Source organism: Seriola dumerili, unplaced genomic scaffold, assembly GCF_002260705.1.
Source record: "Seriola dumerili isolate Sdu_G_001 unplaced genomic scaffold, Sdu_1.0 BDQW01000068.1, whole genome shotgun sequence".
NCBI lineage: Eukaryota > Metazoa > Chordata > Actinopteri > Carangiformes > Carangidae > Seriola > Seriola dumerili.
In genome coordinates this window covers 10,307,285-10,595,642 of record NW_019174323.1, presented here as the reverse complement: position 1 = coordinate 10,595,642, position 288,358 = coordinate 10,307,285, and the positions used below count along the sequence as shown (strand labels likewise).

Sequence of the window (288,358 nt, the reverse complement as noted above, 5' to 3'; positions counted from 1 at the left end):
TTGTTTAGGTTGTTTTCCAATTTCACTGATCGTTTCATTTTGTGCAGATTACCCCACAATTTATAAAATGTCCTTTAAAGTCATATTAATGACTTTGTGCTCTATTTTAATTATTTATATTTACATGAAAGGAATCATTCCATTTCCCTGAATTCATCGTCTTTCATTTTATGCTTTTTTGTATAGCACTTTAAGTGTTTTGATACAAGTGGCATAAGCTACTGTACGTGAGTGATTATGACAATTCTGAAAGGTCATGGTGATTATTGAGAAAGACGTCTGATAAATTAATAACATGGTCGTGACAAGTAGTTACATCTGTGCGTAATAGTTGCACATAATGGCGGTTGCTCTGGCATTGTTGAAGAACCTCACCATCCTCTTTTCTGTTTGCATGTCATTGACAAATGAAGTAGGCTACTGATATTTAATACATGATTTAGCATGTGTTTTACATCCTTTTATTTGGAACTCTGGGCGTGGACTTCAGGTTTGTGGATATGCAGCCAGTTTGATAATGATTAAGATCTAAAAAGGAGTCCTGCATATGCATGGATTCATGCAACTGGTAAAAACAATACATATACATAGTTCTATTTTTGTGTGTACACAGTTTTAGTCATGATTGTACACACACTGTTTTATAGATCTAACAACTACTGCTGCATGTGATCAGGTCAGGTGATCAGCAGCAGTCTCTTGTAAGCATTAATATATGGAAGAAAAATACTCTGAAAAATACTATCATCTTATTAAACAAATGAACAAATGATTCCATAAACCCAGAACAAATGAGGTTTTGTTTTCTTCCTGTCAAGCACCCAAGAAGACCATTAATCACATCGTCCTTATCTGACACTAAAGATTTATCTTGTGGAGAGGAAATATCTTTTTTTTTTTTTTTTTTTTTTTTGAGGGGGGATGAAAGGAAGTGATAAAAAAAGGGCTTTGATTGTATGAAGGCTTCTTGGAAGCATCTGTCCAAGTACTTATGGTCTGAAGAAGCATCTTTGAAGAAGAGTGTTACACATTTTCTTGGTAATTATAAGTGGACGTTTGTGAATGGTTTGCAGCTTCGCTTTAGGCAACATTTCACCATATCAGAGATGTGTGTGTTTGTGTGTGTGTACATGATCAATATGTATGTATCCAATCCAATGTGTGCATGTGCTCCCAGGCCACCGCTTTCATTAGAAAGGCTTTCAGCTGCCTTTGATAAGGGTTAAAGATTACGTAACATGCTAAACATTGCAGAGGAGAAACACAAGCTGTCTCCAACAGAGAAAGCTATGTAGTTCCTCTGATCATGGATAATTTAATGAATTTCTCTGAGTGTGTACTCCTCAGTCAAACAGTCTCTCGACATGGAAACCAGCTCTATCATTCAGCGTCAAATCTTAGGTTTTTTGCTTCAAGCATTAAGAAGAGATCTTTTCTTGTCACAAATCAAAGCTATGCTGCCCAAGATTACAGGAGCAGCATTTTTCTTTGAAGTGCGTCACATATGCAAGCATTCTCCCTTACTCACCATATGCTCTAAACACCAGGTCTTAGAGAACAAAATCCCTCAAATAGAATCAAGTATTTTGTAAGTGAATATTACATTTTTATAGACAAATTAAACAGCTGTCCAACTTTCTCAATTCATGTTAAATATCACATTGGATGGGGGATATAAATATGTGCAGTATAACTGATGTGTGATATTTGTGGAACATGTATTTGATTTGTATTGATACGACTCTGCAAGCATGTGTGTAGATGTGAATTTGTTTGTTTGCAAAGCACTTTTAACTGTTTGTCAAATTCTGTGTGTGTGTGTGTGTGTGTGTGTGTGTGTGCTGCCCTTCTGAGTCGATGATTGCGGCCCTATCTTGGCTTAACCTCTAACTTGCACCAGTCAATATTACAACAATTACCACTAAAGCATAAAATGTCAATATGTGACATTTTCAGAGGTCAAACTAGAATATTGTTGCGAGGGGAACCTATGCTGCTATGAGCCAGCTGACGAGGTTCGATCTTGAGTAAACTGTTAAGTCAGACATTAATAGTCATTGATTGATTTTTGGTAATAATTTTGAAGGAGCTGAAGGCCTTGAAAACTTATTTTCTCTATCAGCTTCTTACCATGAACCACAGTTTCCTGCCAATGTTGGAACTCTTTTACATGACTGATTTTCTATATTTCTGTTTTTTTCCTATGTTCTTCTCACTAGCTTTAAATGGGTGGGGCTCAGTAAGGAAAATGTGAAGTCACTTATTTCCAATAAGCATCTGGCAACACTCAGTCAACCCACCCACTGATAGTGGGTGGGTTGACTGGTCACTGTCAATCAAATCTGATCAAACCACAACCATACAGTCATGATGATTTTTGACTTACATTGTTACATTTGTCTGAATATTTAATTAGTATGAATATTTAATATTACTTGAAGCCCCTGACATGTTGTAAATCTTAAATATTTCACATGAAATATGCATTACTAAATAAGCAAATAAATCAATCAAAGTTACAGTTCTTGATAAAAAGAAGCAAACATTTGTTTTTATTTTATTGAAAGTTTAGCGATCCAAATCTCTTGTGTGAATCAACCAAACTGGCAGATGGTAGTGTGTCCATGCCAAATAATAAGGTTTTCATGGCCTTTAAACTCAAACTCATTTAAACTCAAATACTTTATTTGAAGCAATGTGCCATCATGGTTCACTTATTACACTTGAAGTATACTAAAAGTTTAAATGTTGAAATGAGTTTGATCCTTTTGAAGTTGTATGTTTGTGTTCGAATTCAACCGCAAAATCGAACCCAAAGTGCTTAATACTGAATACTGAATACTGTGAAACAACTCCACAAACATATATTCATCACTCTGTTTTTCACTTTTCTACGAAGGACAGCTTTGTAGTCTCTCTGTGGTTGAAAATTGTCTTTGTCCTTGTCTGTTTCTCTCAATAAGACCAGATCAAATGCAGCACATCAGGCGGTCCACCATCATTTTGGTCGTCCACAGAGAGGGGGAGAGTGAAAGACGGTTTATATCTCAGTGTGCTGGCATTATCTGTTTATACAGAGCGACATAAACATACAAGTATCCTGACTTACCAACACAGTGGGAAAGAAGATGATGGTTATCACAAACCGGGCTCTTTGTGTTAGTGTGTCTGTGAGGCAGACAAACAGAGACCTGCGTAAATGATGTGAAATTACTGCTGTGGAATGAAGGTCACCATTTTAGCATATCTTATTGTGCTCTTTGAAACAGCCAAGGAATACAGATGCATGAATAATGCATTCACAGATAAAGTCACCATGTTTGATGCTGTTGAGCCAAAGTGCAACTTATTATTTCAGGAGGTGATTGACAGATGATAATGACACGTTGTATCATGAATTGGCTGTTTGATGTCACGCACTCCTTTGAAGTTCGGCTAAAAAAAGACAGATCAAACATAAACAAACATAGATGTGCCAAAACCTAACAGGAAAGTGAAAGTTTGTATTTAGTAGTGAACTTCATCAACTTTGCTCAGAGGAACAATTTTCCCTCACTGATGCTATATTTATATTTTACAGTGAAATATGACCTCCAATATGAGTTCCAACTTGTTTCAACAGTTTTTGTTGCAAACTCTCTTTCTCACACAAACACACACACTATGACATCCTGAGTTAAATGCTCCCAGCCAAGCAAGCTAAAGTAGTGTGTGTTTCCCTTGTCAACAAGAAAACAGAGCACAGCACCTGTAGCACCTTTTTAAGAGCACTAACATTCCTGTCAGAGCCGCCTGCACAAGTGTTTCTGCTTGCCTGACGAAATGTGCAAACACAATAATGAATGTACCACTACAATACACAACAAGAAATCACACAATGTTTTCATTTTATTTTAATTGTCCTGCATACAATTAAAATCCCTGTATTACCTCTGCTAATTAACTATTTGCATCAACTTTCCTAATCATGTTTAGCAGTCATACAGCTATCAGTTTCTGGCATTATGAAAACATTGTTTTAGGTTATAGAGAAGCCATTTTGTCGATCGCAATTATGTGAATTAAGGTAGACAAAATATTAGGAACACCTCTCACTATTCCCCAGGACAATTCAGCAGCTCCACAGATTACAGCCTCCAAAATGACCTTGAAAATAAATCAACACCTCTCTCAAACAGATTCAATAAAAACTCCACATTACAATCCACATGAAGGGAAGGTTTATTGCAGGCCTGTTGTATTAAAATGCATTACTTTTATAGGTGTACCTAATAATAAATTGGAAAGTGAGGGTAGATTCATTTGTTCACTGTGTCATAGCAACCCTTTCCGTAAACTGGAGAATCAGTATACAAAAGTACAACAAAGTAAACAAAATTTTATGAGAATATTTAAAATGTATGAAGTCATCATAAATATATAACATATACTATGTTGCCGTAAATGTGCATTAAATGCATATTTTTGAGCTTGAGTATGTCATGGTGATTTTTCTGTCTTTGTTCTTTTTGTTACTCTTTATCTCCCAGTGACTCTCTCTCAACTCCTCCAAATGCTGCTTAACCCCCCACAGTTGCCTTCTTCCTTGTTTTTCTTTCTTTCCCACCATCTAAAAGGAGAGATGTATTGTGGGGTTGTGTCAACATGACTTCTTATTATGGGGCTAAGTAAGTGTAAAATTGACTTTCGGCCAGAATGTAACAACTCACTGAAACCAATTGTGGTGTGAGTCTGCAGGGTTGCGTCTCATTGTGTGCTTGTGTGTGTGTGTGTGTGTGTGTGTGTGTGTGTGTGTGTGTGTGTGTGTGTGTGTGTGTGTGTGTGTGAGAGAGCATGTGCTTGCATATTTTTTTTGTTTCTCAGCATGTCTGCCATTGTGCATGCCGAAAAGAGCGAGTTTTAAAATCAGTGATATATTTGTCTTTGATGATCTTGTCAGAGATGTAAAGGGTAGAGGAGAATATACGCTGATGAGCCAAAACATTATGACTACCACTGCCTAATATTCTGTTGGTCCCTTGTGTGGCACCTAGGGCTGTGCCAAACGATTATTCTTTAAACGATCAATCTAGCGATTATTTTTTCGATTATTCGACTAATCTAACGATTATTTTTTTTATTAACCTAACAGTAATTTTATTGCAATTATTTTCCAGTTAGTCATTTAATATAACAATTTGCCCCGTCCAACACACACAAATGAAGATGCACTTTGCAGAGTCTGCAGACTACCGCACTGTTGGTGTCAAGATTAAAGTATTCCCAAACTTTGGAGGACCGTGTGCGAGCCTTTTTTGCCGCGTGTTGCTCCACACGCTCCGTCGTACTGCTGGTAGATGCCGCCATGTTGTTCAAATAGATTACACAGACGCAAATCATTCATGTAGTCAATGACTTCAATTACGTCACTGCGTTGTCCCAGCCCTTGCGCTGCGCTTGTATCCGTGTAAACCAAAGACGTTGAATATAAACGGTCCCATTAGAAAGTTCCGGTTTTGTTCTATGAACATTTACCCTGTGTGGTTTTACACGACTCGTCGACACTAAAATTCCACGTCGAATAATTTTTATAATTGACAACGTCGATTACGTCGGATAATCGTCCCAGCCCTAGTGGCACCACAACAGGCAGGTTGGAGCTATAAGACTCCTGAAAGTGCTTTAAAATCCTGTAATTCTCCCACATCAAACACAGAGACTATGATCGTCTAATATATCACAATGTTTTGGTTCCTTGGTGTTATTTTACCCTTTGGGGTTTCTTATGTACTGTGCCTTTATATTACTTAAACAAAGTGGTTTTGCACAGAGACAATGTATATACATGACGTTTCAACTCAATTTAACATGCTCCACTAGTCAACATACTCATTTTCAGACCTATATAGCAGTTCCCTCTTTTCTGGTCCTGTTTGTTCCTGACTCTGCCTCGCTGGAGTGACTTCAAGCAGTGCCACCCACACACCAAGCAGTGAAATCTCTCTGCATTAGTTGAGGCCTTGTCTTCTTGTAAGGAGAGTGCTATGTGAGCTCTCAGTAGCGTGCGCCACACAGGTGTGTAGCTGAAGTTGAGTCAATTTGAACTTTGACCCGTTTGCTGTTAGCCTTTCAAAGTTCAGCTTATGATCTTACATGAGTTGACACAAGAGGGAAGTGGAGGTAGAGGAGAAATATAATACCTCCGTAGGAAAACCAATTTTCTGTGCATGTAAGTTCCCTTGTAAGTTGATAAACAAAAAATGGGAGACATGCTGCTGTGTCATTATTGAAAAGTATATATATTTTGTTTGCTATCAAAGAAAACATGTTGTATTAGGTGCTTTTGATTTAGAACCATGCACCCAGTTTAGCAAACATTTGCAGTTTATCGGTGTATACACATGTTTTATTATTCTGAGCACATGGTTTAGCAATCTGTGCACAAGAATTTCCGCACCAAAATTACATTTACCATATCACCACCAGGGATCTCCAGAGTATTGAATTCCGTCTATGTATTAATGTTTTGTTCTGATATAAAATATTACATAGTTTAACTTTAAAGTTTGCTCAGATTAAGTTTTTTTTTAATATTCATGTATTTCAGTTGAACCTTGAACATTGACCATCTTCTTCCAATTGTACTTTAGTTGGCTAAGTAATAAGCATTTGTAGCAAACTGTGTTACATAACACTACTTATTTTCAGGAGGGCAATAACGTGAATCTGCTGCATGTGTCATTAGCTCCTCCTAATGTTTCAACAGGTACTTGTACTTGAAAGTCACTCTCTATCTCTATTGTTATAATAGGAAACTGTCATCTGCCATCCTAAATTTTCTTGTCATGATTGGCCAGCTGATAAAAACAACAATTGATGTCATGTGTGCTTTTCTGAAAAAGGTCAGCTGTTTTTAACTTTTGAAAGTGCTCTGCTCAGCCAAAAAAAAAGCAGCTTGGTACACAGCTTTTTAAAGGGCAGCCATATTCTGAGCATCTCATTGTTTTCTCTGTAAAGACACACACACACACACACACACACACACACACACACACACAGCAAAGGAAAAAAAAAAGATGCACTGCATCTGCTCTGTTGTGGGACACATGAGCGAGATGGATGTCTGTATTAAACCAGCAAGAATGGAAAGACGATAACAAAGAGGAAATGTGATGGAGATAAGAAGGGAGATAGAGAATCGAAAGATACAGAGTGGTAGATAGAGAGCCAGAAGAAAAGTGTGTGAGAGAACTAATGTAAGAGAAGTAAGAGACGCAGAAATAGGTTTTGAGCCCGGAGTAGTGTAACCAAGTGAATGAGAGTGATGCAGATAGGAACGGACAGAGAGGAGGAGAGATTGCAGATGTCAAGTTGACGGATGGGCTGACATTTCTCTTGCCCTCGCTAATGCTGTCTCACTGCTGACACTGCTACTGTACATACACACACACACACACACACACACACACACACACACACACACACACACACACACACACACACAAACACACACACACAAGCTCTTTAAATTTTTATCTTTATTGAATCTTTCTCGCATTTACTTTGACATAAATTTTCATCCAGACTCGCCCATGTGCTTACGCATAGTTTTCTTTCCTTATTGTCATTGTTTCTTTTCTTTACACTCAACATATACACACAGACACACACATGCACACACACACAAACACATTTAACAACTAAGAATCTGTCTGCTATATATGGATTACTCGTTTACTGGACCTACAGTAAATGAGTAATCCATTGTAATTGATCGTGAATGCAAAAGTAACTGCAAACCAGTTTTGGGACAAAATTCATAAAACCAGTGAAGGCCATTTGTTTTCGACTGGCATAGGTGGAATTATGGGTCATAGTTTGCAGTCAAATCCTTCTTTGTCTGTCTTTTCCTGGGGAACAATTTGTAACTCGTTTTTCATTGCAGGTAATATCCAGAGTAATCCACATTGGAGTTTAGTATGTCATGAGAAAGTCTCCCTTTTCTCCCACTCCAGAGAACTGAATGCAGAACTACAATTCTGTTATAATGCAAATAAAAAGGCAAGGTTATTTGTACTGTACTTTTTCAAACACCAAGACAATTTAAAGTATTAAAGCATTTGTTAAGAATACTATAAAAAGAAAGGTGAAATAAATTAATAGAATGAAGTGTAAGAAAATACGGTAGATATAGAATAGAATAACAGACAAAGAAAATCTTGTGGAAGTCAAAAAGCCCAAAACTTTTTTACAGGTTTTTAATTTTCACGTACAAGTGGCTCGATTTGCACTTTAGACGTCTTTTGGAAGTTCTGTTTGCAGTAGTAGTGAACTGGATATGTGGAATTCTCGCTGACTTTAGGCAGTAATTTGTTATTGCTACAATTTATATTCTTCAAAAAAAAAATTATTTTGCCTTTCACACACAAAATTTGTCAGGCCAAAGTAAACATTTAAAAATAGGAGAAATGTGCTCCGTTGTTCCTGTTCTTACTTGCGCACTAGCTTCAGCACTTTGAACATGCTGTAGTTATCCAATGATCAGTCCACTCTGTTGGAGATGATGACATGGACAAGACAAAAATCTTCAACAAATCTTGTGTGAACATGAAACCTATAATTATGTTTGTGGTGATAAAAGGTAGATATAGTTTTTGCGTCAGTGGGGCTGCAGAAACTATTATCTGAGTCCATTAGTTTTGTATTATTGGAATCAATGTGAGCAATAAGTCTTTCATCTTGTTGCCAAATGGAATTATATAGCTTGTTGTCATTCATCTATCGAGTTTACTTATATCCAGTTACTTAATGGCTTTGAGCACTGACATAGTAAATCTATAGCACCATGGTTATTTTTGTCTTGAAAGATTTGTACTAAATGGAGCGTAAAGCTTAAATAATAGAGTCCCTAGAACTGAACCCTGGAGGATTCCACATGTAATGGTGATTCATGTTTCCCTGCCATCTTCTTAGCACATCTTATACAGGGTTTAGTAATTGATGGCTTTATTATACAAAACATAAGCGATACTCAAAGTTTTTCTAACCTCTTTCTACATCAGTCATATAAAAAAAGCAGTGTATCAGCAACTGCGGCAGGTTAACACTGGAAACGTTGAGCAACAGTACTGCCTTCTGCCATGAACAGTGTCCAATACAAAAATAGTAAGTCAGACAAAAGTATACTTCAGGTTGCAGTTACTCATGGAAGAAGTGCAAGTGATCTGTTCAGTCACACACATTTTAAATGGGTAACTAGAATGGGTAAATGAAAAGGGTTTCTAGGAGCCATCTAATCCTTAACTGGAGTGAGAGTTGTGTTTGTATTTTCGTATTCGATTTTCATGGACAGGATCTCAAGGTGCAGTCAGGTGAGGGGATGTGTCTGGAGTTTTAAGTATCACGCGGTCTTGAGTGTAGATAAAATGGAGTGTGAGATTGATTGGCAGATTGGTGTGGTGTCAACTGTAATGCGGGCACTGTACAAGACCGTTGTGGTCAAGAGGGAGTAGAGCCTGAAGGCAAGGCTTTCGATTTACCAGTTGATCTACGTTCAAATCCTCACCTATTATCATGGGCTTTGGTTAGTGAGAATGAGATTGCGAATACAGAATGAGTTTCCTCCATAAGGTTGCTGGACTCACCCTTTTAGATAAGAGTAAGGAGGGGGACATCTGGAAGGAGCTCAGCAAAGAGCCACTGCTTTATCGTATCAAAAGGAGCCCATTGAGGTAGTTTGGGCATCTGATCAGTTTGCCTCCTAGGCACCTTCCTTTGGAGTTTGAGCATGTCCAAACAGTAGTCAACACACTGTAATATGGAGAGATTATTACTATCTCATCTGGGAATGCCTCGGGATCCACCAAGAGAATCTGGAAAGTGCTTCTGAGGAGGGGAATGTTTAGAATACCCTGCTTAACTTGCTGCCTCTGTGACCCGACCCCGGATAAGTGGCAGTAAATGGATGGATGGATGTTTTTCTGTCTTGGTTTTCAGAGAAAGGTTATGCGAGGTGAATCCAGGTAGGACTTGTATACTCTTCCTCAAAATGTTCCATTAAATGTTAAATTAAATTTCTTTTTTTGTGGCTTTGAAGTTGTGTAGGCTATGATCAAAGGCAGGGCTGTGAGCCGTATTCCTGCCATTATGAGGTATCCTCTTGACTCCAAATATTTATGTGCATGTGTTCCACTTGAAGAAAAAGTTTATGGTCTTCTGTATTTAAGTTTCATGACCCAAGGGCCTACAAAATGTATGAGCTGAGCTTTTATCCAATGTAGAAAAATGCACAGCTGTCAGTCTGGAAATGTTATGTTTACTTCCTGAGGAGAGTTTCTTGAGTTACGTTTTCACCTGGTTATACAGCTGTATTGTACTGCGTCCCATTAAATACAACACAATTTGCCATGTGGTATTTAATGTCCCAGTCTGCTGAAAATATAATCAATAGGATATGCCCAATTTATTTTAATCCCAAAACCGAACAGTATTGGACCATTTTATTTTGTTTGAGAGTTACGGGAGCAAATGAGGAAGAATTAGTCCCCAGGGTGATGTCATTGGAGAGCGCTAAATCCTTGTTGTCTTAATTAAAGCTCAGTGAAAAGACGAAAATTAGCATGGCCCAAAGCCTCTATGCACAGCACCATCGGGAAAATAAAGTTTTCAAGCTAATAATTATGTTGATTGTGCTTGGTCTGAACAAGGCTTTCTGAGAATACAAAGCAAAACAAACCATTACAACCATCATCAAGGGAAAAGGCAAACTCTTTATGGAGCCATCAGTCATGCATAAGTTAGATACAAATCACATCTTGGATATATTGTATGTTAAAAGAATCATAAATTAAGGTAACTGGCTCCTGGCAGGTACTTTGCACTTATCCATGTACAATGTATAGACTACAACTGCCAACCCTTTGCCTCCTTATGGCCCTGAAATGAATACACAATTCATTTATAATGAGGGGTTATGTAAACAGCGAGTCACTGCTTTATTTGTATCTATTTACATCATCTGCACAATTATTATATTATATAATTATTTTATTGATGATCCCAATGGTAGATTTAAGTGCTTATGTTTGTAAGTGCAAATATTGACATCTTTTTGGGTTTTTACAAGACATTACCATCACAGCATCACAGTACTATTGTCTTGTGCTAACAGTGACTAATTCCTATCTACTGTACTTGTTATGCAGAGCAAAACACATTGAGTCCAAAACACTGCAGTCAGACAGAGCATATTACACCCATTTTTGTTCAACTTCAGTGGTTCCCACTTGCATTTTGGGATTGATTTAAAATGTTATTGATCACATCTAAGGAACACTTTGGACTAGTGCCCTGCCAAAGATCCCCAGGCAAAACTCTTTCGGTCATTTCACATTTGAGGCTGAAGAGTAATGCTAACCTTACAGTGGATGGCAATTGAGGCAATTTCGGAGTCTGGCACTATTTAGAAAAGTCAGGGCAGATATTTTTGGATTCTTGTCATGAAAGCTGGGAAGTGTGAGTCCTTCTTCTAAATCAATCTCAGTATATTTTGGCCTTCATCTGTATGTCTCTTTCGTGAAGGAAAATTATTCATCAGGTGAAACCAGCAGGGGATCCTGGCTGTCCATGGGGTTCCCCCAATTAGTATGTTTCTTGGAAATGAAAACAAATGGTCCTGGTAATGTGACTACTATTAAACTAATTCTTGAAGCCAATTCACACAGAACATGAGTTTGCAGTTGCTGAATATGCAACAGTATATATATACTGGTACAACAGATATCATAAACTGACCAGGCTAGGATTCAGTGTGCTAATTTGGTTCAATGATACCGTTGATCATATTGATAACCTCTTCAGCCATTATGCATCCCTACCAGCTCTTGGCGACTCCAGTGGAGTTGATAAATGTAGCACTTCATTCATTTAAAAAAAAAAAAAGAATCCAGCCAGTGATTGCATTGGTCACCAGAATGTAAAAACTATTTAGTAATGCTGTAGAGCCAATGGTAGAACGGCTAAAAAAAAAAAAAAAAAAAAAAAAAAAATTCATAGATAAAATAGAAGTAATACATATAATGGAACAGGGTCCAGGTGGTCAAATAAATCAAATAACGTTAAAGTGTCTCTGAAAAAGTGAGAGATATTTACAAAAATCTGAGAAGCGCTCTTTGGCTTTGAAAATGCACTTTGGAATTGGTCCCTAACTTTAGCTCATGATTTAACCATCTACTGTATATAATAATTCGCTTGTTTATTCAGTGCTCTCTAAAAGGGTTAATTGGTAAATGCTCTCTTTTCTGACTTCACTTATCCTCTAAGATGTTCACCATATACCAGCACACATCTAATGTCACTCATTCATACACATGCACACAAACACACACAAGCAGTGGTGGCATATGCATGAGGAAAGAAACACACATAAAATGCTGTGGTGTATTTTCATCATGTTAAACACATGCATGTACACACGTAGTATATACACACAGTGAGTATTGTGATTCCCTCTATTGGTGGTTGTGTGACAGCTAATTAAACCCTTCACTTAACATCCTCTTCTGTGGCTGACGGACATTATTCACTCTAATATCAACACATTAGACACACACTAATCACACACCGAACCAGATGCACACATGAGCACTGCTTTTCTGTGGTGTGAAACGACCACTGTCTCTTCTCGGAATACGTGTAACCTCATTTTTGCTGGAACACACACACACCACATCACACACACACACACACACACACACACACACACACACACACACACACACACACACACACACACACACACTCACTCACTCATTCATCACTTCTTTCACCACACATGTACACACACACGCACACACACACACACACACACACACACACACACACACACACACTATTCTCTAAGGCTAACAGGTCACTGTCTGTGTGTGGAAGATAATAATGAATTATGGTTTTTCTGTACACACACACTAATACAGTCTAAGGGGTTAAAGCACATATTTAAATGACTTTGTCCACGATTGTCTGTGTGTGTGTGTGTGTGTGTCTGTGTGTGTGTGTGTGTGTAACATGCTGATGTCAAGTGTTCATTTGACAGGGCATAAAGATGAATATCATCCCACTACCGTCTTAATCACATGACCTTTACAAAGTCAATCAAAATGGATTTATATACTCTGTACGCTTTTAGATGGTGATAATGCCACAAGATGGGAGGATGTTTAAAGATTGAATATGTATTTCAGATCTTTACTGTGTAAATTCCATTGCTTAATTATAGCTTATACATCAACAGTGGAGTTATTCCATTTTAACTCGATTGGCGTCTTTTGAACTCAGCCTAAATCAGAATCTTCTGTAGGAGCTTGAAATTGGTTCATGCATTTTAAAATGTTAAAATATGATGTTTATATGTGAATACCACACAAGCCATTGAATATTTAAGATAATGATGCTGAAAGAGGGTGAAGCTTAAGAGAATGGTCTGTCCACTTCTTAATAGACTTTATGATTTGAGTCATTACACAGACTTAGATTAACACGTAGTTATCTGCACACTTATTCCCTTTTTTTCTTTGTGTCCCTTTTGTGAACTGTGACCCGAGCTTTGAAAATGAGTCATATTTGATAAAATTCTTTGGATTCTATCCTTATTTCCCATTATGAAATTTCAATTTTATGTTTGGTGTGATGACACACTCACTTTCATGTGTTCTTTTGTTTGAATTTTTTGTCCTAGATGTTTGAACCTCCCAGTCAGGTTTTGTGTTTTTACTCTAGGGATAGTACAACTTCTATTATATTGTTTTTTCTTCTTTTTTTTTTTTTTTTTTTTTTACCTCTTTTTTTCCAGATGTTCTTCCCTTAATGAAGATATATTTAGGAAGGTAGTTAAACAGAGCTTCAGTTCTGTCACTTGACACACGCTTACTGTATATCCTAATTTGTACGCTGCCATAAAGAGTTTCACTTTTACTCCTGGGAATTAAGATTTCTTCCCTTGTTAGGCTGTATTTTTGTAATTAACATTTCATTTTTTAAATGTCAGGTCTCTCTCTTTTGCTTTACTACTATACTTTACAGCCACAAAAACATTTCTTTACTCTTGGGGGTGCACTTTTTTAAAGTTCTTGATCAACTTTTTTTCCTAATTTATTCCATCTATTTCAGTTATAGAAGTCAGTCTTTATGTTCTTGTGATTTGCCATGAGCCCTCTCCACATTAATGATCCTAAATGTCAGCACATTTACCTGCATTTTTTGTTTATATCTTAGAAAAATACCTAAGTTAAAGCTCTTAAAGCCTCAAGTTTTATTGGATTCCTAGGAGTGCAGCCATCTGGTAATGACTTAGGTGTATTCAGGGGAACCTCACACATGAGGCGATTGATTTTTGCTTCTCGTATCACTTATAGGTATGATGGAATGTGAGACATTCCAATTTCAAGTGGAGACTCCAGTGAGTGAATATTTGACCATACTTGCCCTCACTACTCTGTCACAAAAAATTCTCTAGTAAAACCAAATCTCAGCTTATATATAGCTTATATATATTAATTTAGAGCTGACTCTATTGAATATGGTAGAAACTGTTTTGCACACAGAAGGGACTGAAACACAGGGCTGAGACAGAGTGAGGCTCAATAAGGATTTAGGTTTATTGGATTGGAATTTGCTGGTCAGGAGTGGGAAAGGGAGGAGAGAGAGTTGCTGATGTGAGTGTGGAAGGAAGGGAGAAGCGTGGCAGATAGTGACTGACTTGACAGCTGGCAAACAGGCGAGGGGGCAGGTTGGAGAACAGGCAAAGAGAGGAACAGGCTAGAAATTTGCAATGCACTGGGAGAAACAAATTACTAGAAGCAACAAGAGTCGGATCTTACAAAGTAGATATAATAGATGGGCAAAACGCAAGGAAATCCTGTAAAACAACTGGGTGTAGAACCACAGCTGTAACAGAAACACATTGACACTGCAAAAATTCTTTGTGCTAAATGCTGGATGTGAATATCAAAAATCAACCTTAAGGTAGTACAGTAAAAGGTAGGGGATTGCCAAAGCTATTAGGGTTCATCATTTGGGGACCATGAATATGCCCAATTATGAGCCACATTACTGATTAGATGTTGAGAAAACTTTGAACTGATTGTTTCAGTAGAAGGAAAATCAGGCTTACATACACTGTATAAAAAGACACATAACCTTTTTTTCACACTGTCTGACATTAAATCAGACTAAACTTTTCCTGTTTTAGGTCAGTTAGGATTACCAAAATTATTTATATTTGCTAAATGCCAGAATAATGAGATCATTTTTTAGACAATTTTTTATTACTTTCTTCAAAGTCAGAAGTTTACATACATTTCATTAGTATTTGGTAGCATTGCCTTTAAACTGTATGACTTGGGTCAAACGTTTTGGGTATCCTACCACAAGCTTCTCACAATAGTTTGCTGGAATTTTGGCCCATTCCTCCTGACAGAAGTGGTGTAACTGAGTCAGGTTTGTAGGCCACCTTGCTTGCACACGCCTTTTCCGCTCTTCCCACAAATTTTCTATTGGATTGAGATAAGGGCTTTGTGATGGCCACTCCAAAACATTGACTTTGTTGTCCTTAAGCCACTTTGTAACTAATTTGGCGGTAATGCTTAGGGTCATTGTCCATTTGGAAGACCCATTTGCACCCAAGCTTTAACTTCCTGGCTGATGTCTTGAGATATTGCTTCAATATTTCTAAATAATGTTCTTTCCTCAATATGCCATCTATTTTGTGAAGTGCACCAGTCCCTCCTGCAGCAAAACACCCCCACAACATGATGCTGCCACCCCCGTACTTCACAGTTGGGATGGTGTTCTCACGTTTGCAAGTTTCCGCCTTTTTCCTCCAAATGTAACGATGGTCATTATGGCCAAACAGTTCAATTTTAGTTTGATCAGACCACAGGACATGTCTCCAAAAATTAAGGTCTTTGTCCCTGTGTGCATTTGCAAACTGTAATCTGGCTTTTTTACGTTGCTTTTGGAGTAATGGCTTCTTCCTCGCTGAGTGGCCTTTCAGCCCATGTCGGTACAGGACTCGTTTCACTGTGGATAATGACACCCTCTTACCAGCTTCAGCCAGCATCTTCACAAGGTCTTTTGCTTTTGTTCTGGGGTTTATACTCACATTTCGCACCAAAGCACGTTCACCTCTGGGACACAGAACCCGTCTCCTTCCTGAGCGATATGATTGCTGGACATTCCCATGGTGTTTAAACTTGCATATAATTGTTTGAACAGATGAACCTGGCACCTTCAGGCATCTGGAAATTGTACCCAAGGATGAACCAGACTTGTGGAAGTCCACAATTCTCTTACTGATATCTTGGCTGATTTCTTTTGATTTTCCCATGATGTCACACAAGGAAGCAGTGTGTTTCAGGTGTGCCTTAAAATACATCCACAGGTGTGCCTGTAATTAACTCAGATGTTGTCAGTTAACCTATCAGAAGCTTCCAAAACCATGACATCATCATCTGGGCTTTCCCAAATTGTTTAAAGGCATAGTAATCTTAGTGTATATAAACTTCTGACTTTGAAGAAAGTAATAAAAATTGTTTAAAAAATTCTCTCATTATTCTGGCATTTAGCAAATATAAATAATTTTGGTAATCCTAACTGTGTCCTAACAGTGTATGTAAACTTCTGGTTTCAACTGTATCCTCTGGGAATCATCACAGACTCATCCAATTGATCCTAATCTCAGCAGTCCTTCAGAAGTTTTTACTTTCTGGTGAAAGTTTAGTTTTTCTTGCTCACTGTTGTTACCTGGACATTCTAACTTTGAACCTAAGTATTAGTTTTAGCAATGTATGTTTTTATTCTGGCCAGTGTCACCCAGTTGAGGATCCACAATATAATTTAACTCTCCTTAATCATTTCTTTATGTATACTTCCAATAGCATATATTACAGTACTGATTGTATTTTTTTAAAGAATAAGGGGACTTTTATTCAGAGTGAGATGAGTTAAGATGAGTTGAGACAGACAGGCAGAGTGATAGATACGTTGTCACAAGGAAGCCTATTTTATACATTATAAATCTGGAGTGTTTGTTATTGTTTAAATCTAAGCCCAGTAGTAAAAGGTGTAAACTTTGACCCAAGCTGGTGTTCAGTTAAATACAAAGTTATAGAATTTTTTTTCTGCATTTCTACGCAAGCATCTTGACAATCTTGAAAATACTTGATATGATGATTGATATGTAAATAAAAAGGAAAACTATCTGTTTTAATGATTTTGTCAAACATCTCACTAGTTTATTAATAATGAATGCAAATATATTTTTAAAAAAAAAACACTTTCAGGTGAGGCTTGGTGCCCAGTGTTGGCTGCTCAGCACAATTTACAAAGCATTTATAAAGCAGAAAACACATAGGAAATAACTATAATGTCCCTTATATTTGACACTGCATTTTGGTTCCTCTCATATCCATGAAAAAAAAGGAAGATTCCTGAAATAATTCTTTTAGTATTCAAGTAAAAAGTAATGTTGTTGCTGCCTTGAGGAAGATGAACAGCTTGGCTAATTATCTGGTTCTTGGGGATTCATGTACAAATTAAAAAGGACATTTCATTTCAAATATAGCACTCTCTGATCTCGCTTGGCAACATTTGAATTTATTAACTTTACAGATTTATCAACCAAAGTTACTTAAAATATCAAAAGAGGCACCAAACAGGAGCCGTGTAATGTGACTTCTTTTCCCGCACACCTACACCAGCATTTTGTAGGTATATATTTTAATCATAAAATGAGTTTTGAAACAAATCTGTGAAATTTCTTTTGGCTCTAAAAGATTTGATGTTCTAATTGTGAAGATGTCGGTTTGTGACTGTAATGGCCCTCCCCAAGTCTGAGCCAGAGGAAGTGAGTAACACACTCCCTCCTCTCCAGCAAACCTCTCTGGTGGTGCCCTTGACAAAAGCACTTAACCCCACCTGCTCCAGCTGAGCTACACTGTAGCTGTATTGAGCAACTCCCTGGAGTCACTTTGTGTAATTGAATAAGGGTGAAAATGGGTGGTATTGGAAAAAGGAATGTTCCCAGTGGTATTTGGCTAAATAAAGGTTTGAAAAGAAGACTGAATGATGAGACTATACTTTGTTATAACAATTTTAGCCGCTTTTCTGGTTTGTATTTTTATAGATGCTCTCTTTTTAGTAAATGAATGATTTTCAACAAGAATTTGCAGCCTACTTCGTGGTGCTCTTCTCAATTTCTCGACACAGTAATGTAAACCTAATATCTGTATCTGTTTACTTCACTAAAATATGTGTATATGTATCTGTATTCTTATTCATATCAGGAAAAATAATTATTACTTAACTTCCTGTTGCCATTTATACTCCTTGTATTGGGCTTATTTTTGCACTGGTGATTGTACTGAGATGAGGCCCTGATGTTTGAAGTAGGTCTGATATGTTAGTTAGTTTATTGTGTTAGCATGCTAACAAGTGCTAATTACCGCTAAACACAAAGGCTGAAGCTGATGGTACTGTCATTAGTTTTTCAGGTATTTGGTCATCAACCAAAGTAATCAACACATTGATATTTTGACAGAGGATCACCACATTAATGACAATTTCATTGTCTGGAAACCATAAAATTATGTACATAGATTTGTGCCAGTCCATTCAGTGGGTGCTGAGAGATTTCAGAGGATAAGTGTTTTGCTGATGGCACTAGATGATAAATCAGGGGGATCACGATCACCACAATCACAAGGCTGCATCCTCTGGGGACCATGAATGTCTGAACAAAATTTCAAATGACATTTCAATGGACATTGCCAACCGCAAACCCATGTATCTGGCATGGCTTAAAGGCAGAAAATGGACCATAATAGCTCACTGAGCCATGTTGTTTTTTTATTTTTATTTTTATTTTTTTATGGAACTTGTGCATGAAATGAGAGATGGTCCAGAGGAATAAAAAGCTGGTTGAAAGTATCTATGAAAAACAACGAGAAAGCCGTTGACAAAAAACTGACAGGCTCTCTCTCCCATTTTGCATCTACTTTTGAGACGGTCCCTAACGTTATTGAGTTATTCTCACATTTACTGTCAACCACAAAAAAGGAAACTCAGCTGTTCATATCTGAATAATGTACTGTATTTGTATTCATTTATATTCCTTTTCAACACGTTATACAGTAATTTAGATGTTTAACATTTTTTCACATTACATTAAATTGACTTTTTTTTTACCTTTCAAATGCACTTCTAGTTAAATAAACACAATATTACCAAAACCCCAGTTAGAATGCTCTATAAAACATAATGAGACGGTAGTAAAGATGACATTTCCTGTCATGTATGCTTTTCTCTCCAACCCTGTGCACCTGAGTGAGTAACTAATTAGTAGTATCTTTGTATAGCATCAGCTGTCTAACTGCCTCACTAATGGACTGAAACAGTGCCTTACCCACACTGCCCGTCATGCTGACTGACATGACCGATACTTTGTCTGACTGGCTGAATGACCATCTGACAGAGCAGCTAACTGACTGACTGACTAAACAACCGAGGATCTGAGGGAGTGACTGTGGCTGTGGGGGCAGCTGATCGACTGTCAGTAGACTCTAAATACAAGGTAAGCAGCCATGCGTGTCCATGCCATGAGCAGGCTGAGTGACCAGCGGGCTAATAGCATGACCTCCTGCGTAATACTATAAGGAGAGGAGGTGGGGTGACAGAATGAGAGATGGTGACAGGCAGAGGTTGAGGATGTGCATGGCGAGCACAAGAAATATAGACAGAAATCGTGAAAAACTGTGGCAAGAAAATAGCCTGAAATTTTTATTTTCTTCTTCTTCTCCCTTTTTTTTTTTTTTTTTTTTAAAGTGCTGTCATGGCCTGTCGTCACTGGAGGCATTCAGGTAGAAGACCTGACAGACAGGGCCACACACCTATATTAGAGGACAAAGAGGAGAGATTGGTGAGAAGGAGAGAGAGGAGGTAAAATGGTGAAGGTTGGTACTTCTCAACACTGAAGAGAGTGTGAGGGAAGAGAAAGAGTCAAGATAAGGGAGAAGACTTAGAGATGTGGTAGAGAATTTTTACGAGTTCATGTAGGTGTAATAGCAAAAGAAGACCGCCTCCATGTCCCTTTGGGCTACAAAAATATGAATTGTGGCTGTGGTCTCGTTTTGGTATGTTTATGACTGCAATTGTGTGTCGACATCTTTGTACTTTGACAGTAAGTGTTCATGCCAAATCATTTTTGTGATTGTACTTCATTTGTGTGTGTGTGTGTGTCTGTTTCTGTGCCCCCCAGGGCAACACTGAGTTTCCTAGAGGGCGGAAGCAATGATGACAACTATTTAATTCTCTTGTGGTGTTACAGTAAGAATGATAACACTAACATGGCACTTTTGCTAAAGAAATTGCCTGTAACGACAAATTCAGATAGAGGAAGCACTATTGAGGGTTTTTGCACTGAGCCATCATTGCTGTATTGTAGCTGTGGGAATGCATTTTCTGTTACATTTGGAAAAAGACACAAATGAATGTATGCTATGGCCAGGTATGTTTGCTCTTGTTTAGTAGCTCCCCTTATTTAGCTGAGCTGACAGCTTAATGCAGCCACACCAGGATACTAAGCTTGAATGGAATATGCGTATTCATCCGTCACATTCCACATTGAATTGTGTTCATATTTGAACCACAACAGAATGATGTATCCACAAGCAGTTACACATACACATGTACACTTTTTTTTACTATTGTACATTTTTTATAATGGTAACATGTTACCTCCTGCACTTCCCACACTGTCAGTCCCATTTGTTGCACAGTAAAACCAACCCTGTTGCCAGAATAGAACACTGACATTGTGCAATTCTGCAAAACCCGGAATTAAGTTGAACGTCCAGTGCCAGTGTTGATGAAACTTCTTCCTACTGTACAGGATGTGTGCATGACGACTCAGGCATGGCTAATGTTCTGGCTTCAGTTTAATAACATTCGCTACAGGTCTGACAGGACTCAAACGTCAAGTTGGACATGCTACACACACCTGTACTTCCTGCTTTGCTGCATAAAGGGCACACTGCTTTTTGCACTGACACTAGGAAAATGGAACTAGATATAAATCATGTGCTGCACATTAATCTTGTATGAATGTAATTCCTCACAATCCTGGGCTGGTAAAACAGCACTCAGATGTGTTATTGGGGCGAAATCTTAGCCTTTCAGTGCAGCGGTTGGTAATACTCGTATATCCTTGAACCTTTGACAGTTGGTACAAAGACAGGGATATAATGAGTGGGACCTCTCTGTGAGACTAGAGGAATCCACTATAAAACAGCTATTATGGTGTTTTTGTGCCAATTTCATTCACATCAAAATATCAGTGCCACAGTCACAATAAAGTTCGAGAATAAAACATGTTTCATTTATCTAAAATTTCATCAGTAAATGGCACATTTCAGTGTCAGATCACCTGAATGAAAAAGATAGTTCTTACTTTTACCAACTTACCCATTCAGCAAACAAACAAGGAGAAAAAACAAGTGGAAGACGAAGAAGTGTTAAAACAGCTCCACTTCACCATATGACATGAATCAATGTTTCCGTGGTGAACTTGATACGACCAAAAATCTCAGGGTTACGCGGTGTGTTTATGCTGAGGGCAGCAGCTCCTTTGAGTTACTGCTGGTTACAGCTCCGCTTTTACTGTGCTGGCTCTATGAGCTGTAGATTTTTTGTGTCAAATGTGTAGACCAAAAAAACTGCAGGAAAGTTTTGGTTGGTCTTAAATGTGTCAGTATTTTTGTGCTCATATGGACTTACACACTGCCACTATGCCACTTTGCTGCTTGCTAGTCCATTTTCTCTGCTTCTGCCTGTTTTTGTAACTTTGTGGCTGCAAATAAATGCACTTGCACCCAGCTGTGGTTGTGTTTATGCAGATCACATGCCGCAGTGCAGCCTGAAATTATGCCTGTCTTATGCCTTTTTGCTTGCTCAAACCAGACATTTTTGCACATGCAGCTGCAAACACACCTGCAAATACAACTTTTCTGAGTTGTCACATTGCTTTGACCTTTTAGCCTTTGACACGATGGTGCCTAAACTTAAACTATATTTCTCATTATACCGTGTTTTTATTATGTGACTTACTCTTGAGCATATCAGAGAAAATGTCTCACAGAAAACTGAACATTAGAATTTGACTTTACAACTTCATGCTCCAAAGACTCTTTATATATATATATATATATATATATATATATATATTTTTTTTTATTCATATGTTGATATATATGATATGAAACACTATGCGATGCCTTCAAAGTAAGAGTTGCTTTACCCCTGTGTTGCAGTTTAAAAAACAACTGTACAAAGTTGCACCTACGCGCTGTCCAGTCATTTCATACAGTTTGCTGCTGAACAGAGTCTCTGTAGTAAATGGGGGTTAAGTACATCACTCAAGGGCAAGTAGATGGCAGTTGCAGAAGGAGCAAGGAGTGCTGCCCATTCAGTGAAGTCCAGATCTTCCCATCTGGTCTGGATATAAGCCTGCATTTTGAAGGATACTGGGACTCCTTTTGGTATTTTATTCAACTAAAATGACCCTGTTTTCTGATCTATGCCGTTAAGAGATTCAGCAAAGAGGGAGACACACACTGATGACAACACTCCAACTTGCTGTCCTGAGTTACCCTATGCCAGTATGCAGTTTCTAGTTTTAGTTTTTATGAACAGTGGGCCTTTTAAGTTGAAAATCCGCTCTAAGGAATTCTAAGCAAGTAGCTGAAAAACACACTCTATAAAACCTTCTCACACTCATACTTCACACAGTCTGACACCCTAAATATTTGGTCACAAACAGAGTGATTTCAGCCAGTGTCTGTCTGTGTCCTTGACTGTGCTTCATTGTGCATATACATGCATCTGTCTGTCTTTTCTTCATCTCATTGAAGGACTGCCCTTATTCCTCCAGTGACTGCTGTTGTGCTATTAGTAAGGCTACACAAACACACATGCTCACACACATACACACACGCACAGACATCTTGATTGTGTGACAAGGTGAGGAAAAACTCAGGCTGATGGATGCAATTTTCCATCATCACCTCTTCCCCCTTTCAGCTCTTCTTTTTTAACTCGTCCTCTATTTACCCTCTCTAACTCATTCTGTTGCATTTTTGGCACTCTTTTATTTATTTTCAATCTGCTTGTCCAACTCAGGGGTGCTGGCAGAGTTTTCCATAAGCGCCGGCTGTCGGCGGGATGGCCGGACATTAAAACATTTCCAGCCAACTACTTTCTTACTGTTTCAAGTCACGTCGCCGTCACTTTTTATGACCTTATAACCTTATAACATTGGGGGATTTTAGTCATCGGACGTCTGGATCTTAAGTTATCAGAGAAACAAGCTGAGCACACATCCCCTCCTGCAGCCCCCCCTCATGTCCTGTGTCCACCCAATGAGTGAGTGTTTTTACCAGTTCTAATTACCTGGTCTGTTTGTTTTGGTAGGGAGGAGACCTCTGCAGATAATTCAGCTCCCAGTGAAGACCTCCTCAATGACTGAAACTGAAGGAATCCTAAAAACAAGCTGAACACAGAGAAATAAGGTGAGCTAATGTTCGCGGCAGCTCAGTTAACAGCCTGCAGCCCCTCATGATGTCCTGTGTCCACTAAAGAGCGTAAGGTAGACACTGATTTTTTACATAAAAAGGCTTTATTTAGTGTTTTTACTGGTTTTAATGGTGGAGGTGGAGATAATTCAGCTACCACTAAAAACCTCCTAAACAATGTACAATGAAGGATTCCTAACCTGGAAATAAAACAGCAATGAGTTGTTTAACAATGAACACATATCCCATAATCCCACACTAATTCAAGACAACTTCAAACTCCATCTTGTGATATTGTGATTGAGAGACCCCTAGCTGCAGAGAGTGTCGAATTTTTGTTTACTTTGTAAAAGGAACGAGGAATTTGTTACCATCTTTACTTTAAATTAAAAAAAAAAATAGAGAGCAGCCTCAAACGTGTGTCATGATGGACAACTTAAGCTCACGTTGCTGAACAGCAGCAGAGGCACAGACTTACAGAATTTAAAGCAACAATTTGACAGTCAGTTTAGGAAGTAGGGAAGTGTTAGATGAGAAGACTGATACCACTTCCATCAGAGCGAGAGAGAGAGAAGTACATAGTATTTACTTACCTGTTACTTTATATTCATTTGAATTTTAAACATGAATAAAAAATTCTGTTGCTAAGTGACACTTTGCATCCAAAATTTCAAAAGTTTTTTTCTTTGGACCTTTATGTTTGTGGAAGTGACAGTTTTTGTAGTTTTCTGTTTAACATTGTGCTGTTACTAGAGATGTAAGAAGACATGGACATGTATGGTCCTCCGGTGGATCTATCTTTTAGATCTCTGGCCCAAATTTCAGGTAAGATCACTGTCTGAGCTTCTTAAATTGACAGTAGTTGCTTTGTTTTTATATTTTCTTCCGGTGTGCATAATAGTTCCACTGTTCTCTATGGGAGTTAGTTTTGCTGTAATAACAGTTAAGTATGCTAACATTTATCATAGTATTACAGTGCAGTGGAAGGGTGTTATTTTTAGTCCAACTGCATTTCCTGTTCAAACCCTGAGCTGTGTGTTCCTCTTTGACGCATTGGTCAGTTGCAAGATTTCACATGTCAAGTGCTGTGATTAAAGTATTGACACATACTGTATTTTCCACATGTTGTCACAAACTAGATAGTGTTGTAGTTACTGAATAGGACACCTGAAAAGAGACTACACTGTTAAAGATTTTGGTAGTAAATATACCGAAGACTCCTCATTTCTTTGCTGAAGTCTCCAGTGCTCCAGTCTTACACCTAAAATGAAATAAAAATAAATCTGCACCTAAATAAACTGACAGATGTCTTTTAGCTCCAGAAATATGAATGTGAATATTCAAGAAAAGCTTGCCAGTACTTCATATCACAGTAATGACTTTATTTGTGGTTCAGATGCATTGGCAGCGAAACCTCAAAATCGCCACCGGTCTGCAAAAACAAACTCGGAAGGGAAGTATGTGTGTTGCTCTATGATTCTCAATAACAACAAGCTCCCAAACCTTGTTGGCTTCCTTGACGTTCTCAATCATTTTGTGGATCAACCATTGAAACTCATGTGGCTGGACATGTCCTTCAACAAGCTCAAAAACATAGACCCGGTGAGATTTCTCCCTTCCTCCTTTTCATAGCTTATTTATATTTGCATGTTTGCCTCTTTAAGTTTTTCTTTCTTTCTTTCTTGGATCACACAAATACCACTCATGTCATTTGAATACAATTGTATTTGCTTTTATCCAAAGCCCAAGAAGAACAAAGCCAATTACATTGATAAAGAGAAATGTTTGACTAATTAAACTCTAATTAAAGATCCACATTTAAGAACCAGCTGAAACAAAAATCAGTACACCCTTCTTTAGAAAGATTGTTTTATTTTTTTTTATCTTGTATGTCTGCCTTTATTTTGGAAGACAGATTTGATCCTTCTGGGCCTGGATGATACCAGTCTTGATTTTGTTGTTTTACCTTCCACTTTAAAATACTCCAAAAGTGTTCTACTGAAACAAGTCCATAATTGTCCTGGTCATAGTTTTCCAGTTTTTGAGGATAGCCACTGCACCCTCTGTTATTGGCAGTGTGGCTCTTCCTACTTCACTGTCTTATCTGGGCACTTCACACCTACTAATATTATTCATGCATGTACATGTTATTTGATTTCAATTTACAATTAAGCTGATTATGAGAGAGTGTGTTTGCATTCCAGGTTTTGTGCAAGCTGCGTGAGCTGCGTGTGCTGTACTTGCACGGCAACAGAATCACGAAGATTGCAGAGGTAGACAAGCTGAGAGAGCTGCAGCATCTACGCACCATCACGCTACATGGGAATGAAATCGAAAACCAAAAAGGCTACAGGTGGAGACTGTTTTGATTTTATTTCAGTTTACACAGCTCATTTACAAACACATTCTGCTTGGGTGATAGATGTTTGGCTGTAAGATGCAGCCGATTCTTGCCGGTTAATAACGAGCTAAATGTGATGGAGCAGAACAAATCTGAAACAAAGCCTTGTACACAAAGTTGGTGTTTCACACTGCAGTTATATACTTGATGATTCTTGAAGGTTACAGCTAGAGGATACAACTGCTAGAAGTCTGCAGTTACATTGTGTGTGCATCTGAAGTTTATGAAAGCAAGTTGGCTGATAACATTTTAATAGGTGCTTAAATTGAGATCAGTATTACTCATATTACAATGCATATCCAGTTCCCAACTGCATATCAACACACACACACACACACACACACACACACACACACACACACACACACACACACACACACACACACACACACACAGAAAGAAGGTCGCCCTTAATTCGGTAGATTTCTCATGCATTCAGCCTCTTGATTTAATTTTCATCTCATTTCATACTATCATTTATGTGAAATAGCAGGAAAGTACAGACAAGGTCTACTTTGCATAGAATTAAAGATATCTTCCTTATTCCACATTCAACGCACATTCATTGTATTGAGGTGCTCAAAATGTCCATGTAGAAGCTAATTTATTGTGTACATGTTGTTTTGGTTTTTTTTTTGTAGGAGATATGTGATTTCCAACTTGACTCAGTTGAAGATGATGGACTTTAGTGCTGTAACACGTGACGAACGAGTGATGGCGGGTATTTGGCGTCACAGCAAGATCCAAAGCAAAGGCACCAAGGAGAGTTCCCAGTGACTAATTCAAATACATAAAATTTTTCATTTGAATTAACAATCCTTAGTTGACTGTAAAAATCTGTTATTAATTGTTTTCTTTCCCTAAAATATAATTCTGGCTCTAATACTAACGATGCCACTAATGCTCACTGAAAGGAAATTACTGGATATATGTTGTGATGTTCTTGGAGTCTGGAGGCTCCCTGAAGTGCCAGCTACCAGCGAAATCTACTCTCACCTCTGGCTGCCTGGCTCTTTCAAAAGAAAGAGCCATTAACTGAACAACATAATGATATTACAACTATGATGCTCAGTTAGTAATATTTGACCATAGAAAGTATTTTGTTGAACTGGTGATAAAATATGAGAATATTTGCCTGTTTACAGGTATTACTGATATGAACAAGTCTATAACAGCATCATAGACTGCCATTCATTTAAACCAACCATTCTGCTCTTTTGATTGAATTCAATTTACTTTTACCCCAACTCCCTTTTCACAGTACACAACCTCAATTTTTGCTCAAGTGTGTGAACTTTAGTCCTAATTATGTGTGAATGAGAGTACAATTATTGATCACCTGAACTGACTGAAATATCTGTGTGTATGTGTGTGTGATACCTTGTGTATATGTAATGTAAGGATGGATTCTACCTTGGATTTGGCATCAGTGTAAGGCAATCAGAATCCAATTTACAGACATACACATGCATGTGGGGTCATGCGCATGCACACACACACACACACTCACACACACACACACACTAGCAATATGAATGTAATACGTTCAGTTTACTTTGTAAAGAGCTTTGGGTCTCTGCTATTGCTGTTTGGTCTTGTTAGTGAAGAAATGTGGACCATAAATCAGCCCTGAGGCTGATTTAACTGGCTGTCCTCCAGGCTCTATTTGGTGCAGAATCGTGTATCAGTGTTTTCCCCCGCAAAATCTTTAATTGGTGGGATGGAAATCCTCCTGAATCAGCATTTAGGCCACGTGACACAAAAGCTGTGCACTGAAACCAATACTAATGAAATTGTTTGAAACTGAATGTAGACCCTGTGGGACTAAACAATGAAATTGATACTTGTGTAAAGTACATCTGCACAACAGTGTTTAGACTTCAGTTTCCTTTGAAATTTGTACTAACATGGTTCCTTTGAAACAGCATTTAGACTGTGTGTTTCAATCTGTGCAGTGAAGCCAATATCAATGAATTTATTTCAGTCAGGTTGGCAGCTGCTCTCAGCAGGATGGCCCGCTTTGAGTGTATGGTGGATGAGGAAACAGTTAGATGCACTTTACAGATTTTGACTTATGATTGGTCTGTAGTGAATTACAGTAGGTAGTATACTGTAATTTAGCAACCATGTGAACTGATGTTCTAGTTCTTAATGAGACATAGTAAAACTAAGATAATATTTTCTAAATTTTCCATGTGTATTTCTTTTTATTTCACACTATATACAGTATTTACAGTTTGAGTGCTTTATGAATTTTTTTTTTTTCTTTTACATGAATTTAACTGACATACAGTAGATTCATACTGTAATGGACAACCTGCTTACAGTGACTAGTTCAAATAAATAAAATTTTAATTTGAATTAACAATCCTTAGTTGACTGTAAAAATACACTCATTATACCGAGATTCCACAATTTTTCAGGAACAGCTTCTTTACAAAACAGCAATTCAGTTTTTTATTTGGCACAGAAGGACCATCACTTTGCAGCCAATGGGTAAATGAAAGAAATATGCCAATTTTCAACTATTCATAAGGAGAAATGGTAAAACAGCCTGAGATACCTGAAGCTTAAAATTTTTAAATCATGGATCATATTTTTATAGATTTGATCATCATTTATATCAGATGTGATGTGTAGTAATTAATCATTAGTTTATTAATCACATTCCCCATCCATAACTTTTAATAAACAGCTTTTCAGAGTCATGCATGAGGAAAATCACTCTCCAAGACCAGCTTATAAAATAATATTGCTATCCTGAAGGTACAGAGTGGCAGGTACAAAATATACTGCACCACAAAGATGCAGCCAAAGGCAGATAATGTGCTTTTATTTTATTGTGAGCAGTTAAGTTGTGATGTTGTGCCTGATTAATAATCCCTTTTTTAAAATAAAAATTGAATGGTAAAATTGTAAATTAAAATGTAACAGTAAAAATGATTTATAACCAGCCAGTTGAATGCACTAAAAAGGACTGAATGCTTTCAGGTGACTGTGTGCATTACATTAATTGAGGAACAAGGCTTTTATTTAATCTATGAGCAGCACAGACAGAGGTTAGAATCTGCCATTATTCTTTATAATGCTGCCAGGGAAAATATCTGTTTCTTATTGGCTGGCAGGTGTCATAAAACTGCATTAAGACACCAGAGAGTCAACAGTTTACTCAGTGTCACATGATGCAATACACGTTCAAGGGATGAATTGTGTGTAGTGCACAGGTTTTGGTGACTGATTGCCAGATCTCACGGTGTAACTGCACTGCTGGGGTTAGAAACACTCTATCAGTAGGTGTGTGGCAGCTGGCATAAACCACAGATAATCAAATTACCTGCTTCCCTTTCCTTTCAAAACAGCAGTGTGTGCCACGGCTATATGTCAATTTTATGGTAAAAATAAGAGCCCAGAACTGATGCCCTTGTGCTGGAGCTGCAAACAAATTCACGGCATCTTCAATTAAATTTAACACGTCGTCTTCCTGTCCAAGAGGAAACCAGTGTGTGAAACAATTCACCCTCCTGCATTATTGTCCTAGCTAAGTGGTCATTCACTGTGGTCACTCACCACAGCTACATATACATATTGTTACAGAAAAATATGCCTTCTTTACTCCCATGTGAGGGAAATATCAAAGTCAAAGCTGTCATCCACAAAAGGACAGAGCAGAACTGCACCTAGCTCCATGTGGCTTTGATGTGGTCTGAGCAGGCAGGCGACATGCACAAATCCCAGTAATCCTCAACTCTAAAACTGTACTGCTGCACTGCTTGATCGTCACTGACACACACCCCCTACTGTTCCTCTCCTCCCACTAGGTGCAGTTGTTCTCTGCTCCCTTCGGGAGATATGACATCACTACAGGACGCAGACGGTGTTTATTCTGCTCTGGATTCTGCTTGTCAAGACTCATTCTAAACCAGGCAGTTGCTGCATGTTTGCAGGTTTGGGAGAGAATCCAGCTTGGGTGTCATAAAGGACAGAGTCCAGAGTGCATTATTTTATGGGCCCAGATGTGTTGAATAAATCATTTTCCCCAGACCTAATTAAACACTTACTGCCTAGCCCTGTTAAGCTATTAACATCTGCTCTACCAAATGAACTAGGAAGGGCTCCAGCACTAGATGGATTTAACAATGGCAGGCAGAATAAATATAGCGCTCTGTTTCATGTTGTTCTTTCCTTTTTCCATTTTCTCTGCTCGCCTCTCCTTTTCTCTGTTTATCTCTCGTTTTCTGTCTTTGTAATTGTCTTAGTGTCTGCTGCTCTCGCTCTTAACATTTTTTTGTTTGACTTAGTTGAATAACTGCGTCCTCCGCTGCTTCTGTTATCAAACAGGATATAAATTATAGAAGCCATGGTGGATTTCATTCCATCAGTATTTCTTACAGATCTTTTTTTTTAAAAAGGAAATGGCTGATATTCAGTCATTGACATAAAGACCATGCGCGCTGTCATAAGATGTTTCTTCAAAGGCTTTTGGGATGTAATTACAATAGAAACTTTTAAAGGAAAATAGCTGCAAGCGGCAATTTGTGGGTTCTAACCTTTTTGCACTCAACAGAAGCAAGGAGTGGGTTTCAGGCTTAAAAAAGCTCAGCAAAGTTACTGAAGCTAGTTTTACTCTGTTCAAAGGACTGAGACCAGTCTCTCACTTGTTTCATCATCGCAAATGTATGCAGGAAAAAAATTCAATTCAATAGTGTTCATGTAGTAAATATCATCATATCTTGTCTACCATGTATAATAAATGAGTGTGTGCGCGCGCATGTGTGTCGGTGTTGCAAGTGTCAGTTATACGTTGGGGATGCTGACGTGACACCATGTGGGGCAAATTCAATTAAATATTAATTTACCACTACTAATACTACTACTAGTAATAATGATGATAAGAAGATACATTAATGTGAAAATGAGCCAAATATCATGTTGACACTGAGATCTCTGTCAAATTTCAGTTGTTTGGTGTATTCAGGCTTCCTCAGTCTTTAATTGTAGTCAGTCTATTTAGCGCTGGGTCCAGTTCAGTTAGTTTTGAATCCATTTTCAGTCCAGTGAAATGTTTATACAAGTTAAAAGTTTTCTTTTAAATATTATATTCTTTCGCACTACATGCACTGTTTTTCCTCATCTGTTTTTTTGTACAGTTGTCTTCTCATTTGCTGTTCTTATTGTATTGTATAGTTATCGTATTGTATATTCATCTGTACTACTTTGACTGTCTTTCTGCTGCTGTTAACCAAATTTATTGTCATCTTATCTTATCTTATCTTATCTTATCTTAGACTTCTGCGTGCACCCGATAATTGTGGTTCTTGGCTTGTAACACAGCGCTACCACACTGGTATGACCTGATAAGGGGATGAAGGGAAGGCGTCTTCTTCTCCGGGTGGATGAAGTGCTAATGGTGGCTTGCCCTCTCCTTTGGCAAGGACAGAATCCAGAATCCAAGATCCAAGGTATCCTCAATACCTGGGCTCTATAAACAACAGACCTCTTTTTTGAGGTTAAGTCTGCATCATCTATGGCCATAGTAAATCAACAAATCATTATCTCTCAACATGCCACTATAATATACTAGCAATGAAGTTGGTTAACTTGTTTTAACTGTACAGTATCTTCTTTTATTAGTTGTGTTTTTTCTTTTTATTGTCAGTAATGAATTATGATTGCAAACGTAAAAATTGCCAAAATTGCATTTCTAGGTCTCAATTACAGCACAACTATCTCGCCAATTGGGCCCATGTTTCTTGGGAAGCATTTTCACATCATTTCTAGTTATTGGGCCAAGTTTCGTGTTACTAGCTCCAGCTCATGGCAATTTGAGCCCTTGCATAAGACAACAAATAATAATAAACTGGCACAAACGCAGAGGGGTTCTACCCCTCCAGGGTTGGAACCCTAAATATTCCTGTATTTTTCATCTTGGGTCATGCTAATTTTGTTTTCTGTAGATTTGAGAAAGAAACTGTTACATAAATCATTTCAAACATTGAGTTCTACCAAAAGTAAACAGAAATTATTAGGCTGGATTATCTAGGTTTTGTAAGTACTTAGAGGGCAACCAGCCAGGATTTGAAATGATTTATGTAAAGTTGAAGTTTATTTGGACAGCCTTGTGAGGCTCCTGCTGCTGACCCCGATATACATTATACATAGTCATACTTCCTGAATCTAAGTCAGACTGGACACAACTATGAGAATATGAGCAAAGTCGAAAAATAGCAAAGTGTCCTTTTAAGAGCATGACTCTACTCCCAAAAACTTAAAGGTGTCCTGTGGAGTTTTACTGAAAACAAAGGTTATTTATTGTATACAGTATATTCAGTGTCTCTCCAAAACATGTTTTATATTATAGGTGTTGAGTTTCTTTTCTCAGTAAACATTTGCCAATTTTCTTCTTATTTTTAGTTCACGCATTGTTTACATCATTGTCTGCAAGCTTTTCAGTCTTCTTTTTCACTACCTTTGTTGGCATATTACTACATTTCTTTGCAAGTTACCACCAATAATTGCTGATCAGCAAAATAGCTTGAAATTGGCAACAGGATTTTGTATTTTGTCACCCACATGATTGCACGTGCGTCCTCCAATACATGCACGACTCTAGCAGAACAGGGACAGCACTACTTGTGGTGAAAAACTGCGTAGATTACCTTTTAAATTGCAGAATTGCATTAATGTTGACTGAAACTGACTCAGACTGAAGATCATTCCGTGTTTACAGTTTTTCTTTAACTTTGTCTTGCACTGGTGTTATTGCAGAGGGAAGCCCAGCCACAGATTAAGTTACTGTCATGTCACATTTATTTGAAGTAAAAGAATATAAATAAGTAAAACAAAGACCCAAAAACACAGCAAAATGTAGGCTCCTATTAAAAGAGAAAAAAACTTTATATAAATTGAAACATTAAAACTTGCTTTCTGCCTCTGTCACAGAGTTCTGCACTGCAGTGTATTGTCCTCTTGTAGAGTCAAGCAAGTGGGAAGAGAATTTCACCTTTATGGATCAATAACATAAAATCAGCTGTAGCTGTGTTCCCTCAGTTATGTGATGGTATCTTTAGCTACCAGACTCTCTGGCTTTGTGCCTCATGCTGCTGCGCCATTTTTTAAATTTCCACAATAGCATGACCAGATATTCAGTATGCCATCTACTAATTGTACCGACTTTGATAAGCATTGATAACCAGTGAATGATAATTCCTTTTTATCCATCTTGTGATTTGCTGGAAAAGACAAACCTCTCTTGTACTGGTGGTTTGTCATGATTAGTTCAGGCCTACTGATCTTGGCTGCCATTCCCTGAGCTCAATAGGATTTGGTGTAATCCCACAGAGCAGAGCAGAGCAGATGGACACACAGGTAAGATCACAGTGGTCTAGGGGCTATAATTGGCCTGGCCCACTGCCTGCAAACCCCTTTTACTGGTAGTCATTTCAATCCTTTGATTACGTAATCAGATTCCAAATTAGTGTAACTCTGTAACTGTTCTGCTTACTGAGATCGGTTTACATCCAACGGGGGCACTTCATTTAAAACTCCTTTTGCTCAATGTACAGTAGACGTAGCTGTTAAGGTTATTGTTGGATTGTGGGTCAGACACAGTGAGTGAAGATACATTAGCTCTGTACTGTAATCCCACTGAGCAGGTGGGCAGACAGGTAGGTCCACAGTCACACAGCAGCGTGAACCAGACTAGGTCTCTGCCCTCCTCCATTATCTCCAAACTTTGTCATCAAATTAAAAAATTGAGAAAGTCATTACCGCATGTACTGTAACATCATAGAGCAGATGGCTATCTTACAGCTATTACTCTTACATCACATTTTATTAGCAAAAGCTAAAGCCCTGAGTGAGGACAACTGTGGTGAACTGCATTGTTATTGCTACAGTAGCCAGCTCCATGACTGCTGCAAAGCACTTTGGGACTGTGCATCATTCTGAACTAAATGGTAGGAATTTCTCACGGTAATAATGAGGGCATTTTTTTTTTTTTCCCAATTTGCAGATAACACATCTTAGTTAAAGAAGGAAAGATGGAATGGCAGCAAATGGCACCACTTACGACCACTTACTGCCAATTTAAAATAACTCCTAGGATCCGAAAATGTAACCTCCTTTCACCAAAATAACAAACTGGTGCCAAGCCTGTTGATGACTGCTAATAAACTACTCAGAGAGCAGTTATTTATATTTTTTGCTATGATAACAAAATTTAACTTTTATAGCTAGCAGGGGACACAACATAAAACTTAGCCTGCTTGCCCAGATTGCTGAGTGAATTAGGAATTAAGATCTGAGGGGGCTGCATTAAAGCTGTTTGTTTACAGGATTAACCTGGTTTAATTGATTTAAGTTCCTTTTTGTGGTCATAAATTTAGCTGCTGGAAATGTAGGCAACCAAATTTGTCGTAAACAATGTCTGATACCTGTCAATTTTGTAGTTTAGTGAACTACTCTATATTCCAACAAAGAAACCAGAACCACTGCTTTCTAAATACTTTGACTTTTTGATTGTATTACCCATGCAGCCAAATAGATGTGGACATAAAGCTGGACGACTCAACTCAAAGCAAATTGGGCAAAGGATTACTCAATTATAGATCCTCTTTCCTCAGAGTGGCCCCTTTAGGTGCCAGTATGTAGTCTGGGGAAGTACAACGGCTCACAAAAAAAATAACCCTTTGCAACTGCCTAGAAAATAATCTCTTTTCAAAACAAACAGTGAACAGAACAGCAGGCTAAGAAAAACCTTTATAACATAAAGATTGTAAAAGCTGCAGAGAGGGATTACACAAAAGTTTTCCATAGAGACTTTAGAGATTCATTAACCCACTCTGAAGATGTATGATCAAGTTTTTACAGAGCCTTTGCTGGAGTTCAGTTTTCCTCCTCAACTGAACATATTCAGAATAATCATTTTAAAATGTGCTGGCTGTGACGCTTCTTTAGCCAGCGTGTATTCTGCATCCCTGCGACAAAAGACTGATTACACACTTAGAATTATTTTACAACAATATATTTTATGTATTGGCCACCGTTAAGAAAGTGGTGAGAGACTTTTACCCAGAATGATGCATCAAGAAGTTTAGATGTAGGTGGTGTGTGGTACAGTTGTAATGTCTCTTCCCATAAAGAAAGCCCTGGGTTTTTGTGTCGACTTTTTGTCCCATGTGCAGAGACATGCTGGTTTGGTGAACTCTGGGGTTTTAAACTGCGAATAACTTTATATCCATGTATCATGAACAGTGGTGGAAGGCACGTAAGTTAAACTTGAGCAATGTACTTAAAGGGGAACTCCACAGATTTCACACCTCACAGTGTGTTTGCAGGTCTTGGCGAGAACTACTCCAAATGTAAAAACAGATGAGCAAAGCCTTTTGATGCCGATTGGGGCTGAAAAGACTACGGGTTTTAAAATGAAAAACCTATGTACTTACTTTTTCTGCTACTTTATACATCAACTTCACTACATTTCAGAGAGAAATATTAAAGCTGCACTCCACTACATTTACTTTACAGTTGCTGGTTATTTCAGGGATTAATATTGCACATAAAAACATATCATCTTGTGTAATGTGATCCACTACTATATGCATCTACCCAGCAGTACACAAAATAATTAAATTTAGCTCCACCTCAACAAAATCTAAAATTCTGCTTCCATAGTTGAGCATCAGTCCCACAGAAGGACTAAAGATTCATTCTTCATAATTTGTATTTTTACTTTTGATAGTTGAAATACATTAAGATGGTAATACATATGTACTTTTACTTAAGTAATATAAAGTAAATTTTACAGAACTACAACTTTACATAAGTAGAGGATAAGAAGACTTCTTCCTTGTAGTGAGCCATGAGTACTCTAGGTTCGTTGTTTACTTGTTCATGTAAGGTTTGGACAGTGACCTAAAACTCCTTATAAGATCACTGTTGCTATGTGTTGTTATTAAGACACCTGGAGTGCTACAGTTGCATTTTCACGTTTGGCAGTGGGAATGTAAAGTCAGCAGGACTAGCACTGAAGAAAGTGACCAAGACATGTCTTGTGTTGCTGGAAAAGAGGCTGATAAGTGCTCCTGTCGGAAATATACCTTGCAAGAACTTGAACTGCGGAATAGGCATGCTGGAACAGTTAATCCCCAATAAATAGAGCTGCTTTACAGGCCCAAAGAAGCATGAAATCCAAGTGTTAATTGCAATGTGTATACTTTTTTTTTTCTACAATGTCCCCTGGGGATCACTACACTGTCAGGTGCTACCGTGCTTCACCATGCACCTGTAACAAGGTCTCAGCAACAATGCAAAGGAAAATATACTGTAAGACATTCAGGTCCATTTTCGTTGTCACTGCTGTTTATTGTGCATTCCAAATTTTCTTGCAAAGAAAAGAAAATATGTTTAATTTTCGGGAAGATCCATGTCTTTGATGGTGCTAACTTCAGTCGGCTGTTTTTTAAAATTATATATATATATACTTCCTTCAGTGTGAGTGGATACTGACGAGTTCAAATAATAGCAGTGCTCCTATGCTTCCCTCTCCGCCATGGGGCGCAAAGACCAGGGCAGAGCAACCAGCCGCTAATCCGTGCGCCTTTTGCCGTGGACATAATTAGATTACCGTGGTGCACCGATCACCGTCTCTGCTGCTGCTGTCGCCGCCGCCGCTGCTGCTCCTGCGGTAAATGCTCGGCTACCTTAAGACAAAACCTCCCTTTCTGACTCCGCATCGTCTCTCTCTCTCTCTCTCTCTCTCTCTCCCTCTCTCTCCCTCTCTCTCCCTCTCCCTCTCTCTCGCTCTCGCCCCTGCTCATGTCTCTCTGTCTCCCCCGCCCTCTCTGTCTTCTCTCGGTTGAGAAAGCAAAGGGGCAACACTGGAGGAGACACACTGTTACTCTGTCTCTCTCCTACACAGCTCGCACTTACCCTCTAAGTCCCACACTGGAGACTTAAACTCAAAGAAGACTAGAGGAGAGGAAGACTATTTTTCACTGAATGAAGGCCATAATAGTCTCATCCCTTTTTGTGACTTGAAGATAAAGTACTCATTTTTAATATATATATATATATATATAATATATATATATATTGTCTTGAAGGCGCGGACAGCGGGATTCTCTCCCCTCCTCCCTAAAAAAAAAAAAAAAGTGTGGTCGGTGTATATCCAGGCGGGTGGATGAGTTGTGTGGATGTTATTTCCTGGATTTTCTCTTCGGGCTGTGTCTTACCGCGGCCCAGAGACGGCAACAGTGTGTGGAAAAGTAGATTTGAATGTTAAACATATGGCTTCAACGAGGATAACGCGGTAAGTCGTACATTAAAATCTCCTTTGAGCCTGTTCCCCTTAACAAAACATCTATATTCTGACTTATAGTGTGCCCGTGTTACTCGGTGGTGAGTTTAGTGACCTAAAGGCAACCTATTTTATTGCGTTTCTTTTATCTTCTTCCGGCCGCTTGCACTATTTCTACAATATTATAAGCTCCACACTTCATCTTCCTCTGCGGGGTTTATTTTCTTTTGGGTAGAAATGAAGCAGCTTGCTTGTGTGTGGAAAGAAAAAAAAACCGCTGCTCCTGTGAATAAAATTGGAGGAAAAAAAAAGAGACCGAGAGATGATAGACTATAGCTGCTGACAGATGCTTTGAAAAACTCTTCTGCATTACAGTATCGACCACAGTGAGTTTGAATAGTTGGAGTTTTTTCTGTGTGTGTTTTGGGATACATGTGAGAATTCGCTGTCCGTGGTGCTGAAACAGGCTGAGGAGATTATTGTTGCTGGTTTAGTAAATTGGCGTCGACTTGAATTAATTCAAGACAACTCAGCACATTTACATGCAACACGCAGCTTTCATTTATTTCACAGCTTCTCCAGCTTATTGGCTATCACTGATGCACTGTGATCGTAATGACACAGGTCGATCAAACGTGAACTTCACATCTTTTTATGTAACCTGCACCACCCTGGCTCTATTACAGTGCATCCCCTACAGTTAATATTGGATTTTTAATGTGATTTTGAGTTAAGTTGCATTGCTGGTGGCGTTATTATAATGGGATTGCAAATCCATTACAGTATATAAATGTGACATAAGTCATTTCTGTAATTGAGCAGCAATTTACCACCACCCTCCCCTTGTCATGGATCACCTACCTCATCTGAAAGAACCAGTGGGGGTAGTTTATTTTCAACAAGTAGACCGCTGCTACACTACAGTATATGCGCTGTCTCAGAGTCATGCAGTGGTCCCGTCAAAAGCAGGTTACCTCACAAGCAGCCTGTGTGTCTCGGATTATAAAGGCAGAGGGGGAGAGAGAGAGAGAGTCATCCGATTACCTTAAATTACCGCAAGCTGTTGCCTACTCAATACAGAGCAGATATTGAGGGGAGAAAGTCAAAGGTGACTGGAGGTAGAAGTGGGGGGTGGGGTAAAGTAGGCTAACATTTTTCATTGTGATGCTCTTTCAATACCCTACCTTTATTATGAGCTTCATCATTCTCTGGGTGTCAACATACAAAACCCTTACATAATGTCAAGCTTGGCTCGGTCATGTGTGAATGTGGCTTGTACACATAGGTAGAGCTAAACAACCAGTAATGACAAACTCATGAGTGGATATTGCTGCTGTGTCTGTGTGTTATGGTGAAGTAGAGTGTTTTGGATCTGAGTGTCCAAGTGACTGTGCCCATTGGATTATGTGCCACTGCTTTCTACCTGTGTGGGCGGGTGGGATTGTGTGTGGGCTTGTGTGCATATGTAGCCTATGTGCACGCCTGTGTGTGTGTGTGTGTTTATGTGTGAGTGTGTGTGTGTGGAGAGAGAGTGGGGTCAGACAGACAGAATGTGTTTTGTGAACCTGGGACCCGTCCACTCGTCACCATGTCAAATCCTGTTAGTCATGCTGGATGACAAAAGCACCAGGACTTCGATTAAAATAACTGCTGCTAAGTCTTTGCCTTTTGAATGGGAGACTGTTTGTGAACTGATGTTACTGTGGTAGAGCATTCATTTATGCAGTTATTTGGTTAATTAGTTGGTTATTAGTTCAGAGGAAATGTGCATTTACCTTCCTTCCAATTAAAAAAATCTACTTACTTTGCCTGATCTTGGCTCTAATGCTTGAACTCCTAAATATTAGTTTACTGTGACCATATTTGACCCTTGCATTGATTATACAGTGCAAATACCTTGATAAAATCACCTATACAGCACAAGTAAATTGAGCAAAACATATCATTTTAATTACATTTTTGGCTTACAGTAAGTTTTGCATTGGCTGTGCAGATATTTTCACGACTTTAAAAAAATTAAATGGTAGTTATCTAACAGCACATACTTCATTTCTAATCTACTTCTGTACAAACAGCTCTGTGGAGTTTTGTCTGTAGTTTTGAAGTAATCTGGAGTAGAAATTATTTTGTGATTTAACTAAGAACAAAGCACTGAGTTGTGAGTTGTGTTTCCAATAATAGTGAGGCATTATCATCGTCATTTTATCAGGAATTATTTGATACTTTTTGATTTCTTTCCAGTGGTTCTCAGTCCTAGAGGCTCAGAGCCCTGTTGGTCTTCAATTTAGTTAACAGCTCATTGACTGATATACACATGGGATGCTAAAATAACAACATGGAAGGATAAACCCTTCTAATCTGGGTCCCAAGGTTCACAATTAGGATCCCCTGCTTTAATCAGTATAATACATGTGTATAGAAAATGACTATGAGAGCAACCCAAATATTTCCCAAGATGTATTTCACAGATGATGCAGTGGAAAATGTTTTGAAAACAAATGGATCTGGAGAATAAGAAGGTATAAGGTTTCACATTTTAAGCAAAGTATGTTTGTTAGCGCCATTCAGCCTGAGTAGACAGCTACAAGCCAACAGGAATGTTGCCAGCTATAATCATTGCTAAATTCAGATGCCATCATTGTATTTTTAAGATCATGCGGTCATGCTTGAGTCTTCGGTGTTGAAGTAATGCGACACCATGTGTGGCCATTTTTGTGGCCATTCAGTGGACTCTGATCGTCACATTATCACGAGTTAGCAATAGACTGAAACAGCCCATACAAAAAAAATGTATTAGTTTACAAATGTTGTCCTGAATTTTCTTATTACAACATTTGTGAGGCTGGAGTGGTGTTGTTTTCTCACTGGGACCAAACAGAGCCATAGGCAGGGTTTACTGATTAGCCTGGTTTCCAGAGCTTGGCACGGCTGGTAGAGCCTCTCTCAGATTTCATTACAATCACCTGGAGCTGCCCCAATGACAGTAGTGGAATATCTGTAACAATGACCACATACACATTCACAAATTATATGTCCCCCTGGCAGCTGTTTGAAATTCACAACTCAACCATAGCTGTGGAAAAAATCTTCTCAAAGTGGCTTCAGTATAGAGACATTTTGACCCTGCATGATGTATGCACACTTCAGTGGCCTGGAGTTTGACTGTTTGAACTGTCAAATCCAGCTGGGAAAGGAGTTCATCTGGCCTATACTGGGAGAAAACTTTTCTGTGAATCCAAAGCATGTTTTTGTCTTTGAAATATAGTCAATTTCAGGTTTCAAATTTTTTTTTTTAAGACGGAAGGGTTTGGCTGCATTGCCTCTGAATTATATTTATCTCTTCCCAGTAACACAACAGCTAGAATTTTGTATATGCCAACAATTTAAGCCTCACCAAACTGAGTTAATGACAAATGAAATGGCATGAAACGATGTCATTGATTCAATTTTTTTTTATCTGATTCACGGCTCCCTGCAACCTAGATGGTAATTAATACATGAATGCGTTTTCAATTCCCCTCTCAAAATCAATCAAATAGGACTGTTGTGTAAGACAATCGCTGTCACTGCATCACTGCATCAATTTGGTGTTGCTGTAATAGTCTATTTCCAAACAGATTGTTTCGGGGTGGTGGTGTTTTAACCTAATAAGCGATGTTAGTGAATTGCTGAAGGTCAAGTCCAGAGGGCCTCCTCTTTTACTCCCTCTTTTAATTTTACCAACACATCCCCCTACACTTGCTAAAAAATTCACAGCCCTCTTTACAGCTTTATTTACATATACAGTCCCTACCTGTGATATCTGTACTTTCTGTATTTGGTCCCATCCTCCCAGTAGCCAGACTACCTATTAGAAAGATGTCATATTGAATTAGCCACACTCATGTGAGCAAGGCTAACTATTCTTATTCCTGACAGAAAGCAGCCTATGGCTGAGTTCTTCAATTTCTGTCTAAGGGTAGCAGTGGACAGTGTAATCCTCCAGGTATTGGTGAATTCTCTGTGTATATCAAAAGCATATGTTCCCCACCTGGTTTTATTCTTCCTGTTAGGTTTTTTTTGTCAAATGTTCTGCCCAACTCCTGCACATTTACAATAAGGTGGAATTAATTTCTTCATGTGTATACACTACTGGGTGCATTTCTGAATACATCCCCTACCTGATTACATAGCCTTGTAATTTTCTTCCTTTTGTTCAGCAAAACCCATAATTTTGAATAGTTCTTTCACACTTTTCCAGACAGTGTTGTTGTACCAATGCTGGGAGGTATATATTTGGCTTAATGCTCACAACAAGCTGTCATAGACATGTCTTGTTGAATTAGTCAGGCCTCTGTGAACAACACTAGCTGCTTTGTAACTAAATACATATACTGTGGGTTTATGGACTTAGATTAAATGTTCCCTGTCAGATGAGGGAACATTTATGGTTCCCAGAGGATGAATCCCACTGACCTTGGTGATACCCTGACATTCCCTTCTCCCTTACTATTTGTGGTTTTGAGTGAAATGCTTCAAAAGTTTTGTGGATTGCCAAATTCCTACTTGGTTCAGACTCTCCTGTTCAAGTTCATGTTCCCCTCAGGATGAATTGTAATAGTTTTGGTGACCCCATAACTTTTTATCTAGTGGCAACATCAGTGCAAATTATTTGTTGAGAACTTTGGTTTATTGTCTTACGGGCCGTTTATACATACGGACTGGAGGGCTGGGACAGCAATAGGCTGCTGTTTATTGGAGAATTTATTCAACTTTATGCAAATATACTCTGGAGCAATGTGAGTAACAACAAGACGAGAGCCAGCTGCACTTGTTTTAATGCCTGCAGAAATGGAGGCACAGACTTGTTTCCTACTCGGCTCCACTTGTGGAGAGGGGATTGCTTCCAGCACAGATACTGGACTGCAGTACCCATGAGCCTTGTCAGTTTGGGCATCACTGTCATAAACTTCATTAAAAAAAAAAGGATGCAAACAAAGCTATTCCGTACTCAGGGAAACCAATTGTGAAACCCAAAATGAACAGCTTCATCCTGTGTAGTACCGCAGCCATGTCAGAAAACAACTGTCCAATCGGAGTAGAGTATGTAAATGACATGCTTAACACAACACATCCACAGAGTTATAGATTCATGAGAGGCCCGAGACTGTATCCATATCCATGTATGCACGCTGTGTAAATAACTTTGAAAACTAATGATGTTCCCATCTGCCTCAAATACCCACAATTGACAAAACTCTACAATTTCTCTGAAAGAATATACTGAAAACATGAGCTGCCTGTATTGATCATAGCTACAGTCCTGGGCATTAGAAACGTTTGTGCTGGAGGAACAACCTTCCTGTTTGATGCTGTGAAGCATGAAATGTGTATTGGAAGCCAGTGATTGTTTTATTTCATCATTGCAATAACGACACAGTAGAAACACCTTACATGATCTTTGATGCTGAAGAGGAAGGGTTCACTTTAGTTTATTTTCTTTGTTCAAGTTTGCACTGGGTGAAGTTTTGAATGACTTTGACTTTGACAGGAGTGTTGATCCTCATTGACATTTTGTTGAAATTTGTTGGTTGTGGTGCCAGGTGCTGTTTTGAATGCTTCTGTGTGAGGGATTGGGTTTACATTCAACAATACAACCAAGTTAATTGTTCCTAACAAGATTATCTGCCTGCTGGCCAAAACACTGCCTGAAATCTGCATATCTGGCAACCCAGGCAGGAGAAACAAAGAGGCAAATCAGCAAGAGCTGCCTAACTTATTTCCTTTGTGACCAAATTTTTATTCCCATTATTACTTATGGAGAGCAGTACACTTTATTGTGCACTTTATGTAAGAGGCAAAGTTAGAACAAATGATGAAGAAAGTAAATGGCTGGGAAAAAAAGTAAACAAAGTAATTTAACTTCTCTTGTTATTACGCTTACAAATTGAAGTCAACGCTCAACATGAACTCAGCAACATGCTAACTTTCCAATTCGTATCACCCCACCCTTGATTTCCTTTCCCCTAGACCTGCAATTTCTAAAACTGGGTCGAAAATTAGTTTTTGGTTGTTTGTTATGGGTCCCTGTAGGAGAAGTTTAGTAGTGTGCCTGAGTCCCAGGGTGAGATTAAATGAACTCAATTTTAATCCTGTGTGGTAAAAGTTCTGAAAACCCCCCTTTGCCCCATTTTAATACCCTAAGTAGCTTTCTATCTGATCAGGGGCTCCTAAACCTCTTCAGTCCTGGACCCAGAAAAGAAAGAATTAGTCAGTGAACCTTCGACATATTGTAACATGATGCAATATTTGATTCACCATCTCTGCTGTGGATGCCGACTTATAATTTGACATATTGACATAATGACACATGGTCAGCAACAGTTGATGCAATGGCAGTCTCTTCAGTGTGACTGGGAATGTAAAGTGGGACATTAGCAATGGGTAATGAAGTAGCCAGTTTTCACCCATGTTGCAGCCATTCAAGGCAGCCTCCTTTTTTTTTTTTTACCATTCAACACAGCCGCAAAGGTTATAGGGTCAGAAAAGTGTTGTTGTTTCACTATAGACCACGTATTAATGGTGTGTTACAGGGTGCATAAATAATAGCTCTTGATAGCCCCTTTTGTCAGGAACAGAAGGCAATTTTATTGCAACTGGTGGTGTTGTGTTGACATAAATGTATGTTAGATTAACAGCGCTGTGGGGTAAAGGAATTTAACAATTCCTTTATTGATTTGTTCCAGTAAAAAGTAACACAAAACAAATGTTCCACACACATATAGTCCACATACAGTACGAGAACAAACATGACAGAGGAAATAAGTTAATTAAACATACACAAAGTGTGACGGGGAAGAGTCAAGGCCAATAGCATCCAGTGAACCTGTAGTGGGGTATGCAGCCCCCCCTCCCCAAATCTCTGGTTTGTCAAGGACCAGACATTATACCTGGTTATTTTAAATCGTGAGCTCACCTTAACTACAAAATAATATATTTACTCTCATACTTTTTGTGGTATTTAACTTGTTGCTTTGGTAACAAGTTCATACATCATCAACTTTGAAGTTGAAGTTGTCAGTTTCTTATTCTCACACATCCAGCAGTTAACAGATTAACTTTATGGTTGATTTGGAGTCATGTTTCTGTCATATGATGAATGTAAGACCAATATGCACTTTCTTTTAGCTCTGTTTTTGGCCTCCACCAACTTCTGAGGGTCATATCAGGCTCTTTAGCTGCTAAATGCTCCATTATGTTGATCATCTAGACACTAACTGTCTGTCTGCTGTGTGATGCTGGGCAGATTGTTTACAGTGAGTTCTTACAGCTTTTTTTTTTTTTTTTTTTTTTTCTTTTCCTAAAGCAGCTGTCTTTTGCGGCCAGAAACATCGCTGTGGGAGTAAAGCTCTGTGAAGCCGAGGGCAGCTGCAGTTCATCACTATGAGCGAGCGCTTTCACATTGTCACATTGTCATTTTAGCTTTGTTATTAAAAATAAAAATTATAGATGCTTAGAAGAATTCAACATCATCTCTTTTCAGATTGGAAGAACAATTTGACATTCCCTCTAGATAATTTACTGAACATGCAAATTTTATAGGAACTTTATTTTTCTGAACCATTTTGGTGAACCAACCTTTTAAAACTTGTCTGTAGGCATAAGCAGTACTTCCCTATACCTTATAGGCACAAGGTAAATACAATTCCTGTAACTTGTCAAGTGTGTTACACTTCTTGATAAGATACAGTGTGTCTTATTCTTGAGGCTATATTATGCTATTTGTCTTAGAGTGGTCTGGCTATCGCGGACAAGTTGGTGCATTTGGAGAGTTGCAGATGATTGTGCCAGGAAGTCAGCGTGTTGATTTAACACCTGAAAATGCTCTGAGGCTGTAGTGTGATAGACTCTAGAGTGGTGGACACTTTTAGTAAAACACACAGTCACATGTAAATGTCAGCAGGAATTTCCATTATAGCATAAATGGCATAAATAAAAACAAAATATAAAGAGTCATGTGAGAGTCTGTATTTTTCTGCATTTGTGTGTGAGAGAGTTTATTGTTTTATCTCTTTGTGTGGGAGCCAGGATGCAACTGTCTGTGACAGTGGAAGAGTTTTTGTGTGTGTGTGATGTGGGTGGTGTTGTGTGTGTCTGTGTGTGTCTGTGTGTGTCTGTGTGTGTGTGTGTCTGTGTGTGTCTGTGTGTGTGTCTGTCTGTGTGTGTGTGTGTGTCTGTGTGTGTCTGTGTCTGTGTCTGTGTGTGTGTGTGTGTGTCTGTGTCTGTGTGCGCAAGAGTGGCCACATGCTAAGCCACAGAAGGTTGCCAGTGTTAAGTCTCACCTCTGGCTGTGTGTGTGTGTGTGTGTGTGTGTGTGTGAGAGAGAGAGAGAGAGACAGAGGGAGAGAGGGAGGGCGATTACAGTGGCTATTGCCAACTTCAAAGTGTCTACTGGTGTTGTGCCAGGTCAGCATGTTTACACAGGAGAATTGGTGTTGGGACACACACACATACACACTCATAGTCACACGCATTGCACATGCACATGTATAGACACACCTTATCTCCTGTTCTGGTTCTTGAATATACACGCACATCACACGCACACGCTGCCCAGAGTGCATTGGTCTTATCAGTGGTCCCAGTGAGTTAGGGGAGGCATTTAATCAGGGTCAGCACACAGCTCTTGGCATCAAACTGATTCCACCATCTCCTTCTCTCTCTCTCTCTCCCTCTCTCTCTCTCTCTCTCTCTCACACCCCATGTCTTTCTTTCACTCACTCTCCCCTCACACTGAGCTGTCCAGTCGGCTAAATATTACTCAGCAACAAAAATTTGTTCCTGAAAACTTAAAAACTAGATCACTGGAGGCTTTAAATAGTTTCACACTCATATATTTACTAACTTTCCCAGGTACTTTTGGGAAAGATTGTACAGTCCAGCCAGCTCTGCTGAAACATGCTGGAGTCAATATTATTTCTCACTGTCTAGCGGTTTTTAAACTCGCTGCTTTTCCTCTTGGTGGTAAACCAAGTAGTTGTACTTTTCTGTAACAATTAAACCAATAGTTCGCCATTTTGGGAAATTGCACTTTAGATGAGAAGATCCAGCGTATTTCCCAAATATGTCAAACTATTCCTTTAACAATTGGCTCAAGGAGTAATACCCCAAAGTTATTGATTTAGCACAAACATTACAAAACATGGTTTAATGGTTATAACCAGTTGAAAATCCATACAGAAAATACACACATGGCAACACTCACAGCAACACAAACCACAGAGCTGTTGATGCTAAAAAAGTATTTGTCTTGCTTGAGTTTCCAATCATAAAACTTTCATATAAATCTAGAGCCTGAAGTATTTAATTTTGAAATGGTAGCTGTGCAAAATTAAAATGTAGACATACCTTTGCCCAATAAAGTGGAGTTACATAAACTCAGCAGCTTTTTTTTTTCTAAAATAAAATTAGCCTAACTCATTTATTATTAATAGCTCAGAGGTACAAGTTTTAAATATATAATGTGAGGTAACACATGGGGATGGAAGTTGATAGTAGAGGCTATTTTTGAAAACGGTGCTACTTCTCCATAATAACAATGACTCATCAGGAATGACCTCATTGTGGTTACGATCGCATGTGTCACAACAAGAAACTGTTAACAATTGTGTGGAGAAAAAAATGTAGCCTAAATTGTAATGAGGACATGGTCTTGGCCCAGTAAGTTATCGTCTATTATTTATAGCCTTTATTATTATATATATATATATATATAGTAATTCTACCTTGTTGTTTTCATTTTAGGTCTAGACTTGGTACTGTTTGATATGAAAGCACAGAACTACTGTATTATAAATGTATCGTAATAATATAGGGCAAGCATACTAGCACTATAACTGGCATAAAAAAACCACAAGTATTAAAACAGTACCCGATATGGAGCCAAAACTAGAAAACAGTCCTAAGCATCAGTTATGCATGAAACAGACGCTATACTGAAAAACTGAAATGTGACAGCATTTAGAGGCGCTCAGGAGGATTTCATGCTCGTATATCTTGCGAGCCTGTTAGCCTGCTGACGTTAGCATGTAGCTCACTTCACCATTGTGCCGAAGTACAGCCTCAGGGAGCTGCTAGCATAGCTGTAGAATTTTAGTCTTGTTATTTAGTCACAAAGCAGGTGTTTACATCCTAGAAATTTAGGATTTTAATTAGCTTTACATATGTAATGAGTTAGTGGGGTTCATTCATATGTTTATTTGCAAGAAAATATAGCAAAACCTAACATCAAGCTAAATCCTCTCTTTAGAGGGATCAGTATACTGTTATTTGAACTGTTTTGTCAGCTGTGTTATATTGAAGTCTGGCAACAGTGGCAATTATTATATATTTAATAGTTGTTTGTAATGTTAGGACATTGTAGCCTACATTTTTTTTCTTTTTAGGGCACTTAGAGCTTAATTTTGATGAATTTTAACACAAAATTTTTAGCTGCTGTATGTTGGTTAAAACGTGTGGACTCTGTTGTTATGTCACATGGGTTCCTCCTTTCCATTTTTTCTTGCTCTTACTCCTCCTGTGTTTCCTGCTCTCTGCTTTCTGTCCTCAATTTTCTCTCACTCCTTTCCCACAATGTAAATCCATTACTACTCAAAGAAAAACAACTTTGGACCAGTTATTTCCACTCCACCTCATTTATTCTTCCACTATGTACTCTCTCTCTTTCCATTCTTCATTCTCCCACCTGTCATTAATGTTTAACAAAGCGGTCAGTTTTGACGTGTTTTGAAGAGGGCACATGTTTTTCTGTTGCTATTTCTTAGAAGGCCCATGAACCTGATGAGGCAGATCTAAATCAGAAAGGAGCTAAATCAGGCTGTCTCTAAATATGTTTTTAGTCGAATGAGAGTCATTCCAGAAAGGATGTCGATACTCTGGGAGACAGCAGCTACTTTGCCTTATTGTTTCTGACTTGTTTGTCAAGAAAAGAAATGTATCTAATAATAAAAACCTTGTGGGTATTCTCTTAATTTTTCTTTAATATCTTGATTTTTAGAAAAAAAAACTACTTCTGGATCTTCTCAGACACATTATAATACGTGTTGTGATTCAACAAAACACTACAGGAGCTTCTGTCTCTGGCTGGTTTAAGTTGTGTTCAGCAAATCATTAATTCATGCATTTGCTAATTTATTTATTCATTCCCTTATTGGTTTATCAATTGATAAAATGAAGTCTTTAAAAGAGGAGCTTTGTGCACCCAGCACTGTGTGTGCTGATCAGCTCCCTGCAGATCATTGGATCAGCAGCTTTGCAGCCAAACTCAGGTAACATCATTTAAGTGGTGTTGGCAGCCGTGAGTTGCGCGCAAGCCCTGACGCCTGTTCCAGGGCAGTAAGTCAGGCCTGGGAGAGTCAGGCTAAGAATTAGTTCACTGGGCTGACAGAGGCGGATTTTATGAGTCTGACATTTTACAGTGAGAATTTCAAACATCATCAAGAGTGCTGGTAATAGTGGTAGTGTTGGACTCTTGTTCAGGAATTAGTTATAAATTTGTCCATTACTTAAATGCCTGCCCTTACCAAATTGGCCAAAAGGGACCTTGTTGTCATTGTATTGTATTTGCAGGAAAAATACTGTTAAAAGGTTTTCCACATGACAAAGTCAACTAAATAGTTACAGAGATTTATACACAGTAGAGCTGAACAATATACAAAAAAAAAGCAGATATTGCCATATGAGTTCCGATTTCAGTTGGAATAGTGATTTTTGTATTTTATTTTCAGAGAAGAAAATTGAAGAATAATGATGATGTGATTTTTGTTGCAGCTTGAACCAAACAAGCATGTTTCCTCACGTCTGGAGATTATGATTTGTGGGCATGGGCATGTCCGTAGCACCATAATGCTTCATTTATGGTCTGTTGTGACACATTTAACCTTTAACAACAAAGTTGGAGCTCATGTGATTTGGATATTGCACTTGACCAAACTGTGATTTCGAATTGTTCAGCCCTACTACACAGCCTGCGTAAACACCTGTATAGCGTATTTTGTGGCTCTATGGAAGTTTTGTTGAGTCTGAGCATGGCTGTAGGGATGGTCAGTCAGTCATTTAGCTGGTAGGTCCTGGTCTGTCCTGCCTGAAATATTTCACCAACATTGAATTGGATTGCCTTGTTCTTTTGTGCAGACATCCATGCTCCTCACACAAGTATGCTGTTTGATTTGGTTTATGCTACTGTTGCTCTGTGTTTAGTGCTGATAAGCAAATGTTAGCATGCTAACACACTAAACTAAGATGCACTTTACCTGTTAAACATGTTATCTTCGTCATTGTGAGTATGTTAGCATGTTCACATTACTGTAGCCTACTGGTGTTGGAAAAAGGTGTTTAAAAGGCAGAGGAAATTCTGTGTTACAGAGTTGCTTTATGGGAATTGTAGGATTCAATGTTCTTGGAACTAAACTTATGCGAGGAAGATTAAGAATATCTTGGCCTCTGCTGCTTCAATTTTTTACCATTCTTTTAAAAATCTGTCTCCAATGGTTGTAACCCTAATCCAACTTTGTTGAAGTTCAATTTGAACTTGCGGAACTGTTCCATTAAATTAATGCATGAAACTTGGTATGTCAAAAACACCTACACCCCAATGAAATTAGCCACTTCAGTAATGAAATTTAACTGCAGTGTAACAGTGAGAATTTTCCTTTGCCTTAAAACTCCAGCCCACGTATTTTTCCATCACTGTGGCCTGTCATGGCTCTCTAGACGTTTGCTTGGGACAGATGTCATTCCCAGTGGGCCTGACAATAAATGACTGACAGTAGTTTTCTTTTCCTTAGACATCAATATGAATACTTATTAAACCTGATTGAACAAACACACATTGCTGGATGCTTCCTGCCAATTTCCAGGCTGAAAAAATATGGTAGCTATTTGTGTCAATTTCCAGCAGAACCCTTAACCAAAATCAACTTCAGAATAGATTTCAGGCAATGTATATGGCCCACTGATGCGGAATCATACTTTATATAAAGGCTTGCTTTTAATTAATAGTTCACACACTTTGGCAGTTTCGAGATTCCAAGCAAACTCCACAGTTCACTGAATGGATCAACACTTATCAGTTTGGTTCAGTTAGTTTTCAAGAGATGTTTTTTAGACTTGTATCTCTTGTTGTAGCCTGGTCTTGCAAGCCCAGAAGAAAAGTCCCTCTTCTAATAATTGACTTCAAGTCAAATCGATCGATAACATGTCCTAAATGCCCAAACAAAATTATACACACAGTTCATAGCCACTGGTCTACTAATATTTAATCCAAAAATTACTTGACTCATTAGAAATAAACTCAATCAAACCATCAAAAAAAGCACAATTTATTCATTTTGGAAAGCAAAAACATCTGCAATGCATTTCCCCTGCCACAGATACCATAGATACATACTTTGCTTAAGATTTGGATTCAAACATTGTAATAGCTTGTTATATTTTCACTTCTTATGGAAACAGGGGTGGTGCTGAATATCTCATTTTTAGGCCGAGTTAACGCTCAATACAACAGCTAGTGCGCGTCCATGTGTGTGTTCTGTTCTTTGGGTGAAACAGTGACAGCTGACAGCTACAATCTCACTCATTGTTAGCTGGAGTTTTTCCAGGGAAAAAAAAAAAAAGGATCAGACAAATTGAAATTGGAACTGCCACGACATTAGAGGTGAAATCAAGTGCACAAAATGAGATGTGAGATTTATCGCCATCCATACAATTACGTGACTGTGGAATAATTGAGGAGCAGGGAGGTGAAGGCTATCAGACTGATCAACCATGGTCACCAATGGCAGCACAATCTGTCATAGTTAACACCTACTTACACCATGTTAACCGCGGGGCATGCCTCATTATTCACCCCCTCACATATGAATTTTAACATGTGAATATACCACCATAGATGTGGGCGAGCACACGTTCACCCACCAGCTCATAAATATATATATATATATATATATATAAAATTCACACACACAGACACTCATGCATACCAACGCTCCATTGTGTCGTGTATGGAATACCTTCCTAATGTTGTGTCACCTGGCAGCAGAGATCTGCTCAGGAGGAGAACAGGAAATGAGTCATCAGGGTTTAATGAGGGACAGGAAATAGATCGCCAAAGCCTAAGTGTACTACCGTGCTCCATTAATAGCAGAGTGAGTGAAATGGAATATGCTTTCATATGTGTGTTGGTTTGTAAATTGACCAGAAATTTGGTGTATTGTGGAAAATTTATGCCCAGACTTTTGTTGGTTGTTTGTAAATCTGGTTGATTCGTGTTCGTGTGCTAAATCCCAAGATTTAATTTTATTTATTTATTTTTTACAACACACAGCTGGTGACATTTGCTTTCAATCAAGTATTGGTTTCCCTCTTGTCTCACACAAACCCATGACTCCTGCTAATACCCATCATGCAGCACGCTCGTGAAAACCACACATTACATTAAATATCAATGTTTTTCTGTTGAGTAATCCTGTAATACCAGTGCATGGCATCTACAGTATAGTGAAGGTCTGGTTAACATTTCGAAAAGACACAGAAAAAGGCAAAATGTGCCAAAAATATCAATCTATTGATTTTTGATTCTGATTGTGAGGCTTCCCCTTTCTTTCTTTGATACTCTGCTTGTGAGGTGTGTGTTTTTCTCCAGATTTTTGGGTCACTTATGCGAAGCTGAAAAAAAAAAGAATAAGCTGTGAAGAAAACACCAACACATGATTGTCCTTTAATTTGATATGCCAAACTTGTTAGCAAACAGTTACTTGTTTACTCATCCAGCAGATACAGAACAAGGTCAGCATGTGTATGGAATTGTTTGTGATGAAAGTCCAATATTCGCTCTCCCTCCAGCTCTGGCCTGCTTTCCAGGCGGAATATTCCTCACTCTGTTCACCGGCTAGTCGCTTTTGCCTGTTCACCCGTTATTTGGTGCTGGTGCAGATATTGTACAGTAGATTGTACAGGAGTTTTTTTCTTCGAGGCAGCTGCCTTCTGCATGTGGGAGAGAGGTTGATGAGAGCGGAGAAAAATTAAGCAAAATAATGAAAACAAAACAATGAGCTGATACACTAAAATGCTGCATAGAGCTTAAGGGAACCACAGTCTGTGTGGTAATTCTGTGTGGTCTTGTCACTATGAAAAACATTTTGGATATAAAAACATTGATTATAACAGCTTAAAAATTTTATTTTCTTGACTGTAAAACTGCATTTTGATCATGCTGCCACAACATTCTGTCTCAAGAAACATAAAATACAATGGCCCACTATGCAAGACAGTAAGCCATCACAATGGCTTGCGCTGCCTGCATTTATTATATGAAATATATTAAATGCATTATATATCATATTGCTGAAGACAGTCATCATCCTCACCACCCTCAGTTCCCACCACCATAGGTACATAAAGATAGGTAAAGTATTTCTTGAGAGAGAACCAATAGATACAGTACCTTGACCTTATTTTACATTTAATGTCCTTTCCATAAAATTTTAATTTGGAGACCAAGGACACCTTGAATAGAGATGTACTGTAAGTTTTCACAGAGCTACCAGCCAGTCGAGCAGGACGGGAGCTGTTTTCCTTACATCATATTTCCAACAGTAACAAAATTGAGCTGAAAGGGATCCATGTGATTAAAAGGCCTTAAATGAGGCTAGACCTTCCAGGATTTGACAAAGCGTGCTCCGTGGACAAGACGCCAATTCTTCCAAGTGGAACGAATACATTGGAAACGCTGCTAAATTGTCCTCAACTGACCCAACTTCTCTCTCCCCTCCCTCCCTTTTTGTGTGTCTCTGTTAATTTAAATCTCTCATGTTTTCTCACTCTTTGCTTTGAATTTAAATTATTTACTTGCATGACTGTTAAACAGAGCAGTATTGTTATGGCAGTTTTGAAAAATGTGCGAGTAAAACAAAAAGTTATATATTTATACCTCAATGCTTTTTAGTGCTTTATTGCATTATCACTTAGAATAGTGGATATGTAATGCGCTGTGATATTTATGTTCTCTCTCTCGCTCTCCTTTACCATAATTCTCTTTCTCTGTGTGTCTGTTCTCCAGCCATTCTTCATTTTATATGTTCCCAATTTTATTTTGTCGTTCGTCTGCTTTTCTTTCTCCAGTTTGCTTTGATTCCTCGTTCTCTTTTCATTTTCCTCTTCATCTCGTTGCCATCCCTGCCTCCCTTCTTGCTCTATGGTTTTGGCAATTTGGTCTGTATTAACAAAATTCGCCCTACATTGCTCATATCCTTCTTTGTGCTTCTGCTGTGGCAAAACTGATCGATACATCTATTTTCGCAGCCAAATTTTGGATTGTTGTACTTTCCTTAAACTCAGCAATAACAGAGTGATCACTTTTAGAAAAGGAAAAGACTTTGAGGCTGATGCGAACAAATCCCACAAATTGCTTCATTTATCCGGTAGCACTTGAGGTAACATAACTGCAACAAGTGTCAGTTTTGTTGACATGGACGTGTAGCAGTGTAATGTTTCCACTCAGCGTTCTAGTTTTATTGCGGCATTCAAGTGCTGCTGAAAAATATTCAAATTACAACTTGAATGCAAATCGATGACCTTGCGATGTAGTATGAGAAAAAAAAAAAAAGAAACCTGGGAACTTAATGATGTAGATATTGTAATTGGAAAAGTGATATATATTTTTTAAACAATATTTAAACAATGTTAGCATGTTCCCTCTCTTACTTTTTCTTCTGCTTTTCTAGTTTGAGTAACTGATGGTGGTCCTCACATGCAAACCAGCCTACTATTGGCTCGATGCAACGACGGCCAGGCGGGTCATTCGGGTGCACATTTTCATTTTCCATTCTTGCCATTAGGATCTTAGTGGGGGCATTTTAGGGCAGCATGGTCAGCCTGTCAATCTGTAAATCTTGGTGCACAATATACACAATTTGGAATTCATTACAAATTATGTCAACATAGGCTCTTTATCTGGCTGTAGGATCAGGGGTTCATGTTACAGGTTGCGGAGTGAGAGGTGGATATCAGGTCAGTTGTTGCGGCCTGGGTTGGCGTTACTGCTCTGTTACTCCTTTACAATCTGTTCTCTTTATTTGGCTGAAAATTTGACTCCAGATCCTGCTTTGCTATGTCTCGCTCTTTGTCACTGAAGCATTTGCAGTCTTATAAAAATCCAGAACTTGAGCATTAAGACCTGAGGCTTTAAAAGAATCTTTTATAATTTATGCTCACTTCCAATCTCTCACTTACTGTCTCTCTCTCTCTTTCTCTCTCTCTCTCTCTCTCTCTCTCTCTCTCTCTGTGTTTTTCTTCTGTTTGGTGCTTGTGTGCAATCAGGGAAATTGTGGTGTTTTGGATGCCGTTGTTTAACACTCACAGGTGCTGACTGTCTCTGGGACACTCAGTGAGATTGGCAGAACAAGACAAGCAAAGTGCCCCACCATTAGCTTATTGGACAGCCCGGTCAACACAACGGTGTGTGTGCGTGTGTGTGCGTGTGTGTGTGTGTGTGTGTGTGTGTGTGTGTGTTTTTTCTCTCTGATACTGCCAAGTGGGGTAGATTTAGGTTTAGATTTAGGTAGCATGTTGCAAACCTGGTTTAATGGCTCTTCATATAGAAAGTTTATCTAATTCCAAATGCAGGTGTGCAGTGGTATGTGTATTTGCAAACATTGTTGGTTCCTGCATGCATCATCTACTTCATTTTGACAGTGTTATGCAAGCTGTTTATCACATTAAGGCACACAAAACTGATTTAAAATGTTTAACTTGACACTCTTGTCTGCACCCGGTGGCTCATCCTGTGTTTCGAAGCCTTCTCATCTTCTATTTACGCAAAAATGAAAAAAAAAAAAAAAAAGTGAGTGTACGGGAACTGGGAGACAATGGAATGAAGTTTTGTCTTTCGGTTCATGCTGTACACCAGCGTGGCTCCATTACACACCGTCCTGTAACCCGAGAGTCGCAGTTCACATGTTCCGTGTCCTGGCAAAACACCCTCGAGCAATGACAATGAACCTCTCATAGCAAGTCACTCTGCATAAGGCTGCCATTCATCTGAAAAAGGAAAAAAAGAAATTCCTAGTCTTGTTTTGGCAGCAGAGGAGCTGTGAAAGACGCCGTCCTACAAAGCAGACAGACACTGACAAACAGGCAGACTGACTGACAGAAAAAGAAATAGACAAACGTCGCCCGTGACAGTACAAGGGAAATATTCTTATTTGCTGTCTTTTTAAGCACACATGCGTACGCAGTCTGTTACGAGTTACAGTAACAAGGTCTCATCAGTCACCTGCAATGACAGGAGGCTGATCACAAACACCAAGGAAGTGAACAACTTAAAACAGCATGTCAACATCTCTCAGTCTCACTTATTGTTTTGGGTTAAGTCTCTATTTTGTTGTTAAGCTGCTTCATTTCACTATTTTTAACACACATACACAGACACATATTCTCTGTCAATATCTCCCTAGTCTTAAGGTCAAAAGTTCTTCTCTTTCTAAAGTTTCTTTTTTAATTTGTTTCTGATGCCCCCCCCCCCCCTTCTTTTCAACCTTTCTCTCCCTCTTGCAGATTGCCATTGTTTCTCCTATCCTCATTTCCATTGTATCCTATCCTAGCTATGGCCTTCTTCTTTCCTCCTGTGATCATTAAACATCAATTAGAGGTTGATGATATTCAATGAAACCAGTGGCTTTCAAAGCACAGGTCACAATCTTTTCTTTCTTTGTCTGTCTATCTGTCTGGAACAAAGTCTCCATCTTTGGTTTCTCCTCCTCTTCTCTAACGTAGTCTCCTTTTCTTACTATTTTTTTTACCTTCTCTTGTACTCTCCCTCCCTTCCTCTGTTTCCACTGCATCTCCACATTTCTATTATTCTCTCCTCCTCATTTCCTTTGTGAGATCCTCCCTCTCTCTTTCTGTCGGGTGCATCTCCCCTCCTCTCTGGAGGAATAAAACTTTTTGAAGTTCTACCAGAGGAGAAGCGTCTTCAGCCCTAATACACTTCATCCTGGTTACTGACGCTTACAGCATGTCCTACTATTGTCTGCCACAGCGCTCTGTTAACTTTACCAGAGAATTAAACATAAGGCAGCAACTCTGTCCAACACACACACAGACTCACGCTTGTTGTGGTTCGGACTGAGACCAGTTAACAATCAGGTATTGATAAAGAACCATCTTTATTAATATACTATTTTTAAAGCTGTATATTCCGTAGCTGATTTATCTTTTGCTTATGCGGAATCTATTAAACTGTTTGATTTTCATTATGCTTTTGATAACCAATGATATGGTGACTAGTTATCTGGTGACTAGTAGGTATTTAGGCTCTAATAATGTTTGTTTTGAGCTGTAATGGCTTAATTCAGTGAAACTGTCTGTTACAGTTTAATCTTTTATTGCATCAACTTGCACATCCCTGGCAGCCGCTGCTAAGGGACCACAGATAAAAATGAGTTTTTAGGTATATGGTGCAATGGCACATTTCCTGTTAAATAAACAATACATTTTAACATTTAAAACATTTTTAACATTTATTTATAGCACAAGTTAAGCATGTTTTAATGCAAGTATAGTGTTTTCTATAGTGGACTGCAGCACTAGCACTTACAATTGTGGCTTAGCTCAGCAAAAATCTCACAATGTTGGTACAGTATGCAATCATGATGCAAAAATACTTACGTCTGTCTGACAGGCACACACAATGACACAAAACATGAGTGTTTTTAGTCCTCAGAAGTTTCAGTGTCTCAGGATTAGCTAATTCTAGCTGCTTCAAACATCTTGTTGCCAGCAGCTGCATAGATTCCACTGCTTAGTGTGAAATGTTTGCATCGCCATGAAACACATTTTATACGTATGCTTTTTTTAAAATCTGTTGCCCAGTGACACATGTCAAAGCATGTGTAGTGCTTAGAGTATGTATGGTGGACTGCTAGCGCTAGCACTAGCACTTACAAGCTTGGCTAAGCCTTTTAAAATGTTAAAATAAGTTTATGGTGAAATGCAATTATGATACAAAAATACTTTCAATAACTGCATCTAATATGACAGTCATGGAGGATGATACCAAAATTGAGTTTTTAATGTCCTGAAAAGTCTTGGTACCACATATTCTGCTAGCAGGTCCAACAAAAACAAATGTCCTCATGGTTAGCAGCTGATTCCACTGGGTGTGAAACTCCTCTGCCATTAAAACAGAGATTTCACTCTTTCATTTGCTGTACTTCTGGCCTGTGTAGTGTTTACAAAATGGTTAACTGTATCACTAGCAACAAAATAAGAGAAGATATGCCTCAAATCCATAATTAGCCAAAATGACAAGGTCGGTAAAGCGCCACAAACTAGTGTTATATTGACAAATTATTTTGCACAAACACTTAAATGAATTTTTAACACTTTAATGAACAGTTCTAATGTTGAAGTTTCAATGCCCCCGAATTAACTAACACTAGTAACAACTCATGTAAGAGAAAATGTTGCTCATTGTTGCTCGTAGCTGTACAGGCACTGCCAATAAACACACATTTACATCCCTCAAAGTAGAAGTCTGAATATACGCAATATAATGAATAATAATCAACATTATCAGGACATTACCTTATAGTACAGCCCTGTTTTCCACCCCTCAATTTTTCTCAAGCTTCATCATTTTAACTTGTCTTCTTCTCTTTATCTTGATCTTCTCCTCTGTCATTGGTGCAGAATTAATAAGGGAAATCAGTTATCTGGGGTCCAATTGCCTATATGCAGCTCATGACAATATAATGGAAAGAGCAGCAGCAAAGTCCAGCCCGTGCAATATAAATTTACTGAGGCAAGCTTTCCATCAGGGAGCCTCTTCATAGATCCTCTCATGTTTGCATTCATATTGGTTTTAGAGTCCAGACTGAGTCACCAGGTCTACTGTGAAAGGAATTTAAGTTCTTTATTAGTGTATCTTTTGGCCAGACCTAGCCATTGTTTAGCTAGGCTATGCTATGGGGGGATAAATGCCTCTTTGTTTACCCATTCACAATGAGCCTTTCCTGTAAGTTGGAAATAACGGGAGCTGTAGTAGTCTAACACAAATAGAACAAAAGCATGTGTATATTTTTGTATAAAAGTGAAATAAGAACATTTTGATTTCTCATATGTTGTCAATTGTAAGCAGGACTGCACAAGCTTTTCTCCTATTTATCACTGTTAAAAATCAATTTAGCTTTGTGTAGCCTTGTGAGAATAGGCAGCTGAGCTCCTGTGAGAGTATATTGCATCAAACAAGTCCATTTGTAGTCATTGTTTTGTTGGGTCAAGTCTCGAGAGTGTTTCACAGTGTGGGTCACTAGGCATCAATGGAAGGTGTAGCTAGGCGATGTCTGTGCAGCAATTAAAAACATTTCACGTAGTGTGCACACCATACTTAACAGATGGTTAGGCTGTAACCCTGTAGTAGAATTCCTGCAGTGCTAAACAAGGTTTTATTTTGGAGTTTTAAAATGGCGTTAGTTGAAAAAAATGATAATACCAAAAGTCATCCATCATTTTATAGTTTCATAATGAATTCAACTGTGTTTTTGTGCTTCTTTTGTAATTCTAAATATGTTGACAAGCCAGCAGAAATGCTCATGATGCAAGCTCACCCTCATGTGATTAGTGTCTGGCTAATATTGCAACATGACCATCAGGGACAACCAGAGATTGGGGACCTTATTAAAAAACTTGTAGAATTATTTAATGATCAACAGGGCCAGCATGACATTGGGATTCATTTGGGACTCAGAGTCGCTTTGAATTCATAAATATCTAGTATCCCTGGCGGTTCTTAAAAATCCACAGATGGAGTGGCTGTGGCTCAGGAGGTACAGCGGGTCGTCGATCCCCGGCTCCTCCAGTCTGCATGTGGAAGTGTCCTTGGGCAAGATACTGAACCCCCAAATTGACCCCAATATATCATCAGTGTGTGACTGTGTGTGTGATAGGACACTGCTGAATGCATAGAAAAAGCAGTATGAATGTGTATGTGAATGTGGCTTGTAGTGTAAAGCGCTTTGAGTGGGTTGAGAAGACTAGAAAAGCACTATATAAGTACAGTCCATTTACCATTTAGAAGCGGGGAAAAAAACCCACCATCTGCTCCTCCATGGTGTCAGAGGTGTTATCAGTTTCCTCTGCAGGCTTTCCCTGACACCGTGTTACATCTTGATCACAGTCCACCACACCTGCAAGCCATTATGGATAGATTGAAGCACCCAAGTTTAATATGGTAAACTCAATTAAGAGCGGTTAAGAGCAGCACGGTGGCATCGTGAGTGTAAAGTGTGTCCTTCAAATGAAGCTGCTCCTGGTTCAAGCCGCCGTGACTGCTGGATTTCACCTCTGGGGTTTGGTAGAATATCACAATTACCTTTTTGCCGCCAGCCGACTCTATCTCCATTCAGAGGGTAGGGCAATAGTAATCTGACTCTGTCACAGTAATCTCCGCCGTGGGAACTTCATAAATCAGTTCTAATTAAACAGGCGGCAGATTTTGCATGACGGGAAGCAGTTAATGTTGTTCTGCTGAGTTTAGTCTCAGTTAAAGGTCCTACTCAGGATAATCTCTTTCTGTAGAATAGTGTTACCATACCATGCCAAAGTGTTACCATAGAAATGAGCTAATGGACACTTGAACAACACAATGCTAAAGATGTTAAGGTGTTTGTATACCATGGTGCTATATCTTGACTAATGAAGATAAATTAAATCTTACTATGATTGAAATCAGACTTCCTATGGGTTATTTTGAACAGGCTGTGATTCAAATTTGAATACAGAATAACATATTCCAGTTTGTATAAGGGCACTGGTATGCTTGTAACACTATTGGTCTTCAACTTCACACAGAAGTTAACAAAAGTAACGTTCTCATTGCCTGTTGACAAATGAGGATTTTGCCATCTATAACAGCAACTGTTGCCTGCAGATTTTTATCAGTTCTTGCCGATATGCAACCACTAAAATTACATCAGTTGACTGAGAATTTTGTCTCAAGTTAATCGCGTTGATTAGATTGAGAATTCTGTAAAATGGTTTAAAAATGCACAGTAGCTAAATACATCATGTCATGCTAAAATCTTGAGGCTAAAGTTACATGTTGGAAGCAAAAGGATAGCAACCTCGCCAGTTGATGATCCATCTAGAAGACATGGAAATAAAGGACTTTTTCATTTATAGTTTAGCTATAGTACAGTATTATAAATGAAACCCTAATTAATATTATTTGTTCTAACATAACGTTAGATGGTTTTAATGCTAATTATTGAGTTAAACCAGCAAAGCAGTGGTTAAATTTATGCTCTATTGTTCATGTTTTCAAACCGTATGCCTTCACTTTTAAAAGAGAAAGGATTTGAGAAAAATCTGAGATGCCAAATGTAGCACTATCTAACCAAAGTTTGGCTGGAGTTACGAGAGTGTAAACTTCCCCAAACCAAAGAAAGACAAGGATAGAGCCACTATTTTTAGTTTAAACTTGTGTCGCATGGGGTGGATGTTCTATTCCTGAACAGGTATTTTTCTCATGTAACTTGTAAACCCTTAAAATAATGTAGTTAAGTAATGAAATCTCCCTCGCCTTTGGAAATGAAACTAGTTTACTACTACAGGTAATAATCTAGTTAGCATGCTAACGTTTGCCGTTTAATTTTGAGCAGGGAGACAATTTAACTCCTTACTTCTACTTTTGTTCTTGTGTTGTTTTTCTCCAAGAGTTTGGAGGGTGGTTTGAAATTTTACACACTATCCTCCAAGCTTTTGAGGTACCAAGTATTTCTCTTATTAGTTAGAGAAGATAAGTTACGGTTGCCAAACTATGAGTGGGCAATTGCTGTGAAGGAGCAGGGTTCGAATGAAGAGTCCATTGCTTGCAATAATAATACTTGATTAATATGTCATTCTAATTTTCTTAAGTATACACATTGGACAATTTATGCTCTCCAACTTCGAGCTGTGGAGCCATGTAAATAATGGCTTTCACACCTGTGTGGAACAGAATGTATGTGATGCAGAGGGAAAAAAAACAAAACAACCATCCTCAGTTTACCACAAAGCAATCAAAAAGCAATTTATAGATACCTTCACATGCAGACTCAGACAATAAACAAGTGTTGCTTTGCCTGAGACCTTTGAAGAAACCTTTTATTTTCCCTTCAGCTGTACATTTTCTCCCTGTAAAACGTAATTGATTTTAATCGAAGCAGCTCACATACACACATACCAGCTTAATGCATTTCTCTCTCCATATATCATCTTTCAAAATTTCAAATTTTGCTATGGCAAATGTTCCGCTGCGAGATCTGAGATGTTGTTTGGCACCGCTGGCATTTTACATTGCACAAAATATTTCCTTCTCTATCATCATCCACAGGTTTCTATAGTTCCCATTGTGGTGGCAATCCCTGTGAAACAATCATTTACTTTGATGCATGGGCACACAGATTGATCAAAGATTGCGGATTGCGACGTAGCAGCCGCGAAGCGCAACCACAAATGAATATTAAATGCCATCTGAGCATTAGATTGCGAGGGCATCTCACCTTAGGGATGTAATGGAGTGCACTGTCAATGTGGAAAGCATATTTTCATTCAAAGCTTACTCCTGTAGGAATGGGGTGGAAACAGAGTGCATACAGTTCAGCTTCATCAAACTCCATATGACTGTGGCTGTTTCTGTCAGTGGCAGATGTGCTTTCACATCGCTGTTCACTGAATGCCAGAGCCACAAGTAAAGTCAAAGTACAGTAACTGAAAATTACTGTACTTTGATTTTTTTTTTTTTTTTTGGCAGTTGTGTACACGGCCCACTGAGGCCACCAGATGTTTCTGTGCTGCTGCTTTCAATGTTGCACACTGCGCAGCTAAGAATCAGCTGAGTGATTGTGACTGACCTGTGTTTTTGTGTTCCTATCTCCTCCCTTCTCTATGCAGCTGGATGCTTGGTGAAGCATGGTGGTGAAGATGGTTCGAACACACTTAATGGGGCCACCGTCATGGAGCCGGGTTAAATGGCCAAGTATAATGGGAGCAGGAGTCCTTTATCTGCTGCTGCTATCAACCTGTCTCGGCCAAGACACAGAAGGTAAAGGCAGTCTCTCTTTATGTCCCCTCCTTCTTCTTCTTCTTCTGGTCCATTTTTTTTTTCAATCATTTTTATTGTCTTTGTGTTTCTCTTCGGCTTCATCTCTCTTTGTCTCTGTCTTACAATTTAGGGATGAGTCAAGTCTGCTCAGCAGGGATGTAATACACATTACTTTTTTTGACTTGAGGCTTGTCATAGGTAGTAAGCACATCTCAGTCAGCTGCAGTGTCATAGGATTTTCATGATTCATTATTGGTCTTCTTTGATGTGTGATACTACACACTACACAGTTTGTGTGTAGTTGGGAACTCTGTTGTTTCTTCAGTTTTAGCTTTTATTAAACCTTCTACTTGGTCTTTTCCTGTTCTTTTCCATTCAACATTAATTTTTATCAACCGCTTTACCATTACTACTTTATGCTTGAGTCACACTTTGTTAATAATTGATTCTAATTAATTTTACAACTTGCATGGAGTGTGCTGTGTAAATATGAAATAATAATGTAATAGGCCTTATTGTTCCTGGTAACAAGTACAGTGGGGTCTAAAAGTCTCAGACCTCTTTTGGGAAAGTGGTCTCTGAGTTTTGTGGAGCCTGTAGGTCATTGCAAGTTGCTAATGCAGGATGCATAGTGTCAGTGGAGTATCTTTTATTTTCAGCCACATTAGCGCCATGTTTCTAGGAACCATGGCACTAATGTGGCTGAACATCAGTGCATTGGTCCACCACTTGGCCCAAACTAAAGTGTTGGATGATTTACGGTGCAATTTGGTACAGAAATTAATTGTTACACTGTTCTGGCAAACCAGGTGGATACCAACTTGAACATGTGCCATTACAGTCTAACTGCAACCCATTAAAGAATAATTGCTTTTTTTAGGGGGTTATTTCGTGAGATATACGTATGCATTTATTAAGTCCCAAATTCCTACATTGTGTTTACAGGCAAATTTAAAGTGTTTCACATTTAAAAACTCTTATATTAAGTTTTCTATTTAAATAAAATTATAATATTGAAATACAGAATATTATTGATCAAGTTTTGTCATCTGTGCTGTAAACCTGATTGTTTTTCTTCTCTCACTTAACAATGTAAGAAGAATCTACAGCTAATTTGACGATGGTAATAGTTAACAGGGGGAAAAAAAATATAGCAGGAATATTATAATGTAAAAGAAAAAAAGCATTCCAGGTTTGAACTCTGAGCAAACTGAAGCAAGGTGAGACAGAAATGAAGTCATCACTGACGGGAGCGCTCAGCAAAATACTCTCTTGACTTTCTGCTCGATTTGTCAGAATATTAATATTCCATTTAACTCTTAGTCCTTGAGATTTATCTGGTTGGCATTTAGCTGACGGGGGCTGCAGCCAAAGGTGAATGTGTGTGAGTGTGTGCGCTTCTGTGCAGAGGTAGAAGAGGAGCATGTGCAAGCATCGAGCATGTGAGATTTGGGAAATTCATTGTCGGTGAAGGTATGCAATTCTAGACATCCCTTCAATTCAGATCTCCCTGGACCCATCTGTCTCTGCTCATCACACCTGTTCACTTGCATTCGATTACACCTGTAAAGCTGTCTTTCCTAAACTGTTGGCAGGGTCTCATAAAACAGGATTGCAGGCGTTATTCTGGTGGATCTGCACATAACAAGAATAGTATGTTTTAATGAGCCCGGGTTTCCGGTTGACAGACAATATTTTGCTCGATTTGGGTCCCCTCATGACAAGAGTGCTAGTGTGTTTTTAATGAGCTCGAGTCCCAGGATGAGCGGTTGATTTTAGCAGTCTGGACCTCCGCCTGACAGGAGCACTCGTATGTTTTAATTAGCCAGGGTCCCAAGGTAAGAAACTATATTTACTCACTTTTGGTTTCCCAAGTGACAAGAGTTCCAGTGTATTTTTAATGAGCCTCAAACAGTGTGTCAAATCAGGCTTTTGGCTGAAAGTTTAACAGGTCCAAACCCTTGCGCTCCCATTTGTTTTCTTCCCTGGAAACTTATCAAAACTTCCAAGACAATTGATTAAGATCATAATGTTTTAGTGCTCATTACTGAAATCATCATGCAAAAGTCGTTTACTCTCACTATTGTCATTGAATTCAAACTCAAAATTACCGATCGCTACAAGCACTGAGAGCGGACAGAAATGCAAACCCTCTGGTCTGGTGAACTCCTGCACTTGACTAGACTCTGATTATGAATTCATTTGAAGTCTGTGGTGTGTAGGCAGAGCTTCAGTGGTTGTTTTAATTGAATGTGACATATCTGAGAACGTCAAGTCACAACAGAAAGCATGAAAACAGTTATACTTGAGTTGTTATATTGAGTGTGATGTGTGTCTGTCTCTGTTTGTGATGCTCTTTTATGATGTCTAAATACTTGTGAGTGTCTTTCTTTGCACCTATGCTATTGTCTGAGTCCTTGCCTGACAATGGAACTGTGTGGTAGTTTGTGTGTGCCAACACTATTTCAACTGGATATTACCTTCTCTATTTTTTTTTTGCTAAGTCGCTCCTCTCAACATGTCTTTCTCAGGACAGCCAGCTCTCTGCAAGATGCACCAGAAAAAGAGTAAATGTCAGTCCATAGTGTGACTGTGGCCCTTTCCCAAACCAATTCTGAGGTGTCACTCTGAATGAAGTCACGCTCACAGCTCTGTAGAGCACTCTGCATCAAGAGGTAGAGTAACTTTACAGTGAGCAGAAAACATTCACTGATAGACGGCGGGCTCCCTCAGCTCTTGATGTAGCTTACTGGATATTGTCTATTGTTAAAACCATGGCTGAATGCAGTGGTGAAAAAGTTTTTTTTTTTTTTTTTTTTTTTAATGACATAGCGTGTCAGAATTTAAATCTATATTTGCTTGCTATATTTGATTATCCAGCACTCACACCTCTGGTTAAATCAGTACTTGTTATGAGTGTTGAGTGTGTCCACCTCCATGAGAGTGGGAAACCTGAGGTGGATAGCACACAGGTACTGGGCCCATATTGGCACTGAGCCTATGCTGCTTGCATTGATTGTCCATCAATAGCACTAGACCAAGTGATATTTCCATCCAAAAACTCCAGCCTGAATGGCTCCAGACCTCTGAATCACTGCCAACATCTCTTTTTTCTGCAATTCAGATGGTGAAAAACAAAAACTCAAGAGAGCTCCAATTATAATTTTATATACCACTTGCTAATATTCAAATGTACTTTGAAGAGATTTCACGGTTTTGGCGTTGGTATCAGCGGTTGTTCCAACTTCCGCAAGTTCTGCCCCCTATATTAAAACATAACATGTGAAATCTAATGCAGTTCCACACATGATGCAGTTAATAATGCCTTTGTGAGATGTGTAATTTTCAACACTGATTCCATTCTTGTATTCGAGTCTGTTAAATTGTGCAGCTGTTCATGATATTGTGTCCATCCCTGGAAGGACAGTGCTAATGTCAGTTGTGCCAGTGTAGTGGGCTTGGCCTGCAGATTTTTTGTATTTTGTGTGTGTGGTGTGTGTGTGTGTGTGTGTGTGTGTGTGTGTGTGTGTGTGTGTGTGTGTGTGTGTGTGTCAGTTAGCGTGTGCGAGGATGTCAGTGTGTGTCGACATGTGGATGTGGCTGGACTTGGAGTTTTCAAGGTGATTTTAATATTTATTACTTCTTTGTTTTCAGATGTTGCTTCTGAAGTTCATGTCTGTCTCGTCTAGCCTCACTTCAGCATTACTTTCCTTTGTTTCTCTCTCTTTGTCCCCCTCACTACCTCTTTTTTTTCAACCTACCATTTCTTCTCATCAGCTATCATCATCTCCCTCTTATACCCCCCCATCAGTGAAACAGACTGGTATTTCTCTAGATTGGTATTTCTCCACCTCTCTCTTTGTGTCTTGAACTTTACTCCTCTCATATTTATTGCTATTTTTTCTCCGTGATGCTGCTGCTACCTCTGTTGCTCTCTCAACAGCTCTCTTTTTTTCCCCCAACAACTCTGTATGTTCCTTTCAAGAGACCGCATTTGACATTTATTGTGTTGATTCAATTAACATTACCTGAGACTCTGTCCTTGACACTCACACACGCATATAGTACACACAGTAACGTAATGTATCACTGGTTTGACTTTATTCAGGAAAACCTTCTGTAATTGAAGAGTGCACTGATCACGTGCATACTCAGACTGAATAAGAGTAGGTCAGAGTTGAGATTAGAAGAGTAGCAAGAAGTGTAACAACATTGACAACAGAGTAGAAGGACTGAGAGGTGAGAGAACATTTCAAATGGAGCAGCTACACATTTTGGGAGATATGCATATATACTGTCTTTTTGAGGGTGAGGTGAGAAGATCAACATTAATCTTATTTAAGCATGTGTTTATCCTAGCTTAGCATTAAGACTTGAGTCAGGTGGAAAGTGGAGAAATATGTCTAACAAAAGCTTTGAAACTGCCATATTTATAGATATAGATATTGGTTTGGGTCTCAATTCAGGCTGCATAAATCTGGCAACAAGACATGGCTCCACATAACACCCACTTAAAACCACAAATAGTCATTTTTATTATTCTTTTTATGGATGGATTAAACAAATGTTTCAAGTTGCTAAGGTAGCCTAAATATATTCTGACACTAGCTCTGTACTTGAAGGCATTTCTCTCTCCTCACAAAATATTTGCAAAGCTAATTTTAATGATATTTAGGAACCTTCATTGTTTCTATCTAAGCCTTCCTTGCCTTCTTTATTGTGATGGAGTTTACATTTCGTTAGCCTCTGTATGCCTCAGTGAAGGAGAATATGTGGGTTTAGTTACAAGAGTGATTTCAATCAAATCCTTCAGATGCGATTTGAACCGCTCCAAAGTGGGTGCGGCTTAGCAAATACAGCACAATATGAAGCTGTAGAGAGATAGCGAGATGTAGACAACTGTTCAGCTTCATCCTCAACTCCATCCAGCATTGTCAGATCAGGAGAAGGAGGATAAGGGTATATTAGACCTCAATTACATTCTTTGGATGTATAAAGATTTTTGGCAACTGAAATCCAAACACACACCTCCTACTATGATATTGTTCTGCTAGCTGCCCACTAGCTAACGATCAAGTGTGGTTTTATATGATGGACATTGCAGACTTGTGACCCCAAATCACTTTTGATTGGATACATATTTGAGGGATTTTGTTGTCAAAAATGATTTTTTGACACATATTTAGCATGAAACAAGAGATAAATGGGAAACTAACACAGAGCCACAGGTTTAGAGCATGACAAATATAATTTTCCATTTCACTGTGTCTTTAAAACATTGCTCTGTAATGCTACTAGCCGTCAGAAACGCCACAGGGGCACAACATCAACATCGATCTTGTCATCGCTTTCGCAGAAACAAAACATACGTATTACCTAAAATGTCCATCTGTTCCTTTAAATCTTTATTTAACTGGTGCATTTTTACAGTCCAGACTACACCTACAGACAACAATGTGCTACAGATGCTGGTCACCTTAAGAACATGTGGGGTTACTCCAGGTGTGTTTATGTATTTCCACCGTGTGTCCTCAGAACAACTACGGCCTGATTACCACCACTACTGCTGTCAGCCGTGTTCAGCCCCACACTGGCTGGGAACAGACCTGACATACTGAGACAGAGACAGAGGGAGAGAGAGAGGGAGAGAGTCAGGATAATGGATAAGCCAGCGCAGTGACAAAGTGGTGATTCCTACAGCACTGAGGCAGGTGTGTGTATGTGTGTCTTTGTGTGTGTGTGTGTGTGTGTGTGTGTGTGTGTGTGTGTGTGTGTGTGTGTGTGTGTGTGTGTGCGCGCGCGTGCGCGCGCGTGTGTGTGTGTGTGTGTGTGTGTGTGTGTGTGTGTGTGTGTGTGTGTGTGTGTGTGTGTGTGTGTGCGTGCGTGCGCGTGCGTGCGCGTGTGTGTGTATACGGTTTTTCTGTGTGCAAGCAGGTCGACAATCCGTTTTCTCCAGAGATACATCAATCTAACACAAGGTCACACTGTCTCTCTTCTACAATCCTCTCTTTTTACTCCTCTCCTCTCCTCTCCTCTTTCAATCTGTCCTCCTCTACCAACCCTCCATCCCTTTTTTCCTCACTGTTCCCCTCAAATCGTCTCCTCTCTCCTCTCCAGGTTTGTCCCCACCCTTTTGAGGGGTGGGGGGAGGGTGGATAGATGAATGGGTGATGGATGAATGGCTGGATGGTTGGGTAGAGGAGAGAAGACGGAGAGGAATCGGACCCCAGGGAGAGGTGTAGATTGGTGTACCTGCTGATGGAAGCTTAAAAAGGACATGACACGAGAACTTTTAGAGGAAAAAAAAACACTCTCTATCGTGTGTGTCTGCTCCTGTATTTCCGCCTTTTACTACCACTTCTATCGGTTCCCTCTTGTTTGAAAGACTGTGTTGTATATTTTTAGAAGTCCAGCCTGTCAGCTCTAGCCAGACAATTATGTGGCAGAACCTTCTGGTATGTGGCCTGAAATGTTTTAAATGTTGACAGACGCCAAGGTTACAACGAATGAAAGAAATTACTGGTGTAGCTTTTTGTTGTAACATTTTAATTTACACAGTTTTAATAATGTGCTTTTAATAAGTAACTTATCTCAAAACGACTCTTTGCATATTAATTAAGTTATATCAGAAAGCCCAATATGTAATTAACTTACAAACCCTGCGGAACACTGTTAATGGCTACACGCCCACACATGCTGTGGGAATGCGACACTCATACAAACACTTATACACAATATTAGGTCACTATGATTCCAATAATTAATCCTCATTAATTTAATTGTTTGCTTGTGAAAGAGACAAACACGTTCTATGCAGATTTAGCAGCGTTCTTTAAAGGGTAACCCAAAAGGTGATTTTTATTTTCTTTATTTCTTTATTTTTTTTAGGAATGACATCTTAAGATATCCCACTCAATGCAACTGCATATTTGCAACTGCTTTCATGTTATGTTATCCATTTCACTTCAATGTGGCTCACAAGAGTAAACACTTTTATCATAAATATATTAATGTTTCCTTTTTTTTTTACCGGTGCCAGATCCAGATTCTTTGGCTATCAATCAAGCAGTGGAAACTCCTTCCTTTTAAGAGAGAAGTCTTTTCAGAAATCTGGTCAACGCAGACGTCTCTTGAAAGAACATCCGTTTGCCTTTATTGCTACAGCATGTTCAAATATTACTCCAGCATATTTTGGAGTTCACCACCATTTGGTTTTCCCATTCACAATCTCCACTCCAGGCAAGGTAGCCAAGCGAGTATTTAACAGATGGTAACAAGCAGAACTCAGTCAAGTACAACTTCAAACCAAATGAGCACAAATTTTTCACAATATGGCATGGTAGAAAAAATTGATTAAAAAGATTCAGAGACTATTTTGAACTCATATTAGAAGGAAAATGCTTTGCCTGAAATCAGACAGTGAGCAGTCACTGTACGACACTAGCTACAGACATTATGTCTAATTGGTTTTTCCTACTAATTTGACACAGGATTTTAACATTGTTGTGGGATATTGTGTCAATACATATTCAATGTCAGGATACAGATAACCATTACTGTTCTAATATAAAATTAATTAGTTAATGAGTGAGGATTTTCTTACCCTTGTTTCAACGGTCTCTGCTCAGCTAAACTAACTGGTTTCTAGCTGTAGCTTCATATTTATCATACAAACATAAATAGTATCACTCTTCTCTTCTAACTCTCAGCAAGACAGCGAATAAGCGCAGCTCCCAAAATGACAAACAATTGCTTTAAGGATGTTTATTTTACTTGAACACATTTACAAAATTCAACCCATCCCACTCTGTATTGGATTAAAAAAAACAAACAAGAAAACATGATTATCTCCAGAGGACCACATGCTGCTTTTTTCTGTCCTGTGATATTGGGCTCACAGTGCATCAGTCACAGGCCCAATCTCAAACATCATCAGATGAAATGAGTCAATTATTTCGGTGGAGGCTGGCCAGTGCCATGGCTCAGATGGATCAGGGATGCCTGTGATATTCTCCACTGTCATTTGGGAAGAAAACCATCCTCAGCGGGCCAATACTTCATGCTAGTCCATGTCATCTGTTACTGACACTCACACACTAATTTCTTATTGGATTATATGCACTGCAGCTACAATTAGTATTCACATTTTATTTCCGAGCATGTCCTTCTGGTCCACCTCGACTTTGTTCCATTGCTATGCCACACATATGTTAGATACATATACATGTTTTCTTCAGAATTACTTTCGAATGTATGGTATGCATTGATATGTTTTTTTAATCCATACAAACACTGAAGTGTGACGACAACAATTTGTGATTTTAAAGAGGCTCAAAGAATGTTGAACTTCTCCTTTAATACTGTGACAATAACACAACATTACACGCTGATATTAATTCCTTTGTTGTTGGCAGTGTGACAGCTTCTCTTGGTGGAATGACTCAGTCTACATAAGCAATGAATCCTGGCTCGGTACACTCACACACACACACACACACACACACACACACACACACACACACACACACACACACACACACACACACAAACACACGATCAGCGTTGTCCAGGTGCCCTCATTGAGTCACAGTCTGAGCATGTATATTTTATGGTAACTCTAGCATGTGTGAGTGCAGACAGGCACATGGGCTCCAAATGTGTAAACTGTGTAAAGCAGTCTGAATGTATGCATGGAGTTGTGTTCTGTAGAAGCAGCTCCCTAATCAGTGTGTGTGTGTGTCTCATGGAGACAGTTGCTAAGCTGTGTGTCTGTGTGTACTGAACAACAATAGTTGTTTTCAAGAAGCTCAAGCTCTGTTTGGACTCTCGGGTGATTGCTGTGGTCTTCAGGCTGCAGTCACAGTCACTTATCTCTGTCTCTCTCCTTCCTCCTCGGTCGACTTTGTTTTCAAAGGGGAGGTTTTGTTTTTTTTTCTACCACCCTTGGCAACCTGTACCTGCTTATTGTGCCTGCCAAATTTAGATGGAAAGAATTTGAATAGTAAATAAAGAGGATATTGATTGCTACACAGCAGGTTTAAATAAAGAGGCATTGGATGGATAATAAATCTGAAACAGGCCGAGCTTTTCTCATTGACTACCTGTGATATTGTCTAAACAGAGAGGTCTATTTCAAAGTTCTAAGTTCTTCTTTTTTTGTCTTTGGTCCACACCTTGAGTGCTTCACCCTTGCTCCCTTCACACAGGTCTCTATGGAGCTTTTCATCAGCTTGACAGAAACCTGGCATTAGATGGATTTATTCACTTGCCCATGCACAAAGCCATTCCAGTGATTATTTTTTGCAGAAACTTTGAAAGAGGAGAGCACAAGTGCACGCTTATCAGACAAGAAGTGAGTGCTTGCAGGAGGACAAGTACATATCAACAAGAGAAGAAATACACGGGTAAACTTTTGAGGGTGAGCATGAGTAGACACTTAAGGGGGATGAGTACCTGCAAACAAGAGAACACTAACACTTTTATTGGATATCTCATACAAACAAGTGTACTCTTGTGAGGAAATATACCTGTGACCTGTTTGAGAGAGGACCAGAGGATTTGCATTTCAATGCAATTCACATTTCATCCTGAGTTTCTGTCCTCGGTGGGGTTCTCTGCAGAGAAGCATTGTGTGGTTTAATATAGCACCTGCTAACCACGTGTGGCATCTTGATTGATTTCATCTCTTTGGTTAAACTTTTGTGCAATTATTTGGACACATTTGTTTTAATCAAGATTATACTTGAAGGAAGTGATTTTACACAAATTTACTGCAGATGCAAAGAGATTGGACTTTGAATTAACATTACCTGTTTTCAGCTTTAGCTGATTTCATTTCCAGATCGCATCGTGCTCATCCGTCGCTTTGCATTACAACCCAGGCTGTTTACTGTTTCATCCCATTTAATTTTTATTATTTGAGGGAGAAAGCATACTGACAGGTGGAGAGAGGGAGGCAGATGAAAAGAGACAGAGGAGGGAAGAAACCAAGGGAAGAGAGAGAGGGAGAGACAAGAGATGCCCCATAGAGAACAAATGGCTGGTTAGTAATAGATGAGGGGCATCAGCTTACACTGAAGGATAAAAAGGCAGTCAAGCAGGGGATACACATCTGTCATCTGCCGTTCACACACACTCACACACATGCAAGTACACACACACAGGCCAGCTGGTAGAGTGTGATGTAACTAGTGACTATTGTTCCATGGCTCATGCATCTTTCTGGATTGCTAACCTGAGATGCACCCTTAGAAATGCGCCCTTAGAAAAGCTTCAAAAGGGTAAAGAGGTACGCTTTAAGTTCCCTCACTATATTTTTCACATTCCACCTGCTCCACATGAACAGTTAGTGTGCTGTTCCTGCCCGGCATTATAACTGGACAGGACCAACTGTCTTTTCAGGGAAGCGCTGTGCAGATACTACAGAACGGAGAGCTGAAGTGACACTTTACATGATGCATTTATATCTCGTTACTCCTTTCAAAAGGCTGTGCTCCGAACAGGATAGCGCCATAGGCTGTGAACACAGCTGCTGCTCTGTCTGGCTGTGGTGGTTGAACTACATAGCTAAGTTAAGCAGCTCTCCTAATTATCTATCTAGCTGCAATGATACAGACCTGATCCAGCCATCAATGAGGCCCCACCTGATCATTGTATTGGGTCTTTGTTACATATTACAGCACTGACTGTAAGGCAATAGTTTGGTAAATATTCTGCTTTGTATTCTTTCTGAAAGTCAGATGAGCAGATCAACACTCATGACTGTGCATTAAGCGTGGAGCTTAGTTTAGCATAAAGACTAGAATCCACCATCTACACTAGCCAGCATTTTTTCATCTAAACCAACAACATGTGGGATGCAGAAAACAAGCCTTACTCTTTAGGGTCAAAGTCTTGTTCTGTGTACATCCAGCTGTCTGCACCAACCTCCTCACTTTTACTTTGGTGGAGCATAGTAATGATTGTCACATTTCCTGGATTGAAAGAAAAAAAAAAAAAAAAAAAAAAAAACGGAGGTGGAGGTAATCCAGTGTTTGGTCTGAGTGGTCAGTTTTAAATCAGCATGCCTGTGAGCTAAGAAAACATTGTCTGCCTTTGCAACGTAACAAATTGGAAAACCAATCATTTTCAGCACAAAGATAAGCTAATTCGGAGCCGTAGAACAGTTTAATCTATATTTGGGAACATTCAATACCGTCTCCCCTCGCAAGAAACAAGAAACAATGAATCCTGAGATAATCTATAATGTCACACAGTTGTAAAGCTTAATCATGGAGGCGAAGAGAGAGAGAGAGAGAGAGAGAGAGAGAGAGATGGTGTGATCATTGTTCCATGAAGTCTATTTTCTAGGTGAGCAGATATCCGTCTTTCAGCCTTCCCGTGGGATTCTTCCCAACTATCCTCGAGAGCCGAACAATAATGTTGCCCTGTCTGGTGAATGTGGGTGTTCTTGTATTTCCTGTATCCTGGCAAGGACACCGGGATAAAGGGAGAATCCTCCCCCTGAATGGGACCATTTTAAGCCTCCAGCTCAGGTTAAGAATTATTTCTCCACATAGTAAATACAGTAAGTGTAGGTGGTGGCTTTGAATGCAGGTGGAGAAGCTTATAGAGATAAACACATCAGCATTTGTGTACTGTACATGCAAACACACATCCGCATTTATTAATCGCTTGTACACACTCTTCTATGTCTACTTCCATGTTTTTCTGCTTACTGCATTTCATGTTTGACCCCCCCCCTTTTTTTTCTCTGAAGGTTAATTCTTATTCTTATTCTTCTTTTTCCTCCTTCCTTGGTTGCTACGTCCTTCCTTCCTCTCCTCTTCTCCTCCCTCCTGATGGGATGTGGCTGTTTCTTTTGGCAGATTGGCAATATGAGGGTAAGAACTATCTCCTTTCTCTTCCTCTGTTAACAGTGTGTTCAGTCACTTTGCTAGTTTATTAACCCCTGCTAACCCTGCCGAGATGGTTGTAGGAGGTTACGCCCGTCATTATCGGTGAAAACATAGATCTACCAAGCTTTTATTCTTCACTACATATGTGTCATCCTCACAGCATTTTATTTTTACTTTTTCAAAAAATCACATATTGTTGTTTTTCTTTTTGTCTCTGTCTTGAAAAAGAGTCTCTGTCCAGTCCATCATCATTTTCTTTTGTCTGGATTTATTTTGTGTCCCCTCATTTTTTTTATTCCTTCCTTTAACCCCTTACGCCTCACTCCTTTTCTCCACTCCTCCCCTATTTTCACCTTCACTCTTTTCAGTTCTTTGTTGTTGCCTCTCTTAACCATTCTCCATCTCTGATACACATACACACAGGTGTATCTATATATGTGTATATATATATATACACATGCTATAAACACACACACACATATATATATATATATATATATATATATGTGTGTGTGTGTGTGTGTATAGCATGTATAGTGCTGTGCAAAGTTCAATTCCATTTCAAAAGTTAAACTTACAGAGTGATTGCAGCAGCCACTTATCTTTAAAGGGGAAAAAAGCCATTTAAAAACATTTCCTTTGAAATACTTACATTACTGAAGTGAAATCATCCATACGCTTCACAATGACATTTTACATTTCAAGCTTTTATAAAATGGATATAAAGAAGCAAATCCTCAGACTGTATCAATGCTAACTATTTTACTTTTTCACTCTCCCAGAATGTAAACTGTCTCGGTCAGGTCCTCCTGCTACCATCGTTGCCATAGACGAAGAGAGCCCCAACGGTAAAGTGTTCATTTCTTTTACTTCTTCATTCTTTACTTCATTCTGAGTTGGTTTAAAGATTTCTGTCACCTCAGACAAGACAAAGGAACACTTTGTTGGAATTGAAATTTTTAAGATAATCATCACCTTTTTTATGATACGTTAAACAAACATTGCTAGATGATCTTGACCTTTTCAGCAGCTGCTGATTGGCATGGCAGGTACCTTACACTCATTCATATTCATTAGGTCTGTGCGAGCGGAGTCTGATCCCTGTTGCAGAGGATAAGACATCAGGTCATTCAATTTCAGCTACATCACTGTGTATTAACGTAAACAACAGAAAGATAGGAGTTTCTCTGCGTCTCTCTCTATGGGTGCATGCTTGTGTTACATAATGTTGCCATTCATAAAACTGCTTGCTTAAAGGAATAGTATGACATTTTGGGAAATGCTTATTTGCTCTGTTGCTGTGAGCTGTAGTGGAAAATCTATACCATTCTTTGTGTAAATGTGAAGCTACAGATAGCAGTCGGTTAGCTTAGCTTAGCATAAAGTCTGGAAAAACATGAGGGAAACCGCTAGCCTCACTCTGTCCAAAGACAACGAGAGCCACCCTAAAGCTCACTAATTAATGTGCTGTATTTCGTTTGTTTAATCCGTACCTGGAGTCTCTACTGGTTGCCTGACAGGAAGTCACTACCTACAACCAAAAAGTGGTCCCACACACTATATCCTGTTGATCCAAAAATCACACTTCAGTTTTTGTACAGATTGAATAAATGAGAAGTTTTGTCTTTGAGATTAACTGTTTTCCCTTTGTTTTATTTTTTTTCAAAGCAAACCTAAGTCCAAGTTATGTTTTTTCATTTGTTTTTTTCAATTTATAAATGGTTATTTTGGTTTCCTAGACCTTGATGTTGGCAAGCAGTTGTTTTGCAAAGAAATATTTGACAGTATCGGGGTATTGGATGCTGGACATTTGTTGGACCTAATTTGAATATTTGAGATACATAACTATTTTCTCTTCTCTTCTCTTCTCAACCACCTGACAAAACAAAAATAAGGCTGCCAGAGTTTTCGGACACCTTTTATCTAAACACCAAAGGAAATATCCTCCGTGTGTTTTGTAAGCTCCCACTGTATAAGCTAATTATCGGCTTCTGGTTTTGATGGCTGTGCCATTTAGACTGTTTGGAGGAATATAACCAGGCACACAATCCCAGAGTCTGTTCAGAGCTGTTTAAATGGAGGCTTGTGTGTGTGCGTATGAACAGATTGTTTTGACAAGTCCAGAGGAGATATCACATTTTAATAGATGAGTTTAATCCTTACTTTAATCACAAGTAAATGGAGTTGTATATTGGCCTGGAGGGAGGCCACCAAATCTGATGGGGGAAGGTGAAATGTACACAGACAAGTTGGTCTGCATGGTTAAATCACACTCTTATCCTCAGCCCATAGACTACTGTACAGAAACAGTGACCTATCATAAAGTTTGCCATGTCTTTTCAGCAAGGTTTTAAATAGTGAGACCTGATCAGAGTAATCCTAACGGACATAAAAAGAGATTAGCATAGCAACACCAGACAGAGAGGAGAGCAGTGTCTTCCATCTACCCTGCTGGCATGTCTGTATGTGTTATTGATGGCTTCATCATTATGCAGCTATCCATCCTCTAATTCCTCCTGTTCTCCATTTTTACTGTGTTCTTCTGTTCCCTTGGTATACATATCAGTCTTGTACTAGTAATTACATGTAAGACTTTGTTTTGCATTTCCCCCTTGCCACCCATGTTGGCCGTCCATGACAATAAACTACAAGATTTATTTGTTATTTACAATATGTATGATGTTAATTGCTCAAGGAAACCTCAGAGGTAATTATTTACTTTCTTCCTCCAGAGAATGTTCTTTTTTTAATATTTCAGTGTGTTTGTTTGAATTAAATCACTTAGGCTACATGAATGCAACATGCATTTTATTATATGTAGTATTCTCTCTCTTACTCTGCAGCAGGTTAAAACCTTTTTAACTCATCACATGTTCTATTTGATTTATATTCTAGTATATTTGAAGAGAATAGTGAGTGTCAAAAGAAAAGATTGAATTGTTTCATCTATATTTTTATTAGTCTTTTTTTTCTCTAAGAACATGTAGAGGAGAGTGCAGTGTTTTTTCAGCCCCGAGTAGAGTCTGCAGGTCATACTCTCAGTCTGCAGGTAATGTACAACCTCTGCATAACAGAGGGTTGAGCAATAGCCTGTATGTAGCCTGAGAGGCGAAACCCAGGGCGATATAAAGTCAGTAAATAACTGCTGCGGTTAAGCTTATTCCTGCGAGGCACACACAGTATAAGGCATCCCAGATAAGCATATCAACACCCTTATCACCCCCTCTTTTGGCTCATCTGGATTACAACAGATGGACATATTGTTCAGAGAGATTTAAGTGGATTATCCAGATGAAGCTGTACAGGTGAGGAGAGAAAAAAATGTCCCACCCCCCAGTGGAAATTACACCCTAGCATTGAAACATTGTTGTTCAGCTGCAAAATAGTTAGGTTTGTTTCAATTCAAGATATCACACTGGAAGTTTGTGTTCATAAAGAAATATATTTGGTTGTGAAATTGTATTATCTGTTAAATAGACTCTAGAAAGAGAGGCCTGTTATAGTGAAAGCTAGGGCAGCGACAATGTGCGCGCGTGTTGCCATATGTGTGCATACACATGCGTGCGTTTATTTCTCCGTCTTATTGTGTCTAACAACAATGCATGTGTGCCTCATGCTTCGCCTGATTGTGTGTTGATGTGTTTGGGCCTGTTCGAGCACTAATCCTTCTAACAGGGTTGTCGAAGAATAATTTAGTATTGGAATGGTTTGTATGCGTAATGCCATGTATTGCTCTGTGGCTGTGAAATAGTGTTACAGATTTAATAGAAAATCTAGCTGTAGGGGTGGTGTTAGCAAAAGAGAGAGAGAGACTTGAGGAATGAAAGGGGGGGGGGCAACATACAAGTGAGCGATTTTTTTCTAGCCCAGGGAAATGTCATAAAAGAAGATAATATTAAAATTAGGAGTGTGATTTTAATAATATCTAGTAAAAGGGTGATTAGAATGAGTGGATATGTGTGGGAATGGGAGAGTGGGACACACAGACAGGCACACACATACAGCACACGCACAGAACGACACACACATTTAGCAAAGAGCCATCAGTATCTCCAGTTCAGCAGGGGTCTTCACAAACATAACATAATATAATATAATGTGCACAATAACATTTCCCTGATGCGTTACATGTATCATTTAGCAGACAATGTCCACACTAGTGACCCAGTAGATGTGTCGCCAGCAAGGCACTACTGCTTGTTCTGTGCACATAAAAACATTTACTTAATTTCTCTCCCACTCGATAAAACGGAAAGACTACATTTACAATGCTAGTGTGTGTGTTGTAAGAAGATTGTTGCAACTAGGATGTGTTGTCAATAGCAAGAGCTAAGACAGAATAAGCCATTTATTTAGTTTTTTGTCCTTCAATTGCCGACTTTCCTTCCTTTCAACCCTCTGGAGGTACCGGTGACAAGAAATGCCTGTGAGCTCTTCCAAGTGAGTTGAGATTGGTGACACAGGTGTCACAGAAAGTAAATGCAGCATGACAGAAGGGTGGTATCCAAACACAGTGATATAGCTGTAAATTAAACATAGGTAAAAGAGTATAAAACCTTCAATTACAGAGGAATCCGGGTCAAAAGTGCGAGTAACTAAGCTGCCATTACTCATTTTTAAACCTGTTCAATCCAGCTGCAATATGTGAAAAGACACGGAATACAACCAGGAGATCCTGTAGAACCTGTTACATGTTGAAAATAGAGCCATTAAAAAGGCCATTGAAAAAATGGTTCATCTCTAAAACACTTCAATGGAATTTAAACAGAATGCTTGGCGTCCTTTTACCTGCATATCACCAAAACTGTTCTGTGTTCTGTTATCAGCTGCTTCAGCAATAAACTTTACCAGGAAAAAAAAAAAGAATCCACAAGCCTTTGCTCCATGAAATTAACTTTAATTCGTCTCCATTACATCCTCACAATTGCATCCTGAGCAGAATGCCGACAATGGGCCGACTCAGGACCGCTAAAGACCGGTGTCTGCTTGCAGGGTGCAGCTGATTTTTCCCGAGCTGAGCTGTAATTGCTAAGATTATACTTTTTACAATTTCATGGTTTCAGATTTTTATTAAACTGTGTATTTAATCTTACAATGCATGAAATTAATGCAGTGAAATTTTGTTGATTTATAATCAGAAGCTAGCAAGTGATGCTGGCTGCGGGTTGTACTTTCCACCCAGATTGCGGAGGTTGAGAAAAATTGCTTATTTCTGTTATGTTTTTTTTTTTTTTTTTTTTCCAAAGCAAGTGTCATAACCAATTTCAAACTAGTGTTTTGAGACGGATTAACTTCCACATTAGGATACCTTAATTTGTCGGAGGGAGAAAACTGCCAACCGTGGTTAACCCAAACATCTTTACCCTCAATGTCAGTGTAAATGTGTTCGGTTCCACTCAGTTATGGCGGCGTTGCTTAGGTCCACAACACTCACACCAGCAAGCAAATTTATCAGAAGAGAAAACAAACACCAATATAAACATAAATGAGTAAAAACAACTTTGGTTTGGTTTTTCTATGTTTAACATATTCTAGATAACATTCATTTGTTTAAAATCGTCCCTTCAGACTGTATACTCTGTCGTTGAATTATCTCAGGATAAACAGTTTACATTCACTCCTTCTGTTCTCCCATCTATCTACGGTTGTTCGCCCTGAATCCCTTTTTCCTTCCCTCGCCAAGAGCTGAAGTAGCAGGCAGATATAATGATTACTTTTCAGTCCATAGCTCGTACCTGACTGACACCCAAACGGTGTCTCCACATTCAGTTAAGCTAATGTCCTGTAAAAATTCTATTAATGCGCCGCCACAATGCTCATATTCTCTCTATTCTCTCCTAATATCCCCTTTATTCTTTATTTCTATCACCCTTTCATTCAGCCCGCTCTTTCTCGCCTCACTTTCCTCTGCTATTTTTCTCATTCTTCTCACTGTCTAATTGCTCGTTTTGCCTCTTTTTCCTCTGACAATCTTGATGTTGCTGCAACCACACTCATGGCTTCATGCAGGTTCTGCCTGTACGCTTTAACACATGGGTCAATTTAATCAGGTGCTGCCGAGTGCGGTATTCAGTCACACATCCTATAAAGTGAGGTCACTGTGAAAAGAGCCCATTTATATTAGACCTTCTATGGAATTAAATTAGATACAGATCAGTTACACAAGGTGTAGGCACTTTCTCTCTCCTTCTTCTTTACCTGCACTTTGTTTTTTTACTCATTTTGCAAGACAGCAGCAGAAAAACCCAAGGAGAGATAGCAAGGAATGAATTTCCCCTAATGAATTCCATTTTCTATCCCATTTTTCATATAAAGAAACCAATTTCATTAAATTTCCCCGTTTATTTAACATCAGCGAATCACAGCGAGGCATTTGACACGGTTTCCATGGTAGCACAGAAGGCCATGACCCAATTTTATGTCTGGCAGATCAGATATGAGATAGTTCAGAGTGTGTGTGTCTGTGCGTGTGTGTGTTTATATTGTTGAATGTGTGCAGATGTAGGGAAAATATGATTTTCAAGCAAACACACACACACACACACACACACACACACACACACACACACACACACACACACACACACACACGTATGTACACATGCCCACACACAAGCAAGCAAACACAATCCAGCCTGCTGCCTCACTTTTCTGTTTCTCCAAATCTCTGCCTTTATCTCTCATTTCTAACTTTTCTCATCCTGACTATTCTCTCTCTCTCTCTCTCTCTCTCTCTCTCTCTCTCTCTCTCTCTCTCTCTCTCTCTCTCTCTCTCTCTCTCTCTCTCTCTCTCTCTCTCTCTCTCTCTCTCTCTCTCTCTCTCTCTCTCTCTCTCTCTCTCTCTCTCTCTCTCTCTCTCTATCTATCTCACTCCCTCACTCCCTCACTAGTTTGTGGGTTCATTGGTGATAGTGACACAGAACAAGCTTTTGGCTCTTTCTCCACTTACATTCTAATGTTTTACACAAATTAACACACACGTGCACACAGAAAACTATATCATAGGCTGAAAACCTGCAATGCTTACTAATATGCTGAAGGACGGTTTTGTGCTGTCTCCCTCTCACACACACACGCACATACAATAGTTTTTTTTATTTTTTTATTAATAATTCAGTGTGCAGGACCCAGTAATGGGTCTCTTATGATTTGGAGCTGCACAGAGTCAAGCGGTTAAACTTTTTGTTTCTCTAGTGTTTTTTTCCCCTACCTCACCTGTTATAATCGTTTCCAGTAAACTTAAAAAAATGACAGGTAAAAGCTGCGCATTTCATACATTAGTTTATGAAAGCGATTATACATATGAGTGAATGTGTGAATTTTAGTAGATAAAAAGACTTAAAACCAACACCAAAGTGCCACTTGACATCTGTAAAATAGATTCAATCACAGCTTTGGCTTTAGTGTAATGTTTTAATATTGAGATACAAATGCAAATGGTTGAAAACTTTTGCCACGTTTTGCAGCAGTTCGCGGTTTTCAATGACACTGTCAATAAAGCCAATGAAGTCAAGCAATAAAGTCAGGAAGTATCTTTGAAACTCAGATGTTTATCTGATTCTCCGGCTGCTTTTTCTTTCTTCTTTTGAAACTTCTTTGACCCCCTCGTCCTTCTCCAATACAACTCCTCCTGGCTTTGTATTGATCGAGAGATATGTATCGCTTGAAAATATACAGCTGACAGTTTCCATTCAAATTATGTCTCGTCTCCCTGTTTGTATTTCCGTCTCTCTCTCTCTCTCTCTTTCTCTGTCTTTCAATATTCCCCTCGTTCCCTCGCTTCACTGGCCACAGTTGACTGTGTTAAATGACTCAGGTTTTCTTCCATCTGTACCGTCTGTCTTATTAAAATGTTTACTTTTATTTATTCTGAAGGTTTTTTTTTTTTTGTGAAAATCATGCAGATGAAAATGTCATTTCTTGGCAGACCAGCTCTCTCTCTCTCTCTCTCTTTCTCTGAAATGTTGATTTTATTTTGTATTTCATTTATTGTATTCCAGTTATTGCATCCCATGTATTGATATAGAGAAGGCAAACAGATTAGCCTCCATATCTGGTCTAGCTTACTTGATTTAATTTTACTGAAATCCACATGCTTTTTACTCTCTCTCTTTTACTGTTTGTGTTGCTTTTCCATCTAATTGCCCTTGACCTCAGCTACAACCTACACATAATTTTGAGGTATATACTTATACTCCTGAACTTGAAGAGGAGCAGAGAGTTCTCTTTGGACTCTGTTTTCTTTTCTTTTACTAATAAAGTTCAATCTCGGACCAAACCATTTATCTCTCTATTGAATCATCATCTCTGTTTCATCTCTGGAACTCTGGGCTTTGTGTCTTTCTATCTAACTGTTAGGTTAATGCAGTTACTTTTACTTTGTTCCCAGGAACGTTATTGGTGGAGAACATGCAGATAAATGGCGTGGCAGAGGGTCCGGATCGTACCATCTCTCTTTCTCTAAGGGATAACCACGACTACTGGGTGATTCTTGACTCCTCCAAACAAGCCCTTTACCTCAACAGCACCGGACGGGTTCTGGATAGAGATGTGAGGCAACAGAACTATTTTATTTTAGTCTCGCCTTAGCTCATACTGTACTCATTCTTTGTTCTGTCAGTTTTACTCATTAATACTATTTTGTTCTGCTTGGTTTAGCTCCTTAGTCTGAGATAGAGATAGAAAGTGAAATCCTAATGAATCTGGTGTCCCTAATCACACAGGCACAGGTCCCGCTGCCGATTCTAAAACTATGACCACATGTAACGTCATGCTGTTTCAACAGATGAATACAATACTTCTTTATTTCTTTGGTTCTTGTTTATCTTTTTTTCACTTGACTACAGATGATAAATATGGTGGAAGCAAATTTCCATTTTTTCACTTTTTCCAGCATTTGCTGTTGTGAGAATCTGAATCAGCCTCCTGCTGTTTTGCTCTGTAAAGTAATCCAGCAGATGTTTTTCAATTTCTCATTTGGCACAAAAAGTATAATACAAGAAGCTGGCAGTCGTCTGCGTGTTAGTTTCATTTATTTTCTTTTACTTTCTAGTAAATTATTTATTAACCTGTATGACTACTGTACCTTTAAAATTCTAATAATCTCTACCTGTCTCTCTGCTTCTCTCTGTCCCAGCCCCCCTCATATATTCAGTCCATTGTGGTTCAGGTTCAGTGCACCAACGAGCTGATAGGCACGGTGATCTTACATGAGGTCCGCATCGTTGTTCGAGACCGCAACGACAATGCGCCACGTTTCCAGCAGCCAAGATACTATGTAGCCGTCAGTGAGGTAAAACACAAAATCACACACACACACACACACACACACACACACACACACACACACAAACAGTGTTTTTAGCCGTGCTGCTCTTCGGGGGCCACGTGTTACATGCTGCTCCCTAAAAATGTAGCCTGGCAGTGGTGGACAATGCAACGTGTTTTAAATAAAAACCCCATTAAGCAGTATTGTACATGGCATTTTGCTGTCAGACTAAAGGCAGAAAGCTGAGTTTTTGGGCAGCTGTGGAAAGGATCTAAATCTGTTATTCGGAGGCTTCCAGAATAGTCTTTACAATGCCAGTCGCACAGTTAGTGCGTCCTCCCATGAGGCAGGGAGGCAGAATTTAACTAGAAGAGGTTCAAACTTAAACTGGACAAGGATACATGTAGCCTACTGCCAGCACAGGCAGACCCAGTAGAATATCTTATTATACACTCTTCCACAGCCTGTCCAATTCAATCTTCTCAAACTCTCTCTTTTCCTTTCTTGGCCTCTCCTCTGTTTTCGCAGCTTTCCTCCCTCCCCCACCCACCCCTTACTTCCATGCCCCTTCACAACTTCCTGCTCTTCATTATGTCACCTACCCTCAACCTCCCCACCTTTCCTCTGCCACACTCTATATATTTCTGGTTTCCTTTCCTCCTCCTCCTCCTCCAACCCACCACCTCTTACAGCGCTCCAGTTTCTCGTTACTCCTACTAAAATGATTCCTTTAGTTCACTTCAATGACCGCCATACAATTTAGGAGCTGCATCGTAAAAAAGAAAAAAAAAAGATTTAAAATATGATTCCTCTGCCAGGCCAAGGTAAATGTAGTCAGTTTGGTGGCAATAATTTAAGAAAAAAGTGAATAAATTTATTCCGATGTTGGCAATAATTTAAAAGCAGGAGCAGATTTATTCATATATGAGTGCAAGTCTGCTCATTAGGCAGACAGCTATTGTCTGATTCACTTCTGTTGCCCCCAGAACTCCCACCACCTAATGCAGTAAATTTAATATTGAGAGAGTGATTCAGGAGTTCATCCAGCTTTATCCACATTAAACCTGCTTTTAGTTGTCTATAACTAAGCATTTTTAAGTGCAAGAAAGTTAGGCAGACAGATTATGACACACAGAGAGGCAATATGGTTATTTATGAGAATGTCTAGGACACAATTTATGAGCTCACTGTGAAAGTTCTCGGGTACAAGGTGATCCCTGTGGCTGATTTCATGAGCTGGAGCCAGTGCCTGAGTGTGGAGTTGTTTCATTAGAGCCGTATCCAAAAGTGACAGCGTAAGACGTTCTGAAGACCATTGTTAAATCAGTGGGAGGCAGAGATAACCCCGTTGAGGGAAATGATGTAACAAATCACTGGTGCAGCAGCTAAATTAAACTTAATCTCAAATGTTTCTCGTGCTGTCTGGAGATTAGACTTCTGTTTTGACACCTAATCACAGATCCCAAGGCACATGGCTGAAAAAATACAGCACAGCAATTTATGCTTGGCAAAGTTGTTCCTTTCATGTGCTGTGGAAAGTGTTTAACTCTCAGACTGAGAATTTCTCTCAGAAAAACTTAAATCAAACTGAACATCTTTCTGAATATCAAGCATCTCTTTTGGCTACTAGAAAGTGAGTCACTATATCTTGTTGCACATGTGCAAATTGAAATGAAGAAATGAAAGTCAGAGTTATGGTAAACAAAGGCCAATGTGGCATTTATAATGTGTACTGTATGGACATTTAAGCTACTGAAAACATGTCATGTACACTAGGTATATTATACATACTACATACATGCAGTCAAGACCATAGGTATTCGGACAGCTTCAGCACATTCTATTTGAAGTAAAATAATGGACATAACATTAAAGTGCCAGTCGATATATTACAATGTTGAAATAAAACTGTAAAATATATGGTATAGCCCTTTTAACACATACCTTGCAACCAAATTGCAAGGGTTCAAAAGTAATTGGACATTTGGCCACTAAATGCCCAAGAGCTCACATGTGGCGTAGAGTTGATTGATAGTTGAGAGTTTCCATTTAGATTAAAGTGGAGTTGTCTGAGGAGTGAAGCGGTTGACCATGCAAGAGAAGGAGATAATAAGAAGGTTAAAAAAAGCAACAAAGCATCTATCAAAGAGATGTCAAAGGTAGTTGATTTGTCAAAATCAACACTTGGGTACATTCTATTAAAATCAAGTGAGCACAGAAAAACTATAATGTGACAAATGACCTGGTAGGTGTGTTGTGGGTGAGCAGAAAAATCATTTGCTTGGTGAGGAAAAACCCCTTTATGACTGCACAGCAAGTCAAGAATGCTCTGCAGGATGTTAGGCGAACATGTTTCCCTCATAGTGATCGAGAGAAGACTTCATGACTACAACCTAAACGGATTCACCACAAGATGCAAAGCCTTGGTAAACCTCAGAAAGGCCAGGCTGCAGTTCAGAAAAACACACACAAAAAAAGTCATGGAACAAAGTTCTATGGACTGATGAAACAAAAATCAACCTCTATGTGTGGAAAAGCTCATGGAGCAAAGCCGCCACCTCATCTGTCAGACATGGCGGTGGTTATGGATTGGACATTTATGGCTGCCAGTGGAACAGGCACACTGGCATTTATTTATGATTTCACTGCTGATGGAAGCAATAGGATGAATGTACAGGTGTACAGGGGCATTTAGAGCACTCCGATTCAGAGAAATCCATCAAAACACATTGGACAACGTTTATTTATTCAGCAGGACAATGATCATAAACATACGGCCAAAGCAGCCAAAGAGCTTCTCAGGGTGATGACATGGAATATCCTCGACTGGCCGAGTCAGTCATTGGATCTCTAATAAAACTGAGCTGCATTCCACCTGATGAAGATCAGACCAAACGCAGAGATTCAAAGTCAAAGACTTAAGGCAATCATTCACTGCAAACGATTTTCCACAAAATATTAAATATGTTTGACTTCATCTGTCCAGTTACTTTTCAACCCATACATTTTTCAGCACTATGTGTTAAAAGGTCTATAGTTCCCTCACAGTTCTTTTTATATTGATGTAAACCTGCTCAAATTATAGCTTAGACTCGGCACTCTAATGTAATATCAATTATTCTATGTCAGAGTGAATGTATTGCCGCAAAAAACCTGAAGAACAAAAAAAAAATGTATGACTGTACTTATGGTCTAGACTGTATATAGTCCTGACAACTTTCCAAAATATATCATGTTTTCTTTTTTCATCTACAAGTTTAGTTTGTTTCAACCTGAAATAAACATGTGTTATCTACAATGTGAGATATGATAGCTGGCTTCAGCTAGTGAAACACTGGTTAGCTAAAAAGAGCTTACCATATCATATTTAAATTATTTTATAGCTAAGCCTTATGTTCTGTTGCTGTGCCACCATCAATTGTGCATATCTGACTCAAAGTTTTTTGTTGCTCCAGCTGCTGAAATGACACATTTTGCAAGGTCATGGGCAAAACAGCTAATGCTACAGTAACAGTTGCTAATGTACCTAGTGTAACATCAGTTAGCTACAAATTAGCCTTCAGTAGCGCTGGTGCTGACATTTATAAATGAAAGAAACTATTCAACATAAAAAAGTCTTAATACACAATTTGAATTAGCTTGAACTTAAAATGCACATTAGGAACAAGCAATTGGCAAACATGAACATTGTGATGATTATGTGAGTGTGATGGCTCATTGCATTAAAAAATGCTCCTCTCTCAGCTACATGCAGCTCAGCTCTACTGTTGTCATAACTACTCATTAATTTAGTTAATTTTATACTGTGAAAAGAGTAGGTGTAATAAGCTATGGCTAATCTATTTTGACAGTGACTCATTATTTTATAACCATGAGCATTTGGGTCCAATCTGTTTCTGTTTTTATTATTATTTTATTTCCCTGAAATCAAAGGGAAAAGTAAAGATGTCAATGTTCTCTTTTGGCTTTTAAGTGACAAGCACTCTTAACATATTGTGCATAATTTTCTATCACCCAATTTTCCACTTTTATCTAAAACTTTTATTAGACGGGCCAATGAGGTGTAGCAAATATTCACGGTGGTGAGATGGAAAAAGACTGAGGCACAGACTATAGACAGAACGTTGGATGCTGTCTGTGTTTCATTTTATTTCCAGTGCAAATGGATGTGCACAAACAGCTGCACGCCGATTTTCCTTCTCAAGCCCCATTTGAGCACAGTAAACATAAAACTGCAAGTCATTTTCTGTTTGTTTTGTAGAGACAGTGGGGTACCAAGATCCCGTATGGCCAAATGCTTGTGAACACACCAAGGGTAGTTGCGAGAGACAAGACACAACAGTGTAGGACAGGAGCTGTTTAATGTCTCTGTGTCTGACAAAATGTAGTGTGAGCTTGTAGACATAGACTGAAATTCTCTGTCTTTGTTGCGTTCTCAGCTGACACCAGTAGGAACCACCATCTTCTCTGGTTTCTGGGGGAACAATGGGGCGACAGACATCGATGACGGTCCCAATGGACAGATAGAGTACACGATCCAGTACAACCCGAAAGACCCGGTAGGTTATCCATCTGCCTGCTGCACTCTTCCGAGTGTGATGTAGCCGTTTAAAAAATCATCATGTAGGCTGATGGTTTAGCACTAGAATTTGGTTTCATAACATTTATATGAGAGCAAAGATTGAGCCAAACTCAACCAAAATTCACAATAAAAGCCTTTATGTTTACATATCTATTTATTTTATTGTTTAAAATTGATATCAGTAGAAGGCCCAGCAATTCTTCAGTGCTGTGTGTCTATGGGTTGATAACCAACCCATGCCTTGAAATCAAAAACATTGCCCACATAATGTTTTATGAGCCATTAGATTCCGTTTCTGAAATATTGTAAAAATATAAATGTTTGATGGTGTCAAAGTCAGATGGTGTGAAGAGTAAACCACTTCTCCCTGTCTTAAAGTTTAGTTGATTGACATATTTTGCATAAGTTAAAACTGGGCTCAGTAACAGATGCACTGGGGATTTGTTGCACAATGAAGAGTCAATTATTACTGATGATTGTATCATTTACTTGCTTCGTGAGATTAGATACAACACGCTTTCCTTAATCTCTTATTTCCTGTTTTCCCAAGAAGCTTTATTAATATGATAAATTGATGGAGATATAATGAGAACATAGAGAGTTTTAGTCTTCAAGTATCCGTAGAAATATCATGTTACTATCAGAATTTCAGCTCTCACTACTTTTTAATTTTTTTTTTTTACCTCTTTGCTTCATTTTTACTGTAGATTCCTATTGACTCCTTTCTGCTTGTATCTCCTATGTTTGTTCTTCTCTGTTTAGATGTGAAGCTTCTATGTTCATTGCAACTCAGCATAATAATAAAATCATCCTCTTGGCATTTCCTGCTCTATCTTCTATAGTCTCCCGCTGTTAATACGTATTTCAACTTGTCTGAAGTCTAAAAAAGTGAAAAATGTACAATTGACCCTTTCACTGACTCACTGTGTTTGTGTTTGTGATATATGTGTGTGTGTTTCAGACAGCCAACAGAACCTTTGACATCCCCTTGACACTGTTTGGCTCTGTCGTTCTAAGAGAAAGACTTAACTACGAGGAGATAACACGGTACCTGGTCATCATACAGGCGAACGTAAGTTTTGTTTGTTTTTTTATATTTGTCTGTTTGTGTGCCATGTAGCTACCAAAGACCAATTCTGAGGATGATATTGTATTTTTCCATATAATAGATATAAGAATGAAACAGGTAAGGTTTTCATCAGTGAGAGTTAAGTCTGCAGTATAGCGTTATTATTTCTTAGGTACATTATTATTATTATGGTAACATCACTGCTACACAGACTGCTCTGTTGGGTCAGCCTTAAGGGAACCGTAAGCGCATCCTTGATTATCACTAATGTCTTTGTTAATGTAATTGTTCCCCTCCTTTTATTTCACAGCACTGTGGTCAACAATATAGTTAAATTCACTCAACATGCAAAAGAGACTCATGGGGAACGGTGGGAGAACTTTTGAAGGATCTAAAGTGAGGCATGACAGAAAATTACTTAAGTAGCTGATTGCACCATTAAGGTTTGTGTTGTGACAAGAAAACCTTGCTTACAAATCCTTTGGTTCTCAACAAAGTATTCTGGCAAATATTCATATGTCTCAAGGCCCATTTACCCTGAAAGCATTATTAAAAGTCAACAGTACACTGAAAGATTAATGTGTTTCTGACTGCTTGAAAGCCTGACATATTCACTGTTCATCTGGATACAATATTAAGGGTGTTTTGAGTGGCTGTGGATTTGCTGAATAGAAATTCTCAGAAAGGCTTGTGTAAGAGACATGTGCCAGGAGGTAAAAGAACTGCTTGGAATATGGCTGACCTTTTCAGGGGATACTGAAATTTTATGTGAGAAAAAAAAAATTAAGCACTGATTGACTGAGCCACATGAACTTATAACCTTATCAAAATACGTTATCTAAAATAACAGAGTGATCATATCTTTTTAATGAGGTTTTTATATTTTATCACGTCTTACGTTTTACAGCTGTAAGAGAAAAGAATAGAGCAACATTTCCTTGTCTTTCTTGTGCTGTCAGGTGATTGACAGTGAGAAGAGCAATATGTAAATGCGATCACAGAGAAACACTCAATCCAGGTGTAATTAAATAACAGTAAAAGCGAAATTTCAACAATACTTAATAAAGGTTTATTGCCCCTTATCTTGTTTGGTTAATTTTCAAGCTTGTGAGGAAAAAAATGGTCAGTGGCAGAAAATTGCTTCTTTTAAAAAGAGGGACACAAGTGCTGATATATCCAGCTATGCTGTGTGATATGCAGACACCAACAGGAATAATGTGAAGGACACGGGGATCTAGATGACTTGCACAAACTTGAAATAGCTGATATTTTCTAAGAGGGGTTTTTTTCCCTGTGGGGGTGGACATGTGATTGTTGCATCGATTATTTACTGTGAGTTTCCAGTTGATTCCCTGATTTGGCTATTTTGTTCTGAGAGCTCCACAAAATAAAAAATAGAAAACACAGCTTTGTGTATATCTGGATTATCTTGAAATAAAAACTGAAAGCACAGCGGTTATATTGACCATTCAGATGAATAGGCCTGTTAAGTGTTTTTTGTGAATTTGCTGAGCAGCTTCCTTTGTAATTGGATGGTGGAAACTTCACCAAAGGTTGACAATGGCACTAGATTTTTAGATGTATACAGAAAAAGAGTGATTGTACATCCATGCCTAAGCAGAAATAAAAGTTTGTGAATAGCTTTACTTTTTGTGTTTGACTAGGACTAGTTGTGTTGATCTTTCACAGGGTCTCACTGAAACCCTGCTATAACAGCTTAAGGTCTTCTTCTGAATAAAAACTTAATAGTGTATACAAGCATCCATTTTTCATTCTGTGTGTTTCAAGGTCATATATTTTGGTGCAGGTTTGTTTTTTTTGTTTTTTTTTCAAGAGATCCTTGCCCAATACAAATATTTTCAGTGGAATGTATTACTGGCAACAAAATGTGGTACCACCTGGTGTAGTGTTTATTCTTATAAAATAACAAAAGCTGCCTGTATTTTTTTCATTAGAATGTACTTGAAAGATTAAGGCCTACATAATAGAAGCATTTTGAATGAGTTGTTTGTGTATTTCTGGGAGCAAGACTTGAAACATGTTGTGTGTGCTCCCTAATACAAATGATTGTCCAGTGGTTTAATTGTAGTAGTGTGCTGCACTACTAAGGTGTGCTAGGGAAAAATCTGTTACACCTGAGCATGTGTTTAGCAACTGGATTAGCTACAATTAACACACTGTGCATGTATCATGTAGGGGTAATTTTAAATGACACCAGTGAGACTAAGCTGTTGGAGTGTGGACAGAAACAGGCAGGAGTGGGAGTACCGCGATTGTGAGTGAAGGTGTTATCTTGTATTATTTCATTTATAAGTAAAATACTTTCACACTGTCTATTTAATCCATTGCTCCTATGCCCTAAAAAAAAAGCCACTCACTCACTTTATGCAACTCATTGAACAACAACAGATGGAGGTGAGTGGGAGCACTGCGATGTTAATTTGTAACGCAAACTTCATACTTTATTTGAGTTTATTTCATCCTGTGGTTAGAACAGTTTACAAAAATAGCTCATGCCAGTTCATTTGTTTTTAAAAGAAAAACTTTGAGTGAGTTAAAATCAATCACTAATTATGATTGAGGACACTTTTTTAAAATGTGTAAAAGCCTTCATACAACATTGTTAATGAAATACCTCCTATACATTATAATGTAACGAACAGAACAGTTTCTCTTTACCATGCCTGGGCTGAAACAGTTGTAAATGCTTTAGAAATGTGTTTAGTTGCTCTTGATGAGGTATAAATAGACATGAAGATGGAGAGTGGAGTAGACACCAGCCTTTGAAGGTATTGAGAGCTCCCGGCTTTGTTGATTTCCTGAAAATATTCAGCAGGACTGTGTTCACTTTTTATTCAATGCTTGAAGATGAAGATACACAAATATTGAAATATAAAAGTGCAAATAAGAAAGTGCTAAAAATGAAATTAAAACACTTTCTCGCTCTCTCTCTCCCTGTCTAGGATCGAGCCCCCTACCCCAGTGAGCGCCGTACAGCCACCACCACTCTGACTGTGGATGTACTGGATGGTGACGACTTGGGTCCAATGTTTCTACCCTGTACGCTTGTGGGAAACACCCGTGACTGTAGTCCCATCACGTACAAGGCTAATGTGCTGGAGCTGACAGAGCCGGTATGTGTGTGCCCTTTATGTAAATATATACTGTTTAGCAGTAGCAGTGTGTGTGCGAGTCTGCGTGCCTGTTGTCTTCAGTTCACACTTTTATTTAGTGCACTTCACTGACGTCGCAGTGGTTATTTTTTTAAGATTAGAATAAGGTTAATAGTGAGAAATAATCTCTATGGTGTTATTTATAAATACTAATATTTAATGTTTATAATCAAAACTGATGCTGCTCCTGTTGACTTTAGTAATATCACACACTATTTGTCACCAAATAATCTGTCAGCCCCCTTGACATCCATTGAAACTTAACAAAGGGAAATCCATCTTTACTCCGGCATCTCTTATATTACAGTAATAGACTGTGTGGCCAAGGATATCTGCTTTTTTCCAGACTTCTAAGCTTTCAATCAAGCTAAAACGTGTCTCTAGGACACAGCAGTTAAAGATAGAAATATGAAACATTTATTTTTTTCAGCTTGACATTAAAAAACTTGTGGCGCCACTAATCAGCTGCTAAATAATGAGAAAAAAAGGCTAAAATCATCCATGTGGCCTCAGAAAATATGCACTCCTGTTAAGTGTGTGAATGCAGAAACAAGGTTTTCATAAGCAATTAGCATCATTTAAAACAAGAAAAGTACTATTTTGATGATAAGAAGTCATTAGGCACCTAACCTATAGAGTGTGAAACGTCATTAACAATGATATTTTTTTCAGTTATATGACTATATTTATTACATTACAGATGGTTTCTTGTTTTGTACTCACTAACTGAGACTGTTCTGGACAAAATGTTTTCCTGACGGATCATAACGTGAATCTCTTATGTATGAACAAGTGTTACAAGAGTGAGTCTGCAACACTGTGGTATGTTTTTATGCTTACACTGCTGTATGTACCATATTGTATTTGTATCTCGGGCATTTAGCTGATGCTGTTATCCAAAGCGACTTGCAATACCACTTTGTAAATGAGACAAAGTTGCTGCAGGCAAAATCCTCAACTCTGACAAGTCAGCAGAGCATTCATCCTTTACCACACACACACACACACACGCACACACACTCTTGATGGTGACAAGCTAGCAGTGCATTCATGCCTAAACAAACCCCCCCCCCATCCACCTACACACACACAAACACCCATAACAGTGTCAGGGCAGTAGAGCAGTCATGCCTAACCGGACATTGTCTACTTCATCTCTGTGTTTATACTGAGATCTTTGTCACACGTGCACACACATATACACACCGACTTGAACACACACTCACGCACACACATATGCTCACTTTACTCCGGAGACACTAAGGCCTTCAAACTACTGCTGACACTACTGCCTTCAAACCCCCCTCTCTCTCTTATCTCTCCCGACTCACACATACACTCTTACTGACATGCACGCACGCACACACACACACACACACACACACACACACACACACACACACACACACTCTCTTCCCTTCCAGCCAAGGTACCAGAGGCACTGCGAGCAACAACAGGAGTAAATCAACTTTACACCTCGTGGTTTTGAGAAGGAGCAAGTGTAAGCAGACAAGGACAGGGTTTACGATAGAGAGGTGGTGGGGGCGGGGTGAAACAGTGAGAGAGAGAGAGAGAGAGAGAGATAAAGGCAGACACACAGGAAAAGTTATGCTCGGGAAATACTTGAGGGGTTTTAAAATCCGAAGCGATGCATAAAACACGTTGCATCTAACACAAAAATCGGGTCTCAGTTGTCAATTTGCTCCCAATACAGCACTGCTGAAGACTCCAGATGCTTCACTGATTTCAGTTTTTATGATCTTACACCATCACAGCAATAAGAAATGGAGTCTTACAGACAAACAAGGAGCTTCTCCTTTCTGTAAACTCTCATCACCTATTGATGATTTTCAAACTGTGATCTCTGTTCACTACAGGAGGACGAGTCCGTGCAGATGTCGGATTAAAGCTCATTTAGGAAACCTAATGGGCCTTTTTCATAGCAAACATTTGTCTGCATCCCATGCAGTTTTTAGGACCCTTGCATTGCACATGAGGGCGTACCAAGCCCCTAAATGGCCATTGTTAAAGCTACACCTGTGCTTCTCCAGCTGTGAGAAGTAATTAAGTCTATTAATAATGAGGATCTATTAGTAAAATCTATGCCAATCATTGATTCTGACCAAACCTGCATTTTATACTTGCCCTGTAATCTACTGTGGATCAGGACTATTCTTTATGGATTGGAGGCAGGCAGAACTTGTGAATGGAACTCTGATTTAACAATTTAATATTATTAGTTGCAAATATATTTAAAGGTGCACTCCTACAATTTGACACATGAACTTTGGTTTACTCTCCATTTGTCCCACTCTGTGAAAACAATTGTATAGTGTCTTGGGTAGATCTGATGGGAGCTTTTCCTAGCTTGAGAACATAAACCTTGTGGTGTCATCAGGGTTATCTCGGCTCGGTCTTGAAGCTACAAATGTATAGCAGAGAACATACAATGCATGGGCATTACCCATGCAGAAAGGTTTTAGCAAAAGATGCTACTCAGTTGCATCATGGGAAATATAGGATCCAGTATTTTTGAAGCTTGACCATACAACAGACTTAAATTCAGAATCCCTCAACCTCAGCTGCATCAATTTTCACCATTTTTTCTCCGAACAATGTTGAAGTGCAACACTGAGTCTTTGGAGTACACCTTTAATATCTTTTAGTTTTCACATTTTTGTAAAGGTAGATAGATTTATGCTCAGAAATAATTGGAGTGGAGAAATTAAATGTGAACCCACCTCCAGTTTGAATAATGTATCCATGAACTTGAATGCTTATCAGACACCAAGACCATGCAGAGTGGCTCTTATGATGAAAGATTTTACAACTCTCACTCTCAAAACTTATCACAGCAGCAGTAATTGTCGTCTCTGTCTACATGATTGCGAGGTATTCGCACAATGCTACAACGTGCCCGGTATTCACTCGTGAATGTGCACTTACACGAACCTGATTGACCAACACAATGCCAGGTGACCCTGCATTTCTTTCCCACTTCATCCCTCTGTGACATATCTACTGCCACTGAACACTAAAACTTCTTTTCTTATAAAATCCTACACTTCAAGTGAATTATCTCAGGTCATTGAAATAAATGCATGTTTATGATAACATCATGGTCTCTCCCATTAGATTTGCCTGAATGCACTCTCATTTATTCACAGCAGCTGTCTCTCATGGGCCCTGTTTGATTGATTAAGACTACACTTTGAAGCCATCCAACATTAGTGCCTTGATATGTTCTGCTTGAATGAACCCCAGTGTAGTGACTTCAGTTTAGAGTTCTTGTTTGTTCCCGTAAAACACCAGAGGACAATGATGACAGACAGACAGACGGACGGACGGATGGACGGACGGACAGACAGACAGACAGATAGATGTGATGAGAGGTGGAAAGGAGGGCAATGGAGCTGCTGTTGCAGAGGTAGAAGAAAGAAGGGGGAGGGTGGAGAGGAATGAACGAGGAGGAGAGTCAAGGCGCTATAATAGTTTGAGTCCTAATCAGACTGATAAGATATGACAACCTCAGAGCCTTAGAGCCAACGCAACTACTCGCTCTCTCTGTATTTCTCCCTCAGACACCCGGCGCACACACACAGATACACACCAAGATGCTGGTCATTTATGCCAAGGAGTTGGCTGTCAGGCCATGTTCACACATTCACTTCAAAAGCATTGCTGCCCCTGAAAAATGGATTAGAGCAGTACAGTAAACAGCCCCCCCCCCCAATACCTGACTAATCATTTCGTTTGTCATTGTGTCATACTGGCATTCAAGTTGCGTAATGGTGAACAAAACATCAAAGACAACAGAACTTCAGCTGTTTTCCACACGTTGCAGCAGTGCGGTGCACTGCATTGTGGAAATAGCAATCTGTTTTTTGTTTTTTTCATGTGATAGGAGGAGTGCTGTATCTCTGTTGCTCCACAAACAACATCTTGCCATGCGCTCCCGTACAGCTCAATGCTTGACACAAAGCCTCACCTGACCACTAGACGCCCACAGGGGCTTCTTCCCTCCTCTGTTGATCTTCTGCCCGCTCTCGGGATCAGCCACCTGCCTGTGCAGCTGCTGCTCATTAGTTCCCCACTATATATAAAAAGGCAGTTTCCCCACACTCACATTTGCCAGGTGGTGTTGTTCAGTTGTTGTAGTGTCTGAGTCACTCATGTCTGCTCGGTACCTGTTGCTGTTATTGTGCCTGCTGGTTCTGCAGTGTTTGCTCGCCTGATTCTGCATGTTTCTGACTACAAGCCTGGAAAGCCCAGAGAGTAAAGAGCCTTTTAATATTACCTGCTCAGTTTGTTGCGTCTCCTTGGGGGTCCACATTTTGGGCCTGTATCATTAGTTGAATTCAGCTTTTCAGGCTTGGTAATTGTGAGTAAGTGCTCTCACACAGTTTGCTTACATACTCCAGTAACCCCAGTTTTTTTTAAGCCTGCTCTGAGCACTTATTGAATGTGACTGTTTGCTCTTTTCTTGTTTATCTATGCTGTTGAACTTAGTTGCTTTGGGTTATAACTGTTGGTTGAACAAAACAAGCTACTTGAATAAATAAACTTGCACTTTGGGAGACTGAGGGTTTTTATTCCTTTTGGATTTTTTATAGACTGAAGCATATTTGAGAAAAAATAATCTGCAGAGTAATCAATAATGAAAATAATCATTAGTTGCAGCTGTAATTGAAGTAAGCCACACAGGCTAGTGAGCGTACAATCCCAGGGCCATGATGCAGTGAAGTACCTTCCGGACATTATTACATGTTATGAATTGCACTCATGTGTGACCAGTCAAAAAAATATAGCCAGAAGCTACACGGAACATTGTAATAAAGTAACACTGATGCTACTTCCAGATCTGCAGATGAAAACTAAAGGTTAACATGTTAATATTGAAACTATAAAAAAGAAAAAGAAGCTTGATAAAAGCCTGCTGAGAGTTTTATGACTGAAGACCTGTGAATATACTGCACAGTGTAGTCAAAAGCCTTGTTTTAAAACCAGACACAATTCAAAGTGAAAAGTTCTGTTCTGTGCTTTTAGTACTTTGTGAGAAAAGCAGAAGCATATGTGTTTGAGCCTTAAGTACGGGTGTGAAGGAGAGTTGTCTGTTGTTTCTGTAGCGGTGTGAGGGAGGGGCAGCAGACTCCTGTATGGATTGATTGGTCAGGGAATTGAAGGATCAGATCTGTCCACAAAATTCAAGTCAGTGTATTGAAGCTGAGCTTAGTTCTTACCAGTCACTTTTACTGGGCTTTTACCTTGCTTTATATTTCTGACATTTAAGAAATGATTTTCCATTGTGGTATTAGTTTCTCAGCGGCCTGGCTTTCTGTCTCTGATTCCTCCATTTTCTTCTCTGCGGCATTTACACCTTTCTCTCTGCTCCCTGTTTACCCCAAACTCCTGGCAGATTCATCTCCCCGCTTCCATATATTAACACCCTCTTTTACTCCACTTCATTACTCGCCATAACTTCTTCTCTGCCTGTGTCTCCCTCCTCTCCTCGCTCGCTCAGTGACAGGCAACAGGAGATATAGCTCTGTGATAGCTAGTAGATTTTAAGTGTTGCATGACAGGTGCACTGGTGACATATTGTATCATAGGAGGTGTATGAGTGTATAGAATTGCCTACAGTGTGTGTGCGCGTGTGTGTTTGCGTGTGTGTGTGTGTGCGCGCGTGTGCTCATTTGGGAATACGCAGTCTTGTTGGTCGTGCTTGGCTTGACATTTTACAGCTTTAGTGATAGTAGATTTTATCCTATAGACATGTTATGTTTGTCCCTTTGGGGGTCTTCGTATTCCAGACCTCAGCATATTGCACTATTATAAGTCAACGTTATAGCCCAGCCACACTTGCATACAAATATGGTTCCACACTTACGGACTTAAACAGTGCGTGTGCGTATACACAAGTAAAGATAACAACTTTTATGTGGAAAACTAATATTCACAATAAAAATAAGTCCTAATTGTTATTGTGTGTTATGGTTTTATTTTAACAGATGTAATTGTGTGGTTTTTTTTCTTCTCTGTGTGTGTGCTGCACATACACAGATTTTTATGCGTGGGTGTGAATGTGATGCCCTTCGTGTGATTTAAAGTATACCACTGTGTGTTTTTTGCCAACAACTTATTTTAACTCTCACCTGCTTTGCTGGCATGCTCAGAGCTTGTCGTTACATAAATATAGTAAATGGCAAAGGTAAAGCTTTTCTTTATATCTAAGGGACAACAAACGTTCCCTGCAAACTAAGCAGTGAATGTCATGTTGCAAGGTGAAGCTGGCTCTGTTTGATGCAAAGTTAAATGACCTAGTTGAAAGCTTGCTTGCTTGTTTGTTTGTTTGTGTAGTACACACACATCTCCATCATGATGTAAATTACCAGTGATTGTGTTCTGTTTGGATGCCTTTTCATAACTACTGTTTTTGTCATATTTTTAGGAGATGGTTCTGACTGTGACTATATGTCACACTGTTCAACTCACCTGCTTTCATTGCTTCTGTCTCCAGAATAAGGTGAATCCCCTCAATGTGACTCCACCCATACAAGCTGTGGACCAAGACAGAAACATACAGCCTCCCTCTGACAGACCGGGAATCTTATACTCCATCCTCATTGGTAGGTTGAAAATCTTTTTTGGGTTTGGATTGTTCTGCCATGAGGGTTGGGCAGTACAACAAATATATACAGTGAGATGATATACATGAGCAGCACTGCTTGATGGCAATATTGGATCCGCAGGCATCGTACATTGATAGAGATAGCGCTGTAATTCACATTGACACCGGCACATCTGTTCACACAGGGCTAATTGTTAATTGTTAGAAAAGGATCCTGAGGCTTTTTTTTTTCTTCAGGAAGAGACTTAAATGTTTAGGAGCAGGATTGACTCGGGAGAGTATGTGAAGTAATCATTGTGTGCTTGGAGCCAGTTTTGCGAAGGATAAGACATTTCCAAAATGACAGAGATGGAATTGACTGCCCATTAATGCTTCATAAGTACCTTAAGTTGAAAGTGATGTAACAGTGCACCGGCGAAAGGCATCTTGATTACTGTTGGAAGTAATAAAAAAACAAAAAAAAACAAGACTTTTACTGGTGAGGATGTGCATAGTCTGTAAAAAATTTACTGACATGTCTTGACACAGACTTGATTACATTTCCCAGACTCCTCCTGTGAAACTAATCTCTTTCTGAGTAAGGATTATGAGAGACAGTGTCACAAAGGGCAGACAAATCTGTTGCAACTTTGCAGCTCCTCTGAGATCTATGATTTAAAAGAAATGAGTGAATGAATAAAAAAATAAGAAGCTTTAAAGTTTAAAGATAGTGTTGTTAGATCCAGTGGAATTCATTAGACTCTATCAAGACTAATAGCAGTTGATAGTCACAAAATTATTTTATAATTTATTTATTTTGATACAAAGTTGCAATGAGAAAACAGAATGTGTTCATTCAGGCTTGGACACAAACACCCGTAATGACAAACACAGGAGGAATCACGCTGACTTTGAATGCAGCGTCCCTCAGTAGGAGCCAATAAAATCAGTGCTGGGCATAAAGATGCAACACATGCACGCACACACACTTAGAAATACACACTTGAGAAATGCGATTGTGTACATGTGCTCGTGTTTCTGCTCTTCTCACCAGACCCTTGATTTCCCTGCTGAGCAATGTAGCATTCCAAAGCACCATATATGTATTGTGTGTGTGTGTGTGTGTGTGTGTGTGTGTCTGTGTGTGTGTGTGTGTGTCTGTGTACCTCCCCACATTTGGAGGGCTGAGATGAGAAAACTGGGAGCATTAGCCATGCCTCCTTTTCTCCTTCTCTCCCCTCTCTCTTTTATACTCCCCTTAGACGCCCACCAAACAAACATATATTGATTCTTTCAACAGTTACTGATGTCTACCCTCTTTCTCTCCCTCACACACACACACTGGTTTCATTTTTTGTGTATTTTCTTTCTGCTCTGTTCTTTGTGTTCCTTGCTCTCTCTCCCTCTCTCTCCCTCCCTCCCTCTCTCTCTCTCTCTCTCTCTCTCTCTCTCTCTCTCACTCAGGCAAACCAGATTCCTATGCAGAATATTTCAGCTTGAACAGAACCACGGCGGAGCTCCTGCTACTAAAGCCCATCGATAGAGAACTCTACCGCAGATTTGATCTGGTTATCAAGGTGAGGAACACTAGAGCTGTGAACAGGGGAGGTTCAGCTTGAATTTCTCTGAGCATGTTTCTTATAGAAACTTCAGCCCTCCTCTTGGAATGTGCATTGCTTTTTTTTCTGCCTTTAACCCCCAAATATCCATCAAGCTGTTGATCACATCTGTAAGCTTAAATAAAGACTAACTGTTCCTTCTCAGTTTATTCACTTGGTGCCTCCTGGTTTATTTCAGTTAAAGGTATTCTACTCTGGCATTAATTGTAAAGTATTAGAGCTGGACTATGCTGTGTGAAGGTGTTTTTGGCTCAATTAGCCCAGTAATGAAATTATAGTAGCAAGTATACATCAGGTTCTGCTCTACTGAAATTGAAAATTGAATTTTTCCTGTATAGGATGTTTTGTTTTTGCTGTAGTTAAAGGTGTGTTTGGATTTGTATCTACACCGGCGTTAAACCCATGATACTCTTTTTTTTTTATGAAATGGCGCTGCATTAATTTTACTTTTGGGATAGCTACAGGTGTGAGAAGTAGACGACAGTGGCAAACAGAAAAGAAGATGCACAGGAGAGTACAGAAAGACGAACACAAAAACACACAGGCAATCAGACAGTTGCGCAGTCACACATTTTAGATTTGACTTCAATAAACTTTAAAAGTTGAATCCTTCCTATTCTTACTACACAAGATTATTTTGTCTATCCAATCAGCCTGACATACAAAGAGTCAAAAAGCAAAGGAAATCGCTTCCTTTAAACAGAAATGTCCTAGATTTCCTATTTTTTTTTCTGAAATGTATACCCTGGAGGGAAATATTTTCCATTTCAAAAGCTGACAAATTGAGCAAAAAGTATGTTTCTCTAAGATAAAGTCAGACATGCAACTAAACCCTATCAAAAACTTCACTACATCAATTCATTTATGTCCAATTGCCCTATACTTATAAAATAAATATAAACATGTGAAACGGGCCAGTTTTATTACCATTATCTGAGCTAAGAGCTCTACTGATCGCTGTTCAACATGTTTAAATACCACCTTAACAGCAGCAACACACAGAAGGTGAAGCATCACAGCATAAATGAACAATTATTTTTACCTCCCCTCTTTAGGCAGAACAGAACAATGGCCACCCCCTGCCAGCTTTTGCCAACCTTCAAATCGAAGTTCTGGATGAAAACAACCAGGCACCCTACTTCCTGGAGACCAGTTACCATGGCTACGTCAGTGAGGCATCGCCTGTGGGAACCAGTGTAGCGACCAACGACAGCCTGTCTACACCGCTGGCCATCATAGCTCTGGATAACGATGTGGAGGAGGTGAGGATAAAAACATACAGAGCTGTCACTGACGATATCAGAAGCTGATTAATTATATCAAATCAAAACACGGGTTATCAAAATATTCATTAATGTTGCGTATGGATGTAATATACAAATATACACAGATCTTTGCCCTTGTGTAAATAAATAAAGTTTTCTTTTTCACACATTGAAATGAACAAGATACGTGTCACTTATGATTTGTTGCATCTACTTCCTTTGTAGCTAACAGCCAATAAGACGCCTGTAGGTATCAGCTGAGTTCATTCATTCTGTCTTTACCTCCTTTTGTTGAGTTCTCTGAAGCTTCAACTGGTTGATATCGATGTTGTGTTTTTGAGAATCCATTTATTATCAATTTTAAAGCTCATTGACCAGTGTTTAATGGTCATGTAAAAATTCCCAGTACCAGGTGGTGATTAACCCATTGCTCAGCCCCCCGGCTACTGTTGATAGGCCTGTCAACCTTTCCATACTCTTACAGCACAGACAGTAGCAGTATTTACCACTCTGAAACTCCCAGTGGCACTGTACTGAATGGCACCACCTTAACTACAATGGCAGTGTTGCTAGTGGGAAATTGCTACATTTCAGAGACTCAAACTGTGTTATTGTAATAAAACAGCTGAATGTAGCTGCATCTGCTTGTTGACATTTCGCTTGGTGAATTTCCCTTTTCCCGGTGTGCATATGATGCCAGCTTGTTATTGTTCAGTTCTGGACATTCAGAAACACACGGTTTTTCATCCATCTTACAGTTCGAGCTGTGGTCAGCAGTGATTAGCTGCACCCACACGGGTCAGCGCAGGTCACAAACATACTGCTTAATCCATTCCTTACACTTTTGCTCTTTTGTTTTTGATAGCTAAATAAATAATAGATAAATCAATAAGATAAGACATGACTCTCTGAGCTCTCTGGATGCCAGGTATCACTCACTATAGCACCATGCACACTGCTTCTGTGTGGAGAAATCCAAAGTTTGACAGGCCTGCCATGCCCCTCTTATGATTGCTAAGCTATGGTTGGACAGTCATTATTTGGGGGAGGGGTTAAGCCAACAGTCATTTGTTACGTTTATATGGTCTGGTACTGTATAACCTCATATCCTGGCTTGATAGAAAAGAAGCACTAACCCGTTGTAACCGACAAGGTCTCAAATGTGATACAGAACTAATTCCTGCCTTTAAACACAAATCGCCTTGTAAACAAAGCAAGCAGCATGGTGGCCATGTTTAAACTTACCATACAGAAATGAAGGATTGGTCTGCTGAAGTGTCTGTTTCTATCCTTCCTTTTTCTACTGGATCTCTCCTTTGTGCCTTGCTTGCGGTGTGTGAAGTGCCCTATCTAATTTTCCTGTGAATCTGGATAGTAAAACCATTTCCCCTCTTAAATTGCCTCTTAGTGATAATGTAAGAATTTACAGTACTGCAACATTGTTATCGCCAATGCTTTCCCGAGAGCTTAGTTTGTTTAAGATGTTGCATAGTCATTTTGACAACAACAAACTCTGGTTCATTGCTTTCTTAAAAGACCCCCACAGCAGGGCATGGGCTTAGTGGGGATAATGTTTGTATTTCTCAGACTGTGTGTGTGTGTGTGTGTGTGTGTGTGTGTGTGTGGTGATTGATATATGTTGAGTTATTTTAAATATTGCTAACCCTGGTCTTTCCTCCAGTATTAAGTACCAACAATGATGATTAGTCCTAATTGCTTTTATGCGTCGTCCATCACTTTTATTTATGTGTGTGCATCCGACTGTCGTGAGTGTCTGTGTGTGTGTGCGCGTCCTTAGCTCTGTGTTTGTTTATTTATGACTCAATATCCACACTGGCTACATCGGCAATATTATCCCCCCCCCCCCCTTGCCGTTACCCTGCTGAGCCAGCCTTATCTAGAATGAGAGCTCACACACGCGCGCACGCACGTACGAATGCACGCACGCACACACGCACATAGCGTAGACACAGGGGAAGTGACTGTGTGGGTAATGTCAGAGGAGGACTTGGATGAGGATTGCCTCTCCATCACTTATTATAACACACACACACACACACACACACACACACAAACACAGTCCTGTTGGAATAATCTTTATGTCAAGAAAACCTTGTTGTTTGTTGATGATGTTCATTCACCTTCTCCATCTTTGCTGTTTTGCATATGGACGCATCTGTTTTTCCATTCATACATTCAGGTTTTTACTTTGAATTGTAATGATAATTTAATATTTCAAATATATCCATGGAGAGAGTGACACACAAATGGGTATAGTTCATTGCCCAGTCTTCTTAAAACTCTTGGTGCTCAGTGTAGTCATCATTACATTGTTGTGGTTATATTGGGCGGCTCTCCAGCAGCAGTAACTTCCCTGGGTGATGTAAGGGTAAAAACTGAAATGCTCACGGTTCTAAAGCCTCCTCTATACCTCTTAACATCTGTTTCTCTCTTCAACAGACCAGGGATCCTCAGCTCCAGTTCTCCTTGGACAGCTATTCTAATGTTTTCTCTATGTCTGCCACTGGAATCAGAAGATATCTCACCCTGGTGCAGCCACTGGACAGAGAGACGCAGGACTCCTATACATTCACGGTACTCTAGAGCCTTGGCATTTGTGTGCAGTATATAGCAACATGTGTGTGTGGTATTGTATGAGAGAGAGAGAGAGAGAGAGAGAGAGAGAGAGAGAGAGAGAGATGATGCCTGTCAGTGCATTTGAATACCACACTTCAAATCCAATACCCTTGATAAAACCGTAGCAGGACTTTTATCTAGAGAAGAAAACATGAAGCTAGATAAGAGGAGAGGTGAAAGAGGCAAGAGGAAGAAAAGAAAACAGGGAACATGCGAGTTTCACTTACCTCCACTACTGTTTAAATATGGCTTTCATTTTATATTGTAACGTCTTTCACGAGTGATTGACTTGTTTCTAGCATTCAGGCCAGTACTTAGCTCTTCCATTGCACAGTGCAGAAATAGATGTAGAGAACGGGACATACTTACAGTGGTTCCGTCTTAGGCCTCTTTGTGTACCTCTCACCATCAGTTTGTCTGTTTCTGTGTGACTCTGTCTGTTTTGTCTCCTTCCCTTCCTCTGGTCCACTATTCCCTTTCATCCTCCTTTCTTTTGTTGTTGTTCTCCCTCTCAATGTGCCATTCTTCCTCTCTTATCTATTTTATTTCAGTGCAATCTAATTCAACCATGTCTTTATTGGTAGAGAGAGACTGCCCGTTGCCAAGCACAAAGAGAGAGTGTGTGTGTGTGTGTGTGTGTGTGTGTATGTGTGTGTGTGTGTGTGTGCGTGCGTGTGTGTGTTTGTTTGTGCATGTGTCGGTGTGTGCACATGCCTCAGCATATGATGTACAGCGTTTCATACAGCAGTCTGTTATCTGTCAAGTTCAGCCTGGTCACACTGGTAGTGTCTGTTTGTGTGTGTGGGAGTGCAGCGCATTGTACGACGTGATGTGTGCTTTCGTGTGTGTGCGTGTGCGTGCATGCAGCTGTTTGGAAGTTAAAGATGGGAAAAGCAGAGGGTCTGGTATATTGATTGAAAGGCAGAGGTGTACAGTAATCATCATGAAAGCCTTGCAGGAGAAATTAAACTCGAGGAAGAGTGAGTGAGTCAGCTATGAGACCTAGAGGATGATTTTCATTTAAAGGAGTCAATCAGCTTGTTGGCAGATGAGCTTGTGGAGGAGATTGGTATCGGTGGAAAAGCTGCTGTTGATATGCACTGTGTGTGATTGCTAAAACATGGGGAAATATATGTGTTAGTTCAATTTGCCGGGGTAAGAGAGGGGAAAGGCTCAAAAGACACCAAAAAAAATGACAGTTAATTAATTGTGAATGCAAAGCCACTGTATCCTGCTTTACCAACATTTTAAATGAAAACATTTCTTTTTACATACAAGAGCATGAATGCTATGTTTGTGTGTTAATTAAAGGACAGAGGAGACCAAGATCTTATGACTAAAGCCTCCTGGTGACATTAAACATGAACACCATCATAACATATGTATAACAAATAGTGGTGTGAACACACTTTACAGCATGTATAATAATGTTTTAAATAGACTGGGAAAATATTAAATAATAAGCTAAAGCCAGCAGGTGGTTAGCTTAGCTTAGCACCTTAGCTTGGACTTGTAAGCATGTGAAACGGCTAGCCCAGCTCTCTTCAGTTGACATTGTAATTACAGCCATAAATGGTTGTTTATGCTTGTTTTTTTTATATATATTTGGTATAGATTAAATTTAAATTTAATGAAAGGTAGTAGAGTCAACAGTCATTGTAAGGACTATGTATGTATGTGAAATTAAATATAGGGGAGACAGCTGGGACGGATTAGTTCAAAGATTTTTAAGACTTTTCAGCTGCACCCACAAGAACGTGTAAATAAACCCAGAACAGGGATTTAGATTGAAAATGTACAGAGCAATTCCACCTCAAAAGAAACAAGGAAACAAACACAACACTATCAGGTTGTCAGGAAGGTATTGAGCACACAGTCCGCCCACCTCATGATTCTCCAAAGGTAGCTTTTTGTAGCTCAGCTGAGTGTAACTTTTTCTGCAAGAAGGAACATTTTGGTTTTTGCTCTTGTCAACAAAAAAAAAAAACTGTATATATTCTTGTTTTTCCCCTCCCCATGTGTCTCTGTCTTTCTAGCTTATAGCATCAGATGGCGTCCAGCAGAGCACACCGGTTACCGTGACAGTAAAGGTGTTGGACGCGAACGACAACACTCCGACTTTTGCCAATGTCTCTTATAATGTCAACCTGTTTACTGATATGATGCCTGGAGAAACTGTGTTACAGGTACACACTGTCACAGACTACTTATCAATAACACAGTTCTTCAAATGTGTAGCATTAGAAACAGTCTGCACATAATGTAAAATGAATTTAAAACTTCATATTATTGTGTAAGAATAAACGTGTGAGTGTTTAGACACATGGCTGTCTTGTGTGTGTCTCTTCCCAGCTGTCAGCAGTAGATTCTGATGCAGGTCTCAACGGTCAAGTCACTTACCGGATCTTAGCTGGTGCCCAAGGACACTTTCTTATTGGAAACAGGTAATTATATCACTTGCACTGTAATAATGTGCATATAAGATACTATATCATTTAAATGTTTAATTTGCCTTCTTGCTCCTGAATTAGAAGAAAAGACTGATGCCACTGTCATTTTTCTATGCCAAGAACGAGAACTGTCAAAACACAGGTGACCTACACTGAATGCTGTGCCTGAACGCATCTTGTGTAGGCACTGACAGAGGGCTGAAGCTGCAGCTGCTGCTTCTGCTGCTCTGCTAACATACTTCTTTCACCACACAGGCTGTGCTAACATTGTGTAAAGCTCACTTATTCACATGTTCTATCTTTGTCTGTACAAAAAAAGGAAGTGTGAAAATTACATGTTGTAGTTTTACAGGGGGGTTATGTATTGGACTATTTCTTGGCTGGGTGCAGTCACTTCCTGGAGTCTTGTTGTCACTCATCCAGCAGGGACCAAATCTCAGCAAGGAAGCGAATAAGCACATTTGCCAAAATGTCAAGCAATTCCTTGAACTAATTAAGAGGATTCTTCAGTGTAAAAAAATGTCAGTGCTGCTGTTCCACTTGCAAGATGACAGAAAAATGCCTCAGTTACCTGGATGTGTAGATTTCTGTGGTATTGATGTTATTAATGATGGTATCAAAGGTAACTTGTGCAGGATTTGTAAATGCAAAACTATGATGTTGATAATTAATTGTCATAGACAAATAAGGCCATTAATGAGACAAGATGTGCCACAATTTAAAATATGGTGTGGAGCATCAAAATTAAAATGCTGATGTTTTAATAATTCATACTTGTGTGTAATTATGTAATGAACTCTTTTCACAGCACTGGAGTCATCACTGTGGCACCAGGGGTCGAGCTGACTGTGGGGCGCAGCTACGCTTTGACTATAGAAGCTATGGACAATGGGCCTGCACCTCATAGAAGGTAAGGCTTTCTCTCTGTCTTGCTTCATCAGTCTTTTTCCTCTTGTCGATCTGAAGCTGAGGCATGATAGGTCATCAGATTTCCACAGCTTTTTCACACACTCACTGTCAGACACTCCACACTACTCTCCATCGCTCCCTTCTTGTTCATCTTTCCGTGCCGTTCTCTCCATCTACTCACCATTTTCAGGTGAGGTGTTTTCATTTTTAGAAATGTGTCACGAATTCTAGTTTCATATTGGAAAATGGCAGGGAAGGAGTCTAAGAGAGGAAAATGGATAGTGTATGCGTGAGAAGGAAAGGAGAAAAGGGAGAAGAGTAAAGCAGAGTCAAAGGTAATGAACGGTTGCCTCACTGCTAGTTATTCTACTTGAGAAATCTAAAGGAAATTATACCGTCTGCATGTCAGAGAGGGGACAAGTTCAGCAAATGCAAAGGGACATAGCATCTTGGATAAATGCCACACATGGTAAGATAAACAAAAAATACTGCACTCTGCTCCTCTCACACACAAGGATAAGGACTGGCTTGATAAGGTGACATTTCTTTAACTTTTGTTCCCCCCGTCCGCATGTTTCCTGTCTCCTGCCCTTCTTCTCTCCTTCATGGATTAAATCAATAAGGAGCCATAACTGTCACCAACTCACACCACTCCAGTTTATTCTCCAACTCGCCTCATTTCATGGAAAAAATAGGCTGATACTAATATTGTGTAAACTCTGTGTGTATTGATTTGGTAGCTAAAGTCTGGCAGAGAGCACTTTTTAGATTGTGAAATTTTAGTTTTCAAAATAGCCGTGCAGTATCTGAGAACAGAAGCAAATCCAGCCATTGAGCTGTTCACTCACTGGAACATGGTCAAACTACACCGCTCCACAGATTGATGGAGCAGCTGCACTGGCAGAGAGTTTGATTCCTTGAGTGTTTTTTTTTTTTTTTTTTTTTTGGCGGCACCATGCCTCCAAGTTTGCTCGAGAAACATTATAGAACAGGGACTCAGTGGGAACATGCCGTGTGCTTTTGCAGGTTGCAGAAAAGGGGGACAACGTGCATCAAAAGGTGTTAGCTCCTTCTGATGCATGTTTTCACCCTTTTCATTTCCCTCCCAGTTTCCTTTTTTTTCTTGTCTTGTTGCATATCATCAAATACAGAAACACCAAAAGGAAAACTCAAAAAAAAAAAAATAAAAATGTGAGAAATTGACATCAGTGAAAACAAAAGCTGTGCAAAATGAGTTATAGCAGCAGCCTAAACAACAGCCTGTTGTTTGTTCATAATCAAAGCACACCTTGGTGAAGTTCTTGGTGTTTTGCACTTGGGCACATCTTAACAAAGTGATAAATTAACACTGCAGTGTCCTTTGCAGACAGGAAGTCCTTGCTGCTCCAGCAACAAGCATAGAACAAAAGCAACATTTGGGCATACACACAGGAACATTTAATAAAGATTTTCCATCTAAAGCTAAACAGGAAAAGGCATAGTGCAATACAGAAGCAATTGGGCTTTGTGAAAGGAAGTCTTTTACTTTTATAGGTTCTTATCTGTCAATCAGGAGTCTCCCTCGTTGATTATTTCAAAACACATATGAGGAAGTCGCTGTCAGATGTTTAACAAATGGTTAAGATGCCACCTGGTTAAATGTTAGAATATAGGAAAGCAGTGTGAACATTTTGTGTATGACAGTGGGTCCATCAGACGTTACCTCTCCTGTGAGCATTTCTGAACTACTGAAGTGCTCGTCACTCCAGATTACTGTCTGGACCTGAATGTAGAGTCTTAGAGACCTGACGCACCAAGCCAAGCTGAAAGAACCCAGCCTGCCGTTTAAAGGATAGATTCATTTTTCACATTCACATTTTTTTTGTTTGTTTTTTTGCTCGCCGCTACCAGTCCTCCATTCCTCATTAGAAGATCCCTTCTGCAGTTTCAGTAGAGGTGATAGGGGACAAAATCCACAGTTCAAATTCTGTGCAAAAGTTTATCTGAAGTTAATATAAAGCTCCCATCTATATTGAAGGGGGGAATTTAATACCTGTAAATATGGTCTAAAGGCATGCTGGGAATACAATTTAATAATTCATATTAAATCGAAAAATGAGGAGAAACTGCTTAAAAGAGAAATCTCTGACTGACTGCACTTCACCCTGATCCAATATGCTCAATCAAACCAACGGGTGATGGTAGAGGCCACAACCACAAAAACTAAGGGGGATAGTCAGCTACAGATGCTCAGTGATATAAGTTGACTGTTGGCTCGCAAATCAAAGCTTTGTCAAGTAACACAAATTAAATTGCTCCAAAAGGTGACTGTCTCATAAATCAATCCAGTTTAACAAAACTAATAATGAAAATTATTATGATTGCTTGCTTATATCTGTATTAAAATGACAAAATATATATTTTTAGATGTCAATATTGCAGAAAATGGCTCTCAGCAATAATTGTCAGTCATCTTGAAAGATAGAATCCTCTCTCCTCCTCGCACTTGGCTCCAGCTATGTATCTGGCAAATCAATACAGAATGTGAACCACTGCAGATTGAGGTGGTTCCAGTGATTGGCTCACAGATTGTCCCCAAATTTCCCCAGACCCCCTGTTTATCTCAGCTGAAAACATAACCTGCAAAACCAATCAATATCTATGTCTGCTACCTGATTTGTTAAAACTTCGGGTCAGCACCCAAAATGAGCTGTGTGTCCTCTTCCTGCTGGGCGCCAACAAGACATGTCACAGTATTTTTAAAAAAAATGAGCTTAGATCCCAGCTTGTGCACCTTGCATATCTCTGTTAGAGTGGGGTGGGGGGGGTTGGACCTGTTGGAGAACCCTGGACATTCTGTACAGGCTTCATTCATCTTAGGAGTGCTTTTGCATGGCCTAGTTAGATGCTCCCCAGAATACAGAAAACAGCTCATGCTCAGGGGTCTCATTTATACTTTCATCAAACTGGAGGGTAAGAGAGAAAAGAGGGCACCACCAGAGAGACGAGATGAGCTAGGATAAGATGTTGGATAAATAGCTAGATAGAGAGAGATAAAGAGAGAATTTTACACTGTACCGTACAAGGCATGTAGTACATTATGGAGGTGGTGTGAAGTCACTGTTTCTGAACAAGCAGTGATGGGCAAGTTACTTGAAAAAAACTTATTTAATTACCCAAAACATACTACATGATATTAATTACTCAACAGCAAAATGAATTACTTGTATTACTTGTCACCTTACTTTCGTCCCTAAGCCCAAGTCATTAAGGTTTAGCCTTACTTAAGTCATTATGTGTACTTGACCAAATGTAATCCTAGTGTATGTCATCAGACCAGTAACAGTAGTATTAGTAGTAATACGATTATACTACACTATACTGCCATTGCAGTTACACTAACTTTGTCCATGGTTACATTAACAGGTGATCTTGGCAGCAGTGCGGAGATATTCTCCTTAAAAATGTTTTTGAGCCAGCCTCGCCCTTCTGACCAATCAGAGTGGGCCAACGTCAAGGGTGGGAGCTCACGGCTGTCAATCAATACGTCAATGCACTTCTGGTGTACCACTCCTCTTCGCTATGGCTGACTGACAGGCTAGCAAGCTCCATATTCCTACATTAACTGATACAGCACGCACGATGAGTATGTAGGTGAAGTGCTGGGCTAGAGAAGGAGTTCTAGCTTGATTTCAAGAACTTAACATATTGTAGCTTTAAATCATCAATCTTCAATTAATATGAATGATACATTTTCTAGATTTGTGACTTGAGTCCAAGTCACTTAACTCAAGTCTGCTCTTCTGGCAAAAAGCAGTTGTATGGCACATGTAAAGTCTATTCAGATGAGCCTTGGTTCTGAGCCAGAAATTCAGTTTCACATCCAACAGATGAAGGAAATAAACATCTCGTCTACAGGCCCCTATAGTGAAAGCAGCACATCAGCAGCAGTCTTCTGTCAGTATCTGTGCTGGATCAGATCAGCCGCACCGCTGCTGATTGCTTAGAACATCTTTGACAGCGCTCACAGCCCAATAAACATCAAAGTAGTTACAACCATAGGTTGAAATAAAACAGACTTGAGGTGTCAAAGTGTCGTTTTACAGCTCAGCTAAAAAAGCGCCCAATGTAGACCAGGACTCTTTGACAACGAGAAGAGCAGAATTGTGCCACTGAGAGTTGAGAGACAGTAATACAAACAGGACGGGAGAGTGCACCCACTGATGAAGCCATTCACCTAAACATTCACCTAACCCAATAATGATTTGCTGGACCAACAAATTACTCTAAATGACAGGGGAGGAGGAGGTTATTTGTGCGGGCCGAGTGGTGACTCAACATTGAAGTGATCAGAGAATACTCACAGATGCAAGCCTGTTAAGTCTGTTGTCCTCGATGCTAAGCAACTTTATTCTTTCTAAATTTGTTCCGGCAAGAATTTGATTTGCGAATACAGTCATTTGTACACATTTGTGGGTTTGTGTTTGTGTGTATACTGTAGTACACAAGGAGGAACAAGTGAATAACTATGTGAAATTGAAAATTAATATTAAATAAGAAACACAAAAAGAGTTTTAAAGGGAAGGATTGTTTCCACTGGAGGACAGAAAGTTTTAGAATGGAGACAGCGAGGGAGAACTGGCCCCAGCTCCAGCAGAAACCTCGACTGAATCTCCATCCCTCAATCGGTTTTCATCAATGATGCCATCTGAATTGTATTAATAAAACACTGGCTTTCACTCTGTCTGCCGGCTTACATTTTCCCAGCCTTTATCTCTTTATTTATTTATTGTTGTGAATGTAAACAGATTTTGTGGACTATTGTTTAGACCTGAGGTTCTTTGGGTCTTTCACTCGATGACCCAGTTTGAGCGGAGTTAATCTCTCCCTTCTCTCCCTGCTGGAACTCTGCGTTCTCGCCAAGTGGGAATGCAAACTAATTCCCTGTGGTTTCTTACCCTGAAATTCAGGGTGAGTGAAACCAAATATCACTGCTGTCATGTAGTGACAGAACTGGGAAACTGAGATTCTTCCAACACGTTCATTAGTGATAAGCGATTTGACAAAGCTTAAGATTGGAATTGAACTACAAAGTTACAGGACAAGAGGGATGCACTTTCTTTCATCCAGATGTCGGCCAGTCTTCTTTTCATGTGACTCAGCATTGGGCCTCAACACTTTCGTTGATGATGCTGCAGGAAAATAATTCAATGTACTTTATGTAAACTCGTAAACCTCACTTGATTCGCTTGTGGGCCAGTCAGGGCAAAGTAATGCTGTGTAGCCAAACACTGTCCAAATTAGGGATGTTGCAATATAATAACTATTTTAAAAAATTTAATATTGATATTGTGTTAATAATACACATATGATGATATTATGATGGCAGTGATGTGATTTGTGGGTCTTTTGTTCATCAGGTCCACTTGTTGCCTTTTCACTGTCCATTAAGTGTATTGGTCTTTTTGTTGGCTTTTGTACAGTTACATGGTTACTGACTCCAACTTCAACATACACTATTTGCCAAAAAAGAGACAAAACACACAATAAACAAAGTTAAAGACAAATTTGACTGGTAGCTTTATTGTTTTTGTTTAATCCTATTATTTCGAATTTTCTATAAATATCGCAATAATATTGTTATTTTGGCAGTGATAAACGTATAGTGAAGAACTGATATTGTGCCTGCCCTATTTTAAATAGTGATCCCAATATTTTCTAAGATACAAAATATGCTAATTGAATATTGGGAACTGTATGTGATAGAGACATAATGGTATGAATATTTAACTCAGTTTAAACACCACAAAATTTGAACAAACTGTAAATTCTGCACGCATACAATATTGAATAAGATTATTTTTCTAACTTTAAAGTAAGTTAAAAAGGTGGTAACTGATATCAATATATTATCAATTTATTTTTATCATTATTTTTCTCTCTCGATCTCTGTGGAAAAGTTTCAAGATTTTTTTCCGTTAGATCAGAGATGAATGTTACCTGGTCTGGTAGTACATCTACACATTTCTACTAAAGCTAGAAAGAAGACCAACGATACTACGCACTGAGCATCGTTTTATTGTAGTGGTGTAACATGCTGTATATCCCAGAAGTCTGTGCTCTTGTCTCCACAAAGTCATGTTTCCTGCCAGTGGAGCGTTTTGCTTTGAGGTCATTATTGACCTCCAGCTACTCCCAGCTGTTTGGCATCTTATTGTTCTTTTGGGAAGGAGTTGTTCAGGATCACAAGTCCAGACTGAATCATCTGTAAATAATTGATGTAGCAGATGTCAGCTCTGTTTTCATATGGGTCCTACTTTAATTTGCAGTTGGTACATTGCTATCTTCCAACTATATAAAACAGTCAAATTGCCAGAGAGCTGAAACGTGACTTCTCTGACCCAAGTGATTACATATTTTCAGAAAGAAAAACTGACACAAGGACACGAGCTGTTTATGGTGTCAGAAATAAACAAGCTCTATTAGTTGTAGGTAACTGTAGTAACATGCTGTGTTGGGATAAGTGTTATGTTGATTATAAAATGTCAGTGAACACAGCTTACTGAATAGCCAAAGTTGTTTATCAAAGGGCAGGTAAACACTGTAATTAAGACTTTATTTTACAAAGTGAAAAGATCTGCTGTCGGATACTTCTGCAAATGCATTTTATCTTGGTGTCATATCGTTACAAATAGGAAACTCAATGTTATTCCTCCCCTTTTTTTCTTACATTGAATTACCTTTTAAGCATTTCCCTCCATAAAACCTTTATTTATCTAATTCTGTCTTGAAACAATTTTAATCAAATTGCCTTATCTGTAGAGGAATTTCCAGACCATTTATCATCCACAGCTGCTTTAGCTAGCCTTGTTTTATAACTGTATTTAATAGTAATCAGTGTATAATCACTCCATTCATTTCACATGCACAAACCCCTTAACAATATTAATTCCAATATGATACTAAAGGTTTATGGGCTGCGGTGCAGGGCTCAATTTTAAGTAATAGTTGAGATTCTGTAGGTCTTCAAATATTCCACCCTGCATAATGCAGTTCCTAACCTTGCTTAATAAGGTTCATAACAGTGTATAATAAGGTTCATAATGCTGCATAATAAGGTTCATAACGCAGCATAATGAAGGGCACAGTAAAGGATGATATAATACTGCCCTAACAAGACGGTTTCACCCTGCTCAGACATACTTTTATGAAAATTAACAAACAGAAAATAGACGTTTTTCTCTCAGTGAAAACGGCACCGGCCTTGACATGAATGAATCATTGAAACAGCGGGATAGGTTTGTCGAAATGCATAATAGAAACATTAAGCCCCTGCACAAAAATGTTTTGTAAGCCCGGCAGCAGAAAAACTGTCTAGTGTCTTTGCAACTCACACTGTTGTTGACTTCATGCTTTTATCGATTAGTTAAACACAGCATGAAGTGCAAAGAAACAAACACTGGCCAACCACTCTTAAATAATAGACCATTCACCCTCCCTGACACTGTTTTTTTCTTTTTTAACCCGCTATCCTCTTGTGCTGCCCTCCAGCTCTTCTCTTCCTCTTTTCCCCCCTCACATCTCGCTCTAACATTTCTCTGCTACTGTTCCTCCTTTATCTGCTTATCTGTTTTTCTAGCTGTCTTTGTACACTCACAGTCCGTCCAATTTGCCTCAGCCCATTTCTCTTCTGTCTTTTCACTTCTCTCTTTCTCTCTTTCCCTCCAGGTCATCCATTACTACTGTCTATATTGAAGTTTTGCCCCCAAACAACCAGAGCCCGCCCCATTTCCCCCTGCAACAATACAACCTGGAGATCAGTGAAGCTATGAGGACTGGAGCCACATTGCTTAATCTGCAGGTACGTTCATGCTCTCTGTCCCATTTTAATCTATTCAACTATTTATCTTACTTTTGACGATTACAACTATCCATTACTTTTAGCTAACTATATCAGCTTTTACCTATTATTTAAAGCTAACTATTTCAACCATTAATCCTACTTTTGACTATGACTTTATGACACATTTATACATAACCTCTATCTAATTATTTGAGCTGTTTATTCATTACTTTTGCTAACAGCTTCAACTTGTCTGCTCTCTTGCTAAAAATATTAGCTTTAATTGCAAACATAGTGGTGAACAGTTAGTAAGTTACAGCTTACTCAATATGTGGATTTGTATTTTATGTAAATCAAACTATAATTTTTTTTTTTTTTTTCAAATTAATGGAGTTACTCCACAATCTTTCCACATACCCCCTGGCAACTGCAGCAGGTACTTCCTGCGATACAAGAATCCCTGGTTAGGAAACAGTGGAGTGTACAGCATATAAGGAAAATAAGAGTGTGTGTGTGTGCATGTGTGTCTGTCTCTGTTTACGTCTTAAGGCAGTGGATCGGGAGAGGGACCCCATCACTTACAAAATCCACAGCGGAGACCCCCATGGACATTTTGCACTACAGCAGAAGTAAGCGTGCACACACACAAAATTCTTATTTTATCATGTTTGATGAAACCCTCAGAGCTTGTTGACGTTAATATTTTCAGAAAATCCTATGATATCCGTTTTTTTACGTGCGCTAAAATGTGTATGTGTGCTATCTAAGTGTGTGCTGTGCTGTACAAGCACGGCAATATATATATGTGTGTGAGTGTGTGTGGGCGAGGTTGAAGGCAGTCTAAATTATGTCGTTCAGGGCTCAAGCTCCGCCAAGGGCTTCACATAAACACACCCGTACTCTCCCACTTGCACGCACACTCACCACACACACACGCATGCACACACACAGACTCTGAGGGCTTTTGTTTTATTTATTCATTTATTACTCATTAGAAGGGGAAAGATCCTATCTGCATTTCTAGAGGGAGAAGCAGAGAGAGTAACAAAGGAAAGTAAGGATTGGGGAAGAAAAGGAGCAAGGGAGGGAGGAAAAAGAGTAAAGGGTAGCAGAAGAGATAAGAGAGCAGGGCAGGGCAGAGGAAAAGATGAGGGACAAAATGTCAGACAGCTGGGACAGAAACAATGAGCAAGACTGACAGGCAAATGAGGATTTCAAGAGAAGTACTAACTAAAAGAGTTCTGCCGCACAGAAATTCACAATGGCAAAGATTAAAATGAATTGAAGAGCTTTAATTTCTGCACTCCAGGAATATCTGACGGATTCTGTCAGACATTGTGAAATATTCCAATACATGTGCCAAAAATCCCTCAGCGTCTCAGCTGTGTTTTCTGCATTCTGACACTATAAGTTGTTCTTTCTCCCCTGCACAAATGCAACATGCCGTGCAGCTCATATTGGGGACAGAATGGAGTGATTTTTCATGACTTTCACTGTGCAGGATGTGGCTCAGTTGAATACTCTGGAAGTGCGTCAGGAGAGCACCTACACGGGTCTGGTATTGGCATATTTTTCAAGGTGGCTGGCACTGATGCAACACGCACTAATGGGCAAAAAAAAGATTCTGATTACTTTTAAAGAGAAGTAAAAGTGCCAGCATCAGTGTGGGATGCAAGTGATGAGCGTTTGAGGAGGTTTATCAGCATTTGTTTTTCAGGAAAGGTATCTTGGGTTCACTCTGAAACAATGGGATTTGCTGTAGGCCCACCCCACATGTCGCGGCAGATGTTTGGTTTGAGAGCAGTAGGTGTGTGAAGGGAGAAAAAAAAAAGCTGGTAGATGAGAAAATAAGACTGTGTGTGTGTGTGTGTGTGTGTGTGCGCGCGTTCACACTCTTTGCTTTTCATGACTCATCCATAAATATACATAAACCATTTTTTTTTATTATTTTTTTTTTTAGTTTGTTTAAAAATGAAAAAAACAGCTTCACATCTTTCCCTCTGTAGACCACTTAACATATGCACATGCACACATACACACATTCACTGGTGAATCCACACACTCACATCTACACACTCCGATGATATTTGGATAAAAATGTGCGTTTCAGATGGTTTCTAATTCATGAAAGGAGCTTAAATTAAAAACACTTCAATCATTATGTAAATCTCCACTTGGAAAATAAAAAAAACTTAATCAATCAAGGCCAACATCAAAGATTTCTCTTGGTTGTGATTGGTCAGGAGTCTCAGACAAGCTGCACAGAAGCTCTTGATCTTCTGGAGAACAGATTTACTTGCTGTAATCATTTGCCCTTAAATCTGACTTCTATATCTTCCCTGTCTTTGTTTTGGATATTTTTGATTATTGATTTGTATTCACTGAATAACTCAAGTGTGAGATTATATGACTAGTGAACCATATTAATAATTCACACCCTGTGCTGTCTTTATTAAGCATTGATTCAAGGAGCTGGTTACTGGTTTTGTATCATTCGTACAATTACACCACAAATCTTTTGTTACATGTTGTCTACCAGTAAACCCATATATTGATGTGAGACTTTTTCAACCACTATTGGCCAGTGAAATATAATGCAGTCTGTATTTAATTTAAAATGAATCAGGATATAATCAGGATTTGGATATAAACTCTTTTTTGTGTTGCGCAAGAAAGGTTTAATTCTCTGAGCCATTATAGCAAGTGCACCCAAGAGGACATTTCATTGTGGGTGAGGTGTTGGGTATTAGGTGCCATCTGCATCACCAAATTACCAATAAGCGCAGTAAAAAAAAAGCCTCTGGTGTTAAGGCTTCCATGCAGTGGTTATGCAGCGCTTGCAGATGTCTGAAAAGTTGTCTCCAAAGTGGTGTAAATTAAGAGGAAAGACAGTTTGAGAAAAACAAGACGGGTTTCCAACTTATTCCCATGTTACCAGAGTTGGCACAGGGACTACTGACAAATGGCTGCAGCTATCAGCATGAGAATGATCTACATGGTTAACAATCAGCCTTTTATGAAGTGAAACGTCTCAGAAAATCTCAGGATTCTTGGGTATAAAAATAAAAGGATATTACACCACTGTTGTTTGGTTCTGTTTGTTGTTTTTTTCTACTGTACTCCATTCTTCTTTCTGGTCTGATCTGTTTTCAAGCCCATGCCTAGAGGGTTAACCGTGTTTTCTCCCTTCAGTTCAGGGTATTTGGTTCTGGACAAGCCTCTGGACAGGGAGTCTCTGGATTATTATACCCTGGTGGTCACAGCCTCAGACGGACAGCCAGATGGGGTAAGAAACTCAGATGTACCACACAGATATTAAGTGGTTGTCTTTACTTGAGTTGCTTCACGTCCCCAGTGGAATTAATCTGAGCGGCTGCTGGGAGGAAATCTAAATCCCTCAGCTGTGGTATTAATGTGAAAAGAGGGATATTAGTGGCAATCTTTGGCAAATATTCATCATTCAGTAATAGTAATAATCAACCAAAATCAATTTACAACAATGAACTTTAGACCAATATAAATACTTAAATAATTAGATAGATATGAAGAATAATGGGAAGCCCCGGGCCCAGCAGCTGTGAACAGAATAAGCAGTTTAAAAAATGGATGGGTGGAAAAAGAACAAATTGCTACCTGGGAAAAAAAATGTTTGGTACAAGCGAGGGTTTGCATGGCCTTCAGGTTTTTGTTTAAAACTCTTAACACTCAGACGTGAGTGAGAAGACCTTGTAGCATAAAACTGCACTCTAACAAAACACAGTCATTAGCTATACAGAATACATACTAAGTAGGACTCGATACCACTCACTTACGTTTTAACTGGCCACTGATGTTATCTTCTGTTTATGTGCTTTAGCATGTTGATGTTATTAGATCACACGGTGTCTCAGAGGAAACAGCTGGGATTGCATTAACACTAAGCTGGCTAAATCTGAAAATCTTCTTTTTCTGTCAGTTTTTGGACACTTTTTGTCCACACTTATCCAGCGTTTTTTTTTTTTCCACATTCATTCATTCAAGTGGCTTTAGAACACTCTCCCAAGAGAATAAATCCCCCCCAAAAAACAAAAAAAGAAACAGCCAGCTTGATGTTTTGTTGTGGGGAAGCTGTGTCTGTCTCACTCCTTGCCAGATGTTGAGCGGCATATGATCAGCAGTGTTGTTGTTTTCCAGCTGTCGGAAGAACCACAAATCCCACAAACTGGTGATGACTTGTACTCCCTTTATGTCTGATGTTTTGGTCCTCAGACCTTTTTATCAGGGAAAATTCTTCTCTTGCTGAGTTTATGATCTGACTCTCAAGTGCAAAAAACTTTGAAGTGAGAGTTATTCGGAGAAGAGATATAAATGTTTTGGCATTTCACTGTGAATGGAACACTTGAATGACCTGAAAATGCTACTGTGAATGCTGGTCATTTTCATGTTTAAGAAAAATTCTCAGTTGGATGTGTTTACCCGAGCTATATAAAGGAATCCTCCCTCAGTTCCCCACCTATCTAACTGATCACAGGTCACCAGAGTCATTTTCTCTCTCGCTCTTTCTCCCTCTCCCTCTCCCTCTCTCTCTCTCTCTCTGTTTGTGTTCTTTCCTTTTTTAAAAGTCAAATCTTTAGTCGCTCTCACATGAAAGTCAAATGAAGATATTGGATGGACTCCCTTTTGCACTCCCCTCTCCCCTCTTTCCTTCTTCACTACTCTTTTGCCTTTCATCTTGTTCCCTTTCTCGCTCCTCGTCTGTTCTCCTCTCCTCTACCCCCCATCGTTCATCTGTTGGACCAGCATTGAAAGAAGTTGGTCTTCCCTCCCCCTCTTCCTTATCCTCCCCTTCCTCGTCACTGACCCCCTCCCCACCCCATGTCAATTAAAACAAAAGGTAAAGTTTAAGCTCCCTCCGAGGACAGAAAATGCTGATTTGAATACTCTGACCTTCTCTCACACACACACCGCACACAATATAGAGGAAGAGAAGAAGTGGGAGGAGGCTGGAGCGAGGAAAGGAGGGGGCGAGATGCCAGAGCTATTCAGGGGCCTCTTATTACCTTAATAACTGCACTGTGTGTCCACACATAGTTCTATAAAGGAGTCTTGACACATACCCACTCTCACACATATGCACACATACAATATACTTAGTCAATTGCTCTCTGGACCTTGACAATTAGTGTATTATCTGTGTGCCCCAAAGGTCTTTAAGTCAGAAAATGGCTAAAAGTAGTTTGGACATTTGTCTGCTTGACACTCCATTATATTTTGAACGAGAAGAAAAAAGAGAGAGTTGTAGAGAGAGAGAATGAGAGAGAGAGAGAGAGAGAGAGAGAGAGAGAGAGAGAGAGAGAGAAGAATGGTGTGAGCTACACAGGGAGGCAGAAGGGAAGACAAGGAAAGAAAGAAATAGAATAAGGAGAAGAGAAGATTGGGGTGTAGTTTCCTTATACGGGCCCATTAATCAGCATCACTCGAAAGGCCTTGGGTTGTCTTCATATGCGTGCACACACACGCGCACACACCCGTCTGTGTCCCCTATTATTGAATGTCCCGTTGTGAGAGTGTCAGACTACAAAGTGCCTAATTGGCTATTTGGCCAGTGAATCCATCATACTGCCACAGATTGAGGACCCTACAAGCTGGTGCAGTAAACCAGCTGCACTGTAAGGGCGCTGTGCATCATAGGATGCAACTTAAACTTTTGTACAGGATGGTCTGCTGCTGTCATATGGACTGTATTGTACTGTCATGGCATGGGAAAGTGAATCAGCATCTACCATTATATGCATAAACAAATGAATGTAAATATGTATTTATTCAGTAGTTGAAACAATAAGGAATTTTGCATTATTCCAAAAAATTCTTATGTCAACAAATCGCACAAAAATACAAAACAAAAAAAATGACAATGTGTTTTCACGACACTTTCTAACATCTTTATTTGGCCCTCAGCCACAAGCTCATATATTTCTACTGATTACATAAGTTTTTTTTATTTTATTTATTTATTTAGTAAATGATACTCAAGCAGAAGAAAACATCACATTTGTTGGACTACTTTGGAATCAGAGTAATAGCAAGATGTGCAAGGTTGTAATGGCTGTGCTGTACAGCTACACAAATATGATTAGTCGTTACTAGTTAGCCGGTAGCCAAACAGCTGAGGAATGAGCCAATGACTGTGCATGAATGAAACCAATCGGCTGTAGCCCTATTTCAGCACTCTGCCTCTACTAACGCTACATGCTCCATCTTTGGTCCGCTGCAGGATGATGTATGTTGAATTGACTCAAATTAAACTACACTGCCCGTGTTCATTGTAATGAAGGAACATGCTCAGTACCCAGTGCAACAGTGTGGCTTACTGCTGTGTTTGCAGTCATCTTTGGACAACAATGGAGGTCTTTGGCACAAAGGTCTTTGTATCAAGTTATGGTTACACAGGCAATACTTTTAAGTAAAAGATAAAATATTGCCTCTGTATCTTTTAATTGCAACAACACAGCGCAAGCGGGGGAAACATGCCTCGAGTTCGTGATACTGGCAGAGTTTTTTTTAGCTGGCAGACGACGGTGGATTTCCTTCTACCGCAGGTGGTTGCTGAGTAATAGTCAAGACTGATCTCAGTTGCAGAGAGATTACCTTGCAAGAAGAGACTCGAATAAGGCCAAAAACACATTGTAGTCTAGACAGGATGAAATCAGAGTACTGACTTTTTAACCTTTTACCACCTACTATTCCACCATGGGAACTAGCACTATGAACATTTGAGTTGTCATGCACTGCAAGAACTATGAGCATGTAATGTATGCATCAGCTGATTACACTCTCACACTGTTATTTTGATTAATCCAGGTACAATGCCATGCATAAATCTGACACCCTGAAAACATGGTGTCTCCAGGAGGGTGTGAGTTACACTTTGGCAGCTGGCCATGGCATCAGAAAGATAATAAACTCATAGGTGTGCTGTTATTTGAAAACGATGTGCTGAGAGCCCCCTTGATGCAAAATGTAGTTTAGTGCATCTCTTTGGCTTTGTGTCTGTCTGAGTGTGCGTCTGCCTCACAGTCTGCTTTATCAGAGCTCATTCTACTTTACATATATTGGCATTCAGATAAACCGTTTTGTCAACTGTGAGCTCTTAACCTCAAATTACTTGCATCACCGTGTGCCCTGCCAACCTCAATAGCCTGTTGTCACCTCTGTGATTGTAAATCTCCCACGCATGCACGCACACACACACACACACACGCACACACACACACACACACACACACACACACACACACACACACACACACTGCTTTTTCTCTTTTCATCCCACTGTTGTGAATCGCTTAGCTCTCCCCATTTTCCTCCTCCTCCTCCCACTTCCCTTTCCTTTAAAAGTCAAATCTTCGATCACTCGCTCTCTTTCCTGCTCTCATGAAAGTCAAATTAAGAAATTGGTGACCTCCTACTGGCTTCTCTCTCTCTCTCTCTCTCTCTCTCTCTCTCTCTCTCTCTCTTTCTCTCTTTCTCTCTCTCTCTCTCTCTCTCCCTCCCTCCTCCTCCTCCTCCTCCTCCTCCTCTGCACTTTCTTGGTTACATTTTTTTCTGGGGGCTTTAGCTGTTGGTTATGAAACAGTGTGAATTAGTGACACTAACTGTAGTGTCATCTATTGAATCCCCTGCACAAATGATGATCAGTTAAGGTTGTTGATCTGTTCTGGCAGAGTTTTTTGAGTTCATGTTATACGTCCCCAGTCTTTAGTCTGTTACATACAGAAGCTATTATTGAAGCTATTGATACTGAAATAAAATTCTTTACTGCACCTTAATAATCAGTTGCTTGGTGACACTGGTTAAACATGTTAAATGGAATTTAAAAATATCAGTTTAAGATGTTTTAAGAAGTGACCAGAGAAGTAACACAATTCTACCTGTGTGTGTGTGTGTGTGTGTGTGTGTGTGTAGACCTCCACTGCGATGGTGAACATTGTGGTGACAGATGTTAATGACAATGACCCGCTGTTCGATTCTTCACTGCCAGTGAACCTCACTGTCACCGAAGAGCAGGATCATGCCTATGTTGGGCGAGTCAAGGTAGGAAGATGCACACACACACAAACAAACACACACAACCTCCTCATCACCTCACACCTCACTACATGTTTAAGTTAAATTATGACCTGTTTCTATGAGTGCATGTTTGTATGCTAATGCGATCATTAAGCACACATTCATGACTGTGCATTTATTTGTGAGCTTTTCGTGTGCTTTTGCTCGCACTAATCCTTTTTCATAATGATGAGTCATGAACAAAAAAGCCAATTTAGATTGCAATTTGTTTCACTGTATCAATAATTCTTGACTGCACATCTGCAATTAAAAGGCCCGCCACCGACGCTGTGGGAGACAATGTAGAATGACAGATTACACATCTCTCACACACTCTCTGTTATTTCTCTATTGGTCCAGATCAGCTTGTTTGAAACTGGTTATACAGCTATTTTTGTTATTGTGCCACATCATGTCTCAGCCATGAAGGAAATATACATATTTACCCTCCAGCTCTCTGAGTTTCCCGCCACAGTCTAACACAACACATACAAACATATGCATGCAGCACACCAAGATTCACAGCGGGTCTAATTAATTTTAGCTCTTATAATCTTTTACAATGGGGACCAGAGATCTCTAACATTCATAATTAGGACTGTATTATACTCGGAGGACTGTGTGCAGGCATGTGTGTGCATATTTGTGAGTACACAGGATACAAGGATTTCAGATGTGTGTCCCCTTTTGCATATGTAAGGATGGTGACTATTAGGGTTGAATGTCTGCCTGTGATTTTAAGATATTACTTCCCAGAAATGTGGCATTGAAATTTAATTTTAAACACAGAACTGGAAATTATTCATCATAAAAAGGATTTGTTGTCACTTTTTCATGAGATTTTTTTCACTAGTTTTCTCTCTGGGGCACAAGAAACAAAATGTCAACAATGACCAAATCATTACTGTGTTTTCTTTCAAGTTACTGAACTTTTGGATTAGAATTGAATGAAATATGTATGAAACTGTATATTGCAAAAATAAATCTAAATATGACACAACTGTACTTGAGAGAAGAAAAAAAAAAAAGCACATGCATAAGTCACACGGTCTCTCCTCAGGACCGTGGGATACGTTTTCACCTGCATCAGCAGCCTTGTCTCCACTTACCACAAAGACTCCTGGACTTGTTCCAGACCTAATAACTGACTCGTGTATTCCCCAGACAGGGGTCATGGGTAAATCTGACACTTTGATAGGCTCTGATCTTTAAAGATGCTCCCTCAGTTGCACACTTGCTTGGATTTTCTCCAAGCTTAATTCATAGCCTTTATACACCGGTGTCAGGGGGTCTTTGATCAGCCTGACACCTTGCCAGCTTCTAAATGTTAATCATGCTTCCTTAGTTGAACACTAGGACTTCTCCTGAGATAAATATATGACACTTGTACACCCTTGTCTCTGGTTTTGAAAAAGTCTCACTTTTAAGAGGTTCCAAACTTAAAAGCTCAATAGCTTTTTTTATTTGGACCATTGGGCACAATTCCAAACTTGTAAATCCACCTTTATCTGTAAATAGGACATTTCATTCCAAGCATTCCAAATTTGAACTGTCACTGAGACCTTTGGGCATCGTCCAGTTTCAACATCCCAAAACCCACCTTAATCTTTAGCGAGGGGCACTTGAAAATATTCCAATCCTGAACTTCCTCCCTTCAAGGACCCTTGGATATTTTCCAAACCAAAACAGACGGCATGATCCCTCAGCGGGCTTTGCAACGCACAACTCTGGGCCTCATTCCAAACCAGGGTCCGTACCTGTAGGTATTAAACAGATTTCCGGAAGAATGAATGGACCTGACCTTGGTTTGCTGATGCTGGTATGGTAGAGAGAGATGGAAGGAGGGGATGAAGTGAGACATGCTTGGGTGGCAGAGAGAAATGAAAGACAGTGGGGAGAGGGGAAGAGAGGCGGGGAGAGAGAGAAGAGGGGAGACGACAGAGCTAAGGGAGTTCGGCTGCATTCCTAATCTGACTTTCATGAGTTGAAGACGTGGTCCCTTTTTAAAGAGGAGAAAAGACCGGGTGAATTCAGAGAGAGGTCATATGATCATCAAATAATTATAGCCAGTCAAAAATAATGAATGTATACCTTATTGTATGAATTAAAACAAATGTAAATGAGGTTAGTAACATAGCGTATTTTAAAATGCCACAACCTGAAACTAATTCTTCATCTGCATTACTGTATATAGTGGCAGATATAATGGAGGGTTTATGGATTCCTGTAACTAAATGAAAAATTTTTGTTTTCTGTGATGTTGACAAAGCCAAACCTGGATAAACCCTGGATGAGGCTGCATCATAGGAGCTGCAGTAGTATTGTAATTTGCCCTTGATGCCCATCTTTTGACATTCCTGCTGAACCAACGGGGCATAACATGATGTGAAGCTTGAAAATCCAAACATTTCATATCAAGCTAGCTGCCTCCCAGAGTACATCTCCATCAGTTTAGAGCAGGGTTAGGCAATCATGTGCCACAGAGGATTGGAAGGCTTTTCTTCCCGTCCAACACCACACCAGATGATTCTGCTGATTTGCACACCTTCAACCAAAGAGAGGGGATTGAATCAGTGAAATCACCTGCTGCAGTTGTTAGCTGGGATTCAGAAAAAAATAAATTGCACACTGCTGTTCCCTCATGGCATGATTGCCTGTCCCTCCAGCCTGGTTGTTTACACTCTACATGTGCTGTCAGCAACAACATGCAGCACAAAACCGGCTTGTTTAGCTGTAGATTTTGTTTTTTTTTTTCTTTGTAAATTGTTTTAAATTGATTCATGAGAAAAAAAAACATCAGAAGGAAGGGTTGAGTTAGTATCGGTCTCTCTTCATACTGTTTATTCTCTTCTTCATACTAATAGTGTGGCAAACAGTGTTTCCATTTACCACAACAGGATTTCACCAGAAATAAAAATCCACTCTGATTTGGCACATCCAAGAAAGCCACCATTAATGTTAGGAAGAAAAAAATTATTGGGAAAAAAAGGACATAAAGGATATAGAATGCATATCGCTTCTTTTATTTCTATTAACATATCAGCTCTCTAAACTACTTTTTCCAGTCTTTTTGCCCTGTGACAACTTCAAATGAAGAGGTGTCTACTTGCAACCCCCTTATCAGCAGTCACAAATGTCTGATTCGGACTAGTTTACTTTTATTTCCTCCTTTTCGTAAAAATGTATTTTTTCTAGAGGCCTGACAAGGTAAAATGATCAAAGTTTACAAGAAAAAGGCAAACATCAGTGGAGAGCGGTCCTGTTTATCATATCACAACCTCTCAGATTTATCTCATGCAGGGGGGGGCACCACTACTCTGAACCGTACCAACACAAAATATAGTAGAGCAAGTGCAAATACATTTTAAGTGCACATAGGTGATAAATATTATGGTTCATGTCTCATTTGGATGTGTAAGTGTGTGTTCCTCCTGCAGAAAAGTACATGTAAAGTACCATTGAATACTGAAGTGAAGTTCAGGTGCAGCACAAATGCTACCTGATGGGAAACAGTTTAAAAGAAAATAATAACAAGCCCAGATACAGAAGCAAACCAACTCACACGCACACACACACACACCCACACACACTAAGATATCACAGTGATTGCTTGTCTGTCTGCGTAAGAAGAGACTCCCACACTGTTATAACCCCTGACTTTATGGTTTATTGGTGCAGCAAAAGAAATGTGCTCAGAGACAGATGAAAAAATCTCAGTAATTTAGTTTCAGTTGCAGGCACTTCTCTCCTTGTGTCTCAGAATGAAATTAGAGGTGGAGGTGAGAGAGTGATAAAAAGACAGATGAAAAAAAAAAGAGAGGGAAATTGGAAGAAAAGAGGTATGAGCACCCGAATATGAAAAGCAGAGATCGAGTGTGTATTTCAGGTTTCAAGATGCTGTTTTTTTTTTGTTTTTTTTCTCCAGTCTGTGTGTGTCGAAAAGCAGCAGACGTAAGGCAGGCGAGACATTAATCCTATTGTGTTCCTGGCTTTTAACTGTCTGGCGATGTAATTATGCTGAGAGAACAGTGAGGAAAGACAGCGAGGGAAGGATAAGGCATAAGAGGAAGAGAGAGTACAGGATGAAAGGATGGAGGCAAACACACGCTCACATGCGCACGCACACACACACACCTTCTATAGCACATAACTCCAGGAACTGCAGTCATCAATATGTTTGACATCAAGGCGATTAATTCAGCCAACTATCTAAAGGATTTAATCCAGTGTCTAAAATGCAATGATATGACAGCTTCACTGTCGGCAGCTTGAAGGAAGGTTTTATGGACAATAGCTATTCCCGGTCATTTATCAATCATGTGTCCTCTTCGTAATTCTTTATATTCTATGTAGGCAGGAGAAAATTGTAGTTTATTTTCTCAATCAGTGGGCTGACATTACAAGGAAAAATGTTTTTATAGCAAAAAAAAAAAAAGAAGAGCTGAAAAATAGTCAAGGAGCCTAAATACTCTAAATGTATATTCACTGTTGGCAACAGCTCAAAAATGTGCCACTTAAAATGGTTTGACATTTCGGGAAAAAAAAGGCTTATTCATTCTCTCGCAGCGAGATGAGAAGATTGATACCACTCAGCCTGGCTCTGTCCAAAGGTAACAAAATTGCAATGTAATTACGCTGAGAGAACTGTGAGAAAGGCAGCGATGGAGAGATAACACACGAGAGGAAGAGAGAGTACAGGGGGGAGGATGGAGGCAGAGAGAGAGTCTCTCACACACACACGCACACATACATGCACACACAGTAAAGGTCCAAAGGTAACAATATTTGTCTACCAGAACCTCTAAAACCCATTAATTAACATATTTCATCTCATACAAGGTCTCACACATGGTGCCAGGCTGTTTCTTGGCCCTGACCAGTAACTTCCCGGAGTCTGGTTGCCACGATGGCTCATTGCTCAGATTACATGTTAATAATTGTGCTTAATGCCACATTCATGTTTCATAATTATCTTGTGACTTACAAATAGCATTCGTGTCAGCATCGGGAACTTTTCTGAAAGCTCACAGCAAAACAAACCTCGATCCCTCACATCTGCCAAAAATGGGCAGTAAATGTTCAATTAATCTAAAATTTAATAGCTATGGTGTTGTTAGTGCACAGTGTCTTAATCCTCACACGACCAACAGTAATCGCACAACCTTCGGATTGCTGTTGTCTTTATGCTAAGCTAAGCTAACTGGCTGCTGGCTGCAGTGAGACATGAGAACGGTATCGATCTGCTTTTAGAGTAATGATTCACGTCATTCATTTACAACATTGCATGTGTGATACTGTAGAAATATAAACATATGAACACACACACATTACATCCACCTCTCCTCTTTTACATATACAAAATTTCCACAGTTGCACACTTTCCAGCCCCATTTATTTCTCTCTCTTCAGCCCCCTCCTTTCTTTTTCAATCTCTCTCTCTCTCCTCTCTCTCTCTGTCTCATTGTCCATGTTTCATTCTGTCTCTCTACCTTCTCCAAACAACTCAAGATAATCACCCAAAAGCTGGATGCTCCATTAGATTTATAACACAGTTTTACACCCAGATAGCGATGAATCTCCGAACATAAATCATATCAAGAGGACTTCATTCTGCTCTCTTACAGTCTACATAACACTGGCAAGACAGAGTCTGATTTCTATTAATCCTAATAGTCGCTGTGTGAGATGAGATGAAATTTTAATGATCCAAAAACAGGGAAAAAAATGGGTCACTGCGACGACGAGAAATGACACAGTACAGCAAATAGAATGGAATATAAATATGAATTGAGTAATAGGGTTTAGATACACATATTTAACTGACAATTGTGACACTGTTATTAAAGTTACAATTTATAATCTTTAAATGATGTAATTATTACATCATTTATATAAACAGTCTACATACAAAGATACTGCAAGTCATAACAAAGTGCACCCGGATATGATTTCTTCTTTTTCCCCCTGCTGCCTTGGCTATATAGTTGGCAGAAGGATTTGATGCAATGCTAAATATGTTTGCTTTAAGTCGAAATTTCCATTTTGTTCCAAACTGAGGTAAACAACAGCTTAACTGACGCAAATCATCCAGTAAGAAATAGTTCTGCAGGGGCCACCTCTTTGGTCCAGATTGAAATACCTTGACAAATGTATATCGCTGTCAGGATGTCAGTTTTTCTAACACTTTGTTTAATGATCAAATACCGTTGGAACAAATTCCCATGAGCCTCAGTTGTACTGAGCTTTTAGTGCTAATTACATGGATGGATTACTAAACAGGCACACTGAGCACAGGTCCAGGAGCCCAAGGGGTCAGGGCGTCCCTGGTAATGACGCTCTGTTAGAAGTTACTATTAAAATGTTAAAATGTCTTGTTGGCGAAGAGAGACAAAATGAATACAAAGGGAAGACTACAGAGAGATGCAAAACAACCATAAAGAGATGCATAATGACCACAAAGAAACGCAGGACCACCACAAAAAGATGTAAAATGAAGCTAAATAACCACAAAGATTCATTTTGTGTCTCACAGGAGCCCCTGTGAAAGGGGCATAAGGGGCCTTTTACTTGTTGGTGCCCAGGGGCCCATTGGTCTCATAATTTGGTCATGGTTAACTGGCAAATGTTAGACTGCTAACTAGCTGATAACTAGCTGCATGCTTAACCAAGTTGGTCAATGTGGTACATATTATATCTACTAAACATCAACATGTTTACATTGTCCCTGTAAACATGTTAGCATGCCGCTGTTAGCATTTGTCTCAAAAAACCGCTGCGCTGAAGTAGGCTACAGTCAGACAGACCTGCTAGCATGGCTGGAGACCTGTTCTGGGTTTTAGCTGTTCATAATTTCATTAGCTTGATCTCAAATAGATTCCTCAGTGATCACTATATTATTGGTATTAGTCAAAGATAATTTCTTATCATATTATTATTTATATCCTTTGTTGTTGTTGTTGTGGTTGTTATTTTCAATTTGTTTTTGTTTGTAGTCTAGTGTGTGTTGTCTCCCTGGGTTTGTTCTGTTTTCCTCTGTGTGAGCTGTAAAGCACTTTTGGATCAAGTGCTATTAATAATTAAGTTGAGATGAGCTGAGACTTTATTGTCATGACTTTTGCTGATGATAGCACTGAAACATAATGAAAATGGCATAAGGAGTATCCTTAATCATAAGGTACTTTGTGTTTTTAACATCATAACAACATAAATGATCCTCTTCATCATTTTGTTATGCAGAGTCCTGACCACTCCAGCTCTGACTGATAAACACACACATACTTTTCCTACTATTAGCTATAAGAACAGGTGTATAGCATATTGATTGATGTTATTTATTTTTATTTAACACTCGCTACTAACCCCCAAATTATACTTTTCTTTTGGGGAATTTTGGACTCAAAAAGCACTGTAAGGAAGCCCTATCACCACACACACACAGACGTGTACACACACTCACATGTTAATATTTCCCCTGTGCTTCTCTCCTGTGCTCTGCTCTCATCTATTTTAATGGCATGGGAATGCTGATCGGACAGGATGAACACTCAAGACAGGGTGAAAGGAACACCGGATAGCAATTTGTCACCTTCTCACCACCTAATTTTATTAACCGAAAGAGACGATGTTGAGAAGGAGTCAGAGTTTGAATGTAGTCCACAGATACCGAAAGGTAGTGAGATGAAAGCAGTGCTGTACTGTGACTGTTTTTTCCAAGTGAATGTTTGAACCACAGTCTCATTAGCTCTTAATAAATGCTACAAGTTGAAACTAAGTTAATTCCTTTGGACAAGTAGCAATACGGAAAAAAAGAGAGAGCTGTGGGAAATGTGAGACAAAGACCCCAAGGTCTGTGTTTGTCACCATTGTCCAAAAGGTTTGTGTGAAACCTACTGACAGGAGCAATAACACCAAAAAAGAAGTAAAAAGGAAGAGAGAACAAAGAAAGACAGTAGATACCTACACTGTCACTTATGTGTGCAGGCATGGCTTCTTTTTGCTGAAGTTTGAATAAGAACCCAAGTTATACTGTGCTTTATGGAACAGTACAAGGCCAAGAGGTCTGAGCTAATAGGAATGAATCGTGGAGGTGTACCAGCTTGACAAAAAGTTCCCTGTTAAAGCGAAATACGTTTCTGATTATTCCCTTCTGTCATTTGCCAGTATCTCTCCCTTTCAAACACACACACACACACACACACACACACACACGAATATGCAGTCATCACTTGCAAATATTTTTTTCTATGCCAAAAGAAAGGCTTTGTAAATGTTAACAAGATTGAAAGCGGTTCAGAGTTTAACCACTTGTATCCACACACACATTTAGTTTGATCTGAGAAAAAGTTCACTTTTAATTTATTAAAAGGTTGCTTTGCTTCAAAGTCAGTCTGATTAGTTGCCTGCATTTGAAAACAAATCGTTTAAACCTTTAGTCATCCTTTTCATATTGCCTGTGTGCGCTTTATTTCTCTGTGTGTGTGTTTAGGCTACAGACCCGGATCTGGGGGCAAGCGGTCAGGTCCATTATCGGCTCGTCAACCACCAGCAGCTGTTTTCTATCAACGCCACCGGAGCAATCAGAACCGCTTTGCCGCTGGACAGAGAGGTCAGAGGACATGATAGATGTATTCAAAATTTCACATGAATGTCACAGTTGGGGAGTGTAAGAGAAAAAAAAAAAAGACAGCGGTAATCAGCGGCAAAGATGACAGTGTCAACATTTTTCATCACTGTTGTGTTGTTGTTTGACCATGAACCTCTGTCATCTTAAAGGTGAAAGGTCACTACTTTCTGATCGTTGAAGCCTGGGATGGTGCAGTAGACCCCCGTCGATCCAGATTAACACTGTCTGTCACTGTTCTGGATGTAGACGACAACAGCCCGATATTCACCCAACAAACCTACAACGCCAACCTGCCAGAGAACAGCCCCAAAGATACCGTCATACTACAATTAAAGGTGAGTGCATGGATGGATAGATGGATGGATAGATGGATGGATGGATTGGTCTACTTGCGGAAGATGTAGTACTTAATGTTGTTATAATAATTTCAGTAGTTATTATGAAGTGATATACTATAGTATAAAATGTCTGGAAAAATGACAGATTCAATATCTTATAAATTTGCAAACACTAAACACCAGAGTCTGACCAATAAATCGAACAGGTTGTGTATTGTATTGTCAGGTTTTAGCTTGTAAGCATTATCTGTATAAGTAACAAAAATGCAGTGCAGAGATGCCAAAAGTATTTTTGAGAAAGTTTTGAAGCAGGCTGCATTAAATAACTGAGAACACTGACAAGTTTATTTTTCTACTGGAAAATGTTCAGCTCAGAATGTTGGTCACAGTCCTTTTAAAAAAAAAACAAATTTAAGGGATTCTTATAAGAAATGTTTGCTATGTACATATATATGTAAAAAAAATTGAATATCTATTATCTAAAAATGGAATATCTATATCTATAAAATATCTAATTTCTGTCTGGCTACATTTACTGTACTGAACTCTCACCAGAAATTGCCTTTTCAAGGTGGCGCAATGTATAATTTGTAGTGTGAAGACTGAGTCTGGCACAGACCAGAACACACCAAAAGTAATGCTAACAAGGTGAAAGCGTTCACAACAGGGACAATGCATTTCAAAAGGTTAGATCACACCAGGGGGCTCCGGTTCGCTTGAACTCAGTTTGTCAAGGTTTTTTGCAGTTTGGTTGTTAGAGAAGTCGCCACTTCTGTGGATTTACTCTGTCTCAGTGTCTTCAGTCCCCATGATTCTGAGATCAAGACTCTGTGGGGTGCAGACCATCTGTAGCTGGACACCTTGTTTTTCTTGTTGCTGAAGATAGTTCTTTAAGAATCTGGCTTGACCAATTAGATGCCTCCTTGATAGTACTGCGTGATCAATAAGAATATAAACATCTAGAGTGCCTAAAAGTTTGGCACAGTACTGTATATGCAAGATTATTTTTAACATAATTTCCATAAAAAACATCATGTAATAACCAGGACAAAACGTACAAAATTTTTCCATTATACACATTATACAGGACCTTGAAGTCAGTTCAATAAAACCATTCAAGTCATAAATTTGGTTCCCGAGTCCAAATGATGAGACGCATTGTATTACTTAGAGTAATTTATCTACATTTTCTTTGAAATGCCCAAATTAGTTTCAAGTTAGATTCCAGCCAGCACTAGCGACTTCTGAAAAAGTCAGAATTGTAATCTCACAACACTTGCAGAGACACACTTGTGAGTTGTGGAGGAATGTAAAGTAGAAAAAGTGTTTCTTTTCCCTCTAGCTACACAGGAAAGTAGTTACAGAAGGAAAAGTAAGATACAGGCCACCAGCTGGACTATAAAGGTTACCACCACAGGGTGTTTCAGACATGACACTGCCCTAATGGAAATGCTGCTGTCTGTTAGCTCCAGCACATGTAGATGTTTGTCCCTCTGGCAAATATGAAAAATGCAACTTGCCATAAAACTTACAAGGCAGGGATATTTCTTTCTTCTGCTCTCTGTGACTCACTTCTTTCTCCTTCTTTGTAGGCGATAGATGCCGACCTCAGTTCCAATCTCACATATCGAATAAGAGTTGAGGGCGCAGACCAGGAGATCGTCGAGCTGTTCCACGTCGACCCGGTGACGGGGGAGCTCTCGGTTCTTAAGGTCCTGGACTATGAGGCGCTGACTGACTCAGAACCCACATACACGTTCACTGTAGAGGCTTCGGACAGAGAGGGGACCATGCCTCCGGGACTCGCCTCTGTAACTGTCAGAATAATGGTGAGTGTGTGGTTGTGAGTTTTGTGTGTTTTCACTTTAAGGGCAAGTACAGTAAACTGGCGTGGTGGCAGAGCAGGCAATGCAGGGCTGACCAGCTTTTCTGAGAGAAGGGAGGTGCAGAAAGTTGAACTTTATTTATCTGGGTTAGGAAGTTTAGGAAACTTGACTGTGGCGGAGCATATTGTAACTGCCGACTGTAGAATTTGCCCTCTACCTCCGAGATTACAGATACAAGCAAAAACAAAGGCTTCTCATCACAGTTTAATCTTGTCCTACACTGTGCTTTAGCCAACCAGCAAGCCTCTTGCGTCTTTTTCAACATGTGACTGACATCAGACAAACCAGCATTTGTAGTGAAAGAAACACATCACCTTAGCAGATGTAGCACTTTCATGACAGTATGGTGGAGCCTCCACTCTGTCCTCCTTCTTTGTCTCTGATGCTGCTGGAGAGGGAATGTTGACTGTTTCTGATTCCGTTGGAACCGGTAAACTGACATTCAGGGGCCGCACAGGTGTCTTTGCATGCATAGGCACAATCACTATATCTGTGGAAAAGCTACAGTGCGTTCATATCTTGTTGATGAAATCCGAAACTTTAAAGTTATAGACCGACAATCTGACAAATTCTGTCCTCTTCACAGCATCTTTGTTTACTTATTGTTTTTCTTCTGTGTCTCGATTTGACAGCTGTGAAACAAGCTTTAAAATCCATCCATCAGCCTGCTTGTGTTTGTGTCCTCTCTCTTTCAAACTTGCTGCTGTTTTCTAGTTCTGCTGACACCTGTTGAAATAAAAAATAAATAAAACACAGGTTTTCCTGACCGCTCCATTTATTCAGCTCGCTGCTGCATTTATTTTACTCACAGATAAATTGATGTTTTTTTTTGTTTTTTTTTCTGAATCCAAGCCAAAATGAAACCAAACTCTTCAAGAACTTTTTAGTCAGCATTAGCATAAGGCTCAAGGGCTATGCTAACTGTTTTAGGTGTTTTTATCGGAAACAGCTGTTGCGTTTTCTCCCTTGTGGATGCCAGATTTTCCTAAACCTATGAATCCACTTCAGTGAGTCATTTTGGGGACAGGAGAGAGAGCGTGAAACGTAAGAATCCGAGTGAGAGCAAGCAGCAACATAAGTCAGTTTACAACATTACTGTTAAAAATGGGAGGCATTCACTGAAAAACAGAAACAGCCAGATCCACTCTATGTCTACAATGCTTATATGTTCTCTGTGTGTGTGTGTGTGTGTGTGTGTGTGTGTGTGTGTGTGTGTGTGTGTGTGTGTGTGTGTGTGTGTCTTTATCTCTCTCCAGGACATGAATGACTTTTCTCCGGTATTCAGCCAGTCAGTGTACCGAGGAATGGTTGCCCCTAATGCTATCAAGGGAACCATCGTAACTACAGTGATGGCCGATGACTCTGACCCTGTGGTGAGCATTTCCAGCTGCTGCTATTCAATCAAAATGTTTTTCGTAGTCTCCTCCACAAACTGTGTATGTATGTCTCCAGTGTGTGTGTCTGTCTGCGTGTTTTGAATGTGCTTGCAATTTTTTCTCCAGTGTAGCTCTTTTTTTACCCCAGCGTGCCACTCTGTGATAACTCAACTGGGCTTCTAACTCTAAACATCCTTGTAATATAGGCTGTTTTATTCCGCTTGCTGTAAAATGAAAGTTAGCTCACTTTAAAGTGTTCCATTGCGAGCCATTAGATAGTCTGGCGCAGTTAACCCCAGTTTTAAAAGGGTGTTAAATGCTCATGCAGGGGTCTGCATAAGTGCAGTGTGTGAAAATATCTTAGAGGGATTTGCTGAGTCACGCAGCTTTTTGTTAAGATGCAGATCTGGAATGCAGCGGCTGTGTGAAAAATGGCTCTCATTTTTTATTGGAAACAAAAAAACATCCAACTGGTAAATTATCAATGTCACCGTATAGTAAATCAGCAAATACTTTAAATATTCATGACAAAGACAAAAGAAAAATAACGGTATTTATTTGTATTAGTGCTCAACAAGCCATGGTCTTATTTGTCACTCCCCCACCTCTGTGCGAGAGATCTTCTACACTGGTGATGCTGCCCCAGAAACCTCTTTAAAAGTCCCATTCTCCTTTGACTAATGTGCTCGCTGTCTTCCTATATCAGCTGAATGGGTTCACACTTGAGGTTTAAGCATCAAGCTAGACTCTCAAAAGCAATATTATACTGTCCAGCCAAACTGTACAATAAAACTCCCAGTGCTCAAACAAGGCACTTGATAGCATCAATACCTACATATCTATCTCTCTCTATGTGTATATACAGTATATATGTGTGTGTGTGTGTGTGTTTGTGTGTGTGTCTGTGTGCGTGTGTGTGTGCGTTTGAACACATACCCATATACCCATCAGACCCTTTTTACCTCTAAAGTACAAATTGTTGAGTATTTGCCAGTATGAACTTTTGCTGACTCACTACAAGTTGTTATTTAATGGAAGCTACGCTGGAGAAGACGACTCTGAAGTACCGCACACAACTGCAGTGCTTCTACAAAATCTAACTTTTATTTCGGGAGAAGTGACAGTTAAAGAGAAAAATTAATGACTGTTTACTAATGACTTTTTAAGTTTGTGTAAACTTGTAATATGATGCTGACGCTGCAGCACTGAATCTTTTAGTGGTGTCGCGGTAAATGAAGAGTCTTTTTAATGGGAATATGACCTTAGAGATCTTTCTGTTTACCTTGGATACCTTCCTGTTTACTGCCATTGTAGCTGAGTTGCACCTGTCTTGTAAACATGAGACTCTGGTCCTGTAACAGCAATATAACTGAGTCATTGTCAAACATATCAGATTCATAGCCTTAATCAAAACGATGTAATCATAGTCATCATGACTAAGACACGTAGGGAGATCCTCTCACCTCATGAGAAAACAATGGAGGTGAAAGCAAACAGCTCAGTTTTATTAGCAGTAAGTGACCAGCTCAAGTTGTCGCTCAGTAAGTCGGACATACTGCCAAGACTTCAGATGATATACAGCACAGTTCCAGGGAACTGTGAGCTGGCGATCTGGCCTGCTACAAATATTTACCAGACCTATCAAATAGAGTGTCACAATGCCAGGAAGTGACCCATCCTTTCAGATATACTGTTCTATTCAGATGCAGATAAGCATTCTCACAGAAACAGTATCTGGGAGCAATAATGAGCTGCTTTTCTTCCTCCTGCCAAGATCTTTCTGTTTTGAAAAGTGCTGTATAAATAAAGTTTGCACTTGCTGTCCATACTTTTGTAGAATACATGAAGTTATTTTACCATCATTACTACCATTATACAGCACAGCACCACATTCTCTTGTTTAATCAACTTAACGTTGTCTGGTAACAATCTGCAAATGCAGAGTGCCGGAGTTAACTTTTTCCATCTACATATTTCTTCAAACCATACTGCCTGACGACTTCAAACAGGTGTTATAAAACATTTCCCCTGACAACTAAAGAAAGTTGATTTACTTTCTCACCCTTGGAACATGTACTCATTAATGCAAACTCATTAATACCATCTCTGCCAGATACTGTACAAAATAATGTGATTTTATGTATTTCCTGACATTTTCAGGCAAATTAGTTTTACTAACTGATGGCCGCTCATTATCAATAACACTTGAGAGGTTAATTTATGATCATTACAGTCCCTAAACTTGGAGCTCATTTATCCCGAGTGGTGTGTGTGTGTGTGTGTGTGTGTGTGTGTGTGTGTGTGTGTGTGTCTGAACTGCTTCATGAGGATTTGGACAAGGAGTTACTGTTTGACATCTGGGTCCAAACTAATTGCTTTGGATATTAAATGCTGTAACATTTTGCTTTAATTTGAGGCTGCTCTGCAAGAAAAAAAAAATCCACAAGAGTGGCAGTTCCCAGAAACCACACAAGTGAAACTTCATCCTATAATGCAATATTCATCTAAATGTGTCATCCTAATGTCAAAGTACATCCTGTATTTGTTTTCTTCACAGGGAACACCGGCGGGTCTAGTGCGCTACAAAGTGGACCAGGAAGCGTATCCATATTCTGCCAGTATATTTGATGTGGAGGAACAGTCGGGACATGTGATTACCAGAGTAAATCTTAATGAGGAGCCCAACCTCAAGTTCAGCGTAAGTATGCATGAACACAATTTAACCCATGATGTACGCTGTATTGTAAGCTGGGGTCAGGACTGCCACCTGACACATGATGAATTTAAAGGGTTGTGAGAGGATTTCCTGGGGAGTAAATTAGGAAAAACTAATTCTGTAACACAACATGATCCTACACTTGGTGACTTTGCTCTAATATTTGCTTTTTGTAGGCATGAGTGGCATTGTCAGCCTATTGAAATTAAACTTTTAATCTAATTAAATCTGCTGACAACTTGCCTCACGCCCTGTGAGAGGTGCATCACAAGCAGACATTTCGTTTTATTAAAGACACAAAAAACAGAACTGGATGCCTATTGCAGTCTCAGCCCTGTTTTGCAAACTTTTTGCACCAAAAACACAGGAAATGTTTTTTTTATTTTTCCCTTCCATTATAGACGTTATAAAACATGTCCATCTAGGATAGAGTGAAACAGTAGTAAAATATTCTCCCACTGGAAATTAACTTCCCATCAGGCTGTAATGTAGTGAATGTATTAAATACAGCCATGTGGCGGTGAGTCTACTATATATCACAATGTAATATATATATAATAATATAGTACAGTATGCAGCATCTTTTAATGTAATTCCCAATCAATCAAACTGATGTATTCAAACTGGAGACACTGGCACCAGGGCTGTAGTTTGATAGAGACATCATTACGGGAGAAGATTTATCTGATGCATCCCCCTGTTCTGCTCTGTATTTAGTGGGTGGAGCTTTGGGACGACATCACATGAATTGAGTCATTAAAAATTTATTTGATCATTAATCTCAGATTTTACTTGCTTACCTGTAGCATTAGTATACATAAAGGTGTCTTTGTGTAGAGCAGCCTTATAAATCCCTATGCACTGCACAGAGTATTCCGCAGTAAAGTGTACCGCAGTAGCTTATTAGTTTCAAAACTGCCTTTTCCCAGCTGCGCTCCTCAATGGAGCTTTGGGCCATGCTAATTTCATCTTTTCATTGGGCTTTAATTAACACAACAAGGATACAGCGTCCTCTGAAGATGTCACTCAGGGGACTCATTCTACCTCGTTTGCTCCCAGTAACTCAAACAAAATGAATCAGTCCAACACTGCGCACAATCTTTGGATTATGACTGAGATAAACACTGCTCGTGGAATCATATTTTCAAGGACAGATAAACAGCTAGATAGTCTCATTGACATATAGCAAGTGCCTGATTGCTGTGACATTACAGAGCTACTACAGCTTTAGGTGCTGAAAACAGCATGTTTGGTTCAGAGCAGGTCGGCATGTGCAAGCAAGTGTGCAAGGCTGTCACGAGAAACCAATGCACATCTTCAGCACAGCTGAAAAAAAAGGATTTGTGCTATTGAGCAAGGTACTTCATTATTCACCACATGTTCCAGTAACGTTTGTAAGTTTCCAGCAGTAAGAGAGTAATCTATGCATTTTAGTGGGGTTCTGGTTGAAGTGTGAATTACTGTATGAATATAAAGAAGGGGCAATGCAGTATCAGTGACAATTTGCCAGCTAAATATGAGCGTGGAAGCACAATATTTCAGTGTCTTGATATTTAAGTTTAGCCCTCATTACGACTCCTTTGGGTCTAGTTAACAGCGGTTACCCCCCAATTAAATGAAGAAGAAAGGCTAAGCAGGAACAAATAAGGACACCAGTGGGACACACTCATCCTGCTCTCCAATTCCCATGCAAATAATGTGCTTTTAGATAGCGGGCGACAAAAATGTGGACATTTATTTTGGTTTATTATTGGCCTATCATGCATTAGCTGCATCAATTTATTTGGCTGTCCACACTGCACGCAGGCTGAAACATACTGTGAACTGATCCCTTTACAATGTTAGAGGGCAGAAACAGAACACTTGCAAACAAGCATGTGGAAATCTACTAAATCTACTGTTTTGACTCTGTCCTTACCTGTACCTGTGTGTGTGTGTGTGTGTGTGTGTGTGTGTGTGTGTGTGTGTGTGTGTGTGTGTGTGTGTGTGTGTGTGTGTGTGTGTGTGTCTGTCACAGCTGGTGGTGGTGGCCTATGATGATGGTGAGCCTGTGAAGGAAAACACAACTCTAGTAGAGATCACAGTCCTTCAGCCCTCTGTCATTCCTGTGTTCACCAAGGAAGAATACAGGTACGCACACACACACACTAACACACATTGTATGTGCTATTTTATAAAGGTATGATAATTAATATTTCAGTTGTGGTTGATGTAACACCTGTTTTTACTGGGTGTAACATTAAGAACATCAAAGTAATACAAGTCCCAGAGGGTTGTTCAGAATGAATGGATCACTGGGGGCAGAAAACAGTTTTTGCAGCTATTCTCTATAGATTGCTGTAGCTATGTTTGTACGGTCACAAATATGTTTAAACTTCAAAATGCCTGTGGATTATGTAATGCGTGATATATGCACATGCACACAAATTACATGCAATATACACATACTCTTGTCTCCCTTGTGTGTGTAAATGCCATTTGAATCCAGACCAGTAATGGCCAATTCCACCACTTACTTTATAGAGAGGTAATGTAACTAACAATGAAAATACATTTAAAGACTGTAAAAAAAAAAAACAAAGTAAGCAGAAAAATCTGGGTTTAATCTGATGAAAATCTTAAGAATGATCTAGCCTCATCTGGTTGGAAAGATGCTCATGATTAACATAATTCATGTTTAATTACCATATTTAGATTTTATCTTAATTTAAAAAGATTGATCTCATTTAATATATCTGTAAGTGGTTACATGTAGCTAACCGCACGAGGAAGGGGAAGATGAGCCTTGAAGCTGTGTTACAGCTGGGATCTGTGTTTGACATACTGTGGACTTTTAGCAACACAAAGTCTGTTTCCTGCTTTCTGTTAGAGCGTCATAGATTTCCAATGTTTTCTATTAGAAATTTAACAGTGAACTATTTGAAATAAACACTGAGCTCGCTGAGATGTGGTTGACTAAGTGAAAAGGTTTTGAAATAGTGTTTTTTTTTGAAAGAAAGAATGGAAATGTCTGGTTACCTCAACATCTCTCCATGGAAGCTGTAAATTACCTATAAAATGACAATAAACCTGTGGGCTGACATCCCACGCTCCGTCAGACAGACCCAGACACAAACACACACTGAGTTTATCGTCGCTGAGAGTTGAAAGAGTGGCAATCAACGTGGAGAGTGAGAGAAACATCTGTCTCCCTTTCACACAGACAACCAAAAATATCAATTAAAGCATCTTACCAGGTAGACCAGAGCTGCTCACGCAGACTAAGATAAGGTTTGCTCTTCATCTATTACATTGATGAAAGTGATTATTATAGGTTTAATAAAATATGGAGGTTTATCATGCAAATGACTGAATTTATTCTGATTGATTTTTCTCTGATGGATTAAAAGCAAAGAGCACCTACCACATTTTAGTAGAAACTATTAAAAAATATGAGGCCGCAGCCTTGCAAAATCCCACTTCAGGCCAGTGGATGACTGTGTGACAACTGTTCTCTCAGCTTTACACACACACACACCCACCCACCCACACACACACGCACAACACAGAAAGTGTGAGGTCTGAACAGCATGATTTATGTTTGCCTCAGTAATTCAGTTTTGATTACCATTCAAATGATGTGCTTTAGCGCAATGAGATTCCAGGAGAGAATAAAAATAAAATTCATGAACTTTGGCAGGTTTGTTTTCATGATACAAATCTCCAAAGTCCATTCAAAACGAATATGTAGAGTAGATGCAGAGTTTAGGGGCAGCAGCACACTTTTCACCCTCTGCTGGAAATTCATCAAAAGAATCAGACAGTCGCCTGTTCTGCTACGACCCACAACCCCAAACAAATCACCACAAACACACAGCGCCTCACCTCTGTTATGTACAAGATAAGAAAACCAGCAGGAGACAGGGAATCTGTGGACTCTTCTTTGCAAAACTTGTCTCCTGCCAAATAACAACGTTACATTAGTTTTAACAAAACTTTTCGGTTTTACAGTTTGACAAGACTGAATCCCTGTAAATATAATGAGGCATTTGATTAATGCAACAACAAGAAGACTAAAACAAGACAAACTGACTGACCAATGCATTTAATATCCTCTTACTTCCTGTGCATGCTCAAGTGTATTTTAACTTTGAACCGTGCTCCAAGTGAAAATATGACTGTTTTGAAAACACAAACACATTGAAAACCTGATGCTCAAAAAGTGTCATAAAGGAATGGCATCTAATATTATTTTTTGATCCAAAACAAATCATTTTCCTTCATCTTCTAGCTGCATAAATGTCGATCTACAGAAGCTGCAAAACAACAATAAGTGTGAGGGATTGACACACACACACAGAAACACACACACACACACTTCACTCTGTTTTGAAATGCCCATAAACCCAGTGGTCATGCACTACAAACTCAGCCCACATCAATAAATTTTACTCTTACCTCATTTGCAGACAGACAGACACACACACGCACACACACACACTCTCACTCTCACACACACACACACACACACACACACACACACACACACACACACACACACACACACACACACACACACACACACACTCACACTCTCTCGCACACACACACACACACCTTTACTCTCAAGTCATCATTATAACTCTTCCAGCTGGTGCTTGTTTTATGAGGTCATGGGGTCACCTCAGGTTTTCTCTTCTGTGATTGGCAGGGTGAACAGAGGTCAGATGTGAAATTTTCCAATAATCTCTAGCTATTATCTCTCTGTCTCGATCTGTCTTTCACTGAATACATTTTTTTCTTCTTCTTTCTTTTTCCATTTATTCTTTTCTGCCTTTATATGGCTTGATTTCTCCGCTCCACAGTAGCTTCTAATTAGCCTGGCATTGCCTGACCAACTTTGCCAATGGGTCTTGAACCTCTAAGTTAATTTTTGATTTTCATGGGGTGTTATCAAGTCCCAACATCCAATTCATATGGCTTCTAGTTCAACATAACAGATGTCTAACATGACATGATTTAGTAGCCAACACTTACCATTTGTACGTGAACAGCCACTAGGTTTTCACTGTGTCCCATCTTCTTGGTGACCAGTTGGTAAATTAAACTTTTACCTAACTTGTACTAGTATGGGAAACACATCTTTTTTTATCAAGAAAAACACTGTGAGTGTACAGAAAATATACAGTCCAGTTGGTTTAATACTGTCACGATCACGGATTCAAGAGACCTCTCAACATAAGCGGAAGCCATCTTGGTTGTTGACGAAAATGCTTCAATGGCACTCTTCTGTTGGTCATTGTATCAATCCCGCCCCCCATGTTACAAAATTGGTTGCGATTCCCCCGACCTGCTTCAGGAAAAGATGGGTCTGACCCATGAGCTCGCTGACTGGTTTGGTTTCCAGGCTAGATTCCAATTTCCTGTTTTTCCTGCTGTCCTGTGTTTTATCTGCACCTCTATATGTGTATGTGTCCTTCCACAGTGACATTGGAGGGAGTGAATTGGTCTTCCATTTGCTTGCTTGTAATGTCATCTGTCAAACACAATAACAGAGACACACAATAGATTAAAAAAATGACTGATTTGTCAAGGTTGGCACTTTTTGTGAATGATGGATAGCATCAGTTTTGAATCATTTATTTCCTCTCTTCCTCTCCCTATGTTCTATGCCTTCCTCTCCTCTCCTCTTTTGTTTTATATGCTGAGTATGTGTTTAGGCGTTTACTGTGATGCAACTCACTTTCACCTTTGTTGACATGATAAGCTGTCATGCATCATGCCAGACTCGACTCCCTCTGAGATGACTCGACAGTCAGTATTAAAGTCAATCAAATCGCACTTTTATTTCTGATTCTGATATTTACATCTCCTTGCTTTAACTCTTTATTCAAACACCTGAGCACCATCTGCTTTAAGCTAATGAGCTTGTTTGTGAGTAACTGTGACTTCAGTGTCAGTATAGACATATTTTCCCACACATACAAAGATGAAATTTCAAGATATCAAGGTTTGTCTTTCAAATAGAGAAGAGTAAAGCTCCTGTCTATTTTTAGGAAAAGGGTTAGAGGCAAGAGAGAGATGTCAGCCAGCCATATAATACTGCATTTATGAATATGTAACATAGCTTCCAGCTATAAGTGTGTGTGTGTGTGTGTGTGTGTGTGTGTGTGTGTGTGTGTCTGTCTGTCTATGTAACAGTGCACTATTTAGAATCAGTGTGTATTTGTATTTTTCACTGTGAATGTCCCTTTCTGTGGGTATTTGTCTTTTGTATGTGTGTGTTTGTTTTATGTCTCTTTGGGTGCATGTGTGTCTTGTATTTTACATTTTCGTCCCTGTATTTAAGTGTGTGTGTGTGTGTGTGTATGTGTGTGTGTGTGTGTGTGTGAGAATGAGAGAGAGCGTGTTTTTTTTTTTTTTGTTCTTCTATTTCCATGTTGAATTCACACAGGGTACAATGTACCAGCTTTGAATTAATTATCCCAGCTTTATTGAATAAAAGCTAACCATTGTACCAGTGTGGTTTTAAGAGCTTACTAATGCAGCTTAATCATTTTGTATGGTTTCAACAGACAGGCTTGTAGCCATGGGCAAGGCTGAATTAGTAATATTGATCCCTGTAATGAAAGAGAGAGATGGTGAAACAAGCGATCTATTAAGTTGCTTTTTGGCAATTTACTGTTTTCATCACTATATTCAATTATACGAATTTCAAATGTCTTTCCAATTGCAAAATTTGTTATGCTCTTTGCAAATGCATAAACTTTGAAAAGCATTTTGTCCACTACATGCAGAATTTGAAGCTTTCTGGCATCGACTCCCCCTAGTAGTTGTATAATTAACGCCACATCAGCCTTTTGTTTGCCAATCTATCAAATTTGTAACAAATTACTGCAATTTGCTTGTAATTTGTATTTGTTTGTTGATTTGTGATTTATTTTTGCTCTTTACAAAATTTAAAATAAAGATTTCCCCATTTCTATATTTGTTAATCTTTAAAGAATAATAAAATGACTACGTGTTGTTTAATCAGTTTAAACAAGTGGATGGATGGATGGATAAATTTGGTTAGTTTCCCTATCCACACAATATATGCATAATTATTTGCAGGGATAGAAAAAAGTACACAGCTCCAGTTAAAGAGTTAAAGTACTTATCTTTATCTGACGCAGCCATTGTTGGAGTTGGCTGTGATTTTTTTTTTCCTTTGACATACACAGCGTATCGCTTATCGCATTTTAGGAAATAAAAGAAAATTGAGTCTGCTGACTAAAGTAAGGAGTACTTCATAGAAAGGTAATAGAGTCAAAAATACAATATTTGTATTTAAGTATAGCGGAGTAAATGCCACAAGTTTCCAAAAGAGAATAATATCCAAGCATAGTACAAGTACTCAAAAAAGATACTTATATACAGTACTCAAGTAAACTTTTAGCTCAGAGCTCCAGCAAACTGCATTTCAAATGAAACAGGTGAAGTTAAAGTGCTGATTTTCAGCTTCAAGTGTGTTTTGGGTTGTTCACTTTCATATTGGGTGAACACTGTAGGACTTGTAGCCCCTCAGGGGTATGTATAAAAAGGTCAGTTTCCTACACTGTTCACAATAGCTGAACGTCAGCACTTTAACCTCATAGTCAGTGTTTCATTTAAAAATCCAAACAGTACAGACTCAAAACAAATCTGTCTTTCTGCCTAGGGACCGTGCACAATGAAAAGTTCATAATATTGAAAATTGCTAATACATAATACAGTTTTTCAACTAGCCTTGCCATTATTGTGGAAATCATAGTAGATATTGTTTTTTTAATTTGATTTTGATCAACATATTTAATGATTTAAGAAACTTTATCACATACTGAACAGAGAATAGTATTCACGGTAGAGTTGTAAAAAAATGAACATTTTCCTCACGTTTCTCAGGGTCAAACAAAGTTTGTGTTCAGGACGCATTAAAGTTAAATTTATTGGGATACAGACACACAAATAGAGACAACCATACACACACACTGAAGAGCAGTGAAGCTTTGTTTTGGCACTGTAACATGCTGTTTGTGCATTTTCACGCTGTGGGTTTCTCATCTAGTAAAACAGTTAACAAGCCGAGGAGGAAGTTTGTTAAATCATCATAGAAACTGTGTGTATAGTCAGAACAGAATTTCTTCCTCTCCTTCTCTGTTCCTCTGACTGTAGGCCCATCCTTGCACCTGCAGCATTAGTATGCAGTCGGTATCACATACACATGAATAGTTATCAGCACCCGGTGGCAATTATCAGCGTGAGGTTAAGTGAACAGAAAGACAATATTGCCGTTTCAAAGATTATTGAAATCTACAAACCCCTCCCACCACTTTCCTTGCTTGTGCCTGCATGTGCGTGTATGCATTGTTTGTCTCCACTGTGTCCGTGCCTGTGTGTGACTGTGTGTCTGTGAATGCGGGCACATGCTCCCACCCGCTCCCCACCCCCCACATGCTGTCAAAATAGCCTCGTAGTCTGTTACTTTGTTAATGAATCTAATTGGAAGGTGGTGAGAGAGTGAGAAAAAACACTTCTAAACATCAAAGCTTTGTTTATAATCAAGACATTGTGTGATCAAAGATGGGAACATGTTGCTTTGTCTTGCGTCATTACAAAGATGGAGATAACTCACTACAGCATGGCAAGAGATTTAGATAAATGAGGTCGTATCTATCAGCGTCTCTGCACTGATATACAGTACACGCTCTGTTCAAGAATCACAGGCAGCCGGGCAGGAGGTCACAGTTTTTATCACCACCAGCCAGCTGGACAGCAGCAAACCCAGAGCTGTCAATTTTCCCTTTGAAAGACGACAGTCCCATTTGTCTGCCATCAAGTTAACTGAAACAGAAAGTACAGACTTATGATAGACGCATGGGCCAACTTCTGGCAAATCAATCCGGTGTTAACGCATCATACAGACACTGCAAAAACTGAATCTTTAATCTTGTACTTGGAACAGACAGAGTAGTTTTGTCTGCTTCTCCTAGGCAACGATTCTTCCCATAATGCATGCAGCTGTGAAGGCATACACAACCAGGCTGTTTAGTGCTTTGCTTCACAGACCAGATTATCTAAATTTAAAGAACGTGTTTAACATGCTCTGATTGGTGGTAAGCATTTGAAGTCACACAAATCTGACTTTTTAAAAAAAATGTTATTCTGTTTATAGGTTTTTGATATACCAATAACAAAAAGCAACATAATACACAAACACACAGGTGCATATATGAGATTAGCAAACAAAACTATAAAACCAGAGTTGCTGTAGAGAATACACTATGGGTGATGGGTTTACAAATTGTAATAAATGATCATTATATTACCTTTGGCAGAGTTTCAGACCTAACTGAGAAAAGCCTGCCATGTTTTGTCGATATTCCTGGGGCATGAAGCTCATATCTGAGTTTCTCCAATTTGCGGCACAGCATCACTTCCCTCAACCACATGTGAGTTTAGCTCAGGGCTGTCGACTTTTCCAATTCAGTAAAATTAACCAAGGAGCAAGTAGTGTTATAAAAGCTGTAACTGTATATTAAGCTCCAATTATATTTCTCATTTAAAATACCACAATTGTGGGATCTGGATATATTGGTTGCCCAAAAGACTCGAATCAACTGACTGCATTGTTGTGGTGATTTTTTTTTTTTTTTTTTGCACCAAAATTTTGTTTATAATTTCCCAGTCATATATGAAATAATATGAAATAATCTTTAATTAAAATGCTTTCATCTTCTTTTCACCTATACCCCTTTTGCTCCTTCCTCCCTGTTTTGCTATTAGTTTATACAGTCAACACCCTGTTTCCTCAGCTGTAAACTATTCTTCTATCAAATTAAACATCTTTTCTGCCAAAATGAAGAAAGTCCCCGAGGCCCTTAAACATTTTAACTGTGAGATAAATGCGTCCCCACCCCAATATATGTCAACACAAGCACACCCGATCTGTGGCTCTATAAATCCGGTAAATGTCTAACTGATTCAGTTGAAGGTTACCTTGTCTTGTTGATGCACACAAACAGCCAAGTGAGCCGAGTGCTCCTGGCAATGTTACAGCTGTGACAACAAATGGCAAATAACCATAGTGTTGTTATTTATAAGACTGCTTGCAACTGGGAGACGGCAAGAGATAGAGAGAGAGAGAGAGAGAGAGAGAGAGAGAGAGAGAGAGAGAGAGAGAGGGAAAGAGAGGAGTGAGGTATGGAAGGGAGTGAGTGTGAAGTGGGAGAAAAGTCAGCGAGAGAATGGCAGGTAGAGGAAGATGTTGTAAGGAGATAGTGGAGGGACGCAGTTCAGAGATGTAGAGTGCGAGGTTCAGATGGAAAAAGTAGAGGACGCAAGAGATACTACAGTAAAACTTTGATGGGGGGGTTGACGGTGCTGCTGGAATATACCTTTTTCAAAAAGGCAGTGAAGTTGATGGACAGGCAGAAAGACAGACACATGCGCACAGACAGATCAACATACAGGCAGATATGTCTTTAAAGTGGCAGATGAGCTGACAGGCTGACAGATTGAAGCAAACTAGCAGACAGGCAGGTAAAGACTCGAATAGAGAAGCAGATGGACAAGAAGATACACAGACAGTCAGTGATAGACAGGCAGACTGACACTCTAAATATTCTGCTAGTTTGATAGATAGATAGACGTGTTCAGAGTCGGCAGTCAGTCAGGTGGACAGACGCCTGTACACTCAAGTATTGTTAATGTCTATTGGCGGGTCATTGACATGGATGACAGCTGACAGATGGCGACAGACTCCTTTAAGGCTATAATCCGGCAGATATTCGGCAACAGCTCACCAGCTCAAACTATTTTAAATATGAATACCACCTCAACCATATGTGTAACTATAGGTGTTAAAGATGCGACAGGTGGACAGCTCTCTGTCAGAACAAAGCTGAAGACTGCAGCATCTGTCCACTTGTGTCTGAAAAGTAACAAGACGCCAATATTAGCGTTTCTAAGGCTGAAAAATAGGAATTACGGTATGAATGTGTGCAGATGTTTCTGCAAGTTTGCGTGACCTCAAACCAATGAAGGTCTTGAAAAGAAATGGTGGGACTCATTCAGCCTTCCTCACCCTTTGAACAGGTTGATTTTGTTCCGCTGGATGCTGGTTATCTTGCTGCTCTCTTTAACAGCAGTAGAGACAGTTTTCTTGGCTTTGACACCCAGATTGGCAGACCCAACAGATCAAAGAAAAAAATAAAGTTAAAGTGGACTCACTGTAAAACCCCAAATTCAGACAGCTTCTTTAAACTGAAAATCCATTCCTGACAGTGTTACACAGTGTATCTATGTTACACTGAAAGGTCAGCTACTTTCGAGTCCTGTGCCAGAGCCTGAAATTACCTTGATCTCTAGTTACTGCAATATAGCCGCAGTGCAGTGTGAACATAAACACAGGAAGAAAAATCATTATTTTTAAGGCAGCACAGAGCAGAGCCTAAATATAGCCATTATTTCCCAGATCCTTCTATAAGATGTGTTGTTTTGTCCCATGTGAGTGCACATGTGAGTGGTATTGTACTACTGCTGATAATTTTCTTCATGTCTGCAAGGACTTGTACTTAATTTTTTCATGAAAGACCTTTTATAAGCTACTTTACAATTAAAGTATTTTAATGTTGGTCTCCCCCCCCTAGTATGGATGAATATTGTATGAGATGGTTAACATGTGTTGACACTTTGAAACAAGGATGTAAAATGTCACGAAATCCCAATGATTAAACTGGCAGGTTTTCATACTCCCAAAGACAGATAAGACATAGAAACAGAAAAGAATTTTACTTACAGAAACAATTAATGTCTTGTGTACAATTCTGCATTAAGGCATACTTCTGTAAATGTTGGGCAGTTGAAGTACGTTTAGGAACTGATTACATAACACTCAAGGGTTCAAGAGAAGTACAGTCAGAAAGAGCAGACAGCTTATGAAAAAAAAAAAAAAAACCCAAACTCTGGCAGCTTTTGAATTAGTCATTTTGTCTGCCTGGTCGGTTTTTTCGAGGTTGTTGTTACATGAAAGCGAACATACAGTGTCTGGTAGAAACGACTGTGTTTAGTGTTCATTCAGGAGAAACAGCTGATACTTCTCAGGCGGCAGAATAAAATCTGACGTTAATGGTGAAAGCAGTTTTACCTCCACATTCATTTTACATTCTTTTTCCGAGTATCTCTTTTTCTTTTTCTTTTTCTTTTTTTTTTAATCACAGCTGTTATATTTGGGTGTTATTGTGTCATTTTTAAGTGGGTCTTTATAGTTCATCAGGAAATGTTGGTTGCAACTGTCAAATGTCTAAGAAGAAATGGGGACAAAGGATAATGAATAGAGAGAGAGGTAGATTGATGGGTGGTTTCATCAGACAGAGACAAGGTGATCACAACAGACGGTTTTGATTAATGTTAATAACAAGTAAAATCATTGCTATCTCTTGATGTCTCCTCAATCTCGCTCTCTTTCTCTCTCTCTCTCTCTATCTCTCTCTCTCTCTCACACACACACACAAAGATATGAAATGAAAGTCACACTCACACTATACAATTACTTAATTAAATGTACTCAGAATGCAAATTGGCACACACCATTACACAAAGGTGGATAAAGATGAAATGTGTAATTCACTGCAGTCTGTTTTTTTTGTTTATTTTTTGTCTTGTGTGCATTTTTCTTATGATTATTATTTAATCTATTACGAGTTTCAGAAGTGCAGATGAAAGAACACTATTCCATGATATTTACAATATAAAAAACAACTTCCCCTTGTGTATTCCCCATTCACAATACCAACAAAGAAGAGTTGGAGCTATTAAACCTGGTTATGATATTTCTGAGAGGGTTCTCTGGCATTTTAATGTAGATGGAAGAAATAGGGTTTAAGATAAGCAACAACAACAAAGTGTGAGACTTTGTTGTTGTTGCATTGTTCCTATTCTTTTTTCTTTTTCTCACATCTACCAAGAATTTTTGTCACCTTAACTTAACCAAACCTAAAGCATAACAAGTGGCAGATCAAAAGACACTCATTTAATCATTTTTGTACCGGCCATGTTGTTATAACAACATTGTCAAACTATGTTGCTGTGTCCTCTCATACAGTATAGGTTTTTGGAAGATGACCTGTTTTATTCTCTAGTTTGACAGACATGTTGGACCGACTAATTCAAAATGACAAATCCCTCACCCACGTTTTATTTTGGCTGTAATATTTCAGCATGGTTTGGTGCACAGCATCATGGGAAACATAACACCGCTGGACTTGGTCTGAAGACATTGCTGCTGCTTGCAGCAAAGGAAGTGAGCAAAAAATACAGTTCCACATAGACACAACCCCGAATGTGGCCATATACACACCTGCTTAGACACTTGTTCAAGCAACACTCATTCATATTCAGTTGAATAAAGGTGTCAACCTCAATACCCGGAGTCGATTATTTTATCCAACATGATAAATTAAACTAAAAGTCTCTCCCTGCTCTGTCTCACATATGTTTTATGTATTAGCGCCTCAATGTTGTTCATTCATGACCAGACTGTTCGAAAGATACCAGGCCATTTGACTGTCAGTTGCCAATTACAAGAAGATTGTAACGCAGAAGGTGAGAAAAGGGCAGTGAAAAAGGCAGGGGAAAAAAGGCTGTGACACTTTCTGACAAAACATTGAAAAGTGAGAATCTGCTTGAGAGATACAGAGAGAGCTGGAAAGACCAGGGTGAGTGATTGACAGGAAGAAGGAGTGACAAAAATGGAGGGGTTGTGTGTGAGCCAATATGGCAGAATGGAGAGAGGTAGGGGAGAGAGATGTGAGATTAGAGAGTGAAGGGAGAGTGCCAGAGGGTACAGAAAAGGAATTTTGATTGTTCAGACAGTGCTGAGCAGGAAAGAGAAACAGAGAAAAAAATAATTAGTTACATGCCCCAGCAACTGTAATAAAATCAGCAATATTGGCTCAACATCACAATATTTTAACTAAACTGATCTAATGTTAAAACTGTTTGAAAAACTTCATTTATTCAGGCTGATGCTGTAAAATGGCAACAAATGCCTTATATGAAAACTGTTTGGATTTCAAGCAGCATGTCTCCACAAGCTCTTAAAATTGTAGAGTCATGTGAACTGAAAATTGAAGCCTTCCAGCCCTGGCCACAGCAGGACAAGAAGTAACTTAGAGAACTCCAGCCTGTAAAGGTTATTTCTCCAGGCAGTTAAGACCCCTTGCTCAACAGTATCCTAATGAAAATCCTACAGTCAATTAGCAACCCTCTGGACAGGGAGAGGAGGGGGGAGCAGGGTGATACAAGCATGTTGTTATCTTATGTCGGTGTTCATGTAGCGAGTGCTTCTTACTCAGGCTGCTGACCAGTAGCTGTTATAAATATTTTCTTACTTTGAGTAAAAGAGCCTAGTGGTCTTATTGGATATCAGATTTTTTTTTTTTTTTTTTTTTTTAAACAAATGAAAGGTTCAACCTAGATGACATCAAAGTAGTTGGAAGGAGAGGAGTCTTTGGATGATTTATCCCGCCAAATTGTTTTTTTTTATTTTTTTCATTCTTTACACAGCTATTTGACTCTATGATCATAGCAGATTATTGCATAATAGCTTTCCCCAGTGTGGAACATTTGGAACAGCTAAATGCTAAAGCTAAATGGATGACCGTGTGTCGTATGAACAAGTTGTTTTTTGAGCATATGTCTCCATAACACTGGGAAGACACTGTGCACATTAAGCACAGTTTCAACAACCCTCAAATCAATTTTTCATTGAGGAAGGTCACAATGACTGACAATCAGATTGTCCACCTGTTGGATGATCAAATGGATTTCTTGATTTTTTTTTTTTTTTTTTTCATTTGTATTTGTTTGCTTGTGTTTATGTGAGGCTGTCAAAGAGTTAAAACGTTCCACAGTCGGATTTCCCACAGGACAGCTGTTATAAACTGTAATCATTGTGTTCTAATATTATTATAGGTATTTTTGACATATTTTGGCTAGCTATAATCTTGAATGGGATGGTGCTGTTATCCAAATAAACCAGAATTTTGCTGCAAAACAAACCACATTGTGCTCATACTCAGCTTAACTATAGGCCTATGCTCTTTTTTTCTTCTTGCTTTCCAAATTACACAAACTGACTGAAGTAATCTGTCAATGGACAAAACATAGTGAAAGGTAGATCTGCAAAGTACATAGAAGTTGAACATTTTGTGTTTAAACATGAGGTGTGAGTTAATGCATGGTTAATAAAACTGTGCAGAGCATGCCCATCTTAGATAATAATAAAAAGAAAGGCTGCTAATCTCGGCTAATAAGATTTGAGTTATTTGAGTTTGTCGTGCTGTCTTCCAGGCACAGCCTCCCACACCGAGCACATGCTGTAGATCAAAAATGGCTGTCATTTGGGGAAAAAAAAAAAAACCTTTATGATTGCCAGAGCCCAGTGAAACCAAAGCAAGGCACTGATTGGCACAGAGGAAGGATATTGTAGTTTGGTGCAGACAAGGAGAGACAGAGGAAGAAAGAGATTAAAAGAAGTGACAGAGCCAGAATCGCAGTAGGGAAAGAGAGAAATGAAAAAGAGCAGTGTGAGGAGGGACAGCAAGAATAATGACACCAAGGCAAGATGATGTATCATGGAGAAACAGGAGCTGAACTAAACAGCCTAAAAAGCGGGGGAAAAAAACGTAATGAGTGAGACAAACGAATGACAGTGGCTATAAGAGAGAGACCCACAGAGAGGAGGGTATCATTGCCCAACATCTATCACTATCCTCATTATTCTCTTTCCCTTCACACTGCTGAAACTCTGTGTAATGTTTACGTCCTTTAGCCTACATCCAGTCTGATGTGCTTCTGGTGTTTGTGCGTGCGTGTGTGTGTGTGTGCGTGCGTGCGTGTGTGTGTTCATATGCCATCCATCACTTTATGTGTACAAAAATCTGTTCACACTGTCTCAGAAAGTCAACAGCCACAAGGTTCATCTCAGGTTAATGTTTTACGGTTACACTTATGATGATGTTACAGGTAGAGTAAGCATCTGGAGACTGAATGAAAGTCAATACAATGTCCTCACAAGTAGAGTAGTACAAGTTTGTGTGTATTTGTGTGTGTGTGTGTGTCTCTGTTGTTATCAGTATCAGCCCAGCTTGCTGTAGTTAGGACAGCAATGATTAGAAAGAGTGGGGGGGGAGCAGGGGCTTGATAATGAGCTCTGTGTGCGGGTGTGTGTGTGTGTCTATCTATACTAAGACCTGTCCTAAATATGTACATGGAATCTTGTGTGTATGTGTGCATGTGTGCATTTGTATAGCTGTAAATGTGTTTTGACTCATCTATAAGTAATTGAGTCTACTGGTATGATCGTGTGTGTGCGTGTGTGCGTGCGTGCGTGCGTGTGTGTGTGCGTGCGGGCATCCTGTCCATTGTGCCACTTTACCTCTGTTGGGCAGCCATTGTGGAGAGAGAGGGATGGAGGAATGGATAACAATTGTGGCTGAGGTCTGATGGGATGTTGGCTAGAAGCAGCAGCCTGAGGGGGAGGAAGGAGGGAGGGAGGGGTGTAGGGAAAGATGGGGGAAAGAGGAGATACCGGATGCAGGAGGAGGAATGTAGATGGATTGAGATTTTAGTGTGAAAGAAGTAGTAAAATTGCGGAAAGAGAGAGGGAAAAGAGATGTTAGAGAGGGAGGAAGAGGAAAATAATAAAGCGAGACCATAGCAATCTAATAATTTCATGTTTCTAAGTTGTCGCACTACAACAAAACAAGCCTGAATTTATTGATTGACCATGTTTGTGCTGCTGCTGCTGCAGCTTAACAACATAACTGCAGACTTGTCATTTCTCATTGTGCACAAGCATTCACACATTGTGAGTGCCTGAAGAAACATTTTGTTGGGTGAGTTCATGTAGCTTCTTCACTTGATCCTATGCCACTGTTTGGCTCTCTACTCATTACAAAGGAAAACACAAACATTTCAGGAGCTCGATGGAGGCCTTGGGCTCTCAGACACTAACCATAAAAATACAGAGCTCCATGTTTGAATTCTGCCAAGGGCCACTGTTATCCTTTTCTCTCTTCTCTCTTTTCCTGTCAACACTTCACTGTACACTTCACATTTTCTAAAGGCCAAATGAATAGGAGTTTAGACAGGATGGGACTTTATAGTAGAGAAAACAATACCTTGTTCACAACAGACATTTTTGCTTGTCACAGCATGAGAAGCTCATGTGTAAATGACAAAATGAATGATGGCCATGTAGCTGCTTAGGTTTCAGGGTGCTGGTATTGCGCATGCTGGCTCACTGTCACACTGTCATGTCTTACTGGAACACTTGAATAGAACAGAGCCATTGTTGATATTGTGCTACCTGTGATACCTGTGCTTTTCCTACTATGACAAGTCTGCAGTGAAAAAGGCCTATATTCTTCATTTTATATATATATATATATATACACACATACACACACAAGAGGATTTACTTTAAACTGCATCACCAACAACATTTTATTTCAATTAAATCTATAATCATTCAGTAAACCTCAGGCTTATTACATATTTTCTAGGAGGAGGGTTTGGGTTGAGCAGGTGGTTAGAAAAGCAATTGACTGGGCTGGAAGTTAACATCTACACCAACCGACTCAGCACACACTCACACTCCCTCTCACTCCCTAACAGTCCCATTTATCACCTTGTGATTACTTGATAGCTTAGCCAGTTGGTAGCCCATGTTATATTGTTTAGCCAGCTGTGACTGTTGGCCTAATGACTGCACTGGGTTTATTTAATGGAGCGAAAGCTGTTGGAAATTTGAGAGTTGCCAGATTTTAAGAAAATCTGTCAGGGTTGTAAGCGGGGAAAACTGCCCACCACATGCAATGAGAAGCAGGTGGACAAAAACAAGACCATGCCTGGGTTCTCTTGAAAAAGCTATTGATGGTTTGGTTTCACTGCTTGGCTCAGGCCACTATAAGGGCCTGTCAGCAACCCTGTCTCCTATAGATTGTGTTCAACCTTTTTTATATATATATATATATGTGACTGTTTCAACATAAACATAAAAAAGTCTAATAATGCTGTTGTCACTACAAGTTGATATTGTACTGCTAAGATTGTATATTTTGATGTACACCATCTTAGAGGACCATAGTGGGGCTTCACATTTTAGCACATTAATTAAATCATGTGTATTACTACTACTGCTACTAAGATTAATCACAAACTGTTTTTATAATCAATCAACCTTTGATGTTCTTTGTCAAGCACAAATAGAGTAAGATCAACTAATATTACTTCTTACATCAATGTAAACATTTTGTTCAGTCCAAGTTAATTCCACTTAAAAAGTCTAGTTCTTCAGACCAGACAAACATGAGTTTTCCTAACTTGAGGTCTTCTGACTTGAAATGATGAAAATGAATGCACTGTTGAGTTCACTCTTTAAACTGAAAGAAAGAAAACCTGTCCGTATCAACTGTCCATGTGGCTGAATAGTCGATTCAACTTAATATTTTAGGTTTATTTAACTCATTTCTCAAGTTAGAACTATTTGTAAGTTTTGCTGTCACTACATAGCCAGTATTAGCATTAACAGCTGTTTACTTACCAGTCTAGAATAAATGTTGTGAGTTCAGCATCAAATTTGTTTCCTTTACTTTCCTTTACCAGTGGTGGAAAGCAAAACAGATGTTAACTCTTATCTACCACATCTTTTCTTCCACTGAAGTTAAGATGCTAATCAGTTAGCCCCGGCCATCATTTTCCATCACCTCTGGCCTTGTAAACACAACGATGGCTTAAGCTTTTGGCAAGCCACAATCACCACCACCCACTCCCAGCAAGAAACCACGTTCTCATGTATGATGATTAACAGTGTAGCCCTAATTATTACCAGCCTTTTTCCTGAAGCGTACCCTATGTTGATGAAATTATTTTGTATCTTTCAGGCAGCAACTGGACTCAGTTCATGTCAGTATGTTTTAAGAATCAACTTGCAGAAACCTGAGTGAAATTCTCACTGCCCTCTGCCCACCTTGTTATCAGCACATGGTAGTTGTGAACAGAGACTGATTTGAACTGCTTTGACCATTTTGACTGTTTTGATGTCAGACTGACATTCACTGATGATCCGTGTTGTAAATGTGGAAGAGAACAAACATCAATGTTTGAGTGACTTTGTTCCATACCAGCATTAAAGAGGTTGTTGTTCAGCTGCCAACTTTTCATGTTCCTATCTGCAACTGCAATAACCTCCAAGTAGCTCTTAAAGTTTAAATACTACGTACATATATTTTATCGTTTGGGGTAAAGTCAAGGTGGAAAAAGCTCGCAGCATGAAGGAGTAAAAAAAATTCTGGACATGCTTGACAGATTTAAATCACAGTTGTATTTAACTTGCCAAATTGCAGTCGACCCTCCAGAGAAGGTGGGCCCACAGCCTACATATACATATTTAATTTCCTTATCGGTTGATATTGATTGACTCATCCATTCCCAGGTTTCCACCAGTGAGCGAGGAGGCTGCTGTTGGAACCCCAGTGGGAGTCATCATGGCAGCTGCTGTCAATCAAACCATCGTGTACTCCATCATCGATGGCAACCAGGGAGGTGAGTATACTCCGAGCTGTTTATGCACATAGCTGTACTGTTGTGGATTTCACTTGGCTGGCTTTCCTGTATGGGTGTGACTGCTGCTAAAGTAGCTGGTGAGTTTATATGATTAAGTTATGAACCCTGTTAGTTCTGCCCACTAACAGTGTCTGTACTCTTTGATAGTAGCAGCGGAAATACAATGAAATTCACCATCTCTCTACCTGTCTGATTAAAGCAGCAGGAAGAAAGTGTCTCCAGCTATTTCAATACCAGTAATACGTTTCAGGTTAGGTGCTGATTGTTTTCTCTGTCATTTGTTTCTTATTAAAAAACAAAAATCTTCAAAATACCTCAAACTCCATCTGTCAGCTCCTGGCACATTACCTCCTTTTCACCCTGTATAAAATGGTCCACTTATCCAACTGCCATATGCAAGAAAGTAAAAAAAAAAAAACTCTCTCACTTTGAATCCCTCTTTGACCTTACTCTCTTATCTATTGCTCTGTGTTTCTTTCATCCTCACTTCCTGATGTCTTTCTTTATCCCTCTGTCTCTCATTCTCTCCAGGGGTGTTCGCATTAAACGAAACAACGGGAGCGATTTCCACAGCCAAGCCCCTGGACTTTGAGGCCAATTCCAGCTACGTTCTGAAGGTAGAGGCAGACTCCATGCGAGTGGTGTCCTCAAACCTCCGCGCCCCCTCAAAGAGTAAGTTATGAACTCGAGATTGCATCACCACAGATCACCGATTTTTCTTCTCTCTAATTACACACACACACACACTTAAGGATTAATAAAACAACAGTGCATTGCCTGCTACATGATATTAAGATAATGTTGCCTCAGGCTTTAGCTTTCTCTGCACACCCACACTCTCATTCTCTCTCTGCCTCTCTCTCTGAGCTCTATCTGCTTTTACCTTGCACAAGTTCTCTCCACCTTCCACCTTCTTCTGTATACAGTTGTATGTTTTGGAGGATACATTATATTAGACCTTGGCTGTTGTTGTAACCTTTCAAACTGCCCCTTTCTCTCGTTCAGCTGTCTATCAAACCTGTAGGCTACACCACCTTGTTGTCTTCACTGCTGCTGTTTTTTTTCCACTTGGTAGATACGCGTCTCATTGGCTATCACATCTCACTGAAATGCAATTATGTAACTGTCTACAATTTAACTGGCAAACAGAAATATGTTTGCGATGATCAAAGTGGCTGGATAAAGCTAGCAAATCTTAAGATTTTATCTGTAAAGCCATAACTTTTTGCAGATATTCTATCCAAGAGAAGACATATTCAGATCCTTACTTAAGTACAAGTATATGCATTACATTAATGCCAAATATACTAAAACGCCTGCATTCAAAACCCTACGTATACCCTAAGTATACACAGAATTATTATCAGCAAAATGTTCTTCCTTAGTAGCAAAATTAAAAGTATAGAGTAAGTTAAATAGAAAGTTACATAGAAACTGACCCCTGAGACTGATATATTATTAAATATTAATATTAATTCCTTTTTTTTTTGTATGTTTTGTTTTAAGATTTTGAACTGAAATGTAACTTGAGTAAAACTAGATAAGTAGAATAAAAGGGAAAAACACAGACCTGTACTCCATCACTTTATGAGAGCAGGACAAGTCAACATTACATTGAACTGAACCTGCATTAATCCAAGCACAGTCCTCGTCTTTCATTGAATTTCTTTTTATGGCTCCGCACCGGCGACAGCCAGGGCCAGAGGCATTATATTTTCAGATTGTCCATCGGTCTGTCTCATTCCCTTGAATGCAAAATGCGATATCTCAGTAACGCCTTGAGGGAATTTCTTCAATTTTAGCACAAACATTCACTTGGACTCAAGGATGAACTGATTTTGGTGGTCAGAGGTCAAGGTCACTGTGACCTCGCAAAACACGTCTTTGCCCATAACTCACTAATTGTGACACAATTTAACACAAATGTTTAATAGGATAAAACAATGAAGTGATGACATTTTATATCCTAATTGTCAAAGTTCAACTTTACAATGACATTATACTGTTCTGAAAAAGGGGCGATTGTGGCCATATTTCCTGCACCTTGGCTGATTGGTGGAGGCATGCTACCACAAGGCAGTAGTTCTAGTTATAGAATAATTATTCATCTTCATTCTCTTTCATTTTTATCCTCATTTTAATCCATCCAAAAATGAATTCTCTTCAGTTGCACGTGGGGGGACCAACCAAAACAAGTTGTCACGGTTTCAATTGAAATTATATCTGAAGTGAAAATGGCTCTAATTAGTCTCTAACTCTTTTTCCCTCTGTCTTTCTTTCTTCCTGCCTTTTCTCGCTGCCTTTTCTAAATGTCTATCTCTGCTGGTCTTTCTCTCGTTTCTCTTTCTTCCTTTCACAACATATCTGCATTCTTCTTAATTGATGCTCAGCTCCCCGGGTTTCTCCTTTCTTCTTTAATTATAGTGTTTTACCACATGCTGTTCTCATTTCATCCAACCATTTGAATTTAAGCTTTCTGCAGGGATTAAAACTGCAAATCATTGTAGTCATTAGCAAATCCCCTTCAATTCTTTTTGGTACGCATTTTAATCAGGCAGAAAATCAATAGGATTCTAATAATGTGTTAATCCAGTTTTCTAACTCAAGTGAAGGTTGGAATTGTAAATAGACGTTTTGGTACGGTGTCTCTAGGACGGCTATGGTAGATAAGAAGATTAACATTTGCAGCTGCTTGTTTGTTTGTGTTTTTCTTTATATGTGCCAAAGTTTTTGGGTGATTTTTTTCTTCTTCTTTTTTTTCATTTGTCTTTCTCGGAGTAAAACTTGAGCAGTTCACAATCCTGGGATTTGTTCTTTCTTTGAGACACATGGTTCTTTCACGGAGATTGGTAGCTGTACTGTGTTACAGTTTTACGTGGGTGTGATTAAGAATTCTGTTATAGGCCAGATAAAGACTGAATGCATGTCATTCCAAGTTGCAATCACTGAATATGAATGTCAGAGGCTCATTGGCACAGTCATTTGTCTTACGCTGAATAAATAGTGTGGTTTAATTACAGTAATGGCTGGTATATTTTAAATTGTTTTTTTTTTCCATATAGTTTCTGTGTGTAATTCAAAATGGCTTTTACACTATTACTGATGCAAAACTTCATTTTGAACCTTGGCACAGTCATTATTTTGAAAACCTAACTTGCAAAGGCCATAATGTTGACAGCAGTATTGGGTTTCTTGATGCATATATCTCAAAAAATGTGATCAGTTGGCTCAGAGCAGGGTCACCTCTAATGCAGCATCACCTTAACATTCAGCAGCTCCTAATGTTTCTCTCAGCTCATTTTCAGAGTTGTGAACGTCGACCCCTCGGCTCTGGAAGTGAAGCTAACAAGCCTTCAGTCATTACTCACTCTGCCATCCCACCTTTTGATCACTATGTAAACCCATTTTGTTTTTCAGCTTCTCACTCTGGAGTCCTCTACACAATATTTTCTGCCAAATTTGAATCAAAATGTCATAACAGATACGGGGCTTTTTGTGTGCGTGTTACCAAACATATCTGATCAAACCACACTCACACAGTCTGGATAAAGCAGATAAGCTGAGAAGCTTTTGAGTGTTAAACTTCTTTCTTCATTTTTCCTAATGTTTTTTTTTAGACCCGTAGCATCGACTTGTCAACATTATCACCCACAAGCAAAGACGACACTGCAATCGTAATAGTTGTGACATCTGCAGCCAATGCAGAAGCCATGGCTTTACCTGCCTGTAGATGGGATGTCTACATCTGCAGGTCTAAACCAGGTCGTGCTGCAGGCTTGAACCTGCTGGAGCTGCAGCTCTGTAGTTGGATGATACTGGCTGGTCTCGGTTACCCATGCTTTACACATGTGACTGTGTTTGTCCTTGTTTATTTCTTCCATTTTATTAATCTCTTTAGTCGGCTGCAACAGAAATCCTTTGCAGTTTATCAAGCAGCTCTACACTGCATGTGTACCAGCAAATACCATATGTGCTTCACAGAAGCTCATCTTTTATATTTTTTTGTAATGGCTTACTGTGTTAATTGTGTGTGTCCTAGCTAACACAGCTAAGGTGGTGATTGACATCCAGGATGAGAACGACCACCCACCAGTTTTCACCAGACCCCTTTACATTGGAGGTGTTGCAGAAGATGCCAAAACTTTCACATCGGTGTTGCAAGTACAGGTACAAATACAGACACACAAACACACACAAACCATCTGACAGCTGACAATGTAATGCAGGTAATCCTGTGAGCAGTTCCTGCTTGATAATATCCCCTTTGTTAGTGTGAGATTCAAAATATTATGACTTGGTCATAAAAGAAGATGTACAGCTAAATTCAGTTAAGCTCATCATGAAGGTGCGCGCAGTCCTCAGGTGGATTTTAAACAGAGATAATCTTAAATCCAGTACATAACAAGATAATCTGGTAGGAATTACTCTGTTTTTCCCTCGACGTCTACTTCTGTCTCACTGTTAATTGATACATCTCTTTGTTCCCCTTTACTTTTACCTAACTCTGAAGAATTTCATATCACTGTAAACAACTTCAGTAACTCGTATTATTAAAATGCCTTCCAGGGCCCAAAATGGGTCACGGAGCGTTTCTCTTTCAGCCGCTATCTGAGAAGCAGCAATACGTTTTAATGAGCCTGGATGCCACAGGAGACTCGGGCAGGGTCTTGGGCAGAAAAGTATGTGCTTTAATATTTTATCACAGTTTTTAAGAACCCCGTATTCCTGCTTCATTAGATTGTACACAGTGAGAGTGACAGGAATGATGAGAGAATAAGGAGAGCATGCAACAAAGAGTCATATTTAAAATCACAGTTTCACAAGTATAGAAAATGTGCTTTTCTCTCTCATAAATCTGGTGTCTCTAATTATTATTCCTCTGCTGCAAGCACCTGAGGGTGTTGTTTTTCATATGGATTGTGTGTACGTAAATGTGGTTTACAGTCTATAGTCATTTGACCTCTTTAAATACTTAAACAGACTGACACGAAGAACTAATAGTCTGCTAGTAGGCTCAATGATCACAGGGAGAAGCAATAGATGTGGAGGTTGCAACGAAGAGCGAGGATTGATGGTTAGATAAAGATAAGTGGCATCCTGCTAGGAGATGAACTGACTGGACAGGAGAAGGCAGGGAACACATGCATGATTCATGGGTGGATGAATAGATGAAATGGCAGGGAGTGACTAGAAGGATAGACACGGATGTTGGCAGCACACTCGCTAACATCCAGACGAAAGAGTGAGTGGGAAAAAAGACGGAGAGAGAGTTTGAGAAATATGCATTTTCAGTCTCAGTGGTTTCACTCAGCTCTAACTAATGCCATCGCACCTATTGTGTGTGTGTATGTATTTTTTTTGTGTGTGTATACTGGTTTACATTTTCTTAGCTGTGCATATTGCTTCATGCTGGGCTGTCATGTGTTCAGAGTGTCCATGTTCAAGTACACGTGCAGGAGTTTGTCTTTCTTTTTGTCCCTCAGAAGACGCCATAATACAGAAACTCATTAGACTTGAGATGAGTCTCACGTCAGCAAACCTATCCGTTACCTCCGAAGATTGTTTTATTTTTCTAGTTCAATTTGTGTCACATTTTGTCATTTTGACATTTCTTTCACTTCTCCCACCACAACCAATGCAAATGCAGAGGTATTGAATTTACTCTAATTCCTTTCTGCAGCCTTTCCATCCCCATTTTAATTACTAATTCCAACCTTCCACGCTTCCTTTTCGGTGGGTGTTTAAACCAAAAATAGCCCTGCGTGAAAAAAAAAAAAAAAGAATTCAAAGGGCTGCACTGGTGTGGGTGTGTTGCTAGAGGTACTGGTGAAAAGATGATGTATCCAGGAAGTCAAGTTTAAATAATACACTCATGAGTTTGAAGATTTATCAAATGAAACAATATCAGACAGCATTAGAAAGGAACATACATTTTCAGAAAGTCATCACAGCAACAGTTATTTTATTCATCATAACATCAGCTACGGCTGCCATGTTATACAATTATCCATCTGGAATGTGTGCTGGCATGTGTTGGTTATCAGTGCTTTGAAAATGCAGCAGAAGTTGAGCTGTGTTTAACTTTTTTTTTTTTTTTTCCTTTATGTTCGATCTCTGCATTTGCACCCCACAGAGGTTTCATGGATATTAATGAGACGGCTACATTATTTTCACACAATGCTGTTGAACACGGCCTTGCTTTACCAAGTGATTCAGTCATCATGTGAAAATGCTTTTGAATGAGGCTCAGGTGTCCAGTGGGATTCAGAGCGGTTGCTTTTATTTTGTCTTCCATGTTGTTGATTTTTCTGTCAGAATGTGCCAAAAATGTAGAGTGGAAAGGCCTTTAAAAAGCACTGGAATGGTTGTGCTTTGTAAGTGCTGAATCTGTGTATTCATTTGTGAAAATGTGTTGTTTCATGTTAAAGTTAAAGTGATACCAAAGGGCTTTCACAACATTTGTCTTTTGTCACTCAAAACACACAGGATAGTTGAAAAAGTCAAACTCTGTGTGTGTCCCAATAATTCTATATATGAAACTTATATATTATAAACTATATTCATGTTTTTATCATACAAGAGCAATAAGCAGTTTCAAGACAATCGAAATATAACTGCAAGAGAGACAGTTTGAGTGCTGCCAATTAAAGGAGCTATTTGTAAGTTTTGCTATCGCTACATAGCCAACATTAGCAGCCATTTACTTACCAGTCTTGAAGAAACGTTGTGAGTTCAGCATCAAATGTCATTCCTTTAATCATCAAGAGCTGTCTCCAGCGGTGCAAAGCAACCTTCTTGTGCTGTTTATGTTTCTATTACCTCTTTCCTTGTACTGACCATATAGCCACTTACCAATACCAAGTCACTGTGGCGTCCAGTCTGTCCTGAAGGAGTAACGTGGCTCACAGGGTGTATTATAACCTCTTGTATTGTATACGCAACGATGGCTGAAGCTCTTGGCAAGACTAGTATACAGTAAAGTATACAGCTTTCAATGCTAATGTGGGTTATGTAGCAATAGCGAAACTTTCAAATAGCTCCTTTTAAAGAGACAGCAAAATGTTCTCCCAACAGTTCAGCCTTCTTTTTTTTTCCCAGGAGCTTTTTCACCACCACCCAGGTTGCTTTTCTTTTGTACACCCATGAACTCAGCTCAAAAATCAAGGTTTTTTTGTGATTCCATACTGACTGATTTAAGTATACCTAATTTTGCCACTTTTCCAGTATGAGCACACCACACAATTGAAACCTGCTTAGAATTCACATCCACATGGATTTTGAACACAGCTATACCCTTGGTGTAATAGAAAATATTATATATATTCAGGTCTGTACTCCACACCTGTGCTATTGCAGTTTAAACAGGTGGTTGATATTACTGCAGATATAGATTTATTGCCAAGAAGTTATCCTAACTGGGCCATGGACCTCTGCAAGTATGAACACAAAAAAATGGATCTATGCACATGTTCTTCCCTCAATCCTCCCTTTTTCCCTTATCTTTCTACATGTATACCTCCTTATTTCCTTTATTTCTCCTTTCCTTCCTCGCCTCTATTTCCTTATTCTCTGGCCACATGAAAATTTTTTTTTTTTTTGTTTCTTCCTATCATAGTGTTACCTTTTTGATGTGGTGGGTGTCTCAGGGCTGAATTTGTAGTCTATACTCCCAGCTCTTTTAGTAATGACCCAGCAATAAATCAATGTCTGTCTGACTGAGAGTCTGGATGTGAATGTGAGGTTTGCATGTATTGTGTGAATGTGGGAGATACTTGGTATTTAGTCAGAATGACAGAAGAACAGTCCTTCATACAGCTCAAAGCACCACTTTACCCCCTACTGCTTATTCAGAGTACTACATCAAACAATTCAAGCGCTAAAAGTGTCCGAGCAGGTTCCCCCGCAAGCAAAAAGAAAAAGAAAAAAAATCCTGATAAAGCAACAACATAATGTAGCTTTCAGTGAGTAAGAAATACAAGAGAGATAACAATCCTGAACTAATTAATATGCTGTACATGGCATTGCCCTGTGTTGATCAGCTGCTCAAACACCAAAGCTATGATGATGAACAGGAAGCGAGGGGGTTACTATCATAACTATAATCATCAGAAATCATAGAATTGGTTATTGTGATAATGACAACAATGAATTGATCACAGTGTTGTTTGTGCACATGAAGGTGACATTTCATGATAATAGTGATTATGATGATGATATTGCGGTGGTGGTGTGATTATGATAATAACAATGATACACTCTAGTGAGTCTTATTTTCTTCATTCCCCAGGCTGTGGACAAAGACACTGGCAACTACAGTTCAATGATTTACCGGCTGATCATCCCCCCTCAGGCTGGTAAAGACACAAAAGACAGCAAAAACGGCTTTGTCATTGAACCCTACAGCGGTGTAGTGAAGACGGCAATCATGTACCGCAACATGAGGAGGTCGTATTTTAAGTTTGAGGTGGTTGCTACGGACAACTATGGTCAAGGACACAGCAGCAAGGCGGAGATAGTGGTGTGTATATATTTTTTGACAATGTTGGCAGGTTTATAATCATTTCTTAAAGGGAGCTTTATTTTATCTAATATTATACATTTTCCTTAAAACAAATTAAGTCGAGATGATTTGACTTCATTGCAATGGGAGTTATTGTCAATCCCAGATTGTCCTTGAAGTAGATAAATATGCGACAGTGAGAACAAATTCAAATCGGCACAAACTTGAAGCGTGGTCGGAGTGAAAATGTGGTCTTTTCCTGTGCAAAACTATTTTCCAGTGGTTTAGGTACCAGCTGATGAAGTTTAGTGACATAATTCAGAGCTGACCATGCTGTTTGTGATTCAGTTTAATTGAAATGAGTTTCATTTGCATTTATTTTGTTGTTGTGTAGGTGTCAGTCGTGAACCAGCTGGACATGCAGGTGGTTGTATCAAATGTCCCTCCAACTTATGTGGAGAAAAACAAAGACAAGCTTCTCAGGTAAGGTACATTGTACTGTTTGATTTGATTTTTTTTAAATATATTTTTTTCATATATAATGTATAAATAAATCATCTATAGCCTTAACATGGCTGTACTACATGTACCCTGACTGATGACAATCAAACTTATTTTTAAGAGAACTGATCTATCTACTATTTAAACTACATGCAATTTATGTTCAACATTGCACAAAACTATTGATGGTCACCTTGTCTGTTAAACCACCGACCCTCTGATTATATAACATTTATATAATATTTACTTTGTTTGACAAACATCTGCCCACTCACTGCTCTACTGATTTCATAGAACAGTGGAGCAATATATATGGCAGGTGAGGAACACATCTGGTCGTCCATATACACGTTCTCACTGCCTGCCTGAAAAGTCAGTAACAGATCAGAAAAAGTCACAGTTTCATATCATATAGGGTGTACAATAAAGTTACAGTCATACAGTATTGAAATTAAGTTCTAACCTTGATTTGATGCCATTTTAGATGATACAGTTACACCAGTCTATGATTCCTCCATATTGATTTAGCTATGGTGTGTCTCCATAGGAAGAACTTGAGCTGTAATTGCCACCATGGGGAAATCAACAACACTAAATAAAGAGCACAAACAGTACTGCATTTAAAAATAGTATTATTATCATAATGAAGTGTCCTAGTAAAAATAATGTTGCGGGTGCTGTGTTGAACTAGAACCCACGCTGGGACTGTAACAAGGACAGGCATCAGACGACCAACAGTTACAGGGCAGACAATGGCCCTATTGGTGTAATGAAAAAAATGAAGGACCAAGCTCTGGATATAGATGTAGTTCATTATATATTTTAGTATATTTAGATGGTGTTTTCTCTTTAGTCTGCATTGGATTTTAAAGGTGCTTCTTTGAGTTGATGTTTTAAGGCCAATGCTGATTTTTGGTATGTTACCTTTTATTGTTACCTTTGCCACCAGCTGGCTCCTTTCACTCTTCCCTCATCTTCTGTCTCTTGGAGGCATTATACACTATTTAAAATATGGTATGTTATGCTCAAAACATTTTGGGCTCAAGGCCTGAAAAAATGACCTCATCCATATCACAGTGCAGCAGCTTCAATGTGAGATAACCGGACTATGTTCTGATGAGACTCAACTTGTTTCAGGAATTTCTTAGACGTTATCTCCTAAGGAGTTATCAGTCTAAGGAACAGAAGATCTAAATATTAAACACAAAATGCATTATTCATTATATGATATGATATTGTTCCCATGTACACAGTTACCTGTCTGCATTTCTGCAGCAACAGACACAATCACTGTACCGCAGCTCCATCAGGTTGCTGCTTTCTTTAGCTTCACACGTACAGTATAACATGATAATGATGTTTTAAAGCACTTACTGTCTTTTCTCTCTGCCTCACTCCCTTTCTGTCTGTCACACACACACACACACACACATACACACACGTTAGTGGGACCTGCTGTGAGTAGGTGTTTCTTGGGGGAAAGAAATCAATATTGCACAGCACGAGTGTGCCAAGCTGACAGGCTGGAAAAAAACATGTGTGTGGTATGTGTCTCTGTCTAGTGTGTGGTGTGACTGGAGTTTGAAGGCTTTGTGTCTAAGTACATGCATGAGGTATATTTTTGTAAATGCGTACATATAATGTAATAGCGTGTGTGTGAGTGTGAGTGTGTGTGTGTGAGTGTGAGTGTGAGTGAACCCATCAATCAAAATGTGTTATTTTTAATCCTCAGCATTTTGGAACGCTACGTTGAGGATCAGATACCAGGAGCAAAGGTTGTCGTGGAAACCATCGGGCCCCATCGCCATGGTGATGGGATGGAGCAGGAAGACTACACCAAGTCGGACCTCATGATTTATGCCATCGACCCTCTGACAAATAGAGCAGTATCTAGACAGGAGCTCTACAAGTAAGAACTTTGCCAACAAATCCACGAAAAAGTAAAATGGCAGCTCTCCAAAAGCCATATCATAAAATTGGACAGGTCCTACCCTAACCTACATCACGATTAATTAATTGCCTAAATTAATTGGCTTCAATTAATTTTTTGGAGTGCCGCCATTGACTCAGTTTTTCACGTATTTTGTTGTAGGCAGTCTAGTACTCTCTGGCAGCTTATCCATGCAAGAAGAAAAGTTCTTAATAAAATTTGTCAGGCCTTATTTTAACTAAGAGTCATTGAGGGTAAGGAGTTTGGTAATACTAATAAATGAGTGGGCGTCTGTTTGTGTGCTCTTGGTGTCAAACTGGATGACTGTTTGACATCTAGCTGGCAGGAAGTTCGGCCCTTCACCACCAAGCATTAACACTCGCTCGATGTTGCACGGTCTCAGTCACATCTTTGTGTTTCTCATCCCAAGGTTTATCGACGGTAAACTCTTGGACATCAACAAAGAGTTCCAGCCTTTCCTCCCTCCTGGTGGACGGATTCTGGAGATCCGCACCCCCGAAGTGGTGACAAGTGTAAAGAAAGCTGTGCAGGCTGTAGGCTACACAGAAGGGGCTCTGTTAGCTCTGGCAGTTATTATCATCATCTGTTGTGTCCCTGCCATACTGATCGTTATTATCACTTACAGACAGTAAGTAGGATTTTTGCGTGGTATTTTTTACATTTTAGGAGTAAAACTTAAATCATTCAAGTTAGATATTCTGTACTGTTGTTTTTATTAACAGATTCAAATTAATCTTAGTAGCAGTTAAGACCTGTGTAGTAAGCCTGGTATACTCCTATTCTTCTGTGCCAAGGACCTCTATTGTTTCTTCATTATGATGAACATGGGAACTGTAGTTTAATTTAAATCAGTCCTACACACACTGTCCTCCTGGTGCTACAAATACTCCCTATTGTAACTACTAATTCATCCACAGCTGAAAATAGTGCCCAACAAAATGCACTATTTACTCCTGTTTGGGTAACATTTGCTAAAAACTGTTCGGCCATTTAAGTAAATAACTTTTTAAAAAGTAAAACTAAATATTTTTTGACTAGTTTTTAAAGATTGACACCCTCACTAGAAACAAATGGGCCTGTGGCGTAGTGCCACTGATAAGATAGGGAGGCAGTAAAGTATTGAGAGACAGATTCCCAAATGTGTCGGTCCTTACCAAATCTCAACAGCCCATCAATGCACAGCAGCTTCTCCTTTTTTGTGTCCATTTTTACTTCTCCTGTGTGCCTGGTGAGGTGGATTATTGTAGGCAGCTATTAAATCTACTGCATTGCAATATAGCAGAACAGCAATAGATCTCATATTTTGAAGTTGATAGTGTTCATTGTAATGTACTTTTGGTGTGATTTCTGGGTTTGTGCATTACAGCCACTGATGTAAATGTGCTTGAAGTGAAACCATTATACAGCAACATCAAGTTGGTGCTGCTTAATTATAATGATTGAGTTTAGGGAATGGTAACAAAGATAACAAGCCATCCAGAAAACCTATGAATTTCAGGCAGGCAGACAGTCAGACGAATTGACAGAGCTGACACTCTCTTCCCACAGGACGTCCTTTAGCACTATTTATCATTTTATCACCTGGGCCAGTCACTTCTTTAGATGATTCAGCATGGCAGCCTGTCCCACAGTGCCAATCCTAATAGTTTGTTTAGCTAACCACTGTGAAAGGCTATTAATTTCATCCATCTCCCAAACACACATAAACAAGTGCGCACACACATTTAAACTGGATCAGTGCATTTTGGAGAGAGCTTCTCATCCTGCTGAGAGAGAGAGACAAATGACACACTGTGGGGAGAAGAGGAGATTTGAGGAAAGAAAAACAGTGTAGTAATCATCAGCATAATAATTACTAGTCATTGTTGTTAAATGACTGTAATGAAGACCAATTGCCTGACTTTGCTTATAAAATTGCAATAAGTAAACTTGGCTAACATGACTTATGGTGTGATTTATGGTTCAAATAATCATTAATCTTTTTCTGTCTCTCATCTGCTGCATCGATCGTATACCACCAGATTCAAAGAGTGAGTACTGCTTTCGTATTCCCACGCTATAATATTAATGTCATAGACGTCTTAAACACCTTTCATTGTGATTAATCTGTTGATTGTCAATGTACAATAAAATGAATGAGATCAGGAAGGGCGGTGAAACAGAAAGGACAGCAGACAATCAAACAAATGAATCCTGAAGAACATGGGATCAGTAAATGTCCAAAGCCAATGCTTTTAATTGTGTGTGTGTGTGTGTGTGTGTGTGTGTGTGTGTGTGTGTGTGTGTGTGTGTGTGTGTGTGTGTGTGTGTGTGTGTGTGTGTGTGTGTGGAGTCAGGGCCCTTGCCAGTTTGCTCAGCAGTTTTGCTTCTAGAACCTTTTTGGTGTCACCAATAGCTTGCAGTGGCTAATGCTAGATGTTTATTGATTCCAGGAGCTGTTGAAAGCAACTGTTTCAAGACAATATTACAAAAAAATGGATGTAAATTCAATGTTGTAAATGCCACTTTGGGCCACAGTGGACACTGTTCAACATATATGTTACATTGTCTCACTTTAGTATTAATGAAGTTATGCAGGGAGGCACATTAAACAAAAACTTTCAGGTATATTTCGCAGATTAAAAGTTTACTGCTGTGTTTTACAGTTTTAGTTTTAGCATACAGATATTTGCTCGGCAATAAACACAGAGTGCAGCTAAGGCTGGTGGCAAATGGGGACTAACTTAAGTCAGAGGGCTTCATCTGCTGGCTACTATGAATGTCTGTATGAAATTTAATGGCAATTCATCCAATAGTTGTTAAGACATTTCAGCCTGGACCAAAGTGGTGGGCCTACATCGCCAGAGGCATGCTGCTGGCATGGCTAGTACAAGTAAAATGTGTACTGTACAATGGCAAAAAAAAAATATATATATATATATATATATATATATATACACACTGTATGTTGTTGTTATTGCATTTTTTTCAGAACATGCACAAATAAATAGTAGTATTTGGCATGAGGACTAGCACAGACGGATGTACTGGCGGTTGACTTGAAACCGCAAACCAGAGACTTTTTGGACAAAGAAAAAAGTCCTCCTGCCCTCATTATGACTGTTTTACTACTCTCTAAGGTCTGGATTTTGCTGTAACTTTAGATATCCAACTCTGTGTCTCCTCTGTGCTGTGTCCAGGCGCCAGGCAGAATGTGCCAAAACAGCCCGTATCCAGATGGCACTGCCAAAAGGCAAACCAGGGGGAGGCACTGCCAACAACTTATATGAAGAGCTGGGTGACAACGCCATGTAAGTGAAGTGTGAAAGTGGCATTTACACTGCACTGATGGGCCAAAACAGAGGCATTAGCTCATATTTCTCTAGTTGTTAAACTCCAGGCTTTGGCGATGTGCCTTTTCGTACTCTGGGAGCTTGGTGGTGTCCATACATGCAGTCAGTCCCATAACATTACACCTCCCCAAATTTTAAGTATCGCTATGGAAAATGCAAATATACCTGCATCTTTGAGTCTCTGAAGACCAAAGCTATTATTCACAAAGCTGAGGTCAAGCATGAATCCAATATTTTCCCAATTTCACTTCTTTCATGCATTGAAAATGAGAAGGCAAGGATAGAATATGAATATTTGAATACAATTTACTTATTAATAAAACCAAGTTTTTGATTTTTAGATGTCTAATCCCACATTTTATGATGGGAACAAACAAAATACTCCTGTGCTAGGTCATGTAACACAATTTGAAAATGCAGTTCAAAAAATGTATAGTTCCCAACATCCAAAACCAAGCAGTAGGAATTCCTACAAAATCAATATATCACAAAACACTAACATTAATCCAAACCAGAAGCAATTAGGAAATGGAAAATAACAACATAAATCCATATCACACATAAAAAATAAAAGAGGAGGAAATAATGCAGACATCAGGAAAAATGTCATAAAGGGAACCACCCACTACCCTTTAAACACAACAATAAACTCCATCTACAGCATCAAGCTCATGTCAAAACCCTCTGAACAAGTGAAAGTGATCACACCAACAGAGATGTTTGTAGCGGAAACCAGAATGCAGCAGTGCAAAAATCGTGGTCATAAATAAACATGGACTAATCAACAAACAATAAGTCTTTCACTCCCTTTAACTGCATTATGGTGCAATTGATTTAATTACCTCTGGCTGTGTGTAGCTAGTGAGTAAACAAAACAACATTAATGAGGGAAGTGGACTACTGGTGTTCTCCAGGTCACTGATCAACACACCCGCATCATCGACAGACTTGTTCAACAACCATATTTAAAGGCTTTGCCAATGTAGCTTGGCAATTAAACTAACTGGTCAAAGTTTTGAGCCAATTCTGTGTCAAATAGATAAATGATACGACTTATTTACTCAGTACTTATTTCTTGTTGATTCATCACACTTGACCTGCTTAGTTGACGTTTCCCAAATCACTCTTACGCTAGGTGCCTTTGCAAGGATTTATTGAGTCAAAATGTGTCTTAAAGTAGCACCAGACATTTGTGAATGTGGCCTTCAGGGCTTTTTTAGTAGTCTAGACACATTTCCTTCATTTCACATTTTTGCAGCGGCCAAAGAAACATTATGCCGAGGCAACACAATCGTGGATTAATCAAGTAGGGCCATGTAACCCCACATCAGACCAGCACCAAACAAAGCTCTGATTTTTTGAATGCATTAACATCTGTAGATAAACCCGGCAATTTTATCTTCACTAAATTCAGTGACATTCAGCTTTTTCCATGTCGGTTTCGCCTGTTGTAATGCATACCAATGTCTTCACTCCACAAAAGATAAGTGAAGGTCAGCGATCTGCCAACAGAACAATATTCTCTTTGAGTGCAACCTCTCAAGTGCACTTCAAGATTTACATCGATTACTGGCTTTCAATAATGCTGTAATCACTGTAATCTCAAGAAAAACATATATGCGTTCAGGGCTCATGTATTGAAATGTCTAAAAGTGATTTCTGCCAAATCTATCCTTTAAGAATGTTTTTTTTTAATCAACTTTCACATGAGATTGCAGTATGAGTTTTGTGAATATTTGCTATGCATAATATTTGCTAATATTTGACCATTGCCAGTAAATTGAGGCAATATAAATAAGCTTTTCGGTGATTATGGACAAATTAATTTAACTTATTATTAATTCTGTCCTGCATCTCCTTCTATCAGTGCTGAAGGACATTGTTGCACATCTTCTCCATGCATGCCTCAGAAAGTTGTATATTATTGTGCAAGTTAGTCACATTCTCTTCACCACTTATTGCAGCTCCCCTGTTCCTGTGTGTCTTCTAGCAAATTGTTTAATTTATCCTCTTGCCAATTTCTACTGGTCTGATACGCGTTGCTTTAGTTAAACAAGAGTCTAATAGAGGCACCGCAGTAACTTTTATCTGCAAGTTTTCACAACCACACCCATACACACAAACTCACTCAAGGCAATGCACTCTCCTTACTGGAGCGTTAAGAGGAAGTTGAGAGGAACTCTTATCAGAATTACATGCATCACTGGTTTCCTGTCTGTCCTTGATATGCCTCCCAACTCCCATTAACATGAGAGCAATTCATATGCAAGATGGTAGGAACTATCTCCAAATGACAACAAGGGATTTCCAACTGTGTGATTTTTCGTGTGTGTGGGTGTATGTGTGAGACTAACCAGCCTGAATGATTCTCTGAAAAATGTGTGCGGAAATGAACTTGGATATGAGATAATTGAAATAAATGCAGCCCGTAATTTAGAAAAACCACCCTGGGCGATAATTAATTTTATTGATAAGCTGCAAAGCATGTTTAATTGTGGTGGGTAAGGTCTTTTGTGTGTTCAAGTGTGTGTGTGTTTAGTATGTCTTGTGTAATCCTTGTATGTGCGTATGCTCTGTATCACTGCAGTGGTGTAGGAACTAAATAATCCCCAAAAGAGTATAAAACCTGGCAAAGTGCAAAAGTTTGCACATTCATAATTAAGGTCCATTATCAAACTGCTCAGTGGATTGATTTTCAAGGCATTTCTTCTCCTTTTAATTACCTTTGGCTGTTCTCTTGACAGACTTGGGTTTTAATGTCTGTTTTCAATTTCGTATTGAAGATTAAGTTTTCTTTAACTTATTATTAGCAGCACATTAAATGAAGCATGTTTTCTAATAAATTAAACTAAGTCATGTAATCTAGCAATATAGTTTCAATGATATAACATATTACTGACACAATATACTGTGTAGTATGCAGTCCTAATTATTTTAGTCAAAGGACTACTCAAAAGTATCATTCACAATTATATTGAAAATTTGCAACTATCATTTTAACATTACCTGGTACAATTCGACATTTACTTTGAAAAGCAACTGTGCAGTCAAATTAATTTCGAATGGGTTTCCAAAATTGATGCGCGTTTTGAAAATTGAATACTTACTACATACTTTGTATGTGAGACAAAGTAAAGGCCAAGACTAATCTTCTATCTATCATGACTGTAAAGTTGCCAGTTGTAATCCCAGACAAGCACTGAAAAATGATTTAGAAATGTTCTCCAAAATGTTACTTGCCCCCCTTTGGACAGGAGTACATGGCTCTGTTGAGATGAGGCATCTGCCAGGTGTGAATGTGTATCATAAAAGTAACACAAGGCAATAACACAAAACTGCGGTCATGCACAACCAACCATCCCAGGATGAATTAATGTGGAATATGCTTTGTCAAATATTGGGAAATTTGACAAATTTCACCCCAGTGTTCCCCTAATATTTAACCATGATTTTTTGCCATGTTCCATAGACATTTTCAACTTCTTCAACTTTCACAACTTTGAACATTTTAACAGCATTCTTTGTTGGAATTTCATCACTCTACTTATCCTGTTCTCATATTGACTGCTGTCCATCTTCTGTTGTTCTCCTCCATCCACCTTTATCCATGGCTGACAGACAAAAGTGAGTAGGATAGCGAATTGCTTCACATGTGTGACTAGTTTGACACAATGCTGTGACTTGCTTGTAGTTTTGTGCTTGTGTCTGTTGTACTTGTCATCGGTTACTGTTGTTTTATGTGCAGGATAAGTTATGCTTTGGTAGATCGTAGAGCAAACTTGCGTAGCTTGGCAGGTCGTGATGAATCATAACTCTGGTAAAGCTGCATTGGTTGTCTTAGCATAATAGCCATGGAGTATCAGGAGTCTACAGAGTTTCATGAAAGTCCCAAACTATGCAAGAAAATCAGTTTTTGGTTGGACAGAAATGCGTATGCTCTCAGAACTCCATGGGACACAGTTGTCTGTCCCTGCCCCAGCAGATCTGCTGTTGTTTATAGTTGTGATACAGTTGTGTCTTTGTAGCGCAGCACTTTTAGCATACATAAAATCTTTTTGCATTCTTTTCCTTTTCCTGCTTCATCTCTTGCCCCTCTAGTAAAACCAGCACAGAAATAAAATTTGTATACCTCATTTAAGATCCCTCATCTGTTTCCTCTCATCCCCTTCCTCATTCATCTGTTAATGTGGAATCTCTCTTCATTTCATTTATCAAACAACAGCACTAGCTGACATTGTATTGTTTTATCTCCCTTTTTCTACCACCTTTTTATGTTCGCCTCTGTTGTCACTTCCCTTTATGAAACATTGCATTTTACCATTCTGTGCATTACTGCTCTTTGATTTAAATTTCATTCAGTCCGCATCTCCCTCTCCCTTTTCATTTAGCTTTCATTCATATTTCTGCATCGTTCCGATTAACTATACACTCCTCTCCCTCATATTTGTCTGTAATTCTTTCATGATTTCTTCCTTCATTCAATCTTTTTTTTCTCATTTTTTCCTAATTCAAGTACCAGCCGGTCAAACCACAGTGGTGGTGGTGGTGGTGGTGGTGGTGGTGGTGGTGGTGGTAGTGGTGGGAGTGGCGGCAGTTTGGATGAAAGCGACCGCCAACGTCTCATCTCAGATTTTGCGACCCGTGCGATTGCTGCTCATCGGCAATGTGTTGCTAACGGAGGGGTGCTCAACAACCTGCCCAAGTCCGAGTCCAACATCACCTTTCTCTCTGATGAAAACCCCCTGACTATCAAAAATCCCATCTACCATGAGGACGGGACTTTGAGTAGTCCAGAGACTCTTGGAAGAAGCCAGAGAAGAAGAGACCTACTTGGAAATTTCTCCCCTTCCAGGAAAGGGCTTCGAGAGGCTTGGCTGAGGCTCAGCTCCCCTGGGGGTGATGTAGGGTTTGGTGGGTACAGCGGTAGTGACAGTGGATGGGGATCTGGAGGTGGACACAGCTGGACTCTCCCATCAAGATTACATCGAAGGGAGATGTTTGACGCCTTGAGACGCCAAGTGGTCATGGATCCTGTGCAGTGGGAGCTGGAGCTTCTGAAGGCTGAATTCAAGGAGAGTAAAGACGCCGGTCTGGATTCAGGATTTGACCGTGGGTTGGATTCAGACCTGATGGGGAGCCCAAGTCTGGAACCCAAGCTGACCGTCAAAGAACAAGCCAGACAGTTTGAGCAGCAGGCGCTCCAGGAAATGAGACAAAGGCAAAACAGAGATTCACGAGGATCTTTGTCACCTGATCTTCTACTTTCTGTTTTCCCAGAGTCTCCTCAGCATCACAAGCACACCCCCACTCATAATACCCCAATTGCTCAGACTAAGGAGGGTCCCCCGAGTATCATTGTCACCCATAGTGATGGAGGAACCCCTCCACCTAGTCACAAGCCAACTCCTCCTGTGCTGCGGCGCTTTGGGGCAAATTTAACAGGAAATCAGAGCGCGGAAGAAAGACTTCAGGTCCATTTAGAGGTCATACCTGATCCTCCTTCAACTCCTCCACCACCACCACCTCCTCCAACACCCCCACCTCCACCACCTCCCACATCTGCTCCTCTTCCTCCTCCATCTCCTCCTCTGCACCACCCTTCCTCCCCACCTCCTCTCCCTCCTGCTTCATCTCACTCCAACCATGCAGAACAGCAGGTTCCTCTTCCTCCTCCTCCTCCTCCTCCCCCTCCTCCTCCTCCCCCACCACCTCCACCTCTCCCTCCTCCTTTGTCGCCCTCGCTCCTGCGTCCATCCACCTTCGTCCTCCCATCACTCTCTGAGGCACCAGCTCTGCGGCCCGTGTCCCTCCGACCACCACCTCCGCCCCTTCCCATGGAGCCCGAAGGTCCCCGAAAAGAGCTGAAAGGAATCTTAAAGAACATCCAAAACATTGCGGATATTGAGAAGTCTGTGGCCAACATGTTCAGTCAGATAGACCAGAAACAGATCCCGCTCAAAAAGGTCATGAGGAGCCGGGCCTCCATGGATTCTCTCGATTCTCTCGACTCCTTGGATGTATTAGTAGCTGGAGGAGGAGGAGGAGGAGGGGAGGGAAGCGAGGGAGGTAGAGAGGGAGCAGGAGGAGGGGGAAGATCCTCTCCTCCTCCACCTCCACAGATTCAACCCAACCCAAACATGAACTCCATCGTGGAAGAACTTGAGAAACGATTCCCCTCTCAGTCGACAATGCTCTAGCCTTTGCCTTTCTGATATGGAAAGCACACGGGGGGGATTTCTTAACATTTTTGCGTATTTCCTGCGGAGCTGTCAAAGGACTACTACTCAAAAATAGCTCAGTGGGATATTGTGATGATTTGATGATTTCTTGTGACGTGATTTCATGTTCTCTACATGAGAAAGAAAAAGACCAAGGCCTAATATAAACTCTATGGGTTGAACAAAAATGTTTTTCCCTTCAAATGATGGCACTTGCTGCAAACAGTTAAGGAGAAGGGGAGAGGGTCACATAGCCATGATTAATTCAGTCATGTAATAGCTGCAAAGGGTTTCCACTCTGTTACTTTATTCTATTTCTATTTGACTATTACAAGAAGAGAGAGGGATTAAAGGAGTGGTGAAGCACGAGGAGGAAAAGATTATCAGGTTAACAAGTTGAGTCCATTTTTTAATTTGTGTCCCTGTTTCTGTGAACCTGAACCACTATGAAGAATTCAAAAAAGCCTGGCTCCAATTATGTCAAAGCAATTGTTTGGGAGGCATACTCATTATCTGTGTCGTCCATTATTTTAGTTTCCCCCCAAACAACGTTTCTAGGACTTGTTCTTTAATTAACACTTGGGAAAATTGGCTTAAATAACTACAGATGGGAGCTGCGAAATCAAATGATTAAAAGTGGTGAAAAGTCTCCTGGTTAACTTTCAGTTTGACTAATGTCATTAGCATTTTACATCCTCTCCAAGTAATTGACATTCTTGTCAACAACAAATTATCATCAATTAGCTGCGGTCAGAGTTGTTTCTTGAAAAAATCTGACTAGACGTTGATGATGTGTCCTCTCGCAGGCTGATTACAAGTTTTGGATTGCTTTAACACACACCTTGTGGGCTTCTAAAGCGGTTGACTCGGGTGTGAAAAAGAAAATCAATCAGCACAGTAAGAACATTGTTAAACCTGCCAACTTGGACTGAACTGTGTTTAACAGGGACTTAACAGGGACAGGGTATTTGATTTGCATGGATAAGTTTTGCTACAGTATTTCTGCGGTTACAGAACAGTCACATGATCTGCGTACACGTGGTTTTTACGTTCCATCTCATTTCATTCATATTCACTGTTATATAGTTAACACTGACTTTAAGATCACAGATTCTTGTCTCTGTGCAGTTACATGTTACATCTATCCGTTTCTATCAGTAGGCTGCTGTCTGCAAAGATCTTACCATATTTGTTATTAATTTGAGTCAAAGCACAATATATATCTTTTCACGTGAATACTTATACAACGTATTGAAAAACTAACTCTCTACAAATTGAAAACACAATTTATTTGGTAGTTTGTATTTGCATTTTATAAATACTCATTTGTCTCTAGTTCCCCATATTGATTTTTAGCTCTGAAAGGTTTGCACAAAGGTTTGTCTTTCTGTTGTTCTCAGTCTGTCTTCCATTAACTCTCATTTTCATTAATGTCTGTAGTTAATTGTATCTTTTCCCCTTGGACCCACATTGTCCTTGCATTCATAGTGGTCCTGCATTGTCTTTTAATGGTCCACAAGGTCATGTGAATGTTTTGGGGTTTTTTTTCAAGGAGGCAAAACAATGTTAATACTTAGATGGGTGCATACTTTAGGTACAGTGGAAATATTTCTAAAAAAAATGTTTGTAGGGTGATATTTTTATTCACAATATGTGCTAAATTTTTATGAACTTTTTATAGAGGTTCTGTTGTCATTGTGCAGGTATTTACTGGGAAATGATTGATGTTTTTCTCAATAAAATACGTGGTGCTAAATAAGTGTACAAGATTTATTGATGTTGTCCGCCCTGCACCTATCATCTTAGTGCTGGAATAATAACCACTGCTGTAGTTTCTGCTTTACATTAACTGGACTAGAGGTCTCCAACAAGTCCTCCAACTATATAGGTCGTTTTTTTCAGTGTCTCCTGTAATAGTGCTCCTACGGTGGCAGGCGTACCACACCTCAGTTGTCATTGTTTCAATAATTAACACGCATACTGTACTGACTACGGCATACCTACCTTCGTCGTCATGGTTACTATAGTAACAGTCATGGCTTGGTTAGGTTTAAGCACTAGAATTACTTGGTTAGGTTTAGAAAAAGATTGTGATACTTTCTTAACACTACACGATCTTTGTTGTCATGGTTACACTGGTTACACATGAGAATCAAACACCACTCTCCTATGTCATATTGATTTTGTTCATATTCGTCTTGTTGGCCCACCCATCTTTCCCTTTGCTCCTGTCATAATTACTACAGCTGCTCGAAGTCGCCTAGCAACAAAACATAACTATGGGTCATAATAACTTGCACAAAATACGTATGGGCTAGTTTATTACAGGAGGACAGTCTCACTAGAGGACGTTTCACTATACATGTTAGTTGCTACTTTGGACCAAATCTCTCTCTTACTTATAAAATTACACAACAAAATTTACACTGAAGTTACAGTACATTTCTATCCAATTTAAAGGCTTACCATCTCAAGGTCAGTCAATAGATCTCAATGGTACTCAGCGCCAGAGTGAGCTCCTTGCTTTCATGTAGGCAGATGTGTTTCAAGTGCTTGGGCTTAATCCACACAAGTCTTTGCAATAAAAACCAACAAAAAACACAAACAAAATGTTATATAGCACAAAATCATGTAAAAGTAATATTATTACAGATTCGGTTGCATGTGCAACTTTTCTGCTCAGACTTAAGAGTTTTGCCTCTTTCTCTTTGATATAAATCTTTTTTTTCCACCTTTTTACACATTTGAATAACATAAAAATATAAATTTCTTTTAATTGCTATAAAGTCACACTCTGTTCTGTGTGAGTTCAACAGGTGATTCTTACAAGGGATGTCATTTGTAACTACTTGAAAGATATGTCAGCTCCTTCCCTTTTCTTTAATGAAACACCTGTAGCTAAAGGAATGACGTGTCTGTCTCATCTGCAGTCTGTAATTTGACCACTGCCCTTCACAGCTGCAGTAAATCTAATGTGCAAAGAAGTATCTGCCTGACATTACTTTAAAAACGTGTCAAACTTTTTGAGAGAATGACTTGTGATGTAGGATAAAATACAGTGATTGTTGCTCTATCAGCAGCAGATTTCACTGCCATCCGCTAACACCACCTCAACAACCTGTCTCCAGATGCATATTGTCATTATGAAGTGACAGTATCGCATCTGTCCCGCAAGACTAGCGCGTCACTGATGATCATGTTTGAGCAATTGGATCAAATCACAATACACAGCCAAATAAAACAAACCTTGATAGTCATATCTCTAAGGATAAGAGGGTTTCCACTGTCAGATACCAAACACACACACACACACACACACACACACACACACACACACACAAACACACACACACACACACACACACACACACACACACACACACACACACACATATCTTGGATGTTAGAGGACAGAATGAGCTGGTTTCAATGCATTTTGCCAACATACACAAAATCATGATCAAGCCATGACCCTTATTGTGTCGTGATGTGATTTTATAAATCCATACACCCAAAGGGAAAACACAACAGGAGTGTGAACCTGTGCACACACAAACACACAGCGGTATTAAACAGGTTGCAGGCAGTGCTGCTGTTTCAGCTGACTGGGTTGGAAATGTTTTATGTTAAGATTAGATTTCAACCTGAGTGTGCTGCATGTCATTACCCACACTCAAACACACACGCACACGCACACACACTCACAGAGTATCATCATTGTCCCAAAGACAGATTCTGCTTTCATTCTTTCACTTCTTATTGTCTGCTTTTGCTAGAAAACAGACATCCCCAGACATCTGTGGGAATATGTATTGTGTTCAACACCCAGCGAAGCAGACTGCATTTAATTGAAACTGAACTGAGAAACGGAGATTCAAGACATAGTGAGAGAGCGGCTGTCACGTAATTGTAAAGTCGCAGGTTTGATCCTCGCTGAGTCATTGAAGTAGTAAACAGCCATGAGATACAGCAAGGAAAATTACAATATGCCCACTTGTGCCCACTGACAGCCATTTCAGCCGGTTGAAGAAGCATTTGGCCAATCAGAGCTTTGCAGGCAGGATTTAGAAATCTTCCCACATAGCTAGCTAGCTACCTGTCAACATCCTTTAAAATTAGCAAGGGGAAAATGGCGCTTCAGTATAGCTTGTTGTGACTCAACAAAAATGACTTGTAAATCAGCTTCCGTGTTGACTGAAAATAACAACGGCGAGATGGATATGTCATTGCTATTGATTAGATTGGGCAATACAAAATAGCCCTACCCTGACCACAAAATAGGCTAACATGAGCAAAATATCAGGATGACTGAAATGAAAGGAAATGGAAATTTACTGATTATTAGACATTTAAACCTTTTTATTCATTCATTATCCATACCACTTATCCTTATAGGGTCGCCAACCCCAGCTGACATTGGGTACAGGTCAGGTCACCAGTCCATCATAGGGCTGACATATACAGACACACAACTATTCACGCTATTTAGAGTCAAGGCAAATTAGAGTCACTAATTAACCTAACGTGCATGTCTTTGGATTGTGTGAGGAAGATGGAGTATCCACACAAGCACGGGGTGTACAAGCAAAGTCCACACTGAAATGCCCCAGTCAGCCGGCAAGTTCGAAGCCAGATCCTTCTTGCTGTGAGGCGACAGTGTATCACTGTGCTAACCCATTTAAATCTTAGAAATGCCGAATTAAGTTTACAATATTTCATAAATGCTGGATAAATATAATGGAAAGAAGACAACTGTTTGCTCGAGACACTGCTTAAAGCTGACACCTGGTTATTTGTCTGCATTGGTCGTTGTCTTTAACTACATTTGCAATACAAAGGAGCATCTTCTTGACTGATCGTTTACTTTCCTTCAGAGGTTTTTTTTTTCTGGAAATCTGGAAATGTGAACATATCTGAAGTCGTTTTCTGTGTAACATGAAACCACACTGCAAGGAGACGTAGAGAGAAAAAGGCTGAAATAGGCAGAGAAAGGGAAACAGGTAGGAGAAAAAAGGAAAAATTAGTAGAAAAGTGACAGTGCAAAGGGCGAGGGAGGCACAGTGGCTCTATAGAGAGGAGAGAGAAATGCAGAGAGAAAATAGGAGAAGAAGAGAGTGTGTTCTTTAAGAGCTAATAATATTTCTCTCCGGTTTCTCATACACACCGCAAGACAAGGTGGAGAGGACACAAAGAGCAGGAGTCAATCATGTCAGATGCGTGTATGTTTCTGTGTGTGTGTGAGACGCAGATCAGATAGCAGCCTGTGTGTTTGTCTGAAGAAGAGGACCTAATAATGTGTCTCTCAGAGCAACAAGGACACAGAGATAGACTTATGTTCACACACACACACACACACACACACACACACACACACACACACACACACAGACACAGATTTCAGTATATACAATGCTAGGCACATACAGCTGCCAGCTATAATCTGGAGTGTATACACACATTTACACACTCTGTGATGGTGATAAGGGCTATTTCATTCTACCCTGTAGATCACCCAAAAACCAACCGTTTTCATCCATGTCTTCATCCACTTATCCCTCCATTCATTTATCCATTCAACTGCTTCCATTCAACCACTCGTGTCCTTCAGTGCATCTACCCATCACCCTTATTTAACCAGATAATCTTGTCTTTTTGAAGCATACTCATTCATTCCCAACTGTATTTTGATGGTGAATGAAAGGCTACAATTTCTCCTGGGATTATGCGTCGGCCTGTGTGTGTGTTTGAGAGGCACAAAGACGTATATTCATGTCTGAATCTATTTAATGAAAGGTCCAAGTGGCGTAGCGATTTGCATACACATGCCTGTGTGTGTTCTCAGGCTAATAACACAAAGGAGAATCTGATGTGTCCTCCAAAAGTCGCCATTTGTTGTTCAGTGATATATCATCATTTTGCCAGCTCATTACCTTGGTTTCACAAGACAATAGGTCCTGCTGGCAACATAGTTAAGACGCATGGACAGAGCGGTTTTTGTTTGTTTGTTCTTTCTTTATTTCTTTGTATTTTTCCCTTTGGTGTTTTCCACACTTTTTTTTCTTTTCTTTTTTTTTATTACCAGCATTGTTTTTCCCTCATTTTTGAAGTTTCTTACTCCGTCCCTCTGTCTCACTTGGCCTTACTGTCTTTGAAGTTTGATTTCTAAGAACACTAAGTCCTAATTTGACAGTACTGTAAGCAATATCAAACATATTTGTTCATTCTGTCTGATATGTGGCAACATGAAAAAGTTTATTAGGATTAGGATCTTTGGCAAATATGAAGCTATATAGAACCAGCATGTTATGATGTGTTCATTACGATGCTTTACAGATAGAGAGACTTGTAAGAGTATATTTTTCAACTAATGGACAGAGGCAAGCTAGCTGTCTTTATGCTATTGAATCAGCTAGCTCTAGCTCTGTACTTTGCTTACTTATTTTAATAATATTTGAAAAAGGAAAAGTTATCAGGGCAATGTTTGTAAAGTAACTGTAATACATTTATGCAGGAACAGGGATTGCAGTTTGATTTACACTTTGTTGTTGTCAGACCAAAATGTTCCCTCATTTCATGTAACGTCTGAATTTAATGATTAAAATGTACCAGAACGGATATCATATCAATAACAAGCTACGCATAGTCATAAGGTTCATGTATCGAGGCTTCGAGCATCTTTTTTGGACTTGTTTGATTTCCCAAGAGTAATTAACCTCAGCCTTCTCTGGCTTCATGCAAAATCATAAGCATGCTTTTTTTTAACAGTCTGCTCCTCTGCATGCAGTCTGTAAAAATTACTGACATAGCTGAAATGAACAGGAATGCAATTTATTTTGGAGGAGACGCTCCGATAATGATTATATTCTTTGCTTATAAAACCATCCTGCCTTGATTATGGACGCTCAATTGAAAACCATAATGATGATAATAATTCTTTTAGTATTATCAACAGTATCATTTGGTATTATCAAAAACAAAAAACACTGATCCCTCAAACTCATGGGTTGGGAAATACAAATTTATTGTTACATATGACCATCGAAATGATATTTCTCACATTTTGACTTTTCCCCAGCCTTTTATTCAGAGTCATCATGTAATTTTCTGTCAAGGCTTCAGAATTTTGTAGTGGAAATACTGACTTTTTTTAATATGCCATGATATTTTTTTCCAAAGTTAAAAGGTTTGCCAGGAGGCCAAACTGTTTCAAGACAGGTGGACAATTATTGCCAGTGGCCTTCAGTTAATTTGGTTTGAGACCCCTGCCGTTACAAAAACAGAAAGTACAAACACTTGATTAGAGCCGGGCAGGGAGTATTTCACAGGAGGAAAGGTTCGTTAAATTCTTCTGTGCTCACTTGCTGGTCAGCCTTGACCACATTTGCCAGGGTTCCTGTGCAGAGTTAAGCTAAACTCAGACTAACATCTGTTGGCTGCTTGTTGAGTGTACGTACCACCACACCACTGGATTTGTGCTAAACAGTGTGTTTACATGCATACATGATAACGAGTAGCCCTGTACTCTTGAATAAAACATCCCATCTATTAAAGTAGTCATAACTTACAATTATTTGGCCGGTATCAATATACCCCATCAAAACTTATAATAATAGGATAAGCTCATTTGGGTTGTAAATGAGATATGAATATTATATATTTGTGAGCTATTATCAGAATACTTATCAAAATAAACAGTTAACAGTGCAAAACTATATTTTTTGTGTTCTTTCTCTTTTGTTTGTCCTCTTATAGAGCCCTCCCTCTCTATTTCAATTTTCTCAAAATACACACAATCCCATACATACACTTCTACACATCTCATCCTCTTGCTTTCTTCTCAGAAACTGTTAAATTCCAAAATGTGAAATGTTTCCAGGAGGCCACATCTATTTGGATTTTGATTTAAACTTCCCATTTCCTCTGCAGTAAGGAAACTGCTCGGTGATGTGCTGAAATGTATGAAACACACGTCTACATCAAGTGTGTTATGTTGAATGTTTTCTCGGTCATTTTGGTTTATGGGGTCTCTGTTTCTGTGATCTTCCAGGCGTGGATATGGACAACAAGAGGTAGGTGTCTTTCACTGCTTGCACGCTGTAGTTGCATGTGTTATTTACTTTTTCGTCTTGTCCTCTGATGTTTAGTTGGCCCCGTCTTTGTTTTCTGCTCCTCTTTCTATTCTGTTCTGTTTGATGTAGTCAAGATGGAGCACAATATAATCAGTGCTGTGTTTACAATTTATTTTGTTTACATAACTGACTGACTGTCTCCCTTGTCTAAAGACATCAAGTAGAAATATAATGTAAAACATAAAAACACAAAGACACTGATAATGAAAGTCAACCAAACACCAAATGACACAAATACACACATCGAATCCTCTGCATTCAAGCAATATTGAATGAGGAACATCAGTAATTGATTTTCTGCTTTCCAAACAGATGTCTATTCCATAATAGACCATTTTTTGGGGGAGAGCTCCTAACATCTTCCATTTGTCTTGTCATTCGCTGCTTTTCTTTCCCTCTGGCAGACACAACAACTTCTGCGACCTTCTCTGCTCAGACCAGAGGTACTCTCTCTCTTTTTTCTGCACTCCACTTTATTTGTGGTTTTCTGCTTGAGTGTGTGGGTCCTTGGACAGGTTGTGGGGTGGGGATGAGGGTGGAAGGGGTTGGGGGTGGGGTACATCCACGTAGGGGGTTTTGTGCGGATGCATTCAGATGTTTTTAAATACATATATATGAGTATGTACTGTATATAATGTGCATATGTCTCATAGTGTGTGTAAAGCATGTGTTCTACATACTAATAATGGTTTGTCAATCTCACAGGAGTTATCAATGGAATCTGGCATCGACCCCGGACAGGACTACTACACACAGGATTATTACAACTATGATCATGGGTTAGTACGTCACACCCTACAGCACATATTGCTTTCTGTACATATAGGGACATATATATGTTCATATCTTAACATAGGTTTATCTATATGTACATATATCTATCCTATTGTGTTACAATCATATAATGTTACAAAATTAAATATGGATGCTTTTCCTCTGCACATAGGTGTTTGTTATCATATAATGACTAATAATTGCACACCGTTTATTGCCTAAACATTTGTTTTTACTTTATTACATTTGCTGTATATATAAGCAATGTATTATTTGCCATCAGGGGCACACAGTAGGAAGTATACGGAGAACCACCTCCACTATGTTTCATCTCTCACCTTTGAGCTCTAGCAGTGACTGCCAGGCTTCACTAATATCACTGATAAATGATATTTCCTCCTCCGTGATCTTGGAGGTCAGCGTGTGCACTTTATCCGGCTGGGCGTCACGTCAGCCCTGTGACAGCTGCTTTGATATCAAGCTGATCGCATCGCTCACGCAGTGTGTTGGCCACTGTGAAACGTTGACACTGGCGACGTGCCTCATACCAGCCTTCCCACTCTCATATAGTTCATATGTTTTTGAACTACACGAAGTCAGAGGCGCTGGAGGAAGATCTTACAATGATTTTGTTCAAAGTGTGTGTGTGTACTGTAAGTGTGTGTCATTCCTTGGAAGCCTGGTGTTGAAAAGTCAAGAAATATAGTATAGAAATGGCAATATATTGAACACACGCACACACACACACACACATTAAATCAAAGCGTTCATGAACAAGACCTCTGACGAATCATTGCATCCCTCCCAAGTGTGTGTGTGTGTGTGTGTGTGTGTGTGTGTCTGCTAATCGGCACGCATCCATCCGTGATGCATTGTGTAATTTTTATAATTTTAGCTGCAGACTCCTGGGAACTTGATTTTATACACCCACCCACACTCAAACATAAATACACAGTAGCACACACACACACACACAGACATAAAATCTCTCATGGAAAACACATTCATCACTCACTCACTCATACACTCAGTGAGAAATGCTCTCTTGCTCATTCTTTCTTACACACACACACACACAGCTAATTCTCTCTTCCTAGCATTGCATTACCGTAGCAGCTAATCAGGCAGCCAGCCGTGGAAGCAGACAATGGGCCAGATGCTGTTGGCTTAGAGCTACATTCACAAACTCATGTCTGACTCTGTACGTACACAGTAGCAGGAAATCAGACTTTGTGACCCTGTGGGATTCAGATGTAATCACTTTATTTGTTTCAGTTAGAAATGAAAGGTGCAGGTAGACTATGCTAACAAGTACTAAACCGCCACTCAGGACATGGACCAAGTTTTCTTTTTGAGATACAGTCAAAAGCCGTTCCAGTATTTACTTCCACTGCTACAGTAGAGTGGGTTCATGACCTTTTGACCCTTTCTTTAATCTGTCTTCAAAAGACGAGATCAAAATGGGATTTTCTCTGCATGTATGGGAATGTAGCCATCTGCCACTGGCGTGATTCTGATTGGATTTATACAGATGCAAAAAATAACTTGAACCATTTGTTGCACGGGTCTGATGTTTTGATGGAGAAAAAAAGAAAAAATAACAACAAAATAAGCTAAATTCATGTTGCCCTCTAGTCAAGAGTAAAATACTCAACCCGTACATGCAGCAATAAGGGATTAAATCTTGCTTTTCCAAAATCGTTATTGGCGTGGGTGACGAGCACTGTGACTGCTGCGTAGCTGATAGGTGCCGAGTTAGGGCACCCACATAAAAAATATAGGATGAGGAGACTAGAAATCTGGCATGATTGACTATGTTGTAAGGGCAGGATGAATGAGGATGAATGCGAGAACAAAAAGATAAGTCTGTACATCAAGGTTGTTTTAGGCAGGGTGACAGTGGCATAAAGTTATTAATGGGGAAAAATATGAATATATAGGAATAGTTCGACATGTTGAGGAATACACTTATTTGCTTAAGTATGAAACTCCAGCCAGGAGTCAGATAGCTTAGCTTCGCATAAAGACTTTTTTTTTTGTGGTGCAATACATAAGTCAGTATTGGAGCCCTGTAGTGTGCAAGCTGTTTTATGTTCATTCACACCTCCCCTAATTTTGGCCATGCGTGTAGACCTCCAGTTTACAGAATCCACCTTCCTGCTTTACTTTATAGTTTATTAATTAACATGTTACGTCTTGTTTCTTAAATTCTTACAAAAACCAAAGAGTAAAAACGACTCAGATAAGTTTTAGCATCATATTTGACTTCTTCTCATTTCATGGCAAGAAAGAAAATAAGTGTATGTCCCAAATGTTTTTCCTATTTGTTATTAATATCCTCATACCCCTTGCACATAACTTAAAACAAGCTGGACATGCAGACTTTTACTCAAGAGATGTAATGGGAATGAGAAACAGATCAAGAAAGGAACGGTCAAATGGAAGCAGCAGAGGTTGAGAGCAGCTCATGACTTTTAGTCCCTAGCATGCATCAAGTTCCAAAAACATTTGGTTGTACATTTTCCATAAGGCAGCTCTAAAGCATTTGTCTTTAAAGCCCCATTGTTTGGCAAATGACCAAGTTTCAGTTTCCATACTGCCAGTGTGTAATGTAGGCTTTGGTAAAAAAAAAAAAAAATTGTGGTCTTGAAGCACATTATTCAAGTGATGTCGCTAGAGTAATCTTCCCAGACTTTTCAAATGGTGACTTCAGGGACACAGGTCACATTATACAACTGTTCTCCCAGCCTGCAACTAGTAAATGCACTTTCTCATGTAGAACAGGTGCAATGTACCTTGAGAGTTAAATCTAAATAATGAATCAGCCATTCTGAAAAACTGAATTTCTGATTTTGTCTCCATGGCCCATTGAAAAATATCTTCATACCAGCCTTCGCACTCTCTCTCTTACTAATAAATCATATTTTGTTTCATTTGGGAATCAAAAATAGTGTTTTATTTCCTCACTCAGTGACATTTAAAGGCTATTAAAGCACTCTCTACCAGTACTCTGTCATATCTTAGTATGTGAATGTGATCACACGTCCACGGACTCATCATGAAACAACCATTTAGCATATGGAGAGTCACCAGAAACAGCCAGTGACCCAGTTTAGTCCATTTTAACACACACACACACACACACACACACACTCACTCACTCACTCACTCACTCTATCAATGATTCTGGCAACTTTGAACTGCATCAACTGATTATCATATCATTACTGCTCCCTAGTGGTGACACAGAGAGGGGGATGAGTAAGAAAGAAAAGGAGTGAAGAAGGAAAATATAGGCAAAGAGCTTCTGTAGCCTTTAAGTAATTTGAGTGTGTGTGCACTTAAATGATTTCACAGTAATGACTGTGAAAACCCATAAGCAGGTTTTAGTGTTAGGTTAGGACTCATTACATGAGCTTGCAGAGGCCATACTATAAGGATTAGGCTTTGTGACATATTAGACTGGCCTGGTCTTTCTTTTTTGACCAATCCACTATTCGCTTGTTGATGTTTCTTTCCCTTGCCTCTTTTTTCTCCCTCTTTCGCCCCTTTTCTCATCCAAACACATCCTTCATCCATGTGTCCCTTCCATTTGTTTATTACTTGGCTACTTACTGTAATGGGAGAGCGGCTTCTTCCACCAGTTGACTCTAAGCATAGTGATTACACAAGGCAACTTTTCTGTACAACTGTTATGGAGGGAAGCCAAAGGACTACCAGCAGATTTGTTACTTTAATCACTCTGGGACATATTGTTTCCAGAAAAGCATTTGAAAAGATATGTTTTTTGACCCACTGGCTCTCTGAGTTGCTTGCTGCAGGGCACAGAGCCCAAGTGATGATGCACAACACAGTTTCTTGGCCGGTTGAGCCAGGCAGCGCTCCCGGCAACAGGCAACAAAAAGAGACAAAGGGGAAGAAAATCGATTCCAGTGTTTTCTGCTAACAAAATGTCTACTGGCAACAAAATGCTCCTTTTGTGATTAAAGCAGCTTTGCTTAGGAGTCATTAGACACTGCTCATCATTGGAGTGAACCACAGTGTTGTCCTGCGTGGTGTGGCTTTAAGTGGTTATGGGAAAGCATTAGCCACGTGTGGTTTTGTTTGTAAAGTTTTTCTCATGTCTTCACTTATGATTGGCAGAGGTTGTTATCCAGTACCACTGCTTCTGATTAATTATTTATTTTAACACAAAATCATTTTTCTGCTCTGCACAGCCTCTTCTTGGTTATTGCTCATCTGTAATGCTCTGTGCGTATTTCTTTTTCTCCCTCCGTCACTTGGTACAGGTATGACCTTCCTCAGTATGGAAGTCGCAGGAAGTTGATCTCACCCTCCGGCCTCTACGATGAATATGGAGAAGTTGTTGTCGATGATGACGGCAGCTACTACTACAGCCCACAGGAGTCTGACGCAGAGGTAAACACTGTAGAAACAGAACACAAACCGTCACTAACCATTCAACACCCACCTTCCTTGGGGGTGGTCCACATAATTTTAATGTATTTTTGATTACTAAACCTTTCAATGAAATTCGGCATATATAGTATAAATTATCAGGTTGTGAACAGTTAAGCATTTTGAGATGTATGTTCATTCGCTTTGTTGCCAGGAGTTAGTTAAGAAGATGAATATCACTCTCATGCCCAGGAAACTACAGCCACCTACCAACAAATCCAAAGCTTACTAATTATCTTGTTTTCTAACTCTTTGCCAGAAAACAAATGTGTGTATTTCTGATAGTTTAAAGTTTAAAGCGGGAGTGCAGGACTTTTACAAAATAAATTATTCAAGTCCTTGAGAAACAACTTCACACAATGCTGATTAACCCTATCAATAAGCAGGTAAATCTCTCTGTAATTCACAGTATACCAGAGTTTTAAATCAAGCATTTGGTGTCCAGAAGCATTGCACACATTGCACATTGGTTTGCCATAGTTGATGCAGGGAGCAACTGTAGCGATGGAGACAGAGTAGGCTACAGTAACTGCAAGTATGGCGGAGCCTATGGTGGAAAAACGTAGACCTCCAAGAAAGGTTTCTGATCCTCCAGATGAAAAACTCTGCATTTAGAGAAAGGGTTACAGTCTAAAAAAGGAGAAGACGTTGATAATATTTGTGTAATTATTCTCACTGCCAGAAGGTTGAGAGAGAAAACTTCCACACTGCAGGTTTAAGATGTATACTCTCCAATGACAAAAAAGTTATTTACGTATTCTTATCATGCAAGTTTTCATAGTACTAGACTCAGTGAAAGTTTGTGTTAGTGGTAGCATTTCTCCTGTGGAAGAATATGAGGTACAAGGTCAAAGCCAGCTCCTAATAATATTGTTGACATTAATGCTGATGCTTTTTGCAGATATTTGACCATTTGCTAAATGTTCTTATTTGGTTTTGGACTAATATCATCAGGTGAGGAGACAGTTTCGAGGAAGTAGATTAGCCCCACACCCTGCTAACTTCCAGCCCCGTCCTCCACCAAGAAAGAACCCAGGAGACCCCAGAAGTGAGGGCGATAAAAAACAACCATTGGCGGGTGCTACGACCATAAACACAAAGGCCAAGGGCTCGAGTGCGGCCGCCAGGTTGAAAGCCATGATGAGAGTCAGCACACTGCTGACCACTGAGAGCAAAACATCTGGGCAGCCTCCTGCCATCCACCCACCATGGAACAAAGCCAGAATTGGACCGCTGGAAGTGGGGGGTGGAGGTAGAGAAAGGCTGGAAGAAAGAAAAGAGGAAGGCCTGGGGAAAGGGTTTGAGAGAGGGGAGGCAGGGAAAAGAGAAAACAAAGGAGGAGGAAGAGATGAATCAACAGAAAGAGGGAGAGAAAGAGGAGGTAGAGGAGAAATGGAAACATGGGGGAGAAGCAACAGAGGTGGTGTGACAATGGGAAACAATGGGATGAGAAATGCTTTTGGAGGAGAGCACGGGGGAGAACTCCCTGGCTTGTCGTCCTCTGGCCGGTCTTTCAGCCTGGACGGTGGCATGGTCATCAATGGGAGTTACTTCCAGACGTCCCTTGAAGCCAGCAAAACCCTGCCAGTAAAACAAAAGATGAGTGAGGCCCTCAGTCTTATCTCCCTCGCCAGAAGACTCCAGCGACCCGCCAGGGTGGGAGACGAGCAGTGGAGTGATGGAAAAAGCTTGGATAGGGGAGAGGAGAACAGCAGGAAGATGTATAGCTCCATAGGAGATATGAGTGTTTCTGCATCAGTGTCAGAGAGAGCCACAGAGGAGGCAAGGAGGAGGTGGGAGTTAGGAGAGGAAGATAGTTCCATTGAGGGATGGTGGAAGAGAGGAAAAAGATTTCATGACAGCGATTCTGAAACAGGAAGTGGCAGCAAGGACTCAGAGTTTAGTCTCTCCAATGCAAGTAGCCCCACATCATCTGTCACAGCCGGGCACGACAAGACCGAATCTGATACAGAAACAGAAAAAAATGAGTCTGACTCAGGAGCAGAAAAGGAGGAGGGAACTCCTAACACAGACAGAGAGCTGGAGAGTGAAAGCCAAGAGGGAGAGGGGTCAGAGAAGGAGTCAGGGTTAGAGAGTGAGGATGAGGGGAAAGAGTCGAGCAGAAAACACTCAAAGGGTAGGGTTAGTAACAGTTCCACAAGTAGCGAAAGCATTAGTAGTAAAAGTAGAAGTGGTCGTGCCAATTTAGAGAAAGAAAGCATGAGCAGACGGAGAGGAAGGAGCAGCCGCAATGAGTCAGATAGAAACAGCAGCAATGTCTCTAAAAGTTCAAGATATTCAGGTTCTACAGTTTCTAGTTCTAGGCCCAGAACTTCTAGACACCCACTTTCTTCACATGAAACAATAGAGGAAGAGAGCGAGGAGGAGAGTGAGGAAGATGAGGAAGATGAGGAATCAGGAGAGGAGGAGGAGGAAGATGGGAAAAGATCGCGGAAGTTTTCATCAAGTAGGCGAGTTTCCAGCCACAACCAATTAGACATCAGCTCGGGCGTGATCGACAACTCGGACGACTTGTCACCCATCATCGAGGACGCCGAAGAGGAGGAGGAGGAGAAGAGAAGCAGCCTTGTGGGGGAAGGAAACCAGAAGGAAGAAGTGGGGGATTTGGAAAATGAGTCAGCTGATTGAAATGCAGATGAGGACTGAGCCCCCCCCCCCCCATGATTAAATTCTTTGCCACTGAGTAAGATCTTGGTGAAAATGCCTGGATTGGGAGTGCAGTCATTACCTGAGTGGAATTTATTGCTGTAATCTCTCTCTTTTTCTTGTTTGGTGTGATTTACACTCACAGGAGTGTAAATTGCCTGCATGTCCTCTGCTGCCCTCGCACAGTATCTCTTTCTGTGTTTTTACCTTCTGTTTTTAATCCCCTTTTTCCAATCAGCCTATCTTCTCTCGCTCTTCTTCGTCTGTCTCGTCTTCTTTTATAACAGCTCTGATACTCTTGAAATCTTTGGCAGGTCTTCTCTGGTAGTTTTTCTCCTGGGCTGACTGGTCTCATTTTCCTTTTGTGAAAACCCCACCTCCAGCTGCTTATTTCTCTGCTGCTGCAGCTCAGAGATTGTTATTCACTGACCTCTCTTTGTTGCACCTAAGGTTCACTCAAGCTTTTCTCATTAATCATTTCTTTTCTGTGTCTATCATTCTCCCTGTGTCAGTCAGTTCTTCTAGTACCTGTTATATGCAGTGGGAGAAATATGTTTTCTCTATAATGATGAACAGGTTCTTTCTTCCACACTATGGAGGTTAAATGGAAAATCTGAGGGTTATGTTGTGCAATCACAGGTCAGTTATTTTCACAGCAGCCCTTTTCTTCTTCCAAAGTGTGTTTGTGTGTTTGTGTGTGTGTGTGTGTGTGTGTGTGTGCACAGCAGTGTTTGCTCTGACCTAACTGAGCATAGGTTTTACGGTTACAGTGTTTTACTTTATAAAGAGTTACAACCAAAAATCGGGAGTAAACTCTGTTGCACTTATTGTCTTTGCTGTGTAGTTTGTTTGCAGTGTGAGTGTGTTTGCAGTGCAAATTAGCAAATGTTAGCATGCTAAACTAAGATTGCGCACATGGTAAATGTTACATAGTACCTGCTTAACATCAGCGTGTTAGTTGTCATTGTGAGCATGTTAACATGCTCATGTTGGCATTTATCTCCAATCACTGCTGTGCCGTAGTACAGCCTCACAGAGCTAACTGCATGGCTGTAGAAACCTAGTCCTTTCTACCCTCACTGTGGCTAAGGCAGGAAACACAACATAAACATTAGCTTCAGCTAAACTTCAGAAATGTGTATTGTGAGTCTTGTGTTAAGACAGACCGAAAATGTGAAGCTAGCCTTCAAGTTAAAGACGAGTCATTAGGAAACCTATGTTTAAAGAAGTTATTTTTACGTTTTGCTTCCATTTCTATTATTTCCTTTTTTCTTCTGAAGTTAGCCAACAAACCAGCTAGCCTCGGCCAGGTTAGCCCATACCAGTGAAACTCTATTTAGGGAACATTGATGAAATCTCTCAACTATCCGTGGTTTAATGCTAAATTATTTGTGTGTTTTTCCAGCATGGCAGTAGAAAACGTCGGGTCAAGTTGGTGGTGGACCGAGAATACGAGACCAGCTCCACTGGTGAGGACAGCATGCCGGAAACCCAACGCACCCGCTTACCCACCACCCTCAACAGCCATGCTAACGTGAACGGAAGCATCTACATGGCCCAGAATGGCTCCATCATCCGCACCCGACGTTCAGTAAACGCCACAGGTCCCATACACGCACACACTACTACGAACAACAACCTCAAACTCACCTCCCCCATCTTCAGCTCACGGCTGGCAAAGCACTTTAAAAAACTAGACAAAATGGCTGCCACGTTGGAGGAAAGAGTACCCCTGAACAACCCCAGAACAGCAGCAGACGGTGGGTGCAACACGCTGCGCACCTTCCAAAGCTCGGGAATGGCCACGTCTGCGACGGCCACGTCCTCTTTCTCTAACACGGACAACAATAAAATGCTGAATGTGTTTAACACTCGACAATCCAGCGTTTCTTTAGGGTCAACCAGCAACAGCAACACGGGCCCTGAGAGTGCAGCGTCCAAATCAAACCTGCTGAAAGCGGCACAGGGCGGCACAGAGCAGCAGCTTCAGAGCACAGAGGAGAGAGATGAGTTGAAAGAAGGAGAGAGAGAGTCGAAAGTAGACGACAGCAATGAAGAAGACGACGATGGACTCGTTATGAGGGAGCCGTTGGAGTGCCCGAGTGACAGAACGCAGTCAGATGAGGAGGAATTATGGATGGGCCCGTGGAACAGCCTTCACATACCCATGACCAAACTCTGACTGATGCTGACGCCACTGTGCTCGCTCCTTATTGCCAGGATCATTAAAGCGTTCAGACATCATTTCTGTTCATTAGTTGTGGATCTAATGGGGATGCTCCAATCCAATTAAGAGAAAGCTAATTAAGAGATCGGTAAGTTAATATTCTTCATGTATCGATTAAAAGAATTTCATTTATTTTTGTTTCCAGTTCAGAGAAAAGGATGATAAAAATACATAAAAATTAAGAAGTAACTTGGCATCTAATGGGTTATTTCTGCAGTTTACTCATTAAAATGTCTGTTTTGTAACTTCTCAAGAGTCCAATCAGAGCATCCCTTCAGCCCAACTGATCTCAGAGCTGCAAATACTTTCACAAAACTTGACCAAGAATGAGAGGACTTGTTATATTTCTACTTTGCTAAGAGATAATGAAGCGAACATTAGGAAAAAGTTTTGAACTTTCTATGGCCCTTTAAGCGACAGGTGTCTCTGTATGGGACTGCACTTTGTTTCATTCAGTATTAACGGCTACTGGTGCGACTCATCTTGAATTTGCCTGACACTTTTCATTGACACATGAAGTCTTGTATTGTTCAAACTTGCCTTTTTATCCTTTGTCAAGTTGCTTGGCAAACTTTATCCAAATAAAAAAAAACAATTTCATCCATTGAAACGTGGAGTTTGGCTAAATTGGCTCTGAGTTAATGTCTCCTCTCCAACTAAGATGTAACTGTTGCAAGGTGTGTGACTAAATGTCAAATGGGGTGTAGGCGTAGCTCCACCAAAAGAGACCTTGTCATTGGTCATTGTATGTGGTCAGTGCACCTGATTGTATCTGCTATCAGTAACAAGATTGGTATTGATCTTGTTATCTCTCAAGAAAGCAAATAAGCATATTTCCCAAAATGTTGAACTACTCCTTTAATATATGGAAGATATATTACACCTATCATATCGTTGTTTCCACAAGCCCGCCAATATTTTTTCCTCTTGCACAAATTTTGCATTGATGCTTCACTCAATATGGAAGCTTTCGCTTTATTGGAAACTTGAAAATGCCATATTGATCACTTTAAATTATGGAATATCCTGATTTTGAGGCTCATTCTGAAATGCTATGTTTAAGGCAAGATTAAATGAGTTTCTTACAAAAAATCCGGTCAATACTGGATGTGAGGTGTTATCCATCACTTCGTGTTTGTCAGATTAAAGTTTTAACTTGATTAAAAAGCTGTGAGATTCAGAAAAGTACAAGATATTTGCATCTTGTTTTAATTAAACAGATACTGCTTGGAATGAAGAGATTATTTTTTAATTCCCTAATTCTACTGGATTCCTGAGAGATGTACTCAACAGAGCACATGGATCCTTCTCCCTTATCAAAGTTCATTGCGATAAAGGTGGGGGAACTTTTTAATTGTGAACCACATTACAGTGAATTGTTTTATTTGAAGTCTGAAAGAGACCGGACCATTAAGCTGTGGAATTAACCAAGTTTTAAAACTCTCACATTTAATTTGATGACTGCATAATTTTGCATTAAGGAACTCAACAGAGGGTGCCATACCGGTGGTGATATTTGAAACTGAGTGCTCCTTATTAACCGGAATTAGCAGACTGTACCGGAGAGCAGTATTTTAAACAGTTTCTGGAAGGAAGGGCACGTCCAAGACGCTGTTATTGATTCAACTAAATGAGCTGATTATGTCGCTGATTCCCGAACCCACTGTGCTTTATTAGAGGAAAAGACAGACTGAACTCAGCTCATTAATCTATGACACAGGCGCAAAAGATTTGATTAGTGGCTGCAATGATGTTAAAAGGGGCATTTCACCCAAAAAACAAAGCTGAGTTATTATGTGTGCTTCATCCTAAATGCAAAGTTAAAAGCACATATTCTTTTCGAGCAAATGTACAGATACAGTTGCACACTGTGTATGTTTCCTATTATTATTTTTGTAAGTATTATTTTGTTTAAGCAGGTCACATGGTGTCATTAATGCACCAGATAAAGAAATGAAGAGCTGCAAACATTCCATGCTAATCACCACTTATTTACAGTGAAGTGTCAACATCGACATTTTCCTGACAATGGATATAAATAATACTTTAAAAAGTAAATGTAGAATGAAATATATGTGTTTTATATGATATATAAAATTAGTCCTAACGGGATGGACAGATTATGAGACAAGCCCTTGGGCAGACACCAGTACAAGGCTCCCCAGCTCTATATATATATTGACCGAGACACAAAAATTACTACAAATGGTGTGTCGTTGGTAGTAGTTTTGTAGTTGTTTTGTAAGAGCATTTTTATGGTGTAGTTCGTCAACATTGTCACACTTACTTCTTTATATGCTAATGGGTAGATGAGTTGATCGATCTCTCTCTCTCTCTTTCACACACAGACACACACACACACACTTACAGACACTCTGATATGCAACACAGTTAAGTATTTGTAGTTTTATTATGATCCTGGTATATAACAAATCCACCAATTATCATCCATTTAAAAATTCAAGTAAATAGACAAATGTTCACCAGACAGCCACATCATTACATGGATAGTGGATGTTAAAGGGTATACTGCACATCTCATGGAAACAACAGAGTGCTAAAAATAAAACATAGCCCACAGTCAGCAAATGTGTCATATTCAGTGGATATAATGAATACACCAAAATCATCAAAAGATGATTTAACAAACTTTGAAATTGTCAGCTTTTGTCCACATTTATGAAAAACTCACAAGATAAAAGGCATTAAAAGATGCTGCTGTGTACTGCAGAATAACATGCCAGAAATATGAATACTATACTGAATATTTTACACATAAAGTAAAATATTTTCTTATATCTAAATACGTTTGAGTAAAGTTAGGGCAGTTCAGAGTTTATCTTCTCTCATATTGCAATAAATTAAAAAAAACACTTAAAACTACTTACAGGAAATTATACATAAACAACAATGACAGATAAATGCCAACCAGGGCTTCACATTAAAATAAATAACATCGAAACACACATTTGTCTCAGGTTCAACACGTTAAGAAATGTTACATTCAGAAATGAGGTCTACAAATTAGAAAGAAAGAAAACAATATGTGATGACATGATGAAGCAGATGGATTATAAATGTACAAATCAACAGAAAATGTCCCTTCCTGTTCAAAGTCAGTGTGGATTTCACATAGTTACATCACTGTTATCCAGCATGGTAGCTGTAGGTAATCACCAGGATCTAAAACACGATATTTTTTTCTGTGTGTAATGACATTTCTACATGTTTCATTTATTATAACAAAAGCCTGAAAGGATTAACAGTGACGACTGTACCTATCGGCTGAATTGTCAGTAACAGAGAGTTGTGGTTTCTGGGATCACCAATTTACCATAGCTACAGTTAGCTTTAGGGATCGTCCTGCTGCCTTACGACAAACAAAAGATCATCTTTGTGCGTGAATTATTTAAATTTTGACAAATTTTAAGAATCAAGGTCAGGAATAATGAATTAGAGTTAAAAAATGAGTAAAACATGTCAGTAATTTGTAGACAATAAAACCTAAAGAGTTGAAGTGACAGAACTTCACTATTGCACTAAAATTCAAACATCATTACTTGGCACAGAGCAAAGTTTTACTTACAAATGAAAATAAAAAGGACAGAAAGTCAAATTCTTTTTTGGAGTGTGGCCACATTTGCCAAAAATGCCTATAAAATTAAAGTCCAACATTTTGAATGAAATTATACTTTTTACTATCTCCTGCATTTTAACAGGAATATGTACTGTCTGCAGGTTGGAGGAAGCTTCTGTGAATGCATAATTTTAGTCAGTCAGGGTTGGAATGTGGGTTAAAAACAGGCAAATTGACTTCTTGATAAAAGCATAATATATTTGTAACCCTCCATTGCTTTAGCAGGAGTGGGCTCAGAGAATTTTTAGTTAAACAACTCATAAAACATTTTTTTTCAGAATTAATTTGAGAATTTAATTATCATTTTGTCTCTCTAATATCAGGGAAGTGTAGTTACAGTGCAGTAAATGTGACCTTGAGTCAGACCAGTTGACTTAAAACATTTTACTGTAGATTTTAAAATATTAGTGTGGTCATCGCTGTAACTACACCCAGGGGATGATCTGAACTGAAACGCCAGAAAAAAAAAACTTAAATCAAAATTTTTAAAAATATGGAAATGTTACATATCAAAAAGAAAAAAAGGGGAAAGGTGGCCCCAAATATTCAGGTTTTACAACATTGTGAAAGAAAATTGAAATGAACAGTGAGTAGAAATAAACTCTACAATCATTATCAATGACAATCAATCAATACTAGTAATCTATAAAGATAAGGCAATCAAAATCAAGGACAGTAAATCTAGGCCAATGGAGTTCAATTCAATGCAAATCCTTCTATTTAAGAATCATTTTGTGTTGGGAATTTCAAGTTTGGACTCGGACTACAAACTTCGAAAAAGATTTATAAAAACTATCCGAATATTTATCTTGTGCTTTCCTCACAACTAAATTCGCAACTGGCCCAAAATTGAAAATAATAAATATTATGATCATAAAAAAAAGAAAAAAGAATGGATCATTTGACCATCTCGTAACAATCACCTCTCTGTCATTAATCAGACAGTTACACAAAAACACTGAAGGAAAACAATGAAACAAAGAAAACAAAATGTGCAAAATGCTGTTTGCAGAAGACTGGGCTGTGTCCCTCTGGAGGAAAAGAAGTCTAAAATCATAATTTTTCCATTTTCAGGCCTGGGTATTGAACCTCAATATGTTTTTTGGTACCAACAGTTAAATAATGAAAGCTGTAATCGAGTGTCTGATAAGATTTTTTCATTTTAATTACATGTTCTTTGATCAGATTATTTATTTAAATTTAAATTCGAACTTTGCCAATTTTAGACTGTATCATATTTAGGTTCAGTTCTTGTTTAGCTGCTTGTGTTTACATGGGTTTGAATTTGAGAACTTTTGCTTCTTTTCTTAAGTACATTAAAAGGGTTTTTCTATTGAAAAAAAGTAACTGTGGGATATCATGTCAGTATTACTATCAAAATGTTGCACAGACTTAGTTACAGGTAGTATTCCTCAATGAAAATGACTATTAATATATGTTTATTTTCTAACAATTAATTAATTTAGTTGGTAAGATGTTGAAATAATGATTAGTGGATAATGATGATAGCACTAAAATTCCTTATGGAACCAGCCGAAGATCATTGTCAGAGATACAGCTACAAAATCACCAAAAGTTGAAGGCAGTGTTGCAACATTTTAAGGCAACATAGAAGGATCACTTTACCAACAACACATTAATATTGCAATATCTACACTGCCTTAAAATGCTGCTGTTTTGTCACCTTCAGGGCAGCGACAGTAGTGTCCAAGAAAGCGTTTGCTTCTTCCATCACAGAATATCTGTTAGAATATATGTCATCTCACTTTGACATTGCTCACAGAAAGAGGCAACAATCTGCACTGCCCTAAAATGTGCCCTTACAGTACTGTGAAACTGGAACATTAAGATAAGAATCGTACAAGCCAGCTTGTCAGCCTCCTTCACAATGCCCTCAGCCAAAAGAGCCCATACCTGAGAAGGAGAGAAGAAAACCGTTTCAACCCCCTCGGCCCTCGTACTCTCCTACATCTCTCCTTCTACATCGCTTAGCAGACCCCCGCCCAACCCCCCCACCCACCCCAATCTGCTGTGTGCTTTCTTCTCGTGATGCCAGGAAAAAAAAGAAAAGAAGTAGTTTATAAACTTACCCTAAACCAAATACAGTTATATCTCCAATTGTTAACTGGAGCCTGTGCTAGTACACAGGCCGTTCCATCTCTTATGGAGCCATATTTGAATTTTCCCTGAATCACCTCAATGAAGAAATGTGGTTCACTAAAGTCATTCAATCCAGAGGCCATTTTCTAGCCCCCCTTTTTTATCATTTGCTATAACCTTTTGGAGATTTAAAAAAAAAACTAGCACATCTGAAAGCAAACCCATACCTTTTCATCCTTTTAATGTGACACAGGGAAGTGCTTTTTTTTTTTTTTAAATTCCTGCCATTCATTGGTAAGAGAGGGAATACTTTTCTGCTTTTTTGTATCCCTGATCATGTACCAGATGATTTCAATAACAGCAGCTGCCCTTGGCACTGTGGCCTCTCTATGGAGCCACACTGCAACCAATAAACCAGGACGAGCCAGAGCTGCCCACATGACCGTCACTGCTCTAAAGTGACGCTGGGTGGGATTTCCAGTCAAAAAGTCCTGTCCATCACTCAACCAAGCAAAGCAGCTTAACCCCTGTCACCTAACCTGTCAATGGGGCTTGGGTTGAATCCCGTCCTCCACTTGCTCAACTAACACAAGGCAGGATCAGACTCCTTCAAGACTTGGAGAGGAGCGTATCCACAATGTGTCAGGTCCCTCACTCAAACACCTTGCCTCTCTTGCAAAGAGCAATCCTCCAAGTTTAGAAGTAGTCAGCGCAAAGTCTCACTCTCTGGATTTCATTTGTGGATCTTCCAGTTCCTGAGGAGGTGAAGCTTCCAGGCAAAGGGGGTCAGAGAGGAGGTGGGCAGATGGACAGGTTGGAGGTGTCCCCCAAAAGAAGAGGGGGAGGAGGTGGCCTGTAGGAACCTTCCTGCTCCCACCCTGCCCTCTGCCACCCACGCCTTCAGACCTGCAGCTGCAGACAGATACCCTGCAGAAGACACATGATTTATTTTCATAGTTTCTGTTCATATTGTTTTTACTTGAATAAAACACCAGTGAGTTTATAGAAACACAGAGGCACCAGACTGAAGTATCGAAAACACAACACAGCACTTCGTAGGATCACAACCATGATGAATTGTTGCCACACTGCAAAGTGAAACCATCTGTTATAAAAGGGATGAAATGTTGCCACTAAATATTAGAATGTATGGGAGTGGACAATTCACTGATTTGTAAACAGACTTTGAAGTAAATTGCAAATATAGGTCATACTTTGTTTCATATCCCCGTTGTCCTGAGTTTCCCCCTTATGGAGGTAGATTTGTTTAAATGTTATTTGTGTGAACAGTTCGACAATCCGTGCAGAAATGTGTAATGTAAACATAAAACATCTTGCACAAATACAAAAAAAAAAAATATCTCTGAATACATTCAGTTAATTTACAAATAAATTAAAAGCATTTATGAATATCTTCCTAACATTTACAACTTTCAAACAGACATTTGTGAATCAATTTTAATCTATTTGTGAATCGAAAAAGCATTTGTGGATCTCAATTCTACACTTGTGGATTTGTGTCTTTGATAGTGTAGCTGTAGGTGTTGATATTTGTTTTGTGTAGAATGTATTGCAATCACATACTGTATTGCAATTTTATTCTTCATTGTTAATACGTAGGCTAAGCTAACATTAACTACTAAATACTGCATATCACAGTGGTTTATGTACTGGTAAAACAAGCAGCTGCCACTGTCCCAGACAGACAAACAAGTGGTAAGGACATGACATCCTAACTGACAGCCTTGATGAAAGGACTGGCAGAATGCATTTTCATTTTCATTTTGACCCCAAAAGAGCATAGTTATGTGTAAATGTAAATGCAATGGACTGTGGGCACTGTTTGCTTATTGTATTTGAATATTGTCACTGTAGAGCAGGTTAAGTCCTTCAAAATTAATTGTCAACAGCTTTTCAATTTTCATTTTAATATGGTCATAGAGTGCCAATGAGTATGTGAAAACGAAATTGCAAATTGGATTACTGCATTTTCTTTTTCTGCTTCTAATTTTTCTTTTTTTTTTTACTTTGTTGGGCTGAAGAGCTGCATGAGAACAGAACAGAACATAGTATGGTAAGGCATAAAAAAGTCACAGTATACTAGAGCAATGGAGTTGCAAGTTAACTAGGAACTAGGAAAAGAGATCACATCTCTTCACATTCATATCTCAAAGAGCTCACAGTTCCCTATTATCCTAACAGAACACTCAACTCTCAAAATGCAGGTCTACTTGTGGTTCCTAGAGTTTCTAAGACTAGAATGGGAGGTAGAGCCTTCAGCTATCATGCTCCTCTATGTTGGAACCAGCTCCCAGTCTGGGTTTGGGAGGCAGACACCTTCTCTAAATTTAAGATCAGGCTTAAAACTGTCTTCTTTGATAGGGTTTATAGTTAGGCACAAAAAGTCATAAAAAAGTCATAGTATAGTAAAGCAGAAAAACGACATAGTATAGCAAGGCATAAAAAAGTCATAGTATAGCAAGACATAAAAATTCATAAAAACGTCATAGGAAAGCAAGGCATAAAAAGTCATAAAAACAACATGATATAGTAAGGCATAAAAACGTCATTGTGTATGAAAGCATGAAAAGTCATAAAAATTTTATAGTATAGCAAGGCAAAAAAAGTCGTAAAAACATCATTATAGTAAGGCACAAAAACGATATAGTAAGGCATAAAATGTCATAAAAACATAGTATAGCAAGGAATAAAAAGTCATAAAAACGTCAAAGTATAGTAAGACACAAAAAGTCATAAAAACAACATAGTATAGTAAAGCAGAAAAACGTACTATAGCAAGGCATAAAAAGTCATAAAAACGTCATAGGAAAGCAAGGCATAATAAGTCATACAAACGTCACTGTGTATGAAAGCATGAAAAGTCCTAAAAATGTCATAGTATACTAAGGCATAAAAAGTCATAAAAATTTCATAGTATAGCAAGGCACAAAAAGTTGTGAAAATGACATAGTATACAAAGGCATAAAAATGTAAAAAAATGACAGTATAGTAATGTATATAAATGTCAAAAAATGACATGGTACGGTAAGGCATAAAACGTCATAAAAAAGTCATAGTATAGTTAGGCATAAAATGTCAAAAAGCGACATACTATGCTAAGGAGTAAAAATGACATGTGATGACCCCTCCGCCAGGGCACTCTGTGTCCCTATTTGTTTTTGCTGATTTCCTTTCAGGTGCTGGATGGACCTGAGCCTGGTGTGCTGCATAAAGTCTTCCCCATTTCAGTCCTGGCTATCTGACCTCTCTAGCTGTCTCTGTCGTCGCTCCCACACTCCTGGCAAACCTGATGGCATCTGTGGACATTCTTTTGTACATTATATTTCAGTTGTTTGTTGACCTACGTATCATTTTCCTTGTTGTAAATAAATTATTTACCTGCCAATTTGTGTCGTCTCCAATTACTTGTTGTCCAGCCATTAAGTAAGGCTGTGAAACATACTATAGTAAGGCAGAAAACGTCATAGTAAAGTGAAGCATAAAAGGTCATAAAAAAGTCATAGTATAAAAAAGCATAAAAAGTGGTAAAAAAGTCATACTATAGTAAAGCATGAAAATGTCATAGTATAGTAAGGCATAAAAAGTCATAAAAATGTCATACTATAGTAAAGATTAAAAGGTCATAAAAAAGTCATATTACAGTAAAGATTAAAAGGTCATTAAAAAGTCATAGAGTAAGGCATAAAAAGTCATAACGTCATAGTATAGTAAGGCATAAAAAGTCATAAAAATGTCATACTATAGTAAAGATTAAAAGGTCATAAAAAAGTCATATTACAGTAAAGATTAAAAGGTCATTAAAAAGTCATAGAGTAAGGCATAAAAAGTCATAACGTCATAGTATAGTAAGGCATAAAAAGTCATAAAAGGCCATAAATATGTCATTGTGTATTAAGGCATAAAACGTCATAAAAACATCATAGTTTAGTTAGACATTAAAAGGCATAAAGTCATAGTATAGCAAAGCATAAAAAAGTGATAAAAATNATCATAGTATAGTAAGGCATAAAAGGTCACAAAAAAGTCATAGTATAGTAAGGCATAAAAGGGCACAAAAAAGTCATATTATAGTAAAGCACAAAAAGTCAAGAAAATGACATAGTATAGTAAGGCAAAAAAAGTCATAAAAATGTCATAGTATAGTCAGACATAAAAAGTCAAAAAAACGTCATAGTATGGTAAGGCATAAAAAGTCATAAAAAGTCATAGTATAGTAAGGCATAAAAGGTCACAAAAAAGTCATAGTATAGTAAGGCATAAAAGGTCACAAAAAAGTCATAGTATAGTAAGGCATAAAAAGTCATAAAAACATCATAGTATAGCAAAGCATAAAAAGGCATAATAAGTTATAGTATAGCAAAGCATAAAAAAGTAATAAAAATGTCATAGTATAGTAAGGCATAAAAGGTCACAAAAAAGTCATATTATAGTAAAGCACAAAAAGTCAAGAAAATGACATAGTATAGTAAGGCAAAAAAAGTCATATATACGACATAGTATAGAAAGGCATAAAAGGTTAAAAAAAAAGTCATGGTATAGTAAGGGATAAAATGTCATTGAAAAGTCATAGTATAGTAAGGCATAAAAAGTCATATAAACGTCATAGTACAGTAAGGCATAAAAGTCATAACGTCATAGTATAGTAAGGCATAAAAACGTCATAGTATGGTAAGGCATAAAAAGTCATAAAAAGTCATAGTATAGTAAGGCATAAAAAGTCATAAATAGGACATTCTTTAGTACAGCATAAAAGGGTATAAAAACATCATAGTATAGTAAGGCATAAAAAGTCATAAAAACGGCATAGTATAATACGGCATAAAAAATGTCATAGTATATTAAGACATAAAAAGTCTTAAAGGTGTCGAGGCATAAAAACGCATAAAAAGTCATAAAAATAGCATAATATTGTAAGGTAGAAAAACTCATAAAAACTGCATAATATAATACGGCATACAAATGTCACAGTATAGTTAGGCATAAAAAGTCATAAAAACGACATAATATAGTGAGGCATAAAGGTCATAGTATAGTCAGGCATAAAAAGTCATAAAAACGTCATAGTATATAGTAAGGTATAAAATTTCATAAAAATGTCATAGTATAGTTAGTCATAAAAACGACATGCTATAGTAAGGCATAAAAAGTCATAGATACAACAGACTATAGAAAGGCATAAAAGGTCATAGAAACATCTCAGTATAGTAAGGCCTAAAAAGTCATAAAAACCAGGTAGTATAGTAAGGCATAAAAACGTCATCGTACAGTGAGGCACAAAAAATTATAAATAGGTAATAGTATAGCAAAGCATTAAAAAACATAAAAACGACATAGTATATTAACGCAAAAAAAGTCACAAAAAATGTCCTTGGGCCGGCCTTGCTATTACCACCTGTAAGAGATGAGTCGGTTAGTTTACTGACAGCACAGGATTAATGAAGATAACTGCCAACTGATTCTCGTCTACATGTAGAAAACCAATTATGCTGTAAACAGCAAATGGACTGAATGATTACAATAAACTCAATGGTAAAGAAATGACACCTGCTATATCTAGAATTGTGGATATCTAGAAGTGAGATCCAGAAATTCTTTTTGCTTAAAAAATAGAAAATTGATTCAGTCTTTATGAAAGTTGTAAATGCTAGGAAGATATTCACAAATGCTGTCCTTTTGTTTTTTTTTNAACATAGTATAGAAAGGCATAAAAGGTCATAAGAATGTCATAGTATAGTAAGGCATAAAAAGTCTTAAAAAGGNTAAAGAAATGACACCTGCTATATCTAGAATTGTGGATATCTAGAAGTGAGATCCAGAAATTCTTTTTGCTTAAAAAATAGAAAATTGATTCACAAATGTCTTTATGAAAGTTGTAAATGCTAGGAAGATATTCACAAATGCTGTCCTTTTGTTTTTTTTTCTATTAATTGTTTGTATTCAAAGATATTTTGTTTTTACTTGTCAAATTTCTTTGTGTATTTGAAAACCTGAATTTGCAAATTTATTTTTTGTATTTGTGGAAGGTGTTTTATATTTACAGATTACACATTTACACACGGATTGTCAATCTGTTCACACAAATAATATTAATACAAATCTACTTTCATATCCCCTCGACACATAAATTATTGAATAAAGAAATGTGCATATGAAGATGCTAATTGCAGACCTCTTTTATAGCCGACAAATGGTGCTAAAAGCCATTTAGCCTAATATGACCCTCTTTTTTAGTGTAGTCCAGTATATTTAGGATTAATTTACTTCAAAGTCCTTTTGCATGGTGTGTTAAAAGGGGATGTTCTCTTACTATTTTGTATGTATTTGTAATCTATGACACTAAACAACCTTTGTGGGATTTCACTGCTTCCCACCCACCTCTATTGAAGCATTCTCTTTGGGTACAATTATGAGTTGGCTCTATTTCAGTCCTTGTCCTTCCTTAGGAAAAATATATTCAAGGTCTTATTCTGAATTTAATACATTAAGACAAAGTCTTAGAGTACATGAACCTGATTCATTTTTTTTAGTGTGAGAAAAATGTGAGAGTTTCATGCTTTACCAGTAATCCAAATACAGCAACTACACCTCAAACCTACTCAAACCTGGATGAGATCAAAGGTTCATTTTTGACCTTAGAAAACACAGTTAGCAAAACAATCTCATCATGAAGGGTTCATTTAGTGACTGTTCTGGAGCTTTCGATTACATCACACTTAAGTGCTGAGGTTATTTTGTCAAAGTGCTCAGAAAAATGGAAATTTAAACATCTATGATAAGTGGGAGATAATGATCACCTCCAAATCGACCTTGTGATGTGACTGTTGTGTCACTTCAATTTTAGCTTCTCTCCATTGTACTTGCATCTCAAAAGCACCAAAATCCAATTGAATTCCACACTTATACTGCTTGTAAAATTAGTACTATTACTGAGAAATGTCTTTATGTCTTTATTTAGCTATTTAAGGTTCATGTGTTTAAATCATTGAGTAAACCTTTTTTTTTTTTAAGTTTTAGAAATTCAGACTGGCACCTTAAAGTTTTTCATTCATATTAAGTTTTTCCTGTTGCAGTGTTAGAGGTTAGAGACAACATACGGTACCTCTGTTGCCTTTCCATGCACAGACAGCAGGCAGAGTGTGAGCCTCACTCCTGGAGCTCTGTCAGAGCCACACAGCATGCAGCTCTATCATCCTTACTCTGGGCAGGACCGTCCACTCCACTGCCAGTCGTCATGCTGCGACTGCGACTAGTCAGCTTCTTGAGCTCGCTGGCGAAGGAAATGACTTTCTTTTTGTCCTCCCGCACCACCTGGAAGCACAAATAGAATGCATAAAGAGCAAAGAGAAATGTGCAAGGAGGTTTTGAGTGGTTTTCTTCTTTAAAATTTAAAAAGACACAGGTCTTGCTCTCTATTTTGGTAACAATTCATTAGCTTCAATGCTGTATTTTTTGTGGAAAAAAAAAGAAAAAAAAACAGAAATCTAAAAAATGCTTCACCTTTATTCAACAAGGCAGGTCATTGAACAACATGTTCATATTTACAAATACATCAGGGAAGAAGTTCACAGGTGTAAATGAATGATGAAAAAAATAAAATAAATACTGACAGACATAAAACATAAAAACACTAGATCAAGATAAGCAGACAAAGCTTAACATGGCAATGTAAATCACAAGCACAAACAGAAGTGCACACAACAACAAGGGAAGCAGCGACAGGTTAAAAGCCCATACAATCCATCATGCAGGTGTTATGACACTATGAATATGACACAACCACATGGATTAATTGAGATGTGAATAACAGAATCTTCCTGAAAAACAGGAAGTTAGAGAAACAGTCAATCAGTTTTTGCAAGCACACACAAAGCTGCAAGGATTCAGTTCACATATGAAGCAGTCAAGGTGTTAGTAGTGCAGTTTTCAGGAAGGAGGAAGCAGGTAATGCACATAATTGTAAAGTAAAAGCATGGAAAACAAAAACTAAAACGTCTCTAGCACTGAAAAGTGTTGACCATGCTTAGAGCTACCTGCTCTTTCAGCTTAAGAATGAACTTTCCCGCGCCCCGCCAGCGATTCTGTGCTTGATAGACACACTCGTGATCCAGCAGCACCCGCTGCAAAGGTTTGGCGGCGGAGGACTTCTTCGAGCCCACGTCCTTGGTCACTTCCTCCATCAAGACATAGTCGCATGGATTGGGGTTTGAAAGGATACTGTAGGAATACTTGGCCTTTGACAGAGTCTGACCGAGAGAGGGAAACACAGAGAACATTACTCTAAAATAAAATTGAACTAAAGGGTAGTGCTTCTGACAGACACAGCCCTATTTTATATGCTTTTATAATGTTCGATGTTTGTTCTGCATTCAGAAAATTCACCAAAACTTTAATCAGGTAAATGCTTCCTTGAATGTCCTCACCTGCTGTATGATGTCCTGAGCCGTGCTGTAGCGCGGGGCCTTGATCACAGTGTGAGGCTGTTCTGGTGAAACTTCATGGACCTGGACAAAGAACATTTCATCCTCCCCTCCTCCACCTCCTCCTGGTCCCCCTGCTCCCCCTCCTCCTCCTCCTCCTGCACCTTCTCTACTTCCCACAGTCACCTCCTCCTCTCCATCTGGCACCGTGTTCTTCTCATTTAAGTTCTGCAACAATAAATCAGCAGAATAACAGATGTAAATCAGCGCCAATGTATCATCAATTGTATAGGATGACCACAAGGGGGAGACATACTCTACATAAAATATACATAAATACAGTCTATGGTATTTATTGAATTTTAAGTTAAATTCAATTACATTAACTGGGATAACAGCTTATATTAAAATATATACATTTAGATTAAACAGTTCTGAGTCATTCAACAGATAAGCTGAGACATTAAATTCAATTAAAAAAAACAATAAAACCATGAATATTTTTCCTCTTTTCCAAAGACACAAGCTTATGTTGCTCTAATACTTTCAATGAATTTAACAAAAAAGACTCTGTGCACACCTCCTCTCTTGTTTTGAGGCAAATCCTCCCCACATATCCCTCTTCAGCATTCCAGCTGTAGACCAGCCTGACCACCTCCTCTTCAGGTGCTAGCGGTCGATATTGAGCACAACGCTTCACCTCACTGCGCTCCTTCAACAGAGGAACCCTCTCCTCAAAAAGGAAGTAATCAGACGGGTTTCCTGCAGACACTACTACCTGTTGGTGAGAGGAAAAACTTTAGGTATGCAGGAAACAAGACATAAGATGACATAAAGGTGTGCCGGGAGGCAGGGGGTTCCCAGGCTGCAATTACATAATTCAAGCATCATAAATTTTAGAGTTACTAACTGTGTCCAGTAGCTGTTTGGCAGTGGTCTGCTCAGTAACACCGAACACAGTGAAGGGCTCAGGACCAGGGGCTTCGTGCACCGTCACCTGGTGCTGCTGGGAAGCACGTTTCTCCTCTGAACTGAACAGCTGTGTGGAGAGCAGGAGAGGAGCAAGGGAGCAGGTTACTACGAAACATACTGTCGTGATGTTTCTGCTTTATTAGACAGCCTCTCTGGCTTTCTCCTCAGAGAGTATGATTACATAAAAACCAAAGTAATTCACAACGATGATATTGCTTACAGTGCCAGCAGGATTTCTTTGAAGATTTTGGATTACAGTCTACAATATTTAAAATATTAACAACATTTAACATTAACATCTCAAGACCTGACCTGAATAAGTCTTACCAAGGATGAGGGAGTAGCGCCCCCTGTGGGACCTTCCTCTGTTCTGCGGCTGTAGATAAATAAGCTGGACACTTCAAGTGGCTCATTATGCTGTGTCCTCAACTGGACGTGTCTGTAACCTGAAACACACATGACAACAAACTTGTTTTGAGTACGCAATCCAATAATACCAAATACTACAATCCTGAAAATGGAGAGGATTAAAACTTTTTAGTGTTCTGAAATTGAGTAATTGACAGGATTTTGTTCTTGTTGTCTTTGTTTGTGCATTTTTAGCTGTATATTTGCACACTGGAACTGATTAATATCTGTCTTTTAATCAAAAGAGCTGCTGCTGCAGATCCTGGTTTATAAAGCATCTGAGAGTCCTACCTGATTTGAGGGCTTTCAGAGGCAGAGTCCTCTGAGCAGTAGTCTGGGAACTGTTGTTCTCCACCACGGCAAAGCGCAGGAAGCACATCTCTTCAAAGTGCACGGTGAACTGAAAGTGCTCATTCCACATGGGGTTGAGGGTGTTGCGGTGGATGGGTTTGGTACGGAAGTGGCAACTGTCAATGGGCATGCCCAGAACGTCCACCTCAATGCAGGGGCTGCCAGCGCTGTTACCGGGACAAACGTTCTGACCAGAGACGATCTGAGAGAAAACAGAGGAGAGGAGGCGTCACATGATGAATGAGCACCCATAATAATGCCATGTATCAACAACACTAGCAGTTAAGATTCTTTTTACATTATCCCTGCTTTTAAATCAAGCTTGTTTTCAGTGCATTTGATGAAAACCTAAGCAGGCTTGAAGCCAAACAACAGTCAGTGAAGTCACTCTGACCTGCCAACAAGGACTCTACTTCATCTTCTCCCTGTCCCTGCCCCCCCCCACCCCACCCCCCACACACACACACACGCACACACACACTGAACACACTGAACACACTGAATCTGAACCTGACAGATGATGATGGATGTCAGTCAGTAAACAGTACAACTTGCTAAGAATGTTTACAGCAATTAAAGGCAACAGAACGAGGAAATGTAACATAATGTTGTTGTGTCTTTCCTAACATTAATTCAAACTATTACAGAGCTTCATGACACACCTAAAACACATTCCTCCTCTCTACAGTTCTCACACATACATCTTACAGATTTAGTGCAGTTATGTTCAGGCTTTCATTGTTCATTTTTGCAAAAAAATCCACAGTGACTGACGCAAAGTGATGAAAAGCACAGACTGAAAAATAAATGGAGACTGAGAGAGGGGGAGTGGGGTGGGGGTAGAGCCTTAATGAGGTCTTGTTCTCATTCACTTGTATGGAATTAACTGGGTGGCCTTCATGACTGTCAAATAATGATAATAAAACTGTCCAAACACACCTTAATGGACCTAATACGAGTCATAACGTCTGTGCAGTCGTTGCAGGTATATGTAGGTGAAAGACGGAAACAAGCCAGCGAAAGACTTTAAAGCTTTTACTGAAATTGAAACAGTAAATGTTTTATAAAAGCAGCACCTACCCGGAAATTATTTGAAAATACAACATTTTGCTAATGCAAGTAGCTACATTACGTTACATTACACTATGGAAAATATTCTAATAGCTCAAGGTGTGGATCAAAAGGAGTGAGGATGAAAGTGCAAAGTGAGAAAACTCTCGAGGATGAAGTGGTCATTCTGACTGATCCTCCATTCTGCTCCATCTATCATTTTAACTCACAGTGAGGGAATACACAGCAGGACTCATTTTCTCCACATCTCTCTCCATCGGACAGAACTGCTGATAAAGTGAACAGCTACGGTCCCACAGCACTGCTGGCTTCAGGACGTAGCCACAGCCACCGTTGGCCTCAAACAGCGCTGTGTTCAACTGCATGGGCAGATCTGGGAAGAAGAGAAAGAGCAGTCAATTTTTTTAGCACTGAAGCAAAAAGGTAAAACCAAAAAACCTCAACTCCACCTGACCAGCATTGGCAAAGAAGGCAATTAAAGAGGTGGAGTATTGTTGGCTGGAGTGATTCTCCCTGTTTGACCTGTTTGTTTTTGGTTGTTCGCTCCAATTTAGCCCAAACAGACTGAAACAATGTCCTATAAACAAAACCTGCATGTGTGCAGGTAAGCGTCTTCTTGCACACAACTGGGTGATGATGTTTTGTAAACTTTGATCCAAATTGGAATAAATTGACGATAGAATTTGAGAAGCAAAGAAAAACACGAGGGGATGAGTGACCTTAAGAAGAGAAAACAGGAGGGGAGTGAGACAAGGATCAAAAGAGAATGAGTGAGAGGAGGAGAGACTTTTAGAGGAAATAACTTAATCCGTCTGAGTTCAGAAGAATAGAAAACCAGTGGGAAGTAAGGCAGAAAGACGGAGAAAAAGAAAAGAGACAGGCAGGCAGGGAGAGAGAGAGAGAGATTTAAGAAGAAATCGAGAAAAAAGTGAAAAGGAGAGGAAAAAACAAAGTAGAGGAGCACTTTGGGATAAATAATTCTTTAAAAAGAACATCAGAATACATTGTATCTGTCACTTTTCAAAGATATAACACAGACTCCTCATATAATGTCACCAAAGTTAATCTAAATTTCCTGGGGGGGTTTTCTTGTGGAAAATGGGCTGCATTGGCTCAATTAGAATTACAGCCTTTCCAGAGTACATTCAACCTTCGTCATTTCTCCTTTATCTCCCACTGGTTACTATTTGCGACTATGAGATATTTTACTAAAATAATAAAAAAATAATTAGTGATGTTTACTTGTGACAGACACAAACTGCCAAATTCCAAAAAGTGCCATTGAAGTTAGAAGTGATGCTCATTCGCATACAAAGAGTGAAAAGCATCTCTCAACTCTGTCCTCACCATCGGTCTGATAGTTGAGCGCCACCAGCTGAATACCGTGCAGCCAGAACAGCAGAGGGTTGGGGTTCGTTGAGTCGATCCTGGTGGCTGCCGGGTACGTCCTGAGCAGCTGGCACACAGTGTGCTGGATCAGCTTCTGAGAGTAGCGCCGGCACAGGCGCTTGGCAGCGTTCTCGTTGACGGAGGAGATGTGGTAGCACTTGGGCGTGCGGATGATGGCGCTGAGAGAGGTCGGGTGGTTGAGGATGGGAGATGTCTGCTGCTCCTCCCAGCTCAGCCGCTCAGCGCCACCTGGACACGGGGACAGAGAGAGGACCTCAACACCTATTTTCTCAGTCAGCAGAAGTACATAAGAAAAAAATCTTCTGCCAAAGTAAAATCTGATGGCAGTTAAACTCTTCACAAATATCAAAGGATGTTTTTCCCCAAACAAACAAAATTTTATTGTGGCTTATTAAGTCCTGAATGTTGCTGTTTGCAAGTTTTCATACTAAATAATGAGCTTTTTCTTTATTTTGCAGCTCTAATTTCTATGATAACTGCAGAAGAAATCACGTTGAGTAGAAAAATCAACATGGATTTTAAAAATTGCCAATTTTCCTGTCAACAGGAGGAAGTAGTAAGTCAATATTCATTTAATCACAGCATGAAATTTTGCACACAACACCAAGCTCGATCTAAAATAATCAATAGGCTTGTATTCTTCGGTTCACATATGGCCATAACAGTGTTTTAGCTGCTTGTCCAATCAAATTATTCCACATTTAGTTGCACCCAGGTTAATCTACACTTTTGAATCTACTTGGATAGATGTCAGTGTTTAAGTGGGAGTCCTGCATTCTTTTGCTGTTAATTTCAATACACATCCACCCACACTTCCTCAGTAACATTCATGTTTTTCAAAAATATCTCTGAAAAAACACAAATAAAAATGGAACAAAAATACAAAAGCTACTAAATCTGCATTTTACTCGCACACGCGCACACACACACACACACACACACACACACACACACACACACACACACACACACACACACACACACTCATACTAAGAATCAGCACCCCTCGGCCCTGCGTACCTTTCCCAGGGGTGCGGCTCTGGGTCGTGACCTCCCCTGTGGTGCTGCAGCGAGCGGGAGCTGTGCCAAATATGGACTTCCTGCTCTTTCCCCGGTCCTTCCCTCTGCCAGAGCCGGCCGGAGACAGCGTGGACAGGCCTGGGTTCCCACACACAACAAGCAAACAAAAGAGAGTGTGGTCAATAATGAAATGCAGACAGCCTGGAGACCCCACAACGATGATGATGATGATGATGATGATGATGACAGTCAGTATCTCTTTCCCTTCTTATTCTCAATTTGTTTCTCTAAAAGCTGTCACTGCATCATAATGAGTATGTTGCTGCTCTGTCCTGCAGGCATCACTTTTAGTATGTTTGACACCATAGCGACCAGTCTGCTGTCTGTCTGAATCGGGCCAGTTGCCCTCCCTTCTCCTTCTCAGATCTCAGGTCCCTGGAAACAGTAAACAAATAAAATACCAGTGGAAACACAGGCGGGTTTATAAGGGCAGATGTCACGTAAAGAAAAGAAGAGACAAGCAGAGACGAGGACACTTGAGGGAGGAAAGAGGAGATAAGAGGTGGATATTTAACGGACAAAAAGAAATACTTGAGATAAATGCTAGCAAAGAATGAAGATAGATCCCAATAAAGACGAAATAAGAGGAGTTTTATGTGGGTACAGAAAACAAAGTCAAACATCCTGAACTGCTGAACAGAAAGCATTTTGTATTTAGAATTAAAGCCATACTCTAATTTAAACCATTTTAATTTTTGACATGTCCCCTTAAGCAAGACAGTTAAAACTGGGAGACAGCAGAGGGTCACATGTGACAAAGGCCCTTAGTCAAATTTGAAACAGGGATGTAGTGCTGTTGTGCAGTTCTGGGACTGACAACACAAAAAATGGTAACCGTATCTTTCCCATGGGGAGAAAGGGATTCATCATCTTAGTGGGTGTCCTGTGTGGGAGAGGAATGGAGTAAAATACAGGGATATTAAATGTCATGCAATGAAAAAAAAAATTTGAAAACATGGGGAAAGGTTTGACCTCTTAAATATAACATGGGAGTGGGGCGAGACAGAAAAGAGGAGATAATGAAAATGATTGCATGTCAAGAGTAAAAGAGGAGAGGGTGGAAGATAGATTTTGACAGAGAATAAATCACTTTGCACTGGGAAAAGAATCCATGTAGGAAAACAGGGAAGACAGTAAAAAAATCTGAAATGCCTGTTGAAATGAGAAGTGAAAGAAGAGAGAGAACCGTGTTTGACAAAGAGACAGGATGATAAAATATTCTCTACCAGGGAATTTCACAGCCTGGCAGTAGATGACGAGGTCGGACAACTCCTGAGCAATCTGTCGACTCTCCTTCTTGTTCTGAGGAAGGTAAAACTCCTCGCCCAGCTCCATGTCAAACACCTACAGGTGCAGGTAGACACAGGACATGAAGAACACATTAACATTTTACTTGAAGAGACAGTGATGTGCCTACTGGAGCACTGGAGCTTCGTAGATGCACAGGCAGAAGTGAGTGGGAACAAAGCAGCAGGGCTATGTACTTAACCTCAATGCCAGATTCCAATCCAAATTTCATACTTTTACATCATCAACAAATTCAATCTTAACATTTCTTTTCTTATTTTTACCTATCTGTATTGACTTCAACATATATGTAAGTCTTTGATGTAATCTGCCAGCAAAATAGTTAAGTAGATAAAACCAAAATAAATAACTAATAAGCACTGGATTGAATCCAAATGGCAAAAAAAAACTACTGGCACCTTGTAGCTATAACATGAACAAATAAAGTCATTAAATGTAAACATAACTGCAGCAATTAGGTCAATTTAATACTGTAGTTCCCGACCTTTCCTTTGCTCTGCGTGGTGCTGTCAGCCTTCTTCATCCTTTTTGGTATTTCATCAACAGGTTGCTCTTCTTTGTCTGCTGAGCTCTTCCCCTCTGGCTTGTCATCCAGGATGTTATCTATACAGACAAAACAACAAATCATTCAAACAACAAAAAAAAAACAGATGATACCTGGGATTTACACCAACCAAACCATTTGTTAGCTTGTTCATTTGCCAAACAAAGAGGGCTAGGCAGTATTTTTCTGCAAAAAATACTGATGGTGAAAAATGTTGATGTGTGCAACCATCATGCACCTGTTAATCAAGCAAGCAAACAGCTAAATATACTGTACCTCCCTTCAACCCATTAGTTTTCACTGATCCAGTGAAGTTGAGGCAAAAACTGACCTGACAAAAATCCATAAATAAAAACTTTCCGTTGGTGTCTCAGTTACTCTTGATATAGTGTTAAGTCACCAGTATTACATATTTCAAAATACATAAATTTAGCATCTGGGAAAACACATCTTCAAAACAAATAGTGACTTCATTTTAAGAGAGGAGATGGGGTTTTCTTGTTACTTGAATAAAGTCAGAGTGTTGAGCGGCCGCTAGAGTTAACTGCAGCTTAAAGGCACTTCTGCATTAGCTATGGTGTTCAACCATGTTAGTTATCGCTTGGTTTGAAGTTACAAGTCTATGGTTTACACTTTTCTCTTTGCTTTTTTATTTTCCGATGAAAAAAGGTTGCTCTGGTAACTTACATTGATGGGCTGGTGAACGCATATTCAGTGTGTTCATGGGGATCTAATTTCCACAGAAGAATAATTCTCAAACTCTACAGTGATTCTGTATTTCATTCAGAGATTAACTACTTTTAGAGGACTTTTATTTTGTAACTCCAGCTCGTCTGAATCTCCTCCATCTCAAATGGGAGGAAACCTTTGAGCAGGTGGGAACAATAAGAGAATAATTATGACAGGAAAAGCATCAGCAGTTATTTAGTATATCCCTGACTACTTGCAGAGCTCATGAGCATGTTTCCAAGCAAGCACCCACAAAAACACCCCCTCCCACCCTTACTGATATTCAAGGCAATGTCTATCAACTGTAAACAGGAGCAACAGTAGGGAGTTCTTCCCTTTGCTCACACTCCGCCTACACGTTCATCGCAGCCAAAACCACAAAAAGGAACATATCAGTGTAAAAATGCAGATGTTTTTTATCACAGAGAACTTGTTTAAATCCTGGCATTTGAAATCTCTTCTTCAGAATAGGGTTTAGCCACAGAGATGACCCTGAATGTCATACTACAGCAGCAGGAGAGATGAGTAGGACCAGACTGGAACTGGAGGGAGCTACTGTTAAACAAGGGATCGTGGCAACTTGGCAGCTTAGTTCTCAAGTGTTTGTATTTCCTGGGCCAGCTGATGTTAAGCTCTAAGCATGTATGGTAAAATGGAGACAGTCAGAGTTTAAGGTGGTTTATTTAGTCAGGATGACTCAATAGCTCACTGGTAGGTTAATATTTGACTAAAAGAAGGTGTGTGTAGCAACATGGAACCACACTATGAGGTTTAGATTGGAGAAACCTTTTTTGGAAGGTCTATGACCGGTAAGTTCTTCCGACAGGGACAAGCAGAGGGCAGGGATTAGGAGAGAGCAGAGCTGGGACTGGGACCGGGACAGGGTAGTTTCCCCCAGTCTGTTTTTTAGTGCGGGGGCAGCGGAGGGCCTGAGAAACCAGATGGCTTTGTTTTGTTTCCCTGATGAGTCTGCCCAGCCACTAGCAAGGTCACAGACAAATACAGTACAGAGGGGTGGAGGAAGGGAGGTGATGTGTTTGTGGGAGAAAGAGAAAGCATGCAGACATCATATTGTTAAAATCCTGAATGAAATGTCTGGGTTTTTTTCTTAATACACAAATGTTTATGTGATTCATAACTCTGTATGTGTGGCTCAGGCAGAGGAGCGGGTCATCCACTAACCGGAATGTCGGAGGTTCAATTCCCAGCTCCTCCAGTCTGCATATCTAAGTGTGTGCAAGATACTGAACTTGAAATTCCCCCCGATGTAACAGTGTATGAATATGAGCAAATGTATGAATATGTGTGTAAATGTATGAATGTGGCTTCTAGTGTAAAGCACTTTGAGTGGCCGTTAAGACTAGAAAAGTGCTATAGAAGTCTATTTCCCATTTAAGGACAATCAATATAGTGTAGAGGTAGATACAGTGGTCCCATCCTGCCCTGACTAAACTGTATGTAAATAGAGGGAAATGAAGTGATCCAAAAGCATGACGTCTACAACATTCTGTGTCAAAACAACAGGCCAAACACAGAGACGTACAACACAAGCTCACATCACAATTGCTATAAAAAACCAACACCCTGGTTACTCTAAATACAATGGTCATAGTGATGGAATTGAATGTAAAGTAGCAGTAATTTTGGATGATGGATACACAGACAGCGTATTAACAATGTCACTCAAGAAAAATGGCTGTGGCAAACCGGGAGGTTGGAATGCTTGTCGCACTATTGCAGTTTCATAATAGTGATAAAACAAGTGTACATCATAACAAACACTCTTGGTGTCTCTGACTAGTGATAAATAAGCTTAGATGACACCCTAATGATATTCTAAAACCATTATGAGTTAGAGTTATTACAAAGAACCTCTCTGCTGTTGTCAAAATGTCTGAAGAACACACACGGTTGTCTTTATTTTACCAGCTACAGTAGGGAGGGTGAGGGAGGACGTCTTGTGGCACTGGTCATCAGTTCAATCGGTCAGTGATAGCACATATAAGTCTCATCAAAGAACACACCCTCCAAATATTTTACTGTCAAATAGATTGAAATGAATAAAAAAGTTTTTTTAATAGGGTTCCAGATATTACACAATATGTAATGGTTCAAATTTTGAACTGCTGGTTCCCAAGCAAGATCGCTACAGTGAACTAGATCACCTGACTTTGTCCACTCAAAGAGCTCACTACTAGCTGCGAGCTGCTCATACAGTGTGTGCGCACAGACGGGAATCGGCGGTGCAGATCACTAACGAACATCCACACACCATCACACATCCATGTTTCCTCTGTAGTTATTCTGCAGTGGTAGACAACCACAGCAAGTAAATTTGCATCAAGGAACCACAATTTCCCCAGAAAAAATTAATTGCAAGGTAAATGTCTACAAGTAGCACCTTTAAGTAATCACATCTGGATACTAAGAAGGATAATATTATGTTGTAAATGTTGTAACTTTGCCAAGAATAAGATGAATCAGTGAGAGATCAACAGCTACCACTGCAAAACAAAATTAGAGGGAAACACTGGGAAAGACGCGTCAGAACTGTGCATTTACCTTCAAGGCCATACGAGGCAGTAGAGGCTGTGAGGACATCAGCTAAGTGGAAAGCAGGCAAAATAAAAAAAAATAAAAAAAAAAGGAAAGGAAGGGAGTGAAAACAGAGTGTCAACATAAAGAGAGACCTGAGTGTTGAAAAGAAGAGAGACAGAATAAAGGTGAACAGAACCTGATTCAAGGTTTACAACATAAGAATCTACATATAAAGAATCCATGGAAATATCGTAGGTCCCTAAGTTCAGCTGAGTTTCTGTGTTGATTTTGTGCTGAAATAAAGTATTTGCCGCCGTTTACAGGCATTACAAACCCTATTGCAATTATCCTTACCATCTGATAGAGACTCATAGTCATAGTCGTACTCGTCTTCTTCCTCTTCCTCTTCCTCATTGGTGTGGTTGCCAGGCGAAGTAACTCCCGGTGACCCGTTGCTAGCCTGGGCCTGCATGTGGGCCAGCTGGTGAGCCTGTGAAAAGGTTAAAATATTGTAAAAATTGTGTGTGAGGAGAACTAATATTTATAGAGATATACCAGTACCTGAAGTGTGATCTATATCTACCATCACCTATAAATATACATTATATATATTGCATCTATGGTGTATATATACTGAAGCACACTATGTTTGCAAGGTAAACTGAGTGAAAATGGTGTGATGAGATGCACATTTTAACACATTAGCATTTATTATTTATGTGTGACAGTATTCAATGCACTCATGCTACCTAAAAGCACCATTAAAGGATATAAATTATATTAGATATAAATTATGCACACAGTCATATATATATATATATATATATATATATATATATATATATATATATATATATATATATATATATATATATATATATATATATATATATAGTATGTGTGTGTATGTGCGGACAGGATGTCTTTCTCTCCACTCAACCTTCTGTTTGAGTATGTCCACCGGTGCCTGGTGGGCTTTCAGCTTCTTATTCTTGAGGAGGATCCTCCCCTGCAGCTGCAGTGGCGACGGCAAGTGAGGGTCATCACTGAAGTCACTTTCAAAGAGGAAGCGTGTCACAAGGCGCTCGCCAAACACCGTCTAGTGGATAAAAATTGAAACATGACAGACAGACATGAATAAATAATTTGAGGTACAGATCAGATTGTAATGTCAAGTGAGAGGAGGAGAGGGGAACTCAGAAGCTGTAGTGCAATCCTCAACAACTCAATAATGAAAGTGCTTTTATCAACACAAAACAACATTACAAATAAACAAGCTCATGGTGAGCTGTCTGAACATGAAAGACTTCTCTTTATCAAGCCACTCAGAAGTCGGTCTCCAGAGAGGATGAAATGCTGGGAAGGTTTCTTAGATGAAAGCATGATGTTATTCTGTGATGTATCTGTCATGCCCAGATATGTGTGGCCTTGAGTATACAACTTAAAAAAAAAGAAAAAAAAAAAGAGGAAAGGGACAGTTGTAGCCTGGACATTAAAAAAGCAAGCTGACTGTCTGGAAGTCTGCCAGTTTGAAAGCCCAGAGCAGCTGAGAAAAATCTGGTCAAGGAAAACAAATGAGTGTAGTTCTACTCTTGCTCCAAAAGCGCTGTTACAAGTGCCATTGAGGAAAACCCACCTGTTAGGTGGTTAGGGCAGTAGTGGGTTTGGACAAGAAACTACACTGTTTGAAGGTGTAGGTGTATCTAATTCCCTGAATATAAAGCAGGGTATTGCTGAAAATGGAACAAGGATGCTTGGCTAAACTCTTTTGTTAATAAATCAATTAATCTTTAATCAACGTTTCTCCAGGATTTAAAAAAACAACACTCTACTCGAAATTCATTATTCACTCAAATGACAAAGACTCTCTGTGTCTCAGTTACCACTCACTAATCAAAAAGTTAAATACTGACATCGGAAACAAATTGACCACACATGGAAAACATACCTTGAAGATCTCCGCCATCTTGCGTTGCTGTGGAAGGGAGCAGTGGTTCTCTATGGACAGGATGACGGGCATGTCAGAATTGACAAACGCAGCCCGGTTAATTGCTTCCACCACATCCTGGAGGATGATGGGAGAGATTTAATTCTCAGAATTCTCAGAACAGCTCTCTGAGTCAAATATGTGACAATAAAACTCTGTGGAAACCAATACAAATTAGGTTTACCACTAGATACAACTTATAAATAAATACAGACGTCCAAGTCTGATTACATGAAATAAATAATAGAAAGGTAACAGGCTGGTGAACTGATGTCAAAATTAATACATCGCACAGCAGTACAATTGTGTTTGAAGGTATGGTTGTTTTTGACATGTCAATCCAATGAGGCATGAGAGCGGAAAAGCAGGGAGAGCCAGTGATGGATTGTTTTCATTTTGTTTTATTTTTCCAATCAATGGACTTTTCTCAATCAAATTATCGATATGCATTCCTAACCTTGAAGGGTATCTTAGTGGTGAGTGTGTGTCCATGGTAAATAACTGGCATGCCATCATCCCCATCCCAACAGTCCAACTCGACACTCCTACAGCCTTGTAGTAGCACCTGAGTAACCGAGACATTCACAATTTAGTATCAATATTAAAAAAAAGAAAAAGAAACAGGAGTTGTGGATAAAAAAAAATAAAAAAATGTTAAAATCCTGGGTAAAAACATAGCAAGTTATTGTCTGACTGACCTGACTGTAAAGCTCAACAGAGGACTCTCCTTTGAGCTGGTGTCCAGTCAGATAGGTGTTATGAGAAGACTCAATGTAGTAGTAGGACAGAGGATAGTGCAGTTCCTCAGGGTTCATTTGGGATTCCTCATTACGAGAAGCAAAGTTCTCCTTGTCCATCAAGTATCTGGTATGGACAGAGAAATACGCTAAGATTACAATACATGATGCTATTGCAATGATTACAATTAGCAAGCCATCACTTTTTTATCAAAATATAGGACAGAAACATGCCTCGCAGGGATAGTTACAATTGAAAATTCAGTACCTTTTTTTTTTATCTCATTTAAAACAAAGTTGTCTTTAACTGCCACAGATTTGGAATACAGTATGTAATGTAGTTCTTCACATGGGTTTTGAATTCAATATAAACTTTAATTTTGTTTCTGAAATGAATATGCAATGCATTCTGAAATATGTAAATTTTCATGATACCTTGCAAAACCTTCAAATGACATCCAGCCCATCTGTCTCATGCTTGATGAGGGCTCAAATTTCTGCAAGAGAAAAACAATTCATTATTATTGATCAACAGTCCCTTTTACTTCCTTGTGTCATCACATTCATCTGCTCAATTCACAAATCTATCAGACATTTCCAAGCCATCAATCCATCCCTTTCAGATTAATAAAATGTTGTAAGTGTCATCCTTGCGGTCATTTATCCAGGCTCCAGACTCTACCTGTATAATGCTGAGGATCTCATCGTAGCTCAGGTGCTCCCTCTGACAGTTGACTAAAAAGTCATTGAGCTGGGGAATAGCCAAGCCTAAGACACCTAGTGACGCGTTCTCCACTCCTGTCCCGTTGGTCACGATACTGGCTGCCGCAATGGCGTCTGAGATCTGCTTCTGGTTGTCGGACATCTGCTGCCTCGTCCGGATGAACAGGCCAAGATCAGAACCATTGCGGGTTAGTAAGTCTGGAGAGGAGAGGAACAGAGGAGTAATGTTAATGCTTTTGTACATGTTTTTGTCTGCTAACAATATTTAAATGAATATAATTGTATAGTGTACCAAGGTCTGGTTGTTGCCCTGTGTCTTTGTCATCTATTCTGAGGTTGGTGTAGAGAGGAGCTGACTCTGGACTTGATCGGCTGCAGGGGACAGCGAAGGTGTCAAACAGCTCCTTCAGGTCCTTCCTGCTTCGGATACTGTGGAGGAAATGATTCACCAATTTTTAGTCATTTCAACCACCTGACACTGACAAGCTGTTCATCGCAAAACTGTCTTTAAAAATTTGTTTCAATTCAGCTCCACCAATACAGATATTGTCTATTACTGTCTATTTAGTTTTGCAGTCAAATTTATATTTATACACTGGCATTCAACAAAGTTGTTAACATTTTTTACATTTTTCTTGTTAACAAGCTGACACAAAAGTTTAAAGAGTTTGAGATTCATGGGTTAGATTCATAATTAACACTTTAAGTAGTCATTGGACAGACCTCGGCTAGATATCTAAATTATACTCTAATGGATTTCAGCTACCATCTTTAGGAAATCAAGGTTGAAGTAGTTCCATGTTCTCGGCAAGGCTGTAGTTAAGCAAGTGAGGAATTTTGAAGGAAACTGCTGGGCAGCAGATGAGAGGATACACTACAATCTAAGAAATGTAGGAGGACTGGTATGAGAATGATCCAGTTCTTATCAAGGAAAAACATTGTTTCCTTTGATTTGACAGGGGAAAATATTATAGGAGCTAAATATTATACAGAGAGGAATCTTAGGAAAATATCCTCGGCATTATTACTGTGAAAAGCATTTGCCGAATTTATTTGATCTCATGTCTTTAGCTGCTATTGATAAAAACAGAATAATTATATAACAAGAGGGAGTGACATGGCAAAAATGATGAACAGAACATTGACAATAAACATATATCACCTCTGCAGGCGATAACTGAATATGGTTACATATAACCAGAAAAAAGTGTTTTATCCAGGTTTTAGTTTGTGTTAGATAAAACGATAAAATGAAACGAACTTATCAAACGTTCAAAACTTTAAATTCAGCCTGCCAATCTGTGCCTTATGCACAGCATCTTACTCTGCAGGCTCTTTTTTTGTCTTTTTTTTTGTTATTTACCTGAATGACTTGAAGAGCTCGACAAACTCAATGAAGCTCATCGTGCTGTCAGAAATCATGAGGTTCTGGAAGCCTTTGAAACAGCCTTTACCTCGACCGTGCCACGACCTGCTGCTCCAGGCCCTGCAACCCACAGACAAGGGGAAACATTTCTTAACCTGACATGAAAAAGGTCAAAGTTTCACACCTCCAGTCTTCATATATGGTACATACCCTGGCTGTGACTTGGCAGTTCCTGAAAGGATTGGAGAGGATTGTGGGCGGCACTGGTTGGACCCTGCCATGCTGGATGAAGAAGAGGAGGATGAAGAAGAGGCTAGCAATCCAGGGCTCTTATTGGATGAGAGGGAGAATGGTCCAGGGAAGCTGTCCTCTATGGAAGCAAAGAAGACTAAGTGTAAATAAAGATCATGCGGACATAATACAGTACTATAGGAAATCATGTCATGTAAAGAATGTTTTACTCTTTAGTAACTGCAATAGTAATTATACCTTTTAATCTAGCTACATCTTCAATTAGCAGACACCTGTGGAGTTTAGATTCTTTCTGTGAATTTAAGTGGCTTCTGAAAATGTCACCTGGATCTTCTTGGTCGATGCTGTCAGACTCCGGTCCGTTCCGATACAGCCCCTCCTTACAGCTCCGTGTTTTCCTAGAAACCATCTCGTCATCTGTGGCGTCCCCGCTGTCGCCCTGTGTTGGGGGGGTAAAAGACTTTGTGAAAAACAAACCAACAACTGTACTCAGCAGTAAAAAACTGACTCTGTGTGAGATGGTAGGTTTAATAGGAAATAAGACAGGCCAACCTGTATGTCTCCTTTAGCATTAAAATGATGTCTTACTTGCTCACATTTAACTCTTAAGAGATAAGAGCCACGGCGAAGCTTAAAAATGAACTTCAATCTTTTAAATAGAACGTATAATGTCAACTCTATGTACTGACCCTGACCAGGACCTTCTTCTTCTTCTTGGCCTTATCGTTGATGCTCAGAGGGCTGTTTTTCTGGGCACCAGTTTTCTCCGTCCCACCTGTGCTCATGTTCCACCTGCGCCCACCAAACAGCTCAATGGCCTGGGCCAGTGTTGGGCCTTCGTACCTGCCATCCTCCTAAAAGAAGCAAACACAGACACAGAGGAAAGGAAGCAAACACATAGGTTAACACAGGCAAAGTTTAGCTAAAGGCCATTTAGAAAATTTGCAAATCACACGATCCTCAGTTTTCCTCAGGCCCTTGGGAATTTAGGATTCAATTCCTAAAGAAAATGAATAGGCACAAAATGGCTAAGAGAAGGAAAACTACCTTGATTTCAAGATGTTTTAGGGACATGTGTGAACTTTTCATCTTTAAAGAGCAATGGAGACAAAAATCCAAGGCACAATTTACTTAAAAGAGGGAAAAGTAATAAAACTGAAAAACGTCAGACACTGATGGAACTGATTGTGTGTAAGCAAAGTATTATGAAGGAAACACCATTCAGTTCAGAGTATATCTACCTGATAGAGACTGACATACTGCCTCCTCAGCCACTGCAACCTTTGGTCGGGAAACCTCTTCAATTTCCTGGTTGCATTCACCAACTCTGACAGGCCCTTGTGAAGCATTCGTGCCGTGTGATTAGGGGCCACAAAGTGCAGGAGCCTGTTGCCAGCGGTTGAGAGATCAGTTAACATATGTATTGAACAGGAAGGCAGCTCCTCATCTTCTTACCAATTGCCTTTGTGGCAATTCACCAGTGTTCAAAAACTGGATTTCAAAGTAGGATGTGAGATGTAACAAGGTACTCACCTGTTGTCGGTGGTGCTGAGACCGTAGAGGAGGCTGAGACCGTTCTCCTCCACCGTCATCTGGCTCAGCTTGTTCTGCAAACACACAGCATGGACGTCCACTCCCTGGTGACCCAGAAACACTGCCTGCACATTCAAATAAACATATCAGTAAGACTACAATCCAACCCGTGACTGTCAAGTATTCTTTCAATGCACATTTGTGAATCTCGAATATTCAAATTCAATTATCTTTTTCTTTTTTTTTTTTTGCAGTTTAGATCCCAAAACACTTCAACAAACCTTCACCACTCCCAGGTCCAACAGGCCTTCTGCTAGTCCTGCCACTACAGTCTGTCCTAATCCCAGGGGTTGTTCTGGAGGCGAAGCTCCTCCGCTCTGAGGCTTACCTGCCGTAAATCAACACATTTATGATATGTTTGAAATGTAGTAAACGGCACGAATGCACATATTTACAACCAGTTTAATTTGTATGTGTTACAAGAGACAGGGGGTCGGGATAAACACATTTACAACATGTTTAAAACATAATAATGACACAGGAAATAGGATTTTCTTTTATATTGTGGAGGCCTGTTTTCCATTTGTTTAAAGAGTAATAATGAGCGGGGAAATGGGGCTTGTCTGTCTGGGATATAAACATACTCATAATGTTTTAAATATCACAATGGCAGACACAAACTGATTACATAACAGTAGCCAAATTAATTACAAGTGGTTGAAAGTGGTGTAAAAAAAACCCAATCATGTCTTTTAAATTGTATGGAGATGGTTTTGATAAATCTCTGTCATACTTTACCCCAGGTAAGTGTTGTGTTGTCAGGTTGTAGTCGTAGCAGACAGCGAGCTGTGAGGTGGCTGTCCTGGTCGTAGTGGATGACTGTAGCCCCCTGCAGCAGGAACTGGTGAACATCAGGTTGTAGTGACAACACGTACCTAGAAAAAGAGAATACAAAGAGTGTGGAGTGTGTGTGAGATAGGTGTACATTTTTTGCGTGAGTGTGTGCGTGTTTCTTTCTTACCAGGGAATAAGCTCAGTGCCGTGGCTGAAAGCTCTGTGTGTCTCCTCAGTGCCCTGAAACTCTACCTCCTTCACCACCGGCTCAGACGACAAGTCACCTTCTGAATCCGACAAGTCCCCGACCATGAATCTGAAAATGGATAGAAGTTCAGAGAGAAGAAATGCAGTGTGAAGTTGTGAAAAAAAGAAATAATAAAAAAAGAGAAAGTGGTATGAACATCAAAGTTTTAGTTTACTGATTTCTACAGGAAATCTATGAGTCTATCAGGAATCTGTCAGTTTCTATGTTTGATTTCAACTATTGCAGCGAGTGCAGTGAAGCAGTTATTTAGAAAATACATTGAGGTCTAGTCAAAAGAAAGAAATTAGCTGCATCTACAGTACAATAAACAGCTCTGTACTGTAGCGTGGTTGAACAAGCAAAAAAGCATCATGCATTTGTCATTGCACATTCCTTGACTACTAAACTACTTTCTACGCAAACTATCCAGGTGAGGTTAGACATCATTACTCCTGAAACTCTTACAATCACTTACAAGACACGGTTTGATTCTGGCGGTGTCCTAAATGAATGGGAACTAAGGGATGGAGGAGAATGAGACAAATAAGTAGGAGAGGAAGAGTGAGAAGAATAAAGAGCAGACACAAGCCCTCAGAAGTAAAGAGAATAATAGCAAAAAGACGATGCCGGAGGGAAAGAGAGAAACACAGGAAAAGAACACCTAAACCTCTGCGAATAAGAAAGATGATATTTATCTGCATCCGAGTACAAACGGATGAACAGCATTCCCCTAGCCAAAATGAAGTAGTGTTCCCTGAGCTCTAACGTGAAATAATAACTCAGAGTCAAAGAGAACTGTCTAGAAACAAAGAGAAGATAATCCAGGTTTCCTCAGTAGAAACACCACAGCCCGAGCCTGAAATTAAATCAGTTTTCTAACAGCATTTCATGTTGGTGTCCTAATTCCAGCGAGCTACCTGTCACCAGTGTGCTGAAAAGTGCCAGAGCTCTGCTCCTTCCTGCCCTGACAGGAAACTAACCTGTTATCTCTTTTCTCTGTGACACAGGGGTTTATGTGAACATCACCTCATCTCAATAACAATCTGTACATAAGTTCCTTCACAAACCCATTATCTTGTGCAGGTATTTTTTTGAAAGGCAAATGACCCAGAATACGACGCTCTACAGTAGAAGTTTGGTGAGGATCCAGTTCATCTGGCCTCAGAAATTACAGAAAATGTAAAATATCGTTATTTACTTTTAGTGCATTGTACAGAAAACATATTCCTAACTAAGGAAACGAATTATATTGTTTGAAAATCATTATATGGCAGTTGTCTTATTTATTACAAGAGAGACTGTTGTAGCGGCATGTGCATAAATGCCTTTTCAGAAACTGCAGTCTTTCTATCAATCACAGCATGGCAGGGTTCAGTTTTCATCAAAAAATCTGTGAATAATAGACCATTTTCTTTTAGTGAGTCACTTGTGAATGAACAGGAAAATAAAGAACACAATTTTGGACACAGACCTTTAGCAGGAAGGTCACAGTGCTAAACAATACAAAATTTCCAGGAGTGGTTCAACCAAAAGTTAAAAATAGCTTAAGGGTGCCTTAACATTCCTCTAAATTGTTTGGTAAAGTGATAAAATATATATTATATTGAAATACAAATTGAGACGGATTTAGAATTAAGAATTTGTTCCACATGTTGCTCTACATTTTTTAAACATATTTTTTGAATGAAAAGAAGAAGCCAGAAAGAAGAATTACAGTTAAACAGTAAACAAACAACTACGCAATCAACTGAAACACAGTGTCCCAATGTGTTGATGGATTGGGTCACATGCTAGGTGCCATTCGATACTGTACTATATGTCTTAAAAGCTTATCTTGCACAACATCCCCCACACACGGTAAAAACAGAGAGATCATCCTTCAGCTGAATGGGCTTAAGACCCTGTGACAGAAAACAGTCACCAGTGTAACGTATTCTTAAACAGAACACATTCATTTTTTAAGAGCTCCAGAGTCGCAGTTTAGTGCTTGATGCTGGACACCGAAAGGACTCTGTCTTTGGGGTAAACAGAATATAAAATAAAAAGGAAAAAAAAAAACAAAACAAAGACACTGACTGATTGCGGCAGCGGTCCCTGAACGAGTTGTTTCTTGATGCGGGGGATGGGCCAGTAGAAGAGGGACTGGTGGACGCCTCATCAGGATCCTCTGCCTCCAAACTACGATTACAAGATCTGAGGAGAGAGTCAGAAAAGAGTGAAGAGCAAGAGTATTTGCAAATCTGAGATCAAAGCAAAAAAGGTGAGTAGAACAAAGTGGTAGAAATCGCCGGGGGAGTGAAGCAGACAGATAATAAAGTCAAGAAGAGAAGATCAGAGAAGACTGTCATTAGTCAGAAAGTACAGAAACAGTCTTTACATGGATGCAGCGTACCTGATAATCTGGAGGATGTTGCTGACAGTGGCTTCTTTTTCTGGGACGTGCAAGCCATTTGGACCGGACCGCGACATGAAGTTGTGTTGGCCGCTGTAGTCGGACACAAACTAGAGAGAAGAGGACATGTCGGATTCTTACTTCTTGGATCAGTTATATAAGATGTGTGTATGTTCGTGTATGCTGTTTACTGTACCTCTATAGAGTCCTCTGTGTTGTCTGGAGGTGGTTTAAGGCTAATGATACTTGCCGTCCCGTCCAATGCGTCACTGAGCTCCTTCAGAAATACCCCACAGAATGGCACAACCTATGGTGCACAGACAAGACAGAGAAAAACACATCCAGTTGTGCTTTTGATTTTCTGTCATTCCAGTGCTCAGAAAAGAAAGATATACATGCTCTATTATAGTCATGAAACAAATGCACACTGAAGAGGAGTGACCCACATGAATAACTAGACCATTACATTACCAAACGTCACCTGAGCAACAACCCACCTTGCATCCTGGGATATTGAGAGCTCTGGTCACAACCTTCTTGTACTCAGAAGAAGACTCGTGCTGAGCCATGGCGTCCTTCAAGCTTCTCATGGTGTCGATGTCCGACTGGTCCATAAACTGCCACATCTTCAGCACCTTACGAGACCTGGAAGACAAAGAAATTCTCAGTCAGTTGTACATTTATGAGCCCAGAATGATTATTTTAGCATATTTGAGAGTGTCCTGTCTGTGTGTTGCTTAGAACCTGAGTCCTGCCAGGAACTCCATGACACCGTTGTAGTTCCCCATGTTCCAACAGCATTTAGCCACGTGGACCAGGTAGGAGAAAACCTCCCTCTTCTCCTCCATGGATCCTGCTGTCAGGACAAGCCACGTCACCCACGAACTCACCTATTGACACATACATATTACTAATAGTTACTATCACACTCAAACTGATGAACAAACAGTAACATTCTTGATGTCGCCACTTCTCCACCAGCTTTAGCACCCAAGATCTAAGCAGAAGTACAGACATGACTCTAGTAGAATTTTTGAAAAGTCCTTCTTTTCTGGACTATTCATTTATTAAAATGTTATTTATACACATTTTTAATATTCAAATAAACATACTGCTTTGAAAATGTACATGGATAAAAATCCTTAGTACTGGTGCAATATGCTGCACGTAGCTGCATGAAAATGTTTTAACAGTGGGCACTGCTAATTGAACAGTCTTCAGGTTGATACCAAACCACAGAATGACTTGTAAATGTGTTAGTGTGTTATTACAACGTGTGTTAAAACCCAGTGAACAGGAGGCAAGGTCCACAGCCAAAGGACAGTCAGCTGAGACTCTCCGTTGTGTGTGGTCTTCCATGCGCTTGTGTCGTCTCTTTTAAATTCTGGTATGGCAACCTGTGTCTAAAGTGGTAGTCTATGCACAGGAGCATGCCAGCTGGCCACACTCTGACACTGACATCGACACACACACTCAGACACACACACACACACACACACACACACACACACACACACACACACACACACACACACACACACACACACACACAAACATACATGCCACACAAAAGAAAGAATGAGATCAGATATCTATCAGCTACACTCTGTCTCTGCTCAGACTGCCCTCAAGCACACGCAAAAGATACAGACCAGATATTTATCACAGTCAGCTTCCTTTCACATTTTTTGTGATGGACACACACACACACACACACACACACACACACACACACACACACACACACACACACACACACACACACACACTACGGGAAAAGATCAGATTTCAATCGGACTGCTTCTTGCTCTCTAGCATATGTGTCTATGCATTTTAGCTTCATGAACTTATTCACACACGCACACACACACGCACACACACACACACACACACAAAAACTCCCCAACCCCCTTGCAGACGGTAAAAACATCCCCCTGGCCCAGAGATCTATTACTGGGTTATGTAAGGATCTGTAAAGCCCACCACAGTCTGACTTCACAGGGACTAAATAAAGACACACACACCACACACACACGTAACAAAGTACAGTTTTAACACTGGTAAAATGTGATTTTTTTTTTCCCCAATCTGACCTCTGACCTTTTCATAGATTATGACACAAGCAAGTACAGAAATCCTCCATTACACATGCAACCAAACCCCCCTGCCCATGTACAGAATACCGACCTTTTCACATACACTAGATATGAGACCATAGATACTCACATATCAAAATCAGGCACTTACATATACAATTTAACACACAGTATATACAGACATCTCAGATATGAGCTTGTACATACACAGAGCTCACTTCATAAACATATAATCTACAGTGTTTGATAAAAAGCTAAATTTTATTTGTCAGGCTTTAAAAAGGTGGCTGTCATAATTTCAAACTCACTCATGTTAATAGTGTTATGGTTTGTTAAGTCCCTATCCAATATGAGTGAAAGCATGCCAGTTTATGCATTCCTGTGTGATAGAAGCACGAGTATTCGGAGGGCTGAGGGCCGGGAAGGTCGCTGTGAAAATGTAATCCATCTCACACACTTAAAACTGTCTCTTCTAAACTGTTTTCCCCAATGCAATATCTTTATTGACTCAACCTGACAAACATTAAAAGCTAAAACTTAAGCTAAAGTTGCACCACTCATCCTCCAAATCCTGTCTAATGGATTATGCCGTTGAGTGGAAATAAAATTTAAATGAGGTTCAAAGTTTATTCTTGACCTTAAAAATGTCAGTGGAGAAAAAGACCTCACCACAAGGTCCATTTGGTAGCTGTTCTGGAGCTTTCTATCATATATCACATTAGCTTCATCTGCAGATGGAGTCGACCCATTCATCACAGAATTGTAGATGTTAAAATTTCCATTTTCTCCGAGCACTTTCACAATAGCTCCAGAGCAGCTACTCAATGGACCTTATGGTGGAGACCTATAATTAATTAACCATTCTCAATACGTTCATATTATAAAATACAATGGTCATTATTTCCTTCCTGTCCATTGAACACTATCTTCTCCGAACACACCTGATCAAGGTGTTGCAGTATCTCTGTATTTACATAGATAGCTTTTTCATTGGTTGATAATTATAAATTGCATTCTTTTCTCACTTGTCACCATTTTCAGATGGATCAGATACAAAGCATCAGCTATAGAAAACCCCCGCTGGAGCCAGAGAAGATGCAGCGCCTCGATGTCTGTTACTTCAGTTGTGCGGAAGCTTCTTCCAGAATCTACTGTATATGGCTTTCTGACAAACAACTCCGCTGCCCTACAGTATCTTATCTGTTACTCCCTTGCTCTGTGCGTGCCAGGATGTGCGTTGCGTGCGTGCGTTGCGCGATGTGCGTTGCGTGCGTGCGTTGCATGCGTTGCGTGCCTTGCGTGAAAATCTGCTATCAGTCACTTCTAGAATTATGACATAATGCGAAGCCATGTCAGCAGCTGGGTTGTATTACAATCGCCATCTAAACCATTCTGACCGTCTGAAAAGTGGCTTTTCGAAACCGTCGCACATCAAGGAGTCATATGGAGTTGGCATCTCTTCTGATATTCCAGATAGCAAAAGTGTGTACTTAGTGTTGTGTAAGAGAGATAGTAGACAGGATATGAAGATATGCTATATATAGAGAGAGCGTGTAATAGCAGAGAAGAGCAAAGCAGAGATGAAAACAGACAAGAGGACAATACAACAGACTAAAACTGTCTAAAAGGTTTCTTCAAACATCTCCATCCCTTATATACACAGCATAGGTGTTATCAGTTGACAAAAATTCAAGCACTCACACGCACACACACATACACACACACACACACACACACACACACACACACACACACACACACAGAACCGGAGCTGGGTACAAGCTGATCCCTCTTTGATGTTTGTCTATGTGTCCATCTGTCTGTCCGTCTGTCTGTCTCCATCTGTGCGTGTGTTATTAGTTGAACTATGAGGGTCAGTTTCTCCTTGATACATGAATTACATAACCAAGGTTGACAGAGAACTATTACAAACTCAGCGCATGAGCACATACTGGTCCTGTCAAAGCTAAACACTCCAGACAGACACAAAGGGGTCCAAACTGTTCACCCTTCCTTGCCGCCAAATTCTCTCTTGCCGTGCTATCCTTTTTACAGCAGAATCTTTCACTCCCTTACATGGCTTGAAATTCAGGATAAAAAACCATTAGATAATTTTTTTTCATTTAAATTTACAACATGTTGTCAGTCAAGTGTGAGGGAAGAAATAAAACACTCAAACTAATTCATTAATATCTGCAAACAGTTGATCCAGTCCAGGACAGTCAACCAGAACAACCTCAACCAGAATGTTACCCACATGTACCTATATCTTTAAAAAAACAAAACAAATGCATACCATGTGGAAAATGTATTTCCTCAAAAGAAATGCAATGTATCAGAAGTTCCAAGAGCCCATAGTGACATCTTAAAATGTCAAAATTTTCAGTTTTACTTACATAGACTAAGAGTAAAAAAAAAAACATAAAATATTCCCATCTGAGAAGTTTGAATGGGAAAAAATATTAGTTAAAATTACTTTAATAACTAATTAATTAATTATCAGAACAGTTGCTGATTAATTTTTTGTTAATCATAATCAATAATCTGAATCACAGCAGTACCAATAATGGTTATAAAAGAATAAAAGCCCCCTATTATGTGACAAGTGCCTGCTGAAAAGGGATTGAAAATGAAAAATTCAAAAATATTGGAAGATCTTTTAACAGATATTTAATGTAAATATTTGACATAACACTGTCCATCGCTGAGGAGAATTGTAGGTAAACGTCGAAAGCGTAGTGTAGAGCCAGCTAGGGCAGGATACTCCTACATCATATCTTGTCTCCCTCTCCATCAGTGTCTTCACACTGTTGTCATTTGACTGTTGTATCATTGTGCCCATATATGGCTACGATGCACATTTGGGAAACTATTTTTCATGTGCCTCTCCTCTCGCTGACTTAAATGAAAACCAGCTGATGTGAAAGGCATGCAACTTAAAGATGACTTCATCATTCCCGATCAGTCTCTCTCTGCCTCACTTTCTCTTTCTCACCAGTACAGTGTTGTGATTGTTTATCCTCAAAGTCACTCGCCATAAAGACACGAGACCCAGGAGAGCAGCTTCAGCCAACTTACATTGCACAGTGTGCGCTTCAGTCATGAGCTGATATGTTGGTATGTCTCCGCACAGCATAGAAAACACAACAGCATAAAGGAAAACATGATTGCTGCTCTGCAACGCTTTTCAACCCTTCATATTCATGTCAAATCAGAGCACAGGCATTTTCACTGTCTCTGATGATGTCATTAAGGGCAGGCTACAGAGTTATCTAAACAGGAGAAACCTTTTTTTTTTTATAAATCATTATTTTCCCAATAGTTGAGAGGTGCCCCCTTTTCAATATGAGTAACTCTACGTCTGTATAAGGCTGTGTGTAAAAAGTCAAGGCATTCACGAGTCTCACCATCAAACTATCCCACATTCTTTGCTGAATCGTATCACAGATTCTCGAGTGATCTCATCCAGACTTCAGTTGTGTAGTAAAAACTGAGCTTGTGAGATATACTGTCGGCTGACTGGGAAAGTTACTGCGATTAGTCCCTGCAGGATTTAAAGGTGGAAGAGGCCTACTGACTTTACACCTAAAAAAAAGTGTCAAAAGTGGATCTTACAGTTGAGACAGAGCTGAAACAATTAGTTGATTAATCAATTAGTTGGTCAACAGAAACTATACTGGGATTGCTCACCTCGTTGAACCGTGTCACCAGGTCCTCCACAGCATTACTTCGCTGAGCACTCTGGGTAGGCATGGCGGGCGCAGACAATGAGGCCTTGAGGTTTGGGTGGTGTTTAGTTTGGCACTCAGGACTGCCCAGGTCTCGAGTGAGGAAACAGAGGTAGTCCAAGGGAAAGACCTGCAGTAAGACACACAGTGTTAGGGGTGAGTATTTCTTATTACACTGAAAAATGAATGATTGAACAGAGACTGGGATTATTATATTAGAAACTGAATGTTGAATGAATTGAATTTTGAATGTGTCTTCTTTCCCTAAGATGTCAATTCAGAATCAATATCTGTCTTTCCTGAACCCCGTTTCCTGTCCAACAACAACCACACAGTGCGTTTACTTCTTTTTTTTTTTTTTTTTTTTTTTGACCCCCAACATCTATTGTATGAATTCCTCCTACCCGTTGGTAGAGCTGCTGCTCTTGCTCGGTGAGGATACAGGCAATCTCCTCAGGGAACTGCACCAGGTGACGCAGCTCTGCCAGCTCCTTACTGATCCCACTGACACTGGGAGGAAGAGAGCTGCTGCTGGTCATACTGTTGGCCAGCTGACGTTCTGGATGGACAAGTAAAGGAGGCGGGAGAGACAAGAAGAGAGATCAGTAATTTTTTCCACATGTGATATCACCATCTAGCATACTGAGTGAGAGAAAGACGGGTAACATGAAAACAGGGTGAGAGAGATGAACTGTGGACAGGTTAATGCAGTCAAGGGGAAGAGGGAAGAATGAGTTGAAATCTTCGCAAGAGCACAAAGAAAGCAGAGACTGCTGCTCCTCATACCAGTGTGGAAAGAAGAGAGAGCAGGAATGAGAATGAGGAGAGATTAAGAGCGGGACATTATCTACTCTGATGTTTCCCTTTCGCCGTGAAAGCTCTAAGCCTCAATGAAATGTGGATCAGTTTTTCAGGATTAAACTGAATGTCACAAGTCTTCTGATCCACCAATCCCTGCATACCATACTCTCTCTATCCCTCGACCAGCCAAAGGAAGTCTGCACACTTCACCCGCTGGAAGTAAACAGCATTGATCACCTGCCAGTTCCTCTGTTTGGATTTCAGTCAGGTCCATTAGTCTGTCTGTTTACACACACACACACTCACTCACACACACACAAACCTGTCCTCATCTCTGCTAACAAAGGACTAATGGACAGTTTCTACACTGGTGCTAGAGCTGCCAGGTAGACATACAGTACATTGTCGGGATGGATGCCACATAAACTAACAGCCGTTTTCCAGCACGGGAGCTTTGCCAGGAAACATTTGAGGGAGTCTTTGAGGAGTTTCACCTACATTCAACTGCAGTACCTTACAGATCCTATTTTAGTCACTGGGATACAGTTCCTGCCCCGAAAACCTCTCTTCTTCTAAAGCACAGACTGTCCGGGTGAGGTTTTCAGCACTGAATGCTGCTGAGTGGTCAGACCCAAACCATTACACAACCTTTATTCACACAGAACCAAGAAGGTGTCAGTGAATCAAGTGTTTGTCAGAGAGGTAAAATAACAGGAAAGCAAGACGATGTACAGCAAATCAATTGAGTACCAGGAATTAGACAGATTCTCTCTGTCAATTATCACACTCAAAGAAATCTCACACAACCACCCACATACACGACTGTGTATGCACACACATATGCAGACACACACACTTAAAGGTTGTCCTTGATAATCCTTGAGATGTGCCACAGGTAGCCATGGCAACAGCAGTGATTGCTCTGCAGGAACAACACTTGCTTATTTACGCAGTTTGATTTGTGGATCCGGTCTCACAGCTTCTGTAATGAACTCACAGTGCTTGCGTGTGTGTGCATGTGTGTGTGTTTGGAAAGCATAGACAGGAAGGGGAAAAAAAGAAAGGGAAGAAAACCAGAATAAAAGAAAATAAACTTGATATAAACCTTAGTTAAAGGACGCAGCAGGAAAAAGTTGTTCGATCGGAGAGAAGATGGTGAAAAATGTTTCATACAAGCAAGAAAAAAAAAACAAGATAGAGAAACAGAGACAGAAAAGTGAGAGCAGAAGAGAGATGGGAGGAGAGGACAGAGAAAAGACAGAGAGGAAGGAAGAGATAAGTAGAATAAGTGGAAATTTTGTAGTTTACACAGGTGTGAGCTATCGATCACAGTTAGAGCGACAGAATAATCCACTAAATTCTTTAAATGTCCTACACAGAGACAGACTACAGGTTGCGAGCTACGATTCATGATACAGTGCAGACCGGGAGCATATTTTTCAGCCGTGTTTGCATTAAATGAAACAGGAGATTCAAAAGAATCTGACTACTGAAAAAATGAATGTGTTTCAGAGAATGGGCATCATACGCGACCTGCAAATAAAGTTGCATACTGAACAAATCCAAAGCACAAACACAGCACCTCCTCGAAAAGACGTGCCACTTCAAACAAGCGCTTTGAAAGAAGTTGTGTAGAAACAGCTGCAACTTATAAAACAATCAGACAATGAAGAAAAGTGCGGCCACCTACATATCAGACCACGTAGTTCATCTGGTTCACAACATCTATCATCTGTCGGCTCCTCTCTTCCTTTTGCATGGTGAAGGTATGCACGAAAATAACCTTAAGGATTGTCTTGTCCTTGGCTTCCCATAAAAAAAATGTAAAAAAAAAAACAAAAAAAAAACAGATACCTTTACAGCAAAAAAAATATCTGGCTGAACTAACCCTGAATATTTTTAAAAATAATGAAATTAAATGAAAATTGTGAGTTGTTTTCTTATTAGAGAAAATACAATTTGAAATATTAAGTTTATAAAGTTTAAAACTATCCAGTCTTACATCTATCAAACATACGAGCAGTATCTCTCTCCTCTCTCGCCCTGAACTGATTTTGCAAGCTACCCTTTTGAAGTGGAAATGGAGACATTCTCAAATTAGTCATATGAATTTCATGACCATACAGAGGCCTCAATCATTCATTTATTCATCTTTCAAACTGGGAAACACACAGGGAGACAAAGCTGTCAGCCAAGGCAGTGACTGAAAGGTCTTAAGAGATTCTGGGGAATTAATTAAAATCAAATGTGCATTCGCAGAGAAAACAGAAAAGTCCCAACAGTAAAACAGTGATGATCAAAAACAACAACTGCACTGCGTACAGTATATACAGCGATATATATATAAATGTAAATTCATTGCTATTTAGATAATTTTATCATTCAAAAGATCATTTTTGTGTCAAAGCACTGGCTCCAAATTAAAATTAATTTATCCAAAAAATTGCATTAGAAAAAAAAGTATCAGCAATTCAATAACCTTTATCATGTGCTATTCATGATATCCTCAACTTCTTCCTGCAGAGCTTCACACACACTATACAATATCAGCAGTGACAACAGAAAACTCTGATAAATAAACACTGGGACTGATTACTGGATGGAATGAGATATTGGATTCCAGTGATAGTGATAAGTGTATCTAATATTATCAGCTGTAGACCCATGAGAAAAAGACCTCTAACCTTTTATACATCATAGACCCTAGTTTGAGAAACACTGATAAGCCACATTGAATTGAACATGCAGCACTCCTGCTGTGAGACTGAGAGAACATGAACCTGGACTAATTGACCATGATGTCCCTGTGATTTTTATGCATGGGTTTACTCATGTGTAATGCATGCTGCTGAATACAAATACCCTGTGTGTGTGTGTGTGTGTGTGTGTGTCTGTGTGTGTGTGTGTAGGGGACTCTAAATGCAGAGGTGAATGGAGTACATTGGCTGAACATCCTTTTTAACCACTATCGTGATATTTTGGTTTTCAACAAATTGCATGCCATTAAGAGAGGCAGGATGTGTGTGTGTGTGTGTGTGTGTGTGTGTGTGTGTGTGTGTGTGTGTGTGTGTGTGTGTGTGTGTGTGTGTGTGTGTGTAGCAAATCAGTGTTTCATGCGTGATTTCTGATACTAATAGGGTATAAGGTTCAGAGGTTTAGAGTGCTGCATGTTGACTGTTCTGAAAAAAACATTGGTCATGTCTGTAATGTCACATTTTACAACATGGACATGGACAACAACTCTGATTATTTGTTATGACTTTATGTCAGCTTTGCCAAATCTCTGATTATAGTAACTTTATTTCAGCCACGATGACCAGTTCATCCATCATCACATCATCCTGCACAATTTATATAAAGTAGATATTTGAAAAACACTGCAAAATGAGGAGCACCTTCTTCAGTCAAACACTCCATCTGCCTGATTTGCTTCTAAGTCAACCAATAACTGACTCATTGCTGAGCATTGCTTTTCAGACTGGTTGAAATCTTTCAACAGTTCACTGAGGTTTGTTCTGTTTATTGAGTGATTCACAGCTATTAATACCAGCTAAAGGAAAGGAACCTTGAACATAGACCGCGCTGTCTTTCTTTGCCAGCCAAGTCCACACATAAAGCTGATGACATCTTCCCCGCACGAGTATGTAGGGCACTCAAACAGGTGCAGCATGAACACTTTAAGTCAAGGGACTGTTCATGAATTAGCTTTTTGAACCTATAAATACATCATACGTATAAATTTTATTTAAATCATCAACAATCTTCTTTATTTTTTGCTTTCTGCTTTCTGGGTGGAAGAGTCATGTCCACAAACGTTAAACTGTCCTACACCTCAGTATTAACATCTGAATCTTGAGCTACTGTGGTGTTGCGTATAAGCAAACATACGTACATAAAAAATATATCATTTTTCAAACAATATAATCAAAAGCCAAACTGCAGCATCAGGCAGTTTCCCTTCAGACAACAGTTAAACAAGTTCCTCGGTTATATTCCATGGCATAAATAGCAGAATAACATCTGATACTGCCAAGTCCTTCCTGGCACGCATACACATACACATGAAAGTAAATACACGAAAAAGTCATATACACCCTCGTGCAGATGAAAATCAACAAGTAGTAGCAAACAAACTAACAGTGGCAAACATCAACACACAAGAATAAATAGTGTAAGGACTCACAGTACGTAGACGCAGCCAAGTACACAGACACACAGCAGCAGCAGAAGCAATAAACATTGATCTGTCTGACTGCTGACAACACTGAGTTATCACAGGGAGTTTTCCCTCTTGGATCAGAAATGCACACTATTGCACATACAGTCCCACGTGCAGACATAAATATAACATTTAGAGTCTTCTGACCTTTCGTTGTTGGAGGGGAGGACTACGACAACGAATCAGCGTAAAGATAATTTCGGACTGATTGAGCAAATGCTTCCTTGTTATGAAAGCAAAGATCAAATTAGAGCATCAAATAGGGCACATAATTAAATCAAGTGAACGTAGATTTGGAGGTTTTGGAGATTCTTAAAGCAGCATAGTAGTGCTTTACGCTTATCTTCACATGAAAAGCATCAGGTGAAACCTTACTGTGAAAGAGGCACATTCACTTTCTACTTGCAAACATACTTTGAAAAAAAGAGACTTAAGACCTTTAGCCAGTAACTTCACAGTGACTTGATACAAATCAGATGGAACACATGGGTAATCTTTGTGGTTTTGTTGTACACTGTAAAACTCAAAACATATTCATGGCCATGTGTGACATTCATTCTTAGGGTCAGTTCAAAGTGATGTTACCCAGAGACCCAGAAATTCTTCACTGTCATGCCATCAGGTTTCTGGTATAAAGGGGGCACAGTGCACAGCACTTCATCACACACACACTTTCAAAGTGCTGTATCACTGATCGCATGTTTCAATAAACATCAACTTTTTCTAATTAAATCACAATGTTTGCTACTGCCCCCTGCAGTTTCTATTGGTTACAGACAATCGCAGCGAGTTGGTGGCTAATGTGTTTTGAATGTATGAGTTCATGAAATCTTGCAATATATGCACGCAACACGCAAAGAAGAAATATATATGTATATATAAGGCAACAAAAAAACAAAGCACAAAAGGCTTGCTTTTTAAAAAAAAAAAAAAACATGAATCAGAGGTAGGTGCTTATTTCCCAGTAAGCAATGCAACATTAAAACCTTCCCCAGATATAGATACACCTTTTGCAGTAAAATCTACAGAAACACAGAAAAACACAGAATTTAAGAGGGTGCAAACGGCCAATTAAAAGGTACAAGTCAAACACAAAAGTCCTGCCTAGAGAGTTACAAAGTACAAAAACTGAAACTATGAGTCTGCATTTGGCAACAATTAGAAAAAAACGGAGACAGTCATGTAACACAGTCACAGGAAACCCAAGAAACTAACTATAAAAATGTAGTATCAATAGACATTATATAATCCAAAACCTGAGCAAAGATTTCTATCCAAGATGAAACCAAATCTTGTTTTTATCTTACTTTCTTAAACACCCAGCTGTGCAACCATGTGAACATATTGTTTAAATACAGTACTCCCTTTTAATGAGTTAGGTCCCTTTGATTTCTGCATATGCATAATAATGAAGTGCTGACCACACTAGACAACGTACGGTAGTTCCTATTTACACACACATAAAGACACTACATGAACACAAACACATGTGCACACACACGCAGACAGACTTATTTCATATGTGAACTCCCCAGCCACTGAAAACCAGTTTAGTTTGTGAGGACATGAGCACCCACACTGCACTGTATCTCACATTTCCTCTACTCACTGATCAGCTTGAAGTCCATTCTCTGAGCGTGCTTCATGGTTGCTAGATACAGCTGGCCACTCTGCCTCCCACACTGACAGCTCAGTGCCGGGGTGACCGAGGTACACTTGTCCACATTTGAGCCGCCGGTCTCCTCTCTCCTGCAGCTGCTCTCTGTCTCTCTCTCTCTCTCTCTCTCTCTCTCTCACTCACTCACTCACTCACTCACTCTTTCTCTCTCGCTCTGGCTGTCTGCTCTACTTCTCTCTCCCTTACTCCATTTCTAACTTGAACTCACTCCAACTCGCACTTTGTCTTTGATTCTCTTTGGCTCACCTGGCTACTCTCCCCTTCTCTTCCCAGCAAACAGTCTTTCCTTGCTCTCTCTCTTGAAGACATTCACTGCTCCTCTCTCTCTCTCTCTCTCTCTCGCTCTCTCTCACAGTCTCTCTCTCCCGCCCACCCTTCATTGACACCATACATAGTTCACAGCCGTGCGCTAGAGTTGGACCAGTCAGACCATCCCACTGCACAGACACACACTGCCATCATTTATATATTCATATAAACAAAGTATAAAACAAGTAATAAGGGGAAAAAAAACAAAAAAAACAATTTAACATAGAAATCAATCAATGAAAACTTAAACGTAAATTCTGCATTTTTGGAAAACAAAATATCATTTCCAAGTATGTGTGAAATAAAGTCCCAGTAAGGTGCCGCTTGTTACTGAGGTGGTTACACTATACTTCTAAATGTGTCTAATAGGACTTTACCTGTAGTTAATATATGAATGCTGAAACAATCAGTAATTAATTGAAGAGTCCAATGACAAAAAAAAAATCACAAATTAATCAACCATTTTGATAATCATTTCAGTCATTTATCAAATATGATGATTTCCCACTATTCTCTGTTTGAGGATGTCACTTTGGGCTCTAGGGAACTGTGATGGGCACACTTTTCTGACAATAAATCAGTTCATTTAAAAGTGATCAACAGATTAATCCCAGCAATAATGAAAATAGTTGCAACCCATACATGCTAGAAATGTGTATTGTGAATTATACATGTTGCCCTATATTTGTTACTTCATACTGCACATATAGCACAGAGCAGAAATAAAAGTATACTTGAAGATAAACATTTAAATGGGTTCAATTCAATTTTCAGAAATGTATCATTTTGTTTTTAGGTGTCACAAACCAAAACTCAAGCTATATCAGTCTCTTAAAAGGAGTATAACATTCCCTCCTTTAGTACTTAATTAATTACTTAATTACACTGTTATTTATCAGAGCCATGGCTAGCAGGTTTGTTCATCTGTTATCTTGGTCAAAATACTGTATCTTTGATTACAGTAGATCTAATGCATAAATTCTGAATATTGTACAATTTATACTGAAAAGTTTAGATAATTAACGAGAGAAAAAAATGTCACAATCCAGTATAAGAGCATTCAGCGGAATATTTTTAGCAGTTACGGTCATGTAAACAGTGTGTTCTTGAAATACTTGTGACTTCCGTTCACTATGATTCCCCACCATATCTGCTGTCAGTGGGTCTTAAATGCTGGCAGGCAACACAATGTACAATGACGACTGAGAGGAAGAGTGAAAAGGAAAGAAAGACCACTACCAAGCTGGAAGGATGGCAGCCTATAACTGAGCTGCCTACTTCCTTTTCAGCAGTACAGTAAATTGTGCTATGAAGGAAATGAGCTCAAGAAAAGCACTTAAACATTTATAGTTCACATGAATATGGCTAAATCCCAGTGGCCTTCAGTAGCTGTTCATTGTACTCAAATGATATGGTTTGTCAGTTAAGGAGTGAAACAATTAATGCCAGAATCACACAGCCATTATTTGAAGAGTGACACCTGCTCCACAAATATAAAGGATCTATATCTATATCTATATGTTTGGACTTTTTTTTTGCCAATACCTAACTTATATTATTTCTTTTTTTTAATATCTAGACTGTGTCTGTAATGTAATTTGTGTGTTTGTCTTTTTACCTTGCACCATTGACTACTTGTCTGTTTCTCAGATCAATGCTTCAAGCGAAAATATGTTAGATAACATGAGGAATGAATGAATGAATGATTGAATATGATGTTTTGGTTTCTTCTAGTGTTGCCATGACTATTTTCACTATTGAAAATACTGCAGACTAGTTTTTCGATTAAACGTCTGATCTATGAAATGTCAAGAAAAGGAGAAAAAAACTGCTTCAATTGATGCACTTACGTTAGTTGATGAACACACACATTAACAGATGCAAGCCTTGAGCATATGCGAACTGAGAACATGTCCATGTCTATATAAAACATACTTAAAAGGTGCATTCTCACAAATATTGTGCTCTCATGAAAACCACCCCAGTGGAAGCCTCAAACATCAGCAGTGTTGGAGCTGACATGGACTTCACACGTTTCACAAAGACAAGCTCCATGAAACAAAAACAACTGCCTTTAATTACGGGCATATTCAGCAATGATTTATGGTCTCTCTATTTCTCAGTATGCCTCCACATGTGTTACAGCAGCACACACACACACACACACACACACACATACACATACACATACACATATCACCTTGACCTTACCCTTGTCTTAACCAGTTGGCATTTTTTTCCAGTACCAGTATTTGCCTTTATAGGTGTTGACTCTCACAACAAAAGCCTGTCACACTGACCCAGACATGTGCCAGCTCAACGTGTAAGATGTCATTTATCAAAACGTCCTCCTGACCTATACCACTAAAACCACATCATTGCCATGTCACAGAAAGACATAAGTCTTTCACATACATCAGAGTAACCAGCAAAATGCTTCAGATCGAGACAGTGAATGTGGAACGTAGAGAAGGTAAAGAAAAACATTCCACCTCTCACCACTCACAGTAAAACTCTAAGAATACACCAAGGGTGGCCGGGTGATTATCCTGGTAATCCATGAAAGCATTTGGGCCAGAGCCACTGGTCAGGTTTGTTAAGTGGCTCCTCCAGCCCCAGTTTTTCTGCCACTATCTTGTACCCAAAATCAATTCTTCATGAGGCTAATAATAGGAATTATATGCCCAAACACATTGCATTCACAAGAAAAAATAAATAAAAATAGGAAATGTTTGCTCATAATCATTACCTCTGTACGTCATAGTCGTGACTTAGTATGTCATAATTATGGCAAGACAAACTCTTGTTGTACTATAAAGTTGTACTATAAATAATATCAAGCATTTGTCCAATGTAACACATGCTCTTACAAATAACTGCTGGCATCAACACAACATTTACTGTTTAAGACTCAGACTATTCCAAATCCATCTGAGCTTTTACCTGTGATATGCAACTGCTACCAGGATAGAAGAAAGAGTTTTATTAGAGAATACAACACACAACATTTCAAAATAGTAGTACAAGAGTGTCAGTATGAATGTTGGGTACTGAAAAGAAGTTACAGCTCTGAGATTAAAGATAAAGATACAGAGAATCCTTGAATAAAGTAACAAGAGCGGTTTCACTCTTTTTTTTCCCCTTTCCGCCGACAGCTGCATTTTCATTACAGGGGAGAATGAAGACCAAAAAGATGGAGGAGAGGAAACGTATAGAGAGAGAGAGCATAAAAGCCTGTTCTATAGAGATGGCACAAAGATGACCCCCTTCACCAGAGAGGATAAAAAAAAAACCTTTGATTTCCAGAAGAGGTGGACCACGTCAACAGATAGTGGTGGTACACTTCTTTTCTAAAGCTGTGTGTCTCTTTCAAACATGGCAAGTTTCATGTGACAAACTCAAACCTACCGTAGCGTATTTATGAAAAATGTGTGAGTTGTGTTACATTTGATGAAGATTTATGGCAAGTTTCAGTACCAAACATGCATTACATGTTTCTTGTCTTTATTTAAGATGATGCTGCCCCTGTTACAGGGGCAGCATCATCTCTGGAGACAAGACGCTGCTTTCTGGTACTCTAAATGTCAAATCATTCAAATGGCACATGCCTGCCTTTGACACACAGAGGTGGTTTGCCTGGGTGTGTGTGTGTGTGTGTGTGTGTGTGTGTGTGTGTGTGTGTGTGTGTGTGTGTGTGTGTGTGTGTGTGTGTATACGTACAATGTGGCTGTGAATATGGATCTAAGCCTAGTACGGTAATGCTAATATGCAATGTTCGGTGTCTGGATAGCTTTGGTACTAGGTTAGAGAGACAGACAAAGTTAGATAGGGAGTCTCTCATGCTGTCGTTGTGTGTGCATGTGTTTGTGCATATGTGTGTGTGTGTGTGTGTGTCTATGAAATCCTAGTCCTGCCAAGACTTGTAAGCTGCTATGTGTGCGCGTGTCTGGCTCTATTTTGTTTCCTGTAACACCCATTAGAACAGAACACAGTGTCATGGTGAAGATATGCACCATGTGTGTGTTTGTGTGTGTGTGTGTGTGTGTGTGTGCATGTGTGTGAATGGTTTTTACCTCCTTTCTGGCCAAAATTAAAGTTTGATTATCAGAATCAATAATAAAGTAAATCACAGAGAAACAAAAATAAAAATGAATGTTTTGTGTGAGCTTGTGTGTGTGTGTGTGTGTGTGTGTGTGTGTGTGTGTGTGTGTGTGTGTGTGTGTGTGTGCACGTGTGTACGTGTGTGTACGTCTCCTTGATGTTGGCAGAGACAGCCTGTCCCCTGGCCCACTGCCAGTGGAAATTAATGTCAGGATCGGCTTACATTTAAGTCATATGTAGCATCATTGTAGAGAAGTGGACAGACAGTTACCAGCTGAGCAACTGACCGACAACCCCACTGGTTGGACAATGAAGTCATATGAAGAGAGAGAGAGAGAGAGTATGAGTGATAGAGAGAGATGACATACGCTATGCATGATAAAAGTTTGTTTATTTTCTTGTCCCATTAAGGAAAATAAGTTTTATAGTTGACCTTTTAATGTCTTTCTCAGGGCATTTCAGGGACAGAGCTAGCTGCTACCCTGTGGTATATTAAGGAAAATGAAAAGCAGGCGTGTGTGTGTGTGTGTGTGTGTGTGTGTGTGTGTGTGTGTGTGTGTGTGTGTGTGTGTTTGTGTGTGTGTACGTTTGTTTTTATGTGTTTGTTTGATGTGCATATAACTTCTTTTCAGATGTTAAGGAATAACCGAATGTGTGCACCCAAGTGTTGAGCGGATGCTGTGGTGTCATGGGGGCTTTTTCTTCTTCTTAATGCCACTTGAGCATTGTGTGTGTGTGCATGTGTGTGTGTGTCTGAACTGGAGAGAGTGAGAGCGGAGAGAAGAGGATGGTACAGAGGAGGGAAAAGGGACAACAGCAGAAATAAAGAGAAAAGACAAAAAGGAAAGGGCAACCACTGGGATCAACAACAGACGTGCTCCTGCCGACCTAAAACCCGCTGTGGACAAGGAACCATGTGGGAAAAGAGCAGAGAGGAAGAGAAAAGAGTGGAACAGTGGATCACAGGGGAATAGTGAGAACCTTTTCTTCTCAGAATCAAACAGACACAGGCCCTCTGCCCAGAGTCCCTGCTTTCTCTGGCCATCCAATTTAATGCTCCTCTGGTCTGATCTAGTATGGAACTGTTGATTTTCATTGTGTAACTGTGTTATATACAATTACTGGAACACAAAGTTTACCTTAGGGGCAATAAAGTTTTATGATATACAACACAACTAAACAGAAAGTTTAACTCTTCACTACTCTTGCATACATTTCAAGCCCTATGCTTTTGAATCTGACTCAGGATAAACTTAAATACTCTAGGCAGAACGGACCACATCAGTTTATTACAGTGTTAATTCACAAGGTTTTCCCGCGCTCAAACAAACAAATAAACAAAACCTTTTCCATACACACCCACCTTTTAGCACAGCGTGGCTGTTTGGACCCTGGGGCAAAGGGTAGGGCAGGGCAGAGCGCGCACCAAGAGCGGTTGTAGCCTCTAGCAGGGCTCCGGTCAGGAGGGAACACACCGATGTCCTCTGGCCACAAGAACGATAAAACCTAGAAATGAAGTGTCAAGAGGAAGAAAATCATGCCCAGTGTCTACGTACTGTAAAGTGTTTGCCTGCCTTTGCTTTTGTTAACAGGCCAAAACAGCCAGTAGGAGGCCTAATAGCAGGCTGTCTGGTCACTTGAAGCATTCACAACGAGTATCTGTGAAATATACAACATCAAAGCTTTACACTGACTTCTAAACTGTTTAAAAATTTGTATCTAGTAGATGTCTGGTATGCATTCTCATGATCTACTATACATACAGTATGTTAAGTAATTGTAGATGGCATTTGCAATAGATGATGAGTAAGCAAGTCTTAAGACAGACTTTCTAGTGACTGACTGTATTTGTCTCTCACATTCTCACATTCAGAAAACAAATCAATTTATCTGACAGTTATTCTCTAATCAATTAATCATTTGGTTAAAGTCCATTGTTTATTTATCTATTATTTATGTCCATCACAATTTCCTAAAGCCCAGGGGATGCCACCTTGTTTCGTTTGACCAACAGTACAAAAATATCCTCATTCTTTAGTGTTTTTTTTTTTTTTAAAACTAAAGTGCTGTTTTACTCATCACCAACCTGTTTTATGTAACTAACACACATTACAGCCACCATAAATTACGGTATTATTTTTTTCCACTTTTAAGTTGCTGTTAATCATCTACCTTCACTTAATTTTCTAAATGTTGAACTGTTAACAATGGACAAATTCACAGCATCTCCAGGACAAAATCTTGATGCACATGATGCACAAGGACCAAAAGGGAAAACTTGCTAAGATTGGTGTAGTTTTTTAACATGACTGGAAAAACTATATAAGGCAAGAAAAAGAACCACAACAGCTACAAACCCAGGTGGCGGAGAGGGATCACAACACCAGGGATTAAGGAAGGAGCTCTGATCAGGTCTGGCACAACAAGACTCCCTGAGACACACACATCCAGGGCAAGACAGCAGTAGCTTTTTGGCGGGATGAATCAGGTTGACTTCTTCTCTGTCCTGCACGCAGTTGGTAACCTGTAAAGGAAGTGATTGACAAGCATGTCTCTTAGTGGGAAGCAAAACTGGCAAAAACCAGAGTTTGAGAAGTCATCAGAGCTGTGCTGGCAACCTCACAACTGTCAGTCATTGAAAAATATTCAGTTCAGTTAGATCTCCTGTGGCAAGAAAAACACAAACTGCAGTTTTCACCAGGATTGTCTCATTTTGCTACAAACAAAAACTTCATCAGTAATTTGAGAGATCACATAAAAAGTTTTAAATCCAATTGAACTCCATCAACCTTCGAGTGTGCATGAACAGAATAACTGAGATGAAAGAGTCACACAAAAGCTTCAAGGCAAAATCCACTTCATCTGGAGCTGTTTTTCACCTTTCAGGCTGTTATATAACATTTGAATCAGAGGTCATTGTCATCAGCTCCTCTTCTGTGGTCATTCTCAGAAGCAATTTCCTCTTGACAGAGCAGAAATCAAAGCGTGAAAAGAAAGAATTAATAGAGAGAAACACCACTGTGGCACATAACAGATAGGAAGAAAGGTGGGAAAACGGATCCAGACAGAAATCATCTGAGCGAGACGCACTGATAAGGTGGGTATACAGAGAGGGAAAATAAGCAGCAGACAAAAGGTAAAGACAGAAAGAAGAGACGTCACTGAGGAGTTTTAACTGAGTGAACGTTTTGACCTTAAAGAAAAGCCTCCTCCTCTTTCCGTTCACACTCTTCTTGGAACAAAATCCATTTGACATAAAAGGAAACACTTATCCAAAACGAGTGGCTTGTTCTTTGTCCTTGGGTGAACCTGCAGATGAGCTCTTCTGCTACGAATTTCAGAGAAAAACCATTAAGGCAACATTTTGTGGCAATGTAAGTGGGCAGTAATGCCCTTCAGCGGCGATGGATATTACAAAATCGGACAAAATCAATACTGGTGACAGAGTGGGGGATGAATACAATACAAGTTTAATGAGAAAATGCAGCTTGAGCGGAACTGTCATTGACAGTGTTGATCAGCACTGCCTCACACTATTGCCAAGAAGGAGGTAGGTGAAGGCTAACACCCACAGGATTATTCTCATATAAAGTACATGTGAATCTGTGATCACTCTTTTAAAAAATGTCCTGTTTGTATTAAGCACAGGCTGGCAGTGCAGTGGCATAACATACACATACACACCCACAAACACACATAGTGCAATGCCAACTCGGTCTCCTAATGGGATGGGTTTCCTGCATGGGGTGTAGGCCTCGCTGTTGTCAGATCTGAGCCATCTCCAGGGAGAGGAGACATACCAGCCTGCACGTTTGTAGAGTGAGAGAGCCAGAGTCAGAGAAAGGGTGAGACACAAAACACACACACACACACACACACACATACACCTCCTTTCTCAGTAACAAGCCAATTATGGGAGATACACTGTATATTGACCTACATTCCAGAAACAAGCTTATTCCTAAAAAGCTGAAACTTTCAACGATATTAGGAAATCAAACATTGTGATTAAATCCATTTGGACTAATAGCTTCTCTGATATTTTCTTTCCTTATCCAGAACCTTCACTGACTCACATTTCTGGTAGAAGACCTCACTTGCTCTATCAGCATGCAGAGACTGTGCACGTCCACTGCACAGACATGAAGTCTCCTACGTTAACACTGTATTCTTCCACATTCAAAAGGAGCTAAAAGCAACAACTTGGCCTCAGTTATACATAACACTCATGCCTTTACTATGTACTCTACATTTAGATGGCCATGTTTTTAGTTAATTATGGCTGGATTTTATGTTTTCCTGTTGCTAATAAACAAACAAGCCAGGAATCTTGGGTAGAGAAGTTATTAATGCTATTTTGCTTGATTACTTGAATATTTCTGTACTGAGTGAGCATCAAAGCTTTAAAAACACCATTGGAATAAACTGCCTTGAACAACAACTTATATGGGGTTTGTATTTGTGTCTATAAATCATTATTCCACAATGCCTGTGCCAACCACCACCTCAGTACACAGAGTCTATCTTTGTGTACAAGCCGTTCTGCTAATTGACTGAAGTTTTCTGCAGCACTCAAGAAAAATGGATAAAAGGACCATTAAGAAAATGTTGCTGGGTTGATGGGTGATGATATTTTTGCCTTGTATGGTTCGTATTCATTATATTCTATCCTGTTAAACTTAAATTTTTGGCAGTTAAAGAACACTTTATTAAGGCAACTTGATAGGATCACTATCTAAATCAGGGTTCAACAGAGCCAACATACATATTGTACATATTCAACTAAAGTCAATGATAGTTGACATTTTGTGCTGTTTAAAGATAAAGTATGACTTATATTGGCAATGAATGACCACTACTGAAAGTTTCCCCTGGGATTTTCATTACTTTGTATTGCTGTCGTCTACAACCGCATGAAGGCCTTAACGAAACAACGAAACAATGAATACTAAACGAACTATTAAAAGATAGAGCCCCTTCAGTGCATCTGGTGGAAACCTCTGGGATATGATTGTGGACTATTAAAGAGATGATTATTAAAATGGGGCCAGGTTATCCAATCTCTGTACTTACTTTACCTACTATTTGTATGTTTTCTCTGCCACTGAACGTGGTTATAATAGAGGTTATAATAGAGGTTATAATACACCCCCTGAGCAGCGTGACATCTTTAGGGCAGATTGGAGGCTACAGTGAGTTGCTATCAAAAAGTGACGAGATGGGCCGGGGCTAGCTGGTTAGCCTGCTAACTTCAGTAGAATAAAGACATGATAGAGACGAGAGTTAACATTGGCGTCTCTTTCCATCAGTGGAGACAGCAGTAAATGAATGAAATTTGATGATGAACTCACAACGTTTCTTCTAGATTGGTAAGTAAACAGCTGTTAATACTAACATTGGCTATGCAGTGATAGCAAATCTTACAAATATGTCCTTTAAAGTCAATTTCTTTCCCTTGTTTTCTTTTCTTTCTCAACATGATGACATTTAAAAAAGGATACTATCTCCTCAGACTGTAAAGGTTAAACAATGTTAGTTCTACTGTAACACACAGACCTGCAGTTTGAAAGTGGTGACTAATGGAGCATGAAAAGTGTGCGAGAGTGTGTGTGTAAAAGAAGTCCTGACTACAAAGGACACCGTAGGGTATGTAGTGCTGCTTTTGATGGACACAGAGCAGCTGTCTCCATGTCTCCACACACACACACACACACACACACACACACACACACACACACACACACACACACACACACACACACACACACACACACACACACACAAAAACAAACTCATCTTCAAACCCCAGGCAAACACATGGACATACAGATCAACTTTCATTCAAAATGAAAAAAACGCATGCACATTACGACAGTGCTGTATGTCCATATACATACACAATATTTTATTTATTTTTTATTTTTTAATCTATGATGGGAGATGTTTCAGAAGTTTGTCTTTGATCTGACTCTCAGGTTTCACAGATGTCCCAAGACAAGTGAATCCATAAATAACAAAGACAGAATGGAAATTTACTCTTAAGGGCACAAGGGAATGAGGGAGTGAGTGACGGGGTGAGTGGGGGATTGAGGGAGTGAGTAAACAAGCTATTAGCTGGCTTTAACATCCATTAAAGGTAAATAATTAAATAAATCAACAGTATTGTTCATTTTCATTTTCGCTGATACTTTTTTAATCTCAATTTAAAAAAACACCATTATAATCAAGGCAGGCAGAAGGACAGAAAGTACTGCTTTGTAGCTGCAGTCACGTCCGGCATGGGTGTGATAATTGCATTTCAGCTTAGCTACATATGTACAGGTTCACCATGCTCTTCTTCCTAGTAAGTTACAGTACCACTGATCTCACCATTCAGCCAGTTAGCAGAACTATGGCTGCGTGAGTCAACTGCCACTAATGCAGCCTTGTATCTCATGTTACACTGTGTCGGCACAGGAAATGCAAATGGCTTAAGCTGAATGAAGGTAAATTATAACTGCTAGAGGCAGCTGCACTGATTGAAAAATTGACTCCTCTTGCAAATTGAACACTGTATAATAGACAGTTAAAGTCTGTTTTGCTAATCAATGTAACAATAATAATTGCATACAAACAATTTGATCTGTGTTTTAGGACATTGTGCACAAATTCAAGTGTTCAAGTATTATGCTCCCTTTACTATATACTACATACACACATAAGTTTTAACGGCAGTTATAATATCCCAACTTGTATTTCCCAACTGCTGGAGGCTTACAAAACATTGAGGTAACCGTTTGCCTCAGACAGAGTATGCAACACTTTTCTTACTAAAAATATTGCCCTCCTGAAACATTTGTTCCTGTTAACAACTTAGACAGTTTCCTCTCTCACCTTTGAACTCCAAAATGACATCACCAATCTGACTGTCAGTGCGGTTCAATGACGTATCCCATGTGTTTGTTTGTTCAAAGCTTGCTGACACCTGAAGAGTTTATAGAGGAGGTTGTCTTTCTCAAGGACACGATTCAAACTTACGGGATGTCCACCAAGCCATGAATTAAAAGAAAATAACATAATTGTAAAGTCACCAAACACCAATATAAAGTTACATTGACTTTTATGTTACTGACAATCAGTCCAGGTAACCTACAGTTATGAATGAGTCTGCCATTAAGGCCCATTGGCGCTCTATTGGGTAATTTCTCTGCCTGGCAACAGCCATTCTGGGAAAGGATTAGCAAGGGGCACCACACAGATCTACTGAACTTTGAGCTGGAATGCACACACACAAAGCCATATCCATACGCATGCTAAAATGCAGACATGCGAACACACTCTGACTCATGCCCGTGCCGTTATGCATCTCATACCAGACATATACAGTATCTGTGGGCTGGAGCTGTCTCCCTGAAATCTAACCACCCATATCTTGACCTCTTTACTTTGATGACTCCGACCCAACACACACACACACACACACGCACACGCACACACACTCAAATACTCCCACACTGACAACATCTCGACACACTAACACTCTCCTTCTCTCAATCACACAGACACATAATACACACCCCTCTTCAGTCACTCTTCAATATTCTCCAGTATTCCAAGGCAGAGGTCCCGCAATACAATATAGCCCAGCTGTCTGAGAAATGCGGTGTGCGTCTATACCTATTCAATCCCACTATTGCCATTGCCAGGACACAAACTTTAATCTGGTATTGGTATCATGAATTAAATGCACACAAGTGCTCAAATGGGATTATACTAATCACTGCTTTTGTACCCTGCTGGGCTGCCATCCCCCGCTATACTCTCCCACGAAGCTGACATTCAAGGAGAAGAAATACATCATTTTGGCTGAAATCTACTTTTAGAAGCATCATGGAGGGTCGAGGTTAGCTGAGGTTAACCGGGGGGAGGGGTGGTTAATGTTAAAAGAACTCTGTTATTCTGGTCTGAGGTCACTGGGAGAGACGTCAGTCTTAACCCTTCCTTCACAGAAAAAGCAGACTTTCATCTTAAAGACATTTGCCAATCGTCAGAGTATTGTTTATTTTGGTCTTCAAAATTTATTTCACAACTTGCATTTTTTAATTCATCATCATTATTATTATTATTATTATTATTATCTGAAAAACAGACAACAAAACTCGCTGTAGAAAAGTGCCTCATTTCATGATACATCAAAGTAAAATCACAATAAGTCTGATGCAAAAGAGCATGTAAAAAAAGGTTCACAACATCATGAAGAAGCTGTAGGATGTGGCGCAATTTCCTATTCATTTCTTCATCCCATAAAATGTCTTTCCAGCTTATAGCATACACCATTAACAGCAAAGATTAGCAGGCAAACATTAAAGGAAACTTGGAGATCAGGTTTGCTCTTTTAAAGTAAGAGCAATTTCATCAACTCATCAGGAAAATGAAGCCACCATTTATCACAGCAGTGATCATATAATCACCTCTCCTGCACATTACTCTCCAATGTTTCTGCCTGACTAAAATGATTTTTGCAGAGCAATAAGAACTCAGTGGAACTCAGCTGAATCTTCCCCATGCTTCATTCTGTAAATACTGTAAATCACTAGAAGATTTAGGTCTGAGAAAGCTCCATATTCCTAAAATCCTTCATACTGCTTGGACTGCGTGTTTGCTTTAACGCAGTGAAAATGGAGCCGACAAAGCTCTGTGGTGGGAAATGAAGAAAATGTGCACCCTGCCCACCCAACGCGACAGGCATGTTTAAATCAACTACACCTAGTCTATTTGAAAACTCGGTGAGGAGCCAGGTATGTTCAGCAGCTCTGGTATCTCAGCATGTCCGGACACTCTTAACTCCACCCATCCTTGACAGCGTAAACCGAATCAAAAAGACATAAACCAAGCACACCCAAACATGCCACGGAGACATCCCACCTCCGAGGTCAAACATGTGAAAAGGTGCTTCAAATTTGCTGCCTGCTCTGCGATCACTGGTTTTTATTTCTGTGTGTGTTTTGTTGTTTACTACACACACACATAGCACACCACTCATCTCATCCCCAGCTACTTTTAATCCTGGTTTGCATCACTCAAAAACAGACTAAGCACCGTCCTGTTCTGCTCTGACCTTTTCTGCTGTTTCTGTCTCCACAAGGTAATGTTTGCCTTCCCGCAGCCTGAGCCTGGACTGTCTCACTGCTGGATGGGTGAGCGCTGTGCTCAGTTGTGTGAGTGTATGAGCTCACAGGCAAAAAAAAAGAAAAAGGTTGTGTATAATGATGTGTACACAGAAACAGATTCTATATGTATACAGTTTTTTCATGTGTATTCATAAAGGTTGTGTATTTACTGTATGGTCTGTGTATTCCTGTACTTTTGATGATGCAGATTTTTATCTGCGGGTATGGGAATATCCTGTATGTGTGTGTAGGTGGTCCACGTACTACTCGTCTACTAGTCCCTCTTTTGAAGAGTCAGTGTTGCTTAGACTAGAGGAGCCTGACGTCTGAGTATTTGCAATGCAAAGCAATGCGTTCACACAAACAATCAAGCATCTGCAGCACATTTCGACACGAACATAAACCATATACAGTCAAAGTTGCTCACACATTAAACACACATTTCTGAGCTGACGTACTTTTTTTAAAGTAACAAAACAACAAACAAACAATCCTGATCCTTGACTGATATTTCATAGCTGATTATCAATGCATTGCCTTGGCCCTTAGGTTACAAAGTGTTGTCTCTCTGAGAGATTCAGCGTTGCCAGCCACATTAAAAAGATGGAGCTGGAGACAAGAGATGTTTACAGCGCATCAACACGTACAGTGAGAACTGGACTGACAGCAACATCCGCTCCAGTGGACACAGAGGAAATGACTGACAGAAGACAAAGAAGACAAAACATGACACAGATACGATGCAAAAGAAATACCTGAACTGAAGAAAAATGGGTGTGAAAACTGAATGCATTCGGTTATCACGCAACTGCAGTGCAATTTTGTTGCTTTACAGACTAAGGCCTGAAAGAAAACCTCTCTTGTGTGACTCACATTTTAGGCCAGGCCCTCTGTGGCTCAGTGGGTGGATTATGATGATAACATTTCTGGGGGTTAGACTCATGCAATACTGTAGTGTAAATGCAATGTGGGTGTTGCAAGGGTTTGGGCATTTGGGAACCCCCAAAAGTTTTTAGTTTTTATTTCTTTTCTGGGATTCCCAATAACTGGAAAACTTGGCATTTTCTTTGTCCATTAGATGAAAATGGCCTAAATTATGGCCAAAATCAAAAATAATATACATTCTAGATTGATACAAAATCTCAACTGGTTCATATATGCATTTAACACACATTTAAATCTTTATTTCAAAGCTGTAACAGTGTGTTATTCAATTTAGCTCATAACACCACTTATGACCTGCTGGCTCTGGGCCCTAGTTATGTAATCAGGTTAAAGGCATGCATACAGCATCTGACTCTCTGGTTGCACAGTTGTATCAGTTGTTGGCCTGTGCAGAACCAGATAGTTAAACCCTTGTACATTTAGGCCCTTTGTCAAATTACAGGAAATCAAAATAGATGCTCAAATTACTTTGCTAAAATGAATGGAAATAGAAAGGAAGATGATGGGAAGATGATGGGAAGATAAGGGAACGAGGGAGAGGAGAAAGAGAATTAATGAGTGAGCGACAGAAGTAGAAAAAGTTGGAATGATAGAAAGAAAAAAAAACAATTATAAAAGAGATCAGCGAGGTTTGAGGACGGTTTGCCAAAACAGGAATAAAGGTTCAATAGAAAGCAGGAGAAGAATCAAGGAGAGAGGACGGAGGAAAAAAATGACGGATGAGGGAGCGGAGGAGAAAGGACATGAAAAAGGACAGTGCAGCAGCAGAGACAAACAAGAAGGTGAGGAGAGAAAAACACTGGGGAGCATAACAGAGGAAATGGAGAGGGAGGCCAAGGGTGACTAGAATCATAATCCCCTGTTGAATTTCACAAGGAGCTGTTTCACCAAAGATCCAAGAGCTAGGCCCACCTCCCAACACTGCCTCACACCTTTAACAAGCTTAGGGCATTATTGTGTGTACTTTGTGTGCATGTGTGTGTGTGTCACACAGAAGTCAGGTCGAGAGCAGTGGAAAACTGTGATGGGCAAAGAAAGAAATAAAATAAATGAAAAATAATTGCTATTTATCATAATCTCAAATAGAGAAGTTACCCATGAACTGAAATACTACACACAACATTGACAACATACTGCACGCTGTTGTAGATTAGATAAGCAGCATTAGATAAAGACAAGCTACTTTTGCAGGTTAGCAAGAAAAAAAGAAAGAAAAAAAAGCAACAGAGAACACAGAGAAAGTGCAACAGAAAAAACAGGTTTACAGGAAGGAACCGAATAATCAAATTTGTCGAGAGTAAATAGAGAGTAGAAAGAGAATGACAAGCTGTGTTTGGTCACACTTGTGAGATCCCAGGTATTCATGTCAGAAGATAATGTTGAGCAATACTTTTGAGGAAGTTACATAGCAATATTAAATAGATATAATTAGAATTATCCATTAATGTCATTATTACAATTACAACAAATTAAAAATCACAGTAGGTGGTTCTTAAGGAGATCATCCTAAATACACAGAAGATAAAGGTGAGGTTAAAGGAAACTTGTATCTTCATTGAGTATCGCGTTCATAGGTTTCACTTGATGTTGCTCACCAGCAGCACCACAACAATTTAGGAGATGAGGACAACAAATTAAGCTTGATTAAGAAACGTAACTTGAGCCCCAAACTGATGACCTCATTTCAGAGTCAAACTTATGATAAACAACATGTAAGAATTCTGTTCTACTGCACACAGTTTCTATGCAGCCAAGCCAACAGAGTGGAGACATGAGAATAGGAGGCCATGAATTCAGGTTTGTACTGTTACAATCCCTCTCTTCATAATCCCTGCAATGTAGATAAGATAAGATTTAGCTCTAAGAGAGAAAGGCATGAATAAGATTTTTTTTTTAAATGAAATAGATGAAAAAGGAAGAGATGGCAGAGGAAATATAGCAGAAAAAATATATATGACGGAGGAATTGGAGAGAGAGTCGGAGAGAGCAAAAAAGCAGGGTCATCGCAAAGGCCAAAACAACCTGGAACCCATTACCCAGAGCACCCAGTGGGACTCCTCCACACCACCACACTCCCCCACTTACAGTTCTCATGATGTCATACTACAGTGAGCAGCTACACTCTAACACATAACAGCACACAGCCCTGCTCAGACACTAGGAGATAAGCCTGATGAATGTTTTTCACTTATGAAACTCCTGGACAAAAAAATTGTCCTGGTGCTACATGCAGACATATACAGTCTTAAAGATGTGCAACTTGATTTTGCATGAATGCATTTGCTGTTGTTCTAGAGATTCACATATTAAAGATTACTGCTACAACACTTAATAGCCCCCCGTTCACCAACAGCTTTTTTTTCCCCCCTTTTTGATTTGAAACTTTTCCTTGACCTACCTTCTTCCAGTTATGTTACATTTTCCAAAAACTATAAATGTCAAACTTTATTTCCTCTCTGTTAAATCACGACAGAACAGAGGTGCGATAATGTGCGCGCTGAGAAATCTTGGTTTTTATACTTGTCACACGACAGCAGGTAAGTTCAGACGTACTTTGACAGCACTGCACTGTCAAACACTCTCCCTCTGTTCAACGCCGTACAAGACATTCAACTTAATCAACAAGAGCAAATCCCATCTGCGTAATAATGGTCACACTGGAATGTAAATCGCAAAGTGGAGTTCATTACAGCCACAAAACGCAATGAATGAAAAAGATGCTTGAAGCTGAAAGTTTTTCTCTAAGTGCAACAAGAGCTCGTAGTAAACAGCAGTAAACAGTTTACTTACTGTAGCACAGAAAAGACTGAAATATTGAGGAGAATGGAAGAAAAACCACCAAGCTCTAATCCCTCTTAGTCTGTATACACTTAGAACTGAGAGAGGAGGCTTGAGCGAAAGAAAGAACGAGTGAGAGTGAGAGAGAGAGAGAGAGAGAGAGAGAGAGAGGAAGAGAGAGTGTGAGAGCGATCGCTACAGTGAAGCAAGCGAAAAGGAGGAGGTAGAGAGAAAGAGATAGAAAAAAAGATGGGAGGGAGAGATACAGAAGTAAGAGAGACAAGAGTGGGGGGAAAAGACGGAGACTCAGAGATCTCTGCCTAATGCAGAGGGTACCCCATATTAGGTTATGAGGCAACTGGCCCATCACAACCCAACAGCAAGAAAGGAGATGTTATCAGAGAGCACGCTCTAAACACACAAAGCCAGAGGAGACACTGGTATACAAGGTTTCAATCGACCCTTCTCTGGGAGCCTGTTCAATGTGTAAACAATGTCTGACAACGCTCAAATAACGTCTCGTGTTTTGGTTAGGAACTAATACACAGAAGCTGAAAATCAGCCACTGAAGCCCCTTTTTCAACGTCAACATCACGTTGGTCTAATCCCAAAGTGATCCCAATTTCAACAAGACACAATCAATTCTCAGTGTGTTAAGTTGATCAAGGTTAAGGAGAGGTACTTTTGCTAAAAGACAAAGTGATGTTTATATCAAGAGGTAGTGCTCCATTAATTTTATTATTACAAATAGACGACTTGTGCTTCCTGGGTGAAGTCAGGAAACAGTGCAGAACTTTTCCAGTCCCAGTGGCCTTATTAAACTGTGCAGTTGCTGCTATAAAGTATTTTAAGAAGGTTATGTCAGTAAAACAGTGAACAATGTAAACTAAATACAAACAGCACAAATAATAGTCTCGAAAGAGCTTCTGCATCTACCTTCTGTTTTGAAGTGGGCAAAACGCAAGAACTACAACATATGAGGTGATATCATTATATGAACTGAAAAGTTTTTTTTCTTCTCACTTTTCCTGCAATGTTCAAATTATTTAAAAAAAACAAAAACTTTGAACACAATTATAAATTATAACATTCAAAAATATTATTAGTACACTGTTCAGTGAGGCAAATGAAAACTACATAAGACTGATGAAGATGAGAGTTGAAAGCTTTAGGAAAGGGCCAGTAAGTGAACCTTAAGCTCCACTTGTTGTCTCAAACAGTTTCCAAAGAATTGATTGTTTTCATTCATTTTTTTCAAATCCTAAAAAATGAATGAGTCTGTTAAGTCCTTTTGTGATATTCTGTATTTTCTGACATTCCTTTCCCTCTATGTAACACCCTAAAAAATGGCGGTTGTGTTAGTAAAACGAGACCCTGCATATTGTCCCCTCCTGGGTGAAACCTAATTAGTCTAACTGAGCCCAAATCACCTTTAAGGTGTCATAATGGCTAAACAACATCCACATTCCAGATTGGCTTTTCATAGGCACAGGAGATGCTGTGGGGCCATTAAACCATATTAGAGACTGAGATACGGCCACTTGATCCTTGTTATTTGCTTTGCTCTGGTGAGCGTTTCTATGCCAACCTCTAATTAATGACCAGTGTTGCAGCTTTTCTCTTAAGCCAGATCACTTAATGGCAACACACAGCACTTGCAGTTTATTGCAACAACTCCATTTTTAATTCTAACACTGTGACGTTTTTCACTTTCATTTCATTTTTTTAAGCTGTAGAGAAGCAGACCCTGACCTATAACCTCTGTGTTTATGTTGAGGCAAGTGAAACAATAACTGGCATGCATAAAATGAATTTTAGCAAAGATTAATGTCCCTTGAAACCACAGGCCCAGCTAATTTCTTCTCTAATTAGTAATTGCAGAGTATGCTCACACACAGACACACGCATAATCACAACAGTCACAGGTCTAAGTGAATACAGTATGTCCTATTGAATCTGCCTGTAATCAAGCGGAAAAATTAATCTGTTTCATGCCCAGTTGACATCAAAGCGGTCTTCAGAACAAAGCAAACAGCTGGCCTGCCCTCTTTGCATTTCTTTGGTCAATATTCAGCTAATGAGACTGGCCTCCTGAGCCAGTAATTAGAGGTCAGATTCATCTATTATACTACATTTGTTGAATTAACTGCCTTGAGAAAGCACAAAGTCCCCCAATCAATGTGAATGAAGACAGAGACACAGTGTGATGTGGCTCTGTCGTGTTCTGTGACTGCACACTTTTCAACCGCTGAACATCAACACCAGCCTTATTTCTATATCTTTCTCGGAATACCTCAGAGCAGCTTATTACAAGGTGGAACTTATACTACGACTCAATATTTGCAAGGATAATTCTTGTAAACAGCAAGGGCCCATTTTATTTCAAAAAGCATACTGCCCTCTGGTGGATGTGCATAAAACATTAAACATTTCTTTTTATTTTCCAAGCATAAGCTGATAACGATGAAGAAAATAACTAGGGATGTGGTTAACAATTCATTTTATTATCAGTACAACAGATCAATTAATAGTTTAGTTGATCGACAGAAAATTAATAGCAACTATTTTGATAATTGATTGTTTATGTAATTTTTAAGGCAAAAGTCTCAAACATTCCCTAGTTCTAGCTTCTAAATTGTGAGGATCCTCCTTTTTTCTAATTAATTATCTTATTATCTGTGGGTTTTGGACCATTAATCAGACAAAGTCGTTTTAACACACGGTCACACACACTTGGGCTTGAGGAAAGTATGAGGGACATTAGTCACCATTTTTGACATTTTATAGAGCAGACAATTAATCAACTAATGAAGAAAATAATTGGTAGATTAACTGATAATGAAAATAATTGTTACTTGCAGCAATCAATTAATCTCTTGATTGTTTTTTTTATTTAATTTAATAATCCTTAACTCTATAACACGTTGGAAAATAGTCACAATTAATCACAATTTCCATGAGCCTTAAGTGACAACTTTAATTTGCAAATTTTCTCCAACCAACAGTTATCCCAAAGATATTCAATCTAAAACTACATAAAATCCTTATATTTGTACCTTATACCAGTGACTCTTTATTATCAGTTACTACACATGCCATCTATTTTTAATGTTTTGTTTTTGTTTTTGTTTTTGTTTTTGTTTTTGTTTTGTTTTTGTTTTTTGTTTGTTTTTTTTTTGGGGGGGGGGGTATCTGTCAATCAACAAATTGATTCACTGAATAACTGCTCCAGCACGTTGCAGCAATAAGACAGTATGACAAGAGTGTGGTGATGAAACTTCTCTTACACGCACACAAGCATGCAGACCAGGGAGTACAGTATGTATGCCAAGATCTTCTGATCTCTTATTAAACATAAACCATGCCTCAAGCCTCAGCAGTCACTGGTGCTCACATACCAAAAATATTTAGCAATCTGAATTCATCTGCTGCATAAACTGTTCTCTTCTCCACTAGGTGGCACCAAAGACTGACTTTTCACATCGCTGCTCATGCCAATTCAAATCAGCTCTCTCACTTTATCATTGCTGTCAATTTTTTTAATATATAAAAAGGAATAGACAGCATCTTTCAAGTCATGCTTATCAACTTTGGAGACTATATGTACGTTTTTCAGAAATCCTGCCGACATTGCCTTTGGCAGTGCATTTTAATGCTGCTACACAAAAACAGAAAATGCCATTTCAACTATTATTGTATAACATCCTGTAGGCTTCAGTGTGTATTTTTGGCTAAATCACCTCTGGTTAACCTCTCAAAATATGAGTCAAAGCATTAGGAAGGGGAGGTGCCATGCTATTTTTTACATCAATTGTTTTAATCTTTGAGTGAGTGCAACAATAATAGCAGCAACACGCAACTCCTTCATTCTTGTTTAATTCGTTTTGGGTTTTTTTTTTGTTTGTTTGGTTGTTTGTTTTTTTTTGTTTGTTTTTTTGTTTTTTTGTTGTTTTTTTTGGGGGGGGGGGGATTTCCATAGAATTAGTCTTTTCTAAATCAAACCAGAGGGTGTTTAGGGACATTACCAGTGATTACATCACTGGAGGAGTACAGAGACAGTATGACACATGTAGCAGCCATGTAGTCAAACTGTTGTGGGCAGAGATGCTGTGTCACATGAGGGTGATGAAACTGGGAGAGGTCAAAAGAACTAAAAGCTTGAGAGTTAGTCAGCATGACAGGAAGTTCAAGTGTGTGTGTCCTTGTTTACATTTCTCATAATGTATGATATCCTATAAGGATAATTAAAGTCCATCTTGTGTATTTGGATGGAATTCCCTTAATGCCACATAATCATGTTTTTCCATGGGTATCGTCCCAGGCTACGCAATATTGATCAGGAGTTTGTGTTTATGCATGCTGCATTCACCTCTTGGGGTCAAAATTCTCCACTGTCTGTGTTTGTGTTCTGGGTCCTGACCCACAGTTTAACAACATCGGCTCTGGATCTCTGTAGGGACAATCTCCCAGTTTCTGGAGCAGTGGAGTTTTCCCACACTGTCACAGGGATGCGAGAGGCCTGAAGCAAAAACACACTCGCATGCAGTTTTGACACCCTTCTGTCACCCCACAAAGGTAAACACATGGAATGTCTTTCAACAAAAACAAATGCAGCAGCCACATGCATTCCTGAGCAGCAGATTCAAGTAAACCTATAAAATCCAATGGAGCTGAGAATGGAGTCTTGTCATGTTTAAAGAGCCGAGAGGTCACGTTATCGAGACACTATCATTCTGAAGAACTGCACTCCTTTACAAAGGCATGCAAGATATTTACCGTCCTACCCCTCTTTCTGTGTAAGCAGACATCTGACTAAACAAGAGTGTGTCTCAACACACACACACACACTCAGATACACACTAATCTCTGCCTAAGCCCCAACACCCAGCTGAGTGAGAAAGTGGCCTGCTTGGCACATTCCTTTGTAGTGGCACAACACACACAGAGAGAACATAAGAGTGGTAGACACAAGGTTAAATGAGTGTGACATACATGGAGGGTAAGCCCATGTGTGTGTGTCTGTGTGTCTGTGTGTGTCTGTAAGTGAGCGTGAATCTTTTTCACTAGTTAATTCTTGAAAAAATATTTTTCTTTATCATGTTTTTTATATTATACTCATTAGATATTATGTTTTGTATTTTTTTCATTAGCTGAATGTTTACTACCTGGTTGTTTGAAAATTGCTCTTTGGTAATAAAAGATTCAAGATTTGACAAGAGGTTTATTAGACCCAAGTATTTCACAAACTTGGAACACAATCACAGATGGAGCCGGTTATCTTCACACACTATTTTATGAACCTTTTGCCCATGTGCCAACCACAAACTGGAAGATAATCAAACCCGCCACTCCCAATTTGTCTTCAAGTGGTTTGTTTGAAATGATTCAATCTCCAAACCGATTGGCCGGATCCGATTAGACAGTCACCAGTTAGGATAAGAAATATGTTTGATATGTTGAGCATGTACTGTGTGATGTGTCGTGTCACTAAATAAAGCAGAAATTAAAGATCTGAATCTTTCTCTGGTACATTCTGTACTGCTACTATGATGCAAGTGAATGTTGCCTAATTGATTCATAATCTTGGAACTAGGATGAATACAAAAAGCGAACTCCCTTTTTTAATTGCATGCCTTGCTGATTACGCACACAAAAAAACATCAGTAGGTATCTCGCAGTAGACTGGCAAGCTGCAGTTTCTCAACTCCAGTTCACCCTGCAAAACTATACATGCCATGCTAAGCCAATTTTCACAGCCTGGCCTCATCAGGATCTTTTTTCTTTTTACCTTTGTATTTTTTTCCACAGTGCATTACAGTGTACACAGAGCAAGCTGCTGGCTGAGAGCCTTTCAGTCATACAGCAAACAAACATGTACAGCGGGTGCACTTCAACAATTGAAAGAGGTGAGATAACACTCACTGTGTGTGGGGTCTGAAAGAACTCGCTGTGTGGACTTTATGTTATGACTTTTGTTTATTTCCTGTTTTATTTTGAAATACGTACCTTGTGTGTCCACCGTGTGTTTTATTTCCCGTCTTTGTCCAGTTTCCCACCATTGTGATTATCCCACCCTGATGTGTTTCACCTGTATTCTATTATCCTAGCCTCCCTGGTGTATTTAATTGTCTTTGTTAGCTTGTCTGCTTTGCTGCTGTTGAGTTTCCCCACTGTCTCCTAGTGTTTCCGTTTTGTGTTTCGCCTACATTTTGGATCTTCTGTGTTCTGTTTCACCTGTAAATCCCTTTCATTATCAAATGACCTTTTTTTCACCTATTCCCTTTTGTGTTGTCTGCATTTGGGTCCAGTTTTCCTGTTAATGTCACAATTTATTAACTTCCAATAGCTCAAACTGTGATTGTGAATGTAATTTTATTCTCTTCAACCTTTTTAGTAGCTCTAACCTAATCAGTTCAGCATTGCGTGTGTTCATGTACATTAATTCCCATCTCACATTGTAGGCCAGTGACACTGGCAACACGTTTGTTATGCATGCATACAGTAGCCTATTTTGTTTTTTTTTGTTTTGTTTTTTTATGCCTATCTGGTTCGGTGCACATACACACTTGAAAACTGATTGATGGCCCTTTCAAAGAAATGAACCAGTCTATTTACTGAAGCAATTACCTGGAAAGCTAATCAGTTCAACATCACCTCATGGCACTTTCTGGTATGGAATGGACGGCTTAAAACCGGATATTTGCCGGACATTTTATCTACCTCTGAAACAAGCACTAATTGGTAACAAAGACGTGGATGTGTTCACAAGAGTTATTACCTGAGGTCATAAAGAGCCGGTCTTTAAGAGTATTGACGCATTTTACAGGCATGGATATTTGACTAGTAATGGGCTGGAGGGAACATACCATTCAGCACAGCAAACAAGAATGAGTTTAACAAGTTTCCATATATCACAGGCTGTGTTTTGATCTTATTGTTTGGGACAGCCCAGATAATATTTGTTGACCAGATACAACCTAACCTCAAAGCTAGACACCATCAACCAGCACTAATATAGCACCATAAGTTGTACTGACAGCGATATGAATGGTTATCAACTTTGTTCCAGAAAATAAAAAGATTTTTAAAGTCATGTTTTGAAGCAATCATCACAGACTTGGTTTGGGACAAAATTCAATTTTGTCTTCAGCCGCGGAGAAAGGCAGAAAATTTGCTTACTTTGATATTTTGGTGCCCGATATTCCCCTGTAATCAGCTGCAACCACTGTCTGAAGAGACACTCTGAGATCTCAGTCTAAATAGAGTTTGACCACCAACAACTTCAATAGACACAGTACTGAGGGCTATCTCTGTCACCTCAGCGTGAAAAGCAATCTAATATTTGTGCTTTTTCAAATTGAAAGGAAAAATGAAAAGAGGAAGAAAAATATTCTGTGTGGGTATGTGTGTGACTGTTATCATCAACAGCAAAGCAACCGCATGGCAGAGTGAATAGGGAACACGGTGATGTGTGCATGTGCAAGAGAGAGAGACAGAGAGAGAGAGAGAGAGAGAAAGAGAGAGAGAATAGTGCTGTGACAAGAACTGATAACCTATCTCTCCCTCTATTAATCCAGCCCCGGACAGGAAGTGATGTATACAGTCAGGACTGTTGTTTTTGTGAATCAAACCTGACACACACTACTCACTTCTGGTGAACTGTGTTTTTATACTGAGCTATTCAGAGTCATTAAAAGTGATGATGTCCAGTGCAGCAGAAAAGATAACCTCCCATATGAGTAACAACCTATCTGAAAGTCCCATTTCAATAAAAAGAAATTAGTAAGCATGTGTTATCAATAGTGTTAGGGTTAATTGAATTGACAAAAGGCACCAACATGGTTCACTGCTCAAATGAATCTTGGTGGCTCACAGCAGCAGAGGAGAACACAGGATGCAAAGGAGATAATGAACATGTGGTCACTAAACCTTGAAAACTGAATGCTGGGAAATGTAACCTGGTCTAATTAATTCAAGTTTTGTCCCCTACTGTAATGTCAAAACATTTTGAATTCGTTACAGCTCTTGCTCCATAAAGAAAAATGGTGGAAAAAATTACTAAAATGATGAAATAATCAAAACCAATGACTATAACAATTCAAATGGGATTTTTACAGTGGTACAAAATACCTTAGTAGCTCCTCAAGTGGCAAGCTCAGAGCAGGGTCAGTTGAATTTGGTGTCAGTACAGGCCAGTAAGGTGTAGCCTGGTTGAGCATACATGCCTTCCAATATTTAGACTGCTCTTAAGGTAAATACATGTGTGAGGTTGATGCATCTAATAATGTGGTGAGTTTATTCACAGCTAGCATCCTCTGTTCGGTTTAAGATGCTTTGGTCAAATATGTGGTGACAGCAGTGCATTAGAGAGAGCAGCGGACATTTTTGATTTATTCCTGGATTTGAACAGACACGCTGAGGGAAACACAACAGCACAGAGCATCCCTGGAGGGAAGAATGTCTTCCAGTCCCCGAAGACTGGTTTTTCCTCTGTAATAGGAGGATGACATATTTTCAAGCAAACATCTCTCAACCTCACTACCACTCAGCCCTAACTGCTTGTCTAAAAGGTATTTAAATGTGCATGTCCACGTCTGTGCACGCCTTTGTCTGCAACATTGGGCATGGTCACTTACCACTTAGCCTGACACCACTTTGAGTTAAATGAAAGGACTCAGCAGGGTGTTAATTGGTAGACTCCACAAAGGCAAACAATAAAATACTTCTTGTTACAGAGACTGTTGGATCCCTATGCCAGGTGTGTGTGTGTGTGTGTGTGTGTGTGTGTGTGTGTCACGGTTAAGCTTGCTCAAAGTTATGAAACTTCCTTGTTCTGTCTCTCCTGCCCCTACCATGATATGAAAAAAAGATGCATTGCATTTTAACTGCTCAAACCAGATCAGCATCTCTCTGACACACATTTGTGAGTTACCAATAGTATTAAGGTGGTGCAAAAACACAAAGAATCATGGAAACAGTATGATATCATGTACTCACTTTGGTTTCAACCTTTGGCTCCTATGGTTAAGTATTTCTAGTTGCCAAACTTACTAAATGATCCCACTGCAGAGCCCAAGGAAGGACAAGGAAGAAAACACACTATTACAGATGTGCTGTCCTGAGAATCATCATCGTGTTCATTTTCTGTTACATGTAAAACATAACTTCATGGTTTTGTCTTGGTCTAAATCCTTCTTTTTGTTTCCTCTCTGTCATTCTCTCTATTCTCTCTCTCTCAAATAGTCCATCCTGACACCCCCTCCAACCTTGTTTTCACTTTTCTTCCATGGTAGATTTTCTCCTTTTTCCACTGTTAAAATCTCATTTTCTCCCTCTTTCTCTACTAGCCTGTTACCCCTCCCTACTCTCTCTCTCTCTCTCTCTCTCTCTCTCTCTGCCACTGTTGCCCTGCTCCAGTCCCTCCTCCATATAATCCTGTGTTCTTTGGCTCGCTTCATTAGTTGTAGCAATAAACACACAGGGCCACAGGATACCTCCAGAAAACTCCTCAACACGATTACTGCAGAGTCAGGCTCACATGCCACATATAGGGGGCCCTGTGTACCATAAAGTGTGATTGTGTGCATGTAAAACACAGAGGGGAGTAGAGACAGACAGAAACAGTGTGGTTTTATATATGTGTGTGTGTGTGTGTGTGTGTGTGTGTGTGTGTGTGTGTGTGTGTGTAATATTTAAAAAACTAAAACTATGGCCATCTCACAGTAGGTATCAATGAACTCATTCGAACTGAAATGCAAGGAAACCAAAATTGTTTACATTTACAAATGTGTGTATTGTGTGAACTATTGAATAATCATTTATAATGTTTGTTGTGTTTGTTTCTTTGCAGCTGTTTTGGACTGCATGGCTCCCATTTGTTTGGGATGCGTTCCTCTCTTCATAGTTTTTTATGATCCTGATGACAACTCTGCCTCATCTCTGCTTATTCACTGCAACTCAGAGTTTTCAGAGTTTCTCTGGTAACCCCTTACAGGAGCAGCTCAGATGGTGTTTTGACAAGGGAAGTGCTGGCGACTCCCCCATTTTCAATAGGCTCATTATTAAAGCAGCTCTGCCTGGACTTCACTCAGCCCGTATTTCTATGACCACAAAGGACTCATAAAAACATTTTGGCAAAGTCCAAAACCACACTGCAGTATGCACATGGGTATGAGTGTGTGCGTGTTTGTGTGGCGTGAGTGTACGAGCCCCCCTCCGTACATAAGAAACCTTAGACGGGACTTGGCTCTGTTGTGGCTGTGCATAAACCCATGAAAACAACACAAATACATATCCATGCATATTATGCACACACATGTCGGAATCCTGCCATAAAATGTAATTCATCAAAAAATGTGACGGTCATGTGCACATGCATGTGCCCACATAGACACTCCCCCTCTTTCAATGGTGGGGACCTGACTTTAAATAAAAGTACTCTGGAGAAGTGATTTTGGAGAAATTAGTTTTTTAAAAAAGTCCAAGCTCTCGCCCTTTTTCTCAAATTAACTATTATGATTAAATACAAATGTTATTTATCATTATTTTCTACAGAGCCAAAAGTCAATGGGTTGTTTACATCAACACACTGGGAATCATAGTAGGCTGCTGTGTATACATGTATACACTGTAACTGAATTTACCATCAATAGTTACATGAAGCAGGGAAATAAAACAGAAATACAATATGCTCTTTGAGACGGAATACAATAAAGTTGGTCTTGTGTAATTCAGTGGTTGTTATGTGTCTTCAGGACACTGGGTTTCGGTCTCCATGTGTTTCGAGTTTTTACAGGAAGAAGTGGGATAAGTGTGCATCCTGTGTGATGCTGCTGATTCCTGAGTCCTCACAGATTCTCATAATGTTTGCACCTCTCGGACAGAAAAGCATGACTTACGGCAGATTGCTATTAAATGTGAGTGTGTGAGACAAACGTCTATTGAAGAATAGCCGTGTGTTGTTTATTCTCTGAAATGTGCCTGCCACGGTTGCTCAAGCTGATCAGCTCCTGTGAGAGGTTTTTCGTGTTTGTAAAACACACTCTCTCTCTCTCTTGCTTGGAAACTGGATAATAACACAGCAAAGAACTGGGTCTCTCTTCGTCTCTTTCCCTCCGTCCTCCATCCCTCTCTAACTTTCTCACTCTGTCTTGCTCATTCAGTCTCTCTCCAGTTTCCATGGCTTTAACTTTAATGCAGATGCCAACTCTGCTTAGTCCATCTACAAACGCATGTGCACGCAGGCACACGCACGCACACCCTACACAGACACACACACACACACAAACACACACACACACACACACACACACACACAGAAGGCTCAGTCATTCAGTCTGTCAGTAGTATTGAGAGTAGAACTAACAGAGAATAAATCATTTTTCCACAGCAGGGGCCCTAACCTGAACAAAGAGCCTGTGTATATGTGTTTTAGGATGGGATGTGTGTGTGTGTGTGTGTGTGTGTGTGTGTGTGTGTGTGTGTGTGTGTGCGTCGACCTATTAACATATTCCTTGAACAATTTACTCATCTGCCATGCATAACAGGCATAACATTTTAATGCAAACAGTGGAAGGTACAAACCAGGAACAACTTTTCTCCACTGAAGTGGAGTTTAAAAAGAAACCACATACAAACCCACGTCTGTGTATGTGAAAATTTCACATCATTTCAAGTTCCCACTGCAACATATTTCTCAATATCATAAAAAAGGCAACCTTGATATCCCTCAGCTTAAGATAATTATTGAAAACATGTCTAATTGTGCTGATTATTACTGTAGACTTACTTCAAATCCGTCTGAGATGCACAGGTACAGTTCTCCCATAACAGGAGTGTGTTAACAGTAGCCTGTTGGTGTGAAAGATACACTAGCCAAGACCTGAGAGGTTCACAGCATTTCTGTCCTGACTATGTTTTCAGCAACTTTCAGAGCACATTTAAGGTCTCCACATCTGGAATGCTTCTATTACACGTTTAAAACTTTGTCTTATGAAATCTATACACAAAGACTCTGTGTATTCATTCTCTTACCTGCTGTAGTTTAACACCAACAGAGCGTAGCATCCCCCTGCAGACTCTGAATTCTTCTCCCACACCATGGATTAGGATTGGCCACATATCCTTCTTGTTGGGTTGCCATATCCTGTGGTGAACAACCACCTCCCACACCTCTTCTGAGATGCGCCCAGACGGCAGCGTCCTGACAATTGCTCTGGTTCCCGTACACACTGACTTGGTCACCTTACAGAAAGAAGGAAAGTATTTCAGCATGTCTCATTATTTTGAAGCATATTATAAATGAAGCGTACTGTCAAGATCGTTTCCATAGTGATAAAAGGGGAAAAAGACACGAAAGCATCTAAAATCTATCAAAAAAAAAGGCAAACTATTAGACGTAATTACCTTCTGATTATTCTTGAAGAAGCGCCTCACCAGGACAGTGGAACGCTCTTTACGGTTCCTAACAAACTCTGTGTTATCCAAGGGACCCTCTCCATCAATTTCATCACTGCTGCTGCCACCGCTGCAGCTCCTGATAACTCCGGAGGGTGACCTCTCACTGTGCCCAAAGGTTGTCGTCATGGTTTCAAGAGATGTCCGTCGTAAAAACAGTTTCTCGAGGGAGCATTTGTTAACCCTGGGCCTCCGGTTGAGCCTCTCTAAACTTGAGTAGCCGTCTTTGAGATGCTGCTGGCGGATGTGTCCATTTTGGTGATGTTGATGGTGGTTGGTAAGAGGGGAACTACAGGGAGAAGACACCAAAGAGCTCGGTTCACTGGACGGGCTGCACCGCGATGAGTGGTGAGGTGATGGCTAGAGGAAGAGAAAACATGGTACATTAAAACAGTCAGAGATGTTTCTTTACAGCTAATTTATTAATGACTCAAATGGACTGTTTAATGGGGTAAAGTATTGACTATAGTGTAAACATTATGACATTGTCAACACTGAACGAGCATTTTAAATGTGAAAAGCATTTTAGAGTACATAGAACACATAACACAGCCCTGATATAGCAGCTGAATTTGCAGCTAACCAGGGAGGGCACTGTCCTCCTTTATTACCTTGTGAGAAGCCAACATAGACACAGGCAGGCTGCTGCGGCGGATGTGTCGCTGGATGCGCCTCGAGGGGCTGGAGCTGAGACAGGGACTGTGAACAGGGCTGCAGTTGGGGCTTGGACTGGATCTGGGGCTGTGGCAAGAGGAGGTGTTTGGACTCATGTAAAGGCTAGACAGGGTGCAGGAGCAGCGGGTGCTGCCAGTTCTGTTTCTGCCTGCATCCACACCTTCTCCAGGGGTGTCCAGCTGGCACGGAGATCCCTCTGAACTTTTCCCAGGTATTGGAGTAACTGTGTTAGCTATTCTTTCAATTCGCTTGCCAGCCGACACCTCTGGACAAAGTTTCTCTTTGGTACTCAAGAGTTTTGAGCTGTAATCCAAACACCCATATTCCTCGTCCAAAATAGTCCCTTTCCCACTGTCACACGACAGCTTCCTATATAAGAGGAGGGAAGGGCTGCTCCTCTGTTTTGACTGCAGCAATTGGTCAGAGTATCGCCGTATTTCCTGGCTGTCATTTGCATGTCTGACTTCTCTGCTGGGTCTACTCCCAGTTGATGGAGGAGAAGCACGCTGAGCCAGGACTACAGCTCCAACCTGTGTCTGATTTTCTTCAGTGGCCATCGTGTCTCCCTGGAGCCTCCTGTTTAGTCCCTTGTTTTGCTGCAGCTTTGAAAAGAAGTAAAATTTTGATGTTGAGGGCAGTTAAGCAGGAGAAATCTAACCTAACAGCATTTAGAAGAACTGCAAAATTTGACTGTAGAAGACTCTCTAAGTTCCTTATACTGGAAAACGACTTCTTCCATCTCAATTAGTGGCTCCATAGGGGAACAAGGAGGAAATGAAATTTACAGAGGAAATGAAATTTGCAGACTTCAAACCTTATATATTGTGTGAGGCTACAGCACTGTCATCCTTACCAACTCGGCTGGTCCAGATGAGTAATGTTAGTGAGTCCTGCTTTCTCTGAATAGAGCATATTCTCACTGCTCTTCCACAATATCTGAAAAATATACTTTTTAGCTCAGCTGCGGTGGAGCACCACCTTATTATTTTAGACTGATTCGTTTACATAATACTAGAGCAGTTTCAATTATTCATCATTCATTGTCAGTCACTGGCAGCTAACCTATATTTTAAAGTTCATGTTACTTACTTAGATGATCAGAAGAATCCACTTCATGCTACACAACAGTCCCAAGCTTCTTTTTTCTATTTCAGTGTGCCATCATGAGCATAGGTCCGTGCCGGGGCAAATAACAACTTGCAGTGACCTCTTGGGTGACTAAGACAGCATGTCCATACACAGTGTGCTCTGTCTGTGTGTGTTGTGGAAACAGAAGCTTGTGCAGCTGTACAAACCACCAGATAGAGAACCCACGGAGGTGACCCTGGAGGACTGAGGAATTTCCTTGATAGTACGGTCACAGCTTACATGACCATGTGTGTGCCTCTGTGCACTAGCTCTGCATGGTCCCAACATGTATCTGTGGCATAGTTATCCACTTGTAGGCCCTGGGAGAGACATACAGACAGAACACAGACACACCAGTCATTATTTTTCTGGGTTTTCATGACCAATTTCCAATTATATATTTATATTCACAATAAAATAAACATTGAACTTTCAAACCATTAAAGTACATTCAAAGAGACTGACTGAGACAGCTAGCAAGTTCAAGATTGAGTAATACAAATACATTTTACTGTGCTCTTCTATCATCACATTAGCTTTCTTATCTGTAACTATTCAACTTAATCACTTCACAGTGCATGGGCCATTGTGAGTGAAACAACTGAAATAACAAATTCTGAATTTAAGCGGGAAGGGAAGACAGAGGGAACATTCATTTCACAGCATTTTAAACCCATCAAAACCACAAACTTTCCAGAGTAATAAGAATAAAACTTAACAAAATGAGATGATGTGTTCGGTACAAGTTAAATAATTTCATCTCTGTGGAGGACATTTTTTGAATACTTCTGTAATGTTGTGTCTTGGATGTTGTGTCTTCTAATATGGACTAATTTCATCACCTCACAACCAGAGTACAGTCTTCCATGCGATCTAGATATCCCACAGTTATCTAACATCATCACAAACTTACATTTTCTTGATCATAAAAAAATGTGTTGGACTGGTATGATGTAACTGGTATTTTGAAATGGCAATTTCAGAATTGGGTCAGCCTGGTGGTTTAGGGGTTAAGGCGCTGACCATGGACTGAAGTGTCCTCAATTCACATTCAACCAGGGGACCTTTGTTGGTTATCATTCCCCAACTCGCTCTCTCCTAGTTTCCTGTCACGTCTCCAATGTCGTCTATCACTAAAGGCATAAAATACAGCCAAAGTACTTGGAAAACAAACCTTTGATTAAAGTAAGAAACGTTATGGATTCCAAAGAGAGTGTTATTAGTGGTAAATGTAACAGTATGCTTTGAGTTTGCAATGCTACTAAATGCACACATTATTTATACATACTAACGTTGACATCCGTAAACTTTCCTCCTCCTCCAACACAAACACTTGTTAACATATTTGATCACAATTATCACAAACAGCTTTTTTTTTTTTTTTTAAATTTTGATCTTGTCCAGCAGTCTTGAAACCCAAGACTCTTGTCTTTAATGAAAGCACAGACTGTTTAAAAGAAGCCAGTTATGCAAACTCAGTAGAATGCCAGCTGGAAATGAGAAAAGCTAATGATGCCTATGAAACTGAACAGTCCGTTTTCAGTAGCTGGCTTTCATTACACACAGTCTACAATAAATAGGAAATGATGTCTCTTACCCAATATGTCAGGAAAAAAAACAGATTTCATTTGGAATATTCTGTCTATATCAATCTAGCACATTGGTAGGCAAAGAAATCAGAGCTCGGCAGAGATTAGTTATGCACCCTGTTAGCATGAAATACATCCGTAACAGACACACTCAGCCACAACATGCACGGATACTAATTGTGTGGTTCTGGTATTGTAATGTTGGCCAGCGACATATAAATCCAAATAACTAGTGCCCGAAACCTCATAATTAGAGTGACCACAGCCCTTAACCCGCTGCCAAAATACATGGGCCACAGTCGGAATGTGTGACCGACCCAGAGAGGAGGGACCAGCTTCACGTTAAGAGGGTGTGTGGGTGTGTGTGAAAGAGAGAGCGAGACTGAGAAAGAGAGAGAGAGAGAGAGAGCTCAGCTCACTGATTCTTGGTAAAATCAAGTTCCTCCAACACACACACACACACACACACACACACACACACACACACACACACACACACACACGCGCAGTATATGTATCAAGGTGCAGCCTCGTTTCAAGGCTCTGTGCCACATTCACACAGACAGAACTTCAGCCAAAGGGATGAAACAGACAGGTGCTCCATTAATAAGCTCACAGTGACATCTAACCTTCGTATGACGTCTAGTCTGCAGCTTGGCTTCAATCTTTTGATGAGACTGATTTGACAGCTAAAATAAGGTAAATGCTGATGATGAGACCCTTAAGAGGACTGTTTGATTCAAGTTCATTCTGTTCACTGCAAGACAATTCTTCCACACATCTACAATCGCAGACAGATATTACAAAACAGACCTGTATTGATCACTAGGCATCATTATAGTTTTACTAGTGTTGCTGATTCAGTTTTAAAAGAATAAACCACTAAGTAATAAACAGAAGACATGCCAAGATTCAGAATTTCCCAAAAACTAATACATGTCTATTGAAATGAAATTTTGGAGTTGAGGCACTTTTATTCAAAATGGGCTTTTATAATCAATACAATGCTGCTCAAAAAAAAAAAAGAAAAACATGCAAAAACACTTTATATGGCTGGATCAAAGTTTGACAGTTCATTTAGCAAATTCTCCCCCTCCATTGCCCCTTAATGGAATATAATGAATACCAATCCAAATCCCAAACATTAAAAAGATATAAACATGCAGTATGTTTGCCCAAGAAACTTAACACTAAAACTGACAACAACTTCCTCCTAGGTAAATAATGGATTTCAATAGATCAGTTGCACAATATACCTGTAGACTGAAACTACAGCAGCTAAAAGTAAATTCCTGAAGACCTATGACCAACTGACATGCTGAATATACTTTCTCACAACACCTCAGACAAAATATGATGGGATACATTTTTCTTTGTTTTGTTTTTTTTTTGTTTTTTGTTTGTTTTTTTTTGGGGGGGGGCAGTCCATTTTCAGAAGCATGTGTCAAGTTGTCATCATGTCATTTTTTAACAGTCCATTCTTCACTGTGGTGAGAGCCCACTCTGATCCATAATAGACAAAATCTAAATGGCATGTGTCACAGTCAACTAACAGGTCTAACCAGACATACCAAAAGTTGGCAAAGAGTACGTGCAAAACTTGTAGCCACTAAGCGTGACTGTGTATCTCTCACCAGTGCCTGTTAATGCTGTCAATCCTGCTTGAAATGAAATGAAATCATAAATGGACACTGTTTGACGCTTTTATCTCTTTCTTTTACATTTAGAATAAAGGTAAATGAATAACATAATTATACTCCACCTTTCTGCAAACCTGTATGTACATGTCTATATTTCCAAGTGCCTGAAATCACAAATTAAGTTTGGTATGTAAAGTCTGTTATGGGCACAACCTGCCACTGAGCTTGGGTGTAGTTATGAAGGTGAGACTAACTATAACACAGGCACGCCATAGCAGCAACAACAACTGGCTGATGATAAACAAAAGTGCAGTGAAACTAAATGTGCAGCAGACAAGATGTGATTGTAAACATGTAAAACACACACGCAAGTTTTCTAATTGGAGACCATCTGTATTTGTCTGTTGCTTCAGTGAATGTTGTGGCTGTACAGATGTTGGCTACTGCATCAAGGTAGCTGTCATTTGAGGACACAAACTGGCGCCACATATGTCAGGGCATGAACTTGTCACGAGGGCGATACTAGCGTAACGTTTTGGTTACTCGAGGCAAGAAATTGCGCACTGCAGCTTTAAGTCGTCAAGCCATGTAGCCAGAAGCATGATAGACAGCTGTGCTTGCCATCAAGCTAATTTAGAAACACTGAAATTAGCAACGGGATAGCATTTCCACACTATGGTGACTTAAAATGGAAGCATGTGGATGATTTGATGTAGCTGTGCAACAGCTGTTTATTTAGGCTTTACCCTCATGACTGCATTTCATAATTATAATTTACAGAAACAGCAAATAAAATGGCAACAATAAAGACCTCTCAGCACTATTACGACATAACAGACCTTAGTAAACCTAAAAACACAAACGCGCATACACTAAACACAGTTCAAAGTAGCTCTTGTTATCAGCAGAACTGTGACCCTGGCTGGGAAAACAAATGGCTCTTCCAGGCTAAATCTCAGCCTTCGGCCACAAACGCAGACAGACGCACACACACACAATACACACACACCGACACACCCACACAGGAAACCAGGTCACGCCAAGTGACAAGTGCACTGACCAAGAAAACACTCAATCACTTCTACTTCACTTATTATATTATATACAATATTGTCCAACACAGCACGCACTCTACCAAGCTTCTTTTCTGACAAAATACCTCAAATCATAAAAAGAGATTTCAAACCTAATTTTCTGAAAATACTTACAATTAATCTGGGTACATGCCTCTTAAAAGGTTTTGGGAATCTAATGCTCCAGGTTTTCCAAGTGATTCAGGATTCCTGCTCACTATCTTTGTGTCAACTGAGTGAGAGACAGAGAGGGAGAGTGAAAGAGCTATGTCTCTGTCTCTCTCTGTGAGAGAGAAACAGAGCGAGAGAGAGAAAGCATGACATGAGGGATGGGACTTGTGCAGTCAGTCTGAAAGTTCAGCAGCCAATCAGAATGTGTTTTTGAAGTTTGTACATAATTTATTGACATAAATATTTAACCTTGACAGTCATCACACTGGCAGTTACAGCACAAACAAAGGGATGCTGTGACACCCAGTCATTTCATTTCATGAGGTATTTGCAAATGGATTCTGTCCTAAATGAGATACTGTATTTTTCTGTGTTTTTTTAGATGAGTGATGGTCATTTCTCAATATTAAAGCAATAGTTCAACATTATAGGAAATATCTTTATTTGCTTTCTTCTTGAGAGCTAGATGAGAAGATTGACACCACTCTCATATCCATACAGTAAATATGAAGCTATAGCTAGCTGCCGGTTAGCTTAGCTTAGCATAAAGACTGGAAACAGAGCCTGTTTCTGTCCAAAACAAACAAAATCTACCTTGCAGCACCTCTAAAGCTCACCAAGTTGCACAATAGATCAACGACAATTTGAAGTTTTAGAGGGTCGGTTAGTTTTATTGTGCCCACTATGTGGTTGCCAGGCAACCAGCAAAGACCTGAACAATAGCACATATGCTGTTGGTTGTATATTAGACTATCCCAGACAAGCTGGATTATGTGAAATTTAGAAATATAAAAAAAAACAAAAAAAAAAAAACAAATACTAGAGGAAATTATTTCTATCAAAATGTTCAAAAAGTTTGAATTTGGGTTTGAATACAGATTTAAAAAGAAAAACTGTGATCTAAACTGCACCACTGAAAAACCTGATGAAACACGCACAGGCATTTTGCTTTAAAAGAGAGCTGTTGGGTACTTTGTCCAACAAGATCCAACATTTCCCGCGTTGCAATAAAGTATAACACATGTTGATGAAAGCAAAAGGGGATGATCTCAGCACCTCTGACAGTGCTGAAGAAACTGGATATAATCAGAATCAGATGGTCAACAACAGCACTGTGTATAACGTTTTTGTATTTGTGAGTGTGTGTCAGTTGTTCCCTCATTTATCAAAAAAAGTTATTTCCAAACTGGCATACATCAAAATAATGATGTACAGTATAATTTGTTTAAGGGCTTAACTCTTTAGTTACACCATGTAACACTAATTTTGCTTTCACTCGCAGGGCATGTTCAAATATTTCAGTGTGGTGCAGTGTGACATTCATTCTCACACACACACACACACACACACACACACACACACACACACACACACACACACACACACACACACACACACACACACAGGAGCCAGGTCCACATCTCGGGCATCTCACAGCCTTGAAGTGAAAATATGAATGACTGTCACATTATCCAAAAATTTTTACAAAATGTGTTTTATAAGGTCAGTGCACTGGCTTCAGAGGTAGGGATATGACGAAACTGACCAGTGAACTTTAATAGGCGAGGCTCAAAGCGGTCATAATAACTGATGAAATTGAAACTACATCTAACACAGCTTCAGAGCGGGTCACTGTTTTTTCACCACTTGAGACATTCGACTGCTTATTGAAATTATGGATATAAACACTAATGTCCCTTGTCTGTCATAACATTTGGTCTAATGGGTTGTCAATCAAAGTGAGTGACAATTTGTTTTAATGAATTTAGATCTCACGGCTGGAACAGATTTCGAACTGATGTCCTAAATCAGTGTTTATACCACCAACAGGGGGCCTTCACTCTCACATAAAAGCCTTTTTCTGATCTTCATTCATGAGGGATTATGTCACAAGTCATCCGAATGATGACTCATGGCCTGGTATGTGATTAGGTCCACCTTCAAAGTAAAGTTCACAAGTGAACAGTGATGTGGTTACTGGTAAAAAAAAAAAAAAAAAAAAACCTTTACACCTCATATGTACAATAATTTTTTACGCTTACCTCGATACTGCACAGTCAGGTTGGATTCAAACGAGAGCTAACTGCAATACCACTTATCCTCCCAAGCGTCCAAAAAACTCCACTAAATACTTTACACTCAGCTTCAGCATTGCATCTTTAGCATTCCAGCAGCATAATAAGCAAGCCAGGGAGGGAAGGAATCCCCTTTTCTGTTGTGTGGGGGGTCACAGAAAAAAAAGGCATGCCATGTGAGTACAATAGAGTGATGGCGCAACTGGTGTCTCCCAACTGCAAAGAAACAGTCACGCAGAAAAGCACAGATTTCAAGTAGATTATATCTTTCGTCACAAATACTTTGGTGATGCCAAAAAGGTGACTCTCAACAAAGTACCAAAAACTTACAAGACGGATTTGATTTCCATGGAAAATCTAAGAAACTCCTTTTGGTAGGAAAAAAAAAACTAGCAAGAAGGGTAAAATAAGAATATTAGAAAACATAGTGCAACTAGGGATGCAGCGATCTGACACTTGGTATTGCTATTAGTCTTAATCGAGCCAAAACTACTGGATTGGCTATTGGAAAAAATGAACTTACATTCATATATTAACTGCTGACAAGTATGCCCTGGAAGATTACAAAAATACTATTATTGCTACATTGAGCTGCCATAAAGACAAGTAGCAACATGTCACATGAAAAAAACAATAACCAGTATAGGGGAATTTTGTGCATCATTCTTTGAAAGCTATCCAAACCACACTGCACATTGATGGCTTAGTAAAAGCTCTAAACAGGAATGTGAATCAAGACTGTATAAATGAAGGTTGTGGAACTGTATTGGAAATCAGAAAACCATCTTTACGATCCAGTAACAGAAAACCCTGCACAGTTCCCTTGAAATCTTCAGTATTATAATGCACTCTCCACACAAAGGACCCCCCTCTCTTTAACACAGGGGGTCAGTGAAGAAAAGACGCATCATATGACTACAATAGAAACACATTCCTTAAACTGGTGGCAGCTGAAAAGAAACTAACAAATGTTACCATGCAGTGCAAAGACCTTGACAAAGAGAGATCAGTGCAATCTTTATGTGCTCGCAAAATATGTAACATACCTTAATTTTGACTTTTGCATTAAGGATACAGTGACTGTGGGTAAGCACAATTTTGATCTGACTGAAAGGAAATCAGACCAAACCCTAATCAAAAAAGTGAGGTGTTTGTTTTTTTTCAACCCAACCCTCAACCACTGCAGTGTTTAATGAGTCCCTGCTAATGTCTGATTTTTGTTGTAAAATCATTGTTAACAATCTCTCAGTATTGACAGATTGAAAGCCATAGTAAATTCTTAAATGTAAAGCATTAACAGCAAACTTAAAAAAAAATCAAAAGATCAGGTTAAAAATGCAAGTATATTATTTACATACAAAAGGCAATTATTTGCATTACATTACATTATTTTCCCAATGGGATCAACTAAATTGATTGAAGAAATGTGACATACCTGCAACATACCCAACCTAATTCAAGCTTGAGAAAATTCTAAGAGCTCACATTGGCTATCCCTACTAGCTTTGGGTAGAGAATCACAGCTCAAATGAGTAGGAACTGATGGAAAATTGCTTTCCATCTGAAAACTTAGCTAAATGGAATCTGTACTTTATCCATCCAAATAGAATGGCACCCCCCTTATTAAGAGAATTTAAGGCATGTATTAGCAATCATTTGAAGGGAGTATTATTAAAGCTTTGGGTTGGGATCCAAAATCAGTCACATGCCAGTTTCTGGTGGGTCCCCACATACCAAGTGCTGGTTATGTTTATATTAGTCACGGTCACATAATGGGGCCAAACTGGCTTCTTAGATTAATAAGTTTGGGCAGCCTCATTTTGGCCTCCTGGACCACATGTTTTTCTAATTAACTAAGACAGACAGTTGATTCATCTGAAGATGAAATGTGAACCTAGACACTCTGAAAATCTTTAGCACTTGGGTCTGTCAGGAATGATCACAGCTGAGGACTGATATATCTTTGACTCATGAAGATTTTATCAAACGAGCCACCAGTAGAGCACATAAATGCTGAAACAACTACATGGGAAAAGAGGGAGTGGGAAGGATTTAAATGAGAGAAAACTATCTACCTACGCACAACCAACTTTTATCACCACATAGATGATACTGACAGCACCAGTATGAAAAAGATTGTGAAAGCAGGCTGAAAAAAGAAAGGAAAAAAAAGTTAAAAGGATGAAACATCAACCTGCAATCCTTTGCAGGTTACGTTTCATTTTTAACACTGAGTCCCTCTGTCAGTAAAAAAAAGTGTGGGGCTGGTTAGACTGGGAGCAGCACTGCAAACAGAACAGACTTTTCATGCAAGGGACCTGGAGAACATATGGCTTTGATTAGAGGGTAGGGCAGAGAGAGACGCCAGTGGAAACTGTACAGAAAGAGAGAGAGAGAGAGAGAAAGTCTATGTGTGAGCATGTGTGTATATCTGCTAGTGTGTGCATCAGAGTAACAAGAGGGGGAGAGGGCTGACTCAAGAAGGGGTGACTGTATTTTCATGGTTGATGAGTGTGTGAATGCAAGAGTGCGTGCGTGTGTGTGTATGTGTAGTTGTTAACAAAAGACAGAATAAAAGATGACTCAACAGGGGGAGACTGCTGAACTTGGAGAATAGAATGAAATGAGTCCCTGTCTGTCTGTGTGTATGTGTGTGTGTGTGTGTGTGTATGTGTGTGTGTGTGGGAACAGAAGGAGAATTGAGGCTCAGCAAGGGTTGCCCTTGTTAAGCCTTATATGATGGAGAGCCATGTCCATATCACACATTCACACTTTACATATGGTGTAAAACCTCCACTGTGACCCTGTGGCCATCAGTTAAAGGTTTTTCATTAACAAAACTTCACTGCTGCTAATAAACCTTGAAATAACTGCTCTGTGTTTGTCTGGTCTGCTTCACCAGCCACTTTTTTTTCTATGACACATTAAATTGTTGGGGATAGACTAAACATTATGTAAGCATATGGCAATCACACAACATATGCCTAAGCGTAACTGCACTTAATCAACCAAATTCCCAGATGTTGTTCAGTCATGACGAAGTCAAAATAAGTTCAAGTCCAAGCCAATGAGAATCTGGTTTCAGCCCAAACAGTCTGCTGCGTGAGAATCTGGCTTAATATAATAATTGCTTCATTCAGTGTTTTTCCTTTGCCTAAACTTTGTTCATGTCCACACATGTTGTCTGACCTGCTGTATGCAAGACAGCATGTTAAGAATGAGAAGATATTATTGGGAATAGTTAAAGGGGGAAATCACTTGAATCTCAATACCAGTAATATTCCCACAGAGATTTTTGTGAGTGCACCACTTCAGTGACAACATAGCAACTCCTAGCTCAAAATCATAAACGTCTTAAAACATGCACAGGTAAGAATTCAAATTCAGCTTTTAGTTCCATTAATAGAGTGTATCAATGACAGAAAGTGTATTGATGTAAAGTGGCTAAAAACAGAGCAGACTTAAAGGTATCCTGTGGAGCTTTGACTGCTAGGAGTGCTATGGAGCATTGTTTGTTTGTGTTGAAAACACACAATGTAAATAAGTTTGGCAATGCACCAGAAAAAGGCAGGGAAAAAGAAAAGAACATGGCTGTAAAAAATGCAGGATTTAAATTATCAGTAGCTTGATAGCATATAGCAAAAAAAATGAATTCCACAATTGCTACATTAAAAGGTCAAAGGTCAATTATGGCCACTAATTAACACCCTTCCAAAGCCAGACACCAGAAAGACTGCAACATCATCAAAACAAAGTCCTGAGCTGCTCCACAGCTGAACAAATTCAAAGCAATGGAAAATAGGATGCACTAATACACAGACTAGCAAGTTTGGGGAAAACAAGTCAGACCAGTCTCCCATCCCTGTCTGCTCCAAATTTCTATCTCAAGACACCACCACACCTTCACTGCAGCTGCTGTCTCAATATTGGAGCACGCAAACTGACTGGAAGTTGATTTAGTATGCACAATGGTAACATTATCAATCTGAGCATAAGTGGAAGTTTTTACATGGAAATGGTCTGGTCAGTAAAAATAATGAATTTTGTCAACCACAGCATAAAGACAATATTTATTAAATAGTTGTATCTTGAGTGTCTTTTCTTCTTGTGGCCTTTTTCATTTTGATGAATATTGTCCTGCTATCCTATTAGTGTGTCAGACTCTCTTATGAGCTATTGTTTATAGCTTCCCCATGTGTCTGTACAAAACAGACAACAGGCAAAATCTCTGCCCTTAGGTTAGACTGATTCTGGTCTGGATATGGTTAATCTAAGGCAGTATTTCCCTCTTTTTCTTCATTCCCATTTGGAATTGATTAATCTCTTTACTTTAAGGCAACCTTCACTGAAACATCACATTGAAAAAAGTTGCAGGTCACTATTCCCCGGGGATGTCTACAGGGGACTCTGTAAGCAATGACCTGACCTGCCAAACTAAAAGACTAACACACACACACCTTTGAAGTTAATGAGAGTGCTAGCAGCTCTGACAAAGAAGAAATCCACTGGACCCAGTTTTAGCCATAGGGTTGTAGCTACATAAACACAAACAACTTTGACAGTGATGTAGCCTCCAGGCATAGGAATGCACCTGAACGCAAGCATAGAGATACAATGGCTGGCACACGTAAACCTTTTCGCAACAGCTCGAAAAAAACATTAGTCATCAGTAGACCCCAATTTTTAGGAGTCTATTTCTGCTTGGAGTTAAAGTATAGATGATTTCAGGTGTTTTCCCGGTTTAAAGAGAGTCAAGCTCACAGCCACATTTCATCAACATTCCTCTGTAGTACTGGAAAAACCCGAATGAATGTCAAACATCACTATAAAGCTGGTTCTGTTTGACGTCGGGTTTCCTGGACCAGTTTGGGAACCACTGAGCAACTTCACAAACCAACTGACCCGAAGACTCATGCAACGCGACCCCAACAAAAATGTGCCAAAACGTGCATTGACGTGACAGTTTTGAGGATGTGGTGGCACAAACTTACCGACCAGTGTTGTCATTTCCAGTTAGCATCCATCAAAACTCCACAAACTGTCTCGTACAACACATGTCCTGCTAAGTTTTCGTTGACTGACTCGCTCCACAGCTCTCGCGGAGAGACAGTTGATGCAGCTCGTGCTGCGGTGGGAAACCGCTCTCTCTTTTCGCTGACACCTTCAGGTGCTCCTCGGAATACTGTACTCCACCACTCAGCACTTTGGTTAAACCATGGGCCAGTTTTTTTCTAAATTTGTTCATTGAGGGGGGTCAACTTTTTACAGCTGTGAGGAACTCACAGACCATTCGTTCATTTAAGTATTTACAAAACAGTCTTTTGTTTATGATGTCATTTTTATGTTAACACTATAGGCTTTTCTATATATATTAATTCTACATAATAGATGAACATTGTTTTTTCTAATTAAAATATACTGCAGATGTATAGATGGAATAGTCCCAGGTATGGTAAAACATGCCAGTCAAGACTTTGCAAAAAAGGGCTATTAACATCTAGGCCATTGTGCAGAAAAACCAATGCAATCCTGAAATATTGTGCTCTTTACAGGGACCCTGTGTAGTTTTAAGACCTTCATTATTTTTAGTTCATGTGGTGCTCACATGGTGCATATTTTCGAATTAAGTTGTTTAATTAAATTACCATATATCAACTTGCATACAGAAAACTCTAGGACCAGGTAGTATTGTTCCAGCATGGGTGGTTTCTGTGTATATAATGAAGTTTCTAAATAGGTATAGTCTACTGTGTGTATAGTAAGCCTACTGGATGGGAATTTGGAGGCGAGGAAGATATACAGTCCACTAAACGTATATCATGCCACTTGTAGGCATAATATTGTTGTTTGGAAGTCATAGTTGCATCAGTGTTTTGTTTAATGTGGTAAATCCAAAATGTATCTATTTAATTGTGCTCTTGTTGTGACTGATTTACATAACGTGTTAAGCCTAAAATCAATA

General features: G+C 39.4%; 3 protein-coding genes across 3 annotated transcripts; 2 read left to right on the top strand and 1 right to left on the bottom strand.

The window, feature by feature from the left end:
- The first annotated feature begins 25,033 nt into the window (after positions 1–25,033).
- Positions 25,034–26,778, top strand: LOC111219616 (leucine-rich repeat-containing protein 51-like). The gene is made up of 3 exons (XM_022742331.1): positions 25,034–25,202; positions 25,805–25,953; positions 26,643–26,778. Exons 1-3 carry the CDS (start codon positions 25,074–25,076, stop codon positions 26,776–26,778), a joined length of 414 nt encoding a protein of 137 aa, XP_022598052.1. The 5' UTR covers positions 25,034–25,073.
- A 47,484-nt stretch (positions 26,779–74,262) lies between these two features.
- On the top strand, positions 74,263–206,128 carry LOC111219615 (protocadherin-15-like). The gene is made up of 40 exons (XM_022742330.1): positions 74,263–74,299; positions 75,097–75,162; positions 82,704–82,864; positions 83,451–83,606; positions 88,022–88,141; positions 89,126–89,236; positions 92,197–92,367; positions 98,924–99,032; positions 100,478–100,590; positions 101,688–101,894; positions 104,358–104,492; positions 106,571–106,720; positions 106,887–106,978; positions 107,793–107,894; positions 115,601–115,733; positions 116,265–116,344; positions 118,908–119,001; positions 123,660–123,788; positions 132,289–132,408; positions 132,576–132,761; positions 134,357–134,593; positions 135,907–136,023; positions 138,584–138,724; positions 140,760–140,872; positions 158,241–158,350; positions 158,903–159,043; positions 162,411–162,538; positions 166,659–166,889; positions 167,266–167,354; positions 169,105–169,281; positions 169,733–169,951; positions 171,345–171,353; positions 172,503–172,613; positions 186,921–186,942; positions 187,407–187,445; positions 187,708–187,781; positions 192,066–192,195; positions 196,307–196,892; positions 203,618–203,685; positions 206,063–206,128. The coding sequence occupies exons 1-40, from the start codon at positions 74,263–74,265 to the stop codon at positions 206,126–206,128; spliced, it is 5,280 nt and encodes a 1,759-aa protein (XP_022598051.1).
- Positions 206,129–210,026: 3,898 nt separating this feature from the next.
- On the bottom strand, positions 210,027–250,225 carry plce1 (phospholipase C epsilon 1; the record flags this gene model as incomplete). The annotated part of the gene is made up of 37 exons (XM_022742723.1): positions 210,027–210,194; positions 210,917–211,129; positions 211,307–211,531; positions 211,884–212,081; positions 212,214–212,342; positions 212,603–212,721; positions 212,975–213,236; positions 214,315–214,478; positions 215,453–215,743; positions 216,536–216,673; positions 217,822–217,939; positions 218,388–218,506; positions 222,069–222,204; positions 222,655–222,813; positions 223,663–223,779; positions 224,159–224,266; positions 224,400–224,565; positions 224,874–224,935; positions 225,121–225,359; positions 225,454–225,590; positions 226,525–226,647; positions 226,738–226,897; positions 227,104–227,218; positions 227,469–227,633; positions 228,021–228,165; positions 228,313–228,437; positions 228,594–228,700; positions 229,111–229,247; positions 229,334–229,462; positions 231,470–231,586; positions 231,786–231,895; positions 231,982–232,092; positions 232,283–232,430; positions 232,530–232,675; positions 237,572–237,739; positions 238,014–238,168; positions 250,081–250,225. Coding segments are annotated over 37 exons (5,571 nt in total), but the record flags the coding sequence as incomplete, so codon positions are not given.
- Positions 250,226–288,358: the final 38,133 nt, after the last annotated feature.

What these genes read in the sequence shown, in the direction of transcription:
- LOC111219616 (XM_022742331.1), top strand. Translation starts at nt 25,074, where the DNA reads ATGATTCTCAATAACAACAAGCTCCCAAACCTTGTTGGCTTCCTTGAC. An exon ending in AGCTCAAAAACATAGACCCG is followed by an intron (nt 25,203 to 25,804) that starts GTGAGATTTCTC and finishes TTTGCATTCCAG; the next exon opens with GTTTTGTGCAAGCTGCGTGA. An exon ending in GAAAACCAAAAAGGCTACAG is followed by an intron (nt 25,954 to 26,642) that starts GTGGAGACTGTT and finishes TTTTTTTTGTAG; the next exon opens with GAGATATGTGATTTCCAACT.
- LOC111219615 (XM_022742330.1), top strand. Translation starts at nt 74,263, where the DNA reads ATGTGGCTGTTTCTTTTGGCAGATTGGCAATATGAGG. An exon ending in GATTTGATCTGGTTATCAAG is followed by an intron (nt 100,591 to 101,687) that starts GTGAGGAACACT and finishes TCCCCTCTTTAG; the next exon opens with GCAGAACAGAACAATGGCCA. An exon ending in CTGTAACTGTCAGAATAATG is followed by an intron (nt 134,594 to 135,906) that starts GTGAGTGTGTGG and finishes ATCTCTCTCCAG; the next exon opens with GACATGAATGACTTTTCTCC.